This window comes from Arachis hypogaea, chromosome 17 (assembly GCF_003086295.3).
Source record: "Arachis hypogaea cultivar Tifrunner chromosome 17, arahy.Tifrunner.gnm2.J5K5, whole genome shotgun sequence".
NCBI lineage: Eukaryota > Viridiplantae > Streptophyta > Magnoliopsida > Fabales > Fabaceae > Arachis > Arachis hypogaea.
The window spans coordinates 2,281,998-2,516,577 of record NC_092052.1 but is presented as its reverse complement, the minus strand read 5'-3'; the positions used below and the strand labels follow the sequence as shown (position 1 = coordinate 2,516,577).

Below are 234,580 nucleotides of genomic sequence, written 5' to 3'. Positions count from 1 at the left end.
TTCAAGAAAGTTAATGAATGGAAACATATTATATAAAATTTTAAATGCAGTCTGCAAGGTTTCTATGTACAGCTGGAACAAGACAAATCCACTTGCTCTGATAGATAGAGTGGTTGGTTTGCCATATTTACTGATTCCAATTCAATCATATCCATTTCCTTTTCTATTTATTTCTCCAAAATATATATATTCTCTTTTCTTAAATTTCTAAACAAAAAAAAAAAAAGGAAAATGAAAAGAAGTTATTGGACAATTTGAAGAATGGTAAGCCATGACATGCTTAATTATGTGTACCAGTCAATTGGCAAAACAACTTGAACATATTATGATAATTGCAACTTTAATCATTTTGACCATTTTAATTTTACATATCAAATTTATAGATTTGAATATATATACTAACTATATAAATTTTTTCTGTTTCCACGGTATCCTCTAATTCGGCCGGCGAAGGACTAATTTGTTGCGGTATTGAACTCTATTTAAGAATTTGTCGATAACCAATAGATTACTGCATGCATAGCTAGGTTCAAGATTCGAACCTTCCGACCAGTGGCGGAGCTTGAAATAAAATTTTTAGGGGGACAGATAGAAGATAATTGTCAAGATGCTTTTGATAGGATCGGACCCCATTTACGATAAGCTCGTCTAACCTCATTTCTTTGATTTAGATGATATTGCCAAATTTTAAGCCGTTTTCCAGTGTCTTGTTCTAAAGAATTAAGGTCAAACTCATCAGATGCAACTCTTTGAACTTTTGAAGGTTGTATCTCACTTTTTTTCGTGATTCATTAAAGTAGAAAAACTATCTACAGGTGTTGATATTGTAAAAATTATATGTTCTCCTTCTTGAATATTAGCCTTCCCCTTTAAAATGCATCAATTCTTTGATTTTTCATAATTATTTTATATAAAAATTTGAATATATATCCTGTAAAATATGTAAAATAAATTAGAAAGATAAATATTAAAATTTATAATATTTATTAAATTTTTTTTATCGATTTATACAAATACAATAATATCAATACTTATTGAATATTCTAATATTTTTTATCATATAAAAAATTAAATTAAATAAACAGTAAAATATAAAATAATATTAAATTACAAAAAATAAAAAATACATAATTTTTTTATATTTGAACTCAAAGGTAGAAGAAGATAAATATTAAACTTTGATATTTTAAGTTATAGTAAAGTATTTGAACCAACTGAACTATTTTTTATTTTCTGAAAAATACTACTAATTTTTTTTAACAAAAATTTTGGAGGATAACCCTCTTGTCTGAACTAAGCTCCGCCCCTACTTTCGACCACTAGATGAACCCAACTTGATTAATAATTATATAATATGAAAGAAGGCAAATTATAAAAGGAATCTAGAGTGAACAAAGGCATTCCAAACTTCCAACTATCCTTTTATCTTTTTTCCCTACACGTAATTCTAATTTCTACCTTTCATGGTTTTGAATTCCCCTTCATAAATTAAGTTTGTAAACGAAACTACTTTATGTATTTAATTCCAAGCATTTATTAGTACCGACAAGTATACATAAAATGACAGAACTAACAGAAAAAGGTAAAGAGCAAGGATGCTAAAAATATACTGTATATAAATAGTTTTGATATTTAAATTTCTATGAACCGTTAGTAATAAACTAATACTTTAAACTACTAGTCTTCATGCACATACATTCCTTTAATTAATTACTATTACATTAATAGAAGTACTGGAGTTGCTTATATACTATTTGTATTGTGGAATTATCCAAAACTAATAGCATGTGAATTTATATGTGAACTCTATACTTTTCTTGATGAAAGTTTTAATTTGTTTATCAAAAGAGATGAAGTTGTTCCAAGTCCTTCGATATTTAAGTTAGCAATAATTTTAAATAGGTTTAATTAGATTAAAATTTAAAAAATACTTAAATTATAGGAGATATTTATAAATGTAGAATGATAATTTAATCATCATTCTAATATTTGTCACTTAGATCTATTGGGTTTTTTTTTTTCAATATTTTGTAGAATTAGACTGATTTATTTAAATATAATTTGAGGAATGCTTGGAATCAGTAGATTTTGTGATTTGTAGTTATCAATTAGTTATTATTAGTATTTTTATTAGTGTAAAATTACATCTAATAGTGTGAAATTACTCATTTTTTTATTGATTAAGTACTAACCAAATTTAATAAAAATCTTGTAATTTGTAGTCATCAATTAGTTATTATTAGTGTTTTTATTAGTATAAAATTACATCTAATAGTGTGAAATTATTCAAAATTTTTTGCTGATTAAATGCTGACCAAATTTTAATAAAAATCATAATTCCCTAAATTTTCTCATATAACTTTATTTTTTAGGTCATGGTATAAATACTATCATAAAAGATAAATTTATTTTCTCTTAAGAAAAAAAATTTATTTATCTAATATTCTAAAAGAAAAACTAATTTGTCAACTTATTTTTGTTGAAAACTAATTTATTAGTAACAAAAATAGTTAGAAACCAGCTTACAATTTCACTCATTTTAACATTGGATACGTTAGGTGTAAATAAAAAATAATTACTAAATTAATTATAAGTATAAATTATATATAAAAAATAAATTAAATAATAGATAGTAATTAATTTGATAGTTAATTTTATATATGTATATAATATTTTTGTTTTAACATATATATGGTATGCCGTGTTAACTATATGGTGTGATAGTTAATATATAATTGTTTAATTTAACGAAAATAACATGTGTTGAACAATTTGGGGGGTAAAGGAGAGAAGAAAGGAATTAGGCAAGTTGATATGAAAAAGAAAAATCAAAGTTAGAAGATGGGGGTGGTGAAAATGAGTGGTGGCGAAGTAGCATATTAGAATTAGTGGTGGATTTGATGGAATAATTATAATTAATAATAATAAACAATAAATATAAAAATAAAAGGCGTAACCGACCAAGATGAAGAAGAAATAGGGCGGGAGATGCATGATTTTCCCGCGCAATTGAGAGAAAGAAAAAGAAAGCGTTCCAAATTCATTTGTTTTCCGAGTAGCCAGCCACCACCAACTGCCGTGCGCGTTTCGAAACGGGCCCCACCACCCTCCACTTGCATTGGCTTCTCTTATTGTGCACCACCGCCACCCTACGTTTACATGCACCTTTATGTTCTCCTCTCTATAAAATAATTGCTTTTATTTTTATTGTCCGAATATATATTAAAATTAATTAGTATTTGAAAAAATACTTAGTTTGGTCTTGATGTTATACTCCATCTTCAATTTAGTTCTTGAAATTTCAATTGCTTCATTTTAATTTCTGAATTTTTTAAATTTTAATCACATTAGTCCCTACAGTAGTTTTCGTCACAGAATCAATTGAAAAATTTGGAAACTAAATTGAGACAATTAAAATTTTAAGGACTAAATTGAGACTCGAGTGTAACTTCAAGGACCAAATTGAGTATTATCTCTTTGTATTTATTAAAATTATTTAATATATCTAAATATTTATTATAAAATATTATATTTTCATTATTACGATTTTTTTAACACTTATAAATCTTTTTTTATATTATATCACTATAGACAATTTAAATATATTAAATAATACACAATTTTTTTTTAATTTAGTCTTTTATTATATATTATTTTTTAATAAAAATATTTATTTATTTTCTGTTGTTATGTTATTTTGTTAAATGTTAACATAGCATATTATTATGTTAGACACCTATTCTAATAAAAATGTCCAAAATATTATAAAAATATTTGTTTAGCTATATTTTAAAAACAAGGGAATTTTGGTTTGATTTCTTGAATTTCATTTATAACCATGGAATTTCATTTATAACCGTTGGACATTTTTTTAACGTTTTAAACAATTTAAAAGGATTTTCACCACATATAAAATTATTTGAACATATATAAAATTTTCACCATAAAAAACTATAATTTATTCCCTAACCTATCATATTTGCTCGGAACTCTCATAATTGTTATCCATTAATTAATAATCACATGGCATATGAATTACTTATAACTTAATGAATCTATACAGCGGTATGGAATATAGATAATCCCTGGATCTGCTAGCTCATTAAATATTGTAGTAATTAACTAAGGATAAGGTTAGTTAGAGTTTCTTCATACCTTAGGAGTTAGGACAGTTAATCAAGAGAAAAAGAATTTAAATTTTTTAAATTTTAAATTTTTATTTTAGACAATAAACTGTAATTTTTTATTTTTAAATATTTTTTTATATTTTTTTATTTATAAAATAAATAGTGAGAAATCATATTTTTTTTTCTAAAATAAAATTCAAAATTTTCGAAAAAAAATTCTTCACTTAAACATTTTTATCAGTCTTTTTAATATCAATTTCTCTTTTATCCAATATTCAAATTTGAGACTATTAATTAAAATAAAAAAAGAAAAGATAGCTACTATATCAATAAATTTTATGATCTTTTATAGAAGGAAAAAATATTAATTCATATTACTTGGTAATTATTATCTATCTTTTGACCTTATTAATTGTTTATTTTTTTAAAATATTTTGTTATATTTATAATTTTTTATTTTAGTACAATAAAAAAAATCTATTTTAATCATTTCTATTAGCTGCACCTTTAAATACTGATATGATACATTAAATAATATATTTATGTGATACATCTTATTATGTCAATATTTAATATAATAAATTAATAATAGAAAATAAATAAATATCATTCTAAATTTTACTTGATTAAAATACAAAAAATTATAATAACAAGTAGAATAAAAAATAATTTTTTTAAGAATCGAAAATCTATTATCTTTTTATTAAAATTTTTAAAATATATATATTACACTATATGACTAAGTTGTGATGTTAATGGTTTAGAAGGAGTTGAATTTGAAGGAAGAATTAGGAATAAGAAATTCTTGAGGGTGAAGTAAAGATAAAATAGAGTAGAATAGGGAAGAAAGAAGATGAAGTAATGGTGTATGGGAAAGAGTGAAGGGGGGTTGGGGTTATGGTTATGGAGACAAGATCCATAGTCCCCACCCAATAAAATAAAATAAATAATAAAAATATAGTGGGCCCCACATTCCCACCATCCCAAATCAATTCCATTGCAATTGCTTGCACCACCCATTACCAAACAAGTGAACCAACCCACCTCTCCCCCCTTCATCCTCATCCTCATCCTTCTCATCCTCATCTTCCAAGTTCCATCTCTTCCTTTTAATTCTTTTTTCTTTTTTCTTTTCATGTTAAAACTCAAGATCTAATCAATCATACTTTATTAGCTACAATTCAAAAAAAGTAAAAGGTGAAAACTTAAATTAATATGCCTGTTAAATTAAATATAATATTTTTTAGTTAAATTAGTTATATAATACTTGTGAATATTTAAAGTTTAAATTTTTATAATCAATTTAGGTTAATTTTAGTAGTTAATTTACTAGCCTGTCTAAGTAAGTATCAAAGATTCAATATCACTTTATGCATGCAGATCAAATTAAATATTTATTTAGAAAAAAACTTAAAATAGCTCCTGACAATTATCTCGAAAGACAACAAGGTCCTTGACAAAAAAAACTCAACCTGACTACTGACAATTACCTCGAAAGGACAACGAGGCCCCTGCGCAAAAAAAAAGTCAATGTTATTTTTTTTTGCACATAGGCTAATCAGTCCAAAAAAAATATATCAGGAACCGGATTGAATATTTTTTTTCTTGGGACCTTGTTGTCATTTCGAGATAATTATCAGAGATCAGGTAAGATATTCACTCATTTATTTATAATAAACTCTTAAATAAATCTTAAATCTGTAATTAATTAAATATTTATTTATAGAGACTAATCAAATTAAAAATACCATAAAAAATAACAAAAAAAAACTTATATTTTTACAATAAGATAATTGTTAATATTTTTATCCTAAAAATTTTACCAATAATATTTTTTATGGTCAAGATATAAGAGAATTTTTTTTAACATATTAAAATTAAAAAAAATAACTTTTATAAGCTTTTTTAAATTTTGTAATGAATACCTTAATATGAAAGAAAATGTATTTTTTTTTTCTCTTTTACACCAATAGAGTTATTGGTGTCCAACATACATCAACTTAAGAGGGGTTTATTTTTGGGTGTGATCACATTATTGATATGTTAATAAGATAAAATAAAATGTTGGAAGATGCATAAAATAATGGAAGAAGGACAGGTGTGTGGGGAAGTAATGATAAAGAAGGGAGAGTACAGCCACAGGTGTGGGTAAGAAGTGCCTCCATGACCTACGAGACTGGGACCCACCTTCCTTTGATGCTTCCCTTCTTTGTCCACCCATTACCCCACACCCAAACGTGACACCTTATGAAACTCGTTCGGTTCAAATTTCAAAACCATATACAACTGGTTCGGTTCAACCGAAACCAAATCGACCGGTTTATATTACGGTGGTTTAGCAGCATGGTGTAACTCACTAATCCCTCTTATGGGGTGAAGATCTTCCATGTATTAATTTCATGAGATTATCTTATATAAAAAAAATTCATAAATTAATTATTAATTTATTATTTTAATTTAAATATATAATTCAATTGTAATTTATTTGGATTAGATGAGAGTTGTTGTTCAGGACGGACAGAGACTTTTAGTTAACAACAATTCTCGAGCCAGACTTTTAACATGTATATAAATATATACTAATTTAATATTTATTTATATTTTTCCTTAAAATATTTATATGCGCATCTACTAATTCTTAAATTTTTATATAACTTTTAGTGGATTATTTTTAACGAGTGTCCAAGAACGGCTAATTGTTTTAGTTATGGAAGTTTAAAATGTGTTATGTTCAATTATGAAAAAATGGTATTTTTTATGGATATAGAGATAATTTTTTTTTTAGAATTAAAATTCACAAATCAAAAACTCAGTTTTGTTTAACGAAATTTAGGGTCAAATTTGAAATAATAGAAAAATCTGAGTCTCAGATTTGTGTGGACTGAAAATTTTTTTAAAGAATAAGTAAATTAGTGGGTCAGTTTTATGAAAAAAATTATAAACTACAAATCTAACAATTAGATTTATATTTTTTTTTAAAAAATTAAAACCACAAATCTGAAAATCAGATTTGTGATATCCAAAAAAAAAAAATCCACAAAAATTGTGCCTCGTATTTGTGACTATTTATAAAAAAAAATACATCAATTTTTCACATTATTTAAAAACATCACTACAATCTCAATAATAAAAATACAAAATTCTCTAAGAACTATAGTTAAAATATTAATTTTAATAACCTTTTAAAACATTTATATGTGAGAATAATATGTGCAAAATAAAGGAGGTATATATGGCCAACTAAGTTCATCAAATAGTGAACTTACTTATTTATTTAAATAAATATTAAAATTTAAATTATATTTTATACATATAATAATTTATTAATCGACGACAAATTTTTAAATACGGCTCAGATGTACGATAAATTAATCTTTAACTTCTGAAATTGGAAAATACAATGAAAAGAAAGGGCATGCATGGCCTTCAATTCTAGGGTGTGGCCTTGGGAAGAAGGAAAAAGAAGAGGGGTGGGTGTGTTGGGTTGGTCAGCTGCGGTAGGGTCCACTTTAGGGTTAGGGATAGCAATGAGCAATTCATGATGGTCAACCACCTTTGCCCTACATGGTAGAGGGTTATGACCTTTGTCAAAGAGATCAAAGAAATCATGCTCATTGGGTTTGGGTCCCATTATTCGTTCATTGGGTTATCATAATATTGTATTTTAGGTTAAGTTTCATGGTGGTGGTAACATTTTTTAACAGCTTTAAATTCAACTTGTACAATGTGTTTAGTTGGCATAAATTACTTTTTAAATAGTTTTCTAGTTGTCATCATTCACCAAAATAGGAGGTACAAGGATATTGGCTACTATGCTTTTTATAGCATGTAAAAAGTTAAGAAAATTAATTACATATTGCAAAAGAAAACTATTATTTTCCCTCCAACTTAAGAAATATAGAAAACAAAAAAAATATATATTTTTTTGTAATTTGCAAATTGCTTTTCATGATTTGCAAAAATTTAAACCAAGTTCTTAAAATCAATCATCTTAGGTGTATACTAAAATTAATCACCAAAATTAGTTACTAATATAAAATAAATATTAAAAATGAGTTAAATAATAAAAAAATTTATATACAAGTACATAATAATCGATTTTAGAATACAAACAATATTTCAAAAAAAAAATTAATCTGTATTATTCATTTTGAGAGAAATTACCAAAATTTTAAGCCATATACAAAATTTGCAACTTTTAGCTGAAAGTATTTTTTTTTTTTAAGGATAAAATATATTTTTTGTCTTTAAAATTTGTTAAAAATTTTAAAAACACCCTTAAATTTATTTAGTTTTAATTTTGTCCTAACATTTTTTAATTTGTATCAAATATTCTTGACGGCTAATATTTCAAAAAATTTAGAACTAATCTAACAACAGTTTTTACAATAACAACTTTTAATATAAACTAACCAGGTATATTTGTCATACATTATTACTGAAATGGTGTTAAATTTTTTGAAAATTTAGCTGTTAGAGATATATTTAATGCAAATTAAAAACTTTTAAAATAAAATTAAAATAAAATAAAAGGCTATTTTTTTTATATATGAATTAAGTTTGTGTGTTATATGTGAAAGAAGGGTGTGTTGTATTCTAATGTGACATTTTTTTAAAAATTACAATTAGTAAAAGAGTAATTCTCCACATACAAGTGATTTTTCATACAAGTCATACAAGTCATTTATAACACACGTCGTTTCACGTTTTTTTTTTGTGCCTCTTTTTCTTCTTCTTCTTTCTCCGTGCTTTCTCTTCTTCTTCTTCTTCTTCCGTGTCTCTTCTTCTTCTCTTCCTCCCTTTTTTTTATTGTAATTTCTTCTCCTCTTTTCGTTTTCTCTTTCTCCTTCATCAAAATCACCAGAAAAAATGAAGAAACATTATTCAATGTACGTTTCTTGCCTTTTATTTCTCCTTCTTCTTCTTCTTGCTGCACGTTCTTCTTCCTCTTCCTGTTATTCTTCTTCATTTACGTGCTTTTCTCTTTGTTTTCTTTCTTCGTTATTCTCGATTTTCATTGTTTTTTTACATCAAACTCTGAAATCGTTTTTGAAGAAAAAGAAGCAGCAGAAGATGAGGAGGAAAAAGAGAAAGAGTTTTGAATTATGTATAAGGTGTACTTCAACGAATTTTGGATGTATTTTTGTAATTCTTTGGGTGTATTTCTGTAATCTTTTGGGTGTATTGATTTCAAGAAGAAATATACTGTCTCTCCCTATATTGGGTGTATTTCTTAAATCCTTTGGGCAGTGGCGGAACTTGAAACAAAATTTTGGGGGGGGCTAGATAGAAAATAATTGTCAAAATATTTTTGATATGGACCCTGTTTAAGATAAGCTCGTCTAATCTCATCTCTCTGGTTTGGGTGATATTGCCAAATTTAAAACCGTTTTTCAAGATTTCGTTCCAAAAAGTTAAGGTTAAAGTCATCAGATATAATTTTTTGAACTTTTGAAGGTTATATCTCACTTTCTTCGTGATTCATTAAAGTAGAAAAACTATCTACAGGTGTTGATATTGTAAAAGTTATATGTTCTCCTTCTTAAATATTAGCCTTCCTCTTAAAAAATGTATCAATTTTTTGATTTTTCATTATTATTTTATATAAAAATTTGAACATATATCCTCTAAAATATGTAAAGAAGAAGTTAGAAAGACAAATATTAAAATTTATAATATTTATTGAAATTTTTTTTATCAATTTATATAAATACAATAATATTAATACTTATTGAATATTCTATTATTTTTTATCATATAAAAAATTAAATTAAATAAATATTAAAATATAAAATAATATTAAATTAAATAAATAAAAAATATCTAATTTTTTATATTTAAACTTAAAGATAGAGAGAGTGTTGTTTATTGAATTTATTAGATACTTTAAGTCATAGTGAAGTATTTAAGTCAATTGAATTATTTTTTATCTTTTGAAAAAGTACTACTAAGTTTTTTATAAAAAGTTTGGGGGGCCATGGCCCCCCTTGTCTGAACTAAGCTCCACCACTGCCTTTGGGTGTATTTCTGTAATCCTTTGGGTGTATTTCTGTAATCGTTTGGTTTATTTCTGTAACTGTTTGGGTGTATTTATGTAATCCTTTGGATGTATTTTTGTAATCGTTCGGGTGTATTTTTGTAATCGTTCGGTGTATTTCTGAAGTTCCATCATCTTCAAAACAATTTCAAAACTTGATTTCAGAAACCATAAAAATCGAAAAAAATAGAAGGAAATCGAAGGCAAAGAGAGAACGCTTTTCCATACAAATCATACAAGTCATTTATATTCACGCTTCTTCTTCTTCTGCTTCTTCTTCTTCTTCTGTAACGCGCGTGTTAGGCCCAACTTGTAAGACTTGTAAACAAAAATGACTTGTATGTGTAGCACTCCTCAAATTTAAATTTTTAGAGTTAGAAATTGGAATTTGGATCCTCTAAATTTTAAATTTGTACTTTAAAGGATAAAGTGTGATCTTCTAACTTTAAATGGTTTCTTTATCATATTTATTTTTAGTTTTACCTATAAAATAAATAGTAAAATATTACGATTTACTCTTTAAAGTGAAATTCAGACTTTAAAGAATTCAAATATTAGAAATTGATAACTCCATTATGGATCTTCTATGCACGGTCTCTTTTTCATCTATTTCGGTAGAATTTAATGATGAACTTCTTTTATTTTTATTCTGGAGAAAGAGTTATTGGGAGTGTGTATGTGAAGAGAGAAAAGAGTTAGTATTATTTTTAATTTTTTTTAACAAAATTAAAAATATATATTTTATCCTTTTGTCAACATTTTTATCATGTTTTTCTCCTCAACTAATAAATATATCTTTAATTTTTGTATTTTTTTAGTTTATGGCCTTGTCAAAGAAACTAACATTTTTTTTGTCCCTCTCAATTTGAAAGTCAAAACAATTTTTGTTAACATATTCTCTCTACGGAATATTACATTTTAAAATGTTATATAAAATATTTTTAATAATTTTTAATTTATATATTTAACCACAAAATAATTATCTATTTATAATTTTAATTTCAGATTTTCCTTTCATATCCTTCACTTCACATGTTTATACTTTAGCCTAAATACTTAAAGCTGTGGTCTAGAAAAAAAACTTATCCACTATCTACGGACATATTTAAGATAAAAAAACATTAGTAAAAAATTACTTAACAACATTGAAAAAGACATAAATAAATCTGTTCGACTTATTCAAAACACAAATATTATAATTTAGGGTAAAGTATATTTTTTGTCCCTGAAGTTTGGCAAAAGTTTCAAAAATATCCTTAAATTTTATTTTGTTTCAATTTTGTCCCAAAAGTTTTCAATTTGCATCAAATATATCCCCGACGGCTAAATTTTCAAAAATTTAAGACCAATCTAACAATAATGTATGAAAATGATGCTTGATTTGCTTGTGTTGAGGGTTGTTCTTGTGAAATTATTGTTGAATTAATCTTAAATTTTTTGAAAAATTAGCCGCCAAGAGTATATTTGATGCAAATCAAAAACTTTTGGGACAAAATTGAAACAAAATAAAACTTAGGGGTATTTTTAAAACTTTTATCAAACTTCGGGGACAAAAAATATACTTTACCCTATAATTTATATCCATCTCAATTTAGAGAGTAAGTTATTACTTTTTATCTTAAATGAGTATAAAAAAATTATGTCATTTGAGCTATAACTCATTGGCACTATTACTTCAGATATTATTCACAAATTAATAATTTTTTTTAATATAAAATAACTTTCAAAATAATAAAAAAAAAAGTTACTAACTACTTACAGTTAAAAAATTTGTAAGTAATAATACTTTTTTCTATAAATTTTTTATCAAATTCATATTTTCTATCTTAATTTATTAAAAAATATTTAAATTTTTGCTAATTTAGATATTAAAATCTCTTACAAATATTCTTACTATCATTTGCTCAAGTCTATTTCGCTTTAATAAGGTTTAATAAAACTTGATTATTAGTTTAAGCATTACTCCTACTTCCTAGTCCTCTGCTTAAAAACACAACATTATTGAGGGTACTCGAATGCTTACTTTAATCATAGAAAAGTGTCTACATAAAAAATTGTAAAAATTAAAAGAATATTTTATATATCGCTTGAAATAATTGGTCACCCTTCTTTTATGGCAAAAATTGTTGCATATATAAATCTATATATTATTATAAGGTTCCTCTCTCTTATTATTGGTTATTTTGACTTCAACGTATACACACAATTCGAGCCCAAAAGTGATAAACTATGTTCCTTTCTTTTGAAGGAAATCCTCCAAGCCAATCTTAAAGTTAGGCTCGAACATTTTTTTTTGTTATTTGTTTTTTGTTTTTAAATGAAATTTGTAAATGCATAAATGGCCAAATTATATTCATTTGAATATTTCACACTGCTTTCGTTGATTAAAAAAGAAGCAGCTAATTTTGCTAATAATATATATAAAATTAGTAATCTAAGTGCTAAATAAGTTTTGCAGATAGAAAGCAACAAGTTTAATTACTTCAGTTTGAAGTCAATGATAGCTGTAATTAAGATTAAACAAGATTTCCTTTACTATTAATTCTCTTAATCAAAATTTGAGAATATAATCCTTTGAGTCTGAGAAAAGTAAATCTTCCTAATAGATTTTTTTAAATAAATAAATTAAATTTTATATAAGGATGTTTTGGTGGCTAGAGTAATTATATAGGTATTGTTAAAATTAAAGTCTAATTTTTTTTATATTTTAGTAACAGTTTTTTTTTATTTTTTAAATAAAAATATTATTAATTTTTTTAATTTTAACAATACTTGTTAAAATATCATAATTTAGATATTCTAACATGTATCTTCTATTTATAATATAAATTATTAAACTACTTTTTTACTTTAACTCATAACAACAATAAAAAAAAGTCTCGTAACCCACAAATTCAACTCAACAAAATACATAAATTCAGTTATAATTTTAGTTTTTATTATCTTATCTTATCTTATTGTTATATTCTTATCTTATCTTATCTTTACTGTTATCTTTCGTAGGCAATGCTCTATATATATTTAGTTTTACATTCATAATTTAATTTAATTAACAATCAATATGTTTTTTTTCATTTTTTCATTTTTTCTTACTATTTTTTCATAATTTTATCATAAATTACTTATCTTATTTATCGAATAAATCGAATATAATTTGTAACCATAACTATATAAGAAGTTGATTGAAAAATGTAAATAATTTGAAAAATGTATATAAATATAATATAAAATTTAATTTATTTATTTTTTAAAATGCTGCCAATACAATCCTCCTTTTTGTTTCCCCAAGTATTAATAATACAATCTTTTGATTCCCCATTAAAGAATACTAAAAAAAAAAAAAAAAAAAAAATCATCCATTGGAAATTGGAAACCACATCTCAAACTCTTAGTTTTTTATTTCGATATTAAGGCATGTGGACATGATTCATGCATCAAAATTTATATGCCAACTAAAACCAGCAGAATAATATTACTTACAACTACAGACACTATCCTTAGGGAATACAAAATGAAAAAAATAGAAATAAAAATAAAAATAAACGTTTCATTTCAAGTTTTGAAACAAAGAAAAACCAAAACACCCGACAATTATCTCAAAAGACAACGAGGTCATCGATAAAAAAAAATATTCAATCCGACTGTGAGTTTTATTTTTATGAGACTGATTAGTTCCTATGCCAAAAAAAGTGAATGTTGTTTTTTTTGCACAGGAGCTAATCCGTCAAAAAAAAAAATTAGAAACCGAGTTGGGTGTTTTTTTTTTTTTTGGTCTCGTTGTCCTTTCGAGATAATTATGAGAGATCGGGTATTCACTATTTGAAATATAAAGGGAAGTTTTTTTTGTTGTCCACGGTATTGTTTAACCTGACAGGTTAATGACTAATCTGTCGCGAATTTGAGCTATATTTAAGGATATGTTGCTAACCAATAAATTATTACATATATAAGACGATATTCGAATCTCTAACACCTACTTAAGCGAACGAGTAAACTGATTATTCGACCAATTTAAATTAGTTAAGTATAAAATAAAGCTGAAAACAGGCTTTAGTCATTTGGTGCAACCGTTTTCACAAGTTACAAGTTACTTTTTGTAATGTAATAATGATGAGTATGGGAATAAAACAATGTACAGTGTACCAATGTTCCCTCTTTTTGAAGCACTTGGTAAAACTCTCTCACTTCATAGATGGCCCTTTAGTAGGTCTAGTATTGGCTAAGATTCAAGCCTTGAAGGTCTTGAAGGAAGCCATGAATTTTTTTTGAAGAGAAATTGTGGAACATCACCATAAATATGCATTAAATGACACATGTTCTCCTGAAGAGGCTGATTTTTTTTAATATGAAAAAATATTAGTGTTTTTTTTAGAAATGAGATTATTTGGTGTAATTACGGAGGGGTGAATTTTGTAGGGAAAAGTCAACATGTGGGGGTATGCTCAACACGTGGCAGCATCCTGGTCAGCACGTGGAGGGCGTGTTGGACACGTGGCAGCATATTAGCCAGCACGTGAAGAGCGTGTTGAATGATTTTCATAATACTGTAATACACTTCAAATATCAATATTCAACCAAAACACCATTTCTATTTTTATATTAAAAATAATTTCTGTCCTAAAGATGTCAAAAATATATTTTGTTAAAAATATTTGTTTTTAAAAACATAATATATAAAAAAATAATTATTCAAATGAAAATAAAAAATAATATTTTTATAGATAAAAATAATATTTTTATAATATGTCAAAATTAATTTTATAATTTACTATATAATCATTAAAAGAAAACATCTATAATTATAGAATTTTTCTTAAAATATTCACCTAAATTAAAAGTATTTATTCTCATATATTAATAGAGATTTTATTATTAAAAAAAGGTTTTAAATTGATCTGAGACATGAGTTTAATTTTAATATATTTATATAAAAAATATTAGTAATTGAAAATTAATTATTTTTGTTGATATAATATACGATTATAAGAATCTTTTTATATTTTTAGTGTATAAAAATCATATAAAGAGATTAATTATGCATAAATATAGACGAATTTATTTGAATATGTATATGTTTTTGGAATTTAAAATATAAAGTCGATTATTAGTAAATTATAGAGTATAACATCCACTTAATTAATTGAAAATAATTAAAATGTAAAAAGAACAAAAATTAAAAGTATAATTTTTTTTAAAGAATTCAATAGATAATCACTCTTACAAAGGTGCAATAAAATTCAGGGAGGTAGCTGATAACTTAACACACTAAGGTGCTCCATGGATTAATTCCATTTGGATTATATTGAGGACATTCTATCCTTATTAGTTATTGGCTACCAATTTGAATATTTAATAAAGAAGGATTTTATATTCTGTAAAAAAAAAAAATCCAAGAAAATAAAATTTAGGCCAGATCATCATGAATATCTAGTTTTTTTTATCTTTTAAATAATATATATATATATATATATATATATATATATATATATATATGTGTGTATGTATATTACATAATTACTAGATTAAATTGTCCATTCAAAGTAATAAAATGAAAAAGGATTTGATTGCATCACGTACTATATAATGTTAGGAAATTATTTTAATTTTTTAATTTATTTGTGGGTAATATATATATTAATTATAATCACAAATTATGTATTTTAAATTAAATAATTTATATAACGGTGATCTTATTTATTGTTATAAATGTTAAATTGAATAAGTTATAATTACTTTTTATTTAAAATTAAATGAGAATAAAATTAGATATTATCTTTTATTTTTTAGATAATTATCTTTTGGACTTTAGATACTATTTTATTTGAGTTTTAGGGTTTAATGAATGCCATACTCAAATATAAATAGTGCCTTCAGGCTTTAGGTCTCTAATATATCAAAGAATCACAAAGCTTAATTTATTTTAACATATAATAATTCAGTTTTGAGATACTAATTAAGTGATTAATTGAAATTCTTACAGAAATGAATATATATATATATATATGAAATATTAGATTCAGTTATTTTCATATAAATTTGATAATTGAAAATCGTTAAATAATTTGAGAGATTTGATTAAATTGTTATTTAATGATTCTCAATTATTAATTTTATATGAAGTTAACTGAATTTCTAAATTTTTACCATATATATATATATATAATATTTTGCTTTATTGGCAAGATATTCAATTAAACCAAAAATTAAATTACATTATTCACACACAAAAAAAAAATAGAAAGAGTAATGCACTTTTCTTTTTGAACGTGATGTTAATCCTTGCTTAATTAATTTGTACAAATAAAGATGTCATACAGTGTTAGAGAAAACGAGAAAGGTTTCTTACCAAAAAATGAAAACAGGTTCACACGGTGGTAACACACTAACACGTACATGTTTAATTTTTTAAAGGTTGGTTCACGAAATCAATAAAAGGGACTCCATTGAAAATTACAAATTATAATAATAATAATAATAAAAAAAATAAATATATATATAAATAAAAACTTTTTAGCCGGCTGTGATTGTGAATGAATGGCATCACGCATGCCATTGCCATAGCCAAGGTCGTCTCTCTCTTTTTCCTGTGCCGAAATAATTGAAAATTAATTCATTAAAATCTTCAAACTTATTTTTTTTCTCTCTTTAATCATAATTACTGTATATACATTCTCCTTTGCCATACAAATTACTATTTTTTTACAATAATATTTCATTAAGTGCTGTTATATATGTAAAAATAATATTCACATAAAATATTTTTATATAAAAATAATAATTAAAAATTATTAGATGTCAAATTTTAAAACTTATTTTTATATATAAATAATAAATTTAATTTGATACACTGTCAATATAAAGTAGTTTATTTTTTATATTAAATACGTGAATAATCATATAAAAATAGATATAATTGTACGATTAGATAAAATATTTTTATATTATTAATATATCAAAATTAAAATTATAAATAAAGTGGAAACTCAGGTGGAGTCGACTTCGCGTGAAGTTGATAGCTAACAACTGTTAAATAAAAATTTAGTCAAATCAGTTAAACTATTTAACGGCTTTCAACTATCAATTTTACGTGAAATTCACTGCACTTGAGTTTCGACCTATAAATAATTATCATATTTACAAGGAAATAGAAGTCAAACTTCTTTTCCCTTTTTTTTGAGGGAGAAAAAAGTTAAATTTATGGATTAATAGAAATGGACGAAGAGTGTTTCCAAAATCAAAATCTATTGCTTCTCACGTAAGAAAATTTTGTTTATTAAGATTTAAGATACAGATACGATCATCTCACCTCTGTTCCAAATTTTTACCTTGTGTGTGCCCACTGCCCACTGCTGAAAGCAGTGAAAAAAAAATTAAATAAAAGAAAAAGAAAAAAAAAGAAAAGAAAAGAAAAGAAGAAAACACAGAGAGATATGATATCATGAAAGAGACCTCACCAAATCAAAAGTACAGCACACCAACCAAACGCGTTGCAAAACGCAAAATTTTTTACCCTCCAAACTATAGAAACCCCACAACCACAAGGGCATTTTCGACATTGCAAACACCAATTACTCGGTTCTTCATAAATGGGGGAATAAAAAGCCAAAAAATAATAAATACACGTGATTTGCAAAATAAATTTGTCAAAATCAGTCGAATGATTATTATTATGAATGAATATTTTTAGTTTTTTACTAAAGAATTTAATTTTAATATAAATATACGTATCATATTAATAAAAATAATTATCTTACATAATAATTATTTAAAAAATAAATATAATTTTACGACTGTTAATACATCAAAATTAAAATTATTACTAAATTGGCCATATAGTTTCTTAATCATGTGTTATTGAGTTTCCATCAAGTTAATTAAATTTTTGGGAATAAAATTTGAAATGATTCCATAGGAATAAATGTAAAATATTTTAGGAGATGGAGAAAAATACAAAAACAAAAGGATAAAAGAAAAGCAGGACAAGAGGTCAGGCTGAGAAGGAAGGGAGAAGCCCCCAATAAAGGTAAAGAAATAAATAAAAAAATAATGAATTGATTCAAAAAATAAAAAAAGAAAGAAAGAAATAAATAAAAAGAAGAAAAAAGATATGACATTACAGATAGACACGGCCAGAGAAAGCCACAGAGAAGAAAGAAGCTAACACACTTTGACATCCATTTTTATTAATAAATTTTTTTGGTGTGCATCAAACCACACCACACCACACCACACCCAACAACAAAGACAAAGATTCAAAGAACAAAGAAGAAGAAGAAGAAGAAGAAGGTGTTGCTTTTCTTTCTTTCTCTCTCTTTCTTTCTCTGAAATCAGTGTGAACGACCCATCAAAATTTCACACACTGAAATGCTTATTTGATTTCAAAGCTTGATTCTTTTCATCGTTTCCCAATCTGGGTTCCGCTCTGTTCCTTAAAACATCACCAAATTACTCTTTTTTATATTGAAAACCAAAGCCATCGCCATGGGAAGAGGCAGAGGAGCTGCGGCTCTGAAACCCACGGCGGCGGTTGCGGCGGCGGAGGTAAACGGATCAGGGCCGATGCCAGTATTGAAGGAAGTTAGATACCGCGGCGTGAGGAAGAGACCGTGGGGAAGATTCGCCGCTGAAATCAGAGACCCGTTGAAGAAAGCGAGGGTTTGGCTCGGAACCTTCGATTCCGCCGAGGACGCCGCACGCGCTTACGACGCCGCCGCAAGAACACTCCGGGGACCAAAAGCCAAGACCAATTTTCCTCTCTCTTCTCCTTTTTGCTACCAGAACAACCCCCATAGCGCCGTCGTGGATCCTTACTACTACGCCGCCGTAAACGGCGGCGCCGGCGGCGGGTTTCAGGAGAGTCCGGTGAACCCTCAGAGGCCGACGTGCAGTGGAATGAGCAGCACAGTGGAATCGTTCAGCGGGCCGCGGACGATGAAGGCGCCGCCGTGTACGGTGGCGCCGGCGACGGTAGGTAGGAGGTACCCTCGGACTCCTCCAGTTGTGCCAGAAGATTGCCATAGTGATTGTGATTCTTCATCGTCGGTGGTTGACGACGGCGATAATATTGTTTCGTCGTCGTTTAGAGCGCCGTTGCCGTTTGATCTCAACGCGCCGCCGTTGGAGGGTGGCGATGATGATGAGCTTCGCTGCACCGCCTTGTGCCTTTGAATGATTCTATATTTGAAGAAATGATGACTTTTAATATTTTTTTCTTCTTATATCTCTATTAAATCTTTTTTTTCTTCTGTTATTATTTTTTTTCTATCTGTTATGATGCGGAAGAAAGCAAAAAAAAAAAAAATTGAAATGAATGATGATCAGATATAAGATTATGGTAATATGATCTTAATTCTGTGAGAGTAAGTTCCTTGATGGATTGGATCCGGTTTTTTTTTTCTTCTTTCACATTAATTTTTTTTCTTTAATTTCTATAAGTGGAATTGCAAAAACCAAAAAAAAAAAAAAATGTTATGATATGTTGTTGGATGATAATTTTATGGATTGGAATTTGTTAAGGTTATGTATCTAAGTCTAAATCTAATGTGGGTTTGCATTGGTAAATTTTTGTGTTATTTCATAATACTAGTTAACAAATGCAAGTGTTAATCTATTAAAGTTAGATTAGTACTAATCCTCTTAATTATTTTTAGGAATTTTAGCTTCTATTTGTTGGTTCCTTCCATCACTTTTGGTGTATGCTGAATTTCCAGCAATGTGAGATTATTCTAAGAACATGTATGGCTTAGAATGATGAGAAGGGTTGGCAATTGGCATAGATTTTCTGAAATCAATTTTGGTTTTTGATTTTTTGTTTAACTTTATGGTCAAGTCTAATTACTTGAAGGGCTTCCAAAGAAACAAAGGTTGATTAGTGTTGTAGGTGGTGAATTTTTTTTTTCTTTTTTCTTTTTGAAACTTTTCTTATCTTGAGAGCAATTGTAAAAAAGATAAAGTACTACTATCATTTTGCCTCCTTAGCACTCAAGGGGCATGGCTTCAAAGGGTGTAGATTTTCAGCATGAATGATTAGATTGAGAGAAATGGATCCCCCTCCCTCTTTTTTTTTTTTTTAATTTTTTTTTCTTCTAAGAAATAATAATTTCTCATGTTGTAAAAAGGTCATAAAACCTTGTAAGAAATAAACATGTCTTTAATGGAATTATAGGGCATCTTCTTGTTGTGAATTTTAATGTCTAAATGGTAGCTAAGTGGGTGTAGTCCACCAAATTAGTTAATTGTAGTGATATTGGTTTGTGTTTTTTTTTCCAATTTTTTTTTTATTTTCATAGTTTTGAAAAAAAAAATTAAAAAGTGAAAACACAGAATAAAATATTACCTTTTCACTATTTTAGAGAAATTTCATAAGGAAACAACTTTCTTCAATAGATATTGTGTTGTATTCAGGAATTGAATTTGAGATTATTTGTTATAAATAAGAAGAGTTTTGACATTCTAACTTACTATTAGAGTTGTTGTAAAGAAAGGAATATACAATTCCTCTCGTTCAATAATAATAGTTAGAGAAAATAATAATTAGAGAAAAGGATAAATATCTCTTTTGACTTTTTTTATCTGCGAATATTTAAATTTTTCAGGATTTGAAAATATACTTACGTCTCTAATTTTTTCAAAACCTAAAAATATCGATCTCTTGTGTTCACTTGGGTCAATCTAAGTTAGACTCAATATTTAGATTTTGAAAAAATAAAAAATTTAAATATATTTTTAAATTTTTAAAGATTTAAATGTCTGTAAACTAAAAAATTCGAAATTAGAGATCAAATTATCCTTTCTTTAATGGTTATATCATTCTAGAGATGGAATCAAATTCCAAAAGAATTGACCTAATGGTAGTGAAATGAGATTAGGGTTGTACATTAAATAGTTATGGCTTGTCTAATTTGAACGTTGATCCTAAAAATTCCAGAGAGAGGAAGGTGCGGTGTTTGTGAGATTGGGATATAAGAAATTAGGGTTTCCATGAATTTTCGTAGCATACCCCACTCACTCATTGTTTTGTGCGTGACTCTTCTAGACTCCACGGGAATGCTTATATTGCTAAGCTATTTCTCTACTTTATGTTTTAATATTTATTTATTAATTTCATGTGATATTGAAAATTTATTAAATAATAATTTAATTAAATTTATTAAATTATTTAATAATTTTTAACTATTAACTTTACATAAAATTAATTGCATGTAAGTGTTTATTATTTATTTAACACAAATATTTTTGAAAATGTTTGCATTGACAAAATTTGTTAAAAAATTAATAAATTTTTTAAAAAAATTTAAAATATAATAAAAGTAATAAAATAAAACTATTTTAATAAGTAATAAACGAATTTTAAAAGATATCCAAAATTTTGTGCGTTTAATCCAAATTTTTTGCTGAGAATATCTGGATAGTTATTTGAAAGTTACATGTAAAAGATAAGTAAATTTTGGTGATTCAACTAAAAAGAATGTAAAAAAATTAATGTTAAAGTTATATTTGTAATTACACCAATATAAAAAAAAGTTAATAAGATAACAATAACTTACAATTACATCAATATTGATAAAAAAAAAAGCCTTGTTCTATCTTGATATTTCCTTTATCCTCTTTAAACTTTGTTATTTTTCTATGAAAAATGTGAAGTAACTATTTTTTTTTTTTACCAAAGATAGAAGACTCGAATCCGCAACCTCTTAATTGAGTATGGGGAGACTATACCATTTGAGCTATTAACTATTTTTTCTTTTATGTTTATCTTACATTGAGGTAATATTGATTAATTTTTTTTTACTTTTTTAGCATTAAAATTTTATGTTTTTTATTTCTTATTTCTTATTACCATTTTCATTAGTTGGATATTTTATAACCACTAAGTTCATGTTTAAATAATAATTATTTAATTAGTATTTAGATATAAAATGCATTATTTAGTGCATAATTAGGCCATAGGGGTTTCCTACAAAGTCAACGCCGTTGCTAAGACCAACGTGATGAAAAACACACACAAACACTGTTTGAGGTGACCCATCATTTGCCTTCAACTTCGCAAAATGCTGCCATGAACTTGCCCACCTTGCCACTCATTCCATTATCTAATATAATTAATAGAAATCATATATATACACAGCATCTCTTAGGCTTGATTGTTGCCACAAGAATGTAATCTTTATTCTCTATTAAGATACAAGCAAATCTTATTATTTCCATACATCATTATGATTCGGTTTAATTTGTCATGCCTTAGGCTATGCTTGAAAGTTTTGCAGCCGATTGAAAGAAATTTATTAGAAAATATTTAATTATTTTGTTGATTCATATAGTTTTTAATTGAATTCCTACATTACTTTTAATGTTATAATTAGATTATTTTTAATATAAAAATATTATATTTAATTGAATATTTTTTCATAAATTAAAAGTATTCATAATTAAAATCCTAATTAGATATTTAATTGCATGTATTTTAAAAAAAATATTTTATTAATTTTAATATTTTTGACATAAAAATAATTAATTACAAAATTAAAAAAATTAAAAGTAGTATAAAAATTTAATTAAAAAAATATATATAGAGATCTAACTAAAAATTTAGTAAAATTATAGGGATTAATAGAATAATTAAACTTTAGTAAAATGAAATAAAAAATTATGAAATTAATTGATTAAATTATGTCATCAAATATTTTATAGAGTTTATAGGTAAACGGTTCCGCTACGTTACCAACAACATATGCCAACTTCTGCCAACTCTTATTTATAATTGTGTTTCATGGAAATGTATTCGTGGATGTGTCTAATAAAAATGTCTTTTTTATAGCTGTGTTTAATAGAAGTGTCTTTATAGATATATTTTCTGGATGTGTCTCTTTATATATGTATTTAAAATATATTAATTATTAGACACATCCCGAACACACTTCCATGAAACACAATTATAAATAAGAGTTGGCAGAAGTTGGCAGATAATATGTTGGTACCCTATACTTTTTCATAGGTAAAATAGATAGGATGATTGTATAATTTGGTGGTCACAAAAAACTTATTGTAGCCATCATTTTTCATGATTGTACTCCGTTATTGATTATTATGTTTTTTGTTAACTATTTTTTCTTTTATAAATACTTTTGTAACACTAAATAAAGCTAAAAAGATTTTACTTTAGATTAGTGTTTTCCTTTAACCTATTTTTTTTAAATAATAAAAGAAAGAAAGGAATATATGGATTATGGAGAAAGAAAATATGATCATCATACAACATGTTGGGGGAAAATTGGGAGGCATGAAATAGTGAGTTCTCATTGTGCTTCCAACAAATCAACCTTCCACATTTGTTGTCAATTTATATATATGTTGCTGTTTGGATCAGCTGAGAATAACTCTTGTTGTGTCTTCTTCAGCCACATAAAAGAAACAATAATAATTCTTGTGATGTTTATCATATACCTTCTTTTAATGCCTTGTGATTGTATGTCCACCAATTTTGTATTGTATTTGTATATTAACTTATGCTTATAAACAAAGATTTGAATTTGAATACGTTGTTAGATAATCAATCGTGTATTATCACCTAAAAATAACTAATTTTTAAATTTATTATTTAAAAAATAACATGACTAGGGTACTTGAACCTTTTATTATTCCACCAAAACAAAAATGAAGAACCTAAGAGTAGGCATGCCTATGACTATTAGATGGAACAATATTAATTACTTGATGCCTATAAAGTATAAAGTATAAACCCATGGTTGATTATTCTACATGAGATTGGGACCTCCAATAAGGGATTTGGTGGAAGGATTATATAATTCTAAAATACCCAAAAAAAAAAAAAAAGGAGGACATGATCACATGGTGGATTATTGTTAGAGACTGGAGTAGGTGATCTTATTTTCTTAATAGGAAGTGTATACATTTGGACCACGTCTTATTAGTTGAGGGTTATTTTTCTTTTCTTTCTTTCTTTCAAGGTTGAACAACCATCTGTCTCATATGATATCCTCTACTGTTGTATTACCAATTGATTGGGGTAAGGGTAAGTGACAAATTTTAGAATTATGTTTTAAGGTAGGAGTTGATGCCTGTCTAGACATTTGTGGTCCACAAACCGTGATTTTTGTGATATTTTTTTTTCCCCAAGGTCTTCATTTTCATCTTCTCTTTGGTTTTGCATTTATGTAGTGTTGTCTTTCCAGATCCAGGAAAAGAAGAAGAGAGAGGATTTATTAGTTTATTGGATAATCAGCCTTTTATACCTTTTAATTCTTGAAAAATTCATGAAATAGTTTTCGAAAGATAAAAAGATACTTAGTTCTAACTATTTTGTCAGAACTAAAATCTTTCACATGACAAAATATTTCATAATTTATTTTAATTTTCTTGGACAACTATTTTTCCTTAAGGATTTGGCTAAAGTAGTTGTGTAATTACAACTATTTTCATAGCCATTTTTGTTTGTCATAAATGGATACTAATGATCGTTTTTTATAATATCACTTCTAATTTGATAAAATCTTATTATAAATATAATTCATTAATTTTGTATTGAGAGTAATATCTTTCAAACAAAAATGAGATTAAGAGTAACATCTCTCAAACAAAAATGACAATATCTATTTACAAGAGTAGTATTATCCCTTCCCAATTTTGTAACATTTCAACCCTTTACTTTATCTCTTTCGTGCATAGCAAATTACTACTATCTTTTATGATAATTGAAACCAAAAGCATTTCAAAACATTTTTTAATGTTGCAGATGTCCTCCCAGTGGACGTAGCATTATCTGGGTTACAATTTAAACCATAATTTATCTGCCACCCTGTGGTGGACATGTCGTTTTTCCTTTACATATATTTATTTCTTTTTGCCCATTTCTCTTTAAGACAATAAATAAAATCTGAGTAACTTAGGACCTTGCTAAACTTGTAGAGTTGTAGTACCAAAAAAAAAAAAAAAAAAACGAACAGATAACAAAACCACACTGCTTAACGATCACACTCCTTTGTTAAGTTCTTGTGCAGTTCACAGGTCACAACCTCCAGCACCAGAAAAATTAAACAAGACAACTATTTTGTTTTGTGATCATACCTTACAGACTAAAATATGTAGAGAACTATCCATTTAATCCATGCTTGTGCAAAATCAAAAAGGATGCGCCACAAGTTTATGCAACTCACTTCTAATGAAATGTCACAGATATCCTAGAGACATGACCTTCTAAATTCTAATCCATACACAAACCAGCTTAAGCTATTCAACTTCAATCTTACAATCACAGAGTGTTCAGTGGATCGCGACGTCAAAGGAACTCGCGAAGCACAATTACTCAAACCGTATAATATGCAATGAAATGTGATGTCAACTATATTTAAGAAGTAAGCTCTAAGGAGCATAATCCAAAATTAACATGCGAGACCTGGAAAAAAGAATTAAAAAAATTCAGATCCTAAGGTTCAACGGTTGTCACCTGTTGCCACTCGCCATCTACAGCTTCCTTCCATAAGGTAACATTGTTGTTACCATCCGCCACGGCCAATATATTGCCAGTCAAGGACCACGAAACCCTCCATACGGGGGTCTTGAAATCATTCAAAACTTTTCCTTCCCACTGATCCCCCTCCTTGGCCACGGTCCATATGATCACTCTACCATCTTGCGACGCACTGGCAATGGTGGACTTAGGGAGTCCCAAGTTGGGTGCCCAAGCAACATCCCGAACCCAATCCGTATGCATCTTAAGAGCAGGGAAGCAGTCCAACTTCCACTGCCCGTCGCTGAGCTTCCACACCTTCACAGTATTGTCACAGCCACCCGAGCATAGCTTGTGCACGGGATCTAGAAGGCCAGAACCAACCAGAGCACCAGGCGCTGTTGAGGGAGCCCAAGACACCGAAGTTACGCCAACAGGGTGAGCCTGATCTATCCTTGAAGTGTCCCACCCACCATCTGGTCTGGCAGTGAACACCGAGATATTCCCATCTGATGAACCACAAGCCAGGCGAAGACCCAACTCATGAGGTGCCCAAGCAATTGAATTAACAGAAGACTTATGATCATCGAAGACATGAGCTTGAGTCCATTCATTTTGATTACCCTCCTTCCACAATATAACACGCCCATCATAGGAACAAGAGGCGAGTAGAGAACCAAATTTCGGGTGAGCCCACACAACCTGCCAAACAGGTCCTTGGTGACCAGCCAAGGTAGCTAGATGCTGAGAGGCATTGTTGGACACACCAATAATCTTAATGGTGTGATCGGATGAGGCTGTAGCCAGCCTCTTACCATAGTAATCCATTGCAACATCATGGACCGTGTCTTGATGACCCGTTTCAACCTTTTGAGAAGGCATATTTCTGCACATACATACAAAACCCACCATTTAGCAAGAAATCATCATTTTTGCATTTTTCTAAAACTCCATAAATCAAACATGGCGAACAGTCGACAACAAAATAGTCATATAGCGAAAAGCCATTGACATCCAAACAGTTTTAATTTTGGTAAATGACAGTATAAAAGAGTCATGTACAATTACCAAACCATAAATTTGTACATATCAGAAAAAATATCCGACTCTCTTATCCCGCGTCCTTAAAATCTTCCATAGATTAGCATGTGATAAATGACAGTATAGTGCATCTAAAAGTAATCTCAATCTAAAAAAAGGGTATAATCTACAATAACTGAAAACGAAATGTGCCAAAACAAGGTAGCTTCAACTGAAAGAACAACTTATAATCTACAATAACAATTTTTTAAAAAAAAGGAAACAATTCTCAAAACCCTATGTTCCAATAGCGGCGTTAAAACATAAACCCTAGGGCAGAATCCCAGCATAAAAGTCTTAGTAGCTCAAAACTCATCCCATATATTTGCTTGATTGTTAAAGATTATTGTGATACCTGATAAAATCCTCTTACTGAAACTAGAATTTGGTTCGATACTTGAGATTACCATAACCATAACCAAATGATATATAATAGAAGAAAGACAACGAATAGAAGCAAACGGAAAATTGAAAATGAAAGAATTAAAAAACTGATCCCTTAAAAAGGGGGAGAAGACGGAAATGCAAAGATCTAAATATCGAACAACAAAATTGAAGAGATCGAGAGAGAGAAGGAGAGTACCTTGTGATTTGTGAAGTAGAAATCAGCTGAAGAAGAGCGTAAGAGTTTGGATCTAAGATCTATTCACACAACGCAGAACACAAATATTTGGAAGAAGAAAAAATAACTTTTTTATTTTTTTAATTATATATAATTTTTGGTCATCTAGTGTTTTTGTTTTTTGAGGAATAAAATCTGTTCATATTTGTTTGGGCTTGCTTCTTTCATGTAGTTTTACTTGGCCTGTTATAAGCCCATTCTATAAGCCCAATAATCCCAAAATCTGACCAAACGAAAAAAAAAATCTATTTATATATTTTTATACGTTTCAATTACTAAACATAATCATGCACTATGTCACATGGTGTTAATTTTTGCGTGGGATCTTTTAATTTTTTGTAGCTCTAATTTCGTGACAGTAATGCAACATTTTGGCAATCAAATTTGAATATGTTCCTTTTTTTTTATTAAAGAAGATGAGGTTTCATTTTTGTTTTTATTAGATGTAATTCCTTTTCTTTAGATTTTTGTTTTCATTTGAAGTTTCAGCTCTCAATTAACAAAATCAAATTATTTCTTCTCTATTGATAGAGGGAGAAATTTAGCACAAGATTATAATAAAAATAGAGTAACTTAGTGTAATTAAAAGTTGTTTAGTTATATATATAAAAATAACAATTATATAAGAATATGAAAAATAGTATTAGACTAGGAAATGTGGGTGATTCATTGGTGTTTAGGTGGAATTTTGATGAATTTAAATGGTACCGCTACAGATATATAAAAAATGAATTGAAAGTATTGAAAGGAAATAAATGTGTTAATAAAGTTTAACATGGAGGGATAATGACAATATAATCATATTTTTGGTGTCATATTTGACTGAGATAGTTTTTTTATTTAGTTAAATATAATAGTTAGTTTGTGTTTTGGTGGTATACTTAGGTTTAGAAATTTTTATAACTTTTGTTTTTAGATGGCAGTTAAGTTAATTATTTATTATTAAACTATTCTTCTACTTTAATTCATGACAATAATAAAAAAGTTTTACGGACCACAAATTCAGTCCAACAGAATACATAAATTTAGTTTTAATTTTAGTTTTTATCATCTTATCTTATCTTATTTTTGCGTGAAAAAAATGAAATTAAATTTATGTATTTTATTGGATTGAATTTATGGACTGTGAAACTTCTTTATTGTTGTCATAGACTAAAGTAGAAGAATGATTTAATATTTATCTTTAATGATAATATTAAAAAAAAATTAATTACCTAATTATGATATTTTTGAACACTTTTTTTGTTTTGAGTCAAAATTAAAATTCAACTTGTTACGATGGGGTAACCGGAGATGGTGGGCTGGACTTGCTAGGTTGGCCCAATCGTCTGAGGAAGGAAGCCTTCGAGCGGGTCTACGCCTTGAGGGCCTCCGTCCGACTTGTGAGTATGAACGAGCGGGGAGTGGTACCTGCAAAGACACTCCGATGCCTAAGTCAGCAAGGGTGTGAGCAGGTCTATAGAGTATTGGGACTTAGAGATACCTGAGAGGTGTCAGTGTATTTATAGTGGTGAATCAATAACCACCGTTGAAGTAATGCCACCTTTTTAGAGTGATAACCGTCCCTTTATCTTATGGAGGTTAAGATATGGCTCCTGGAAGTGGTTAGAGAGATTCTAGGGGCAGTTACTCATTTAAACGAGTGATTATCTGCCAGCTAACCCTCGTCCCCGACTTCTTTAGGGTAAGTCGTGATAAGAACCGACTTCGCAGGAGGAAGGTCGGTGCTAGGCGAGGCTCAACCCTTCGTATTGGGCCTTTTATTTGGACTTGGGCCTTATCATTGGGCCAGGGTATGAACAGTGCCCCTACTCGAGTCCAATTTCTTTTAAGATTTGGGTTCGAGTATTCTACTCGGGAACGTAGCCGACTTGGGAGGGAACCGACGTGTTTGTTTGGAACCAACGTGACTTTCGTGACTTTTGATTTTCACAGTTACGTCTAATCAAAACGTCGCGTCTGTTAGAGGTTCGCGTAGGTATTAATTACCTTGATAACGGTGCACCTATTTATGACTGCTCTGTTTTTACCATTATGCCCCTAACGTGTTTATAAATACTTTCCCTCCCTGTCATTGTTTCGTTTCTGCGATTTTTCAAATTTCATCTTCACCTGTTCTTGCAGCATTCTTGCGTTTGAAGGCTTTCATTTTCTCCAACCTTTTTCAGATAAAGGTTAGATTTTTCTTCCTCTTCCTTTGCAACATGCTTTCTGTTTGCATGCTTTTATTTTTCGGATGGATATGTTGATTCGTAGGTTTCTGTTTGATTCCGTACTTCCCCCTTAGAGACCATGTTTTTTGATTTTCTTTTCTTTTTTTCCCTTTGTAAGTTTTACCAACCCCTTTTTTAAAAAGAAAGAAAATGTCTTCTGTTGAAAGTCTTGCTCAGTGGGTTGATGTTACGGTCCTGGGGGAGGAACCTTTGGTAGACACCGAATTTATCACCAACCTTCGCACTCATCACCGAATTTGTACTTCCGAGGAGGATGAGCCGAAGTATGAGTTGGTGGTCCCGGGTCCGGAAGACCGGGTTTGCTTCGGGAGGGCCACTGAGGAGGCCCCTCATTTCTTCTTTATGTATGAGAGCATGGTTACCCGTTTGGGTATTTTTCTTCCATTTTCTGATTTTGAGATGTCGGTGTTGCGTTACTGCCGAGTTGCTCCTACTCAACTTCACCCCAATTCCTGGGGTTTTCTGAAAATCTACCATTTTATCAGCCATGCTTTAGACTTTTCGACTTCTTTGAGAATTTTCTTTCATCTCTTCCATATGACCAAACCCTTCAGTGGGCAAAATAATAAGCAACAATGGGTGTCTTTCCGGGCTATACAAGGTCGGAGAGTTTTCACCTTTTTTGACGAATCCTTTCATGACTTCAAAAATTATTTTTTCAAAGTTCAAGGCGTAGAGGGTCACCACCCCTTTTTCTTGGATGAGAATTCTTTCCCTCGCTTTCCCTTGTACTGGTTAGAGGCTTCCCCCTGTGAGAAATATGGTTTGGAGGATCTGGATGAAGTGGAGGCGGCCATTGTGGGGTTCCTCCGAGAAGTATGGGGGAGGGCCCCATATCTGGATACCAAAAAATTTCTCCAGGGGTCGTCGTCTTTTGTCCATACACAACTAGGTAGCCTTTATCTACTTTATTTCTGACTTGCTTCTACCGACTTGAAGTTTACCGACTTGTTTTACTAATTGTTTTCTTTTACAGAGATGGCGAGGAAGAATTCCCATGAGTCTTACCAGAGAGTCCAGGAGGCCAAGGCGAGGTCTCGCGCCAGAACCGGTGGTGCCAGGGTAACTAGCTCTCCTCTTCCTCTTCCTCCCCCTTCTTTCCGAAATTTGGGGACTCCTTCTCAACCCATTGTTATTCCTGCTTCAGCTTCTTCTCAGCCGTCCCCTCCTCCCCGACCTTCTCTTGAGCCAGAGAAGAAGAAGCGCAAGGCTTTAGAGTCTGGCTCTTCTTTTGAAGGTGAGGCTAAGGTAGATGCTCTTGCATTTATCCGAAAGTTCATATATCCCCATACCCGTATAGGTATGGATGATGTTTCTATTCAGAACCACCTCACTATTCTGGCTGAGGAGAGTATCAGGGCGGCGGGGATTTGTGCCAAGTTCCTTGATATTTTTGAGAAGACTCCTCTTAGCTCTCTGGGTTCAACCTCTAAGGTTGAAGAGTTGGAGGGGAGGCTTCTCATATATCAGGAACATGAGAAGGAGTTGAAGAAGGAGGTCGCCAAATTGAAGGAGGAGAGGGATAGCCTCCGAGAGAAGGAAAGTAAGTTACAAGCCCTACGTAACATGGAGGAGGGCTTGAGAAAGAAGGCGCAGGAGAGTTATCAAAGTTTATTTGAGGACCTTGTGGCTGTAAGGAGGGATTTGTTGAACTCTCGGACAGCCTATGCCGAGTTGGAGGACTCTATTGCTGAGGGGGCAGAGGAGGCCTGGAGGATTTTTAAGGAGCAGGTCGGAGTCCTTGCTCCCGACCTGGATTTCTCTCCTTTGGATCCTGACAAGGTCGTTATTGATGGTGCCATAGTTTATCTCCCTGCTCCCGAGGTCATCACCGAGTCAGATTTGAAGACTCGGGGGCAGAGAATCATTGAGTCTCCTCCTCGTCAAAAAGATGTTCCGAGTTCCTCCCGACCTCTCGGCACCTCTTCTCCGACTCCTATGGACACTTCTCTCCCTGGTCCTGATGGCACTCCGACTTCTCTTCCCGACTCTGGTGGTGATCCATCTACTCCCTTCAATCCTGGTGGTGATGCTCTTTAAAAATTTGTTGGCTATATGGGGGCCCGGCCTGTGGGTCCCCTCTTTTTTTAAACTCTTTATATTTGTTGTGGTGGTATGTTGACATTTGCCTAGGCCTTTTATGGCCGTAAACAAAAATATTTATAATTGTCCTTTTTTAGATAAGGGTTTTATTTAACAAAAATACCCTTTTTTGGTATAAGGGTTTTAGCTACCTTTTTGTGTGCATGCTTTCTGATTTTGATTTTTCGAAGTCCTTTTAATCTTTTCTGAAAACCTTTTGCTTGTCTGTCTTTCTAAGCCTTTTCGCTTTAGGACATTCTTTAAGCTTTTTCCTAGGTTTTTTGATATCTTTTTTGTTATTCCTTATACTCAACTTTGTTTTATTGAGTTCTATGACTTAGGTTATTTTTGCGATGCGTTTTCTTTTCTACTCGGTTTTTCATTTTGACTTATAAGTCGGAATGTTTGCGAGTTTCTCACGATCAACTTTTATAACCTCTTTACACCGACTTGTACCTCGTCGTTTTATCCTGACGACCATCTAGGTCGGTTCATGGGATTTTCACGTTTTGTCGAGCTTAAGTCGGCGCGTTTCGTAGGAAGAAAAAATAAACGAGAAGGAATTTATAAGAGATATTGTAAAAGATCTTTATTAATTTGGGAAGGTACTTTACTGCTACTAAGGGTTTTTAATAATTTTTTCCCCTTAGCCTCTACTATGATGCCTCATTAAAAACCCTTCTTCAGAAAAAACCCTCTAATGTTTGGGAAAAAATCGTGAAGTTGGGAAAAGAGTACATCAGGGAGTAGAGTTCGCTCTTAACTATAGTACCTTTTAATATTACAAGCATGCCACGATCTTGGTAACTCGGCGCCGCTTAGATCGGTCACCTTATAATAACCTTTTCCTAAGACCTCGCTGACTTTGTAGGGTCCTTTCCAGTTGGCAGCGAGTTTTCCTTCCCCTGACTTGTTGACTCCTATGTCGTTTCTGATTAAGACCAAATCACTTAGTGCGAAATTTCTTTGAATGACTTTCTTGTTGTATCTGGTAGCCATCCTTTGCTTCAGTGCTGCTTCTCTTATTTGGGCTTGTTCTCGGACTTCGGGGAGCAACTCTAGCTCTTCTTTGTGCCCCTGTATGTTTCCGATTTCATCATGAAGAATCACCATTGGGCTTTGCTCACTGATTTCTACTGGTATCATAGCTTCTACCCCATAGACAAGTCAGAAGGGCGTTTCTCCAGTGGCAGATTGTGGCGTTGTCCGATAAGCCCACAACACTTGTGGGAGCTCTTATGTCCAGGCTCCCTTTGCTTCTTGTAGTCTTTTCTTCAGCCCTGCCAGTATGACTTTGTTGGCTGCCTCGGCTTGTCCATTGGCTTGTGGATGTTCCACCGAGGTGAACTGGTGTTTGATTTTCATACTGGCCACCAGGCTTCTGAAGGTAGAGTCGGTGAACTGGGTTCCATTATCTGTAGTGATGGAATAAGGTATTCCATACCTTGTGATGATATTTCTGTAGAGGAACCACCGACTTCTTTGAGCTGTGATAGTAGCCAGTGGTTCTGCTTCTATCCACTTTGTGAAGTAGTCTATCCCCACGATCAAATATTTGACTTGTCCTGGCGCCTGGGGAAAAGGACCTAGCAAATCCATTCCCCATTTTGCGAAGGGCCATGGAGAAGTTATACTGATGAGTTCTTCGGGGGGAGCTACGTGGAAATTTGCATGCATCTGGCATGGCTGACACTTTTTCACAAACTCGGTGGCATCTTTTTGCAAGGTCGACCAGTAGAATCCAGCTCGGATGACCTTCCTGGCTAACGACCTTGCTTCGAGATGATTTCCGCAAATCCCATTGTGAACCTCCTCTAGCACTTCAGTGGTCCTTGAGGTCGGTACGCACTTCAACAATGGTGTCGATATTCCCCTTTTATAAAGGATATTTTTCACCAAAGTGTAATGTTGTGCTTCTCTCCGGATTTTCTTGGCCTCTTTTTCCTCTTTAGGGAAGACGTCAAATTTTAGGTATTCGACCAGAGGATTCATCCATACGAGGTTTAGCCCGGATACCTCAAGGACATCTTGTTTGCCTTCTGCTTTCACTACCGAGGGTTCTTGGAGAGTTTCCTGGATCAGGCTTCTATTGTTCCCTCCTGGCTTGGTACTTGCTAACTTGGAGAGGGCGTCTGCTCTGCTATTGAGATCCCGAGTTATGTGTTTAACCTCGGTTTCCGCAAAGCGCCCGAGGTACTCCAAAGTTTTTTCCAAGTATCTCTTCATATTTGGATCTTTTGCCTGATACTCTCCGTTTATCTGGGAGGTCACCACTTGGGAGTCGCTGTATATCATCACTTTTGTTGCACCGACTTCTTCTGCCAGCTTTAATCTAGCGATCAGGGCTTCGTATTCTGCCTGATTATTTGAAGCTGGGAATTCAAATTTGAGGGAAACCTCTATTTGGGTTCCCCTTTCGTCAACCAATATTATGCCTGCGCCGCTTCCTGTCTTGTTTGAGGATCCATCTACATAGAGTTCCCATGTGGTTGGCTTTTCCTCTTGGTCTCCTGCGTATTCCACTATGAAGTCGGTAAGGCATTGGGCTTTGATTGCCGTCCGAGTTTCATATCTCACGTCGAACTCGGAGAGCTCTATTGCCCATTGAATCATTCTCCCAGCAACATCCGTCTTTTGGAGGATTTGCTTCATGGGTTGGTTCGTGCGGACTCTTATTGTATGAGCTTGAAAGTAAGGTCGTAGCCTTCGTGAGGCTATTACTAAGGAGTAAGCAAACTTCTCTAGTTTGTGATACCTTAGCTCGGGGGCCTGTAGAACTTTGCTGATGAAGTAAACTGGATGCTGCCCGGCCTCGTCCTCCCTTATCAGGGCTGATGCAACATCCTTGTCTGCTACGGACAAATAAAGGACGAGACCTTCCCCGACTAGAGGTCGGGTTAGGATTGGTGGTTGACTCAAGAATCTTTTGAACTCCTGGAACGCTCCTTCGCATTCTGGAGTCCATTCAAACTGGCATCCCTTTTTTAATAAAGAAAGTAGTGGAAGGGATTTGAGTGCTGACCCTGCCAAGAACCTGCAAGTCGGGCTCTTCATTTCCAGGATAGCTTTACACTTATCGGGATTTGCTTCAATCCCTCTCTGTGTCAGCATAAAACCCAGGAATTTTCCAGCTTCTACCGCGAAGGCACATTTTGCGGGATTTAGTCTCATCCCGTGTAACCTTATGGTGTCGAAGACTTGCGAGAGGTCTGCCAAGAGGTTGACTTCTTCCTTGATTTTTACCAGCATGTCGTCGACGTAGACTTCCATTAGGCTCCCAAGGTGAGGAGCGAACACCCTGTTCATCAGCCTCTGATATGTGGCCCCTGCATTTTTCAATCCAAATGGCATGACCACGTAACAGAAATTAGCTCTGGGCGTGATGAATGATGTTTTCTCCTGGTCCGGCTCATACATCGGGATTTGGTTATACCCCGAGTAGGCATCCATGAACGGCAAGTATTGATATCCCGAGCTAGAGTCTACTAGGGTATCAATACTTGGTAGTGGATAAGGGTCCTTGGGACATGCCTTATTTAAGTCGGTGTAGTCGACACACATTCTCCATTTGCCATTTTGCTTTTTGACTAGCACTACATTAGCTAGCCATGTTGGATATTTGACTTATCTGATGAAGCCGGCTTCTAAGAGTGCCTGTACTTGTTCTTCTACTACTAGGGCTCGTTCCGGGCCGAGCTTGCGTCTTCTTTGTTGTACAAGTCGAGACCCTGGGTATACCGAGAGCTTGTGGGACATGAGCTCGGGATCTATCCCGGGCATGTCGGAGGCTTTCCAGGCAAAGAGGTCAGAATTGTCTCTTAGGAGTTTAGTCAACCCTTGTTTTAGGGTTTCCCCTAGGTTGGTTCCTATGTTGGTATTTTTTCCTTCCTCTTGGCCGACCTGTATTTCTTCGGTTTTTCCACCCGGCTGTGGTCGCAGCTCTTCCCTGGCCCTTACACCGCCGAGCTCTATGGTGTGAACTTCTTTGCCTTTTCTCCTTAGGTTCAGGCTTTCGTTGTAGCATTTCCTTGCCAATTTCTGATCTCTCCTCACCGTTGCTATTCCCGCTGAGGTCAGGAATTTCATGCACAGGTGGGGAGTGGACACCACTGCTCCGAGTCGATTAAGGGTAGCTCTGCCAATTAAAACATTATATGCTGACCCTACGTCGATGACTATGAAGTCTATACTCAGAGTTTTGGATTTTTTCCCTTTTCCAAAAGTGGTGTGAAGGGGTAGAAATCCCAGTGGTCTTATTGGCGTGTCGCCTAATCCGTACAAGGTGTCGAGGTAGGTTCTTAATTCTTTTTCATCTAGCCCTAGTTTGTCAAAAGCGGGCTTGAAAAGGATGTCCGCTGAGCTTCCTTGATCTACTAGGGTTCTGTGGAGATGGGCATTTGCTAGGATCATGGTTATTACCACTGGATCGTCGTGTCCAGGGATTACTCCTTGCCCATCCTCCTTTGTGAATGATATGGTTGGAAGGTCGGGTGACTCGCTTCCGACTTGGTAGACTCGCTTGAGATGCCTTATGCGAGAGGACTTGGTGAGTCCTCCTCCTACAAACCCTCCTGAGATCATATGGATATGTCTCTCCGGAGTCTGCGGTGGTGGGTCTCTTCTATCCTCATCGTCTCGCTTTCTCTTTCCATGGCTGTCCGATCTTTCTATGAGATATCTGTCAAGCCGGCCTTCTCTAGCTAGCTTTTCTATCACATTTTTAAGGTCGTAACAGTCATTTGTTGAGTGACCATATATTTTATGGTACTCACAGTAGTCGCTACGGTTCCCCCCTTTTTTATTTTTAATAGGCCTGGGAGGTGGCAGCCTTTCAATATTACAAATCTCTCTGTATACATCCACTATAGAAACCTTTAGAGGAGTATAAGAGTGATATTTTCTTGGTCTATCGAGACCGAGTTCTTCCTTCTTCTTGGGCTCCCTATCCCTCTCTTTTGTTGAGGGAAGATGCCCGGGTCGCCAACTCGAATCTCTCAGTCTGGCATTCTCCTCCATGTTGATGTACTTCTCAGCTCTTTCCTGTACATCACTTAAGGAGGCGGGGTGCCTTTTTGATATGGACTGTGAGAAAGGGCCTTCTCTAATCCCATTGACTAACCCCATAATAACTGCCTCGGTGGGCAGGTCTTGGATTTCTAAACATGCTTTGTTGAACCTTTCCATATAGGCTCGTAAGGGTTCTCCGACCTCCTGCTTTATTCCCAGGAGGCTCGGTGTATGTTTTACTTTGTCCTTCTGGATAGAGAACCTCATCAAGAATTTCCTTGAGAGGTCTTCGAAACTGGTGATTGACCTCGGGGAGAGGCTATCGAACCACTTCATTGCTGCTTTCGACAGAGTGGTCGGGAAGGCTTTGCATCGCGTAGCGTCAGAAGCGTCAGCCAGATACATTCGACTTTTGAAATTTCTTAAGTGATGCTTCGGATCTGAGGTTCCGTCGTAGAGGTCCATATCGGGGCTTTTGAAGTTCCTCGGAACTTTTGCCTTCATTATGTCCTCGCTGAAGGGGTCCTCCCCTCCTGGGGGCGACTCTTCTCGATCGTCGCGGGAGTTCCGACTTTTGAGGGAGGATTCCAACTTCAAGAGTTTTTTTTCTAACTCTTTTCGTCGTTCCATCTCCTCTTTCAGGTTCTTTTCTGTTTCTCTTTGTCGCTCCCGTTCCTGTTCCAGTTGTTCCAGGCGGCTTTGGTGGACATGAACTAATCCCATAAGTTCAGTTGCATGGGGTGGTTCATCCTTTTTCGATTCGCGCCCTTCTGAGGAATTTACCTTCGGATTTTTGACTCCGGAAGTACCCTCTCTATGCTGATCGTTAGTTCCTTGGTGGAGGGTTAGGTTTGCGTCATTGTCTCCAGTGTCCAGATTCTCTTGTTCGGAATCTGACTCCACATGACCCTCCTCAGGAGATCTGTCCGCCATCACGGGTTGATCTCTCGGGTCCCCGGCAACGGCGCCAATGTTACGATGGGGTAACTGGAGATGGTGGGCTGGACTTGCTAGGTTGGCCCAATCGTCTGAGGAAGGAAGCCTTCGAGCGGGTCTACGCCTTGAGGGCCTCCGTCCGACTTATGAGTATGAACGAGCGGGGGGTGGTACCTGCAAAGACACTCCGATGCCTAAGTCAGCAAGGGTGTGAGCAGGTCTAGAGAGTATTGGGACTTAGAGATACCTGAGAGGTGTCAGTGTATTTATAGTGGTGAACCAATAACCACCGTTGAAGTAATGCCACATTTTTAGGGTGATAACCGTCCTTTTATCTTAGGGAGGTTAAGATATGGCTCTTGGAAGTGGTTAGAGAGATTCTAGGGGCAGTTACTCATTTAAACGAGTGATTATCTGCCAGTTAATCCTCGTCCCCGACTTCTTTAGGGTAAGTCATGATAAGAACCGACTTCGCAGGAGGAAGGTCGGTGCTAGGCGAGGCTCAACCCTTCGTATTGGACCTTTTATTTGGACCTGGACCTTATTATTGGGTCAGGGTATGAACACAACTATATAAAAAAAAAAGATTTTACACCTTTTAATTATGTAAGAAACTGGATCGGAACCATATATACAATATATAATAATAACAGTAATAATAATATAATCAATTTAAATTAGTCTAATATTTAATTCATTAGTCACTTACTCACTTTAACAAATATCTAAAGTTCGAAATTTATCTGATTGACTAACAATATACAGTAATAATAATACTTAAAACATTACCATCTATTTATTGGCTATAATTTTTGGTTGGCAAATGTATCATTATAATATTTTATAGATAAACGTAATCACGTCATAATCAATAAAGATAAATGTAATCACGTTATTAGTTCTGATACTTGCAATAGAGAAACGTAGATATCAGTCAATAAAAGAAAGAAAAATTATAAATCATGTATCCTCAAATAGTCAAAAATAATAAATAATATAGCGAACTTAGAAGATAAAAGCAAGAGGTGGCACAAACTGCCATTAACGTTAAGCTTGCTTAAGCTTCAAGGAGTAGTTAAAGTAATAAGAAAAAACCTTGCCCCTTAATGTTTGGCGCCATCACATAACTTCACATGAAATAAATAAATAAATAAATAAATAAATAAAATAAAAGGGTTCGTTAAATCAGCAAAATAGTGCGTGCTTCACCTCCAACTCGGGTTTCCACTCCCAAAACGACGACGCTGGTGGAGTTCATCGTCGTCGTTTAATAAACACAGTCACGCTTTCTAGTTTCTACTTTGCCGAACGCAAGTATAAACTATAAAGAGTAGTAAACGACACGAGATCTTAACCGTCGCGTTTTCAAAGGCGTTCCAAACGCAGCGAATCGATGGAATTCGACCCGATCCCAATCGGTTCCTGCTCCAAAGAGAACCAGATCATCTACCAGCAGTGGTTCAATTACGCCGATTCAGGTACGCAAAGTTTTCAATTATTTTAGTTTATTTAATTTTTATTTTTTGGTGTTGCTGATTGTGGTGATGTTCGTGTTCAAAAATCGATGAATTTGTACTGTGTTTTTTTTTTTTTTTTCTATTTTCAGATGGCGATGGCCGCATTACGGGGAGTGATGCCACCAAGTTTTTCGCCATGTCCAATTTGTCTCGCCAGGATCTTAAGCAGGTTTTGTATTTTTTGTTTTTCATTGCAATTATTGATTCTAATGATAGTGGTTAGTTTCAGCTTTATATTTGATTAGTTTTGAACTCTCTAGCTTCTGATTATATAGATGCTAGCTGGCTATGAATGGTTGAGTGGTTTGTAGGAGTTGTGCTTAGCTGATATGTATCACAGTTGATTTCTTCTCAAGTTTTAACTGAATTGTTTATTTGTGTGCTCCAATTTGCCAAAATTGAAGGTGTGGGCTATTGCGGATTCGAAGCGACAAGGATATCTTGGTTTTGCAGAGTTCATCATTGCTATGCAGGTGAATTCATGTTATTTTTTAGTTGGAATGTGATGTTGAACTCTTTCTATAGTGCTTACGTTTTTTGAAATGTAGCTAATTTCTTTGGCACAATCCGGCCAACCAATAACACAAGATCTTCTTTCTAGTGGTGGTGAGTTTTTGTACTTCTAGATTTGTTTGCCGTTGTTTGGTTTGAATATATATATATATTTTTTAGTAGTTGAAGACTTCATGATGGCAATTCTTGTTGCTGTCCGCATATGTTGATTGTGAACTTCTGCTTTTCAGTTGAGCTGAAAAACTTGAAACCTCCCACAATGGATGGTTTGGATGTATTAATGGCTGTAAGTATTTTCTAACTTTTAGTATTATTGTGGTGATTGATATCTTAACTTTTATTTAGGGAAATTGCTTACTATTTGGTTTTGTTTATCCAGAAGAAAAGGCATAAAGAAAAAGAAGTTGATTCAAATGGTAATTTATTCCCACTATTACTGAATATGGGTATTTGTATTCCTTTGGTTTCTATATTCCTCTTTCGTCTTGAAAATCCAGTTTCAGTAGTTAGCAATAATGCAGGTAGTTCTCCATTGCAGCCATCACCATCTTCAAGTAGTTGGTTCTCTTCGAAGTCAACAAAAAAGGTAACAATTTTGTTACTGTTTCATATGGAATATTCATTTCATTTTTCAACTATTGACAGGCATTTCTATAGTTTCTTTTTACTTTCGGTTTTGCTGCTTCTTTGCTATTTTCAGTTCTTATATATTGTCAATACATTCTTACTTGTTATTAATTCCCCCCTTCCTCCAAATACATGCCTACAGGTTTCACTTTCCTCCGTGACCTCAATAATTGATGGCTTGAAGAAACTCTACATCCAGAAGTTGAGGCCATTAGAAGCTACTTATCGTTTTAATGATTTTGTATCCCCATTACTGGTCAGTAATTTAGTGTTTTTGTACTTTGGAAGATTTGTGTCAACTTTTAGTTATTCGATTAAATACATTTTTTAGTTTGCATTCTTTTCTATTAATGTTAGTGTTTTTTAAGTAATACAAAATTGCTAATTTATTATTGATTGGAATTTTTTTTCACACTCAGACAAATAGTGACTTTGAAGCAAAGCCAATGGTTATGCTTTTGGGTCAATACTCAACTGGTAAAACAACATTTATCAAACATCTACTTAAAAGTAGTTATCCAGGCAAGTGATTCTCTGCTTTGAGGGTTTGTGTGTCCTCGATATGTATGGAATTGCTCATGATATCTGTTTCAAAAATTTATTTAATAATGTTTCTACGTTTCTCTTGTTTTTTCATGACTGCAGGAGCCCATATTGGACCGGAGCCTACAACTGATCGGTTTGTTGTTGTCATGGTACGAGCCAAATTGTCCAATTATTCTGTTACCATCAAGATTTTCTTAGTTTGAATTAACTAATCAATATGATTTTACCAACAAGATTCAACTTATCTGAGTACAATGCTTTACAGTGTACTTAGTACTTTGTATCGTAGAATAACTGCCAAGTTTCTGATTATTTGAATCATTGTTGTCTGTGAACATCTAATAATGTAACTATCTTGAAGTAATTGGGAAATAAATTACTACCGCTTTAATTTTAACTAGCAAATAGTACTATTGTACAGTCTGGACCTGACGAGAGAAGCATTCCTGGAAATACTGTTGCTGTCCAAGCAGACATGCCATTTAGTGGTCTTACAAGTTTTGGCACCGCATTTTTGTCAAAATTTGAGTGCTCTCAAATGCCTCATCCGGTAAGGTGCTCTAGAACCATTGAAAATGTTTAAGAGATTTTCCTTTGGTAGTTGGACTTATACTTTTTGCAATCATCCAAAGCTACTGGACCACATTACATTTGTGGACAGTCCCGGAGTTTTATCCGGAGAAAAGCAACGAACACAACGGGCATATGATTTTACAGGTGTAACATCTTGGTTTGCTGCCAAATGTGATTTGATACTCCTCCTGTTTGATCCTCACAAGCTTGATATTAGTGATGAATTCAAGCGTGTGATCTCATCCTTGCGTGGGCATGATGACAAAATTCGAGTAGTTTTGAACAAGGCAGACCAAGTTGATACTCAACAAGTAAGAGCATGTATAGTTAAACTGCCATCTGTTTACTCATTAAATTGACCCAACAAGTTAAGGGGAAACCTAACCACTATTTGCGCTTATTTGCAGCTAATGAGAGTTTATGGAGCATTGATGTGGTCACTTGGGAAGGTGCTGAATACACCTGAAGTCATGCGTGTGTATATCGGGTTGGTTACTCTATACGTGTATCTCTAAACAATTGCCATAACTTAAGTGTTTCACTTGTTGAGATAGAGACACTTTGTTTCTACAATCACATGGTTTTGGCTATGTTTGTTCTATTGGAGGAAGACTTGTTTATCTTTCATTCTTTTTCCACCTTTTATCATGTACTATGCAATTTAGACTTGATCACTGAGTTATTTTTCTTGATCATGAGATTGCCATGTGCTGTTTGTGCTTAATTACTTTATTCTGTCAGCTCCTTCAACGATAAACCCATAAATGATGCTGTCAGTGGTCCAATCGGTAAGGAACTCTTTGAAAAAGAACAAGAGGACCTTCTTTCAGACCTAAAAGATATACCAAAGAAGGCCTGTGATCGAAGAGTGAGTTCATCCATCTAACTTTGCTTTTTCTTTATTATATTTTAGTATTTAACCAATGTTTTGTCAATTGCTGCTACTCTGCTAGGTGTGTTTTGTTTGTTGAAGTTGCTGCTTCGTATAAATAATAAAATATTGTTTGTGTTTATGTAGATCAACGAATTTGTAAAACGGGCACGAGCTGCCAAGATACATGCTTACATTATCAGTCATCTTAAAAAGGAGATGCCTGCTATGATGGGCAAAGCTAAAGCTCAGCAAAAGCTTATTGATAATCTGGCTGCAGCATTTGGAAAGGTAGGATTTCTGCATATGTCTCTTTCATAACAATGGTAATGTGCATCAGCACATAAGTGACTGTAAAATTTGAAACAGGTACAAAGGGAGTTTCATCTACCTCCTGGAGACTTCCCAGATGTTGAACATTTCAGAGAGACTCTAAGTGGTTATAATTTTGACAAGTTTGAGAAATTGAAACCAAAAATGATACAGGCAGTAGATGACATGTTAGGTTATGACATTCCAAACCTCTTGAAAAATTTTAGGAATCCATATGATTAGTTTTACGAGCAATTGAGCCTGTTAAATAATTAAATAATCAGTAGTTTATTGGAGTTTAGGCATTTGTAGCAGACTCTGTATACCATGTATCATGCCATTTTTTATGTAACGTGCCTTTTTTTTTTTTCGTTAACTTTCTTACTGTATTCTTTATCATTTTGTTTTCGTGAATAAGTTCAAAAAGTTGAAGAAAAAAAAGCTGTCAATGCGACAGTTTTATTTTTTCATTTATATTTGTTGAATTTTTAATTTTTTATTGTGAGGTATGGATATACACGAAGAATAAGGACTAGGAGCATTTTTTTCCGGAAAAATTAACTATGGTAACTTTCATTTCCTATACTCATTATTTCAAACTATGGACTTTAAAATAAAGCAAATAACTGCATTTAATCACGAATACAGGATAAGATAGGTTTCTGAAAACATGACGCAAAAGATAGAGTTACAAAAATTAATGTTCTTGTATTTTGATTAGTGATATTTTAAACATAAAAAAATAAATTATAAAACTTTAATTTACTAACATTTTTTCATATAAAAATTTTAGGAAGAAAAATATAATAATAAAAAATTGATAGAAAAAATGAAAGAAAAAATAAAAAAGTAAGTTGTGTTCGTTGTTAATATCTACACACTATGATAGTAATCAGTGGCTAAGAGAAGGGGGTTGAATTTTAACCCATTTTTTGCTGAGTGTTATTTTCTACCCTTTGAAATGACTTCAAGAGATTTTTCTTCTTTTTGTCTCGTATCTAGTCAAGAGACATTTTCTTTTTGTCTCGTAACCAGTCAGGAGATAATTTAAGAGAGAATCACACCATGGTTCAGCAAAGTGCAATGCAGCTTACATCTAGTCTCCATCACAACAATGATGGAATTTCACTATAATCATCTTGATTACAGACACCAATATGCAATTACCTCTCTCTTATCCATTTTCTTTAAGTTTCATCAATATGAGCCTTCCATCTTGACTTGGTTTCCAAGAAGGATTTCTGACCCTTGATGAATACTTGATCCTTGACAGCTCTTTCTACTCCACTTCTGCATCCTTCTCCACGTAGCTACAGTAGCTATCTTTTGTGATGGATGAACAAAAAGTAGAGATGAACCATACCACATGGATCTTCTTATTTGTTAAATATAATTTTATATTTTAATGTGTTTGTCTGCCTGTAAATAAATGTTTGGTATAATACATTTAAGGTTATAATTTTTCTGGAGAGAGAATACGTGAGCAACAAAAAAAAATTATAATTTCATTGGCCAGCGATGTAACGAGCAACTGAAAGGCTCAATTGTGATTTGTGCAATGCCATTAATGAGAATAACATATCTTATCCATAGAAAAACTCAGTAATTAAGCAATTGCCTCTCCATAATTAAACTTTCTCGGAAAATGGATGAGTAAGCTAATCAATGCGGACTATATATATATATATATATTGCTAGCATTAGTATCAGTATTTGGACAACTAGTTACAATCTAGTTTATGGTATCATTTGAATGCATGACTAGTAAAATGTAAAATGGAAGTAAAAAGAATTAAGCACTATAGCAGTTGTCATCAGATACTTCTTGTTGGAGAGGGGGACTTCTCATTTGCACTTAGTTTGGCGACTGCATTTGGTTCAGCTTCAAACATCGTTGCCACTTCCCTTGACTCCAAAGGTACACAAACTACGCTTTTGTTAGCATATTCATTCATCAATTCCATCCTAAGATGTTTTTGTATTCGTTCCAACTCTTTTTCTTTAATTAGAGTCACTAGTGAGAAAATACTCTAGAGCTTCAAGAAACTTGGATGAGTTGAAGAATCTTGGGTGTACTCTTGTGCATGAAGTAGATGGCCACATAATGAACCATCACCCACTCTTAGAGAACAAGTTATTTGACCGAATAGTCTTCAATTTTCCCCATGCTGGATTTTATGGAAAAGAGAGTCAGTTGCTGCAAATTATGTAAGTTAGTTCAACTACAAATAAAACAATTCACAAGGTTGCTTGATTGAGTTAACAAAGTGTGGTACTACTATTATTTCAGGCTGCACCAGGAGGTTGTAAGAGGGTTCTTGAAGAGTGCTAGGAAGATGTTAAAGGAATATGGAGAAGTTCATGTTACACACAAGACAGCATCCCCTTTTTCTTACTGGGGAATAGTGAAGCTAGCAAAGGAAGCTAAGTTGTCATTGGTAGAAGAAGTACCTTTTGGAATATTTGATTATCCAGGTTACATTAACAAGAGAGGTCATGGAAATAGATGCGACGACAGCTTTCCTGTTGGTCAATGCAGCACCTTCAAATTCTGTATATCACACATTATTGTAGATTGCTAACTTGTGTCTGCTGTGTCTTAACCGTGTTAAAAATAAAATTTTTTTATCTGAACCTGCGTAGACACGGACTTAAATACCATCACAGTTGTACATGTTTTGTTAAAATACCTAGTATAGTATTTTGTTTTGTTTTGTGAAAATACCTAGTACATGTTTTGTTTTGTGAAAGGAAAATACCGAGTAGAGAGTATTTTCCTTTGTTTTGGGACATTATTGTACATGGTTGATGATATTATTAGCTATAATGATATAGTAATTAGAATTTTAATTTCACTCTAAAAATGTGTTGTTATTACGATTTTAAATAAGTTAACTAATTTTATAAAACTTTTACTTCGATTTAATTTACTCATCTGAATACTATACTTCCATCCAAACATGTGAATGGATTCATCTTCTCATTGCGCGTGAAACCTATCTCAAATGATCTTCAAATCTTGCATGTGTGCTAGCAATAAATACATGTTTTTTTTGTTTGGCTACTCCAACGTAGATTTTATGATTGTTATCATGTGAAAATATTTTATTTTAATTATTAGATTATAAGTTATGAGACTTAATTTTTGTATGTTATAAAAGTGTTATTTTTATTTAAAGTGTGGCTAAATAAATAAGTCACATTTCTTAAACAAAAATTATTATAAGAATGTTTTTGACATATTCATTGGTGTAATTACCTTTTTTTTTGTTTTACAATTTTAATTAGACACATGAATTTTAGAATAGTAATTGAAAATATTTAAATATTAGATAAATAAAGCAGAAATTATAAACTTAGACAGTATAATTATTTACTTAAACGCATTTTTTAACAACGTTAGTTTTTTTTGTTTAACCTAAAATTGTTATAATCAGTTGAAAACGATGTCGTTTGCATTTTGGTTTTGTTCCTCAACATTTTCCATTTTTCCCTCACTTTCTGTGTGTTTCTGAGGTGAATACTTCAATGGACAACAAATATTCAATGCAGCAACATTGATCTCCATTACAAAGAATATTCTCCCTTTTTCCCATTCAGTTCCCTTCTTCTTCTTCTTCTTCTTCGCCATCGCAGCAATGTTCGTGCACATGGTTTTATCCCGCCACGTGTCCAAAACCATTTCTCGAAGCTCAACGCTTCTCTCTGCTTCGCTGAGGTCCCAACACTTATCCACCTTCTCCGATCACTTCCAATCCCTACTTTCCCAATCGCAGAGCGAGGTAATGGTTCCACTTCCATCATAAATATTCGATTTTTCTGCCCCTTTTGTGTTGTAGGGTTTTAGCTGTTAGCAGAAAATTTGACGACTTTTAACGAAATTTAACAGCTTTAGTATGTGTTGGTTTCGTATATCTAATATATTTAGGCAGGACTATTACTAATTTGATTTCTCACACTTGAAATGCGATTCTAATCTTGTTTGCTCCTTTTATAGACTAACAAATTTTGCATTTTTTGTCATGTATTTTTTCTAATCTAATATGTTTTTTTTATATTAATATTGTTACATGAATTGATTCCCATAATCCACATTGTACAGGTTTCACCTTCCTCTGTGACCTCAATAATTGATGGCTTGAAGAAACTCTACATCCAGAAATTGAAGCCATTAGAAGTTACATATCGTTTTAATGATTTTGTATTCCCATTACTGGTCAGTAAGTTCCTCTATTTTTTGTCCTTTGAAAAATTGACTTCCCAATCTAGATTCACTGTCAACTTTAGCTGTTCACTGTATTCATTTTTTTATGTTTGTCTTTTTTCTATGGCTATGCACAATTTATTGACCTGGAAATTTTTACACACACTAGACAAATAGTGATTTTGAAGCCAAGCCAATGGTTATGCTTTTGGGTCAATACTCAACTGGTAAAACAACATTTATCAAACATCTCCTTAAAAGTAATTATCCAGGCAAGTGGTTTTGTGTATTCGTGTATACATATAAGATTGCTAATCTCTCTTATGGAAATTTATTTGATAACGTTTGGTTTCTCATTATTGCAGGAGCCCATATTGGACCTGAGCCTACAACTGATCGGTTTGTTGCTATCATGGTACATGCCAAACTTCCCACAACTGTATTGACATCAAGATTTTCTTTGTTTCAAATTAGTAATCAATTTGATTTCTAGTTATCCGTATAAGGTGTAAAACTTTATAGTGGAGTTAGTACTTTGTACTCTAGAATTAGTGCTAAGTTTTAATGATTTGAATTATTGGTATCTGTGAAACATCCAATAATCTACCTATTTCGTGGTAAATAGGAAAAAGCTTACTAATGCATAACTTTTAAGACAGTCTGGGCCTGACGAGAGAACCATTCCTGGAAATACTGTTGCTGTCCAAGCAGACATGCCATTTAGTGGTCTTACAAGTTTTGGCACGGCATTTTTGTCAAAGTTTGAGTGTGCTCAGATGCCTCATCCGGTAGGTTGCGCTAGAGCCATTGAAGCAGTTTATCAGATTTTCCTATGGTATTTGGACTTACTCTTTTATGCAAACATCCAAAGCTACTAGACCAGATTACACTTGTGGATAGTCCTGGAGTTCTATCTGGAGAAAAGCAACGAACACAACGCTCGTATGATTTTACCGGTGTAACATCTTGGTTTGCTGCCAAATGTGATTTGATACTTCTCCTGTTTGATCCTCACAAACTTGATATTAGTGATGAGTTCAAGCGTGTGATCTCATCCTTACGTGGGCATGATGACAAAGTTCGAGTCGTTTTGAACAAGGCAGACCAAGTTGATACTCAACAAGTAAGAGCATGTATAGTTAAACTGCCATTTGTTTATTTATTAAATATACTGCAACATGGTAATTGGTAAGGTGCAACCTAACCTATTTTTGGTCTTATTTGCAGTTAATGAGGGTTTATGGAGCATTAATGTGGTCACTTGGGAAGGTGCTGAATACACCTGAAGTCACACGTGTGTATATTGGGTAGGTCACTTTATAAATGTATTTCTAGATTCTAATAAACTGTCATCACTTTAAGTGTTTTCTTTCACTTGCAGAGTTAGAGAGACACTTTATTTCTGAAACTATATGGTTCTGGCTATTGTTTGCTTTATTTGAAGAAAACTTGTTTATTTTCAATTTTTTCCCACCTTTTGTCTTTTGTATCATGTACTATACAATTTAGAAATGATATAACCGAGTTCTTTTCCTTGATCATTATATTGCCATGTGCTGTTTTGTGCTGAAATACTTTATTCTGTCAGCTCCTTCATTGATAAGCCTGTAAATGATGCTGCCGGTGGTCCAATCGGTAGGGAGCTCTTTGAAAAAGAACAAGATGACCTTCTTTCAGACCTAAAAGATATACCAAAGATGGCCTGTGATCGAAGAGTGAGTTCCGTGTTATTATTTTGTTTATCTCAGTTATATTTTTCCATTAAAATCAGACCACTCATATGTTCATGCATAATGATATTCCCAGAATTGCTAGTGGTGTTCTAATAAATAATAATAACAATTTTGTTTGTGTGTATTGACTAACTGTAGATCAATGAATTTGTAAAACGGGCACGAGCTGCCAAGATACATGCTTGCATTATCAGTCATCTTAAAAATGAGATGCCGGTTTTGATGGGCAAAGCTAAAGCTCAGGAAAGGCTTATTGATAATTTGGCTTCAGAATTTGTAAAGGTAGGAATTCAGCATGTAATCTGATGTGTTTCACATGCATTTCACACACAAACTCATATATGACTTTAAACTTTGAAAAAACAGGTACAAAGAGAATTCCATCTACCTCCTGGGGACTTCCCAGACATTGAGCATTTCAGAGAGATATTGAGTGGTTTCAATATTGACAATTTTGAGAGATTGAAACCAAAAATGATACAAGCAGTAGATGATATGTTAGCTTATGACATTCCTAACCTCTTGAAGAATTTTAAGAATACCTATGATTAGTTTAAGAGCAATTTTGCCAGTTAAATAGTTATTGCATTGATTGGAGTTTAAGATATCTGCAGCATATTGTAGATGTTATCAGATATCTTTATTTTGTATTTTCTATTCTTTTTTGGGGGAGGGGTTTAGACTGTGTTCTGTATTATTAATCATTTTTGTAGTAGCCAATAAGTTCCATGTCAGAAAATAATGGAAGAGTTGACAACCTTCATTGTAGTCCTCTAAGAAATCATTGATTTAATCACTTAAAGCTTGGTTGGTTCTGTCTTAAATTTCTTAAAAGCACTTCTTCAAAGTTTGATCACTGAAGTCAAACAATTACCACTTGTGCTATGTCTCATAAGTTTTTTTTTTTTTTTTTTCCTTCCGAAGGTATTTTTCAATCCATTAAAGTAATGATTAATTCGTCTCGTATTTAAACTTTAAATTAAGTCTGTTACTAGTCAAATGATTGCTGCGCATATAAAAAGATTGAAATTTTTGATACTTAGAAAAACAAATGAATTGACTACTTAACTAACTTAAGTTGATTTATGCCTCATGTTTAATTTACATTTTCTCTAAAGTTTGTATTATCACATATTCAACAAAAAATTATTTTTTATTCAAAAATAATGTAGTTTTTTATTTTTCACAATATTTTGGGCAAAGATAAATTCATCGCGAATCTAAACTTTGTTTAATTTGCCGAAGCTTATGGCTTTGTTAACATTAGCCCAAAAATAATTTTTGTTGACCCAAAGAAGACAAACAAAATAGCTTAGAACGACGTCGTTTGAAAATTATTGAATTTTCTTTTTTTTTTTTTCCTCCGCCGCTATCATTTTGCTCACATTCTCTCTGTTTTCTTCTGGAAACAAGCAGCTTCCACAGAAACACTCTTCTACTTCCCTCACATTGATCTCCGCTTCAAGCTTTCTCCTTTTCTCACTCAATTTTCTCGTCTCTTATTCTTCTTCTTATCAGCGATGTTCGTCTACAAGGTTCTATACCGTGTTTCCAGAACCATTTCCCGAAGCTCCACGCTTCTCTCTGCTTCGCAAAGGCACCCCCAACACTTGTCAACCTTCTCCAATCACTTCCATTCCCTCCTTCCCCAATCGCAAACCAAGGTAGGTTCCCGCCTCAATCATAAATATTCGATTTTTTTCCTTTTTTGTGTTGTAGGGTTTTGCTAGGGTTTTAGCTCTTAGCTGAAAATTTAATGACTTTAATAATTTTAACGAATATTCTCGTGTTCTTGTTCTCTATTCTCTTTCTCTTCCATAGGGATTGTTGAAATTATTTTTTTTTGGTGGGAATATCCAAGTTCAGCACTTTGAAGCTCCTGTTAGATTTTTAATATTTTTTTCGTGATTTGTAATTCCTATTTTAGTTCTAGCTTGTGATATAGCTTCTTCAATGTTAGAAGGTGCTTTAGTTTAAAAAAAAAAGGATTTTGAAAAGTGTGATCATTTTCCTTTGGACAATTTTAGAAGAAAGAGTGTTGAATAAAAAAGAATCAGTAATCTGATACATGCATATGAACATAGCCTTTAAAAAAAAAAAAAATTATGGGGAGCAGAACAATTTGCTTGAACTTATCATTCTATATTATGCCCTGTAAAACTATAAGTCTAAGATGATGCAATTATTTCTGTTGAAACTGTTTATTTGAGTAAATGAACCCATGCAGTGTAAAATATTCATTTAAGTTTAACATTGCTTTCTAATATTCCAGCTGATTCAGGTTCAAGCCAATTTGTTATATCCACCAATAAATCCTTCTCTGGCTCCAAGATTTGGATTTTCTTCATCAGCATCACCTGACGAAAAGGAAAAGGCAAATAATGTGGGAGATTCTACAAATGATGACCCTGCCAAAACAAGTGTGGATGAGAAGGAAATTGATCAGGGTGAACAAGCCAAAGGTGCTGATCAAAGAGAAGAATCAGGTTCTGCTTCTGATTCTCAATCTCAAAACCCCAAAAGGAGGAGAAAAAGTTCTAAACGAGTTGCATTTTCTGATTCAGATTCTGATATAGAGAGTGAAGATCTATCAAGGGATGATTTAATTAAGCTTGTTGCTGAGAAGGAAGAACTTTTGAATTTGAAGCACAAAGAGATTGAGAAAATGCAGGATAAAGTTCTGCGTACTTATGCAGAGATGGAGAATGTCATGGACAGAACTAGACGTGAATCAGAGAATTCAAAAAAATTTGCCATACAGGTCTAGAATTTTGAACTTTTTTGTCCTAAATAATGTGGTTTATTATTTTATTTTATTAACTGTAAGCTGAATGGTTTAAATTTGTTTCAGAATTTCGCAAAGAGCTTACTAGATGTTGCGGACAACTTGGGAAGAGCTTCCTCTGTTGTAAAGGAAAGCTTTTCAAAGATTGATGCATCAAATGACACCTCCGAATCCGTAAAACTCTTGAAAACACTTTTGGAAGGTGTTGAAATGACCGACAAGCAACTTTCAGAGGTAGAATGTTCTACTTTATTCACATTTTCTATAATTGTAGTAGTCTAAGCTAATCTAGTTTTCTATCTTTTATTTGGAGTAATTTGCATAGATAAGGTTCCCTGCCCAACAAGGGGACCCAAAAAAATAAAATAAAATCTTCGCACCTATTGCTGTTATATACTTGTATTCATCATTAAAGGTGGGTTGAATATTTTGTGTGAATGTGAGTGCAAGTGTGATTTGTTGAGCACTAGGATACAGTGCTCTGGGCTCTAGGCTTTCGCGTTGGTTGGTGGTGGCTGAGGCGCCTGCAAACAGTACCCTTGAGACTTGGGGGCTGCATTTGTCTTTTAACTTCAAAAACTATTTTCTTTAACGATTTTCTCGTTAGTTTCTGTACAAGCTTCTCGTTGTAAATGCCTTCATGGAGGTGGCATGATGAGTTTGGGGATGCACGTCAGTACCTTTCTGCATCATCAAACCTGCTAAATTTATTTCAAGTTTATAAGCTTATTGAAGTAACTGCTTCTGCTTACAGGTACTTAAAAAGTTTGGTGTTGAAAAGTTCGATCCTACAAATGAGCCCTTTGATCCGAATATGCACAATGCCATCTTCCAAGTTCCTGACAGCTCCAAGCCTCCAGGCACCGTTGCTGCTGTTCTCAAGGTAATTTACATAACTTTTGGTCCTATGAAGGGCTGCGATTCGGTTTTCCAACTATTGAATCCTTAACAATCTCATCTCATCACATGTTACTTTTCGTAATTCCCTTTCAAGTTATAATGTGACAATACTAAGGGACCAATCTCGCCATTTGTAACCCACTTCAATCATTATCAATCATTCCCATAAAAGGGCTCTTTGATCAATAGTTTATTTAAGTGATTTGGAAATGATTCAAAATCATGTCTTATGGATACATTTGCAGGCAGGATATAAGCTTTATGATCGCGTTATTCGCCCGGCCGAAGTTGGTGTAACCCAAGCTGTGGAGGAGGATAAGAATGCAGCTGAATGATAGACTAGGCATTAACACATGGTAACTAGTAAGAGCTCATAGGATTAAAAAAAGAGAGATTCCTAAGTGAGTTCTTATTGGGAATCATCTAATTTTTCTTCCAAATATGTATCTTTTCAGAGCATCATGATCAGTTTGTTTACCATTGAGCAATGGACTATTCTTTTCTTCTAAGCTTTTTAGAGTGACAATGATGCCATAAAGATGGGTTTGCTACCATCAGATTTTGGTTTGTAACAATGCTGCTTACACTGATTCTTTATAGTAAAATTCTTGGTAGTGGGAGGATGCAACCCTTGTAGTTGTATGTTCATACCATAGTTTTCATATCTACCTCTAATTAAGCATACCATGACTTGGTTAACATATTTCAGATAAGACAATTTCTATATAAACCATGGAGGAGGAAGAATAATTTTTTCCTTCCCATTAATTGATTACTACAGAATACTACAAAATAATTGAAGAAAAATGAGAAGATATAATTAAAGAAAAGGACATAAATGAGTTATTGTAATCAAATGTAGAGTAAGAATTTTATACGAAGATAAATCTGTCTTTAGATAATCTAAGAATATTGTTCTGATAATATAATTTGTAATTTGAGAATAATTGCGTATTTAATTTCCTTCTACAAACATATTTAACTCCTTGGATCAAACTTAAGATTTGAGAGCAAACATCTAAAATTTTCTAGTTGCCTTTCAACGATTTTATTTTATTATTTTCAATACTTTTTCAGATTTGAATATTTTGTTAGACTTATTTTATTTACAAAAAAAGAATAACTAGTTTTTTTTTTTATAATAACTAAAATAGCAAAATCTAGGATTTTGCCCTTAGCTACAAAATAGCAAAATCCTTTCATAAAGTAATGTTTATTGGACCATAAAAGAAGGAGGGTGTTCAAATTCAAACCGATTCAAATTAAACCGTTCATTCAATTCAAACTGAAAACTGATTAAAACCGTACTAATTCGGATTTGTTTGGATTATATTTTTTGCAAATCGCTAGATCGGATCGGATTTCAAATCTACTTTTCATAACCGATTCAATCTAATCCAAACTGCACAATGTGCTATAATATTATTATTATATTTACAATTATATTTATAACATGTTCAATTTGTTATACATTTTTATATTATTCATGTATTATTATTATTATTTAATAAATATTTTCTGTTCAAAATGTTATTTATTTATTTATTTTAACTAACCTATAATTTTATTTCTATTGTTATGTTATGATTGGTTTTTTAAGATATTATTGAAATTGTTATGTTATTGTTGATTATTTAAAATTTGATGTTGAGATTTGTTATATGTATTTAATTTTTTTTTAATTTATAAAACCACATATCCAATCCAACCAAAACCGCTTGAAATTAGATGGGATCGGATTTTTTTTCTAAAATTATCCTATCCAAACCACATTGCAAACACTCCTAAAAAGTAGTTAATTTATCGATGATGTATTTAGAATTTTCCCACTTTAAGTGATAATTTCTATGTTTTATTATTAACACGTTTTTTTTTTTTTACTAAAGATAGGAGACTCGAACTCGCAACCTCTTAATTGAGTATGGGGAGACTATGCCATTTTAGCTATAACTCATTTGCTAACACATTGTTTAATATATTGGTTGTATGCAATAATATGAAATTAAAATAGATTTTAAGTATCTTATTAATAATTTATAAATATCTTTGTTTCTAGTTTCTAATTTTATATATTTATTTATTATTATTATTATCCGAGCAAGCTGTGAAGTCTATCTGCTACTAACTTCAAGAATGGAGCTCTGTTCTCGAACCTTAACAACTCTTCTTCATCGCACTTCCCCTTCTTCTTCTTCTTCTTCTTCTTCTTCTAACTCTCTTCTTCGTGCAACTACTTGTAACTATGCAACACCTTCCAAATCCAGCAACTACTTCAACCTCTCATCATCTCATTATCATAATCATCATGTTCTTCACCACTTCCAACAACAACCCTTTCTCTTTCACCATTATCACGGTAGTTTTTCTCCCTTCACTGTTTCAGCTTCTTCTTCTTCGGCGGCTGCTTCTTCCACAGAAGAGAAAATGGACCGTCTTCCGGCAGAGTTGAACGTCACCGAAACACAAGAACCCAATTCCAGAGTATGCGCTCTTCTTCTTCATCCGTTTTTTTTTTCTGTCAATGCTTTGATTTTAATAGCTCATTTACATAATTACATCGATGCTCGAAGTTTTGGTTTGCTTAGATTCTAGCTCAATAGAGTAGCTTCTGCAATCTATGTTAGTAAGGTGTTTGCACAATTAGGACTATTTTAGAAAGTGAGATTTTTTAAGGGTTTTGGTTTATTTTTTAATTTCTATTGTCAATAATATGCTTTTATATATGATTACTTAAGGTTTAATTACACATAATTTCATCAAATTTTTAATTAAATGTTTAAAAGTTTATGATTGGGTCCTATACTAAATAAAATTTTGTAATTAGATCCTTGTTAGTTGTTATTTTTAAGAAGAAAACACAATAATCATAGAATATTTGCTTTTAGAATATTTCATTGGTATACAAAAACGTATATTCGGAAAAAAAATGGATTTTTAAACAAAAAATAGTTAGAAATAACCTAATTGAAAATTTTATGAGTCTAAGTTTGTGGGACTATAAAGAAGGATTCAATTAGTTTATAATTTATATGCACTTGTAGTTAGGCATTCAATAATATATTCAGTACCCTTAAAAAAACTGACCTTTTATTTCAACATATTATCTCATTTCATTGCAGGTTAGACTTCAAGTGGAGGTGCCACCAGTTGTCTGTGAGGATTGTTACAAAAGGGTCATATCTGAGTTTACAAAGCAAGCAAAGGTACTATCACCACTTAATTTATGCTTTATACATGCAATTATTATCTATAATGCCCGCAGTTTATGATTCTTTTGTATCTACATTGATGAGCATAACATCCCTACCTTGTTATTCTTATAAAATATTTTAGCTGACTAATTTTTACAGTCCGAGGTTACTGCTTCACCATATATCTCAGAAGTTTGCTCAAGATTCATGTATCCAAAATTTTTGAAATAGTATGCTACTTTTATGGGCTAATTTACCGTTTCACATCAACAGGTCCCCGGATTCCGCCCCGGAAAGCCGGTTCCAGAAAGTATTCTTGTCGGTTACGTCGGGCGCAAAAATGTTCAGAAGGCCACAATCGAATCTATATTGAGGAGAACACTTCCACATGCTATGACTTCAGTATGTTGCATTATGGTTTACTTTCTTATCTTCTTATGTCTTAGTTTCTTCCTAATGTTTAGTCTATTATACAATTCAGTTCGTTGCGTTTATTTGAAATTACTGAAATCTCTCTTCATTCTTCAAAGTGATGCTTAAATAGTTATTGATCTTTCCTCATTGTCAACAACATGGCCTGAAATCTATATGCTGCTGAGATTGATACTGATCAAGGGATCTTTTTGTTTAATTATAATGTTTTCTACTATTTATCGTTTATCCGAAGTTAATACTGAAAAAACAAATGGATTATTAGATAAGATATACTACTTTGGTCTCATACTTAATACATAATGATCCATTCTATTTATTAGGTTACCAGAAAGGCTTTGCCGGACTCTGTGCGTATAGTGACTAAATTTTCTGAGTTGGAGAAAACATATTCTTCTCAAGGGAGTCTTAGGTACAACATGTATTGGTTAAGCTAAATGTGTAATACTCGGTGGGAAGTTTTATTGATTATTGTTCCCGATTTCTGTTCTCCAGATATGATGTCCTTGCTGATATTGTACCTGAAATCAAATGGGTTCCTGATAATGGATACAAGAATCTGAAAATTGTTGTTGAAATAGACAGTGATATTGATGCTCAGAAAGCATCTGAACAAGAATTCAAAAGGCGTCACAAATCCATTGGTGCGCTGAAGGTTGTTGCTGACAGAGGACTACAGGTGGCTGAACTTGATTTATATCCATCAACTTGGTGTACATGCATTTTAATATGATTCTTTGCTAACATTTTAATCATTTTCCTCAAATTTTGAAGTTCTGATCATTTTCATATTTTTACTAATTACTAGAAAATAATTGGCAATCAAATAGTGTTTCATTTTCTTTGTATTTAGTATTATCCTGGTAATTATTTTTTGCCCAAATTGACATCAACTTTATTTTGTTTGCAGGCTGGTGATGTTGTTGTCATTGACATCTCAGCAACAACCATTGATCAAGATGAATCAAAGATTAAAAATATTCCTTCTGCTGAAAGTAAAGGTCTGGTGATGTTCTTGAAGGATGATCATATACCGATATAGGGGTAGCATTCTTGTTCGTGGTATATCATGAACTTTTTTTCCGCTAAACCTTATTCTATTGCGTGTGCAGGATTTAACTTCGATACAGAAGATGGTTACAGAATATTGCCCGGTTTCCTTGATTCTATAATTGGAATTCGTCCGGGTGAAACAAAGTCATTTCCTCTTGTGTTTCCTGAAACATGGAATCAAGAAAATCTCCGTGGTGTTCATGCTCAGTTTACTGTAAGTTTCTTATACACAATTCACATGCTCAATCCAAAAGTTTATTGTATTAGGGCCACAAGCCAGCCTAGTGCTTTATGTAGCCGCATATTTTACAGACTTCTATGGTGCTTTTAATCCTCCTTTTGTTAAAAACTTTGGACCTTTTAAATAGGATACATAGAGTGCTTCACTAGCTCTGAGAACATGAATTTTGTAGTTCATGTATCCTCATTCGTCACTAGATATTTATTATCTTATTATTGGCTTAGCTGTTAGACCGGCCTCTGACTATATTGAGTCATGCTTATTAAACCTCTCTTCATTGATTATAGGTTGAATGCAAAGAACTATTTTACAGAGATTTGCCGGAACTGGATGATTCTATTGCTGATAAGCTTATCCCTGGATGCACGACAGTGCAACAGGTGAAGAATTATTTTCATTTTAGAGTGTAAAAATGAAGAATTATATCAAGTTGAATTCTGAGTCTTAACTTTTTGGTATGAATTTTCAGGTCAAAGACCTATTGTTGCAGAGATGTCAAGAGGTGGAGCAATCAGCTAGAGAACAAGCAACTGATAATGCTATATTAGATCAGATTTCCAAGGTAAAGTGACATTGTATTGATTGGTAGCAGTATTATTTTGAAGTTGTCTAGTCTTGTAGGTTGCAATGCATGTTTCTCAATTTTGTTTGCAATTTGCATACTTCTCATTAACAAGGGATGAGATAATGATATGACCCTCTTTTTTGTATGGCCTGAATGGTCAAATAATCTATATCAAGTATGTTGGAAAATTTATACTTGGAAAACATCCGTTGTTGATATTTTTGCATTACCTGCTACAAGAAAATGCTGGTGTATGCATTGTTTATCACAACACATATTTATACTTGTCATTTTCAGATGGTAGAAGTTGATATACCTCAATCCTTGTTTGAGGAACAAGGTAGGCAGCTATATGGAGCCAGCCTTTTAGAAATACAGGTACTTATTGCAACTGTTTCAAGCAAATCAAGTAAATTGTGTTCCAATATTTTGTAAAAACAAAAGGTCGTCTTGTTTCTCCGCGCTACACATGATTTACTATACTTGCTTGTCCTAATGTTATGCAGGCGAAGATGAATCTAAATGACCAGCAATTGGCTTCTCTGTCAAGTCAAAAGGCTGTGAATGAATATCTTGAGCATCAGAAGGACAATATAAGAAATTTGATAAAACAGAATCTGGCCGTTGGTGATATATATAGGCGCGAAAATCTGCAGGCATGCTTATCTGATTAAGACATTTATCCTTTATGTTTTGGCCACTCAATTTGATGTGATTGAGAAATAACATTTGCTTTCCTATTGGACCATTTTAGTATGTTTGTTGAATGCTTTGTGCTTATTAAAATGATTTCTGCATAATTCTTTTGCAGTTCTCCACTGAGGACCTTGTCAAGGAGGTTGAGAATTCCATCACCGAATTCAAACGTCAAAATCAAGAATATGATGAGGAAAGGGTAAAGGATCAGGTAATTTGCATGTTCTTTCAAGTTTGTTGACTTAAATTCTATACTCATTCTACTCATTGATTTAATATGATACTTTTGAACTTCTATGAAGGTCCAAGAAATACTAGAAGGAGCTAAGGTGCTTGAATGGTTGAGAGAACATGCAGAGATTCAGTATGTAACCAGATGAGAGATAAACAGTGGCAAAAGCAAAGCCAAGAAAGTGTAAGTTCTATATTTATTTGTATGAATTTCGTTTCGGCTGATGTATGTTATGAGAAAATAAACTATTATTGATTGAATTTTGAAGAAATAATTTTAAGAACATAATTGCAACTTAGAAACATCTGTCTGTGTTAAACTTCTTTGCAAAGTTTGACATGGCCTGCCTCAGGTTACGTCAATAATCGACCCCACTTAATGAGATAATGCTTTGTTGTCAGCGTTGTAATTTCAGATTACAAACTATTTAAAGTTTCAGACAAACAGGTAACAATAATACCAAATATTAAATTTTTCAATGTTAAAGGCCTAGAGAGAAATAAGTTGTACCTACTTGAGCAGCTAGAATGAGAGTATGAGTCAAAAACCAATTTTTTTTTTCTTTTTTTGATGATTACCCCCTTGTTCCAATAGGGGCATCATCTATCAATATTAACTAATGAAAGCATGGTTTATAAAAAAATGTACATTAAATCAATCTTGAATGAAACGGCTTTCTCTTAAAACCTGCCCCAGCTTGTTGTAAAGAGCATGTTGCTCCTCCATATCAAGGTTCCTCAATACCTACATCATCAATAGATAATTGCATATAAGTTTTAGATTAAATAAAGTTAAGTGGTTATATTTGTATTCTCTGAGAACATCTAAATATTGTTAGAAGGAACTAGAGTTATCTGATTTCAACTTAATGGAAAATTACTAAATAAATTTCTTAGAGAAAAAGAATGCTGACCTGGCCTAAAACCATCTCAACTGAATAGTCATGGGGAGCAATGAATGATTGATAGTAGATGTAGACAAAAACAGCCATTACCATCTGAAAAGGGATGCATGCTAACACAGTGTAAAAACAATATAATTTTTTGGATTATTGCATATGAATATCTTGAACAGCAAGTTAATTACTGTAATACTATAGTGACACTATTCCCTGAATTAAATTATTGTCTGCTTAGATTACTGTATACCTATTAATATTTATAGATTCATATATACCTGACAATCCATTCTGTCAGTGACTCCACCATGTCCAGGTATACTGTCTCCAAAGTCCTGTATTCATAGAAAGATATTAAGGGACACTGAGATAGTATTTTACATCAGAATAAATATAGGGAATCAAATTTTAATTAACTAACATTAATTATTTTTTTTATTGTAATTTTTTTTAATGCTCACTATTTTGAGAATTTAGGTTTTAGAGTTCAGATTTAGAGTTTAAAATTTAGAATAAAAGGATAATTTTGAAAAGGTTGGCTGATATTGACTGAAAAATAATTGGTCATATGTAATATCATCTAATTTACTCCAAATTAAATTAAAGAGCAAAGAAAGACCTTGATTTTGAAAGCCCTTTTGAAACCACTTGCAAAAAATCCTCCAAATGGTGCTATAATGGAGGCAAATAGTCCCATCCACAAGGCATGCCACTGTACTGGCAAAACTGCTATCTCTTTCCAAGGAAGCTAAAAACATGTTGCAAAATTATTTAAAAAGAAAAAGAGCCTAATTATAAGATTATGATTATTATAATAAAATTTCTAAAACTCAAGAATTATTATTATGAATTACCCATTGAGCAATTAATGTTGGTAAAGGAATGTACTCTGGCTTAAATATTGGATCAGGGTCACACTTAAGCCAACCAGTTGATAAGTCCTGAATTGATTGATTCCACCAAAAATGATACCATAGTTAGGAACATCACAAGTCCTTTGGTCAAATTCATATATTAATTAATTAGTTTAATCCAATGAAAGATTGTTACCTTCCTTGGACATGTTAGCCAATGGAAGCGACCCAAGAAGTTAGCAAACTGCAGCAAATATTAACAGTTAAATCAGTTATGTCTTTTTGTCATTTTTTAACATGTTTTGTTCTTAGGAAAAAAAAGTTGGCCACCACTCATGATATTACGAACCGTTAGATGGTTCAGTCAAACATGTCAAACTATCTAATAGTCCATAATATCTTCACATGAAGATGTCTTCATGGAAGTAACTACTAAAAAAGTTATTTCTTTTTCTATTTTCGTATTCTTAGATTTCAGACGAATAGAAAAATAGACAAATTTTATATCAAAACAGATGTATTTTTATCTTTTTCAATATCTGTCTCTCTCGCCAAACAAGTGATTGATGGTTACCGCAAATGCAGCAATCATGGTGGCAACAGAAGCTCCAATGAAACCTTCCCATGTTTTCTTTGGAGAAAGCTTTATAAGAGGTGTCCTCCCAAAAAAGAAACCAAAGAAATATGCAGCAACATCATTCATTGCAATTAGCCCTGCAGGGAAAAGAAACCTTCATAACAAAATTTAACATGTTAGTTAGTTTCTTCTTAATCTTAATCTTAATAATGATATAATATTTTAAGGTAATGGATGAAAATGTATTACATATTACCAGAATATGCCTTCAAATATATTGGCTACAGTGAATGCAGATTGGGCAAACACAACAATGAGTATCATATGAATCCATGCATATTGACCAAATTGGTACTTGTAATATCTCTTCCTTAGTGAAAGAATAAACCATACAAAACCTGAGATTATATATAAATGAAACCAATTACTCTGATATAATTATAATTAAACTTTGTAATAATTAAGCAACTAATTTAAATAACTAACCTGCAATATATAGGAAGTAACATATAACCATCTGATACTTGATGACGTTGCTGACAAGTCTATATAGGAATTTATCTGATGAAACTGTATTCACAAGTTGCTGACTCAGAATACGCCCATATACGTATAGCATTGCTGTGAAGAAAAAATGCCTACAACATTCAAAATCATATCATCATCTTGCTATTTTTTAATATCTCTGTATAGTTCTATCCTAATTAGTGGTCCTAATCCTAATTAAGATAACCAAGAGTTATCAAAACCTAAGACACTATTTAGCATGAAAATGAAAGTAGTATGTAGCTTACCAGTTCAAGAACTTAAACTTAGGGAGACGTTTATCTTGATTATTAGTATTAGCCTTTCTTAGTAGATTGAAGAGTTCATGTGCCATAAAGATTTGAATAACAACCACCATGGCCCACATGTAAAGATGACCCAAGTATATGAGAAGTAAGAGACTTAAAAGCATCCATAGTGATGAGTATGCACGTATCCACATTGACTTGTACTTAGCTTTGTCATCGATAAGCAAATGGTTAGTCCCATTTAATTTGCTTATCTCTGCAGGAATCTGCACATAATTTAAGGAAAAAAAAAATCAGCATATTGCTATATTCAAAATAACATATTTTTTTAGTTGTCCATGTTATCTTTTAATTCGACAGATTAAGAACTAATTCATCGCGAAATTGAGTTCTCTTTAAGGTAGCGTTTGGTAGAGAGACAGAGATTAAAAGACTGAAATTGAGGCACAGAGACTCGAGACAGACTGAAATAAATCTCAATATTCTGTTTAGTGCAAAATAAAAGACAAAAATTAAAATAAAAATAAAACTCTAATTTAATTTGTACAAAAAGTAAAATTGGAATTAATTAATTGAAATGAGGGTATTTTAGGTATAAAATGTTATTAAAGTTTCAGTTTTCGTCTCTAAAAATTTTGGTCTCCAATGTCCTCACTTTTTGAAGATACTGAAATACTAAAATTTTAGGGACAGAAACAAAAATTTTAATACCAGTCTCTGAGCCAATAAATATGATACTGAGTCTCAGTTTCTCAACCTCTGTCCCAGCACCTCAAAACAAACGCTATCTAAGTGTCTGTCGCTGGCCAATAGATTACTGCATGTACAAGATAAAATTTGAACCCCAAACACTTACGTGAGCTAACCACTCGACCAACCCAAGATAGTTATTCAAAATAACATATTAGTACCTACGAGGTACACTAATATTTATATGTTCAAATAAATAACTAAATTGAATCGGTCTAGTAGTTAGCTTACTCGTCTGCTTACTCAATGTCCTTAATTGCGAATATAATTGAACAAATTACTAACCTCGTTTGAGTGTGAATGCTTTCGTTGGCGAATAAAACCTGGAGTTCTTGGAGAGTTACAGTTATGGAATTCATTATTGATATCTCTCATTGATGATGTAGAGATATTTCGGAGATGTTTTGGAGTGGAAGACATGAATGCATTTAGACCTTGATCCCCCTAACATCATACATCACAAAATTTAGGGTGTAATAATAATAAGCAAATCCATGATTATATATGATCTTCAAAAACAATAATGAAGTTAAAATCATGTGATGATGTTATGTGATCCGCAATTTAAAACCATACACTTAACATAAATTGATCTCAATGTATTATGTGTCATTATTTAACCTAATTCAACAATGAATATATGCATTGTTATTATTGGAATAGAATAGATCTTTGCCTATCTCAAACTCAAGAAAGAAATGACATGCATGATCATTAGTATTGAGAATGAAATCGTACAAGTTATTATTGTAATGCAAAAAGAGAGAATTTACTTACTTGGTGAAAGTTACGTTGTTGAAGAGGAAGAAAACGCAGGATGTGATGTGATGTGTGATGTGTGATGTGAATGTAATTTGTTGAATGTGGCTTGGCTATGTTTGAGGGAAAAGAGAGACACAACAAACTATATAGCGGTTTTCTTTGACCACCCAAATATTTCTAACTATATAATCGTCCCTCCTTATACACTCCAATTCCTTATGCCTAGTGATCATAAATATATGTATAACATTAACAATAAAATCTTATCTTCTTAGCTGAAATCGAATCGAATGATATATATATATATATATATATATATATATATATATATATATATATATATATATATATATATAATATTCGTTAGTAAATTAATTATTGATATAAACTATATTTATATAATTAAATTACTTAATGTATTTATCGCCAATGAGTTATAACTCAAATGTCATAGTTTCTCCATCCTCATTTAAGAGGTTGTGGGTTCAAGTCTCCTATCTTTGGTTAAAAAAAAAAATTAATGTATTTATCAAAGTTTAACTTAAGAGGTAGATAAATCAAATTACATTAGTATAATTATATTAAAATACGAAATATACATTGAAAATATATAAAATAATATATTTAAATATATATAAATGAACAATGATTATTTTTTCGTATATATATATTATGTGATGGATTTTTTTTTAATACATACGCTTTGTAACATTGGGTGTTGGATATATGAAGAAATTTTTTAACAATAGTTAGTGTGTAATATAACACAATAATGAATTTATGGTATGAAAATAAGGATTTTTTTTTTATAAAAATTCATATGCAGTTATTTTTATGTAAAATTGTTAATTAAAAATTGTTAAATGATTAAATATATTTGACTAAAGAAAAAGTATAGGGAGCCAATGGAATATTTGTACAATGTGCACAACAAAGATTTAGAGAAGTATTAGAGATATAACTATTAGTGTTATCTTTTCCCATTAGTTGAAGCTTTTTGGGATGAATAGTATCATAACATGGTATCAAAGCTCTAGATCCGAAAGGTCAAGAGTTTGATCATTGGTGAACTCCAAAATCAATTTAAACTTTTGGGATGAGATGTTTATTATCCCTAATACCATGTTTATTTTTTAACTCATATAACCCATTGTACACATTGTACAAATATTCTATTGGCTCCCTAACAGGACTCTTGACTAAAGTATAATTCAATAATTTTTAATTATTAACTTTACATAAAAATAAAAATAATTGTACATTAAGTGTTTTCTTTTATTTTTTAGTAAGTTTGATTTATTATTTACCCTAATCTTTTTTTTTACCAAAAATAGGAGACTCGAACACGCAACCTCTTAATTGAATATGAAAAAACTATGCCATTTGAGTTATAAGTCATTGGCTTATTTACCTAATCTTTACTCCCACATCAAACTAACCCTTGATGTGAATGGAATTGATACTACGTACACTGGCTTAAAAAATACAAATGATGTATGTTTTAATTTTCGCCTAACTTCTAACTTCTTTTTTACTAAAAAAATAGTGGGGCTTACAGAAAGAGGAATTTTCTTTTCTCTTTCATTTGATACAACATTATTAGAGGGACACTATGATTTGTAATATCGACATTTAGGTGTATATCTATTACTATTCTATTAACAAAAAATAAAAAATAAAAATAAAAGTATAGAGTTTGTTGCCTAATTTGTTGATACTAAAACGGTCCCTCTCTCCAACTTTTTTCTACAACAGTTATATATAGAGTTACATGCTATTATTATTGTTATTCACGCAAATTTATATTTAAATAATAGGTTTAAAAATGAATTATTTTATTAATGTGATAATACATAATTAATTATTTGGATAAATTTTTTTATATTAACAATACATAAAATATTCATAACTAAACCTTCACCTTAAAAATATAACATATTCAAGTCGTGCATAGTAGTTATAATATATATAATATCATTTCTCAGTACAAATTAAATTTACCATTAAAATGGACATTAATTCGATTTGGTGGCGTAACAACTATGGTACAAGTGGCAAACCCAAGAAAGAGAAATTTAGGACCAACACTTTTATTAAAATTTGGTCAGTAGTTAATTAGTAAAAGAAAAGTGAGTAATTTTATATTATTAAATATAATCTCACACTATTAAAAATACTAATGATGACTATAAATCAATCGAATGATGCTCCCGTAAAGACGCGTAAAACGTCTTTTTGTAAAGACACTTATGTGTCGCATTATTATTAGACGTATTAATGAATCGGTTATTTTTAAATTTTAAAAAAAACTAGAATAAAACTAATTTAACCAACTTGGGTTGGTTGAGTGGTCAGCTCACTCGTCCGCTTAAGCAAGTGTCGGGGGTTCAAATCCCGCCTTGTGCATGCAGCAACCCGTTGGCCAGCGGCAGACCCTTAAACGGAGCTCAGATCCGCGACGGATTAATCCTTAACCTGTCGAATTGGAGGATACCGTGGACAACAAAAAAAGAATAAAACTGATTTTTTTATAACAATAACAATGAATCCAATTGTTATCAGATCCGGTCAAACCGACCAATTTACATAACCCATTGGATCATAGTTTTTTTTAAATAAAAATTAGGGATATATTTATCTTTTTATTAAAAAATTTAAACATGTCTAATAATTATAGTGCAGTGGGTTTATTATTGTTGCTATAATAAACCGATTTTATTATAGTTTATTAAAAAATAAATTATTAACCGATTTAATAAAAATATACAATAATATCATGACACATGTAAACGACTTTTAAAAAAAAAAAGACATTTTTAGTATCTTTATCGAAGTGGTCTCCAAATTGTAAAACCTGCTGGTCTCTAATACTCCTCTCCAATAATTGGGTTTATTAATACCAATTACTCATTTAATCGTCAAGCTAAGGAAGTAGGTAGTTAACTTATAAGAGCTAAGAGAAATAAAAAATTAATTTGGGTTGGTTGAGTAGTTAATTCATTTATTCGTTTTTAAATTCTGCATTATATATGCAATAATCACTATACGAAAATTAGTAGATAGTGACAGACTGACGGTTTTTTTTGCAACAGTCAACCAAAATTGCTGCAAAAGAAAAAAACTAAGAGAAGTAGGTACAAACTCATTAAACTGCCGTTATTTGTTGGAATCCTTGAGGTTAATCTATTAGTTAATGACAAACTCTTAAATAGAGTTTAAATTTATAATAGATTAATCTTTTTTCTGTTAGACTAATACTGTATTTAAAAAAAAAAAAAAAAACTAAAAGAAGCAGGTACAATATGTTGCAAATAGGGTTTAACTTGGAAAGATTTTGTGCCTAATAAAATACTACAATCACATGTGAGGGTGGCAATCTTAACTCATGTTTATTTAGGCTAAATGGCAAGTAATTATTTTAAAATACAAATGCATGTGATGGATACGTTATTAGAGATATTGTGCTTTCGGCTGGTCAATGTTACCTATAAAAAATTAATAATAATAATAATAATAAACAAAAATGTTAGCTATACAAAATTCTCAAGTTTCGAATGTATTCTCTGTCTGTTGTGTTAAGGTCACATGTGCATTCCATTGGTATCTTCCTTATCGATTTGCTGTTTTCCACACTTCACACTAATCCAATCTAAAATCCATAATACTTTTTTATTCAACATTTTAATTTTTAATTTTATCAGACTACTTTATTACTTTTTATTTTATCAGTTAAATTAATTTTACATTATATCTTTCTAATTGATGTAACAACTTACGAAACAAAAGTTTTAGGGATTAATTTAGCAATCAAAATTTGTTTAAAATTAAAGTATATATGACAAAAAAATTTTAAGACCAAATCCTACAATGATCAATTTTCTAGTTGTGAAAAAGTTTTCAATTCGAATTTAACGGAGTAATCATCATTAATTGGACCATACTCCTTGAAGTTAGTATGCAATAATTTTGTTGGTCAAACAACAATAGAATTTTAGATGAAATTTTAATTTGCTGTAAATTAATTTTTAATTTATCGAATTAAAAAATACTGTAAAAAAAAATAGATAGATGTGTAAGTTATATATATTATATATATTTTCTTCCCTCGTATTAGTCAAAATTTATTCAAACTAAACACATAACACATTCTTTATAATAATAGATAATAGAAATCAATTTGAATTAATCGAGTGGTTAAATGATTCATTCACTTAAATAAATACATAAAGAATTTGAATCATAATTTGTGTACGTAGTAATTTATTATTCAGCAATAAACTCTTAAATAAAATTTAGATGGTGAAAATTAAACTCAGGTGTAGTCGATTTCACGTGAAGTTGATAGCTGAGAACAGTTAGATGAAAATTTAGACAAATCAGTCAAATTATTCGACGACTCTCAATTATCAACTTCACATAAAATTGACTGTACCTGAATTTTCACCAATTTAGATTGATCTGTAACAAATAACTTCTTGACCAGATGAGTTAAAATATGCAATGCAAAAGTAGAAGGCAGAAACTCATGCCGGCAAGTAAGCCAACCCTTAATCACATACAGTAATATTATTAGGATAATTAATTAATTAAAGGGTGACACCTTTTTATGTCTTTTAAGCTCTATATTGAGGTTATTAGCTAACCAACCCAGCATACTTTGCAGGTTGAATAATAAATAGATAGAGCTACCAATTTATTGCTCAAACTTTTCTAAAAAGTTGTAAGCAGCAAATTTATTTATTTGTTTGCATATATAATTGAGAGATGCATGCTTAATAACAATTTTAAAATTGGTTTAATTATTCTGTTGGTCCTATAGTTTCATGAAATTTTTAATTAGGTCCCTATACTTTTTTCTTTTTAATTAGGTAATTGCACCAATTTTTTTTTTCAATTAGATAATTGATTTAATTTTATAGGAACTCATATAAAAAAATTTGGTGTAGAAACAAAAATAAAAGAAAAAAAAAATATATGGACCCAATTAAAAAAAATTTTGGTACAAAGACTCAATTAAAAAAAAAATACAAAGACTTAATTAAAAATTTTACAAAATTATAAAAACAAACATAATAATTAAACCTTTAAAATTCATAGTTGTTAGATATATAGGCAGAAATTTCATAATAAGCATATGATTAACAATAATGAAATGAGTAATTTGAGGGACAAAATAAAAAATATAAAATGATCATTATTATTTGTCTTGCGTGTAGAAATTAAATCATGAATCAATAATAAAAGGAAACTAATGATTGATGAAGTATTCTTTAAGTAAGAACGTGACTACTAAATATGTGCATTAAAATATTATTATAATAATTTTGTAGAAAATATGGAAATTTATGGGGGGCCATATAGAACACTTGATGGGCACCAAGGCTGTTTATGGATTTATCAATAAAAATGGTGAAACGTAGGGCCATAGTCAATGCATGATTAATTATATTCTAATAATGGATACTTACGTAGAAAAGAGAACCAGGTTATGGTCCAAAGAAAGTGACGAAAATCAAAATATAAAATGTAGTTCTTTGATTTGCACGCAGCATAGACAGGGTTTTTTTTTTATTTGGGTACAGGAATAAAAGTAGTGATGTATTTTAATATCGTAATTTTTTGATATTTTTTAAAGTATAAAAGGTACATAAATCAAAAGGTTTGATTTTTGTACTTCAAATTTTTTAATTTTTTTTAACAGAAATTTTTCAGTTTGATTTCTGTATCTCTCACAAATCGAACGATCCAGTTTCTATACTTCTCATAAATCGAACGATCTAATTTTTGCTTTTCTAATTAAAATTTTTAATTATCTAATTAAATAATTTTACATTTAAAAATAACACTCCAATCATCCACATTTAAAAAAAAAAAATCATTCCTAATTTTCTATTCTAATATCAAAAACAAAAAGTGCGCATATATATACTACTTTTCGTTTTTTTTTTAAATTTAATATTAAATATTATTAAACATATATTATAGAAGCTTATATTATACAGTAAACAGAAAAAATAGGTGTCTTCACATTGATGTTGTCATAAACTAATTTGGACAGAAACGTGTCTGTAGATTCGTTTTGACACCCAACCTCTGACCACAGTCTTTGCCCTTTGCCTCATTTCTTGGTTTTCTCTTCTTTTTTTTTTTTTTTTTTTTATGTTCCGTATATATAAATAATTAATCATCAATTAATTATATTCTGTATAAAAGTATATATTTAATATTTTATAAATTTAATTATTTATTTATTATGGATTTAATTATTTTAGTGACTGATTATTTATTTAAAAATATATAAATTAATATATTTTTTAATGGTTGATTTTAATATAAATAATTTTTTTAGTTTTATTTTAATGAAAGAATCATTTTCCTTATTAATAATTATTAATACATAGGTTTACTAAATTTTGAAATATGGAACATTTAACAAAAGGCCATGCATGCCCGTTGGTGTTATTATGACAACATTGCCCTTTGTTAGGCTCTTTGGGACTATTCTTGGTCTTTAAATTATTATTTCATATTCATATTTGTACGTTATAGATTTTTATTATATATATTCTTACACAAGTCTATGATTGATGATTGATTTCAATACATAACTCATTTTCTAATTAAATTTCACAATATATAATTGAAATTGGTAGTAGCATGAAAGTTATTAAAAGATGAGCAACAAGGTCGTGTAATATAAAATATGAAAACTAATCAGTGGCATATTAATTAAATGTTAATATATGTGTAAAATAAATCAATAATGGTATATTAATTAACAATCATATTAATTGTGTATATTAAAATCAGTTATTAAAATTAATTATTAATATAAAATATACTTTAAAATATAAAATATATATTAAAAATAAATTAAATTACATATATATTTATACATAAATACATAATAATTAATTTTAATAGTTAATTTTAGTATATAAATAATATTTTTAATTAACTAAATATTATTAAAAATAACTAATTTAGATTAATTTAGTAGTTAATTTATTAATTTATTTAAATAAATATTAAAAATTTAAATTTTATTTTATGTATATAATAATTTATTAATTAATAACAAATCTTTAAATAAAATTTAAATTTATAATAAATTAGTCTTTAATCTACAGAATATCGAAATACCATAATAAACTAAAAAAATTATTATTAAAAAATATAAATACATAAAACACCAAACATATCTTTAAAGAGCCTCCCATGTAGGCTAGAGAGTAGAGATAGATACATTATTCAAGTTTTCAATTAATCTTTTTGCAACATTACTTTTACTCCTAATTATTATGAATAATATTAGAAGGAAAAAAAGTGGTTATTATTGATTTGAGTTTCAGTTTTGAACAGATGTATTTATTACTTGTGTTCCATTGGGTCCATTTCTTCTCTTTTTCCTCTCCCGCCAATATTAAATTTGTGTGTTTTTTTAGGTTCATCCTTAAAAAAGATGTGTTCATTTTAAATAATATTTAAAAATGAAAAATAAGGTTTAAGTTATACTATTGCCAATAAAAAAATAATATGGAGAAGATCTTATTCTATCGAAAACTAATACTATTTAAAATTAATTTTTTGGTGATTATTATTTAAATTAATTTAATTCAAATATAATAAATTCTATATATTATTAATTAACAAGTAATAATTATTATTTTAATAAATAAGACACCATTCAAAGTCTTTACAATGAAGGAAAAAGAAGTATTTAGTAAAGATTGTATTCTTCCAAAGTGAGAAAATAATATTTAATTATTTTTAAATAGAGTTCATGTAAAATAAAAATATAAATTTAACAATAATAAAATTTTTATTTTTCATTTTATCGATGTTTTTATTTTGGTGGGGGCATTTTGGTCATATTATTGTTTATAAAGAATTATAGTATGATTAATTAATAATGTGGGAGAAAGGGAAATGATTGAGGAACACAGATCACACATGGAGGCACTGACAAGCCCTCATGTTATTTCCAGAATACAAAAAAAAAAAAAAAAATCATGTTATTTCCACACTAAATTACTTATTGTTACACTAAATATATATACAAGCCAAGTTATTTATATAAAAATATCTGTATACAAGGATAGTAATTAGAAATTACTAAATAATTTAATATATTTAATTAAACCATCTTTATTCTTTGTAAATAAATATATTTTTAGATGACTAGTATAATTAAGAGTTTTAAGAATGTGTATACTTATAAGTCTAGAATATTAAAAGCGATAAAAAAGGACATAAAATCATATTGACAATATAGATATATTATTTTAAGATATTAAATTAATATATTTTGTATTCTTAATAAAAAATACAGAGATTTTAATAAAAATATAATTTATTTTTATTAAACTTTTATAACTATATATTTTTTTATTTTTTGTTTGGAAGAAATAAAAGAAAAGTAGATTTTTGTAATTCATTTATTCTCAAATTACTTCTTAAACCTTAACATTAGAATAATCATTCTTGTATCTAGTGAATTGAACATCAAACTATTATTAACTGTGTATGAGTAAATCAAATAAAAAGTAACCATTTAATTAAAAATAATCAACATAATCATTTACATACCTATTGAATTAAACATCTAATATATTTATTGTTTATATTATTTAGTATTCTCATTGTCTCTCTATATTTTTTCTTAATTTATACACTAAATAAGTTACGAATATAAATATATATTAAAAATAAATTAAATAATATATATTTATATATAAATATATTCATATATTTTCATATAAATACTAATTTTAGTGGAAAAATAGTATTTTTACAAAATAAAATATAAAAATAGAAATTTTTATATCTCATATATTTAAAGTGTTAAACTTAAACATAGGATTAGATAATAAAATAGTGGAGTGGGACCAAGTAGTTTGGCTCCATGGCTTGAAGTTCAAGTTCAAGAGTGAGGTCCTGTGTGTTATGTACTTTGTGGTTAGTGCACTCTTAAACTCACTCACTTTCTTTTTCTCTCTTTCTCTTCTTCATTGTTCCCTACTCACTACTCACAGATCTGAAAGCAACAAACTCACTCACTCACTCTAAAGCCTCATACTCAACGGGGTACTCTTGAGATCTGATTCTTTCTCTTCCTTCTGAAACTCTTCATTCTCATTCTGCTTCATCTTTCTTTCTTAGCTTTGGATTATGCTTCTGTACTTTGTTTGCAGATTTTTTTCTCTCTAGATGCAACTCTCAAGATTTTTTAACTTTCACTTGTCTTAATTGCTCTAATTATTCTGTTAATCACTACTTTTTAGTTTTTACCATATGCATAGACTGGTTAATTTTGCTATATTCTGTTCCCAGAATGAAATGTACCATTTTTCTGTGTTTGTTTGTTTGGTATGTTATATGATTTTCATGTTGATATGAAATTATTGTCTAGTTATAAACATTATGTTCATTCTTGATTCTTCTGTTGTGGTGTAGGCTAGGTTACTCTTGAACTTCAATGGCAGTGACAGAAGCTCATAATCCCCTTGTTGGAGAGAACACCTGTGGTTCCTTGCTAAAGAAGCTGCAGGTAACCTAATTCATGTTTTTTTTTGGTTCTCATCTGTGTAATCACTGATATGTGTATGTATGTTCAAACAGAATTGTAATGCTGGCTTATCTTGCTGTAGGAAATATGGGATGAGGTGGGAGAGAGCGACGAGCAGCGTGACAAGATGCTGCTTCAGTTAGAGCAGGAATGCTTAGATGTGTACAGGAGAAAGGTTGAGCAGGCTGCAACGTCGAGGGCGCAACTACTTCAAGCCTTGTCTGATGCTAAGCTTGAGCTATCTAGTCTTCTATCGGCTCTTGGCGAAAAGAGCTCTGCCTTAGTTGTTAGTAACACACACATGAGCTCTAGATTTAACTTTAGGTCACTACTCACTCGTGTGAAGATGATAGTTGAGAACTGTTAGATATTAATTTAGTCAAATATGTCAAACTATCTACAGGTTTTCACCTATCATTTTTACCTAAAGACAATTTTATCTGAGTGGTTATCTTAACTTTATGATGCATCTGAATATTAAGGCTATGTTAGTGTCATTGTATTTGTATTAACTTTAGTGTCATTATATTAATTTACTATGTTGCTATTTGTGCTTTTGCAGCCTGAAAGCACTTCTGGAACTATCAAGGAACAGCTTGCAGCTATTGCACCGATACTCGAACAATTGTGGGAACAAAAAGAAGAAAGAATAAAGGAGTTCTCAGATGTGCAATCACAGATCCAGAAGATATGTGGAGAGATAGCTGGCAATTTAAGTCTCAGCGATAATCCACCTGCAATCAATCAATCTGACCTCTCTCTGAAGAAGCTAGATGAATATCAATCTGAGCTCCAAGAACTTCAAAAGGAAAAGGTGAATCTTCATAGAGAGTATTGCAATTGAGAGCTTAACAGTGTAGTATTTGAAAACTACATTCAATAAACAGTGTTGTAGATTGAGAGTTTCATTGCATTGCTTTGTTTGGCAGAGTGAGAGGTTGCACAAGGTTCTTGAATTTGTGAGTACTGTGCATGATCTATGTGCTGTCCTAGGTATGGACTTCTTCAGTACTGTAACCGAGGTACACCCGAGCCTCGATGATTCTACCGGTGTTCAATCCAAAAGCATAAGCAATGACACTCTAGCTAGGCTGGCTAAGACAGTGTTGACACTGAAGGAAGATAAAAAGCAAAGGCTGCAAAAGGTAATGCATTTAGAAATTAGAACAACCATATGTTTATATATACATTGTAGACTTGGTTTCTATCTTGCCTTGACCGGTGTATCCTTTGCAGCTCCAAGAATTAGCTTCTCAGTTAACTGATCTGTGGAATCTAATGGATACACATCCGGAGGAAAGGAGACTATTCGACCATGTTACTTGCAATATGTCGGCTTCAGTAGATGAGGTCAATGTTCCCGGGTCCCTTGCACTAGATTTGATTGAGCAGGTACTAAAGATTTTCTAAGTATACAGAGTTTGGGCTCTGAGATTTATGCTGCTGATGGATTATTTTCTCATTCTTTGTTGTGAAGGCCGAAGTGGAAGTCGAGAGGCTTGATCAGCTGAAGGCCAGCAGGATGAAGGAAATTGCTTTCAAGAAGCAAGCAGAACTGGAAGAGATCTTTGCCCGTGCTCATGTCGAAATAGATCCGGAAGCGGCCCGGGAGAAGATCATGGAAATGATCGATTCTGGTAATGTCGAACCGGCTGAATTACTTGCTGACATGGATAATCAGATAGCAAAAGCTAAAGAAGAAGCTTTAAGCCGAAGAGATATATTAGACAAGGTTGAGAAATGGATGTCAGCATGTGAAGAAGAGAGTTGGCTTGAAGATTACAATCGGGTACTTATACTTACAATCTCCCTTATGCTTTGATTCATGTTATGATCATTTCAAAATGTGGGTTCTTAACTTGTTATATATACTTTGTGAAACAGGATGAAAACAGGTACAATGCAAGCAGAGGTGCCCACTTGAACCTCAAACGTGCAGAGAAAGCTCGCATACTTGTCAACAAAATTCCGGGTACATATCGAATGAGATAACTTTCTTTGTAAGTAAACAACATGGTGGCACATTAATGGAGTGATTAACTTTGTTTCTTTTGGTATAAATGCAGCCTTGGTTGATACTTTGGTTGCCAAAACTCGTGCATGGGAAGAAGATCATGACATGTCATTCGCATACGACGGCGTTCCTCTTCTTGCTATGCTAGACGAATACGCCATGCTTAGGCACGAGAGAGAAGAGGAAAGGCGAAGGATGCGAGTAAGATGTCTTTATGTAAAGCTGATAGTTGAAAATCGTTCAGTAGTTTGACAAGTCTGACTAAATTGCTTAACATAATATATGTCAACATCTTAACTATCATACATAGCTCATGGAATTTGTTATGTGCAGGACCAGAAGAAGTACCATGAGCAGCAAAGCACAGAACAAGATTCTGTATTTGGATCAAGACCTAGCCCTGCTCGGCCGGTGAGTGCCAAGAAGGGAGGTCCTCGAGCTAACGGCGGAGCCAACGGGACTCCTAACCGGAGGCTATCACTGAATACTCATCAAAATGGAAGCCGGTCGATCTCAAAAGACTCGAAAAGAGATAATCATAGACTATCTGCACCTGTGAATTATGTGGCCATATCAAAAGAAGATGGTGCTTCTCTGGTCTCTGGAACTGAACCCATCCCTGCATCTCCCTAGTGAATGAGAGGGTCTTTGTTTTTCAAACCCAACAATTTCATCTTTGTAGCATTCTCATATTACTAGTTGCTGCTGTCTTTAGGATATAAATATATATATATATAATATAATGTGAGTGACCATATAATTTGGAGAGGGAACTTTTCTTAGATGTGCATGTTATGTTTGATGTTTGGAGATTTTATCAATACATGTTGGCTTATCCACTGAAGCCGTTTTATCTCTATTTTTTTTTTTACCAAAAGATAAAATATTTTATTGCATAAAACAGTATCAAATCGATTTTGTTAAGTAGACAATGACTTTTTTAGATAATATAAACAATAAATTTTAAAATTGGTTCAATAAAATAAAAACACTCTACACTTCTAAAAAAATTACTAAAATCATGAGTGGATAAAAGAGGTTACTCTATATGTAATTGCATTGTTCACTAACATAGTTCAGAATTTGGGATTTTCCAAGTAAACATGTAATGAAAAAAAACTCATAAAATAGGAATTTCTGGTTGTAGTTTGGGCGGGGTTCGACCCGACCCGGTCAGTTTGTTTGGCCATGGGCCACGACCAAAAAAATATATATATAGAATAAAACGGCGCCGTATCATTGTAGAAAGATCATATTCGAATTCATCTTCGCTAGCTTCAAGGATCTGAGTCTCTCTCTCTTTCTCTCTCTTTGAAGCTCTCACAACGATGTCGAACGAGAACGAACCGGCGAAGCTGCTATTACCGTACCTTCAACGCGCCGATGAGCTGCAAAAGCATGAGCCTCTCGTCGCTTATTACTGTAATCATCTCTTTCTTATTTGATTGTTCTCTTTTCAATTTTTTTTCCTTTTCATAGATTGTTAGATCGATTCCTATTTTTGATTGTTGATTCGCCTGCTCGATCAAGTTTTATTCACTGATCTGAATTGGATAGGATTAAAATTTGATGCTATTACTAATTTTTAGGTCGATTATATGCGATGGAGCGAGGATTAAAGATTCCGCAAAGTGAACGCACCAAGACCACCAATGCTCTGCTTGTTTCGCTCATGAAGCAGCTCGAGAAGGTGTTTAATCTAACTCAGTAAATATAATAATTCTGTTTTCGGCTTAATTTCATTTAGTCCTAATCTTAATCACAATTAGCTATTGGAATTGCAATTGAATTTGTGTTTTGATTGATCTTGTGGATCAACTACTCTGCTTGTTATTGTTTATGTTAGGATTGGAGGTATTTGTGGTTGGTTTTGTTTGTATTTTTCGTACTCAACTTTTGTAATTTCATGTTGGTTCATCGTTGATCCTCCATTTTCTTTCTTACAGGATAAGAAGTCAATCCAGATTGGACCAGAGGATAATCTATATATTGAGGGATTTGCCTTGAATGTGTTTGGAAAAGCAGACAAGCAAGATCGTGCTGGAAGAGCAGACTTGTATGTTACTCGCTTTTTTCCACCGTTTATAACTCCATAATTTCTTAGGCATGAACTGATTTTGTCTTTTGGGTTTTGGCTTATCTGTTGCTTCTGTCTGTTGTATTCCCCTTTCACTCCAAGTATGATTGCTCATATTTCTTTTTGGCGGCTTCTATTTGAACTTTAAAGTTTCATCTTTGACCAGTTTTTGACATAAGTTCTATGACTTGGGCAGGAATACAGCAAAAACATTTTATGCAGCTAGCATCTTTTTCGAGATTCTTAATCAATTTGGAGCACTTCAACCTGATGTGCGTATCTGGTTAATCTATTCAACTTTCCTTTTATGCATCTCTTGTTGCATTTTGCAGATTCTCGCGAACTGTTGTTTATGTTGGAAGTTATTTGCAACTGAAAAATAACTTCTCATTGTTGGTTTAATGCTTTTCTGAATTTCTTTTCAGCTGGAACAGAAACAGAAATATGCTGCCTGGAAAGCAGCAGATATAAGAAAGGCTGTGAAAGAAGGAAGGAAGCCCACAGCTGGCCCACCGGCTGGTGATGATGACCTTTCATTTTTACCGAGTACTCCTAATACTACACCTGTATGGTTCTAAACTCAACTTGGTTTAGTCAGAGTTTGATCAATAAGTAAATATGTGTAATAGACCAATACTAAAAAAGAAGTGTTAATAGAATAATAAATGTGAAGAATTAATTTTCAGCTATCTTTACTTTTGCAGAATGTTGACACCAATGAAACTACTGCAAGTCCTGGACCAGAATCCGATCCGTCACCTAGTTATCATAACCCTGTTGACTACCATAATCTCCCAAGCTCTCATTCTGCACCTCAATTCCATGATACTGCTAATGACCAGCATTTGCCAAACATTCCACCATCTATGCAGTTTCATGATAGAGTAAACAATAATAAGCATTCTTCCAGTGTTTCTCCATCTTCTCAACCTTACACACCTTTCTATCCTTCTCAAGATTACCATCCTCCTCCTCCTTCCCAAGATTATCATTCTCCTCCACCCTCGCAAGATTACCATCCTCCTCCTCCTTCCCAAGATTATCATCCTCCACCACCTGCCCAAGATTACCATTCTCCCCCACTTGCTAGATCAGATAGCTCTTATTCTGAGCCTTACAACCATCAGCAGTACTCACCAGAACACTCACAGCATTTAGGCTCAAACTACCCTTCTCAAGAACCTCCATCTTCGCACTCGTATCCACACTTTCAATCGTACCCAAGTTTTACAGAAAGCAGCCTACCATCAGTCCCTTCGAACTATACTTATATTCAAGGGCCTGATCCTTCATACTCTTCACAGTCTGCTCCTCTTACCACGAGTCATTCACCAATTGCTCAGCATAGTTCTGGGAACAAAAACGGAAATATCTCAAACACTCAGACATATCAGTATGACAGTAACTACCAGCCAGCACCTGAGAAAATAGCAGAGGCGCATAAGGCCGCAAGATTTGCTGTGGGGGCACTTGCATTTGATGATGTCTCAGTTGCAGTAGACTTCTTGAAGAAATCACTTGAGTTACTGACAAATCCATCAGCTGGTCAATGAGCTTTCATGTAAATCCTAGTGTGGGTTTCCATTGAATTTCTACCTATTATATGCATGTTCTTATGTAAATATTGTATATATCATGTTAGCTTGCGGATTCAGCAAACATGACTTTAACTGGAAATCTTGAAATTTTCCTGGAGTATGCTGTATTTCATTTGTTTATCAACGGATCTGTGTAAGAGACAAATGCGATTGTTTGCTTGATGAATTTCATTTTTTCCCCATTATCTACAACACAAGAACAATGTTTGTTCATTTAATTTTTTTTTCCCCTTTTCATTGTCCAAAGAGAAAATTTGCATAAAGCCTTTTTGTTCACTTTTCTTTCTTATTTTTTTCCAAAACATCGACTAAGAAAATATGTATGTATGCCACAACCGGTTAAAGCTCAATATGGTTCGACGACTACCAAAGGTTGAAAATAATTAACACAAAGATTAGTAGATAATGTTCAGAGTTGATGTTCTATGAAGATCGCGTTGTTCCTCTGTAAAAAGGAGTAACAGAATGAAAAATAAAATGTTAAAAAGGAGAAAGAGCTTGCATTTCTGTAAGGTTAAAATGTGGTAATGGCGTTCGCGTGATGCACAATGCAATGAAATTAAAAAGTTGGTAGGTTAAACCATTAAAGCCCAAGCCCATTTCCCTGAGACTATGGAAGCCCACTCTAGGATCACTATGTCTTGCTCTTCCGTTTCACTTTATAGCAACTCTTGCGGAAGGGGTTAGAGTGTTTGCATGCAAATAATAATAATAACCTAATTACTTGTTTAAAAGTTAAAAGTTAAAAGTTAAAAGTTAAACCCCTTTCCTTCTCTTCACACACACTCTTGCAAATCACAGCTAGTCAGCTATGTTGTCACGAATGCGAGTTCTTCGCTCAAAACGAGTCGGTGAATTCTTACTGAGTTTCTGTCGTCATCGCTTTCTCTGCACCAATCTTAATCCTCCTGCAGCCGCCTCCTCACTTCGCATCGGGAGCTACCTCAAATATGCCGCCGTTTCTGCACTCACCGGATCCACCGCCTTCACTGCTTACGTCTCCTACGGTACGTTTAATTTCTTAATTCTTATTATCGGAATTAGATCCGATCAGAAACTATATTAAATTAGCTTTAATCTTCACTGAATTAAATCATTGCGTTGATCTTGAAAAGGTTCAAGTGAAGTTTATTTTGTGTTCACCAGCTTACAGTTTAGATGAAATTGAAGAGAAAACAAAATCGATTCGTGAATCCGCCAAGTACACTACTGCTTCTGGTGCTGGCGATAATGAATGTACAGCTCTTGGCGTGAGTGCTGCTCACAGCTTCTTTAATCTCACATTCGATTTCATGTTGATTTTGCTTTCAGCCATGCATGCCTTCATTATTTGTTACCCTAATTATTGTGCAGAAATTTCAACACGAGTTATATTCAACTGCAATCTCAGGTTCACATCACTTGTCTCGAATTAATGTTTGTGTGTATATAAAAAATTTAGTCATCAAATCAACATTTTTATTTAATTATGCTTTTATTTGCATGCTGATCATATTTCTTTCTAACACAATGTTTCAGTGCCTACTAAAGCAATAGAGCTTTATTTGGAAAAAAGAACCCTAATTGAAGGAATTATTCGAGTATTTTATTTCTTTCTTTCTTTTTATCCTTTTATTTTGGTTTTGACATTTGTTTTTTTTTTTTTTTAAACTATATTTTCTACCTTTGATATTAATCTTTGTTATTCATATACTTCTTTTTAGAGTTATACCGAGCCATGGAAAGATAAACTCCTCCCTGACTTGTCTCCTGATGAAGGAAAACATGTGTATACACTTGTTCTAGATCTTGACGAGACATTAATTTACTATGAGTGGATGGTAATGAATTAGGCTTCAATTGTAAAATATACCATTCTTTGTTTGTATTAAAATTCAGAAAAAAATGGTGAAGCATCTTTATTTTAAAGGTTTTTCTTTTAATTTTGCATGTAAAGCGATTAGATTGGTGGGAGCCAGTCAAGAGACCTGGAGTTGTTGATTTCTTGGAACATCTATCTGGCCTCTATGAAATTGTGGTGTATACAGATGCGGAAAATCAAGGGGTAATATAATGTTTTCTTTATTTTATTAACCGAGTCAAACATAACAAATTGTTTTTGGTGTGACATAAATTTTTTGGAAAAGTCTAGGAGGCCAGCAATTTTATTGAATTTTGGCCAGCATGTAACCAACAGAGAAATGTGAGCCATTGGATGAAATCTTACACCAATATCACACCATTAAATCATCATTGATGGCTATTTGATGGCTACTAATCACAAAAATTGCTGACCCCCTAACATTGCACAAATTTTTTTCCATATTTTATACAAAAATTAAAAATAATTGAAACACAAAAATAAAAGACAAAACTTCTATATATTTTATTCTTTTATCTCAATATTTTTTTTTATATTTTTCATTCTTAAACACTTGCCAAATATAATCCCATGAATTGTTATTTTCTTAATATTTTCCTTCAATATTAATGTATTCTTGTTTTGTTGATTTGTGCAGCATGTAAAAAAAGTAATAAATAGGCTAGATCCCACTAAAAGATGCATTAGATATACCTTATCAAGGGTAGCTACTAAGTATCGAGATGGAAAACACTTTAGAGTAAGTATTACTTTGTTATTACTTATTCAATTCTCTCTGGAATTTCCTTGGAAGTTATCAACAATGGAACAGTAAATACTGGGTGCAATTTTGCTTGTATACGAGGTAAAATCAAATAAGAAATCTAGGCCAATAGTATTATTATATATATCATGTGTGCTTAATCTTGTCATTTATATATTCATTATAAAATGTTTCGTATATTGTATTCTTATATATATTGAGATGTTATTTTCCGTTTTCTTTATTTGATTTTCTTTGTAGGATCTTTCAAAACTAAACAGAGATCCAGCTAAAGTTATTTATTTAAGTGCCCACGCTTTGGAAAATTGTCTTCAACCAGAAAATTGCGTTCCTATCAAACCATGCGAAGGATTTGATAAAGATGACACAACTCTCTTAGATTTTATACCATTTCTCAAGTGTAAGCTTTCTATATATGTTAAATCTTAAAAGTTGATAAGTAAATATTAAAAATTAGTCACTAAATTAGTTATTATGTATTTATATACATTTATATATATTAATTTACAAATTTTTTTAATTAAATAATCAATTATAAAAATAATCAAATTTATTATAATAGAATAATCAAACTTATTTACAGTAGTGTAATAAAAAGTTCTTGAGATTCCAAATACATATTTTTATATGTAATAGTTGATTGTTAGCTGATTTTTATATACACTTAATTAGACTTTAAAATTGTTATATAATGACATATTCTCTTTACCATATCTTAAAAAATAAAGAAGCTATTTTTTAAAAAAAAAATTCTTTAGTTTCTTTTAAAACTTCTAATAATTTTATGAATTATTAACACACTTTCTGTTTTTGCAGGTGTTGCCCGTCAGCGTCCAACTGATATAAGACCAATACTACAATCTTATAGAGGATGTGATATTCCAACTGAATTCATTAAGCGAAATAAGCGATCCAAGGAGGATAAAAGGTAGCATTAATTAGCTTAATTTTTTTCCTCAAAATTCTTAAAGAAAAAAATACAATTGAAAGATATAACAAGAACCTGCGTTGTTTGCACTAATTTTTTTCCTTTGTTTCAGTTATTGGAGAAAGCTTACGCAAATGATTGGTGTATAGTGGTGAAGAACAAAGAAGAACTATATATATATACATGACTATGTAGATTTCAAGAAGGTTTTTATTGAATCGAGTTTTAATTTATATAAGATATCAAATTTATCTTATTATTCTTAATTTCTCTTTTTCAATGCGTAGAAATCTATCTAAAAGATGTTTAAATTTATAGAATTTATCATCAATGGAAATTGGAACTTTTTTTTATTATTTGTTAATTGATAAATCGATGAATTTTAAATAAAATAATTTGTTGGAAGATAAAATTGGTAACTTACATACATGTGACCAAAAATTTATTCCATCAATTTTACTTTCAGTTCTGGAGTTTTATTCCAGGCCACGTATGTATTAATTGCCTTGCATGTGTTACGTTCCTCGTAATTGAAGTTGTTATTGAAATGACAAGTAGCAATATATGTCGTAAGTTACTATTTTAATATGAGAAATTTACCGTCAATTTTTATCTAAGGGTTACCATACATAGTTCCTCATTAGTCATGGCGTTTAATTTAGGTGCCCAAATAATATAAAATATTTTATATAATTATTTAATTATATTTATTTTGTATATAATTATTTACGTTATTAATATAAAAAATAATTATTTTTATTAATGTACTATTATATAATTAAATGTATGCATAAAATATTTTATTCTAATAGTGATATATCAAAATTTAAATTCTTAATTCATATATAATATATTCATATCAAGAAATCAGAAAATAGTATAGTATCGCTCTAGCTTACTATATGTCCAAAGTTATTAATACAAGGGTAAATATTTTTTCGTTTCCTGACCTTTTAACCAAGGGACAAATATTTTTTCGTTTTCTGACCTTTTAACCAAGGGACAATGTGCACCTTAATCAAAACCTCAACTGACTCTATCCATTCAGGAAAATGGACAAATCAACCTTGACTACTGGTTGACAAATAGTTGCAACTTACAAGAGTGATGTATCAAGCTGATTTGTCAACTCTAAATGGTTATAAATTAAAAATTCCTTCTTTGAAAAAAAAAAAAAAAACTCTTCTCTTCTCCTCTTCTTCCCTCCTTTTTTCTTTCTCTTCTCTTTTCTCTTTGGTCAGTCAGCATCATCATCAAGCTTCACCTTCATCATCATCACCGCGGCACCGCCATCATCGAACCAATCTCTATTTTCTACTTTCTCTTCCTTTCCTATTCCCACATCTTGCCCTGCTTCTTCCCCAGTCCTCAATTGTTGTTGCCTTCGTCGATTCGAGAATGAGCCTTCGCTGCTGCTTCTACTTCTGCACTGTAACAGTTTTTGCCAATGTACTTTTGTCATCGTTCTTCTGCTCTTCATTCTCCTACACCGTAGCTGACTTGCATTTGTTCTAACTTGTTCTACTGTAGTTGTCGTTCTGACTCCACATAATTGATACTGCCATAGTTGCTGATGCCATTGCTATTGCTGCCATCCCTACATCTTATTTTTCTTTTCTATGTCGCAGTCTTTGAGCTGTCAAATTGTCATTGTCGCCATCTTGTCATTGCTATTGTTGCTCGTTGAAGCTGTACCAGAAAAATCGCCAGTCACCATTACCAACTTCACAATCTCTGCCAGCTAACTATTTTGAGGTAACAGATCTTTAGTGAAAGTAAGTATCATTCTCTCAAATCTTAAGTTATGCGATTATGATGAAATTAATGAACTTAATTGTATTTGTTATGTTGATTATTGAGTGTATGATTATCATAATCGTAAGTGAATATGATTATAATTTATGTTAACTGCAAGGGTATAGTGAGTTTGGCTATATTATAAGTTAAAATTTTGAAAAAGAAGATAAGGAGAAACCGTAGGAAGATGAAGAGAATGAAGAAGAACAAAAAAAAAGAACAGAATAAAGAATTTTTAGTCCCAACAACTATTTACCCATTTTTCTTAATGAATGCGGTTTGATTGAAGTTTAAGTATGATTAAGGGGGTGCGTCCTCTCCCAACTAAAAAGTTAGAAATATAATAGTAACTATATCATTGATGTTTGAAAAACGTGTCGAACAATAATTTTTTGACATTTTAAAAATATAAGTCTGACAAATAATTAACCACAACAAAATGAGGAAATAATTAAAAAGCCATAGAAATTAACCAGAATTAAATGACGACTTTGTTAATAAAATATGAAAGAGCAAATGAAAAACCTCGTAAGGTTGAGGATTATATTTGCAAATTCTCAATAATCTGTCCCTCGAATGAATGTTCAATATCAATACATTATTGCTAATAAAATATTATTTATATACACATAAAAAATTCTGAAATCGTTTAATTTAGTGAAAGTTTTATTAAAAAAATTTCAAAAACTAACAAAATTTATTATTTTTGGTCAATAACTTTATTTATTAATCTAATGTTTTTAATTTATTAATTTAATAACATACTTTTAACTCACACTTTTAAACATTTTTTGTTATTAGCAAAAAATAACAAATTTTTCTGACGTAATATTTTTCTTTATAAAATTAGTTAATTGACTCATTTAAAATTTTAATATATTAAAATTTTAAAAATTAAATTGAAATTCTAACTGATTTAGTCTTGAATCCTTAACCTTTTTGTACAAATTATAATTTTTTTATTATATATAAATAAATACAAACTAAATATCTATATTATATATTAATAAAATCAAATTTTTTCAATTAATAACAATGTGACAAGTTCTTAAAGGTATTTTTTAGGGGTAACTATGATTTTGGTCCCTAACGTTGAGGATCAGAATCGAAACCGTCCCTCATCTAATTTTCGATATAAAATCGTCCTTAACATTTTTTTTCGTATTAAAATCGTATTTTTTAATAAAATTTTTTGTTTTATTCCTAAACTACCCCTATTCTTATTTTAATAATAAAAATTATAAAATTAAAAAAAAAACAAAAACGCAGTGTTGGGGGGAGGGGACGAAAACGCGTTGGGGGGAGGGGGTGGGGAAAGAAAAGGGTATACGAAGGGGAGGGGAGGGGAAGGGAAGAGGGGGAGGGGGACGGCGCCGGAGAGCTTCCGTCGTCGCCGCCGTGACCTCGTCGTCGTCGCCGCCTTCTCCAGAACTCTGATGATGATGACGATGAAGGGGGAAGGGAAGCCGCCGTCCCGCTGCCGCAGTCTCGCTGTCCCGCCGCTGCAGCTGCTGCCTCTCTCCTGTCTAGATCAACCGCGACCCTCTCCCGTCCTTCTCTTATTCTGTCTAGATCAACCGCGACCCTCTCCCGTCCTTCTCTTATTCCCTGTCTCGGATCTCCTCGAACCAGAGCTCACCGTCGCCGTTCATACATACTCCTCTGTTGATTTGAATTTCTTTGAACCAAATCTCTTCTGTAGATTTCTTTGAATTTCTTTGAATCAGATCTCTTTCTTTGAATTTCTGTTTCTTTGTTTCTGTTTCTGTTTGGGGGTGGGGAAAAGGGGAGACGGGGAGGGGGAAGGGACGCGTGGGGGTGGGGGTGGGGGGAAGGAGAGGCAAGGAGGGGGAGGAGGAAGGGGAAAGGGTAGAGGGGACGGCGGCAACGTTGGTGGTGGTGGTGGTGGTGCTGCTGCTGGTGGTGGTGGTGGTGTTGGTGGAGGTTGTGGCAGTGGTGTTGGTGTTGATGGTGGTGGTGGTGGAGGAGGTAATTGTGTTGGGAGTGATGAGGGACGATTTTAATACGAAAAAAAACGTTAAGGACTATTTTAAGTCGAAAATTAGATGAGGGACGATTTCGATTCTGGCCGTCAACGTTAGGGGCCAAAATCATACTTACCCCTATTTTTTATTTATTTTATTTGATTAATTAATTAATATTTAATTTAATTTAATTGAAATAAATATCAAATTATTTAATATTTTATTTTATCATATTAACTATAGCCAATTAATTATATTAATAATTTGGTTTTACTAAATAAATAAATTGATTTTGTTTTAGTTAATGTCTATTAATCATGAAAAAATAAAATTATAATATAAATATTTTAATTTAATAACAAATTATATATTATTATTATTAATGAATAATTGTTATATTCTGAAAATAAATAAAATTATTACTCCTTGATTCATTATTTTAATATTAAAATAATTAAATATTAAATTTAATTGTTATAAAATTTTCAAAAAAATTATTAGGCATATTATCCCAATACATATACTAAAAAAATAAATAAAGCACTTGCTACTTGGTATTATCCCCATATTTTTCATTAAATTCAGCTTCGTATCTCTGGAGAATGGGCAACGAAAGCTGCATAGCCACGCTGTACACAGCGACAAGGGACGCCCAGCGTACGGTGGCGGCACGGCCACGGTGCATGCAGAGAAGTACGGTGGGGATGGTGTTGGAGGCAATGTAGTTCCAATGGTCGTCTTTCTGGCGAGCGTAGCACAAGGCATTGTCAACGGCAGCGCTGAGACCGAACCACGCCCCAAACTTACCGGCCACGCGCGGCGCGTTCACTCCCATAGCGTGCCACGCGCCGGCGAGGCGTTCTCCATCCGGCGAGCGGCATAAGCCTTTGAAAAAGTGGAAGATGGATCCTCCAACCAATGCATATTTGAAAGCGGCGCCGGCGTCTCTGGCGGTGATTTCTAACGACTGTTGCAATGCTTTTTCTGGAGTTTCTGATAGTAAATAATGCATTATTGCATTAATTCTAAGGTTTCAGAGAAAAAAAAAAGGGTCTTTGGCGGCGGCACCAATGGTTTTGGTAGGGTTAGGTTTTATTGATGGACTCAAATTTTAATCCTTTTTAAGCTGTTTTTGTGCCTTGAATAGGGCTGCACATGGATCGGATAATATCCGCATATCCGATAATATCCGCATATCTGCGGTAATTATTCGCATCCGATTCGAATTTTGTGGATAATATCCGATCCGCGCTATGGTAGGATTGAATTGCGGATTTAGCAGTGATATCTGCAGATTCAATTCGCAAATCCGCACATCTCATATAAATAACATAGTTTAAGAAAGTAAACTCTAATGTGATATGAATTTTATGATATCTTTGTTTTTAATTTTTTATGTTGTACTTTAACTTAAAATAATTAAACTTAAATTTTATATTATTATTTTTTTTGTTATTCAAGAGAATTTTTATTAATAATATTTTAAGAGTAAATAGGCTCAAACAGGTGAAAAATAAATGTTATAGATATTTTTTTGTAAAAATAATCAAATAGAATCTTAAAATAGTTTTTTTTTTTAATTATACGGATATACCCGATATCTGATCCGATCCGATCCGCAAGTATGCGGATCGGATCGGATCGAATCTGACCTGAAAAAAATGCAGATATTGTATCCGATCCGATCCAATGAGTACAGTGCGGATCGAATAGAATTTTAGCCTATATCCAATTCGATCCGTGTGCAGCCTTAGCCTTAGAGAAGGGTTAACCTAATTTAAGTGGAATAATTGTTTTTGAAATTTGAAGTGATCCAATCCAACCATTATGTAACATTAATTCGTTATTGCCTAGGAATATGTATTTGGTATTTATAAAAAAAAATTAACTATATTACTATTAAAAACATTTGATTTTTAATTATGACATATTTGATTATTTTATTACGATAAATTTAATTATTCTGATGGTTAATCATTTTATGAAAAATTATGCAATATAATATATAAATATAAAAATGTTAAGTATATATAAAAATTTAACTATTAGATCAATAATTATATATTTATATTTATATATAAATACAAATACAATACAAATACAAATATTATAACCCTTTCTTTTTTCTCACACACACTCTTGCATATCACAGCTAGTCAGCTATGTTGTCACGAATGCGAGTTCTTCGCTCAAAACGAGTCGGTGAATTCTTACTGAGTTTCTGTCGTCATCGCTTTCTCTGCACCAATCTTAGGATTAGTTTGGTAAAGTAAAGTTTTTACTTTTTAAAAATAATTTATAAAAATTAATATTAAATTATGAATATATTCATAAAAAGTAATATTTTTTATTTTAATAATTTTAATATTATATTTTATTAATATATTAGAATATATATATTTTATATGTACAAAAATATACAATAAAAATTTTGACAATAAAAAAAGATTGTACAAATTTTAAAGAACAAAATGTTTGTTATGCTTAATATCTTTAGTTTGGTCTGGGGTGACGACGGAATCGTACCATTTGAGCTTTTTTTTCATGCTTTTCTGGGGAATAATTCTAAAATTCTGTTTCTTTGATTTTATTAAAAAATATGACTATTTGAAACTATTTTAGTTAATATTATATACAAATTCTATATTCTATTAGAGAATAGAATCCAGCTAATTCAGAGTATTCCAACGTTTGTATTTTTTATACAAAAAAATTTTTTGAATACCCACACCCAAGTTCCATAGCTTTGGGTCCGCTAGCCCAATCATGATTTTCTTACCCCCAGAGATAAGGGTCCTTACCTTTTTGGCCGGTTGTGGGCGAGGAGGGATTCGAACCCCTCGCTCTTAATACAGGATCATTCAAGTCAGGATTTTTTTGTTATTGGGATAGGTAAATTCTTATTGATCCATGTAAGGATGGATACATAGAATAACCTTTTCTTTTTTTGATACTCATATAAAGCAGAAGATATTTTAGCCATTTGCATCAAGCTCAGACTTCCTTCTTGCATACGTGCTCCTCCGGACGCACATACTAGAATAAGAGGTAAAAGTTGATTGCCAGCATTATCAATTAATACAATATTCAATTTTTCAATTTGAATATAAGATTTTTGAATATAACATTCATTATATTATATATATTTATATATATAGTATATATATCTATATATTATATATTAGTATTTGTAGATATTATTCCATTTTTTCTTCTAACTTTTCACTAAATTCAATTTAGTGAAAAGTTAGAAGAAAAAAAGAAAAGCGTCCATTGTCTAATGGATAGGATTGGCGATGCCATACGCAAAAAGGAAGAGACTCATAGAATGGCAGAGGCATTGACGGCGATTCTCAAATATCGCATAACCGAACGGGATACGATGAGATAGAATGCAATAGAAACAAACAAAAGACAGGAAATTTTTCAATCTTTTATACTGGATAATCTAGTATACTTATGCATGAAGATAATGTATTTTATTTTTAGTTATTTTATTCAATTTTATCAATTAATACAATATTCAATTTTCCAATTTGAATATAAGATATTTGAATATAACATTCATTATATTATATATATAATATTTAAATGCAAGAACAAAATTGTTTATAAATTTTTTAAAAGAAAGAGCAAAATGGATCATCAAAATTTTTTTATTTATAAACGAAAAAATAAAACAATTCCCAACTTTAGTGCTACTTACATTCCAAAAAATCGTTGAATTTAAATTAAGTCAAAATCAAAACGATTCAACAATGAGTAAGAAAAATCCAATGATTTACAAATCAAATACTAGAATAAACTCTATTAATTGGACAAATTCTTCATTAAAAAAAAGAAGATATAAATCTATTTATACGACTAATTTCTACGATTAATCCTTTTATATTATAAGTATTAATATAGAAGTATTAATAGAAAGAACTATTACTAAATTAATCTTCTATTAATAGATAAATCCTTATTAATAGAATAGGGAGATCTCATATATATGTGTGTGTGTGTGTGTGTCTTTGATTTTTTAGAGTAGTTAGAGTTCGACAATAAAATAAATGACTTATAGGATGAATTCATTAATAACTTGGGGCGGTGGTGATTTAGTGGCAGTGGGGGCAAGGTTGTTTTGTTACCTATTCAATGGCTTTATTTGCTATATTTCTATCTATTATTTTAGAAATTTATAATTCGTCCATTTTACTGGACGGAATTTCTATGAATTAGATTCATAAGAACCGACTAAATAACAATAGGGCACACAAAGTAACCAAAAAAATATTAAGATAATTATTAAAAATCAAGTTATTGAATATTTGAAACAAATTCCGAAATTCTAAACTACCCGTTATTCAATAAAGACCTAAAATACATAATAATAAAAATTATAATATTTATATTTGATAAATTAAATCAAAAATAACTTTTAATAAATATAAATAATATTAATTGTATTTGATAAAATAATTTTTAAAATTTAAAAATAATATAATAGATATAAATATAAGTGTTAAATTTAAAAATTAGTTAACATATGAAGTTATATTAGATTTTTAAATTTTAAAAAACACAAGCAAGTACTATTTTATGCAGGGAGGGACATACGGGGTGAGTGGAGGCCTCGACCCCCAACTTTTTTAAAAAAAGATTAATAGTAATAAGTTATTAAGTATGATTTAATTTTTTAAAAAATTTATTTATTAGTATTTAGTTTAATATAAATAAAAGTCTAATCTAACTTAAAAATTAATAATTTCTAATATCTAAAAAGTAAGTAATAATATTAAAAAAATCTGAAAAATATTATTACTAATATTTTTAAATTAAATAAAATTTTTTAAATTTCACAAAATGAATTTTTTTCTTCTTGTGAGCGTTCTTCTTAATTCATTTGGTATTAATTCTCTATGTTTCAACTACTACAACTGAGAGATCTTTTTCAGCGATGAATGTTGTGAAGAATAACTTTGAAACAAAATGAAAGATGAATTTCTTGCTAATTGTCTTTTAATCATATTAAAAAAAAATTGTTGAAAATTTTAACACAGATTCTATTATCGATGAATTTTATGATATGAAAAATTGACCATATCGTTAATAAAACATACATACATATTTTTTGTATTTTAAAATATATTCTCTATCGGTATATTTTTGTAATACATTTCACATTACATAATTTTTTGCATAATATTTTAATATTATATATGTTATTAGCCCCATGATAATATTTTTAGATTTGTCCCTGATTTTATGTACTTTAAAAAGTATTCGATCTTTTAAAAATTACGTCCCTGATTTTATGTACTTTAAAAGGTATTCGATCTTTTAAAAATTATAAGCACAAACACATGATCTTTTTAATTTATTAAATATAAAATAAAAAATTTAAACTTTTAAAAAGTACAAATACTTTTTAAAAAAGCTTTACCAAACAGTCGCCTCCTCACTCGGCATCGGGAGCTTCCTCAAATATGCCGCCGTTTCTGCACTCACCGGATCCACCGCCTTCACTGCTTACGTCTCCTACGGTACTATTATATAGTTGAATGTATTCATAAAAATATTTTACACTAATAGTGGTATATCAAAATTTAAATTCTTAGTCATATATATATATATATATATATATATATATATCATGAGAAAATAGTATAGTATGGCTCTATTAGCTTACTATGCGTCCAAACGCTAAATTTATTAATACACTAGTAACAATATTATTGATGTTTGAGAAACATGTGTCAAACAATAATATTAGAGTTAATATTCAAAATCGTCCCTTAAAGATACTCCGATTTCTATTTTGGTCTTCAAAAGATAAAGTTAATCAAAATCGTCCCCAAAAGATACACGACTTAGTCACGTTAGTCTTTCCATCAGTTGGATGATAACGTGTCACATTAAGTGCCACGTGGCACATGATGACGTAGCAGGTGATGCCACGTGTTACAATATGATTGGTTGACGTGTCAGGTCGGTGACACTTGACATATAAAAAAGTTATTTTTAATCAAAATAGTCCTTGAAAGTTCAGACGTAAGTCATTTTCATTCTTAAAATTTTAAAAAATAATCAAATTAATCCTTATATATATTTTTTTAATTTTTTCTTGATAATATTAAATTTGAAATATTTTTTGATACTACTAATTTTAATAGAAATGTAATTGACAAATAAAAAATTAGTAATGGTATCTTTTCTTCTTAAAAATTTTGTCAATAAAATTATCTCTCTCCTTTAAATCTTCTCAAAATCTCTCTTATTCTTTTCTATTCTAAAACATTTTTCTTACATTATCATATTTTGCTAGAATATATATATACTCAAAATTAAAATGTATGTATTTATTAACCTAAACAAAGTTATATGCTCAAAATTAAAATTTATGTATTAAAAGAAAAATTATATAATCTATCTCAAACATATGAAACACACAAAAATTATATAATCTTTCACAATTATAAATTGAAACTAATTAAATTTAGAAAGTTCTAAGAAAAAATGAATTTCTTTTCAAATTCATTATTTAAAAAAAAAGTAAAATGACACTCCTTCGACCCTTGAATAACATTGGATTTGATAATCACGTAATTAGTTTAATAATTTTGTTTGTGCTATTTTATATTTGTTTCTTGTAAATATTTAAAAAAAAAAAGAAGAAAAGATTTGGATTTCTTAATAGACCTATTTGACTCAAACCAAAATAATTTGACAACTAAGATATTAACGCTGGTAACGAATATATATTATGACCAGATTAATATTTTCTTTAGTACTTTTCATATAGTTAAAAATATTTAATATTTTGTGTGTTTCATATGTTTGAGATAGATTATATAATTTTTTTTAATACATAAATTTTGATTTTGAGCATATAACTTTGTTTAGGTTAATAAATACATACATTTCAATTTTGAGTATATATATATTCTAGCAAAATATGATAATGTAAGAAAAAGGTTTTAGAATAGAAAAGAATAAGAGATATTTTGAGAAGATTTAAAGGAGAGAGATAATTTTATTGATAAAATTTTTAAGAAGAAAAGATACCATTACTAATTTTTTGTTTGTCAATTACATTTCTATTAAAATTAGTAGTATCAAAAAATATTTCAAATTTAATATTATCAAGAAAAAATTAAAAAAAATTATATAAGGATTAATTTGATTATTTTTTAAAATTTTAGGGATAAAAATGACTTACGTCTGAACTTTTAAGGACTATTTTGATTAAAAATAACTTTTTTACATGTCAAGTGACATGCCACGTGTCACCGACCTGACATGTCACTGATCTGACACGTCAACCAATCATACACGTGGCATCACCCGCCACGTCATCATCCAACTGACGGAAGGACTAACGTAACTAGATCGGAATATCTTTCAGGGACGATTTTAAATATTAACTCATTTGCATTTTAAAAATAAAAGTCTAATAAAAAATTAACCACAACAAAATGTGGAAATAAAAAGCCATAGAAATTAACCAGAAGCAAATGACGACTTTATTAATAAAATATGAAAGATCAAATAGAAAAGTAGAAAACCTCGCAAAGTTGAGGATTATATTTGCAAATTCTCAATAATCTCTCTCTCGAATGAATGTTCAATATCAACACATTATTGCTAATAAAATATTATATGCACATAAAAAATTAATTATCAAATCTAATAAAACGGATGCATCACATGATAATAATTTGTTGATAATAAAAAAGTGATATATACAAGAAACGCTTATATGAAAATAATTATTTATAATAATAATAATAAAAGACGTAAATCTGAAACGTGTGTAATTCGATTTTCTTTATGTCTTTGCTAAAAGAAAAAAAAATAATAATATTGAGTATGAGAGTATGCCTAAGAAGAGAAAAAGATAAATAGGTCTTTGATCTTTTGCTTCGCGAATATTTTTGTTCATGACCATTAAAAAATACTTTTAAATCCCTGACCTTTACAAAACTTGGACAGTCCTTGACGGAAGCATTTGGACTGGATTAGTCCCTGACGGAGGCATTTGGACGGAGGGACTGATCCGTCCAAATTTTGTGAAGGTCAGGGAATTAAAATTATTTTTCAATAGCTAGAGAGAAAAATGTCCCCAGAACAAAAAGTTAGGACCTATTTGTCCTTTTCTTAAAGATTATTTTCCACATCGACCGTGGCGGCACTTTTTTTTATCATCCAGTTCAGCTAGGTATCTCCGACCAATGGGGCCCGAAAGCTCCATAGCGACGGTTAACCCAGCGGCAAGGGACGCGAAGCCTAGGGTGGCGGCACGGCCACGGTGCATGCAGAGAAGTACGGTGGGGATGGTGGTGCAGGCAATGGGGTTCCAAAGGTCGTCTTTCTGGCGAGCGTAGCCCAAGGCAATGCCAACGGCAGTGCTGAGACCGAACCACGCCCCAAACTTACCGGCCACGCGCGGCGCGTTCACTCCCATAGCGTGCCACGCGCCGGCAAGGCGTGCTCCATTCGGCGAGCGGTATAAGCCTTTAAAAAAGTGGAAGATGGATCCTCCAACCAATGCATATTTGAAGGCGGCGCCGGTTTCTTGGACGTTGGCCTCTAACCACAGTTTCAATGCATTTTCTGGAGTTTCTGATCCGTAGGAAGCCATTATTGAATTAATTCTAAGGTTTCAGAAAAAAAAAAAAAAAAAGGGTCTTTGGCGGCTGCACCAATGGTTTTGGTAGGGTTAGGTTTTTATTGTTGGACTCAAATTTTTTAACCCTTTTTAAGCTGTTTTTGTGCCTTGGAGAAGGGTTAACCTAATTAAGTGGAATATTTGGTTAACTCAAATTCGAATTTGACCGACTTGTTTTTGAAATTTGAAGTGATCCAATCCAACCATTATGTAAAATTAATTAATTATGCCTAGGAATATGTATTTGATATTTATAAAAAGAAAACTAATTATATTCCTATTAAAAATCTTTGATTTTTCAATTATGACATATTTGATTATTTTATTACGATAAATTTAATTATTCTGATAGTTAATCATTTTATGAAAAACTGTGCAATATAATATATAAAAATAAAAAATATTAAATATATATAAAAAATTAATTATTAAATTAATAATTAATTATATATATATAATGTAACTCATTTTTAATTTGTATGTTATACAAATACAAATAAGCTATTAATTTTTGTACATAGAAGATTTTTGTAGTTGTCAATTTTGATTTGTTAACAAGATTAGTCTAATAACAGGCAAGTCAGTAATGAGCTTATTAATCATGAAAAAAAAAAATAAATGCTGATTGATATTCAATCAATATAGTGTAATAATAACAAATATAAAATTTGTTAATATAATAAATGCATACAGATAAAAGAAATTCTCATAATATGAAATTGAATGTTGAGAAAGTCTAGAAGCTAGCACTTTTATTAGAATCTAGATCGTATTTAACCATTAAAAAAAAAATGAGTAATCTCATACCATTAGATATAGTCTCACACTAATCAACTTGGGTTGGTCGAGTAGTCAGCTCACTTGTCCACTTAGGTAAGTGTCGGTAGTTCGAATTCTGCCTTGTGCATGCAGCAATCCATTGGCCGGCGGCAGACCTTTAAATGGAGCTCAGATCCGCGACGGATTAGTCCTTGACCTGTTGGGTTGGAAGATACCGTGGGCAACTAAAAAAAAAGATATAGTCTCACACTATTAAAAATACTAATGATAGTTAATTGATAGTTATAAATCACAAAATCTGCTAACCTCCTAACACTCTTCTTGAACTACATTGTTTATTGAAAGAGTTAATAGAGAGTGATCTTTGAGATTGGTATTGTACATTAAAATTATTTTTGAAATTCTCGTTGCACTAATTACATTCTTGAGATTGACAAAAATACACTATGTTAATTCTCAACCTATTTTCTATTAACAACGTGATGATGTAGCTTGATAACATAGACCATTAGTAATACGTATCACTTCATAATTTGGTTACGTGTAATAATATGATGACAAGTCGATCGGTGACATGCACATATTATTTGATAATGTGTCAAGTTGTGCCATGTGTTGCAATATCATTCATCTATGTGTCATTAACTAAGTCATCATTGTAGATAGATGTACTAAATTAAACTTTGATTTTACATAAAGTAATTCATTTTAGTCCTTAAAATTGAATGCCGTGTGCCAAATTAATGGATAAAGGGAATCAGATTTACAAAAGACAAAGTCGGACCTGTTTAATAAATCGAGCTGAGTCGAGTCAAGCCTAAAATATGCGGAACCATGAATCTTCTGTTAGGTAGTCGCCTTACATCCACCCCTAAATCATTATAATTTAAGATTTAAAATTAAGAGTTTATGATTTACAGTCGAAAAATTTAAGATAAATAAAATAATTTATAAAATATTTGTAAAAAAAGGTTGATTATCTAACAATAATCTTTAACATATATATCTTATACGAAAAGTTAATTTGATGCTAGATAGCCAAAAAATAATTATAATATAGAAATGTCATGTAAAAATTTTCATTCTCTTGATAAGCAAGTGACATACACCTTTTTATCACTTATCCTCCTTATCACCTATCATTTTTGCTGCATGTTTGGAGTCATTAATGTTCTTTCCAAAATTAATTTCAATTTCTCTCAAATCAAATCTCTAACATCTCTCAATTACATTATTATCCATTAAATGCAATAATTCTCTGCAAAAATTATGAAAGTTAAATAATTAAAAAATTTTAACAATTTTTACTATATAACTTATATTTTACATATAGACTATTAAAAAATAAAAATAAAATATAAACAAAAATTTAAAAATAATTTTTTAAAAATAATTATTAACTCGTCATATTAAAATCAATAATAAGTATACATATGAATATTAAAAAAATATTAAAATAATTAAAATCACGACCTACTAGTGCACATATGAGATAATTTGAAGAATACAATAAGACGTATAGTTTAAAATTTGATAATATTAATTATAAAAATTTATTAATTATAGACATCATAGCTATGAAATTATGAATATTATGAGTCTAAATATGGATGTTATTAATATGAAATTATAGATGTTATGTGGATAAATTTATGGATGTTATGAGTAAATTTATCAATTGAATAAATTAATTTAAGAATTTGACATTTTTTTAAATTCAACTATGATAAAATTTAAAAATATTTGTGTTAACTTAATAGTTACTTATGCAATAACTAAAAAATGATACGTGTATAGTTGTAATATCTAATAAACATGAATTTAATTTTTAGATGTTAGTTGTATGTAATTATGGATGTTATGTATATAAACGTATGAATGTTATGTGTATGAACATAGTAGTACAATATAATTATAAATACACATAAAAATACAAAAAAAAATCGGTTTATTACCACACCTCAATAAAATTAGTGTGATTTTTCATATTCTCAAAAGTTGGTTGACTGACAATAATCTCGTCGGGTGAGTCTGTCTGTTGTTCAAATTCTTCATCAGCATCTTCTACCATAAAGGATAACTGTACAAAAAGTGGCTAATTTCACTATCGAGTATAACAAATAAAACACAATACTGTAATTTTAGGTGCTAATTCGTTTTATTATGTATGTTAATGTGGATGTTAACTTCATGTAATTATGGATGTTATTCATATAAATTTATTGATTGCGTAAAGCATGAATTTTACACGAATATTATGCATATAACTAAAAAAAATTAGTGAGCAAAATCAAAAGAGTTAAATACCAATTACCAAAAGAAAGTTTAAATATTAAAAAAAATGCTTCTTATTTTAGCGATAACATCATAAAACTATTTTAAAAAATTAAAGGTGTACATTTGAAACATATATAAAAATTGAAGGTATACATTTGAAACATATATAAAATGGTATATAAAACATTCTTCTAAAATAATTATTGGTTTTTCAGTTTTTAGTCTCTATAAAAATTAAGTTTTTGCTAATAAGAGATCCAAAGATATAATTAAGGATACTACAAATAAAAATTTGAAAAAAAAATGTAAAAATAAATCAAAGATGAAAGTATATCGTTCACATGTTATGAAAATAATTTTAAATGCTTCTATTTTCATAAAACTATTTTTAAAAATTAAAAAATATAACAAAAATAATAAAAAAATTATTTTTCTAAACATAAATAGCAAACAAATAATGATAAAAAATGTTACGCATATAATTAAAATGCTAAAAAATACACAAAAAATAATTCGGGCTATTACTATACCTCATCAGAGCTAGTGTAGTTATTCATATTCTTAGAAATTGATTGATTGGCAACAATTTCATCGGGTGAGTCTGTCTGTTGTTCAAATTTTTCAGCACCTTCTGCCATAGGTACTGTATTAAGGTCGAAATCAATTGCCATACAAATTACAATGATAAAAACAATTTCTTGTAAAATTTCTTGGCTTATACACTATTGTGCTTGCAATGGTGTTATTCTTGTGATTTTTGAATGAATATGATTGAATTAACATAAAGTATATATTAGGATAGGTTTCATGTTTCATATCTCCAATAATTGATGATAAATATCATAACAGACAAAAAATCAATTGCAATTATTTAATGTAATTGATATTATAATTACCGTTCTTAAATATAATTATTATTAATCTTTATTGTATTTTTATATATAAAAATCAAATTATAAAAAGGAATATTAAGTATTGATTACAATAATGCCTAATAAAAAGGATATGATTTTATAATTAATATCATTAATAAGTAGATTTGATAAGAACGGTAATAATAAGTAGAATGATAAAAGAGTGGGATAAAAAATACGGAAAAGCTCTGCATACAAGCCCTAATGGCTTGTATGCCTTACAAGTTCATTAAACAATAAGATCAAAATACGCGCTGCTTCAGGTACGTTGATTACACGCGCTATATAACATCGCGCGTATATCTAACTACCAGATTTAAAATATTTCTTTCCCTTTTCGTTTTCGTTATTTTGAGATTTCGTTCTTCTTCTTCTCCCGCGTTTACCCTCCTTCTTCTCCATTGTTCTTTTCTTCTCCTTTTCTCACTAGCATCTTCTACGTTTAGGTTACCTTTGTCTCTCTCTGCAACTCGAGCTTCGTTTTCTATTTTTGATTTGTTGTTTTTCGAAATCAAAGTTTGATCTCGTTTTGAAGATAATGGATCATTCAACCTCAGATTGTCATCTGAATGCAGGCGAAGTGGATTATGAGTCAGAATCTAACGAAGTCCCTGAGGTTTGATTAGTATGAAATTTCTTTCAGTAATTTGTATAGCATTGTGTAGTTGAAAAATTGCTGAACATTGACTGTGAAAGTAACACGTTTACCTGAATCTGTCGATTCAATGTATTAGTTGTGATTAATTACCTGGAATTTGTAGCAGACGCTCGGGTGTAGATCAATTCTTGTTTGGGTGTATTTTAGCTAGAAGTGTGGGTGTATCTACACTTTACTGGTTTTTTGTTATTTTAATTTACTTGTTGTTGTTCAGCTGTATTATAACAGACATGATTAGGTGTGTTTTTAGAACTGTATTATATCTGCATGCTGTGTATTTAAAGTTTATGGCTTTAAAAGTCATTCTGTAGTTGAGTTGTTGCGGTTAGGGTGTATCGTATTAGACATGATTGGGTGTATTTGAATCATATCTATGGGTGTATTTACAGTTCTGACACGGTGTATTTTGCAGCCTCTCTCAGTTGTTGATGACGAGCTTGTTCCAAAGGTCGGAATGACCTTTACCACCCTTGAAGATGCTGGAAAATTTTACAGGAACTACGCCAAGGCTGCAGGTTTCTCTACAAGAGTTCGGTGCACAAATAGGAAGGGAAACGAGATTAAGAATCAACTGATTACATGTAGCAGAGAGGAAAAATGGAAATCTAAAATATCTCCGACCGAGAAGACCAATCCGACAGCCGGTCTAAACTGTCCTGCAAGAATTTATATACACACATTGAAGGATGTCGGTGCTTGGATCATTTCAAAGGTTGTGCTGGATCATTCACACCCCTGCTGTCCAAGCAAAGCAGAGATGCTCAAACAGCACAGGGAACTAAGCATGTCCATTCGTCGTACGATAGAGAATAACGAGGAGGCCGGTATCAGACCAAGCAAAACCTACCAATCATTTGTTGCGGCTGCCGGGGGTCACCGCGAGTTAAATTTTATCGAAAAGGACGTGAGGAATTACATTACCAGGGAAGTGCGGAATGTTTCCGAACAAGAAGATGCAAAGGAATTCGGGAAATATTTCTTAAGAATGAAAGAGAAGAATCCGAATTTCTTTTTTGAGCTCCAACTCGAAGAGGATCAACCGATTAAGCTGGCTTTTTGGGCCGATGCAAGAAGCAGAGCCGCCTTTGAGTATTTCGGAGACGTCATTTCATTCGACACCACCTACAATACAAACAGGTAACAAACTGTCCCTGTTTATGATGCCAAATTAATTTATTTTTACGAATCCGCGGTAGAGGTGTATATTGGCTGTTTCATTGGGTGTATGCGAAGCATTTGTTAGGGTGTAGCTAATGATTTTGCATTCTGGACCATGGTAATTTGTTTCAGGTATAATTTGGTCTGTGGTTCTTTTGTCGGGGTGAATCACCACGGTCAATCAACACTTCTCGGATGCTCTTTGATGAAGAACGAAGAAATTGAATCATTCAAATGGTTATTTCAAAGCTGGCTTCGTTGCATGGGAGGAAACGCTCCGAAAGGGTTTCTCACCGATCAGTGCGCATCCATGAAAAGGGCTTTAGAGGCCTGTATGCCAACAACAGTTCACCGCTGGTGCATTTGGCACATCATGAAGAAGATTCCAAGCAAATTAAACGGGTACAAGGGACATGCCGATATCGAACAAGAAATGAGCCAAGTTGTTTGGAACTCTCACAGTAAAGACTCATTCGATAGGAATTGGAACGATTTTCTGCTGAATTTTGGTCTTGGGGACAACAAGTGGCTTTCAGGTAATGTCTTTTTAAAATCTGCATCAGAGGTGTAAATTGCATGTTTTTTCGGGTGTATTTATAGACTGTCTTTGGGTGTATTATGCAGATCTGTACGAAGACCGTCACATATGGGTTCCTATCTATCTGGATCACCATTTCTGGGCAGGGATGAGAAGCACACAAAGGAGCGAGAGCATGCATTCATTTTTTAACAAGTATATCACCCGGAACAGCTCGCTTATTCAGTTCGTCAAACAATACGATAATTGCCTCGGAAGCAGGGAGCAAGCAGAGAGAGAATCAGATGCTGCAGATTTTCATACGGTCATACCGTGTGCAACCAAATCCTGCATTGAAGCTCAGTTTCAAGATGCGTACACTCACGCAAAGTTTAGGGAAGTCCAAGCGCAATTCAGAGGAAAGGCGAATTGCATCACCAGACTAAAGAATTCCGCTCTAGGCTATTCAGTATACGAAGTCGGAGAACAAGTTTCCAGCTCAATATTCAACAAGTTCGTGGTTACTTACGACTCGGTTGCAGCCGAGGTAAAATGCCATTGCTTATTATTCGAGTCGAGAGGGATACTGTGCCGTCACGCACTAAGCGTGTTAAGCTTCGAACAAGTAAGCCAAGTGTCACCGAGATACATACTGGAACGATGGAGCAAGAAGGTAAAGAGGCGACACACACACATCAAGAGCAGCCACGACGAGCCACTAATGGAGCCAAGAAGCAAGAGGTTCGACCAATTGGTTTTTCGTTCGCAAAATATATGCGAATTTGCCTCCGAATCGGAGGAGCTGACTGCAATTCTGCACCGCGCGTACGATAACGTCATGGCCGAGATGGAAGCATTAAAAGCCAAAAGGAAGGGGACATCTTCTTTATCCCACGAAGACGCCAACTTGGAATCTGTTAACGAGCTTCAAAGCCCGCCAAGGATTCGAACAAGAGGACGTCCAAAAAACAGGCTAGGTTCAAAGCTGGAGAAACAGATCGCAAATGCCACAAAGAAGAAGAAGACGAAAGTTTTAAGCGAGGTAAAAGTAATGTTCTTTAAATTTGTGGAGATTGAGTTTATTTTTCTCGTTAATAGTTTAGGTAATGTGTGTGTGTTATATTTCAGATAAACCTGTTTGATGCTGCATCAGTGGCGCATTCAAATTGCAGCCAATATCAAGGACACGTTATGAGTTATCAGTTCAGGGTACCAGCAGCAGAGGATAACTCGTTGGGTGTATAGTTTTACAGAATATGGGTGTAAAAGCACTGTTATTTTGGGTGTATTTTCGTTAATTCACAATTTAGATATAGACACATATATAGATATATATATAAAACAAAAGCTGTAAAAATTCTCAGGTTATGGGTTTATATTTGATTTGATGTTTTTCTTCATATTTTAGTACATGTAATTCATACATTTTGAATACAGCGCAGACAGTTTGGGTGTATATTTAATACAACCTTAGGTGTATTATTAGACTTGCGTTGGGTGTAGCAGTTTATAATTTGTGTTTATATATGCCTTGATTTTTTCCTTCATATTTTACCACCTGTAATACAGCTTTTGAATACATCACAGACAGTTTACCAGCACAGATAGTTTAACTATGGGAAAAAATATACATGGGATAGAAGTTGTTGATAAATGGCAAATATTTACATCATTTGTTCAATTTACAAACTACCAAGCAGTTGGATTACCCAGTTTCTATATCAGCAGAATTAATCTGACAAAACGGACTTAATAATATAGAGGATGGCTTCGACAGCCTTATAGCACTACTCTCTCTAATTGCCTGATCTCTCTGTGTATTCATCTCACTGAATAGTATCCGGGATGCGTACTCCACTCTATAGTGGTCCACCTCCTCCTACAATAAAAAAGTATATTCTGTTTAAACAGCAATATTAATTCAGTAAAGTAATACAGAGTTATATGATTTTAAAGACAGTTACCTGTGGCCAATTATCCCATTGATACTTCCCCTTTTTGATGTTTTCCGGCTCAATTATCTCCATCCACTTCATAATGTACACAGCGCAGTCATAGCTGAAAACGAAGAAAATAAATTACAAATCTCATTTACAAAAGTTTAATGTTCAGACTCACAAATTTATACCTTGTTTTTTGGCCTGATATTTTAACATATGGTGATTTAATTTCCTTCTCCCTCTCCCCTTTCTGAAGAGGTTCCCCGCCGGCATATGTTATCAATCTTGAAAATACGTATCCCTTAAATACGAAAACAAATCAGTAATACACCCGAATGAATGGACAAGATACATCTAACTGAATGGACAATATACACCCATCACAACTAACGAAATAGACCTATCTATTAAAGTAAAGAAGACAGAAGCAACTTACAGTGAATTTATTAATGGCCTTTCTCTCATCAGTGGGAGCTATTTTGTGTAGCGGGTCAAGTATTTGACATTTCCGCTTTCTTGTATTTATCAGCCATAACCACCAATGCCCGGCGTAGCAGACAGGGGCAAAAATCTGAAGGATTGCCACACATGAACAGTGTGTTATTTTATTTTGCAAATAAGTAAATAAGCGTACTAACAAATTTAGCAAACGAAAACTTACATATGGGTGCGAAGTCAATTTTTTTCTATCTATGAAGGGAATGAAACTCGGGTAGGCTTCCACCCTGAATTCCTTTTCCGTTTTTGGTGATACGAATTCCCCGTTTGGGTGATCCGAAAGTGCCATGCACTGCAAGAATGGGAAACGAGAAATGAAATACTAAACTTACACCCAATGGAACGTGACAAATACACCCAAATCAATACAGAAAATACACCCGAAGTTCGTAGAAGTAATACTTACCACAATATCGGGGGGGAGACAGTATATTAGTTCTTGAAATCTCTTTTCATTTTTGTTGTTGAGGATGAGGCAGATGGCAGATACAATCTAGAAATATATGCCGAAATCAATTTTACATTAATAAGCATTGTAATTGACTTTGGTGTAAAAACATTAATCTTATTATAATATTACCTGAGATTCTATATCACTTTTTGCCTGGAGGGAAGCAAGGTGCATTCTCATCAAAATGTATTTTCCTTGGCCAATCAGAGTGCACATTTTCTCATACTCGTTAGTATTGCCATCTGCATCTTCCTTCAGTCTTGTCCCCCAGATGTAGCACTTTTGTTTCATATCATCCGTAATCTGATATAATCCCCGAGGAGTTTCAAACTTTGCAGAACTTTCTCCCCCAGTCTCCCTCTGAATTTGTGGACTTGTGTTTTTTCCCTTCGTCGCGCTGCTTGCTATTCTTTGGACCAAACTGTCCAATTGTTCTATCAAATTCGCAGCTTCTGGAGATTTTTCCCTTTCTGTCTCCTGCGTTGACGCCCCCTCCTGGCTTAAATCAGTCAATCCAAGGCTGAATGATGGCACCCCTGGATCTGTTTTAGGAACATAGGAAGCTGTCCGTGCCATCATCAACAGGGCAGCAGCGTCTTCTGCGTCTGGATGACTGCGTCATCATGTATAAGAATAAGAATAAGAATAAGAATATACAGATGATAAGCAAAGATTGATTTTAGTCTGATGAACTTACACTTTAGTTGGAGCTGGTGGAACCGTGGGTGTGGTCTCTTGAAGTTGTTTGGGGGTTTCAGGAGTGCTGCACAGTTACAAAAAATTAATCACGGCATAAAAGAAACTAATCAGGAACAATATACACCCAAACTGTTAGCTAATATACACCCAAACTCCAAACAAATATACACTCAATACTATTTCTTACGTTTCTGTAGTCCCTTCAATCTGTAGCATAGGGGTTGGTTCAAAATCTGTCTCAGTGGTTGTTTGGGATGCTGGCACAAAAACCTGAATCGGGACTCTAAACAAGAAGAAAAATGAAAGGTTAACAACGCCTTTGAAAATAATAAGGTTATAAGGTTGAATATTATTGTAAAACTCACATTGCAAGCGCTTCGGACGGTGTCTGTTCCCTCACAACCATCATATTCGAATCAGACGGACTTAACCTAAAATACACCCAAAGAAATTCAAGAAATACACCCGAACAATTCAAAAAGAAGACAGGCTTTGTTTTTTTGAGAACTTACATACTTGCAGTTTTTGCTTTTTTTTCCTGCCTTTTTTTTCTTGAATAAAATAATAAAGGACTTTTTTTTCTAAAAAAAAATATATACAGAATTAGAAGTAGAAGGGTAATAGAAGAACAAAAGTAACGGTTATTTGAAAGAGAAATTACATGCTCTGTGACGGCTGGTTTACACTACTCTGTTCTGTGTTTCCTTGAGAGGAAGGAGCATCAGTTCCTAAGTTCACAGTCGGTATTCTAAGACAGATTTGATCCAAGCAACACAACAAAGTTAATATTCCAACTTATTAGACAACATACACCCAACTTGATCCACGCAATACACCCAAATGGTTCCACAAGACACACCCAAATCATGATAACAAGATTTTATTAAATAATAAAGCTTCTTACGTTTCAGACGACACATAGCGACCTTCTGTCGATCGCAGGTCAGGTTGGTTCTCCCTGCGAAACAAGAAACAATTATTAGCATACAAAACACGACAAAATATGAAATAGACAGCCCATCAAGACATACCCCTCTGCAGCAGATTTATCAACGTTTTGCCCTAGCCATTCATCCAGTTCGTCACTTGATATTTCATATGTCTCACTACATTCATAAAAGAAGATGTTAACAAAAATAATTACGACGATAGACAGTAATATAGCTTACGAAGTACTGTACCCGTCAAAGTATTGGTCTTCTTTAGGAGGTGAATCCTCCACGAGAACTTTTTTCTTTTTTGGTTGTGTTCTGGGTGGAAAAAAAAGAGTACCAATCAGAAATAAAAAATTAATTTTATCACAGAATATTATGCAAAGAAGTGCTTACTTTTTTGGTGTTGTTTTTGTTTTTTTCTTCTCCTTCTCCTTCTCTGCAGGTGATGATTCTTCACTCCTATAAGTTAATAACAGACACTTCAGTTAATACACGAAATCTTTATAATGAAGCCAAAAGAAAGGAGTAATAATTTCAGGACATTACTCATCACTTTGTTCAGATTCAGATTCTGAATCAGAATCTGGCTCCTCTTGCCTCTGCTTTCTTTTTCTGGAGTCCATTCTGGAAGGCAAACAGTGATTATTTAGAACATACTAAAAATACACCCAACGTGATCAACAAGATACACCCAACTCGAAAAAGAAATTACACCCAAGTATGGTACTTACTTTTTCCCCTTTTTGATGGGGTGTTTTCTTGCTGAATCCTCCGAGTCTTGTTGAGTCTCAGACTCAGAGGTAGAAGTGTCACTGTCAGTAGCTGTTTCTGTCTCCGAAGACGATGTTGGACTCGCCTTCCTTTTTTTTGTTTTTTTGATTTCTTGTTTTTTTTTCTTTTTTTTCTTTTTCTTTCATTTTTTCTCTTGCTCTTGTCTCCGCCATCTTCACAATCCCCTGAAACATGAGATATTTTAGCTAGCAGCATTCAGGTAAATAAAATACAAGCAACATATTATGTTTACTTACCAAAATTTCTTCTTTTTCTGCAGTCATTCTTTCCACCAACTTCTCCTTAGTCCAGTTGGCAATCCAAGGCTTTGGTGGTCTTTCAGCCCTCTTCTTGCCTTTGTTTTCAGAAAGATGAAAGTATATTATCATGAGGGCAAAGAGGCAGCCATCAATTGCCTTCTTCTTCTTCTCCTGGTAGTCTGTGATGCCTTTGATCAAGAAGGTCAAAACATGCGCCCCCCAGTTTCTCTCCGATATGCCGTCCATCTTAAAAATTGGGGCGAGGTGCACGGGCGATATTTTGTTTATCGTCGTTGGCAAAAGGAACGCCATCTGTATGTAGAGGATGAATATCCTCTTGAACATCAGGCGTTCCTCTTCGCTGCCAACGCCGATTTCCATCATTTCATCGGTAAGACTTTTGAGGGTCTTACCCTGGAATCTTCTATAAATTATTTTGTCATCATCAGAAAGTTGCTTATAAAGTTGCTTATACTCAACTTTCTCAGGAAACAGATTTCCTACAAAAAAGAAAACAACAAAGTATCAAAATCGGTTCAAAAACACCCAAGTATCAACCTTAAATATACCCAAGCATGAACTTAATATACACCTATAATTTTGAGCTAGTTACCTGTTGCATTGATGCCAAGCGCATCACCTATTGTCTTTGGTGTTATTTGGAAAGAACCATATCCTGTCTTCAGTCTGTTCTCCCCAAGTTTGAAGTTGTTTGCCAGTTCCCTTAAGAGTTGGTGATCCACCCTTAGAGGTGGGACGTGCATCAATCCACCAAATCCGAGATCCCTGACAATTGCCTTCATCTCCTCAGCCATGTTTCTGAACTTATCACTCAGGAGATGTGTGGCACACTTAAGGTCTTTCGTTTGGTTTCTTGCTGCCATTTTGTCTGAAACAAAAAATACACACAAATATACTCCCATTAGTAACAGTAAGATACACCCATATGTAAGAATCAGATACACCTATTTATAACAGTGAGATACACCCATTGAAATTATTCAGATACATTCATATATATCAGTCAGATATCAGTCAAACATGTTTCAATATCAAGCAACATTACAAGGTCTAATAACAGTAAGATACACCCATATGTAAGAATCCGATACACTCATTGTTAACAGGGAGATACACCCATAGATATTATTCAGATAAATCCATATATATCAGTCAGTTATCACTCAAACATGCTTCAATATCAAATTAATTGAGATATCAGTAAGATACACGCATATATGAGTCAGATACACCCATTGATAAGAGTAAGATACACCCATATGTAAGAATCAGATACACCCATTGATAACAGTGAGATAGATATTATTCAGATACATTCATATATATGAGTGAGATATCACTCAAACATGCATCAATATCAAGTCACATTACAAGTTCAAACAGTATACAACCCCCAATCTACGGAATAAAGCCCCAAAAATCAACAACAGTAGCAAGAGAACTTAGAACAAGAATGTAGAACGACGTAGAACTTAGAAGAATGACGTAGAACTTAGAACAGTGTGACAAAGAAGCAAGAATAATAGCACAGTAAACCCTAGAAGAACGACGTAGAAGAAAACTAAAATATACAGTAATCTTGATGAACTTACGTTGAGTGTTGTTGCTTCGTTTTCTCTTCAGATTCTTCACGGAGAGTTTGATGTTGTTTTGATGGAGGTTTCGAACAACGATTTGTATATTTTGAACTTTGATTTTTGCTCGAAAATGGGAGCGTTTCCTTGGTTTCGAAGCGTTTTGAGAAGTGGAAGAAGTGGAGGAAGTGGAAGAGTCTGCCATACGTAACCGTTTGTGTTGAGCGCGTGATTTTGACGCGCCATGTTATGCTTCCTTATGCGCGTGTCTTCGATTTGGGCTGGGCCAACTTGGATGCTTGGATACTTGTATGTGTAGCAGGCCCGTAAAAAATAAAACTGATATTAAGTGATATAAATGAAGTGAATTATAAAAAATTTTGGCTAATTATGACTGAAAAAGTTTGGTTACCAAACTTTTTCCTTACTGCACATCTAACATACATAGTTGTATGTAATTTAAATATGTTTTTTTAAACAAAATATTAGTGAATTGTTTTTATAAAAAAATCCACACACAGAGAGATATACCAATTGGTAGATGCAACCAAGGCAAATAGTTGAGAGTTTTGTGAGCATAACACATTAACACTAACTACTGAACTATATATATATATATTATATATATATATATAACAAATAAATTGAGAAGTCAAATAGTTTTTTGTCCTTGTCTATTTGATTTAACAAGAGACATATACATGTTCCAATAATTCATACTCATGTATAGTGTTAAATTGTCGTTAATTAAGGTTGTGTTTCAGAATAGAAATAATAATTGGTAAAAGGTTTACTTATCATTACCATGCGGATGAACAAGGATATTTCGTATATCAATCAAGTCACATTTTTATTTATTACGTTTTATACAATGAAGTAAATAAAAATAGAAATATAGTTTTAAAATTAAAAAAAAATTATATTATACGATAAACACAAATCAATCTATCCAATTCTCTGTATATAGATATAGAATATTGCAGCTATAATTACGATTATAGATATAATTCAATTTAAAACGAAAAAATTAAAAATATTATGTATACACAAAAAAATAATTATTATATATTTATAAATAAATATATATTATTTAATTATTTTTAGTATATATTTTATATTTGAATGTATATTTTAGTCATAGTTAATTTAGTAACTAATGTTTTGGATATATATAGTATGGTCGATGAAAAAGATATGCCCAAAACAAAATAAAGAAGAAGAAGAAGATTCTCTGGCTTTTATCCATGGAGTTAATTTAATGGCGGAACCTTACCTGTAAAAAATAAAAAGGGTTATATTAGGTAATCAATGACTTTCTTGAACAACATGAACAAAGAGCTCTAAAATTGGCTCAATTCAAATAAAATACACTACACTCCAAATTATTCACAAATTATTCACGTAAATCTTAATATTAGAATAATCATCCGCACATCTAGTGAATTGAACATCCGATATATCTATTATTCACATTGTTTAATATTTTTATTGTCTACCTATCATTTTCCAAATTAAAAATAGAAAGAAACGTTACACACACAATTATTAAAAGTTTCTTAGTTGCATGTGGACGTAATAAACAAAGGTATTGAGTGTAATATTCTTGTTTCTTGGGGTGTACGTCTTAGATATATGCTACATACTCTTCTTATTAGTCTCTTTTAATTAATTCTTATACATTTATATAAATATATATATTCATTTTGTTCTTCTAATAAGCCCCATTTAACTTAAATAATATGGCATGCATAATGTTTGTAAATATGATGAAACCAACAACATGCTTTTGGAGAAAGAAGAAGAAGGAGAGGCACCTTCTTCAGCAGCATCATCATCAGCAACTATTAACATTAGAAGAATGGCTTCTAAGAACACCAATCATGGAGAATGATGATGATGATGATAATGGTGAATATACACCTACTACCTTGGAGAAACTCTTGAAAGATGAAAAGGGAAGTGAAGTTATGGGGTTTGGTAATTCAATGAGTAGAAGCAAGAGTTGCAAGCAGAAGAAAAGGGTTAGTTTTAGATTACCAGAAGTTGCTGATACACTTATTTTATATGATTAATTAGTAATAGAATAAAATTAATCTACACATTAAATAGGAATATATATATATATATATATATATATACCATATATGATGTGCTAGAATAATAATGGATTATAGTTATCAAATTAGTTCATCAACGTAACATTATAGTATTAATTAAGATCCATCTTCATCATATAGGGTGTTTAAATCTAAACCGATTTAAATTAAACCGCTCATTCAATCCGATTTAAATTGAAAACCGATTAAAATCACATTAATTTGGATTTGATTAGATTCAATTTTTTGCAAACCGTTAGATTGGATCGGATTTTGGATCTATTTTTCATAACCGATCCAATCCAATCCAAACCTCACAATGTGCTATAATATTATTATTTTATTATTATATTTACAATTATACTTATAACATGTTCAATTTGTTATACATTTTTCTATTATTCATGTATTATTATTATTTAATAAATATTTTATGTTCAAAATGTTATTTATTTATTTATTTATTTTAACTAACCTATAATTTTATTTCTATTGTTATGTTATCGTTAGCTTTTTAAGATATATTAAGACTTGTTATATCATTGATGATTATTTAAAATTTGATGTTGAGACTTATTATATATATTTAATTTTTTTAATTTAAAAAATCGCAAATTCAAACCGATCCAAACCGCTTGTATTCGGATCGGATCGGATTTCCAAAAAAATTTCATCCAATTCAAACCGCACCGTATATAAATTAAGCGTTCCAATTAGATGATTTTTTCTTTTAAAACCGAACCAAACCGAACCGCAAACATCCTTATCATCATATATGTTAATGTTTGAAGAGCAATTCACTTTTTTTTTTTTTGTATATGTTTTGTTATTAATCATAGCATTACAGCTCATTTAGCATGAACAATAGTAATTATAAATACGGGATAATTTATTATTGGGCCAAAAGTTATACTCGTTGGTGTAAAATATTTTTTAGCTTAGCTTGGATCCGATTACATGACACTGTGTTAATAAAAATAATTATTTTTTATATTAATCACATAAATAATTATTAAAAAAATAAATTAAATAATTATATAAAATATTTTATTCTGTTAATATATTAAAATTAAATTTTTATTATAATTATTAAAAAAATTATTTTACTTTAAATAATCACTTCACTGTTATTAAAAAATTTAATTAGAGAGTTGTCTCAATCTTTTTAAAATTATTTTTTATTTTAAATTTTAAATTTAACTCTAATTCATAATCTTAAATTTTAAATCCTATAAAAAATGAGTTAAACTAATTTTATGATAAAAAAGTTGATTAATATTAATTAATTAAAACTTGACTTTTTATTATTATTTATTATTAATTAACTATAACAATTTAGTTTGCCTCATACACTATTGGGCCTTTACTAAGATATTGGTCCTATACTCACAATAACCTATTTGAATGGTTATTAAAGTATTATTTTTGTTTTCAAAGTTTGGGATAAGTTTTATTTGTGTCTTTAATGTTTAAATCATTCTATTTGTATTTCTAATATTTGTAAAAGTGATTCAATATTATTCAATGTTATTCTGCCGTCAATTACACACCATGAACTTTAGTTGGAGTTCTAAAAATATATTCTTGAAGTTAAAATACAAATATCTGTGACAGAATCGATGATCTGCTCCAAATAATAGCTCATCAAAAATTAAAACTAATCCCTGCAACATTTACATAATTCACCTTTATTTTTAGAGACATAATTGAACCTGAATATAAATAATAGATACAATATTGAAATCGAACACATTCAACTGAGACCTAATTGAGAATAAATACATACAAATGAGAATAATTAAAAAATACAATCTGATCTATTGGTATAATTGATCGCAAAATAACATTAAATCACTTTTATAAATATTAGGAATAAAAATAGAACGATTTAAACATTAAGGATATACAAATATAACTTACCTTAAACGTTGGAAAAAAAAATAATACTTTACTCTTGTTGATAAAATATATGAAGAAATAATGGTGATGTTAGATTGAAGAGAAGAAGACATAAAAAGAGAATTGTAACTAACTAATAATGGCATATGCAACATAAGGTACAAAAGGCAACATATACATTACCTACCATGCATTCATAATAAATGTGGACATAGTGTGATAATATATATAAGATGCTATGAATAATAATAATGAAGAAAGCAAAATTAGTTGAGATACAAGGGGACATAACTCAGAAAGCACAATGATGTGTAGAAACTAGGAAGTAACTACATACACTCACATAAAACAACACATTGACTCCTTTCTAATTAAAGTAACCCTCAAAAAGAAGACAAGAGTAAGGAAAAAGCTTTTGGAGGATAAGCATTCTTTTAAAATACAGTACTATTGATGATGTAAACAGATATATTTATTATAAAATATATATTTTATTTGTGGTTATACTTATTTTCTTCTTCAATTATGAACATGTAGGATGGATATATATACTTGACTAGCATTTTTTCTTTTAATTTCATTTTCAATATTTTAATTAGAAAAATAACTATTTTTCAGTTATTATTAACTAATTTTTAGAATTATTTTTTTTATCCTAAATTCTAAATAATAAATCCTCAAAAAATTGAGAGTTAAAAATATATTTTTACAATAAAAAATTGACTAACTAAAAGTTAATTTTTTTATACTTATTCAAAGTATAATTTTAATATTTTAAATTTTATTTATCCTTTACAAAATTTTAAAAATAAATATATTTAATAAAAAAGAAACGAATTTTGTACTCCAAAAGTTTAGAGAATAACACACTAAACTTATTATAACATTTCTATCAGTTTTTTATACACATGTATATATGAATCATTATAATTTGCATACACATTATTATATAATGTTAGAATATAATTAGGATCAATTAGAATAGGAGATAAGAGAATCGTAATAATAAAGACGTAATATTCTATAATAAATATTCATATATACTAAATAATTCTAATTAATCATAATTATATTCTATCATATAAGATCTGCAAATGCAAATTAACAGAAAACATATATCAATAAATTAAAGAAGGCAAATACAAACCTATTTAAAAGGAGAAATATATATATAGAAACAAACAAATTATATTTCTACAACTCATAAAAATTAAACAAAGTTTATAAAACATGAAATTAAAGGAATTTATAAATTTATTGTGATTGAGGAAAAGAAAGGGATGCAACAATGTGAAAAAATTGAAGCTGGTGAAGTAAGACTTTAGCATGTGCGGTGGCTCTTTTCTGAACTCTAAGAAACAATTCTTCACTGAGTTTGTCACCAATAAAAGCGTCAACAAGCACACCGGACACACTTTTGCAACTGTTGGCAAATGCTTTTCCAACTTCAATTGCATCATCTGGTTTGTTAACAACAAGGGGGCTCCCTCCTTTGAACACTTCAATCTTGTTTATCACAAATGAACCATTTTCTTCAACCACTTCCTTGAAATCTTGCAAGCTTGGTGCATACACTGGAATGTTGAAACTGTCCCTTTTTGAACTGCTTATTAATCCCTATCAATAACATACAGTATCATTATTATTCGGATTAATTATTCTGTTAGTTCTTATAATTTTACTAAATTTATAATTAAAATTTTATATTTTTTTTAAGATGGAAATTCAGGTGTAGTCGACTTCACGTGAAGTTGATAACTGAGAACCATCAGATGATTTGATTGATTTGACTAAATTTTCATCTAACGGCTCTCAGCTATCAACTTCACGTGAAGTCAACTGCAACTGAGTTTTCATCATTTTTTTAATTGGATTTTTATACTGTTTTTTTATTTTATAATTAGGTCATTTTTAGTATAAATTAAAAAATATAGAAATTTAATTAAAAATTTAATAAAATTATAAGGACCAACAGAATAATTAAACTTTATTATTCATATGATTTGCTTTATTTTGATTTAATTAGCATGTAACCAAAAATATTCTTTTTATTCTTGATTAGTTTAACTAATTTTGTGCAGTTAAAAAGTTATATAGCATTCTTACATTGACAATATTTATTTCTTTTTGTAATTAAAAGTGATTGATAAAAAGTGAAAAATAAAAATTCGGTATTTTATACAATAAAAATATACAAAAGAGATATCTATAAAAAAATTATACAAATATTATTTTTTTTAATTAAATATGGAAAAAATTTATCTATATGAAAACATCGAAATATTAGTAAAAATTTACATAAAAAATATTTTAAAACTATTGAATTCTATCTCTTTTTAGTAAGTGATATTATTTGAAATATATGACATGTTTTATCCTTTTTTTTTCTTTTTCTTTTTCCCCCACAATGAATGCTCAACACATCTTTATGTAGAACAGTAAAAGTGTTGCTTATATTCTGTACTTATTAATTGAATATACAGTAACACTTTTGTTTGGATGTATGTGTATGATTCATGGTTGAAGATAAATTACATTCAAAAGCTAAGTACACATGCCTTTGACTATGTTCAAAGATCAAAGCTATTGTTTGGTCCCACAATTACAGAGCTACAATCATTAGATGAAAATTTGATACAAAGAATGCAAATGCAACTCCATTTTGTGTGATATAATGATTTTATTTTTATGTGTTTAATTTGTTGATGTTTTAATAACCTTATTTAACGAATTAAATTAGTGGTCAAAATTATTATGGACCACTTTGCCAGCCGGAAAATTCATTATTATTTCTGCCGACATCATCATCAAATAAATTGACGGCTAGAGATCAATTTTTGGAATGGTAAACCAACGGCTGGGATTGTCAATTTGTTTTAAATAAACATGGCAGCAGCAATTGTGAAACTTCATAATAAGTTATATTGTGATGATGGCTTCAATACTTGAGAACATTTTTTGTGTTCTTTTCATAGTCTATATACATTGTGTTTAAGTTTGTTGATAAATAGTATATATTATATTGTTTGATTAGATTAACGATGTTTTGAAAAATATTTTTACCTTTAATTATCTTTAATTTATTCTTTAGTAATAATTAATTATGAGAGCATTAATGTAATATATGCATGTGAGGTAGAGAAATTTAATTTAATTTAGAGAAAGTCTTGAAAATCTATATTATTGTACAGTCAATGTTATGGTTAACATTCAATATAAAAAAATATAAAACTTTTAAAAACAAAAAATCTAAAATTTAATTAAAAAAATATTCAAAATTTTAACTCAACAAAAATTTATCTTTAGTAGATTTTGTAATAAATATATTTAACAACCTACTGCATTATAATGTAAGTTTCTTAATATTATTTTTTAATTTATTTTAAATATTTTAAATTATTGTTAACAATTATATTAAGTATATATACTAAAATTAATTATTAAAATTAGTTATTAGTATAAAATATAAAATATTTATTAAAAATATATAATAATTAATTTTAATAATAAATTTTAATATATAAATAATTTTTTTTTTTTTAAATGTGAAGTGATTTATATATGAAAATACCTCATGGACAAGATCATCCCAAGCATCCTGAAAGTGGGTCCCAAAGAGAAGGCCAGCACCACCTTGGTCAGTGGGGTCCACAGAAGTTCTTCCCAAGCAGACCAAGAACATGGACCCACCTCTCTTCATCTCCACACATCTTGCACTCAAAAACCCTGCCAAGTCTCTTTGGAATTGTTTCTTGTATGCATTTGCTGTGCTTTCATTTGCTCCATGGATAAATACCCTTCCTTTGTTATATGCACTTGACCTTTTCTCAACCACACATTCTGGCACCTTCACATTTTAGATAATTATTCACGTAATTAATATAAAAAATAATTATTTTTACTAATATAACGTTATATAATTAAATATACGTATAAAATATTTTTATATTGATAATATATTAAAATTAAATTTATTAAATATTTTTTTTTATAATTTTATGCTTATTTTTATCTCAATGCCCAAGTAAACAAGTCATTGTCTCAAGAAAACAAAGTTGTTGTTTTCTATATGTATCAATTCCATCATAGAGCATGACTTTGCTATCTCCACTTTTTTGACCAAAAATGGGGGCCTACCTACTCACTTAGCCCTCTCATTAATTATTCTTTTACTATTTTATATTATAAATCTCACATTTATTAATAAAGATAAAATTTTAAAATAATTTATAAATATAAAATATTTTTTTACTCTTTAAACTAATTTTTAAGATTGAGTTAGAATTACTTAATCTATCTTATTTCTAATATTTTAGTGTAAAAAATTTATCACAGCATATATAGAACCATATAGACTATATAGTGTGAATCATAAGACAACAAGCTAAGAAAGTCATGATCAGTTGAAATTGATTAAAAGGTGTTTAGCAAATTCATTAAAGTAATCATGGACATTTTCACCAAAAGTTTCCAAGAACTTAAAAGTTTGAACTCTAACCGAAAGGTTTATAAAAAAAGATCAAGGGCTATAGAATGATGAAGGAAACAAAAGTCATTGGATGTGATTTGAATTCTATGATCATTCTTTTGTATACTAATAGTAATAATAATTTAGATTTCAATTTTTAAATAGCTTTAGTGTAACAACTTATACATAATTATCTAATTATAAGTTAATTCCCATATTAATAAAATATAACTTCTAATTTTTTTTTATCTTTGTCGTAAAATAAATATATACAAAAAGTTATATATATATTAAAAAATTATTAGCCACTAAATCAACTATTTTTATAGAATACATATTAAAATTAAATATAAAATACAGGTAAAAAATAATTTAAATAAATTTATATATAAATACATAATAACTAATTTTTATGTGTATATATAAGTTTAATTACTCTGTTGGTCCCTATAGTTTCGCGAAATTTTCAATTAGGTCCTTATACTTTTTTTCCTTTTAATTGAGTCATTGCACCAAAATTTTTCTTTTAATTGGTCCCTACACTTTTTTTTTCTTTTATTTAGGTCCCTATACCAATTTATTTATTTTTTTTAGTTGGGTCCTATAAAATTAAGCCAATTACTACTAAGAAGGACTTAATTGAAAAAAAAAATTTAGTGCAGAGACTCAATTAAAAAGAAAAAAAGTATAAAGACCTAATTAAAAATTTTACGAAACTATAGAGACCAATAGAGTAATTAAACCGTATATATATGATAGCGTTTTTGTATTACATATATATGATGACTAAATTAGATCATCAAATCATAATAATCACTTACAATTAACAAATTTAGTAATCTCTAATTAATACTTTAATAATTTCAAGTTACACATATGAACACAAAGTTATTTGCAAGTTCCCAAGAATGAACTGAAATAAAATAAAAATAGAATCTAAAAAAAAAGAAGAAAAAAAAAAGATAGGACATGGCTCACCTGAGACAACCAATGCAAAGAAAAGGCCGAGTGAAAAACATCAACAGATCTCGCCGGAAAAAGTCTCCGATAGAAAGAACCGGGGACTCCGGCCGCAAAGTACGAGCGGTGGTTGTTGGCAGCAAGACACTCTTCCATGCTAACTCCGCCGTTATCATTAGAAAGATGCGGCGGAAGAAGCTGGAAGAGTGTGTTGAAGTCATTACTAGGAAGGTCAGAGAAGAAAGCTGAAAATTCAGGTGGATTGAACCCTAAAGCCTCATAGCGCTTGATTATGTGCTTTATGATGACATCAACAACGTTAATGGTGTTGTTGCCACATGAACAACCCAAATCCACCACCACAAATGGGATTTCATTATCATCGGAACAACCATGAAGCTGAACTCTATCTAGGGTTTCCTTCAACAGGTGAAGCATAGACTTGGCATGCATTGCCTGCATATATACAAATATTTAAGTCATGAATAATAAAGTCGCTGAAAATTTATATTTCGGACAGATTAATTTCTAAAGTAAAAAAAAAAGTATAAATAAAATCTTATACGAGAGCGAGAGCAGACGTGGATAAATTAATTTAAATTAAAATATTTTATTCTAATCACAAGAGTTAATTTGAAGAAATTAACTATGCTAAAAGATTTTATTAGTATTTTTGTAAGCAACTAATTTATTCGAAGTATAAATCTTTAAAAGTTTATTTGTTGTTTTATTCTATAAAAAATATAAATTATCACTACAAAACGCATTAATTTGATCGATGGACATAAATTTGTCTGTATTTAAAATTTTGTCGGACTAATTTGATTATTTTAAAAATTATGATTGCTTTTATATTAAAATAAATTTATTTAATTTTCATAGAATTTAAATTTAATATTAAAAAGAAGATGAATTTATCTATCACTTGACAATAATAATAATAATAATAATAATAATAATAATAATAATAATAATAATAATAATAATAATAAACAAATTAAAAGTAATAGTTGTGTGTGCTTGGGTTATTTTAATTATAAAGAAGAAGAAGAAGAACCTGTGCTTGGGAATTGTTGGCATAACTGGATTCTCCTTTGCCTCCTTTCATGCTAAGTAACTTTTCCAGTTCTATGTTGGACACAACAACATTGTCTCCCATTGGAGCCATCTTAGTTATGATTGCTCAAATTAGAAAGAGATTATTAGATTGGTGGAGTCTGATGATTTTTTTATTAACTCAGACCCAAGACACTCATATTTATAGACACATTGGAGAAGGTATCGTATGGATACTTTATGTTATAGTATAATATTACAGTTTCTAATAATCTAATAATCTCTTTCTAGTATAACATATGTGAATAGTATAACATAAAATATTACATATAATATGATTTTATGTTATACTATAATTTTATGTTATAGTATAATATTACAGTTTTTATGATTTAAAGATTTAAAATTTAAATTTTGTTGACCTCAAAAAAAACTTATATACAAAAATTCATACAAATCTAAAAAAAATTTATATAAAAAGTGATATTAAAAATATATAACTGTACTGACAAAAACTTTCAGTCTAAAACTGACAAATTTTAATTTTAGCTTCATTTATGTTAATATAACATATTCACGGTAATATAACATATTCTAAAATTGACATTAATTGTATATGTGCTTATTCCTTTTTCGTGTTATAATTTGTTTATTTATTGGTTTATATTTTTATTTTTATATTTTGTAATATAACTCTTATTAAGTATCAACACTAATTTAGCATTTTTTTTAAAAATTATTTAAAAATTTGTTTTATAATTATTTTTATTTTATTTTTTATTTTATAATCGTCGGTATATAAAATCATGAGTTGTACTCTGAAATATAACTATTTTATATATATAAAGAACGTTAGCTTAACGAGTTTTAGATTAGAAGTATATACTATAATAATGTTAATACAATTTGGAAATTATTGAGTAATAATGATACGTATAACAAGGTAACACCAGCTAGCTAATTAGTGAAAAGAAGTAAACAAAGAAGGGTGACAATTATGACTCTTCATTAACTGAGCTAGGCTACATATGTTTCCTTTGATTTTCATACAATTACTTTTTACGGTAATATAAAAAACAACCTAAAACTTGTCTTATTTAATAGTTATTGATTATTATAATAATCAATAAATATTAAACAAAATAAATTTTATTATTTTTTAGTTAATTTTTTTGTTATTAAATATTTTTATATTTTTTACGAGTATTTTGGTGCTAATTAGATTAATAACATCTGTCGGTTCTGCGTTTGTTTACAGAGACAGGACATTGAGACAGAGATATAGAGATACACGATCGTATTTGGGAGAGGAGACATGAAGAGAGACAATATATTCAGAGATACTGAATTAGTATATTTTGTGTCTATCCTGACGAGAAGGACACGGAGACACTAACAAGGGACACAACTTATTTTTTATTTTTTCTTTTATTATTCTTGTTAATTTTTTATAATTATATTTTTTATTATTATATTTTTCCTCTCAAATTTTTTGAATGAAAAAAAATAAAAATAAATTAGATTTTCATAATTTGTTATAGTTTAATTTATTACCAAATAGAATATAAAAATACAAAATTTTGTATTTTTGTCTATCAATATCTTGTCCTATCCTATTTTTAGTGTCTTATCCTGTTCTGTTCTCGAAAATAAACGCAGCCTTAAGGAATTTATATATTATAAAACAAGATGGTCAAAGCTATCCATTAAAATCTAGATAATCATGATTAGTTATATCTATTATTATTAAGGTTTTTACTTTTGTGTGTGTAGTTCATTACACTTCATTGTAATTTTTGTACTCATATTATATATATATATAAATTTAATATTTTTATTATTAGACAAAGAATTCGATCAATATGAGTATCACATTCTATTCATATATAGCAACAAAAAAGATGTGATTATTTAATTGACTCCATGACAATAAATTGAGTGGAAAAATTAATTTTCTAAAGGATCAACTTCAAAGTTCAAACTACCACATATACATAAGCTTTTGACTAGGAACTTTAAACCCTGAATTTGTGAAGGAAAGGAGGACAGTTACAACAAACCTTTTTCTTAATAGAAGGAAAAAGGTATATAGAGTATGACGTTATAATATTATATACTATTGAAGGAAATTAAAAAGGTATACTTTAATTTTCAGAAGATGAAAATTCAGGTACAGTCAACTTCACGTAAAGTTGATAGTTGTGAGAGTCTTTAGATGAAAATTTAATCAAATCACTCAAATCATCGGACGGCTCTCATCTATCAACTTCACGTAAAGTCGACTAGACCTGAGTTTCTACTTTTTCGAAAACCATGATTCTCTTGTCTTCAAAATCAACCTTTGTTTGAATTGGTAAAGGAAAAGAAATGCCTCGAAATTCAATGGATTCCAATGTAGACAAATGGAAATGTTTTTAATTTGTTTTATATATGGTCAATAAAGTTCATTTCCTTTTTTAATGTGAAACCGTCTTCCCTATATATTATTGTATAATCAATATTTTTATATTAATAAAAATAATTAATTTTTAAATTTATTATTTAAAAAATTATTTAAATACATAAATTTAACTGAATAACCGTATAAAATATATATAAAACTATTTATATGCTTAACACTTTAAAATTAAACTCATATAATTAATATTAATGTAAACTTTCTTAACTTAATAAGGTTTTTATTATCGGTACGGTCAAAAGAAAAAGAGTATGAATTTTCTAACTAAACAAAAAGTGTTAATTATTAATAATAAAACATTATTATTATGTGTTTGAATATTCTCATTACAAGGATAAATAATAATATATGAATATTAATATTTCCATTGTTTATTAGTGATTGCTCTTTTGCTTTTTCTTCAAAAGCAACAAATATAAGTATGATTATTATAATACAATAATAAAATATTCAATTATTAACTTATTATAACTAAGAACTAATGAAAGGATTATAGTTTATTATTATATAAAAGTGCAAACTTGAACAATAATGGATGCAAACTAAAAAATTAAAATAAATGGCAATCATCACCATCATCATCATCATATATAATTAAAAAACAAGGCCATGTACATTGATCCTTGGATTCTAGACTATAGGGGTTGATATTTTAGATTTTATATTAGAAGATTCATATATATAAAAAGGAACAAAAATAATAAAATTTTAGATCTAAATCTCGTTATGGGCTACCTCTTCTCATAGCAGTTTATCTTTTATTCTTCTCACAATTATGGTGTCACAAATAATATAATAAATAAGTTAAAAACAATCAATAAATAAAATAATGCATGTTGCATGCATGGCCATGGACTGATTTCTATAAGGTTGCCTTTGTAGTTCTAAATTGTAACCGTATAATTGCAGTTGCACTATTATATTATTAGTAAAAATTCACATGCAGTTTAAAATCATGAGATGATTTGACAAATTTAATTACAATTTTTAATTATCAATTTTACACGAAAATAACTATATGTAAGTCTTCACTTATATTATTTTTTTATATTTATTTGATGAATTTAATTTTAGTGTACTAATAATAATTTTTTTATGTGATTATTCAATTAAATTTAAACGGTTAGATAATTTTTTTAAGTAATTAGTTTAAGATTAGTTACTTTTAATATGATAATATATGATTGATTATTTGATAAGGTTATTTTATAATAATAATACGTTAAAATTAATTTTTTTACTTATTATTTAAGCTTTGTTTAAATAATTTTATATTCCAACAATATCTATTTCTCTGTGTATAAAATACACAATTAATTTTTTTTTCACGATTTTCTTCCATCTCGACATGTCAAAGAATAATTTATCACGTTAGCTAGTGAGTTACTCAAAAAAGTGAGTCGACCTATCGACCAACTTCCAACTCTATTTTAGATGATGTATGTAAAAAGGTGAAAATTCAAGTGTAGTCCACTTTACGTGAAGTTGATAACTGAGAGTCGTTAAATGAAAATTTAGTCAAATCAGTTAAATCATCTAACGACTCTCAGTTATCAACTTCACGTGAAATCGACTGCACTTGAGTTTCCACCGTTTGACTGAATAAAATGTAGCCATAGCCTTTCACACAACTCAAAAGGTAGCATATTCTTTCTCTGAAATTTTACTCCAAAAGCTTGGAATCTTGTCCTCTAATTTAATTTTCAGCCTTGTTTGTTAATGGCCCCCCATGCATCTATCCTCCTTTCTTGAGGTTCTTCAAACACCAAAACCACCGCAATACTCGCCGGTTCACATGAAATTATATTATTATTGCACCATTTTATCTTCTAATTACCCTTTATCTCCAAAATTATCTTAACCTCCATGTGTGATAGAAATATAATCATTTACATACCTTTTTTAATTGGCTTAATTTTTTTAAGACAAGTAATATCTATTAGAATTTGTATGATCTAAAACAATCAAAACTTAAAAAACTATTTTTTGAATCAACCCAACATTTTTTCTTTTGTTGGGAAAAATGGAAGTAATTATTATGCTAATGTGACATCCCGTAAGTTACTAATAAAGTCATTCAAGTAAAGAGAAATCACCGGTTTTATATAGTCAAAAGATGGTAGTTAATTATTCCCTTTTTGTATATATGCTTTTGCCCCCCCAAAAATTTTCTTCTCTTCAAATGCTGGTTCAGATTTGGACCATTGACTTTGAAAAGAAGTTAGAATATAATTAAAGATAAGATTGCAATAAGAGAAGTGCATGTGGTTTGATTTTTGTTACTTTGTTGGCAGGATTATATTATCTTTTCTGCCGTCACCATGGTTGCATAATTTTTTGTAAGGAAGAAGCAAGGTAATTTAATTTGAGTTATAAAGATGAATATTGTTACGGTGGGTAACCAGAGATTAGTGGGCCGGATGGCGTTGGTTGGCCCAAACGTGTGAGGGAGGTGACTATCGAGTGAACCTGAAACTCGGTGTTCTTCCGTCCGACTTGCACGTGTGAAAGAATGGGGGGTGGTACCTGCAAAGACACTCCGATGCCTAAGTTAGCAAGAGTGTGAGCAAGTTTAGAATGTATTGGACTTAGTGATACCTGAGGGATGTCAGGGTATTTATAGTGGTGAACCAATAACCACCGCTGAAGTAGTGCCACCTTTTTAGGTGGATAACCGTTCCCATATCTTAGGGAGGTTAAGATATGGCTCTATGAAGTGGTTGGAGAGTTTCTAGGGGCAGTTACTCATTCGAATGAGTGTTATCTGCCAGCTAACCCTCGTATCCGACTTCTTTGGAGCAGGTCGTGCTCAGTACCGACTTCTGGAGATGAAGGCTGGTACTGGGTGAGGGCCGGGCCTTTTTGCTTGGATCCTGGACCTTTATTATTGGGCCAGGGTATGAACAAATATAATATTCAGATTTTACAAAAGTAAGTTTAGTTTTTATCCCAATGTCTTAGTAACGGTCAAAGCTTCTAGTACCATGTTGGTTAATGGTTATATTCACTTGCAACTACGAACAAATTAAAACTCTTTGACTATTGTCTTTTACTGGAATTTGATGCTTATTAACTTTTTACTACAAATTTTAGGGAGGTAGCATGCATTGGGAACTTTAGAAGTCAAAATCCAACTTTATGTATGTGCTCTCCATTGAGTGTATTATTAACCCTTCAATCTTTTTTTTTTTTAAGTTAGGAGTGAGACTCGAACTCGAGACCTCTGGATGAGGATGGAAAAACTGTCATTTGGTTTTCTGAACATTTACGTCATCTCACATTAATCGTGTATTTATAATATTATATTCATGTGTATATGTATGTATTAAAATAAAATATTTAAAAACTTTAATTAATAATAATAATCTTATCATATGATTTTAGCCTACAAAGAATTACTAAGTAGTTTAAAAATATTATTTTTTTCCCCTAACAATGAATGTATCTAGAAGCTTATGTGTGTGGTTGGTGTCTGGGAATTTATGAGAAGGGGGGGCTAAAATATTGATGTATAACCCTTCAAAGGGACACTGTTCCCTGAAATATTCAAGCATTATAGTTGTTGGTACTAAACTTCTCCGGCACAACAATGGTTGTCACAAGAAAGTTTGTAGCGTATTTTGGTATTCTCAAAATTAACGGAATTTGTTGGGTAGTAGGCTTTGCCTATCTTTAGATTGTTAATATTATAATGTCAATTAGAGTTGGTAACCCTAGGAGATTTATTAAGAATATAAAAATGAGGTAAACATCCACATGCCTATCAACTTTTAGACTTTAGATACAGGTTGATAGGCATAGGCTCATTAGATGAGTGTTAAGAGTTCAATCTGATTAATTAAGATGTTGATTTGAAGCTCTAATGGTTGTGGATGGATCCAAATGAAGCAACCGTTCTAAAGATCTGCGTCTTCACTATAGGGCCCTAGCAATATATCTCGAATTCAATGATACGAAATTACGGGGTTGAATTATTCATCTAATCATGATCCAAAAAACATAAAATATTTTGAACATGTCACATTAATAGTGCTCATATTCTCGTGCAGATGAGTTTTGTCCTTATCTGAGATATTATTTATAAATAGATGCATAGCAAAATTAAAAACAACGAAATAATGAATCCAAGATTCTACAAAATAATTATTATTTTCTGGCTACTGAATTCAATTGGTTTTTCCAGAACAAATTCAAAGGTTATGTCTATCAGAAGAAATGGCTATTCTTTTTTACAAACGGTATATAATACAATTCCAGCATACTAAGCAGGGGACTACGCTATAATCTAATTAAAAAGGTAAACAGTGATTAGTGGACCTAAATAAACACCTGCATACCCAAAAAGAATGATACAGAATGAATTGCTCAAAAACAGAACTAAAGGCACAGATCAAAAAGAAAGAACTAATGCAACTAAAGTCTAAGCTAACATTCATATCTTCGGCTAAAGTTTTTACATCACATGGAATTCATGCTCGAATGTGCCAACGAGAGATTATTGCATGGGGGATCAGGCGCGTCGCCATGTACATCGAATAGCGGGTCTAACATGCATCTCACCTGCATCAACAGGAGAGCACAGTTAAACTGGGAATACGCATTCATGGATTCAATAGAATAGATACATTAAACTAAGAAAAAAGAAAGAAGTTATAACAATTTGCACAGATACAAGGGATCAAATACCCACCATAAAATTGCATGACTAAGGGGAGTCATATTATCATGTTTTCAACACAAGATCAACTGGTAACAGGCTGAAATAACTTTTTGATTTCATCATAAAACCACCTGCAAAAAATCATTGAGATCTGTTGAAAATCAAAACTAGAAAAGGTTTACAAAGCAAATATACAGACTCAATCAAAATAGCGATTCAAATTTTGTCCTCATTTATTAGAGAATGGATGGAGGTTACAATGTTCATGCCATCAGCCAAAGGTATGAATGGGGGAAAAAAAGGGATTAGAATGATAGATGAATAGAAGAAACAAACCTGCAAACAAAAAGTGGCTGGATTCTAGCATTTGCCTCAATTCCTAACTGATTTCGTCTGTCGTTTTCTTGATTAAATTTATCAGATGGAAGGACTTCACATGGACCTCGAATAGAGCTAGCCTTTTCAGTTCTTTCACTATTAGATTCATAAACCTTCAATAAAAGAGGGCAAAATCAGTAAGAAAAAACCCATATGCAATATATGAATGATAAGCATGCTGCCGTGTTCATGTGGAGTTATCATTTGATTGAAACATCCTAAAACAGAAGTTAAACATGGATTAAACATACCAAAATAACACCAACAAACTGAGAATTACGTAATATAAAACTTTTACATGAATGAATTGATATCAGTCTCCGTCTCTACGAAGGGTAGCACCATATATATATAAAGATGCATGCACAAGTATAAATAGTTACCTCGTTAACTTCGGATATACACGGATGACCAATGTTCCCAGGCAAATCACCAGGAAAGTAGCATTTCGTCACCTTAACCCACTTTAACCCAGTTTTGCAGTCTTCCCACATAGACTGAAAATAAAATTGAACACATCACTTTGTTAAAGGTTTATAATTTATAAACTAAAACAACTATTTCACACAAGGGTTCAAACCTATATACCTTTTACTTTAGAGTACACCCAAAACATGTTTTTGGAAGAAATCACAAAAGCTTTGTGATTTCATAGTAAATTTTTAGAGGTATCATGTAACCAAATGCTAGACTCAAGTGGGAAGCAAGATGATTTGCTTACCTGAAGTTTAGAAGGTGCTAATTTGCCATGGCCAGATGGGAGAAGAGCATGACTATGAAGCCTATAGGTTACTCCATCAACACAGCAAGATTTGTAAAACTTTTTCTCATCAACAATGTGTATAACATCACCAATCCATTCTACAGCTTGCGAGCTATCTGAAGATAACGCACAGTGTTGTCTAACTTCAGCATTAGTTCCAGAACTCCCATCAAAGTTTGCTAGTGCAACATCTTGGCCATCTCGCTTGGTATCATAAGTTGAGCTTTCTCCTGATTGTGATTCCTTTTGTTCATTACTCATTAAACTACTGTCAACTTTTTTATCCGATAATACTACAGCATTGCCCTGTGACACTTTCTGCTCAGCTTGAAAGTCTTGTGATGATTGCAAATTGTCACATTCACCTGGCTCAGATAATTTAGGAAGGGTCTTGGAATCGAAACACTCTTTAGAGGTTGAACTCTCTTTACAGGTTGAAGGCTCAGGATTAATTTGTTGAGCAGAACTTTCACCAGGAAAGTCAACGGAAGGAACAGAAGCTGCATTAAGGGATTTCATAGAGATGTTTGGGTCAGGCTTCTGATCAATATGTTCCGTGTTGGATGATCCGGTACCATGTATATCCTTTGTACCAGGAGTCTTTGAATCAGATGGCGACTCAACTTTGACATTGCTGGTAGCAACTATTGGAACAGTGCTCCCATTTGTTGTTAAATTCTGCTGGCTGACCTTTGGATCTAAGCTCCCTGTTTTCTTCTCAGAAGGTTGCTGAACTCCAACCGTAGTGGGCAATTTCGGTGGTGTGTTTGATGATCTCATGACACGACCATATTTTGGAGGTATAGGCTTTCCACCGCTTAAATTCAAACACCTCATGCAATGCCAATCCACTCTATTATGAATTCCTCTTAAAACCGAGGGCTGCAAACACTTCAAGTGATATCCCTTTTCACAAGCATCACAGAGAAGCACAGTATCAACCTCATTGACAGTGAGTTCACACACCTGACAAGTCAAAGCCTTATTCATATAATCCCTTGATGGAGGAGTCCATGTCGGATGCTCAGGAAGCTTTGGTTGTAACAATTTCTGGACAATCTTTGCAATTTCAGCATGAGTAGGAATTGAAGGAGGCTGAGCAACGTTCATACCCTGGAAAGACTGTTGCATAGTAGACAAGTTTACAGGTGCTGTTTGAGTAATAAATGGCCTAAAGCTCTGATCTGCTGTTATTTGTGAACCTGCCCTTGAAGCAGCTACATCACTTGTTCCTTGTACCTTGACAGTGTTATGAGCAGGCACCTTGTTTTCCAATGCTGTTCTAGCTAACGACGCAGATTGAGTCTGTATTGACCATGGTGGAGCATTTGCCAAAGGTTGGTTTGCTGATGAATTTGCTACATGCAAGGGGAGAAAAAATTCCAAGTGAGTATGGTCATTCACTCCATAAACAATGAAAAACAGATTGAACTACTAGTCATTGATCAATTGGTAACACAACTCAACATATGCATGTAGGTACATACAAACTTTAATGGACAGTATATTACCTGGTATACTAAGCACATAAGAAGATCCATTTGATCCTCCATCAGCTCTGACCTGTGGGTTTTCAAGTTTAGGCACTACCATCGGAGATGAATTTCTCCCGAGATGAGTGCTAGGTATTGCACCAGAAACCATAGGTGGTCTTACTTCATTGCTAGTCGACTGATATTGCGACGTAGAAGACGATCCTGCAGAAACATGAGAAGGAATAGACACCGTTGTTGCCGAAGAAGGGATCGCTATGTGGCTTGAATTATCAGGTGCAAACACACGAACACCATGTGGAGCCACACGGTTGTCAGCTGTTACACTGGTACTTGGTTGCACAGGCTGAGATGTGTACGTTGTAGAAGGTGCAGCATACCTCTTTGCTTCTTCCATCTAAGAACATAAAACAATAGTTGAGAAAAGAGGAAATGAAGGGGGGAAGTCATCAAAAGAATTGATTCAGCTTCATTGTATTTATTATCATCAATAGCATTTGAAAGTAAATAAACAATGGTTTCACTACATGTTACGGAATAAAAGAACACATTTAATATATAAAAAAGAGTTTAATTTTGATGCTAACAGTGATTTTACACAGACGTGCAATCATATTCACGCGGTCAATGTAAAAGTTAGTGATTTTTCTTGATGTGGTGTTACATCATTGGATGCACGTGTAAAACTACACAATGCATCAAAATTAAATTCTATAAAAAAATGTCGAAACTATATTTTTCACGTAACGCCTTCTAATTTTCGATAGCAAAACCGATTAATTAAATTCAGTTCCAAACCAGTAAGGAAGTTTAAGATAAGATCAATTTGACAACATAAAATAGCCCAATACTCAAGCAATTAAAGCTCATTAGTAGACATTAAATTCCTCCTAAAGAATCCTCTCCATTAAGCAATGCTAACAATCTCATAAGCACCTAGGCAGGAAGTGGATTTTGCACCACTAAACACCAAAACCCAAAATTCTTATCCCCTATGCTTATCTTAAATCCTGAGAATTTGCAACAACTGAAACGCACACACCACCACATCCGTACATCAATCAAAACAAGGTTCACAAGCAGCAATTATTCACAACAATCACTATACAACACACAGCCTCCAAAATTTTCAAATAATAATAATAAATTTCCTGAATAAATAAGAAAAAAAAAATCGAAATGCTTTGGTTGTTTACCTTCCACTTAGCATGCGTATACCTCTCAGCAATTGACATCTTTGGAGTTCGAAACCCTAACCTCTGATCCCTAACCCTGCCGTTCAATCCAAGATCCTCAATCACCGTCCCAATCGCTTCCCTCCCAACGATATCCTTCGGCGCGAGCCCTACGCAGAGTTCGGCGAGCTTGCTCCGAGCCTCCCTCATAAGCTCCACCTCCACGTCGGTAGGTTTCCGACCCGCCCGCATCGTCGCCATCGTCGACAAAACAAGCACAATCTCCGCCACTCTCTTCAATTCCCCTCCTCCTCCTCCAGCACCACCACCACCACCATCGTCAACATGTTCCTCGAGCTTAGGCTTCTTGGCGCAGCGGTCATCGTCATGGTGTGATTCCCGAGGTCCGCCGTTCTCGACGGGGAGATTGGAGGCAGGAGTGAGCGGTGGTTGGTGGAGGTCCGCGTGCGACGTCGTTTCCATGCGGGGAACGACGTCGTTGGAGGGAGAGAGAGGGTGTAATTAGAAAACCCTAAAGAGAGAAAGAAAGAAAGAGAGGGAGAAGAAGAAAAGAGAAGAGATTTGAAAAATAAAATAAAATTAAATTAAACAAAAAGAGAGAAGAGAAGAGAATTGAGAAAGGGGAAGATAAAATTGGTGGGTGGTTGTTTTGGCGGGTAATAATTGAGAATTTGATTTGGGTGTTAAATTGGTGTTTGTGTAATTAGCGAAGGTTGGGTTAGTGATAGTGAGTCAGTTCGTAACAGCGGTGATACCATTCGGGGCTTGCGGTGGCTTCAGATTCAGGGACGCACAATTTTTCTGCTTCTTTCTTCGCAAATTAAAATATTAACGCAAATAAATAATAACTCGTTGAGTTCCCAACTCGACTCGTTCCTAGGGTTTTTTATTATTGTGACACAATAAATGAAAATTTAGTCCGTATTACAATAATCTAGGAATCGATAATAACAAGTATTAATAGGAAAATAAATTACTTTTAGTAATAGAGGTTATTATATGAAGTCATAATCTATAAAATCAAAATGGATAAAAGATTAAAAATGCAATTATTTTTTTTTTACCAAAAGATAGGAAACTCAAACCCGCAACCTCTTAATTGAGTATGGAAAGACTATGTTATTTGAGCTATAACTCATTGGCTTAAAAAAATGTAATCATTTAAGAGAACTAAGAGGGTTAAATGTATTTTTTTTCATGTAAAATATTAGTTATTTTTATTATGGTTAGAGATATAATTATTTATAATTTTTTTATTAGATTAAATTTTTGACATATATTGTTTAAATGTTTTATATAAATTTTTTTTATCAATTATATTTTAAAAAATTAAAAATAATTTTATGTTTAAATATTTTATATAAATTTTTTTTATTTATCAATTATATTTGGATATAACAATATATAAAATTATTTATTTATTTATTAGGTGAACATTTTTTTTTAAATCTTTAAAAAAATATAAATCGTATCTTTTTAAAAAGATTTTTTTATTTTTTTACTGTATTTATTTTTATTATTAAAATTTACCAAATATGTTAAAATAAGAGTTTGTAAAATACTTCGGAATTTTTTATTCCTTTTTCCTGTATTTGCAATCAAAGGAGTTAAACCTTAAAAAGTTCACATGCAATTTACTCGTACTAGTTTGGCACTTAAAAAATCTTAAATTTCTATGCATCTTAACCTAACTCCTCGTGCAAAAATATCCCAAGATTACATCTAATCTAAGTGCCTGAGACATCATTACTAATATTTGCCATTCTAGAGAACAGAACACAAAGTTTATAGCTAAAATTAAAATAATATTTGCCACTACCAGAAAAATAAGTATGGTACATTACTAATATTCATAAAACACTAGTGTATATGCATCCCAATTAGGATATTTGTTTTTTTTTTTTTTTTGCAAATTCTTCAGATCATCATGATTTTCAAAAAGATCACATTCAATGATACATTGAACATGTAATACACACTAATACAAGAATCTTACAAAGGAATCTTGCTGTAAAGATAATATCTAAAAATGTTATATAATCTGACATGTTTAACTAAACTTCTTAACATAATACATGTCGACATCTTAGTTATCATCTTCACATGAAGACGTGTGAGTAGCTACCTTTAATTTTTTATTCAATCTTTCATTCTCTGATATCACAAGAATACAACACTTGACAAATATCTTAGAACAGTATTCAGTTTTATGATACTGAAGCTGGCAGCAGCATCAGATATGAGTCTCCTGAGAAGGAAACATCACTGCACAATTCAATCCACGGCTGAGCATACGCGATTCGCGCATTACTGACGGCGAAACCATCAAGAATTGGCAATTCAATTCCCCTCTTAAGTTGTGAGTTAAGGTATGGTATGATGACAGTTTTGAGGACACTTGATGTCAGGGACTGAAAGAATTCACAATGTCAAAATACAAAGATGCAAGTTGAAAAGACTAATGCATTTGTTCTGATTTTACCTGAATCAGTTGCATGTGTAGTTTTCCAATTTTGCTCCACTTCAAGTTTGTTGAAAACTTTATCAATTTGAGTTTACCAGTAACATTGTTTCCTATGATTTCTGCAGCAAAAGAAGCACTAATATCCTGCACCAAACAAACATAGTTTGAGTTTAATTTATCTTAATCAGAATGTAGAGCTTTTAACTTCTGGAACTTGATTCAAACATACCACTGAGATGCATGCAACAGGTATCACTTGACCGGATTCAAGAACATCAATTATGATGTCTAAGTTAATGGTTGCTTTGATATCTTGGTTAGTTACTTGTATTACCGGTGCAGAGGATACAGAGATATTGAGATTCATGTCATCATTTGGATATTGCTTGAACAATTGTGGAACTATGAATCTCCATTCAGCAGTGTTCAAAAGATTCTGATCAGGTAACTCATCAAGAATCCATTGCATACTATCTGCCTGCACAAAAGAAATCCAAGATTAAACATGGAACATGCAAGAAAGAATAGAATAAGAAACTTACTGTGAAGTAAACAGAGGAAGCAGAGTTGAAAACATCTTCATGTATTGAAATCTTGATCATCTTTGGTGATCCTCCACAAGAAGTTGAAGTCTCCAATCTGTTGAGGCTACTTCGAGGTACTAAAACTTTGTTTGTCCCTATGAACAAACCATTGATTTCAACTTCAATGGAAGAGTTACTCAGCACAGGATTGTCCACAAAAGAAACATTTAGAACAGCAGTTTGGTCAATTGAGATTGTCTGTGGAAGAGACTGCAATAAGTTGTCAAGTGTTGATATCCCTTCTCTTATTTTCTTTGAAATGGCATCTTCAACTGAAGAAGCTATGTTTCCTTCAAAAGCATCCACTAAACTGCAATTAAAGCATAAAAGAAATTATTGGCAAAGAAGCATTGTCATAGGAGAATAAGCATGTGAGGTCCTAAAGTGGTATTTGAGATTGGTTATGTGTACCTAAAATAGTCTCCGAAATCCTAATTACACCGATTATGTCCATAAGATTGGCAAAAGTGCACCACGTTAGTCCATAATAGCGTGACGAATGGAAAAAAATTGAGGGACTAACATGATATATTTTTGCTGATCTCAAGAACGTAATTAGTGCAATTGGGATCTCAGGGACTATCTTAGTACACGCGGCGAATTTGAGGGATCACTTTGAGGCTTAACTCGAAATAACACATTGCTTGGGACTATTTCTTACACTTGGTAAAGCCATGCTGCTCCACCATTCAACTTTATAGAGATATCTCCAACATTACATCCATAATCTAATAGAATTAACTTAAGAGTTCCTCCTTGGTTCCTTAAATTTACTGTAAGCCCCACTTCCAGATCTTTAACCTTCCAAACAAAGCACAACCAAACTGAGTGAGGGATATACAGATTGAACATGAAACTTATAACCTTAGATGCATTAAATTATCTCAGAACTTTTGCCTAACAGATACTGAAATTCATTTCTCTTACTCTTCAATAAAACTATGTAAATTACTAAATTATGGGTCATGAGAACAAAAAGGTGCAACTTTAGCCAAAAGGATAAAAAGGGTAATCAAGAAGTATAAACATGACTACCATGAATAATAACATTGTAGCTTCATACCTTAACAGTGGCAGTTCCACTATCAGAGATTCCAATTGGGACTAACCAACTGCTACAACTATACCTCCAATTCATGTTCAAGTTTGCAGTGGCACCAGAAACTACCACAACAATTCCTGAATCTCCAGTCTCAACCGTTGAAGAGTTTATTTGGATATCTTTGATTGTGATCTCAGAAAGAACCACTTTTGCTTTTCCAACAAGTGGAACTTGCACTGACTTCTCAATCTCTGGAAGCTGAGACATAACAATGGAGGCAATAGCTTTGTCTATCAGCAAATCCTTGGCAAAGTCAAGACCCTTATCAGATATCATCACAGAGATGTGACCCTCTTCATTGTGTTGTTGGAGATCACCACTGCTTTGAATGAAGAGAAGTGATATAAGAAGGAAGAGAAGTGATGGAGCCATGGATTTCACAAAGCTTGTGATGGTAGAGGCAGCTACAGTTTCTCGAATCGAATCAGTCAAATTCTTAGTAACAGGCTTAAGCTATTGAATCTTGAAAAACATGCTGTGTATTTTTTCTAAGTTTATCCTACATAGAGAAAGATGAAAACTTGAGGACACCCCATATGGTAGAAGATTTCAGAAGGAGGAGTTTTCTTACTATTTTTGGAAGTTGAATTTGAATATGTTGTTGGAGTTTGAGTTTCAGGAACTGGAAATGTGGTTGAATTGGAGAACTAGGGAGTGTTTTTTGGCCATATCATTTATTATTAATTTCGTATGCCAATTATAAAATTGAGTTGGAATTCGCACATTGGTTATTATGATTATTTAATATGAAAGCTCGAGTGCCACGAGACTTGTTATGGAATAGGATTCATTATAAATTTAAGAAAAAGGTTTTATATAGTGTATACTATAACAGTTTGTCTTATTCAATTACAGAGAAGGATCCTAAAATCTTTCCTTAAATTATCTAAATTTTGCTTAAACTTGTTATTTACAAGTCTTTTACATCATCAACTATGTATCTTCTCCTTTGCACTAGTAGCTGGTAATTCTTTTTTTTTTTGAAGAGGTTCTATATCATGGAGTATGTCTTTAGATATCTCATTTTACTTCGTTTGGTTTGTAAAAGTCTTTACCCTATTAGCATTGCAACAACAGTCAACGTGGAAGTGGAAGTAGAAGCCAGATTTTAGAAATTAAAAATGCGACGGAAGGTCTAATCAACTGGATCATAACAAAATAAGACAGAGTTGTTGGATGCTGATAATAGATGATTTTACACCTTGCGTCACATTTTAGGATTTATGTTGAAGAAAAATCAGGGAAGCTGTGTTTAGATAATTATGCAAATAAATAGAAGATGCAACAAACTGATCTTCAAATAGTTTGGCAACTCCTGAAAACGTGAAATAGATTCTATAGGAAAAGACTAAAACTAAAACTAATCAAATGTAGGGTCATCTAAAAAAGTAAAAAAATAACAATATAAAACAGGATTGGAGAATGAAATTTTTTGACGTATTTTTTCGGATCTCCTAAGTCATCATAAGGAGTTAAAGTTATTGGTAATGCAAAGTTTTTGGATAATTAGAAATTTATGACATCTGCGGTGAATGGACCAATTGGTCTCCAATTCAGCTTTTTTATTGGCTGGTTGATCCTCCTCTGGTTCCTGAATTTTAAAAACAAGAGTTGGATCAGAATTTGTTCTCGCATCGTCTTATTGTTTATAGCAATCATCATTATGAGTTATTTGAGCATTGGTAGGATCAGTTATTTGATTTGTCATTCTTTGATTTTCTTCCGTCATGGGCTAATTAGTCTGTTGTAATTCCATTACCATCCGAAGAAGCTTGGAGGACATTAGAGAAAGTCGATTAGCCATAGGCAAATATGAAAGTTCTGGAATCTAAAGAAAAAGTTTTAAATCTTTGGCCCAGGGTGGGCACCAATTATTATTGTGAAGGTTGGTTGTGGTATAGCTTGTCCTGCGAGGATTATCTTTTAGTCTTTCGTTGGGATGAGTTATACCTCAGCATCAAGAGTACAAAAAGAATGGACACCTACAAAAAGTACTATGATGCTCAAGTTAGTATATGAGTAATTAATTATTGGTTCTTATAATATCTAGATCAGTTTTAACCTCCTTTTTTATATTTGGGACAAGTATCAATAGTGGTTTAACCGATTGATTTCCCTTAACGAAAAATAAAGGCATTATAGAGTATTTTAATATAGCTTTGATGTTTGTCATTGATAACCGATCTATAACGTTTATAACCAAGTTATAATGGATATATTAGTATCTATTAATATTATTTTTTTAATAAATACTTGTAGTATATAATAGGTATAAAGTAATTAATAAATTATTAAAATTTAAAAATAATAATTATTTTAATATAAAAATAAAATAAAAATATTTATGATAAAAAATAATAAAATATTTATTATTTTTATTTTATATTATTTTAAAATGGTTTAATTATTTTTAAAATACTAATAAAAAATATATTTTTTAAATTTTAATTATTTTATATTTTTAATTTATGCAAGATAAAGTCAATCACTTTTAACGAGTAACTCGTGGTTAAATCAATAAGCAATAGTATAAGTTGGTGAAAATTGAAAACCATGGTATTTAATAATATTTAGAAGCAGCATCCTACGTATTACATTAGCTTGAAGGAACCAATAGGAGATGACCTTATCCTATAGAAAATCTTACTCACAACCATAGCCACCAAATAATACTGGCTTCTCCATTCTCCACTAACACACAAAAACGCTAAAAACTCAAACACAAACAACCTTCAACAGAGATAGAACCAACTAACAATGGCAGCGTCACTTCAAGCGGCGGCTACACTCATGCAATCCCCCAAGCTGGGCATCAATGGCCGCCCCAACACTCTTTCCCTGAAGCCCACTCACTCCCTCTCAAAAGCCTTCGGTTTGGAACCCGCTGCCTCCAAACTCACTTGCTCTCTTCACACTGATCTCAAGGACTTGGCTCTCAAATGTGTTGAGGCCACCAAAGTTGCAGGATTCGCCCTTGCCACCTCTGCTCTCGTTGTTTCTGTATGTCTCTTCTTTGCTTCAATCTTTTTATTCTTCAATACTTTTACTCATGTTTATTTATTTTGTAATTTTCTAGGAGTGAATCTGAATAAATATATAATAATATACCGTCGAACTTGAATTAATGTGACAGTTCTATATTTCCATTCGATACGCCTCAATAGGTTAATTTGTTGAATTGGCATCATGATCTTAGTCATTATAATTTTTTTGTTGTGAAGGGAGCAAGTGCAGAAGGTGTTCCAAAGAGATTAACCTATGATGAAATCCAGAGTAAGACATACTTGGAAGTGAAGGGGACAGGAACCGCGAACCAGTGCCCAACAATCGAAGGCGGAGTGGAATCATTTGCCTTCAAGCCAGGCAAGTACAATGCCAAGAAATTCTGTCTTGAGCCCACTTCCTTCACTGTCAAGGCAGAGGGTGTCACCAAGAATTCTCCTTTGGAATTCCAAAACACCAAACTCATGACACGTCTTACCTACACCCTCGACGAGATTGAGGGACCCTTCGAGGTGTCCTCTGATGGCACCGTGAAATTTGAGGAGAAGGACGGCATTGACTACGCTGCAGTGACTGTTCAGCTCCCGGGAGGAGAGCGCGTGCCGTTCCTCTTCACCATCAAGCAGTTGGTGGCATCAGGGAAACCAGACAACTTTGGCGGAGAGTTTTTGGTGCCATCTTACCGTGGCAGCTCTTTCTTGGACCCCAAGGGAAGAGGTGCTTCCACCGGGTATGACAATGCAGTAGCATTGCCGGCCGGTGGAAGAGGAGACGAGGAAGAACTCGCTAAGGAGAACAACAAGAGTGCATCATCATCCAAAGGGAAGATCACGTTGAGCGTGACGCAGAGCAAGCCAGAGACCGGAGAGGTTATTGGTGTGTTTGAGAGCATTCAGCCATCAGACACTGATTTGGGTGCCAAAGCTCCAAAGGATGTTAAGATCCAAGGAGTGTGGTATGCTCAGCTTGAGTCATAGACTTGTTTTATATGGTGTAATTTGTGTCTTATATGATTTAGATTTTGTTTGTAACTACCACAACGGTGTTGTTGCTGCTGCATCGATCTCTTGTGGAATCCTGAACAATGAGAGGTTTATCATGTTTGTATATTATATTGACTTCAAATATAATGCTTATAAACTAAGACGCGATAAAGTTTAGGTTGGAAGAACCACATGCTAGTGTAGAGGAGATGATGATAATTATAGAAAATAAACAAATGGTAAAAAATAGTTGGATAGAAGAGATAAGTGGAAACAAAGATTTTGAAGGAATAAGGCAAAATGCATGGACTAATTATTTCAGAACATACACATTGAATACAGGACAAAGGAAAACTTCAAGGCAAGAATGGGGTGATAACAAATAGCAACCAACAGTACTGTAAAATGGTTTCAATGAAGGTAATGATAGTTTCAATGTAGTAATAATGGGTGTTTTTCTTTTCTCTTTTTTCTTTTTCTTTTTGTTTTCTCTTCATTTTTTTGGGGGCAGAAATGTATTAGCTAATGGAGCATTATTTGCTTTATGGGGGATCAGTGTCTGCAAAATTTTAGCGGAGGAGTGGTATTGAGTGACATTGAAATGGTGATACAATTTTATTGGAAGAAGAGAGTTTGGATGAGAAGCATATAGTGAGGATAAATCAGGGTTGATTGGCTACAAGGCAAGAAGGAGAGAAACTGAAAGTAGCGCTTCTTCAGGAACAAAGTTTTGGCTAGAAAGGATTTGTTTCAAAATATAACGGCAATGTTAACTTTGAAAATTGGTGTCAATGATTTAGTAGGGAGGGAAGACATGATAAAAATAGAAAGAAGTCATCATATGTACACCTCTTGGGTTGGTAGGCATCTTCATGTAATGCAAGACACAAATGCAATTGTGGTGTAAAGTGGAGTGGTGATTAGTATGAGCAAGTTGAAGTATTGGAAGTTGAATATGTGGTTGGAGTTTGAGTTTCAGGAACTGTGGTTGAATTGGAGAACTAGCAGAATTGGTTAGTTTTGGAGTTTTTTTGGCCATGTCATTTATCATTAATTTCGTATGCCAATTATAAAATTGAGTTGGAATTCGCACATTGGTTATTATCATTATTTAATATGAGAGCTCGAGCGCCACGAGACTTGTTATTTTACCTTTCAGCATGTTTTGATTTTTGACTCGATAAAATGCACATTCCTTTTATTACATTTTGTACTTGTATTAACTAAAGTTACTTCACATCCTAGGAATAGGATTCATAATAAATTTAAGGTTAGGTTTTGTATAGTGTATACTCTAACAATTTTCTGTTGAAAAAGTATTCTTTTACTTGACAAGTAAACATTTAAATTCCCACAATGCTAGATTCAATATTCAAGCACCAACAAAGTGTATATTCTTTTGGCATTAATATATATACACACATACTCCACAAAAATTGAAGGACACACTTTTTTATAGCTCAAAGGAACAACCAAAACTCGGTGGTTTTTTCCACAAATTATATGAGAAGTTCTCTCCAAGTGTTTCCTAATCCGATCCGAACCCATCTTAATTAAGTTTTGATATAAACCAAATGTCATTGTCGGTTTATTCCTTTGTCCATCACAGCTTCTGAATGAACAAAGGTAGAACCATATATTGCAAAATTACAGACTAATTCATGACGCTTTAACACTCCTGCCTCCTGAAATTATCATTGTCCTCCACTGGTTTCTCCCCTGATGAAAAAAAAAAAAACCTTCATGATGTACATCTCCCTTTACCATTCATCAATTTGAGCAACTTTAGAACATTTCGTAAAAGGAAAACATCATCATAGGAAGTAATCCGGTGCTGGCTTCTTGGCAGGTGCCCCTCTTGATTCCTACATTCCATTAAAAAGAAACATGAAAACTAACTTGAGAAATTGAACACAACTAAGGGATAAAAGAACCTAAATATCATTATAACGTCGTTCAATCAAAATGGATTTTCACTCGTGCTCAAATAATGTTAAGGACGATGAGAAAACACTAATTTAATTTTTAATAGAACTGTACCAAAAGTAATTATAGTGCTTTACGAGGTATCAATATACTAGAGCTTATATAAATAAAGAATGATTAGATCTGGCTACAAACCTGTGGAGCAGCATCAAACACCCGGAACTGCTTATTAAGATTTCCATCCAACTCCAGAATTGCAGCTACATTACCACATCTGGAACAAAGAACAAAAATGAGTTTTCAGACCAGAAAACATTCAAACCGTTGGAAATAAATAGATTTTAATTGATGATATACCTGTAGCAATAATTTGGAGCTGACCAGACAGTAACTATCTGGTTATTAAACATCCATTTATATCCTTCCATTACCAACTGATGAGCACGGCATATATAGTCAATGTTATTGGAGTGGTTAAAAGAAGTAACAACACTACCACCAAATAAGAACCCAGCACCACGAGGACTTAGACTCCATCCATCCACGATATCTTCTGGGTCAGACCATAGGAGGTCACACATGGCACCATCATGGGGTACTTCTTGCTTCCGATCAATAGTCCGTATCTGGATACATGTAAGAAATAATATATACAATTGCTGATGTAAAATCTGATACCTCAGAGACAAGTAATTAGGGAAGCATTTCTAACCTGATCCAATGTTGAAATGGGAGGAGAAAGACCACCATGGACACTGAAAATCCTGTTTTCGATCAGGGCGGACAAGCTGCAATGTTTTGTTAACATAGGAAAGCACTTAGTAAAAGCAATTTAAATTGTGTTAGCTCCATATATTTTTCATTAGGCAGGATGTCATACTAATCAGCATAAAGTTCTTCAAATCATCAACCTAAACATTTTTTCTTATTTTCTCAAAACCACACCCTTTCCCTTTTATAACACATTTGAAGATAAACTAAATAAAGCATACTTTAAGTTTTGAACCAACTCAAGTCCACCCAAACCCCTTTTCGGCTCTTAAAATAGAAAGAAATATATTTACTCAGCAGGTTAAAACTTTTAACACAATATATTATTTGAGTATGAATTTCATAGTTGAAATGTTAACTGAAGAATAACAAAAGCAGAAGTCCAATCAAAGACCATTTCAGGAATTCTATAGTAATTTGGCTTTCAACATCTCTGGATAAGGAACCCATAAGGAATACTTGGATCAAGTAATGTTTATATGGATATCTCTATTTTGCTTTCTGTTGACCACAGGAAGTCATTTGTAAGAATAAAAACTTGTGATGAATCAGATATTAACAAACCTTAAGTAGTCGAATATATCAGTACAATATCTCCAAACATTGACTGAACCATATTTTCGAAGGCATTCATCATAAAATCCATACACCTGTCAACGGTGGATAATAAATAAGTATTCAGAAGTCACAAATTCCAGTTTCCAGAAAACAAAAAACACCCCAAACAAACAACCCAAAAAATATTAATATGCTTTTGGAATATCTCTTTCTTTCTACCAAACGGATAACAAACAAACCTGTGTGATCTGACGGCTCTCATGGTTCCCCCTAATGAGTGTTATCCGATCTGGATACCTCACCTGGTAGTAGGTAATTAATTAGTCACAGAAATGATTAACAAATAAAAGAACATCATTAAGAACACAAAAAGAATGAGAAAAGATGATTTGGCATGACAAAACCTAAAATAGCCATGAGTTTCAGAAACCCACAAACAAGCTAGGAATCCCTTACTGAAAAAAAAGGCCACCTTTCTGAGATCCATATGGCAAACTGACTGAAACATTTTTTATCTTTGAGTTGTTATTACGACACTCAACATTAATGCAATGCATACAGAAAGCTTGACAAAACAGAAACAATTGAAAGAGACTCCAAAATAATATGCAGCATGCTTCTAACTTCTCCAGAAAAAAAAAAAAAAAAGATTAGTAAGATTATTATATAGTCACCTTAAGAGCCAGCAGAAGCAGAAATGTTTCAACTGAGTAAAATCCTCTATCGACAAAATCCCCAAGGAACAGGTAGTTTGTTTTGGGGCAATCACCTCCTACTTTGAAAAGCTCCTTCATGTCATAAAACTGACCATGGATGTCACCGCATATCTACGCAACCAAAACAGCTTATCAGACGTTTACATGGAAAAAAATAACAAGCAGAGTCTTAAAGAGTCATTAGTGCAGTAGACCAAAATCCAAATCTTGTTACCAACATACTGAATACATCTGCTTTGCTATAAAAACAAGCAACAAGAACATAAACCGCAGTTCCATTATTATCAAGTAGAGAACACTGTATGCCATGCACTTCATACTTACCTAATTCCTAAAAAACCTTTGAAAATTACTTTGAGATTAGAAAATGCACAATACAATGTAGTACTTTGTAAATCTGATACGAATTATCTCAGTCCCCTAGCTCCTACCTCAACCTACTCATGCAATTCAACAAATTTCACTCAGAAAAGGGGGAAAAAAAAGCACAAAGTCTATCGAATTCCCAATAAATACTAAGCCCTAGATAAAGCTCCCAACTTGAAATATTTTTCTTCTATCCCCCAAAAAACTGAAATGGAAAAGATTTCAGGCACGTTTTGTTCAGTTTCAGCCGAAATTAGCAAAATAGAAAAATCCAAATGGAACGTTGAATCTAGAAATTGAAGAAAAGGAGAAATGAGTTGAGTGAACAATAACAAATTTTTATGCAAGAGAGGGAGAGAGGGAGGTTTAGGGTTGAGAACTGACGGTGACGGGGGCGTCGACGCGTTGAACGTTGCTCTCTTCGACGAGGATTTCCATGGCTTTGAGGCAGAGAGCCTTCACTTCAGACTCTTTGAGAGGTTCGCATTTCTTCAGCTGCTCTATTTGCCTGTCTAGGTCTGACATCGATTCTCTCTCTCTCTCTCTCTCTCTCTAGAATCTTCTTCTTCTTCCTTCTGGTCGAGGAAGGAGGAGAACTCAATCTCTATCACTCACTATGGAAGTGTTTGTGCTTCTTCTTCCACTTCAAACTCTTTTGTCTTTTCTCCCTTTTTTGCAAATCAGTCACTTGATTTTTGTAATTTCATCTATTTCCCTTTATGCTATTGCTTACCGACCTTACCTTATGTTAATAGGGGTTAAAACTAAAATAAATGAAGTTCTGCATCTATTGTCAAGCTTCCTTTTATATATGCATTCATAAGGTAAAAAACTAAAAATGAATTTGTTTCAAAGGAAAAAAAAAGGGTAAAAATGATTTATATTGCTAGTTTCATTTAATAAAACTGTAAATTTAACTAAAATCACAAAAAAAAAACTTTTATCAAATTATACATATTTTTTAAAATGTTAAATATAAAAAATTTATTCAAAATCTAAAATTTTAAAAGTTTTAATACTTATATAAGTATGGAGTAAAAACTTTTGCAAACTATTTCAAATATTACTGGAATAATTATTGGGAAGCCATTGGAGGCTCCTTCGGTAAACGACGTTGAGCCAGGAGGCTCCGTACGTTACCTTTCATCCATCACCATTCGTTCCTAAAACGACGTCGTATCCATCATCCCAATTTTCATCCTTTTTGGACCTAATTGCTAATTTCCCCTAAAAAAGGTACATTTAATTTCTGCTCCGGTTTCGAACTTTCAATTATTTCCCATTGCCATCGCAATTCGCCTTCTCGACTGTAATCTGATTCTTTCCTTTCTATGTTCATCTTCTGAGAATTGTTATATTTTGTGTATAAGCTTTATTGCTGTATGCGAATTCTGGGTTTTTTTTTTTTTAAGTTAACTTTTGGCATTTTCTGTGGTGGTTGATTTTATTGATACACCTTGGTTGGTTAAAATTTTGGGTAGTAACAGTATGATTACTTCTTTGATCATGAGCTGAATGGGTTCTTAGTGGTTGATTTTATTGATATCCCTTGATTGGTGAAAATTGTGCATTAACAGTATGATTTACTTCTTTGATCATGAGCTGAATGGATTCTTTGTGAAATTCTTCTCTAATCTGTCGTTATTGTTATTATTAAGTTTTGTTGATCATTGATGTTTGTTAATTCCCCATGTTTGTTTGGTGATTATGTAAGTTGGGTTTATTGTTATGTTGTTTCAGGCTAATGGCATCTGCTTTAGACTCATGGGTGAAGGAATACAATGAAGCGGTGAAACTTGGTGATGATATTACAGCCATGATGTCCGGGCGGAACTCGGTTCCGTCGTCCGGGCCTGAAACCCAGCGTCACACATCTGCTATAAGAAGGAAGATTACAATATTGGGGACCAGACTTGATAGCTTGCAATCCCTTTTGTCTAAGCTTCCTGCAAAACAAGCTATGTGAGTGTTTACTTCTTGATGATTATATATGCTGATTGAAAATGGAAACATATGCTGTCACAATAGGGCAACTAGCACTTGGAGCACTATGCAGTATGCACACCACAAGACCATGCATCAGGAACTAGATTTAATGAAGAATTATCTAGATCCCAATAAGTTGTATTCATCTTGAGAGGTGTAATACTGAACTCTATGGTTCCGTGATATTAGCAGGAAGGGCATATATATTATATATGTTAATAATGTGATAACATTGCGAATCAATATAGCCTGGTGCTAGCAGAGTATGGTTATTGTTCCTTGTGTCGTGGGTTTGAATTTTGGTTCGCAACTATTGATTAAAAAATAATTTAACCAACACAATGACACCTGGTTGGTTGGAGTGCTAGATAACGGTGTTGGGAGAGCTGTGTCCTTTATGGGATCTCTAGTGCTCAAATAAGATTGCCTCATTAGGAGGATACCTTTGGTTCCACAAAAGAGAATGTGATATGATATGATATTGTGCCCATGTCTGGTTAGGAGTTAGTAGTAGGCATTAGTATAGAGAGAAAGGTTAGAGTAGAGGGAAAGGAGTGTCGGAATAGATTAACTGAGTATCCTTTCTATCTTGTAATTCCATTCTAGGTCTTTGTGAATTCTGAACCAGTTCTATCATTGTGGAAGAATCAGCATCGTCTCTTCGGCTGTAAAATTGTATTATTGTTTTGTGAAGTTCTTTTCATGTCAATGACATAGATCTGAGAAGGAGATGAATCGCCGCAAGGATATGATTGCAAATTTGAGATCTAAAGTTAACCAAATGGCTTCCACTTTGAACATGTCAAACTTTGAAAATAGAGACCTTTTGCTTGGGCCAGAAACAAAGCCAGATGCCATGAGCAGAACAACTGGCCTGGACAACAACCAACTTGTTGGATTTCAACGGCAAATTATGAAAGGTCACTTGATTTTAGTTGATTACTTTAAAACATACTGCTTATAGTCTATACTTGGGATTCCTGATATGCATTGCTGTTAGAGCAGAACAAGACAATGGCCTTGCAAAATTGGAGGAGACTGTACTAAGCACCAAACATATTGCACTTGCTGTCAATGAAGAGTTGGATCTACACACTAGACTTATTGTATATTACCTTCTTGAATGAATTTATCCCCTTTTTTGTGGTTCATTTTTGTGTCTCTTCTGAATTGAATCCTTGCTCTTTTTTCGCTGGACAGGATGACTTGGACCAACATGTAGATGTTACAAATTCTCGGATGAGGGTAACACCCATAACTTTTCTTTAGAGTTTAGACCAAATCTCTTGTTTAGTCTACCCAAAGCGAAACTCCGTTAATATTGTTCTTGTCGCTCTCTTACAACTCTTTTTTTTTTGGGTGAAAACAGTGGGTGCAGAAGAAATTGTCAATTGTAAATAAACGAACCAAGGGTGGTTGCTCCTGCTGGTGCTTACTTTTATCAGTGGTTGGCATTGTGGGTTTGCTTCTTGTCATTTGGATTTTGCTCGTTCATTTGTAATTGTGAAAATACCCAAACACATCAAAGTTTCTTTTGGGCAAATGTTGTGTATACAAGTGTGCATTGAAAAATATATCATACTCGAGTTTCATTATTTCTCTTGGTGCTTTGCCAATGATGTGGAATTAGTGGCTGCGTCGTTAGTTTGCTTTTGAGGTTATTACGGATTATACAATATTGCTTTATTTTAATTTAAGGAGGAATTTCTTCATGGTAATTTAATGTGGTCACATTAAAATGCAGCTATATAAATTACACATAGCTAGAAGTTAGGATATACCATGCTTCATAATTAAATAAGCATGTAAAAGATATATACTTGTAAAGACTGGTGACCATTAAGGAGAATGATAGCTCTACAAAATATAAATCAATCAAGGTTCGGAGTGATTACACAGATGAATGACTACAATATATTTAACACTTACAAAATTTGAAAATAGTAAAACAAACTCAAGCATCTAAAAGAAGAGCTTTCTTGGAGATGCTCTAGATTCAACTGTTGAAGGTGAATTTGAAGACTTGAGGGGAGAAGACCTTGTCTTGCTTTCTTGGCCCTCAACCACTTTGTCAAGCAGCTTTGCAGCCCTTGGATCTGTCAGTAGCTTCTTCTGAAAGGACTGCGAGAAGCCAGTTGCGATGATAGTCACATGAATCTCCCCGGTGTAGCGATCATCAACAACAGCTCCAAAAATAATATTTGCAGAAGGATCAGCCAAACTTGTCACCACCTATAAAAATTAGAAGTTTTTTGACAACGTAGATAAGCAAATAAAAAAGGGGGAGGATTAACTAATGTTTCAATGCTGTCAAAAGAATGAAATGGAAGTATCAAGACAATAAAATCTTAGCACTCAAGACGACCTCAAAACAACTAATCCACAAGATTCAAGGGTATATTGGAGGATAAAAAAGTATCGGATGAAATATGCTTGTTGTCCCCAACACTCTTGAAATTGTTCAAAATTACTCCTTAAGTTTAATTTGTTTCAAATTTACTCTTCGAAGATTATGCTTGCAACTAGTTCACAAGATCAAATTGTATTAAAAAAAAAAAGTGTGTTCATTAAGCAAAAGTGATAAGATCCTGAAATACCTGAGACACCCTATTCACTTCCTGCAGGGTTATGTCCCTTCCTCCTGTAATATTATATACCACTCCAGTAGCTGACTGAATAGATGAACCGATTAAAGGAGCCAAAGTAGCCTGTTCTGCTGCTTCTTCTGCTCGGTTTTTACCAGAGGAAACACCGACTCCAAGCATTGCAGTTCCAGAGTCCTTCATTACTGCCTTCACATCAGCAAAATCCACATTCACAAGTCCAGGTATCTACTAGAAGGCACAACAGTTAACAGGATCTCCCATGGCAAAAAGGAAAGAAAAGAAGAATCGCAGTTTGCAATTTGCAAATAAACTCACTGTAATGATGTCTGATATTCCCTGTACCCCTTGACGTAAAACATCATCAGCAAGATGGAAAGCATCCTGAAGAGCTGTCTGCTCATCAGCAATGTCAAGCAAACGATCATTTGGAATAACAATAAGCGTATCAACATTTTTCTGCAGCCTTTCAATGGCTTCAAGTGCCTGAAGAAAAACCGAATCAAAACTAGATGATCATTTTAGATTTCACATAACATTCTGGAATTCACATAACAAACTATGTAACAATAAAATAAACTGCATGTGTGTATTCAATGAAAAGAAAAGACCGATTTGGTTTAGGTGAAACTATTAGTAGCTTTTATATAGTGCAGTAATCATGCTCTCTCTCTAGTAAGGAAAGAAGCGGCACCTGCCTGCAAGGATCTTTTGCGTCCTTCGAAACTGAAGGGATAGGTAACGACACCTACAGTCAAGTAACCAGCCTCTTTGGATATTTGGGCCACAACCGGGGCAGCACCAGAACCCGTGCCCCCACCCATCCCGGCCGTTATGAACACCAAATCCGATCCCTTAAGAGCACTAGCAATAGCTTCTTTCGATTCTTCTGCAGCTTGCTCCCCCAAGAGCGGATTCCCACCAGTACCTGCATCTCTTGCAAGTGGATTTCACCAATTTGAACACAATGCCACACACACACATTCCCCTGAATTTCCTCAACTGAAAACTAACAACGAAATTGGAGAGAAGGTACAGCTACAGCTACACAAATAAATCACAAATACACACCACAGCCACAATATATGCATACAAGGATGAAAGTGCCTGACCTAATCCACGAGTCAGAAGTTCACCAATTTGAATAGGGTTCTCAGCAGAAGAATGTAACAATGCTTGAGCATCAGTGTTTATTGCATAGAAGTCCACACCCTGATTGTATATTAAAAAAAAGTAGCACAATTCAACACTAGCTTAATGAACAATGCCACTAGCTAAATCACAACCCTAAAACGTAGCAAAATAACACATTTACACAGCTAGCATGATACACAATTGAACTACAAGCTTAAGAGCAATCCATAAGCGAATTGAATTGAATTGAATTGAAGAGAGGAAAGCGCACATGTAAACCACTACCGATCATGCGATTAACAGCATTGTTGCCGCCACCGCCGATTCCAACAACTTTAATCTTTGCGTTATCCACAAAAGCATAGGAGCACCTCACAGACCCGAAACGACGACGAGTGAAGCGTTTTGGGTGTGTTAGTATGGTTGTTGTTCTAGGTTGAAGAGGAAGGCGCGGTGAAGAAGAGTGTGCATTGCGGTAGAGAAGCTCGTTAGGGCTTGTCACACGAAGCATTGCCATTGTTGTTTCTTCTCCTTCCCCAATTCTCAAATCCCAACGAGGTTTTGGTTAGTTCAGTTTTTACTGTTTAGGGTTTTCTCTGTCAAATGAAAATAAATCCAAACATTTCTGATATCCCCTCCATAACATTATAAATTAAAAATAAAATTTAATTTTAATTAATTAACAGTATAAAATGACTTACATAATTATTTTTTAAAATTTATATTATTAATATAAAATATAATTATTTTTACTAACATAATATTATATAAATTAAATATATGTATAAAATAAATTATATTAAAAAAATGCTAAAATTAAATTCTTAAAACAATTACACATACCACCTTATCTATTTGTAATAATTCTAAAATTAGAAGTGTACAATTATCTCTTTAAAGTAGCGTTTGTTTTGAGATATTGAGACAGAAACTAGGAGACTGAGACTAGTATCATGTTTGTTGGTTTAAATACTTGTATTAAAATTTCTATCTCTATCTCCAAAATTTCAGTATTTCAGTACCTCCAAAAAGTGAGAATACAGGAGACTAAAATTTTTAGAGATAGAGACTGAAATTTTAATAACATTTTATATTTAAAATACTTTTATTTCAATTAAATAATTTTAATTTTATCCTTTGTACAAATTAAATTAAAACAATTCTTTTTTTAATTTCTGTTTCTCACTTTGTGCCAAATAAAATATTAAAATTTATTTTAATGTCTATTTTTTAATCTCTATCTTTCTGTCTCTATCTTTCTACCAAACATTACCTAATAGTTGGATTATCAAACTCAGTATATTTTTTGAAATATGAAACTAAGTAGATTATAAAATTGAACGAGTGTTTGTGACTTCATTTTTTTATGGAAAAAAAACTTCAAATATTTTCCTTTTTCTTCTTCTCCCTCAAAATTTCAACTCGTAAATAAGACTATAAGAGGGTTAGTGTAGACACAAGTGTATGCAAATCTGCCAAATCAAACGATATTATATGTAATATTATCAACCAACATTTTTTGAGTCATTTTTTTTGTAAACTAATGGGCTGACTGCTGATTTGAAGGCCCAAATAGTTGAAGGTATTTTGGGCCAAATGGTGGGCCCATACCAACTTCATTTCGTGTTTCGATAGCAGCAAAAAAAAAAAAAAAATCATAGACTATGATTGTTGTAACGTGAAGAAGCCATAGAAGCTTGAGATCTTCTCTCTATCTATACCACGACGAATTTTGAAGCTCAGAGGTAATTTCGATTTTGGATTCTACCATTTTCATGACTGATCTCGATATCTTTTTTTTTTTTTTTTTCTTTTGGTTGATATCATTGCTGAATTTGGTTGGATCGTGTTTCAGGAATTGGCGGTTTCTTTTTGCTGATTGAGCTGGATCTCGGATAAGATGGGGTTCTTGGTGACGACGCTGATCTTCTTGGTCGTTGGAATCATTGCGTGCCTTTGCACCCGAATTTGCTGCAACCGAGGACCCTCCACTAATCTGTAATTTTTCCTCTTCTAAAATAATCTGCAATCTCGAATTTTCAACATTATTTTTTTAATTGGTGTAGCTGGTTCTTATTATATTGATTTACATGCTTAGCTTAATGCTACTATGAGCGAAATTCAACTATAGTTCAACCTTTTTTTTTAGTGTGAAGTATGTCTTTACTTTTAGTGAAGTAGCTGAATTGGTTTGATTTTAAGCTTTGATTTGCTGTATTTTATTCTTAATTTCTGGAGATAGTTGATTTAGGAGAAGCATTGGGTAGAGGAGGATTTGCTAATCTTAAAATTGCTGAGTGTATGTTTGTATTAATATTTATTTGTTTATTTATATCTCATTGCGGGTGTTCATGTGGCCTTGTGGGATTTCTTTACTTCACATTGTGTTGGATATGTGGATTCCAATGGCACTTAAAGCAGAGCTGAACATGTAGGTTGAAAACCCTTCAAGGATTGTGTAGGAGATTTTATTTTTTTTCTCCCTACCACTATGAAATCAGCTATTGCTTTTCAATTGAGAGTAACATTCCTATGACCAAATTAGATTTAGTAGTGTGTCTTGCACAATATAGAAATTTGTAACCTGAAATAACTGATAGATCTGGAAAATAGTGGGTTGCTTATTGGTTACAAATTTTTCTTCAAACCAGCTTTTCTAATGCTTGTTCAAATCTAATTCCGTCTAAAGTATAAAGGATCAGTGCATTCAAGCATGTGTTGTCTTGTAGTATCATTGGGAAATTATTTTTGTTTTCTTTTGTGTTAATTCTTGTGAAGTGGTAGCTGTATAGGTTATGAATTTGTAATCTTAATTCTTGTGAAAATGCCTTGCTTTTTTCCTGTAATGTGGCTTATATTTATTTGGCAACTCAAGTAGGTTTTTATGATGATGCAATTTTCATCTGAAGAGATTTAGATATTCTTGAATTTCGAACATTTTCCTCTTATATTTATCTCCTCTCTACTTTTCTTTTTATGAACATTTTCCTCTCTAAATTACTGTTCTCTGTATGAGCTAATACCTTATTATTCTGTTGCAGATTTCACCTTACTTTGGTTATTACTGCCACAATATGTTGCTGGATGATGTAAGTGCATGTTCCATTTACATTATCCTTTTATTTTGCATAACGTTAGCATATTATTGCTCGTTGGAATATCAATGAATAAATTCTCATGCTAAAATGTATCATCCATAATCAATCATATTGAAGCTTTGTTCCATGGGTGTGCAGTGTGCTTAATGCCTCTGCTGATCCATGATACTGTCCCATGAATTTTTTTCTTTTTTAAAATTAAGTGATATCAAGTTTTTCTTTTCTTTAAAATATGCTACTTTTTGTTACTTTAATCAGGTGGGCAATCGTATATCTGGCACAGATGAACCCTCTCATAGTACCTGTGCTGAATGAGGGTGAATAAGTTTCTTCATAAACAGAGGTAGCTCCTTATAAGTTAGAGAGAATGCATCAAAGGTTGGCTGCTAGAGATAATTCGATTTCGGCTCCAATGGATCATTCAGTATTTTCTATGGGTGGATCTGTATGTATTTAATGTTTGACAATGGCGTTTCAATTAGATTTTCCAATGCTGGCTGACATTACCCATGTCATAAATTGTTGTATTCAATCCTCATTCATTTCAGAAGTCGGTACAGAGTGGTATCAACTATGTATTTTGGTGAAATAAGTTGATGAGTTTTGCTTTTTATCATTATATCATATGCAACGGTTAAGAAAAGAACTTATGCTTAGGGAAAAATCATTCTTGCAAGTGCAACTTCTGTATAATTATGCAGAAAAATAAGCTAGTTTAGTTTAATATCTAAGCATTTTTTTACCACATATTATGTCTACTTAAATTAGTGTCATGTGCATTTGTGCGGACAAGATGCTAGTTTACAATCTAAAAATGACAAATTGGATAAGATTTGCTGCAAATAATTTATTTGCACATTTCTCACATTTGGAAGTATATCACAAAATCGGCATATACTCCTCTCTGTACTTGAAAACAAAATGAATAACTGAAGTAGAACATATAATTAGGGTAAAAAAATTTCAGAAATATAACGATATGTATTCATGTAGCAATGTAGCATCATTTTTTAAAATGTTTCCTTTATACAATCAACTAAATTCCTGAACTCCTCCAGGGCTCTCTCATCAGCCCCATCACGCAACAGCGGCGGAAAGAAGAGCCATACGGCGGTGGCCACCACAAACACCACCGTAACAGGCCCTGAAATAGCCCAATGTAGCATCCCTTTGTGTCCCACTCCCAACCACTTCATCACACAAAACTCCACAACTACACACCCCCCATGCAAGACAAAGAAGCACGTGACCTCCCACGTGGGAGCAGCACGTGTGACGTAATAGAACAACAGCTCGTGCATTATCCCGGACACCACGAAAGACGCCATGACTCCGGGAACTGAGGCCCATTGGGGGCCCAATACCGTCCTGGACAGTGCAGTTCTCACAGGAATGTATATAGTGTGTCTAAGAAGATTTGTTACAATGAGGTTCCACCTCCTTCCCCAGAATTCTTGCAATGAAGTGGACAAGTAAGGCTCATTAGAGGGTAGTTCTAGCTCAATCCCAAGTGCAGCATTGGCCACAATGTTGCAAAGTCCCACAACAATATCTACTAATAGATAAACAAGGATACAATATAGGCCAACAATAACTGTGTGGTTAAGCTTTTGTTTGTGGTCATTAAGGCCCATCAATAACACCCCAAAAAGCAAGGCCTTGATAGGGAAAATAATGAAATGAAGCTTTTCCTTTCTTACATTGTCTTTTGAGTGATTTTGGTGAGTTTGGTTAGATGGGTATGGTTGATTTTGGTTTTGGGTGATCCCTCTAAGGGGTAGGCAAGCAAAGGAGAGGAAGAAAGGAAGAGACTTTGGTGGGTTTGAAGAGAGTGGGCCCAAGTCAAAGGTGAAAAGGATGAGCTTGAAGCTTGTGAGCCATGTAATCAAGAAGGCAGTGATACCTGTTGGGAGGACATAGGAGAGTTGAAGTGGAAGGAAGGTGAAGAGACACAAAACTGGTGTGAGGCTGAGAAGCCTTAACTTTCCTTTTGGTATATTTGATGATATGAAATAACAGTAACATAGTGAGGCTATGATTGAAAACCATACCTTCATTAAGCTCTTGATTTCTCCTTCCAATTCCTTGCATTTTGGGCCCAACATATTTTGCATAGTGAGTAATATGTTCCTAATGTCTGAAATTATGTGCATGTGAATACCATATGTGGGAATTGACCAAAATGGAAAAGTCCCCTATTAGGAGGGAAACCATTAAATGGTACCTGCTTCCAATTGGAGAAACTATAACCACCAAGTGGATGTGGTAGGTAGGCAAGATTTACTAATTTCATGGCTCGTGTTAGTTTTTATAGCTAAATATTTCACTTAAAGATAACAACGGTAATGTAATAAAATGATGTGGCAAATAACATTTGTCTAATTTCCATGTTTGTATTCCTAAATGATGAATAAGAAGGAGCTTTCTACTACGAGAAAAGTATTTTCTGGTTTTTGATGATCCGAAATTTGTTATGAATCATGACCATTTAAATTTTGAACCAATGATTAAGATTTAAAACATTTATTAATTATAAAATAATTATATTTATATTTAAATATTTAAAAAATAGTTTTATTTTAAAATTTTATTTTTATCTTTTTGTTTTTTTTTTCCTCTCTCACTCTAAACATCATCACTACCTCCCCAACCACCAAAAAACCTCTTGTAGGTCATCATTCAGAAGTTGGGTTCATATGAACCAAGTATCATTTCATGCAATATGCTGATTGCTGAACAAATTATTGCTTTGTTTCTGAGTGTTTTTTTACTTAACGAAGTGCAATAGCTCGACTCATGAAGAGGTTATGCTTGCAATTGAAGCTTTAGTTTAGACTACGCAACCGGTCTTTATTTTGCTAAATATATGATAAAATTTATAAGTATTTGGTCCAAGTTTACAAGAGCGTGTTGGGTGGAAGATGCAAAAGAGAGACAATGATTTGGTTCAAAGTTTCGATGCATAACAAAAAAAACAATCTCCCAAAAAAGAGCGCGAAATGGTAGTGCTGGTGTTGCCATTAACGGTAATGTTGATGTTTTTGTGGTGGTAGCAGTAAGCATTGTGATAAAAGATGTTTAATGGGAGAGAAGATAGAGAAAAGGATAACATAAACATTTTCTAAAATTATTTTATATTTTTTTACATGGATATCATTAAGATCTAAAAGACTAGTTCGTCCCTTAAAGTCATTCCCTTATTGAGATTATTAAAAAACAACGAACATACGCTGTAACTACTCATCATCATCCTCATCATCATCATCATCATCATCATCAATCCAACCTGCTGAATGCGTGCTGGCATATTCAACGTTAGGACCAGCTGCAAAACCATAAAGCACGGACATCCTATTTTCCTCATCAACATCTGCAGGAGTCGCTTTATAAGATGACTCAAATGCTGAAACTGGTCTGGCATAATTATAAGCCATGTTGCCAACACTTTGCCTTGTATTTGACTCTATCTGGCACTGATCCTCCTCCTCCCTATGTTGTTCCTCTACAGTCTGCCTTTTGGCTGATGAGACCACACTGACGCCACTTCCATCATTTTCCTCGCTGTGTTTCCTTTTGGTTGACGATGTCTTCTCGGACTTGCTCTTCTTACATTCAGGTCCCTCTTGGTTATCTTGGTCATCCTTAAAATGATGTGAGCTTCTTTTCCTGTGTCCATTCACGGATGCTTGGTCTTTTTCACCATCAGGTGACTTTGGGGGTTCTTGGCTTGGCATGATGTTGTCCCCACAATTATCATCCGTATTCCTATCAGCAGGCAAACATTCAGCATTGCGGCTTTCCATCTCTGCAACTCGATGTTGGCCAGATTGCTGCTCACGTAGCTCCTTGGCTATAGCCTTGTGTTTCAAAAGGGACAATAGGGGTGGCTTTCCCTTACTAACTGGATTAGTTTGCTTGGAATCCTTCACCAAAAGAGCTCGTATGGGCTGGCTATCCTCGGACATTTCAGATTTCTTTGGAATCGTTGCGCTATTTTCAGTCAAACCAGAACCGGATTTTCCGTTAGCTTTTGGTTGCTTCGCAATAGTCGAACCAGAGATTGCCTTTTCAGAACTGTTCTTTGCAAAAACTTCCCCAGATGGCTTTCCATTAGCTTTTGGTTGCTTTGTAATCTTTGAAGGGGAAGTCTTCTTTCCAGTATTGTTCTTGACACCACCTTTCCCAGCAGAGCGCTTTGGAGTCGCTTTAGATCCAGTAGTATCCTTGGTCAAACAACCAGATTTTCTATTAGCTTCTGGTTTATTTGCAATATTTGAACCAGAACTCATCTTTTCAGGACTGTTCTTGCTACCAACTTCTCCAGGAGACAGCTTTCCAGTCACTTTAGATCTGTTGACATTTTCAGTCGAACAACTGGATTTTCCATTATCTACATCACCATTTTTCTTAGTTGGCCTAACTCCCTCTTTGGTTGCAGGCTTCATCTTCCCATTATTGTCATTAATTTCTTGGACAGTATCTTCTTCATAGGGGAATATTATATGATCTCTTAGAGGGGTCCCTAATATTTCATCAATATCATGATTCCTGGTCCAAGTAATGGTGGGAAGAAATTAGTACAGGAAAAAAGGACAAGCTGAGTTATAGAAAGTAAACTTATAACACTTACAGGCAATAAATAAGAATGCGTTTGTTTGGCAAAAGACCTTCCCAAGCCCTTATGATAACATCATCATCATCATCGTCCTCAAAAGCAATCTCTCTGATAAGCACAAATTGAGAATCAATCTTCTAAACAGCTTAGAATAAAAATCATAAAATGAAGACAAGAAAGACAAAAGTAAAATGTAAATAACCTTGGCAAACATTTGCGGTGATATGATTTCGGACAACGTCTACAAACAGCCAATTGCAGCTCAGGTTTCATTACATTTTCAACTTCTTTACAGACACAGCAATAATGAACAGGACAGGTGAAAGAATTTGCGCCAGAAATGTTTCTCTCAAGCTCCTCTGCATCATGGTTATTTATCTGGGAAAGTAACTTGGCAACACAATGTGGATGATAGAAGTATTCACAGGTTGCAGAAGCACATTTAAAGACCTGAAAGAAGACTTCACAGAATAACTCTTCCATTTTACACAGGGAAGCTCCAAAAGAACCTCTTTTATCCAAAAAAATACTTTATATCTACTAATCAATAAATCAACGTAAGAGAAAGCAGATTCTAAAGCAAGAGAATTAAGGGTCAAAAGTATCAGTTCCCAAGAAAACATGATAGGGTTATGACAGATTCACTACTTAATTTAATACCCACCCTGCCTATAGAAAATAATATGAGAATGAACACCAAACTGCCAAGAAAACCAAAAACCAAGGTAATGAAATTCCACAACTAGAGATCTGATATGTCATCACGGCCTGCTACAAGGTGGCGCAGACATTACCAATATATTCTAATAAAACTCGGAGCACCATTAAATACTAAGTAAAAGCTTTTTCTCCTCAAAATAATATTGAAAAAAATACTAAAAGGAATCGGTGGCACTTCAGACAGCTATGGAAACTATATAAACAGAGTAATCAACGTGCATGACGAAATTCATTTTGTTTGCAAAAGCTATACCTCAGCACCGTTAACTTTATCAGAAGATCCCAGCTTGCCACATGCAAAGCACTGATGCTGATTATATAAACAATTCTTACAATAAAAGCTCGGGATCCGCTGCAGATTTTTTAAACAAAAAAGCAAATTAGTACATAAACAGTAAAAAGGAAGAGTTAAATAGATAACACAGGAAAATAATATCATATCACAACCTCCTTCTGAGAGAAACCAAGAGAAGCACACTTAGATCCTTTACCATCCATCTTTCTCGCATGAAATGATCTCATGCATGGTCCTTCGCAACTGCATGTATCATTAGATTACTTAAAATTATGGGGAGAAAACTCATATACTGTTCCATAATAATGATGATGAAATGTTCATGGTACTCACGGAAATTATTAACAATCACACTCACACCGATGCACATGGCAAAAATAGCACAACAAAAGAAATTAACCCAAATGAAGGGAAAAATCATACCATGTAAGATTACCACCATCATCACAAATCACACAAACTTCATGAGACGAATCATCCTCTTCTTCAGACTCTTCAGGCTGTACCAAATCTTTAACTTCCTGAATAAAAAATTAAAAGATGTTGTAAATATTACATATGAAGGAACAAGAAAAAAGAAAGAAGATCATCTTTCTGGGACAAAGAAATATTTCACAAACCTTGTTAGAAAGATTTTTATTCCCCACTTTCGCCTTCAAAACGGAGAGCAAAAGCTGTTTAAATCATGGAACTGTCATTAATAAGAAACACGTGTCGGAGACAAAACAATCAAGCATTATTGCACTGGGTCCTTAAAAGAAAGAAAGAAATATTTTTCAAGTATATCTAAACCCTTATGACGCAAACAAGAACAAGCTTCACCGACTAGATAGAGTCAATCACAACCGCACAAAATGCCGCACTCTTTTTACAAAATTTCTTGCAGACATCACCCATTTATATATACATTTACTTTTACCCATCAACCTAAAGTATTCACATTAATGCATCACGTACACGTAAAAATTAGCAATTAATTTAACTCAGTTGCTAAAGTATACATGCATAATGGCAAATTTGAATCGTTAAGTTTCAAAATACCATTGTAACGGCTACGACAAATAAAATACAAACCTGGGACTTAGCTAAGACAGCATCTCTTTTGGCAGCTTCATCAATCAGATGCATATGGTCCAGCAAATCTTTTTCTGAAGGCTTAGACTTAGATAAGCTACAATACAAATAATTAAAGAATAAGAAAATTATTGCCACAGAAATAAGTAGTAGCATCAAATCAAGTCCACGAACAAGGAAAATACCTAAATTCCCTATTCTTAAACATGTTACCCCAGACAGAATTGGCTGATGTCTTGGGATTTCTCTTTACTAGATGCAGGAAGTGAACGGTGATCAGAATGGTCCTTATAGTATCAAGATAGCTATTCCTTGGCTTCTTCAGCTCAATCCAATTTTTCTCTTTTGATGATAGCAATGATATCACAGGTTTTGCTCTAGAAAGATTAAATCTCCATGCTGTGACCTGCACCATAACTGCCTTCAGCCCCTCATCCGTGGAGCCATGTAGGAACACCCTCTCTTCGGTTCGACCAGAATTCTTGACAGTTTTATTACCCCATTGAATTGGTAATGCAGCAAAAGAAACTGGCTCAGAATCCTCATCTTCAAGATGGTAATTAGACACAGAGTTAAGCTGGGCCTCACCCTCAGCCTCGTCATCCGAACGGACCACCTTACCCTTTTTCATCCAAACAATTTCTCCTCTACACAGCTAACTAGCTAAGCCAAAAACACAAAAATAAATTAATAAACTAATTTTAAACAAATTCAAATAACCAAAAATCAAGAGAAAGTAATGCTCATATCATAAACAATCCATCACATACAGATGCAAATCTCAAACCATAACATAACAACTTAGGGTTCAAAACGCCAGTACAAAATCCTCACATGCAATCATAGTAATAAGTAATAACAATGCAATAACAAACAATGCAATAACAAATTACACATACCGCCGTCGATAATAATAAAAACGATAATAATCGAGATATTACAAGCAGAATCGCATAAAAGAACCCTAAAAACAAAATACAAAGCGAAAACACGGAATAATCTCTTAATAAACAAAAGAAAAATAACCGATAAATAATTAATGATGAGTAAGAGAGTAGTGAACGAACCTTAGAAAGAAGAAGGCGAAGGAGAAGAAGAAAGAGAAAGTGGCGCGAAGGTGAAGAACAAAAGGAGAATAAAATAAATATGAATAAAAAGAAAAAAAGGGAACAAAAAAGAGAGTGAGAGTTGGTGACGGAAAGTAGAAAGTTAACGAAACAGTGTGGCGTCAACGTAGTTATCTGCTTCTAACTTAGCCGTAAACTTTGCCGCTAAACCTTCTCCGTTTTCTTCAACCTTTCTTCATCACCCGCCACGTATCTTATATATACGTTTTTTTTTAGGGAGTATCTTAAATATAGTTTGACTTCACTGTTGAGTGTTGACTCATCTTCTTTTTTTCTATTATTATTATATTTAATTTGATATTTATATGCACTTGTAATAAGATAAATTGATATTTGAGAATCATATGATATGATTTGATTTGATTTGTTTGATTAAATTATTATTTTATTATTTTTAATTATTAATTTTATATAAAAATTAGTTTTTGTTTAATATTTAACAAATATTTTAATAGTATATTGATGAAAGGTGTCATAAATATAATGTAAAAATAGTATATTATAAATCATATTTTTTTATAAAAAAACAAATCTTAATAATCTCAATCAAAACTTATAATAGTAATATATTAAGATAATAAAAAAAATAATTATCTTTTTTATTAAGATATGATAACATCAAACGCTGTTTTTTGTTAAGATATGATAAAATTTTTTTTGGAAATGTTTGGTAATAAAAAAAAATTAGCCAAAAATAGTTATAACTTACGTTATTTAGTATTTATTAATTATTGTGATAATTAATTAATGCTAAATAAAATAAGTTCTGATTTTTTTTTTTGTTTACCTAACATTATCCAATTCTTTTAATGATAATGCTAAAAGGATAAAAAAAAATTAAAATTTATTTTATTTAATATTTATTAATTATTATAATAACTAATGAAGACTAAATAAATCAAATTATTACTGTTTTTGATTAATTTTTTTGTTAATATTAAATATTTCCGTTCTTTTAACGCCTTTACTCTTTTTAGGTGAATCTATTTAAGGAGAAGAATCCAAGGCAAGTATATCAAGAAAGTTGATCTATACTTGATTCTTCCCTAACTTTAGATCGACTCCACTAATATTAGTATATTACCGAATCACTAAATTAAATCAAGCATTTAATAAATTTTTACCTTCATTATTCAAAGATATTGTTCGTGTTTCTATTTCTATTTTATCAATTGATTTGGAACTGATTTATTAGTCAAAAAAATATACTGATTTGATTTGTGAATATACTTTCGGCTTTTTTTTTTTATTTAATTTTAGCCTCATTGTTTTGTGAAAAAATAATTTGTCAAAACGCGTTTTTTTAAAATAATAAAATGAAACCCAAATTTGCTGATATCACTCTCTTGCACATCAATTAATTAATTAAAGAATATTTACATGAAAGTAAGAAGAACAAATATAAACAATTACCTCTTATTTTAACATTCAAAATTAAAAAAAAAATCAATCATATAATCTTATCTTATCATATATTAAAAATCAATCATCAAATTAGTCATTTGTATAAAATACATATTTAAATACAAAAATTATATTAAAGACATGTACAACAGAGGCTAATTTTTTTTATATTGATTAAATATATGTGTAATACATTGTTATTGGAAGATTAGGTGTTTTTTTTATATGGTGTTTTATTCAAATCAGACGGTCCGATTTGTTTGATGAAAAAAATAAACTCCAAATCGGAGGGTCCGATTTGTATTTTTTTTTATTTGTTAAAATAAAAATCGAACGGTCCGATTTCAACAATAAAAATTTTTTTATTTTCAAAACCACAACTTGAACTATCCGATTAGAATTTTTTTTTTTTTCTAAACTCAAAACGTACCCTTCGATTTCTACTAAAACACTACTGACACCACATGTATGAAAAGTATCCCTCATCTCCATAGTGTTGTATCACTCAATCCTCTCTTCCATATCAAAAATAAAAAGCATACAATAGAACATGTATTTATGGCTAGCAATATATACTCTATCCGTGAATACCCAACTAAAACCAACCCGTTCGAGCAGGATTGTCTACTCTATCCGTTGCGGATAGGATAGGGTACGGGTTTAGGGTATACCCTACTCTATCCTACCACACCTTTAATATATTATATAATATACATATATATAAGTTATGTATGTAGTGAAGAAAGTGAGTTTTGTACTCACAATATTCTTATAAAAACTTGAAATAATCACTAAACTAGTTGATGATTATATTATTTGTAATTTTACGTTGAACTTTTTTTTTAAGATTTTATTGTTTTTAATTTTAATTTGAACTTAGTTTTTTATTTTCTATTTTATTAATATGTATGAAATTTGGAGTGATTGAATTTTATATTTATTTAAAAAAAATTTTGTTTCTGCTGATAAAGTCGGATAGAATTGAGTTTAGAACTTAATGTGCGGGTAGGATTAGCGTTGAAAAATTCTCAATCCGCGAATAAAATAGGATAGAGTTTTAAAAAAGTTTTCAATTCACAAGTAGGGTTAAAGTAGTGTCTAAACCCTACTCTACCCATTACCAACCGTAGATGTATTCATTACAAATACATAAATAATAATTTTTAGTATATATATTTTAAAAAAAAGTATGTGGCCCTTTAATTATATAATATATTATATAGTCCTTGAACTACTTTTAATTTATATATAATAATACCTAGTTTGATATTTAAGGCATTTGATATTGACCCTTTCTCTTTTATGAGTCTAACCAAATTAAGAATTTATTTGGGTATTATTAAATGGTTAAAAAAAATTAAATAAAACTTTTTTATTATTTAAAGTTTTAAACCTATTTAACAAATATTTAACAGTAAAAATAAAAACTAAAAAATTACTTAAAAATTTTTTTATATAATAAATAAATAATTTTTTTTATATTATTATATCCAAACATAATTAATAAATAAATAAAATATTTTTTCATAAAATATTCACACATAAAATTATTTTTATTTTTTTTAAATTTCTTAGAAAAAGATAACTCAAAAAAATTTTCTCTTTCAAAAGATCACCCAAACAAGTCCTATATCTACCTTCAACTAAGCTCATTTCATTTTCATTTCATCTTACACACTCATGAAACCTGAAACCTACTTGAATGCATCAAATATTGTTCAAGAAACCTCATTTATATCCTTCCCTTTTTGCCCTCCTGGCCATTATTTTGTTCCCTAACAAATAATAATTCCTTTCTAGAAAGAACAAATTAAACAATATGACATATGTCAATATATCTTTTTACACATTATTATTATTGGTATTCACAACTATTTCCTAAACTTACCTTCCACGAACATTTTTCTTACCCTTTACTCTAATTTCTTTATCTACCAACAAAACAAAAAAGAAAGAAAAAGAAAATGATTTGGAACTCATCTCATGTTTGAGAGATAAAAAAAAAAAACTTTGCAAAGTGCAAAACTAGGCCCTCATAGCTCATCAGACTCAAGTTGTGAGGACACTGTTGTGTCAGATGTGGCATCATCAACACTCAAGTTGGAGAGTTCACCACCAAGGGAAGAACTCTCGTCTTCGCCGCAAACCGATGGAGCTGGGGAAGCTTCCGGCGTGGTGGTCGTAGCAGTACCAGCAGGCGAAGGAAATGAATCCAGTGCATCTTCACCTTGTTGTTGCAAGCTCCAATACATTATACTGGCTGCGAGAGTGAGAATCATCTTCTGATTAACCTGTCATATGATCATGGATACGAGTCAAAGACATTATAAATAAAATAATTAGCGGCTTAACAGTCACTATCATGCATTAAATAACAAGAGAATGAACTATGAAGTAGCAAGTACCTCCATAATATCCTCCGGTAACAAAAAGATTGAACAACCAAGTTTTCTCGCTACACTGATTATATAGGTGGCGTTCAGTTTCTTCTCGTCATCTAGAAATTTCATAAACCAAGAGGATAAGTTAATTTAACAAGAAGGATATGGTTGATGGATTTAACTTATATCATTATATACACCATCAGTATAAACAAGTTTTACACGTATATCCAATATCTCAAAAGTCGGATAAGCGCAACCAACTATAGCAATTAAACTCGTAAATGGTATCTCTTTAAGGAATCATTACCGCTTTCACCCTTGGTGACCAGGTTCCAGTTAACAACCCTAGGCTCTACAGCACTGAGAAGCTCAAGGAAAAATATTCCACTTGACAAACTCTTGTCCTAAAACATATCCAAAAGTTTGTCACCAACAAAATCATCATTTGGTTATAAATGCAGTAAGGATATTTTCAAGGTAAAATAAGACATGAAATTTTAAATAAGAAACCTTGAAGCTATCAATCTGGGAAGTTCTGCCAGTGCTCTTCACTTTTCTGTTTGTCCATTTAAGAATATCGGCATCAGTGATCTCCTTGCCTTGTGAGTGAGATCTCAAATTTTTTAACAGTTGAAGCATTGTGAATCTCATCAACTGCCACAATAAAGCTGAAAAAGAAAATAAAATAATAAGGACAATAGAATTTTAGACCGTGGCTGAATTCAGATAGATTGAAGTCTGCTATCCTTCAAATTATCTTAATGTTCTCTGGATTTAAAGCAGTTAATACTGCAAAGCTTGCAAATAACTTTTGTTTTGGAAAAGGGTGGAATCTACATTGATATATGAAGGGATTACCAAGAATGAGCTTCTTATTTCCTTGCACGATGTCATTTCCGGCTACATTGACAAGCGAGAATCGCAGTTGTTTAGCAATTTTAATGACCTGATTGCAGTTTTCTACTTTTCTGAATGGCATCTTAATTGGAGGTTTTGTTGCATGTTTCCAGTTTACTGTTCCTGGAAATATCTTGTCTAGAACTTCCAAAAGTACCCATCTACACGCAAAAGGTAAAAGAAATCAAACACATCGAAGACATGCAAGCATATGCTGAACACATCATAGGTTTCCACAGAAGGAGTGGATATAATGATGCGTACAAGGCTTTAGATATTGACAAAATAATCGACATACCCATTTCGGACATCTTCAAATAGACTATTTATGTGAGTAGCTATGCCAAGACTATTTATCCATAGCCGGAAGCATCTCTCTTCTCTAGATGTTTGTACATCATCCATTGTCATCATCTTAGCATATGACATCTTTTTAATGTCTGTAGATAGGCCACTCCTGCATCGCGCATAGCGCAAATCAGCCAAATAGAGAACTTTGAGGTCAAAGTGCAAGAGTAGTTTCAGATTGTCTTGGTCAATCCTATGCAAGACTATTAAATGATGCAATACATTTCATACCTATGATGAAACAGTTGCGCAACAAATGCAAGATTCAGATTTGAGGATCCCTCTTCAATGTCCTTCGGGGACAAGTATCGTTTGCAGCCAATTTTCTCTGCATGTTCGAGGACCATATTTGCCCTTTCATTGGTATCCTTGGTATCCAAGGTGGATCTACTGCCATGTTCAGGTGCAAGAACATTAAGAAGATAAGCATAAGCTTCTCCATCCTGTAAACAAATGCCCGAGAATGCATAAGGATATTGCAATAATAATCGCTTGTTTATGCATTGAACTGTTATTTCGGAAACGAGAATCATACTTCCTCAATTTTGCACTTATGAACATGGTAACTTCTAAGTATAAAAATTGTCTACAAACAAAACAAACATTACTCAAACCCGTATAAAGCATTTAAGGGAAGTGCTAATATACCTTAACATCCGAAGAAAAATTCTTCACAGTTTTATGGTAACCTCCTCTCTGGAGATGAAAATTCATCCACTTCAGCAGGACCTTTTCAGGTGACAAACTAAGAAGCTCTTCAATCTCCTAAGACAGCAAATAAATGCACAAATCAATCAATTTCTGAAAATACTATGCTACAATTTTATTCAAATTAGAATGAAATTGAAAATCAAATAATAAGAGAAGATTTCATATATGACTACCTGGCTATCATCAACCAATTCTACAAGCTGAGGTGTCTTCTTGAGGTTCAGATCAGCCAAAAGCTGGATCTGAAATTCCGAAAAAGTTGAAGAAGAATAAGAATATCACATAGGAAATTAAGATAACGACACTGCGATGGAGAAAGGATTATGAAGTTCAATTATTATACCTTTATGATTTGGGAAATCAACCCAAGAACAAGATGAGGCTGCAACAGGCAACCAAAACAAAAATGTCAGGAAGACTACAAATCAAGAGACGAAAGGTTCCAATCAAATGTCGACAAAAGATTCAGGGGACTCAGATTGCTAGAACTTACTCGTCCTTCCACTAAATCCTGGGTGCCAATGTTGACCACTGTGCAGCCAATAGCCTTTGCAGAATTGAGGCATAGAGTATGGTTCTCATTTCTCTCCCAAAGACTTAATTTTCGTTTCGTGTTGATGGCTCGCTCATCTATAGTCCCAGGCACAGCAACATTTATAAGCTTACTGCATTAAGCACAACATATATCAAACCAACTCTATATCAAATGCTTGTGCACATAAAACTAATAGAAGTGAAATTAAGCAAACCCTGCTTATATACCATAGAAGAACGCCGTCTTTTGCAAGATCGAATAGATCATTAGTAGCCGGGTCCAATGGAAGATATTGCTCCAAAAATGGATCATCACCAAGGTAGCTGTTTATGTGAGCAACATAACAGCCTTTTTCCGATTCACTAATTGTGTGAAGAAGGGTAGTTATACTTTCCTTAAGGAATGACGATGAATGCCTCCTGCCACCTTGTTTCGCCGTAGCTTGACTTTGCAAATTCAAATATACCTGAATAACAAATGTAATAAACATCCATTGCATAACATGCATTATATTTAATGTTAGTTAGAACATAAACTCTTCTATTAATGATAGTAGTGTAAAAGTAACTTCAATCATTATGACCACTGCGAAGTTGAAAATATTATCTAATAACATTGAAAGCAAACAAATCAAAGACACTAACCCTTAAGAAGGATTCGAAATCAACATCATTAGTCAAGTCAGTGTCGGATTCACACAAGATCGCCTTAATCTCGTCTTCACTATACATATCTGCGAATGCCTTTAGCTTCACCACTAAAGATGGTAAATCTCTAAATGTAACTTTACCATTCTGATTCTTCAAGGAGACAAACTACAATACCAGAAAGAAGGGTAACACAGTTCAAAATTACAAACAAAAACACAAACACAAGTAACACATTAAATATATATAACATAAAAATGATAAAGGATCCAACAACATATGGAATCAAATGAAATGAGCTTACCTTTGATTTCAGGGTGCGAAGTTCGACCTGTGTAAACTGACTCTGAAGCCATTGATCGGAGACAATAACACCCTCAAATTTTGACATCTTGCTAAATCACTACCAAAATTGTATCCCCAGAAAAAAGGCCTAAAAGGTAATTGTCAATCCAACACACTGTTTTATTTACTCAGCAGCCTAAAATGCAACAAGATGTAACTTCACAACTTACAAGGCCAAAAAAAGAAGAAGAAAACCGAAAATGTCATATATAAAAACCAAATCTATAACAAAAATCCAAGCAAGAAGAAGTTTAGTTCCTCTCCACCATTATCCTGACAGAAAAGCACAAACAAAAAAGAGTATCCAAAATAAGGAAAACTGAATAACAGAAAGTAAGTGCAAAAAAGAAAGATAGCAGCTTTGTTACATTTGTTACTATCTGAAACAAACACCATAACAATAAAAAAGAAAGAAAGAAATAAAAACACAGTAATTCACGTATTCTAAATCTATCTACCTTCCATCTGCATCTAACAGTTCCACTTTCCACCATGCATTGAAAAAACCATTGAAAATGAAAAACAAGAACAAAAGGATGAATGTTTTAACGAACCTATGTAGTTGTACCAATCCCAGCAATGAAAAACAGAATAGAAAACGCGGAATTGGATTCAACAGGATTGAAAGAGAAGAACTTTTGAGTAAGAACTAAGCTAAGCAGCATATTGTAGATGCAAATAGGTACAGAATTAAATTAAATAATTAATAAATTAATATCATTTGATGAAATAAAATTAAAAAAGGGAGGGGTAATAAATGAATGAATGAAAGTAATAATGAGAAGGTACCGAATGCATACAAATCAGTTGTACATTTGGATTGAACTCAACTGCACCTCATTATGTCATTGAATGAAGGAACGTGTGCTATGGAAGAGAGAGAAAGAGAAGAAGATGAAGGATAATCGAAGAAGCATGGAACATAAGAAAGGATCGATTTTTCTTAATGGGGTGGCAAAGTGATGGAGAAGGAGGAAGAAGAAAGAAGCAAACAACAATTTTTGTTTTTTGGTTTGGACTTTTTGGACTTTGGTACACTACAATGCCGACCCTGACTACGACCATGAACCATGAAAAATTATTTTTCTTTTTTTTAAACCATTTTTTGAGAACAAAAAACTTTTTAATACTCAAATTTTGTTAGTGAAAAAATAAACTTTTTTTATTCTTTTATCATTTATGAATTTTTTTACGATAAATTTTGCTCATTAATATTAAATAAATTGACATTTAATTTAAAATTTATGAGTTTAATTTTCATGTTCTATCACTAGAGTTTTTTTTTAACAAAAAATAAGGAGATTCAAATTTGCCACTTCTTAAATGAATATAAGAAGATTATGTCGTTTGAGATATAACTCATTGATATGTTCTATTGTTGATATTAATATATAAAAATTAAATTCAAATTTTATTACTATTTTTATAGAAAAAAATATTTTGTACATCTTAATAATTATTTGTCAAATTTATTGTTAGGTATTTGTGAATACATACAATATGTTTTTTTTTTTTCTAAAATGAAGAGTTAGACTCGAATCTACGATTATTAAGTGAGTATGAAAAAATTATGACATTTGAGTTATAATTTGGTAGCAAATAAATATAATACGTTATTTAATCTATTTTTAAAATATATTATGTATTTTAATGTATATTTTAAACAAAAGAATATTTTTGTTAATAAGTTATAGCTCAAATAGCATAGTCTTCTAATATTCATCTAAGAAGTTACGAGTTTAAGCCCCTCTATCTTCGATAAAAAAAATATTTTAGTAACTAATTTTTTTACACCTATTTAAATGAAATATTAATGTGTCAACATTATTAGTTATTAGTTTAACTAAATACAATAAAAACACTTCATAATTTCCAATTGTGGTGGTGTGAGTTAATCTAGAATACAAAAGAAAAGTGTTCATATTTTACCCAAAACACATGTCATGTCAATGTCTTGGGGTGTATAGTCTTTTTGGAAGTTTATGCAACCGACTTGAGTTGTCTTGGGGTGCTTACATTACCTATGCTTATGTGTTGATTGTGTTCTCTATCAAAACCAACACAACACACACGTCTTATTTCCTCTCATCACAGCTGGGTAGGGTCCTAGGACATTGTCATCAACACACATCACTCAACATTTTTAATTTATGAAAAATCTATTCAAATATTTATACTTTCTTTAATCTTAAATATTAAGATAGTTTACAATTATTTATTATTAGATTAGATGAGAAATACTTATCAACCAGAACAAACCCTTCAATAAAATTTAGATTCGCGTGGAACTAAAAAATACCATAAAAAAAAATAAAAAATAAGTGACAAAACTTGTTATTTATTTCATCATAAAATATCTATGTTGATGTAATATAGGCTAATTTTTTTTTATGGAAGAGGAACACGTGTTGTGCCGGATTATGGAATGAGGGGGTGCTACACCGAAATGTGGGATAGTTTTTGGCTCAAATTTAGTAGGAAGAAATCGGACCTTCCGAATTTTTTGTTTTGAAAATTTTGTAAGCAAATTGAAGGATCCGTTTTGTTTGTAGTATATGAAATTCACGTAGAAGAAATCGGACCGTGCGAGATGTCCATTTTCTTTGTTGATTTTTTTATTTGGTTATACTAGTTCATGGGTCCGATTTGTGCTTGAGAGAAATTTTTTTTTTAATTTACAGTAGATGAAATTGCAGGATTATACTAGTTCTTGGGTTCGAGTTCCCATCAGTAACTCGCAGGGTCTGTGTTCTTGACACCACAGCCCGATAAAACTCCCCTCTTCTCCATATCCGCGTTCTACACTAACGTTGCCTCCATAATAAAATTAATTTGCGTGTAATATACATAAAGAAAAAAATATATAGTATTTTCTTTGTTATATGAGTAATTATCCAACAATATGATGTATATACTAAAATTAATTATTAATATAAAATATATATTAAAATATAAATACATATTAAAAATAAATTAAATTATATATTTTTTTATATAAATATATTGATAATTAATTTTAGTGTATAAATAATATTTTTTTAATCATATTCCATCAATATCTAGTGACCAATTTTGTGTTGAAAAAAAAAAAAAAAAAATATATATATATATATATATATATATATATATATATATATATTGTATTCCTTATCTTTTGATTATTATAATCCTATTTCTTCTTTATTCTTATCCACGAGTAAATAAATAAATAGTAACAAGACTCCTTGAGTGTAGGAAGGTGTGATCCCATTTTTAGGTTTTATATTAGAATAAGTGTGATATTGTTTGGTGTAAACATAAGGATATATTCTTTTACTACTTTAGCCTTCAAATTTCAAAGTCTTAACCTACTTCACATCGATAAAATAAATCTCGTTCATTTGTAGTTTTCTTTACTTTTACACAAGTTTACTATACTCGAGATACATGGCACTATTATTTTAATAATATTGTCATTTTGCGAAGAATTATAATCAATAATCTTTACCTTGTAATTAGGTGATCAATGTTTTAAGATTAAAAAAAAAGATAAGGGGGGGGGGGGGGGAATCAAGTTACAGTGTTAACCAAAGAAGGGTCACTTTCATTGTGTGATTTTGAGAATGTTATAATTATTATTAAATATTAAGAACATGGAAATGATTGCTTAATGGGATTTAGTTAGTTGCTAACAGCACCGCCAAACCGACCGAGATCTACTTGTTATGGTTGAGTTCACCCATGGTCCATGACAATGACCCATGTGCCCCTCCTTTTTATATTTATATACTATCATTTCATTCTCAATGATCAATTACAGAAAATATCATGTAGGTTCACTATCTCTTGAGACAACATTTGAATGGTGGTTGTAGATTTTTGTTTTTCTTTTAAAAAAAAAAGTTTTTAGTTTCCTTTCTTAATGATAAGAATAAACACATGTAATTATTAGGACAAATGAATTATTCATAGAAGGAGATTCATTATATGAGAACATGTCCATGTAAGCGTTTTTTGGAACCTTCTTAAGCAAGAATAGTTTTTTTAAGTATGAAAATAAAAAAGTTAACGGTGAAAATAATTCTATATATTTAATAAGAATGTGGATGCATAATAATAATAATAATAATAATAATAATAATAATAATAGCTCAAATGACATAATCTCTCCATTTTCATTTAAGAAGTTGATTTGGGTAGTAGTAGTAGTAATAAACTAATAATAATCCTCTTTTTTTTGGGACATGCTCAACAATGCCTTTTTTTTTTTGGGGTCAAGTTACCTCAACAATGCCTTTTAAGTGTTATCAAGAGACTTTTCTTTTTGGGCCCAGTTTTAAATAACTGAAGGATAATCCACAAGAGTAGCCCCTTTGACCAAAAATTCGGAGAAGCTCAATTCTATTTCAAATTATCTTGACCCATGACCAAATATATTAGTAACCCAATACCTCACTCAAAATAAAAATCAAACGCATATTTAGTTTGCATTTTCAATATTTATTGTTTTTCACAAAATTTAAAAAAATGAAAACATACAAAATAAATTAGGTCTAGTTTGCCAAGCAAAACAAGTGAGCAAAAGGTAATAAAAACATCAAAGGTAATAAAGTTTGTAAAAAAAAAAAAAAAAACCACAGATTTTAACCGCTATAGTATTTGAAAAATTAATCTTGTAGTAGCAATATTTAATTATTTATTGAATATTTGAACACATTGACTTGATGTAAGGAAGACTAAACAAGAGGATAATGAAAAAGAGATAGTTACACCTTAACTACTAAGAAATAATTGTTTAGTAGTCTCAATCAAAAGGCCTGTTACTAGTGATGAGACCGCCACAAACTTGAGTACTACATCCATAAACCTTAGTTTAGTAAAAAGCCAAAACGTGCTATTGCCTTATCGAATTCGACCTATGTTTACATGGTCAGTCCCAAGTCCGGAAAAATAAGGAGGGTTTTGCAATAGTTTACGTAAAACTTTGTCACAACCCTAGATATGGTGACGGTGCAATGCTGTTTTTGAATCTATGTAGGTTTGTAACTTGCGACAGCCAACATAAAATTTTATCGCATCCTAATGTATAGACCCGACATAATGACATTGTTAGATCCATGTAGTCAATTTTACTTAACGAAAAAATGCTTTGTTTATATTCGGGGTCAAGTGCTAATATCGTATCAAAAATACTCTTGATAGAACATTAAAAAAATTATGAGATATAATTCTTCCAACACTAAACTCGACACCAAACAATGACTTCAGAAAATCAAAGAATGCAACTCTTTGGAAGGTAAGGATAGGACCACAACATGACGTCTGATTCTGAAGTATATGGTGATATAATTTATTGTCCATAAGTGCAATATCCATCGTAACCCCACTAATGTTTTCTTCTCAACTTTAATAGCATTATCTGTTGACATTTTTGCAATATCCATCATATTCCAGGAAGGTTGCTAGCAACCTTTTTCTTTTATATATATATATACACATAAAGTTAAACATGAGGAGAATACTATGCATTCACGGACTATCTTTGAGAATACAAATAATTTCAACTGTGCTTCATATTGTGGTTGAGGGTATGTATGGTTAGGGTGAAATTGGGTTTAAAATTTTTATAGATAAACCTATGTGCACAAGATTTTACCCCTACTTGCGTTTCACAACTTGCCGGTGTTATATATTCTGCTATTGCGGTAAAGAGTTACTACTGGTTGTTTCTTCGAAGACCAATAAATTGCACCAGTAACAAAATAAAATGCAAATCTCGAAGTACTTTTTCTTGTTTTTGTATCACCGTGTAGGCAATAAGATTTACTCCCTTAATATTTTCATAATAAATATCATAACCTTTTTGTGCTTGAAATTATGATCTCCAAGTCACAAATATAAGATGCCAAAAAAGAAGTTAACAGGTTCATTTCTTTATTGGTTCACTTATTGACATTGTTATCAAACAACCAACCAAATACAAAGTACCTTTCGGTACTTGGAATTATTGTTGCTCACAGCAACTAAGGGACCAGTTATAGTCTATTTTATTATTAGTCTCACTATTCCGTAAACCTATCCCGTGAACACAGACAGGACTCACATGATACACTTAACAATTAAGTAAGACTTTTTATACAAAACAAATGCAATTAATTACTATACCAACACTCTAAGCATCACTATAAATTTAACTTTGACGCAACACAAAATATGATAAACTAGACTAGACTTAGCAAATTCATCACCTGGTTAAGTAAAGAGTATGGCACATACCAGTGGCAACACTATGATGAAATGGCTGGTAGCAGCACTGGTAATTGCCTTCTTGGGTGGTGAAGTAGCTCAAGCTGTTGTGATATGTAACATTAACACCGACAACCTAGGCGTATGCCGTGCAGCAGTTACCGGCAACCGCCCGCCACCACCGAACAAGCAATGTTGCAACCTTATCCGAGGTGCCAATATCCCTTGCCTTTGCACCTACAAGTCAGCCCTACCTGCACTTGGAATAAACCCTGCAAATGCTTTGGCCTTGCCTGGTAAATGTGGTATGAAGAAACCTCCATGTTAAGGTAATAATCTTAAGTCCTTAACCCTGAAATAAACTCAATATATAAACTACGTATGCTTGTATTTGATTTGGGTAAAGAATGTTTCATGATTCTTTCTTTGGCTCTGCAGTCAAGTAAAGCAACTCAGGAAGGTTGAGTCCTTACAACTATACAAGCATCCTTTTTAGTCTTAACTTCAATGTGATTAATTGGCAATGAAATAAGCTTCTAAGATAGCCATTTTGGGCCCCTCAAATAAACTACTTGTTTATCAGTGTTGTTTCCCTCGTGTGTAAGCAGATATATATGATGTAGCATAAGTGTCTTGTGTTGTAGTGAGGATTGTTATAAAGGTGTTTGATGTACAACAATGCAAGGTCACTATTGCTCAAAAGGAATATCAAGACAGCTATGAGATACTTGTGTAATTTGAGATCTGTTTAATAGAGAATGTTACTTGTGTTCTGAATTTAGAAACTATGTGCAACTTATTCCACTTCTTCATGAACATACTTCAATAAAACCAGTATACACAGTATCATTTCACCAAATTTCTATAACACTCATAAACACAAATCTACTGCTTCCAGCTAGCAGGAAAAGAATCTTTATTAAGAATATATGCACTTCTCTACAGCTTTATACAAGTGCAGTTTTTCATTCAAATAGCATGTGAACTTCAAAGTAAGACAGATGGCCAGTGAAAAAACATTTTGATACTTTATCTATGGTGAAAATTTGAGAACCACAAACCTATTGGCACGTAGGTAAGGCGCCTTATGTTCCTTTTACATTTTGAAATATTAGACTCCATTAAAAGGAAATTTTGAACATAAAACAAGCCATTTAGCTTACAGCACACTCCAACCAGCTTTCTTTCCCAGTGAACACCTCTCTTTCATTGTCCTTCTCACATTTTCTGCTTCTTCCCACCTCCCAATTGAGCTATACATATTGGCCATCATCATATAATATCCATCATTTTCTGGTTCAGATTCAATAGCATACATGGCAACCCTTATTCCCATCTCAACTTGATTGTAAGTTTTACAAGCACTTAACAAAGCTCCCCACACACCCCCATCTGGATGAATGGGCATGGACAGGACCAGAGCTTCCGCATCTTGTAGATTAACCGACCTTCCTAAAATATCTATCATACAAGTGTGGTGCTTCAAATTTGGTTCCACAGAGTAACATGGCATCTTAGCAAATAAATGTTTCCCTTCTTCGACAAGCCCGGCATGGGCACATGCAGAGAGAAGACCAAGGAAGGTAACTCCATTTGGCTTAACATTTGATTTCTCCATATGCTTGAATATATCCAGAGCAGATTCTGCATATCCATTCATTCCATAGCCCGAAATCATCGCATTCCAACAAACTATGTCCTTTTCTTTCATCGAGTCAAATACCTGCCTTGATTTTTCTAGCTTCCCACACTTAGCATACATATCAACCAAAGCTGTGCCAAGAGGTAAATTGAGCTCGAAACCTCTTTCGTTTATGTAGCGGTGAACTCTTTCTCCTTCCTCCAGAGATGCAATGTGAGAACAAGCTGAAAGAACTATTGCAAAAGTTGCTGTATTGGGCTTATGGCCTTCGTTAATCATCTTGTTAAATAAATTTGTAGCCTCTTTATAATCCTTGACATGAATATGAGCTGATATCATAGTGTTCCAAGAGATAACATCCTTATCCAACCTTTTAAATACTTTCCAAGCGTAGGTCATCTTACCACATTTTCCATACATCTGTATGAGTGAATTAGCAACCAATACATTGGCATCCATAAAACCTTTTACAGCATTGCAATGAATCGACCTTCCTAAATTGGTTTGTCCTAATTCGGCACAGGAACCAATTGCTGAAACTATGTTGGTTGATTCAGAATCAATACCTAAATAGTGCATCTCCCTAAAGAGTTCAACACACTTTGTGTTGTTGCCGATTCTACCATAGCCATTAACCATATAATTCCAGCACTCTGGGCTATGTTGGCAATTGTTGAACAGCCTCTCTGCCAAAGTTAACATCCCTAGCTTGCAATACATAAACAGCAACGAATTATGAACCACATCATCATGTATATAATGTCTCCGTATGATAAATCCATGAAAGGCTTTCGCTTCATATTCGTTCACCGAATAACCAAAGGCTGAAAGAATGCAACCTAAAACAATTCCATCAGGGTCTACTTGATTCTCTAGCATTTTCCAAAACAACCATACACATTCATTCACCATCCCAAACCTTGCATAAACTCCAATGATTGATGTCCAAGACACCAGATCTTTGTTTATCACTTCAGAGAATGACTGATAAGCTTCCTGCAGGACCCCACACCTGCAATACATAGACAAAAGCGATGACTGCACAACTTGTTCACATCCAATCCCGGTTTTCACCACAAAACCATGCAAACACCTTCCTTCAGACAAAGCACCAAGATCCCCACAAGCAAGTAACCCACCCTCCAATGTCCTAGAGTTAGGCCTCTCACTATCAACCCCATGAAGCATCATCTCACGAAGACACCTCAAACCCTTCTCACTCTCCCCATTGTGCACGAACCCAACCACAAGCGCAGTCCAAGCAACAACATCTCTCACAAGCATTTCATCAAACACCAAACATGCATCCCTCATTAGTCCACACCTCGAATACAAGGACACAAACGAAGACCCCACAGCTGAATTACAACCAAAAAGTCCACATTTTGATACCAACCCATGAAGGCTCGTCCCATCTTGAACCATCATCAAGTGGGCATATGAAGAAGCAACCATGGGGACAGTGAAATGATCGGGCAGAACATCAGAACACCGCATAAGGGAGTAAAATTGAAGCGCATGGGCATAATGGGCACGTGAAAAATGAGACTTGATGATGGAGTTCCAGAGGAAGGTGTCGGCGGAGGAAGGAGGAAGGGAGAGGAAGATGGCAGAGGAGGAAGAAGGGTTGTGATAGAGAGAGATGAGCTTGGAAGCGATGAAGGGGTTGGTGGAGTTGCCGGTGGTGATGGCAATGGCGTGGAATTGGAGAAGAGAATGAAGAGTGGTGATGCGGTTAGAGAGTGAGATGAGAGAGTGTGAAGTGAGAGTGGAATAATGAGAGTTGATGATGCTGATGAAGTAGTTTCTGTTTCTTTGAGCAAGCAACAGTTTTTTGGAGAGAAAGCGCATTTGGAATGTGTGTGACGGTGTCAGAGCGTAAATTGTGAAGTAACCAAACTCCAAACTGCATGAAATTCATCCATTCGGTTACCGGATTACTGGATCACTGGTTCAACCGATGAATTATTGGTTCAACCGATTAATTCGGTCCTATATAAATAAAAAATAAAAAATAGTTAAAAATTTAAAATTAAAATTTAAAATACATATTTTTATTAATATTTTTAAAATATCAAGCTAATTTAAAATAATATAGAACAGGAACAATAAATATTTTATTATTTTTATTCTATCATAAATATTTTTATTGTTTTTATATTAAAATAACTATTATTTTTAAATTTCAATAATTTATTAATTAGTTTATATTTATTATATTATTATATACTATAAGTATTTATTAAAAAATAATATTAATAGATATTATATAATTATGAAAAGAAAAAATAAGTGAATTTATAATTATTGTTAAATAAAAATATAATTAATTTAAGAATAAGTGAGTTTATAACTAAAATTAAAATAAATTAAATAGAAGTAATTTAATGAAAGATATTTATATATATTAACGAAGAGCATAGCAGCCTAGGGACTGTAAATGGCGCCTCCATTTATGAAGGTAGGGGTTCGAACCAAGGTTCTGAAAACCGAACCGGTTATCAAACCACTCTAGTTACTGGTTCACTGGTTTAGTAGTCCAACCGGTTCAATCATGGTCCAACTAAAAAAACCGTTTTATATTAAAATAACAAATAAATTATAAATAAACACTCTAAAACATAATTATAATATAATATAAATTTTAAAATATCTTCTAAATTTAAAACACTACATAAAATGTCATCTTCGGTTTAAGACCTTTAGATAAAGTACAAACTTAAATATTTTAATGAACTAAAGCTTTTGCTTTCACAATTTGCTATAAGAGAAACCAAAATCCTTTCTTCATCCTATAAATGTTTGCTGTGATGACATTGATCGATAAAGCAATTACATCCAAAAAAATACCAAAAAATATCAAACCATTTCCAACTTTGGTTTAAATTTGTCAAAGCAACAAAGAAATGGAATCAAGGTTTCCTTACCAAAAAAAAAGAATGAAGGTTCCTCGAAGTAGCAGCTATACAATCCATATCATTTAACACAAATTAGAAGTTCAGAAACCTCATTCTTCCATAGCTACAGGCTCAGAGCTATTGCCACCTAATTCTAACCTGCCACCTAACATACCACAAATTTCTAATCAAGAGAGGTGTCTCCGTTCTCACAACAAAATTGTATTCATTTGAAGATACTCAAAACAAATCAGGAAAAGCAAAAGGATTTCACAATAACCCAGAGCTAAACTTGACACTTTAATGCTCCTTCATCATGTTACTCAATAAATCAGCAAAGCAGTCACAATCCAAGCACATGTAAATCACAAAACAGTCAAACAAACACAAGTCAGCAACACATCACTAATCAACAATCACAAGACATTCAAAATCAATAATTAGTAAATTAAAATCACAATACAAAAAACAGCAGCACAAAGCTTCAAAATAATCAATAATCAATAAACAGCAGCAGAACCAGAGTAAACCAACAATCAAATAATCGTTCAACAAAAATTAACAACACAACCAGTCAACCAGACCTTCGAAAGACAGAAACAGAGCGTAAAAAACGAAAAAAAAAAAAATATGAACAAGTGAAGAACAAATGAACAATTGAGCACTGAGCTAATCACTAATTAGTCAGAAACAGTGCAATAATTGCCATCAAATAATCAACACAGTCACAATCTAGGTACAATTAAATCACAAAACAAAACAGTAAAACACAACACACAAAATCAATAATGAACCAGAGCTAATCACTAATCAATAAAGGCCAAGACCAGTATGCCGACAACAGAAGTAAAGGAGCAAATATAAGCTTTCATCTCAATTGGCTTTGTGTTCGGGAGACATGGGAAAAGGCTCGTTTCCGGCAGTGATCCTTATCGCAATCAATTATTCAACAATTATTATTACAAAGAAAAAAACAAATACCTAGGGCTAGAAGCTGGAAGCCTGGAAAAAAGCAGAGCTGGCGGGGAAAGTGGCTGGCAAGAGGCAAGACAGCGGCTGACGGGGTGGAAGTATGGAACAGAGCTGGCGCCGCGGGAAGTGGCTGCGCGACCGAAAGTGGCGCTGGCGGTGGTTTCGGTTTTCGAAGATCAACAGAGCTGGCTGCGCGATGGGAAGTGGCTGCGCGAACAGAGCTGGCAGACGTTGGCTGGTCGGAAGTTGCGACGGCGACGGTGGCAGGATGGAAGTTGTGCCGGAAGCTCGAAGTCTAGCCGTCCAGGTGAGTGCTGCTTCGCGTTCTGGAGACTGGAGAGGAGAGGGGTAATGGTTAGGGAAGTTAAGGAGTTAGGGTTCAGCAACCAAAACGCAGCCGTTTTTTACACAATTTAAAAACCGGCCGGGTCACGGTTCGGTTCGGCCGATCGGTTCCCGGCCGGTTCGGCGGTCCAATGACGATTTTTCAATCTGACGGTTTTAGCTTCTGTCCAAACCAAGGTTCAGAAAACCGGACCAGTTATCGAACCGCTCTAGTTATTGGTTTATTAGTTCATTGGTTCAACCGGTTCAACCGAAAAAACCGTTTTATAATAAACACCTGATTCTATTAAAATTCAATGAATAAAGCAATTGGTTCTAAACACTCTTCTAACTGCATTTTTTTACTTCAAAAGGGGATCATAAACAACTAGTTCTATGAATAAACAAACTACAATGATATGCAATGCCAAAAATAGGCCAATGATAAAATAATAAAGGGTTTCTCTCTTCAATTCTATGTTCAAGCTTGTAGCATACCAGAATCAACAGAATAATACCGTTAAAATAGTCTTCCTTGTTAATTCTTATATACCTCAAAGAATTTCCTACAAATTGAACACAACACACAGCTTTAAAACAAAAACAAAACAACACTCAGAAATCAATCACCTCTTCTATACACAGCCTTAAAACAAAACAGAACAACATTCAGAGTATGAGCATTAATCACAAAAAATTGATTTCTGAAACAACAAAAACAGCAGAACAACATTCAGAGTTTGAGCATTAATCACAAAATATGGATTTATGAAACAAAACAAAAACAGAAGAACAACATTCAGAGTTTGAGCATTGATAACAAAAAATTGATTTCTGAAACAAAACAAACGCTGCAAAACCAACAGAACAGCATTTAGAGTTTGAGCATTGATCACAAAAAATTAATTTCTGAAACAAAACAAACAATCAACAAAACAATGAAAACAGAATTTTTTTTCCTTCCGAAGAAGAAAACAATGAAAACATGAAGCATATAATAAATCAATGATCACCAATATCCAGCAAGAATCTCAAAGACAACAATAAATACACAACAACAATTTAACAAATAAACAAGAACAAGACCTAAATAGAAAATCCAACAAATTAAATCACAGAAACCTAACAATTTAGCAAATTAAAACAACAGCAGCCCAACAATTTAGCAAATTATCAACTTAACAAGTTCAAGAACAGAAAATCACAACAAAAATAAAATAAAATAAAAATAACAGAAGAACAACAGAACAACAACACAAGAACAATTAGCAAATTAACAAGTTCACACTAACAGTTAAAATTTACCAGAAGAACACTAATGCAAGTGGAATCATCATGCTAATATGTTTTCTACAAAGATGCTATTTGTGCAGCTAAAATTTCCTAATTACTAAGATCCAATTATTCTAATTTCACATGGCAATCAACTTACTAAGTTTCTAAAAGCTAGAAATGATAAAAACCAACCCGAAATATGGTTAAAGCATTTCATCAAACATGTTGAGTGCGGTAAACTTGAAACTAAATAAGAGAATTCAAAGCTTAGTATCAATGTGATAGAGAAGAGAACATAACTATTGTATACTTTAATTCGGTCTATGAAAAAAATCCAAACCACTGCCAAATCAAATAGTTACTTATTGTAATAGAAATAAGAAGTTGCAGAGTTTGAAGCAGAGTATTGGTGTTGTGTGAGTGTATTGTCTGGTGGTGGGTTTAGGAAACTCACGGCGGCGACAAAAGAGAGCAGTTCGACGGCTAGGTGGAGCACGCGGGTTGGTCGCAGAGTTTGAAGCAGGGCAACGTGGCTTCCAGACGAACGCGAACCCGAACGGTGAACGGCGAGTGAACGCGAACGGTGAACCCCGAGCAAACTTGAACGGCGAAGAACGCGAACGAAGACGACGGCTGAACGAAGAAGCCGCGAACGTTAACGGCAACCAACGGCGGCGGAAGCAAGGCTGAGCAGACAAAGACGACGGACGCCGAGCTCGAGGAAGCAGCTGCGATCGGTGACAGCGAACGGGGGTTGAAGACTTGGAGCACGAGGGAAGCTAGATAGACGGACGGACGGCGGCAGTATGCCACTCCTTGCAGCGGCGGTGGTGTAGGCTTACAGTGCTAGGGTTTTTTGGCTGAGTTTCTGTGAATTAAACAAAAGGGAGGGAGAAAGGGAGAAAGAAACGAAGGAGCTTCAGAACCAAGAGTGAAAGTAAGCAAACTTCGCAAAAACGACGCCGTTTTTTTTAAACCGGTCGGTTTTCCGTCCGGTTCAACCGGTTAAAAACCGGCCGGTTCGACGGTTCTCTCCCGACTTTTAGAGAAACGGTTTTAGGGGGCAAACCGGACTGTGATTGCTGCCGGTTCACGGTTAGACCGATAAAATTGGCCGGTCCAGTCCAATTTTTAAAACATTGGTCCAAATCATACTTGGTTGTGGTTCACGGTTCGACCGGCTGGTTCAAACCGATATTTATAACCTTGGTTCGAACCCTACCTCTAGCATTTTGAACAAATTTCCAATTCGTACCGGTTCGGTCGGACCGGTCTTCATTGAATTTGACAATTTTCAACGGTTCAATCCGAATTTGACCGATTCGTTGCCTTACACAGTTCAAATATCAGACCGGACCGGTATAAGGTCCGATCCACCGATTTTTTAGTCGAGCCGGTCCAGTCCGGTTTTAATAACAATGGTTCAAACTATCATATTTGGATTATGTTAGTGCAATATTTTTTAAGTAAATAGTCAAATTAGTCCCTAAAAAATTACTCATTCTCTAAATTGGTCCTTGAAAATTTTTTTTAATCAAATTCGTCCTTTAAAGATTTTAAATTAGTCATATTAATCATTTCGTCACATTGTTTGTTGATGGTGTCAAAATTTACTAATGTGACACGTTAAGTGATACTCCAACACATGCCTAGAAGTCTTAATTGATTATTAACATGAATTGTCCAAGAAATGAGTCTACTGGCGTGTTTAAAGCCGTTGTGGGAGCGTCATGGTAAAAAAATGACACTATCGTTAACTGCAAAACGTCGCCAACATTTTGTTCTACATGAAGAAAATTTTTGTTCCTCACCCCACCATTGAAGAAAACGTCACTGTTGGAACAACAAGAGAAGCTTTTCAGTCTATCTTTATGTGATTAAGGTAAACTGTAGTTACTTTATTTGTTGGGTTATAATGAAGAGCAATACTATATAACTAGTAAATATTATTATTTTTGACTAGCACTTAGTTAATAATAATTTGTACTCATATTTATAGATGTTTTATACACAAGAAGTATATAATTTGTACATATATTTACTAGAGTTGTGTACATATGAATCAATATAATTTACATTCATGAATCAATATAATTTACACCCATATTTTTTCAAAATTTACACACATAAATTAATAAAATGATAATTTAGTATTTGTGATGGTCAAATAAGGACTAAAAATACTCAAAGTTGTTTGCCTCAAAAGTTTTTCAATAATTAATCATATCTAAAACATGAAACTAATTTTTGAGAATTTCTATTTCTAATACTAATTTAAAGTTCAATTTTATTTCGAATCCCACCAAATAACACATCAGTATTTGTGAGACTTATTATAAATAGAGATTTAAAATTAAAAGCAAGATTTGTTATTATAATATTTGATTTTAATTCAACTAAAAATTTATATTATTTTTAATTATTTTAGTAAAATAATTATATAAATGATAAAATTTTATTAGTTTTTTATTAAAGTTATCCTATCTTTTTAAGGTAAGATCTGTTTCATTTTATCTATCAATTTTAATGTAAATTTTAATTTTAAATCAATTTACTAGTTAAAAATATTAACAATTATACTTTAAAAATACCACATTAGAATTGCTCTTAGTGTCTTGATTCCTTATTTGATTCGTTTAAGGTTGTGGCATTTTAAAATAAAAAGTGAGAGTGCCGTCAAAATAAACTAAACTCATCGGGACAGCTTATTTATTCGTTTAAACGGATATATTTTGTCTCTAAAATTAAACTTATTGAGTCCAAATTCGATTAATTCGAAAAAAATGACATGTCAAACGAGATAGCCCATGAGCAATCCGTTTAAATTATATTTTATATTAAAAAAAGTACTTATTACCCATATTTTTTTTATCCTACCTGAAAACACAATTTATCAACTAAAAAAATATTATTTGTTTAAGTTTTTTAACTTAAAAATAATTTTTTTTTGTTAAAATATTTTTCAACAAATAAAATAAAAGAATAAATGAGACAATTAATTCAACTTATTAGGCTAATTAAAAACGGTCCAAACTAAAAATTTATAGGTTATAAATAAAGCAGATTTAAAGGAACTTTCGTTTAACTATAACGACTTAAACAATCTGGACCTAAACGAGTTAAAAAAGTAGATAGAGCACCAGTTCAGACAAATAATAAACAGTACATGTAGGAAGAATAATCATGATCACTATTTCAAGTGTGACAAATGTCATCTTTTTAGTCGTTAATCAACTTACAATCATCCATAGTCACCATTAATTTAGCTACCATAATTGTAACCTATATAAAGACAATTTTCTTTTGCCAATGAGTAATAGCTCAATTGGCATAGTCTTTTCATACTCAATTAAGAGGTTGTGGATTCGAATTTTATATCTTTGGTAAAAAAAAAAAAAAAGACAATTTTCTTTTATTCTTCTATTATTTTTATACTCAAATAATTATAATTACCACTCTAACTATTATAATTATAGTTTTTTACACTACTACCTAAAAATTTTATATCGAAGGAAAGAGTCTTTTTGAAACAAAAAAATATTTTTAATAAAAATTAAAATAAAATAAAATAAATTATTTAAAATAAAAAATATTCTAAATATTAAAAAAAAAACTTAGTTCAAATATTAAAAACTAAAACCATATTTGAGCTTAACTTTGTACGAATGGGACATTTGCTTCATTGTATTCCTCTCCAATCTTCATTATGTTCCTTTGAATAAATCATACCACGTTACAACTTACAAGGAAGGTTAACATTATATTCTAGAGTAAATACTTCATCTGAAAGGATAACGATATTTTTTATAAAAAAAATACCTAACCCGATTTTTTATCTTTGTTTTTTAAGATTGATTAGTTTTGTGTTATTTTTTTTGGTATAGAGACTAATTAATATCATAAAATAAAACTCAGAAATTGAATTAAATATTTTGTTTTATAAAAAATTTTGTTATCTTTTAAAATAATTGTTTGAGACTGTTTAAAATTTTTTCTCTATATTCTATAAATTAAGTGGGTTTATTTTAGTTCTAAAGATTAATAATACTTGTGTATAGTTTATACGCTCTTTGTTCTAACCGGATAAGGATTTGACGACTTGATGAAGTTGTTCTAACCAGATAAGGATTCAACGATTTGATCTTGTGTATAGTTTAGAGTATGAAATTTGATAACTTGATTTTTTTACAGAAGGAAATTAAATAAAACTTTTATTCAAAGAAAAGTTAAATGACGCTTAAAGATCACAGAAAAAAACATAAAATTTATATCTAACAAGAGAATAATATTTTTTATAATAAACCGTTATTTGATTAAAAAAAAAGTGCAATTTTAATTTCAAAGAATTTTAATAAGTAAAGATATAAATAAATCTAAATTTTTAGTGTTTCTAGCTAAATCTATCTATACAGACATATTATATCGTAGTATAATACTTTTTTTTTCTCTTTTTTCAAATAAATTTGAATATTTCAATATACATATAGTATTTTTTTTGTTATATAGACAATTTTTTATTTTCCAATTACTTTTAATTAATATCAAAAGTAGAAGGTGTATGTATAAGAAAAATAGTGTATGTAAAAATGGTATATCCGTATATATAATATAATATTTTTCATTAAAATCAAGCTATATATCGGATGTATCCTCAAAATCTAATAATTTAAATGATAAAAATTATCTAGATTTTCAATTTTAAATAATGTAGGACTTTAAAATCCTACGTATCATGTAGATTAAATATTATGGCATTAGTAACTTTTTAGATAAAAAAAAATGTCATTCATATATAATAACAAAAAAAAGAGAGAGAGAGAATTCCTTCTAATAATTCTTTCTGTGTTTATTCACTTATTGTATTATACTAAAAATAAAATGTATTCTTTCTCTATTTTATTAACTACAACATCCGTTGACAAATGATAAGGGTTGAAATTATTAACTTAAAAGCAACTAGATAGTATGCAAATAATTTTGTAGTTTTAGTTGATAGAAAATATATTGATATGATTGATTAAAAAACTGTTGATGTAAACCAAAAAATAAAAAAATAAAGTACATATATTAATCTGCAATTTTCCAATTTTTATAAAATAACACTACTCGATTATCCATTCGAATCCAAACCGAACCAATTAAATTGGTTCTGAAATTAATGGGTAATCAGGTCTAACTCGAACTAAATTGATGGCTTTTGTTAGTGATTGGTTCGAATATCGATTTTTGGGGTGCGAAACCCGAACCAACTCGCGAATCCGATTATATATTAATTAAATAAAAAAATAAAAAATATATATGGTTTTTTCGTTAGACAATAATTACTCATTATTAATATGTTTGGATTTTAATGAGTTTAGTTTTTAATGTAATTGGTGTTTAATATGTTTAGATTATTTCTATTGATGTTACATGTTTATTGTACTTGTTGAATTTTTAAGATAAAAATTTAGTTTTTTTTATGAATTTTAAAGTCATCAGATACCCAATTACTCGAACCGAACCAATTCGTTTTTAATCGGTTTAATTTAGTTCGTGTACATATACAAAAAAATGTAAATCCAAACTAAATCGAATTAATTACATTTTAATCGATTCCATTCTAATTTTATCATAAATCCAAATCAAACCGATCCGTGCTCACTGTCACGGAAAATTTTAGAAGGTTAGATTTAACAGTGTTTGAATAGTTTTCTGGAGTGTTTGAGAATACTCTAGATGGTTCCGGAACGTTCTAGAATGTCCTAGAAGGTCCCGGAATACCCTAGAAGGTTCTAGAAGACTCTGGAAGGTCATAGAGTATTCTAGAAGAGTGTAGATGTATATAGAAGTATAAAGAGTGATATGGAATAATCTAGAAACATTTAGAGAGTTGTGGTAGGATAGATATTTGTAAAGAATGTTCTGGATGATTAATCTGGACCGTTGATTAGATTTAATCCTAACCATCCATTGAGGAGGTGGATGGCTATAAATAGGGATGAGAGTTAGAGTTTGGGTGTGTGAATCATTTGTAACAAACACTTGAGCAATAAAGTGTTCTTTCCACCAAAGCTTCCTTTCTCTTGTGTTCTCTTGTATTCTTAGCTTTCTTGCTAAGTATTGAGGGTTAGGCTGACTTGGTCTTAGCTCAAGAGGTTGAGTAAGTCCGAGTGCCGGCACGGTAGCGTTGGAGTGTGTCCAAGGCCGTGACATCACGCTACGTACGATGATACACAAACTATAAAGTTTTGTTTTTTAACATATGTTTAGGATAAAAATAGCCAAAACATAAATAAACAAATAAAAGTTCTCTCTGTCATGCTTTCGTTAGAATTGAGATTTATTTTTACTTGCGTCATGCTTTTGTTAGAATGATGTCATTCAGTTAAATTGGATTTGAATTTAATCAATTTATGTTATCGCACGAAACCTCCTTTAATTTGATGATTACCCATTTTGCATTGAAGGTAATTAATTATAATTACTTCTTTTTACGAGAAACTAAATTGGATTAGTGCTAATAAATATAGTAGATAATAATATTCATACGTATGTCTATTAAATGGAAAACTACTGAATAGATAAAATTAAATTAAAGTGAATTGGCGTTTTGTAATTAAGACTAAGAGAATACACAACAAAAATATGTTGTTGTTTTCCATTTTTGCTATTCTATCTTATGCAAATAATGTGTGGTTCCGAAACTTTGATTTATAGAAATTAAAATTGTAAATATCATTAAATAAAATTACTATATACACATAAAAATCAATTATAAAATTTGTATAAATGTATATATTAATTAATTTATTTTTAATATGTATTTTATATTTAAATATATATTTTATATGAATGAATGATTTAGTGGTAGATATTTTGTGTCTATTTTGCATAGTTAATTACTAAAATACTTGTATAAAAGAATTTAATAACCATAACAAGTGTTTAATAATACTAAATTTTTTATCGAATCAAATACTTTAAAATAGAAAAATATAAAAAAAAAATCATTTTTAGTTAGTCAATATTAATTTTTTTTAAATTTTTTGGAGGATTTAAGATCTAAAATTTAGAATTTAAAGTTAAAAATTTATAATTTAATATTTATAATTTAAGATTATCAAAATTTATAATTTAATCCTCACATGCTTTTGACACCAAAAGTTCACATGGTAGATGAAATAGATATTGAAATTAATTTATGAACAGCCACTCAAATTAAATTGGGGGAGGAGACAAGAACGAACCTGAGAGAGAGGAGAGGGGGCGATCGGCGCACAACAGGGCAAAGGCAAGGGGAAAGACTGCCGACGACGTCACGACGGTGGTGGAAGGAGACCTGCGATTGGCGCTATGCTCTGCTAGGGTTCGCGCCAAAAAGAGGAAAGGTTATTGGCGCCTTAATGTATTGGTTGTGGTTCTTTAATGAAACAACCCCTTCTCCCACCTTGTTATTAGATGCAGTTGGGACACAGAGGACAACAAATCAGGCAATTTGGAGTGGTTGGGGAGAACGGCCGGCAATTTGGGCCGGCAATAAAGTTATTCGATGCGGTTGGGACATAGAGGGTAACCATTTTGGATCTATTGGAGGCGGACCTTCAAAACACATGAAGAACGGCAACAGCTCACTCGAACAGCAGCGCTCTAAAAGAAGGACTGGTGTTTTATCGCAGGTAACACCCGTTTCCCTTGTAGTGAATATTTGTACGCTAACAGTAAATACAAATTAATTAAATTCTTATAACAATGATTAATATAATATAAGTAGTGTACTAATTTATCAAATATATCATTAAATAATAACAAATAAAAAATCACACTACTAAATACGAATCAACAAATTTGATTCGAAGTTTCGAACTCAAAACCAATATGCTTTTTATATCCTTCTTTTAAAGAAGAAAAAAAAAAAAACAACTTAACAACTCAGATATAGTTACTATGTAGATCCTTAATATATAGGAGACTATTTTGATAAAGACACTAAAAATATTTTTTTTAAAGATGCTTATATATGTTATGATATTATTGGACATCTTTATTAAATTGGTTAATAATTTATTTTTTAATAAACCAGAATAAAATTAATTTATTATAGCAATAATAATAAATCTAATTATTCGCATCATAATTATTAGACCCAATTTATTCCTATTGATTTACACAATAAACCGAATCATGTTTAAATTTTTGATAAAAAGATAAATATATCTCTAATTTTTGTTTTAAAAAAAAACTATAATTTAGTAGGTTATGTAAATTAATCGGTTCAACCGGATCTGATAACAATTAGATTTATTGTTATAAAAAAATTAATTTTATTCTAATTTATTAAAAAATTTAAAAATAACTGGTTCATTAATACGTCAAATAATAATGCAACACATAAGCTGGTTCATTATTACGCGTCTTTACAGGAGTATCCTCCGTGTATATATGCTAAAATAAGCTGTAATTCTTCACCCAAAAAAAAAAAAGAGAAAAGAGGAAAATATAAAAGTTTATTTGAGGTGGATAAATGCAAAGAATGAATCCCACAACTGCCACATTGATTAAGTGGGAACAAACCTCCCAAACTCTCTTGACCATGAGTGAAGTATGTATTTTTCTAATTTAAGTTTTGAATAACCATACATGTCTCATATTAATATATATAGAACTCTCAACTCTTCACACCGCTAATCAATTAATATTGAAATGAAAAAACAAGCATTTGAGTAGCAAGTACTTGCGTGCCGCAACGTGCATAAATTGTGGACTAAATCATTTATATGCAATTAATTTAATTAGTCCAATGATAAATTTATTTGTCTATTTAAATAAGTGTTAGGATTTTAAATTTTGCCTTATGTATGTAATTATTAGTCAGTGATTGATCTTTTAAATAGAACTTAATTTTACAACAAATTAATTTTTAATTTATCGAACAGTAAAATATTATGAACAACAAAAAAAGAAACATTTATATATAATTAATATATGTGATTTGTTCCTTAGCTTCCTTCATTATGAATTTGAATTGAAATATTGGGTGCGTTTGTATCAATTTTCAACCCTTTATTTCGAAAAAAAAAAAAGTTTTTTTATTATAATATTCAGTTTTGTTCTAATTAAAAATAATTTTTAGAATTTGCTACCTACATAAAAGAAATTAAATTGTAAAATCACGTTTTTAACATTAAAAAAGAAGAAGCACATTTTAGTCAAGTGATGATGAGATCATTTTATAAAATAATTTTTTTACTACCTATCTTCATTTTATTTTATTTTTTTGGGTGGAACCATCACCGAAGGTGACTCATATTTTTCTATAGTCATAGTGATTTTTCTTTCAGATAAAGCGTGATTTTTTATTATATATTTTTAAAGAAATAAAAAATATGTAAAAAATAACATTATATGATACAAAAAATACATTTTTGATTTTTCTATATTAATTGAAAAAATGAGAAAACTTATTCTATAATTTAAAATAAAATTGTGGTTAAGATCCAAATTCGTTGTTGCATTTTTAATCATTCACACAATACAAACTAGGCAATAATTTTTCCAACTCTCACATGAGTTGCTGAGATGTTGATGATGAAAGATGTGACTAAGAAGATATTTATATATATGTGTGATAGATCAGCATGGTTATTTTAATTTGGTTAATATATATGTCACAATAATTATGACATTATTTTGTGGCAACATCACCTCCCAAAACTTCCATCTAAGAACAAGTCATAGATTATTCATAATTGCTTAATTAAATTAAGATTTTATAGTAATTTATTTGTAAGCATTTTTATCATAAATATTTTTTTTTACATAATTATGTATATATATATCATTAAATTATTAAATTTCACCATCTATCATTTTCAAAGTTGTAAAATATAGGGTAAAATATACTTTTTGTTTCTGAAGTTTGACAAAAGTTTTAAAAATATCCATAAGTTTTATTTTGTTTTCAATTTTGTCAAAAAAATTTTCGATTTGCATCAACTAACCTCTGATGGCTCATTTTTCAAAAAATTTAAAACCAATTCAACAATAATTTCATAAGAAAAACCCTCAACACAAGTAAATCAATATATATTATTGTTAGATTGGTCTTAAATTTTTTGAAAATTTAGCTGTTGAGGGTATATTTGATACAAATCGAAAATTTTTGGGATAAAATTGAAATAAAATAAAACTTAAGGGTATTTTTAAAATTTTTGCCAAATTTTAAAGACAAAAAGTATACTTTACCCTAAAATATAATATTTGATTAGATGATAGTATAAAATTATTTATTATTATTATTATTATTATTATTAGTGATTCGGGTAAATACTAGAAAGGTTTAATTATTCTGTTGGTCTCTATAGTTTCGTGAAATTTTCAATTAGGTCCCTATACTTTTTTTTCCTTTTAATTGAGTTCTTGTACCATTTTTTTTAGTTGGGTTCCTATACTTTTTTTTTTTATTTAGGTTTCTATACCAATTCTTTTTTTTTAGTTGAGTCCCTATAAAATTAAGCCAATTAGCAATTGGCAATTACTACTAAGAGAGACTTAATTGAAAAAATATTAGTACAGAAATCCAATTAAAAAAAAATATAAGGACTTAATTAAAAATTTTACAAAATTATAGATACTAACAAAGTAATTAAACCTACTAAAAATGATGTCAAATTCTCAATAATATTGTGTTTTACTAAGAAAAATGGAGTCCTTAATTAATCTCCTTGAACACAATTATCTAGTACAAATTTTCTTTGTCTCCATGTGTTAGTCCCATATGCCATTAAGCTTCTGATTCACGAAAAGCATTTTAATACCAAAATTCTAAATTTGAACAGAATGAAAAAGTGAGAGAGGGTTGTTAAAACAAGTCACAAGTCAAGAGAGTTTTATTTATTTATTTTTTATTTTTTGGGATTACGAAACGTGCATGCCAAATGATGTATAGCCATAAGTTCAACTAAGATTAAAGATATTTTATTAGTTTAGTTTGTTAACTTTTATGTTCAGGTTAATTTATATAAACTGTTGTACACTGATAATAATTAATAAGGTCTAATTTTAAACATGGCTGCTACTATTCTAATAAAAATTATTTCGTTCGTTTTAAAAATAATAAAAATATATGTTTTTAAAAAATATTATATACCATATTGGATAGATAATAATCTAAATAGTTTTACATTAACAATGAATGAAAATTAATTTTTTCATCGAATATATTTAAATCTCAAACCTATCAAAAAATTAGTAGACAAATTAATTTTCTTTTTACTTTGATCTAGTATATATTTAAATCTTTAAAAAAATACTGTAAGAAAAAATTATAATTTATCTAAATAAAAAACTAACATTCTTGATAATATGGCAATTTTTTTTCTTTCAAAAATTGCATGTGTGGGTAAACACTTAAAAACAAAAAAGTCTTTATTACTTAGATAAATCTCTAACCTATCAAAAAATTTTCTAAGTTTGAATGGAATAATAATATAACCAAATTCAATATGACATGTAAAGGGAAATAAAAAGATTATGAATGTTCTGATTTCTGAATTAATAATTATTGTGAGCCACACACATACATCATAAGTGCGTTATGCTTACGTCATGCAAAAACCACTCTAATTTTCATGTATATATATGTGGGTCTTATTTGGCAACCAACAAAATCACACACATAAAAACCTACGTTTTGTTTTAATTTAATCTGAGTTTGACTTTCCAAATAGTGAATCTCTCTCTCTCTCTATATATACTTCAAACCTTCTTTGTCTTTCTCTTCATATATTTTTTTCTTCTTTCTTTCAAATATCTTATACCATATACCATACAACGTATTTATTTTTATTATAAAGTTCTTTGCATTGCAGCTTTTGATCACAAAACATGACACAACAAGAGTTTGTTAATAACAATTATAAAATCAAAGAGCCTCGTCTTGTGGCAAGAAAATTCTTGGCTAAACCTCAACATGAAGGTGTTGGAGCTGTTGTTAGAAGAAGCATTGGAAGGTAAGAATATCAATAATACTTTTGGAAACATTTCAAGTGCTCGGTGCATTAGTTGTTTTAACCGTTGATATAAATTATAAAAAATATATATAATATATATTAATTGAAATCAACCGTTAAAACGTGCACCGGTGCATTAGTTGTTTTAACCGTTGATATAAATTATAAAAAATATATATAATATATATTAATTGAAATCAACCATTAAAACAACTGGTGCACCGGTACTCTCAGTGCACTTGAAATGTTTCCAATACTTTTTTATGTTTTTTATGAAAATTTGGAACACATTTTAAATTTGAGCAATTTGGAGTAATTGCCTGGGTTTTAATTTTTGTTGGTTCAGATTTGAGCTCAAGTACTTTGATCCTTTCCTTGTATTGGATGAATTCTCAGGTGATGATGATGATGATGATCAATCAGATATAATTAAATAAGTTCTTTAATTTGATTTTTTTTTATTATTATTGATGATCAATTAATCATTGTTCTGTTTTCTAAAGAATGTGAAAATCTTTGAAATGTTTCAGTCACTGCTCCTGCTGGTTTTCCAGATCATCCTCACAGAGGTTTGTATCAATTAGATTTTATCATGTGTCATTAAAAAAATAAAATAAAATTTAATTTGTTCTTTCAGAAAAATCTTAATTTCTTCTTATATTCTGACTCCATTTTCCTTTGTGGGGTGTTTTCTTTTTACAGGCTTTGAGACTGTCACATACATGTTGCAGGTTGGAGCAAATTTTGAATTATTCATTTGGTTTTCTTCATTCAATGCTGCTTATTATAAAAATACGGTTATCCTACGAGTACACCAAAAATAATTACCAAAGTCAATTATAAGTATAAACTACACATGTATTTATACATAAATACATTAGTGACGAATTTTAGTGGTTAATTTTGGTGTACGAATAGTATTTTTAATAAAAATGCTACATTTAAAAATTAATATAGTAAGATATATTGTTTATACATTTAATTTTTAAGTATCTCACCTTGCCCAAATTAATTATCATTTTGAAACGTATTAACACAAAGTCAAATGCATAAGCTAAGATAATGGCCATTATAGAGTTAGGATCAACATAATTTCAAGGTTTGAAAATAAACTAATTAAAATATTTGGTTTTCTAGTAAAATAAATATAAGTGATTAAGTATATTAATGATTCATTAATATGAAATTAACCATTTTAGTTAGTGCCCTCCAGAACAAAATCATCAAAGACTGTCTTAATTGCACCAATGGTTACATGTCACATAAACATGAAATGACAAGAGTGACCCCACTTATTAGATATCATGTTTTATTTAAATATTTTTGTTCTAAATTCCCAACCACCATTCTTGAGTGCACCTAAAGTTATAGGGTGTGTAAATGCTACATTGGTTCACACATGCTTGTGAAGTTGTGCTATAAACCTCACCTAATTAATACCTATAGAAATTGTGTTAATTAATTCAGGGAGCTGTAACACATGAAGATTTTGAAGGGCATAAAGGAACAATTGAAGCTGGTGATTTGCAATGGATGACTGCAGGGAGAGGAATAGTTCATTCAGAAATGCCTGCTTCTCAAGGAACTCAAAAGGGTCTTCAGCTATGGATCAATCTTGCTTCACAAAACAAAATGTAAGTTCACTATATCTTAAATTTGGTTTATTATGCAATAACATATGAATTTGATTTTATACACTATTAATATAAAATAATTTTATATATGTATCTAACTATGTAAAGATCAGATTAATAAAAATAAGTGAACTCCTAAATATATGATCTAAGTAAGTAATGCAAAATAAATAACTACTACTTAATAGTTTAGTGCATAATTCTAAATTGAATTTATTAGAAACAAAGACTAGACTGGAGAGAAGAATGACATAGAAAAAAAAATACAAAAATTACGATAATTTCACCGTAAGGAAAATAACTTATCCTCTTTAAGGAGGATACCATGGCTCTAATACCATATTAGAAATAAGAGACTAAATTGGAAGAAGAATTTGTGTATCATTGAGCATGTTTAAATTGTTTATTCAAGTTGTTTAAAATGATACAATATAAAAGAATATTTATAGGTACTAAGAGAATCGTAATAATAAAGACGTAATTTCCTATAATAAATATTCAGATATACTAAATAATACTAATTAATTCTAATTGATCCTAATTATATTCTAACATAATTATTTTAGTTACAACCTAATATTGTGTATCTTAAATATGAACCCTACCTACTCCATCTTTAGCAATATTTTGAACTTTCAATATATATATTTTTATATAAAAATCTAAATCTAAATGAAGGGTATACATCAGGTAGTTATTATGGCCTTTTTATTTTTATTTTTTCTGAAATAGTACTATTATGTTTATGTGACAACCTTATTAGCCTTGGCCCCATGGAATTAATAGATGACGTATTTTATGCGTCACCTTGATGATCATCATTTTGTTTGGATAATGCTTTACCATCAAATATGAATAAGGCAAAAAGGGGATTCCCACTCTCTCCTTGGAAAGTCAAATTTTATTTTAAACTTATTTATTTGTTTGTTTTTTTTGGGGAGTCAATATATGCCTTATTCCTCTATGACATGCTTTGCTTTATCTATCTCATGATTCTTCATCATCATGGACCATTTTCCTACAAGTGCTTTTTTGCATAGAGCACCAAATTATGCAAGTTTACCCAATGGCCAGCATAAGCCATAAATATTAAATAATGTGCCTCTCACTCATAAGAGATATGGAATATGGAACTTCAAATCTATGTGGTTTAGAGTCACCCTAATATAATATAACATAATAAACTCAAGTGTTTTTTTTTTTTTTTTTCATTAATGTCTAGGAAGTAATGCTTGTTATGCTTTAAGAGTTGAATTTGATTATTATGCATTGTAATCTAATCAATATTTGTATTGTAGGAGATTTAAGAATTTTTTATCAAAAAAAAAACTATATGCACAAAAAAAATTAATTACCATATATTTATGTATAAATAAATGTGTTGTTTAACTCATTTTTAATATGCATCTTTGTATTTCAATATGTATTTTATACGGATAATTGATTTGATATCTGATTCTTTTTTGTACATGTAACATGATTGTTATTTATCTACCTTTAATTTACAGATGAATTGAATAACTATTTCTAATTCGAAATCTAATTAAACTTTTGGTTTTTATCTTTCTTTGTTATGCTAATCTTAGGGTTGAACCAAGGTATCAAGAAATATTAAGCAAGGACATAGCAGAAGCTATGAAAGATGGTGTGAAGGTTAGAGTAATAGCAGGGGAAGCACTTGGTACAAAGTCTCCAATCTACACAAGAACACCAACAATGTACTTGGACTTCATTCTCAAACCTGGTTCACACTTGCAACAACCTATACCAAAATCTTGGAATGCTTTTGTGTATGTTTTGGAAGGAGAGGGTATTTTTGGAAACCAAAAGTCTCAACCTATAAGCTCACACCACATTCTTCTTCTTGGTTGTGGTGATGGATTAGAGGCATGGAACAAATCTTCTAAGCAACTTAGGTTCATTCTTGTTGGAGGTGAACCACTAGGAGAACCTGTGGTTCAATTTGGGCCATTTGTTATGAACACTCAAGAAGAAATTGACCAAACCATTGATGATTTTGAGAACTATGCTAATGGATTTGAGAAAGCAAGGCACTGGAGGTCTCAAAGTGCACTTAGCCTTGACTATTGAGGGTTTTGACATTTGACTTTTATCTTTTTTGGGTTGTTTTATATCTCACATTCCAGCTAGTTATGTTGAAAGAAGCAAGGAAAAACAACTTAGTTCAGTTCTTTGCAATGTAAATTGGAATTTATGAATTAGATGAAGAATCAAATCCATTTTACTTTTGGATATGCCCTAATATATTTTATGTAAGGTATGATCACAAAATATTAAGAGTTATTTTCTCATTTGTAGTAATAATATATTGACAAATCATTATTCTTCCTTTCAAGGATGAAATGAATGAAACCTTGACCTATCAGTTAACTATTACTATTAAAAGTTTTAAAATTATTGATTAGTCCATAAAAGTTTGTAAGAGAATAAGATTTCTATATACTTGACATCTATGAGATGCTACATGAACTCAAACAAAGCAATGCCCCATATGAAGGACAAGAGCATTGAATCACCAACCATGTGCATCTTTTGCTATTATATCTATTAATCATAAGGTTGGCTCAATAATTGGTGGTACCAACCACAAGATTCATCATTCAATAAATTATCATAACACTTTCATGTAAGTTCCCAAACAAGTATGAGGTTAATGACTATAGGCTTATTATTATTTGGGTTAAAAGCCTTATATATTAGCATATGATTTGGTAGCTGATTTTTTATGTAAATGTAACATGATTGATTGAAAAAACACTTGGAAAATGATGCATAGTTATGAGGCTTATAGAAGATGTCATATTCATTCATTTTCAAATGTTCAACAGCACATAACTAGAGAAGATTAAATCTTGTTAAACAAGTTTCATAACCTATCCCCATGTACGGTTGTTTCTGTGAGATGGAAGCTATGTAATACAAGCTCAATTTCTACCATCAAAAGCAGTGGTTAAACTACCTAGCTAAGCTTCAGTAGTTCCAACTACTTTCTCAACTTCAGCAATGGTGTTTCGAGCATCATCGATTTCAGGACCTTCCTTCTCATTTGATTCCTCTAGCTCAGCCTGAAAGAGGACATAAAAATGGCCCACATGCCATGAATCAGAAGCATAACATATAGACTCAATTTCAAGCATATGCGCAACTTGGACTTGCTATTTGAAAACAGAGAAAACAAAACAAAAATATAGATCAAACATAATGAAGAAAGAAGTACAAATTATTTCAAACAAATAAATGAACCTTCATTGGCTTGCTTAAGAGAACAAAAGTAATTGCACAATAGATTTCTCTTTAGTTGTCAACTTCTATATTTCAGTTTAATACATTTTGGAAAAGATTTTTAGTTATCAAATTTTTTAGCAGAGTACCAATCAAAGCAGTGCCTCAATCCTCCACTAATACAATAAATAAGTTGTTTATCACATTGAGATTATGATTAAATGAAGAAAAATGAAGGGACACACAGGAACTTGCAGGAATCAAATCAACAAATACCACACTGATCAACTCAAAGATAACACAACTCATAACATCATTAATGGGTACCGATACCATCATCCATTGGAAACAAAAAGCCAAGGCATGAAATGCAAAGCATGTAAAAAGTTTGCAAGTTGCAACATGAGAAAACAGCACAAAACTAAGGCATAGGTTAATAACCATGGAAAAAGAAAACCAGAAAATGTACATTACCAATGCTCCTTTTAAGTCCCCGAGTGCGGCCTCAAGGCGCTTGTGGCAATCAGGAATCATCATCCTAGACTCAGCCAGCACATTTTCCTGTCCAAAATATCAAGTCAACAAACAAAACTTGCAATCATTATTCACCATATCATCACTGACCTTAGTGATTTCCCAAAAAAATTAAGGAGGCAAATCCACGCCCTACTAAGATGTACAATTTAATAACTATATTTAAAAACAATCACATATTATTTTTGCATAAATAGATAAATTGAAATTAGATACCTGCTGCTTGAGATCATAAGGGTCAGCACCCTTCTCCTTCATGTCAGCAGTTTTTGCAGTTTCTCTCTCAACTTCCTTCTCATAAGAATGCAGCTCCTTAACTATGCGTTTGCAAGTACTTGTCTTTATCTTTAGATTCCTCAAAGTAGCCATTGGATCCTGATCCTGCAACCTAAAAAGAAAAAAAAATGTCCCAAATTAAAAACCATCAGCTTTCACCTAACTACTAAAGCTAAGTTGATTCCAAATCAAATTCAATAAAAGCAAAAGATCGCAATGCAATATTATACTCCATTTTCAGTAAGTTCAAAAGCTCAAGCTGTATTTCCAATTCCAAAAAAAATATATATAAATAAAAACCGAAGAGTCAAAAAATAGCTCCAATGCTTGAGATCTAATATGATAATGACATGACGAGAAGAAAGCAAAGGTAGTAACTTAACTTACTAGGAGTAAGAAAAATTGAATTTAGGTGGAGATTCAGAGCGAGACTGAAATAGAGACGGTAACTGCTTTACTCGATGAACACTGAAAACCGAACCTTTGCAGTTTGCTCTACACTCTCACTAAAACGCACCGTTTAGTTTGCTTTTTATTTTTTGTTTCTGCACTTTGTTTTTTATTTCTTTATGTTGGGCCTTTCGGGCCTGTAAACATAACAATAACTTTTTTATTTGATTACGGTCCCATTTTTAGCTTAATTTTGGAATTTCCACGTTATTCAAAAAAAAAAAAAAAAGAAGAGTAGAGTTTTAGTTAATTTTTAAACACTAATTTTATACTTGACCAAAAAAAAAAAAAAAAAACACACTAATTTTATAGTTTTTACTCTTTACAACCAGTATGTATTTAACGTCCGTTAGAAAACTCATGATGGAACTACATTGATTGCTTATAAGATCATGTGTCTTCTAACACTAATTTTGTAACCCCATTATATGAGAATAATGAGATGAGATGAGATATATATTGTAATACTAAAGATATTTAATAGTTTGAGTATATACAGCGTATGTAAATTCCTGTATTGATCGACAATTTTCTGAGACTGAGTGAAAACTCCCTATGATTAGCCAACTAAGCATATTTAGTTTAACATCGAAGAAGTGGCGTTTAATTTGATCCAAATTCAACATTTTTTTATTTGCCCTATCAAATGTATATAATTTGTCGTGATCCCAGACATGAGACAACAATTTCGGGGTGATGCATTTTTATTACATTCTTTTACCATTTGGCTTGTTGTAATATGTGAATTTGATGCTTAGGATAGGGTAGCCACCTGCAACACTAAAAGACTTGATTAAGATATAATCACTTGGCAAAGATGAATTTATAGTTAGAAGCAAGAGTTTAACTATATGTATAAATTTAATTGAGTTGTTACACTCATTTGTTTCGATATGCCACGTAGTGCATGCATCTGTTACACACCCTGAATCAATAGAAGTTTTTAATTGCTTTTAATTCTGACCCTAAAGCAGGAAAAATTCAGCCGCTACCCTTTTATTATAGGAGGAGGAATAGACTTGAGGACAAAATGGGAAGAAGTGAAAATGGGAATAATTTCGTAACTAACTACCTGCATGTCACACAAGGTGAGAGGTAAGGGTGATCTCACATGATTTGGAGAGTGAGTAGCAAGGGAATACAAGGAGCGGTAGAGTGGAGGGAAGGGCAGGAAATTAGTGAGAATTAAGAATAGGCTTAGGAGGGAGGCTGACTCTCTATTTTAACCATGGTATTTCTTTTCATCACTTGCTATTTCTGTTCTATCATACAGTTCAGAGGGTAGATCATTCTAGTCTACTCCTCTTTCCGTCTAAATTCTGGTTTTCTGAATTGTCATTGCAGATACCTGTTGTTACAGATTCACAGCTGAATCATCCATCATATATTATGCTCTCCAACATACTCTACCAACAAGGTACAAGATAAAGTGCAATATTTAGAACTCGGTTAAGTAACATGTAAAGTTCTCGGAACAATGCCTTTCACCCTAAATTTCCAGAAAAAGAAATGCCAATAAAGCTACAAGGCTACAAGAAATCTAATCCAAAAACGAAGGTAGGGGCATATCTAATCTACACGATGCTAGAAAAGTATGATACCCTGATTTCTTATTGCCAAGTACCATGAGCTCCCTTGTTGCGCTTCTTCAGTGACTCGCAGAAAAAGGAAAAAGCACCTTTCATTTCATCTGGAAGAGGGAACTGAAGGGGGAGTACGAGGGGTGGGCGTGTATTGTGTTGCAAACTTGTTTTCCGGGAGATTGGAACCGCAAGTGCTGGTTGCTGCTTGTTTAGCCCTTCCATAATAAAGGAAAAAGCCCCAAAAGTGAGGCAGCTCTGCAAGAGAGCTTGTGGCGCACCTGGAGAAAAGTAGAATATGAGTCCTAAAAAGAGAGAGAGCAGAGAACAAAATTTATATTTCTCTTTCATTAAGGAATCAAGCAGTGAAACTTCTGAATTTTTTCAATGTATTCCAACGGATTGGAACATCAAAAGCTCATCTTTCCAGTGAAAAGTAGCATTCTTAGAGCAATTGTTACCAAAACCCTTTAAATAATACAACAGCGTATGTATTGAATTTTAAGCCATAACGATATCAATGATCTGAAAAGGCATACAAAGTTTCTTGTTTGTTTTACACTTCTTTTTTCCTTTTTATCATGAAGGCGATTCAACAATACATCCACAAAAATCACTCCAACTATGGACAAAATACTTTGAGCATATTATGCATTTTTTGCTGAGATCTAAAAAGTGAAATATACAATACATAAGTTGATGACAAGGATTACAATGTTGTCATGCCCTTTATATACAATTCCAATTAGTCGAATAATGTGGAACTCAACTAACAGTAAATCCAAATAAAGGGAGAAAAAAATGATACCTGGAAAGCTTAGTGCAAGGCCAGTACAACATCCAGCTACTCCAGCATTAATAACTGCAGATATGAAGTTTAAAGTAATCAGAAGAAGAAGATTAGCAAAGCAAGAGTGCCATTTACAGCTGAAAAAGTTCCCACTCATACCATCATCCTTTCCTCGAAGTCTTTTCAAGATGCAAACAACCAAACTATGAACTCCAGACAAAACAGCAAACGTCTAACAACACAATAGAAAATAATGTACATTTATCAGCCAAACTTAACAATTAAGAAAACACATGACACAGACATGAACTAAGTAAGGCATTGAAAAAAGAAAAATTAAAGAAATAAATAAACAAATATAAGGGGAAGGCATTGATGATATCTGAAATATACCTTAGCATAAGACCCTGCTTCTACAAAGGATCCTTTAAAACCTTTCTTCTTAAACAACCCAGCACCTGAAACGCACCCACGAAAAAGCACCATTCAGCAGCAAGATCATAAAAAAATGACATTCCATTTGAACTGTCAGATTGTCTATTTCCTCAAAGGAAATCACTATATTTCAGCTCAAAACCAACATAATATTGAATAAACCCTAACAAAACCCATCCCCTTGTACTCAATTACACTATACAAACCAAGAATCAACCAACAAATCAACAATCAATAATAATAATAACAATTGCCACTTTGCTAGCATCACTAATACTGCATCTACAACTAAAGCTAACAATATAATCATCATAAACGCAATCCGAAATAATGTTTAGGTAAAAAAAGGCATAATTAAGTGTGATTGTGATAAGGAGGAGTGCGAGAGAAAGAGAAGGAACCGTATCCGAACAGGGAGCCCATAAAAGCACCGCCGGCGGAGTCTCCGACAAAGCGGAGGAGACAAACGGCGGGGGCAGCAGGGACAAGTGCGTCGGAACGGTTGGGAATAGATACAGTATTGGAAGGCTGAGGCTGAATCGGAAGCTGTGGCTGAGTGGTGGTGTCGCCGGAATCGGCCTTCGGAGGATCCGCCGTCGCCATGGACGAAAGCGTAAAGGCTGTCGTCGAATTTAGAGCGCTTCGCTCTTGGGGGTTTCGTTGTTCTTCTCCTTATCAATTTTATTACGGTGTTATCTCATTCGAGAACGTTAAGTTTTGGATAAAACGACGCCGTTTATTCTTTTCGCGTGGTTTTACAGTTTTACCCATCAACTATACGTCTCAGCTCTCACTTTTTTGTAGGCCCAACCCAAAATATAATAAAGGATAAAATATATTTTTTTTTCTTAAAATTTGCTAAAATTTTTACAAGTAATTTTAAGTTTTATTTTGTTTTAATTTTATTCTAAAAAATTTTTATTTGTATGAAGTATATTCCTATGGCTAAGTTTTCAAAAAATCTAGAATCAATTCAATAATAATTTCACAAAAAAGAATATTCAGTTTCAACTTTCAACACAAACAAATGAGACATAATTGTTACACATTATTATTGGATTGGTCCTAAATTTCTTGAAAATTTAGCTATCAGGAATATTGTTGATGCAAATCGAAAATTTTTGAGACAAAATTGAAACAAAATAAAATTTAGAAGTATTTTTAAAATTTTTGACAAATTTTTGACAAATTTTTGTGACAAAAAGTATATTTTATCCTAAAATAAATGATGTAAAAAACTTGAGTGCCTGAAAAGAAATGATTGGGCGTTATAAACAAAAACTACTAAAGTTTGTACAAGCTATTTTGATGCATTTCTATGAAAAGGAAATTAATTCATTTAATAATTCTTCCATCCTTGAATGAAGTATTGGATTTATATGGTATGTGAATCTCACATATCATTCAATAAAACGAACACAAATGTCATAGATTAAAATTTAGTAGTGTCAATAAGAATCATAGATTAATACAAAGAATACAAAGAATTGAATTGAAATAAATGATTCAGTTGCTTTGATCCGAGCAGGATCTGAGTCAGCTATGAAGAAATTTATCAAATTGAAAGAACTAATAATGATGCTCTTGATAGATTGCTCCAAATTCTGTTCTCCATTCTTGATCATCATCTGCATTGTTATTGTTATGCTGCACATCAGAGTCCTCTCTGTACAGGGGTTTGAGTGCAGATTCTGGTAATTTGCTATCTGCAAGGTACTGCTTCATGGTAATCATCTCCATCTTGTGCTTTCTTTTCAGCTTCTCCATCTGTTTCTTTAGTTTCTCATTGTCATGTTGCAGTTTCGCAAAATTCTCCTGCATTAACAAATTATGAAGAATCAACAACCATTTCTTGGAAATCACAATTTATATTCTTAAATTACTTGTCCAAAATGGAAATCATCATATGAAACGATTCCAAAAGTCCTATGCTATGTTGTGTTCATATCCTTAAATTACTTATCCTATGCTATGTTGTGTTCATATTCTCCTGCATTATTAACAACATATGAAGAATGAAGAATCAACAACCATTTCTCATAAATCATAATTTATATATTCATATTCTTAAATTACTAGTCCAAAATGTAAATCATCATATGAATGATTCCACAAGTCCTATGCTATGTAGTGTTCATATTATTCTTACCTCGGCAATAGAGGCTGCATGCTCGGCTTCTCTGAGTCTAACAAGTAGTTCTCCAGCTGCATGAACAGCTTCTGCAGTGTCTCGAAGTTGAATCTTGAGGCTCATATTCTCCTTTTTCAAGAATTTAGCTTCCCTTTCTCGCTCCACCCTCAATGCAGAAAGTTCAGCTGCAAGAGACTTGGCGAAGCGAGCATGACCCTTCTTTCCAGCCTTTGCTGCAGCCTTCTTCACCTCCGCTATGCCTTCCATTATAGCATTGTGCTTTGCAACCAAATCATTATATTTCTCTTGTAGCTCAACATAATGTTCTAGCATTCTAGCATGTCCAAGAACTGATCTTTTTAGCACATCATCCAATTCTTCAGTACACTTCTTCTCTAACCTCAGTTCCAACTCCGCTCTCTCTGCTCGCTGCCGGTTCTTCTCTAGATCAACTCTTAGCTCATCAGTAAGACAAATCCATTCACTTTCCATTTCGGTCCATCTTTCTCTTTCCTTCTCCAGCTCTTCACCACCACTACCTTGAGAAAATATAACACTTTTTCGCAGTTGAATAGATCTCAATGAAGATCTCAGTTTGTCGGTGGACCTTTTAACTGCTATGTCACTACCTAATTGCAGCTTGCTTCTTAAGCTGTGGATTTCCCTTAGAAGTTCTTCTTTCTCATTAGCATCAAAAGAGCTGTCTCTTTGAGTTAATTCTTCCTGGACTTGAACTTCTTTGATTTCACATTTTTCCTCCAAAATTTCGGGTAAATTGATGTCTGGGGAAGTGCTCCTTGGAAGCTACAAACAAGATGAACAAATGTAAATAAAAAAGGTTCTTGAAATGGATTTATCCAACTTTATATTGTAAACTACAAGACTACTGGTATACCTCGTCTTCACCACCGAGCGAGTTATAGTCTTCTCCCTTTCCTGTCTCCTTGATGCTATCTTGACCATTCACAATGATAGAGTTCAATCCTTTTTCTCCTCTCAAGTTCTCAACCTGAAAATATTCCAATTATCAGTGATGTAAACTCAAAACGACATAAATAATTATTCGGTAAGGGTCAATTATCCAGATACCAATTGATTTAGTTCCTCAATCCTAGCTGCTTGCTCCTTGCAAACATTCTCTAGCTCCTTCTCCCTCATGGTGGCTTTTGCCGTTGCATTTTCCAGATCCTTGAAGAAAGGAAATAAAGATAAGTGAGCTCAAAAGACTACTACTAATTGAAGAACATTCTGAAAGTATTAAAGTCCAGACATACTTTTTGAACTTTGTCTGCTTCAACTTTGTCAATCTGTGCTTCCTTGGACTCTACATCGGATATTTTTCTACGGCAAGATTCACAAAGCAAATTTGTGGACCCTTCATCAATAGAAAACCTCTTACTCTTATCAATTTCTTGACAAGGGGTTAAACACTCAAAAGAGAATGAAGCTGAAGATTTGTTTAGTGCGGAATTTCGCTGGTGAGAGTCAATTATCTGTAGTCCCCTCTGAAGGCTTGCCGCCAAGGACTCCGTTGGGCCTGGTAAAACCTTGCTTGAACGTAGTGAGGATCGGATATGCTCATCCTCTTTAAATGATTGTCTTAACACATCACTACTGGATCTCAAATTCTCCTCTGCTACCTTGTTCCAACTACCAAGACAACTTGATGAAAACGCCACACTCTTCCTATGAGTATTCCTTATTTTTGGGGACTCAGACAACTGTGGTTCTGTGAGTATTGGAGATCGATTGCTTGAACTAACAGAAATGCTATCTCTGAATGAAGATCTAATTGACCTTGATGTGTTAGTTGAGCACATGTCATCTACCGAGGCATACAAGGTATCAACCGAAGCCACAACACTGTCCTCCTTACAAAGCTTACTCAATCCTTCTCCAGAACATACTTCATCTTTTTCATGTTCGTCGCCACTGATCATATCAGTATCATAATTTTCCTCACCAGAATAATACTGGACACAATCTTCACTGACAGATATATCTTTAGGATTCGCTTCACATGAACTATAAAATTCATCAATCTGGCAGCGTAATTGCCTTACATCCTCCTCATCCACGGTTACCTCCTCCTTGGGTTCATTATCAATGTGAGATAGGAGAAGAGAACGGTTTAAACTGATTCTCAACTGGTTAAGGCTTTCCCTCACATTATGTCCTTGGAAATATCCATTTTTACTCCCTACTGAGCTATCAATGTCAATCTTTGCTCTAATGAGTTCTTCCTGCACCAAAAGAAAACACATAATTCTCAGATATACAGTTTAATTCTCCAAGAACTATATCTAGTAACAAGTCTTGGACATGAATTATACCTTCAACTGCCGGATTTGATCACTCAAGTCATTAACATCATCCTCCTTTATTTCATTGATAACTGGCTGATTTATTATGGACCTTACTCGCTGTCCAAATCTGAGTGTTCGCAGTGTCTCAGCATAATTCCTACAAGTATCATGAGAGAAATATGATTGCCGTCGTTTACATTTGTTAGGTCGTCAGATAAATAAAACGCTCTTCAGTCCAGGTACATACTTGTTATCAGGAGAGATTGAACAGATAACTGAGAGTTTGGCATTTCCACCAAGAGACTCTTGTAGTAAGCGCGTTAAACAGGAATTCCTGCTTGGAATTTCTTTGGCTTTTCCGGAGCATGTTCCTTTAGTTAGAGCATCTACTACATGCCTACACCAGTGAAATATTGAACATTGTTTCTTTAATAAGCTAACAGAAATATAATTCAGACAAAATCTAGTGATAGGATGATAGTAGCATGGCATAGCATCTTACCCAAGCTGAGATAAGGACTTTTTTACATTTTTGCTTTCCGTTAAACATTTTTTGCCTGCATCATTGAGTTTATTCCTGTCCAATCCAGCAAGATCAATAAGGCTAATTCTACTAGTTTTTGAACTACTGAAACCATTCGATGATACTCCCTGCAAAGCAAGTTGATGAAACTTGTTGAAATTATGAGCAGATGAATAATATGAAATTGACATTGATTTGATGTGATACACAAGAATACTCTATTCCGAAACTTAAATAGGACAATATTGTGGAGGTTTCTTCTAAATTCTAATAGATCATCTATCACAATTTATGATAATATATGATGAAACTAAGACATTATGATTTCACATATAATGTTACAAAAATCATATGCAAAAATTATCTAACAAATAAATAAATAAGAGGAGTGGCTGGGGGCCAGCAACTTTTGTGATTTGTAGCCATCAAATAGGCATCAATAATGATTTTAATGGTGTGAGATTAGTGTGAGATTTCATCCAATGGCTCACTTTTTCTTGCTGGTTACATGCTAGCCAGAATTTGGAAAAGTTGCTGTCCCCCTAGACTTTTCCAATAAATAATATGCAATGTCTCTCATGTTAAGTTGAATTTTGATGGCAATACCTTGCACCAAGACTCAATGACAAAAGTGAAAATTATGTGTGATCTAGAGCTCTTAGAATTTAAGCTTGTCGCTCCAACTTTTCTGCTTGAGAGGCCCTGCAACAAACGAAGATCAAATCAGCTCAGATGATAAAAGTATAAATCTCAACAATATTTGCTTCAAAGCTTTTTAGTCCCTACCTTAATCAAAAGTTGTGTCACTTCATCATAGCTAGTGACATATTCCTCCGTCAGATTCTCTATATACAATGGATTCTTGGAATCATCCTTCATCTGCAATAATTTGAACCAAGCCACAATAAGAATAGAGAGTTAAGTAAAAAAGCGAGTAAAGTAATTTTTTTTTATGAAAATTGTACCAAAAAGGATGGTATATGCTTACCACAAGGTTTTGCTGGGCTGGATCAAGTAAATCCCCAATTTGTTCATTATATATCTATTAAAAAAAAATCAAAGTAAGCCAAAAAAAATAGAACAAGCCACACTATCATACCATCAAGCAACGACAGCCATTGACACACTAGGAAGTTTTATAAAGAACTACCTCGAGAAAACAACATCGACATTGATAGTTGAATTGTTTCCCCTCCGACATATGCTGCTCCTAATATGGTAATTCAAGCATACAACAGTCAAAACTACAAAAACATAAAATTAAAGTTCTAGCATTATCTTTTCGAGGAGTAGTATATACCTTTTCAAGCTCAGAAAACAGCATTTGGAAGATCCGAGGAACAATTCCCTTGTGACTTTGGGCTGAAGGCTCCTCAAACATGGCACTAGGAGGACCCCACATTGTATACGTCTTTCCACTTCCAGACTGGTAAAAAAAGTTAAAAAACCAGAAAACATGAACAAAACTCAATACTCCGTCAAAGGTAAACTACATTGTCCACTATAAAAGGTTAAAACATAATTCATCAAACATCAATTAATACCTGGCCATAAGACAAAATGGAAGTGTTGTAACCAGCTAAGGCATTTCTAACCAATGGAACACCCACTGACTGAAAAATATCTTCCTGTATACACAGCAGCTTATAGATTAATCACACTTATCCTCTATAATGAGCATGAAGCAACATTTTCTTTCATTTATTTAAGCAGCGTGCAAGTACCCTTAATTTAATTATTATTAGTGATAATTTATTGAAAGATTAAGAGTATAATCACAATATAGAACAGCTAAAAGGTGAAGTGCTTTACCTGGTTGGAGTTTGGATCAAAAACTGAATCGTATATAAACTTCCTATCTCCAACACACAAAGTATCAGAAGAAAGCTTCTTAATCGTCTTATCTCCAAGCCTTCCAATATCATTGGTAGGTCTGATTCGCACTACAACCTGCTCCAAAAACAACACTATAACTAAAATGGGGCAAAAATAGAAAGAGGAAATTTTTCTACATATTCATCTACTGAATTACATACTACAGATTCAATTTTAAGAAATCAAACTAAAAATTTTATTTAAAAACTAATTGAACTTGCCTTCACTGATGGGTCAGGTTCAAGTGAGCTCTTAGATTCTGTGGCATCTTTGTGTTGAGAAATTGGGGATTTTGAATGCGCATGTTTGGTGATGGAGGGAAATGAGTGGTTGTGATCGTTGATTTGGATGTTGGGATCAGTAGGGGGAGTGTTTTCGGCATCTGAACTGGGAAATTTAGGGTTTCTAAGGGTTTTGTTGAGTTTGGAAGAGAATGATGTGGGAAGAAGGTTTTTGAAGGAAGAAGAGGAAATGGTGCCGAAGTAAGGAGCCTCGGCGGTTCCAGCGTTTCTGGTTTGCTTCATGATGATGGGTTTTGGCTGAGGAAGCAAAAGGATTGAGAATCAAACAATGGTGTTGCGAGAGAGAGAGAGAGAGAGAGAGAGAGTTCTGCATTCAAATGTTGAAGGAAGTGTGTTTTTGAGTTCAGTTCATTCAGATGACCGTTGGAAAAAGAACAAGCTAAGGAAATTACTGAACTATCCTATACTATTTTATTTTATTTTTAAAAAATACTTTATATATAATTAAAAATTAATCATTAAATTAATATGATGTATTTGTATATATTTGTATATAAAAATTATAGAAAAATCTTTTTATATCTTTTTACTAAATAATCAATCACTAATATAATCAAACTCAAATTTATTTACAATTATATATATATATATATATATATTATTTTTTAAATAAAAATTAAATAAATATCTAATCAAAACCCTGTCTATTTTCACAAATAACCACATAGTTGTTAAATAAAAATTAAACGATAAAATGATTTTTAACTATTCACTTTTTGAGACCTGTCAATATTTTTCACAAAAAATAACGTTGTTCTTTTATTTTAAAAAATTACCAATATTTCTTGACACTTTTTAATTTAGATATGGAAGAGAGAATGATGTAAGACATATTTATGGAGTATATAATTGTATAAGTGTTTTACACAGCTGTAGTGTTAGAAGTTAAAATTGAACCGTCTGATTTGTAAGAGATATAAAAATCAGACCATTCGATTTTTTAGGACCCAATTTGTGTATATTCCACCATTTTAAAAAATACCCAAAATTACAATGTTAAGATATATCGCATATTTCATTTTCATATCTAACCTGACAAGTGAATTTTTTTTTTGTTAAAAAACAAAAAAATTTTCGTAAAAGTCAATAAGAGCTGTTTGGCTATTTTTTTTTTTTTTAACCAAAGATAGGAGACTCGAACTCGCGACCTCTTAATTGAGTATGGGGAGTCTATGTCATTTGAGCTATAACTCATTGGCTAAAATTTGGAAAGATAGGAAACTCGAATCCACAACCTCTTAATTAAATATGGGAAGTCTATGTCATTTGAGCTATTACTCATTGCGCTGTTTGGCTACTTACTCCATAAAATTCTAGCACATATATATACTAGCTACGTTTTTAATTTTGAGTGAAGCTCTTTTAAAATTAAGTTTTAATTTAGTAAGTAGCCTATTACATAAATAAAAACATTTGGATATACTATTTCTTCATACATTTTATATTTTATATTTTATTGCTATTTAAAAGCTATACATGATTGAACGATAATATATAAAAATTTCTGAAATTTCATCACTACCATTATCACTATCATATATAGTTCCTTTACTCAGTAAATTCAAATAAGTAGCCGTTGACACTTTTGAGACAACCATAGCCATCAATTCTCTTGGATCACTAAGTTGACCCCACATATGCAATGTTTTTATTATAAGTGATGATGATTAATTGATTATACTAATTAATATCAGGGAGATGTTTTTTGGTGAATGTTAAGGTATCTAAAAATTTGGTGTTTAAGTGTCAAAAAGATAAAATAGTTAATATTTATTTTAAGAGTTTAAAAATTAATAAATTTTAAATATTTAGACATCAAGGAATAAGAACTATAAAATTGGTTATGTTCTTTTAATTTTAGATAATTTTTTAATGTTTTTTTTGGGCCCATATGGTCATATTATTATCATAAGATCGGATTGAGTGATAAATTTTGAGCTTATAAAAAGAATATGAAATTGGAATTAGTTCAAAAATTTTACTCTTAATTATGGTTGTCTTTCAAAAAGAAAAACATGAATAGATAAAATAGTTAATATGTATTTTCATAGACCCATCAAACTATAGAAAGATAATACAAATAAAATTAAAAATAAAGAAATATACACTAAAAATTAAATAAATTAAATTATATATATATATATATATATATATATATATATATAAAAATATAGCTGATGACTAATTTTTAGTGTCAGTATAATATTTTTTATATTATATTATTTCCGATTTTTAATTTCATATATTATCTAAAGATAATTATCAAAATGAATTAAGGAGTCTAATTCTGGTGCTAAGCACCAATTCCAGGCTCAAACACAAACACCTTAAATTATTACTTTATTTTATCCTTTAAAATCTTAATTAGTTTTTTTTTTTTTGTTAGAAACAAGAGATTAAACTAGAAAAAAGATTTGTGTATTATTGAGTGTGTTGAAAAGTACAATGTACAAAGAGTATATATAGGTGCCAGAAGAATCAAAGTAATAAAAGTATAGAATTCTACAATTAATATACATATATGCTATATAAATATAAACGATGCTAACTGATCTAAAATGATTCTAGTGATTCTCAAACATCCCCCCGCAAACTCAAGTGGGAGCTAAGGATATCATCTTGAGTTTGGATAACATAGTCCGAAAACGAGTCAGGTGGTGAGCTTTCGTGAAGATATCAACAGTCTGATCCAGTGTTCTAACAGCAATGAGACGAACAGCATCAATACGAATACGTTTTCGAACAAAGTGACAATCAATCTCAATGTGTTTGGTGCATTCATAAAAAACATCATTATGGGCAATTTGAATAGCACTGCGGTTGTCACAAAAACATCAATAGGTGACGATTGAGGAGCACCCAAATCTTCAAGAAGCCAACAAATCGAGATAACCTCAGCAGTGGTGTCAGCGAGGGCACGGTACTCAACTTCTGTGCTTGATCGAGCAGTGAACGTTTGCTTCTTAGCACACCAAGAAATGAGAGCGTCGCCAAGAAACAGACAGTAACCAGTAGTAGAACGACGATCAGTGGGATCACCAGCCCAATCAGCATCAGAGTATGCCTGAAGGGACAAAGAGGACTGGACAGAAAAATAAAGACCATGAAATAGAGTACCTTTGATGTAGCGAAGAATGCAAAGAACTGCCGCATAGTGAGTAGTACGAGGAGCTGACAAGAACTGGCTAAGTACATGAACTGAATAGGCGATGTCTGGGCGGGTGACAGTTAAGTAGACGAGTCCTCCAACTAGCTGTCGATAGAGAGTAGGATTATCCAAAATAGTGACATCTATAGGAGTAAATCGAACATTAGGCTCAAGAGGAGTAGACTCAGTGCGACTATCTGTAATTCTGGCTCGAGTAAGAAGATCTGAAACATGTTTAGCTTGAGAGAGATAGATGCCATCATCGGTGGATATGACTTCTAGACCAAGAAAATAGCTGAGAGAACCAAGATCTTTCATCTCAAAAGTACGTTGAAGGGACGCCTTGAGATCAGAGATACCATCAGCATCATCTCCAGTAATGATCATGTCATCAACATACAGAAGTAGAAGAACAACTCCATGTTCACTTTTACGAATAAAGAGAGCATGCTCATGAGGACTGCAAGTGAAACCAAGACTGCATATGATAGTGCTGAACTTGTTAAACCATTCACGAGGAGCTTGCTTAATCACATAAAGTGCCTTGCGAAGGAGACAAACTTTGCCAAAAGGACAAGGATAACCCGGAGGGGGTTTCATATAGACCTTCTGTTTCAAATCTCCATTAAGAAATGCATTCTTCACATCCATCTGACTGAGAGACCATTTTTTGACCGCAGCAATGGCAAGAAGAGCTCGAACAGATGTGAGACGAACAACAGGAGCAAAAGTCTCTTGCGTATAACCCTGAGCAACCAATCGTGCCTTATAACGGTCAATAGAACCATCAGAGCGAGTCTTGATCTTGTATGCCTATCTGCTTTCTACAACTTCCTGATTAGAAGGAGAATCAACTAAGTCCCAAGTGTGTACTTTTTCAAGTGCCTGTATTTCTTCCTGCATTGCTTGTTGCCAATTTGGATTTGTGGAGGTTTCTCTAAATGACTTAGGTTCATGTTGATGAAAAATAGTAGAAAAGCCATGATAATAAAAAAGATGAGGAGGTGGATTTCTCACCCTGGAACAGCGAATGGAAGGAGGAGGCATGACAGTAGGAGTAGGAGCGTCGTCCGGTCCGGAATTATCGGGAGATTGAGAAGGCGAAAAAATAGGAGGCTGTGGAGGGTGACCTGTAGAATCATCATTAGGAAAAAGATCAACATTGGGGTTAGTGAAAAAAGGTGACTGAGTAGGAGAAATAGACTTAAAGGAGGAGAACCGAGAAAACATGTGATGCTCACAGAAGACAACATAACGAGATATACGAATACGTTTAGAGAGAGAATCCCAACAACGATAACCCTTGTGTTCAGTGCCATAACCAAGGAAACAACACATACGAGCCCGAAGTTCAAGTTTACTATATTCATGAGGTTGAAGAAGAACAAAACAGATACAACCGAAAACTCGAAGAGAACTATAATCTGGGGAGGTACGATAAAGACGCTCAAAGGGAGTAACATTACCAAGAATAGAAGAAGGGAGTTTATTCATAACATGAACAGCAGTAAGAACAGCTTCACCCCAAGTACGCTTAGGACACGAAGAAGAAAGAAGCATTGCACGAACAGAGTCAAGAATGTGACGGTATTTGCATTCAACTCAGCCATTTTGTTGAGACGTACTAGGGCAAGAAAATTCAGATAAGGTACCCTGTTCTGCAAGAAAGGTTAAGAGTTTGGAATCATGGTATTCCATAGCATTATCACAGTGAAAAACCTTAATAACCTTGGAAAACGGAGTTTTAATCATAGTGGCAAAGTTCATATAAATCTGAGGTAATTCATGGCGATTGGTCATCAAATAAACCCGAGTAAAGCGTGAATAATCATCAATGAAAACAACAAAGTATCGAGCTCATCTCATAGAAGCGGTGGGAGTGGAACCCCAAACATCAGAGTGAATGAGATCAAAAGGAGAATAATCAAGAGATGAATTATTGCGAGGGTGACGGCGGTGACGAACCAAAGCGTAAGGAAGGAGCCGAAAATGGAGAACAAAGTATTGCCGGTGAAACAAGATAAAGGAGCTAGAAACCAATTGTTTCTGAAAAAAAAAAAAAAAAAAACCTAAACTCCTGATACTATGTTAGAAACAAGAGACTAAACTAGAGAAATGATTTATATATTATTGAGTGTGTTGAAAAATACAATGTACAAGAAGTATATATAGGTATAAGAAGAATCAAAGTAATAAAAATATAGAATTCTACAATTAATATATAGATATACTATATAAATATAAATGATACTAACTGATCTAAAATAATTCTAATGATTCTTTAACACTACTCATACAAAACAAAATTCCAAATTCCAAATTATAATAACAATGCAACTAGCTTTTCATAATCTTATCTCTAATTGCTCTCAAAATCACATATTCCCACATCACCAATATATTGAGCAAGCATATTTCTTGTCTTTGTCACAACTCATAATATTCTAAAAAGTCTACCATGGTACCCACATGTCTTTCTCAATTCTCAATTATTCAACTCAAGAAGCTTAAAATCTATTTAATTATATTACTCTTTTATAGTCTTTATTGGTCTAGTTTTCATTGTGGTGGTGTCTAATCTAATAATCTCTTAAGACCTTCATACGCAAATTACGGCATTTATATATCAAGTGTGTCAAAAGATCAATACGGTCTATAATAAGAACAAAAGTATAAAAATGACCTATTGAATTGTATTCGAATACATGCACTATATGCTCAAGAACGTCTCATCATCCATATCCTTAATATATGAGGAGTTATCTATTTTGTTTTATGCATAATGTTTTAATTTTTTTTATTTATTTTTTTAAGTTATTTTTTTTCTTACAATTATTTGTGAATATTTAAAAATTTTTTTCTATTTTTGTTGTCTTGACTTTTGGACATTGTATTTAATTTTTTATTGAATAAAATATTACTATTATTTTTGAAAAAAAAATCGTTAAATTATAATTATTTATGAGACAAAGATTATTTGTTATAAAATTTCATAAAAGAAATCATACTTAAGAGCGTAAATAATGTAAACTAACATTTTTTTAATTATATATTTGGGTAAAGTATATTTTTTGTCCCTGAAGTTTGATAAAAATTTTAAAATACTTTTTAGTTTTATTTTGTTTTAATTTTGTCCCAAAAATTTTTGATTTGCATCAAATATACTCCTGACGGCTAATTTTTCAAAAAATTTAAGACCAATTCAACAACAATTTTATAAGAACAACTCTCAACACAAACAAATCAAGCATAATTTTCTTGCATTATTGTTAGATTCATCTTAAATTTTTTAAAAATTTAGCCGTCGTAGGTATATTTGATGCAAATCGAAATCTTTTGGGACAAAATTAAAATAAAATAAAATTTAGGAGTATTTTTAAAATTTTTACCAAATTTTAAAGACAAAAAATATATTTTATTTTCTATATTTTAAGCATATATATTCTGTTGATTTTAAAATCTATATAAAAGTTGTATTGATTAATATTATAGCAAGTCTTTTCAAGTCATATGTCATAGGTCACATGCGAGAAAAGGAAATTAAGCTAATGAATTAGAAGTCTACACGCTAATTAATTGGAAGAGGAGTGTTAAGGGTCAGTAACTTTTGTGATTTGTAGCTATTAAGTAATTATTAATAATATTTTTAATGGTGTGAGATTTTATCTAATGGTATGAGATTACTTATTTTTATTTTGTTGATTATATGCTGACCAAAATTTAATAAAATTGTTGTCCTTCTAGACTTTTCCTAATTAGAATTAAGTTGTGCATATTGTTCATTAATTGGATGTGTAATTTAAGTAATTTGATACATTTCAAAGGTACAATTAAGTGATGTTGAATAGTAGTAAAGTTGACACCCTTTGTCTATCTCATATATATAGTTTTTTTTTTCCCTCATCATTCTTTTTTGTTCTTTTGATATATATGATAGTATCGAATCATTTTTGGCTGATGAATGAAGAATAAAAATGAAGACGCCACAATAATCTTTTATTTTATAACTTTGTTGCAAATAGTTGCACAATGCTTTCGAGAAGCATATGGCATGGGACCCTATAACGAAGAAAAATTGGGGCAAAATTCTAGAACCAATAAAGTGCAAAAGTTGTAGTGATATGTGCGAGAACGGAAATATTTGATTAGAAAAGAACATTAGTAAAAAAATATTAAAATTTATTGTTATTAATTTTATTTAATACATCTTATAATAAATAAATATTAAATAAGATAAATTTAAATTATTTAGACTGATTATGTTTTATCTTTCTAATATTATCCGTGTGAAAATAAATTATAAAATCTCTAATTTAATTACATGGTCATTAGTAAAATAATTTCTTACATGTAAAAAATTTTGTAATATTATCCAACTGAATTCATACATTTAATTATTTTTTTAAGTAATTAATTTAAAAATAATTATTTTTTGTGAATATATGAAATCATGGGAATATTATTTTTAATATAGAAGTGGTGATGGTGTTTTATTTGAATATTGGCATTTGAAACGTATTAAAGTATTGTGGAAACATTCAACACGTTTCCCTACGTGTTTCAACACGCCTCCACGTGTTAGTTGGGATGTTGCCACGTGTCTAACATACCTCTTCATGTGTTGACTTTTTACTTCCAAAATTCACTCATCTATAATTACATCAAATAATCTCATTTATAACAAAAATACTAATATTTTTTATCATTGGTTATTTATATAACTCTTTATATTTACAATACATGAAAATTAAATTACAATATTTTAGATATTTGTTCGGTAGGTCGGGTACCGGACGGACCGGGTGAATATCCCGATCCAAAAAGGGGAAGTCATATGGTCGTACGTCTCCGGATTGGAGTAGGCGAGATCCTGAGCTCTTCAGATGTGAAAAGGAGGGGTGTCACTTGCAAAAATACTCTGACGTTCTAGTCAGTCAAGTGTGCAAGCGAAAAAGAGGTGGTTGGTATATGACGGCCGGCCCGTAGAGCCGTAACAATATTGAAAAGGAATAACTATAAATATCTAGCTAATTTCTTAAAAATGTTGGATATTCAAGATATTTGGTAAAGGGATAACATTAAGGATATATAGGAGAGTTACATGTGATAACATCCTTAAGTATTGCATAATTATCCAATTTCAACAGTTTGTGTTGTGCTACAAAGATAATATTAAATAATTTCCAAAATTTTTGAAATACAAATAAAACAAAAAAAATAAATATTTTATTGTGATTTATCTAAAATAACAACAATAATATTTCAAGTTGAAATAAAAAGAAAATAGAAAAGGACAGAGATTGCACTCAGCATTCACCAAAAGTCTCAAGTGGGGACAAGTGTGAGCAGTGAATATAACTATAAAATGCAAAATGTCAAGAAAAGTGTACAAAAAGAACACAGAAAAAAAGTCATATGAAATGGCAATTGCTAATGGATCATATGGCCCACATAAACCTACTCTCATTGGTTTGTGTTGCCCTTCCATCCATCAAATATCATATTAACAAAAAATTATAAATATCACACTTTTCTAATTTATGATCCTTTAAATTTTAATCCTTTATTATTATATGTATTAGTAAGTTATTAATTCTCACTCGTTCGTTTAAACAAGTGTCGAGGGTTCGAATCCTATCTCTTATATGCAGCAATTCATTGATCAGTGACAAACTCTTAAATAGAGTTCCAATTTGCGACGGATTAGTCCTTATTTTGTCGGATTTGGATCCTCTAAATTTTGAATTTCATTTTAGAGAGTAAAGTTTGATCTTTCACCATTTATTTCATAGGTGAGACTAAGAGAAAATATGAGAGAACAACCATTAATTCTTATCTTATCGAACTAAAAAATACCATGAACAAACTAGTATATATATATATGATAATTTTAAAAGACTAATAATGCCAAAAAAAAGTTTTAAGTAATGAATTAAAAAATTAATTATTTTTGTTAATATAATAATATATAATTAATTATTTATATTATTTGTTTATACTAACAATATGTTAAAATTAAATTATATACTATATTCTTATTTATAGAAATATATTTTTATAAGCTTTCTTAATTTTAAAGTTACGATTTACATGATATTTTAAAGTGAAATTATAATTTTATAAATTAAATTAACTTTTATTATATTATAATATATTTAATTTTAATTATTGTAAAAAATATTCCATATAACTCTTTTAAACTATATTATTTACAAAATTTTTATTATATAATTATAATATTTTTATATTTATTATTTTATACAAAAGAAATCAATAAAAACAAAAAATATAATACCGTGTTGGATGGCCATCGTAATAATACATAGATACATATTTAATATTACAAAAATTCAAATGCAATTAATTTAAAATAATTTAAATGACATAATTTTCACATACTCAATTAAGAGATTGCGGATTCGAATCTCTTATATTTGGTAAAAAAAAAATTAATATAAAATTAATTATTAAAAATTATTAAATAATAATTTAATCAAATCTATAAAATTATTTAAAGATTTTTTCCAATTCACTTTCTCTATATAAAATTAACGGTGCACTTCAGTTTTTGAAAAATTTTTAAGTGTACCGTCATACTGGTATATCAGTGATTTTTAACCGTTAGATATAATTAAAAACAACGGTTAAAAATCACTGATATACCGGTATCACGATACACTTGAAAATCTTCCTAAGTTTTTACCGCTCAATATGTGTAAAAGCGTATAAATATACTGTACGGATGAAATTGAAGACATTAATTGAACACACTTTGAGTCACAAGCTCCAGACAACTCCACTCAAAGATTTTGAGATTTTTGAGTCAGTGTTTCTCAGCAGCCATAGATTTTATCCATCTTCTTCTTCTTCTTCTTCTTTCTCTTTCCTTTCCCTTGATACAACACAACCAAACCAAACCACTCTCACAAGAAGCTTTCTTTTTTTTTGTTACTTCTTCTAACCACTCTAACTCCAACTACACCAACACCAACTCCTCGGATTCACGAACTGGGTTGTAGCTTTCTAACTCAAACACTTTGACTTTTCAAGCTAAGTTTCTAAAGCAGGTAACACCACAACTACAAAATCAGTTTTTTATTTTTCCTTTTTTATCAAAATCAGTTTTTTATTTTTGTTCTTTGTTTTTTTCTGGAGTAGTACTTTCTTTTTCCTTCCTCCCAGGGTGTTGTGTTTTGAGGAATTTCAAGGAGAATAATTTATGTTCCTTATTATTGTGTTTGGATTCTATGGTGACACTAACCCTGGACACTGTGCCAATTTTATTTATTTATTTATTTTTTTGCTTACCCCGTTTCTCTTACCTTGGATTCTGGTGACACTGTTATCTGTGTAGAGCAACAGAATATTATGCATAAAAGTTTGTAGCTTTATTGGAATACTGTCAAATCTGGCACTACCCCATGATTGTTCCTTTTTCTTTTTTTTGAAATGTTTTGGTGGGTATGTATATTTGAGTGTTTCTTCAAATTCTCAATTTTGGGGTTCTGATACTTGTGAATTCATACTTGTTTTACTCCCAATTGAGTAGTGTCTTTCTGCTGATCTTAGCTGCAAAGGCTTAAAGGCTCCACTTGGGTTATGTGGAGGAATTTAAGTTGAAGTTTCTTAGTACTACTCTTTTCACATTTGGGGGGTTGAGTGTTGGTTTTGCCTTTCTTTCCTTCTTCCTTTCTTCATGTTTATGCAAATTAGTCACCTCATATTTGTGTTTAAATACATTTGCTTTAATATGTATTTTGTATTTCAATATGTATTCTATACGGGTGGCTGATTTGGTAGCTGATTTTTAGTGTATACGTAACATGATTGATAAATTTTAGGGTAGTGCCTAAAATTTAGTACTAATACCAATTTCTAGTCATAGTTAGTTACTTTGATTCTCTCTAAAGAAATACTAGTAGTTTTTGTGGTTTTTCTAGGCATGGAGTCCCCACAATCTGTTGTGTCACCATTGAAGAAATCTGTGTTGGTTGATAATGAGAAGCAAAAACATGATGTTTCCTTGTCCAAGGACATTGAAGTCAATGGAACAAAGGATGATTTCATGGGTGTTGTTGATGTTTACATCCATGAGGCCAGGGACATTCATAACATCTGCATATACCACAAGCAAGATGTTTATGCCAAAATTTGTTTGACAAGTGATCCTGATAACTCTGTCTCAACCAAGATCATCAATGGTGGAGGAAACAACCCTGTGTTCAATGAGAATCTAAGTCTAAGTGTTAGGACTGTTGATTCGGCTGTGAAATGTGAGATTTGGATGCTGAGCCGGGTCAGGAACTATCTAGAAGACCAGTTGCTTGGTTTTGCTTTGGTGCCTCTTTCTGAAGTTCTGGTGAATAAGGATTGCAAGCTTGAGAAAGAGTTCTCGCTTTCTTCCACCGATCTTTTCCATTCTCCGGCCGGCTTTGTTCAGCTTTCACTTGCCTACTCCGGTGCTTCCCCTGATGTTATGGCAATATCCTCAATGCCTTTGAAATTGGCTGCAAATGAGATTGACAAGGACTCAGAACCGTGCAGCGAGTCGTTGGTGGAAGATTTAGACAAGATTGAGTTCCCTGATCCGAAAATAGCCAAGGAAGATTGCTTGATGGTTTCGGAATACATAAGCATTCAATGTTCTGAGGATGCTGAAAACCATAGCAGTGTTGAATCAATGCAACCTCCACCTCCTCCTAAGGTTGATTCTCCACCAAGCAGTGTATCAACAAATGGAATCTCGTCTCCTTCGGTGGCTGCAAGCTCAGAATCCTCTGCTGCTAAGGAAGAGAAGAAAACTATGGATGTCAAAAATGGTGATAGTGATTCCTCGAGTAGGGAAGCATTCGCGAAACCTCTTGTGAGTTTGAAAATTGAGCCAGAGCCAGAGCCAAGCATGGTGCAGCAGGACATAGTAGACATGTATATGAAAAGTATGCAGCAATTCACCGAGTCGTTGGCGAAAATGAAGCTTCCTAATATGGACAGTGAGAAGGGAGTAGGTAGCTCAGGTAACTCCGGCAGCTCCGAGCAGAAGCTTCAGGCGTCAAGGAGTGGTAATTCGCGCGTGTTCTATGGTAGTAGAGCTTTCTTCTGAGGTTAGATAACTTGGAAATGGAGACTGATATAAGTAGTTAAGAACAGAAATAATGTACAATCCCAGTGTGGGAACCATAACCTTTGTACTTATCAGAAACAAGCTTGCTCCTATCTTATATAACTTGTGTTTCTTTTGTTGTGAATGTGAATAATTGTGCAATCAAATTTCATCTAACAATGTGTTCATGTTGTGTATAACATGAATCTAAATTTTCAAGACCTGTTCTATGTAACACCTTGCTTTATATAAGAGCTTTTTTCTGAGTCTTGGAGTGTCAACATTACACAAATCATGGACCTCTAGTCTTTAACAATTATATTAGGTTGATTTTTAAGTATATATAAATGGTATAACAAGCGATTTGAATTGATGTGAAATTTTTAGAAATGATATATAAGATACAAACTTTTAACCAATCTCGAGTAAAAAATTGAGTTCAATTTTAATGCACCGAGTGTAAAATGCTTTACACTAGGGGTGTTATCGGTTCGGTTCCTACAGACACACAACCATTCGATTTGCTGCTTTTACAACAATTGAATCGAACCAAACCGAACCAACAGCGGTTTGGTTCGGTCGGTTTTTTCGGTTTTTAATTCCTAATGAAAAGAATATGAATCACAATAATTAGAGGTTTAAAATAGTCAATAAACTAAAATAATAAGAGTAAAACATTGAAATAGTTAGGGATTGGAAATTTTTGTTGTTAGGTTAAAGGTTAAAATGGTTAAAACATTGAAATGTATGTATATTTTCGGTTTGGTTTGGTCCGGTTTGATTTCTATCGAGTCAACCGGAAACCGAACCGATCCGATCCGATCGATTTTGTCAGAAAAAAAACAAAAAAAAAACCAATTTTTTCGGTTTTCAAATCAGTTGTTGTAATTTTCGGTTTGATTTTGCGGTAATTTTCGGTCCGATTCGGTAACTTACACCTCTACTTTACACAGTCATACAATTAACCCATTCGTTTGGACAACTATTCACACAGTTAAGGTAAAAAGTTGCTCATGTGACATTATATAATTGGATGCATGTGTAAAATTGTTTTACATTGACAGTGCATCAAAATTAAATTTTAAAAAATTATTCTATAGTGTAATATTTACTTAAAGTTACACTAGTATTATTTGATTCTAACTCATATTCTGTCCATCACCGGAATATTCCCTGTGGAACATTATGAATAAGGAAAGCATGCATGATTCATTCAATACATTTATTTCAATTTTCAAGTTACTTTGATTTTTCTATATATGGGGTTCGGTGCCATCAATATGTTAGTGTCTCTTTCACTATTATGGCATAGTTAGAAGAGGAAACCCATATTTTCAATACCTTGTGTGATAAATAATACAACCTCTTTTGAAAAAAACATGTTAGGTTTTCAATTCCTATTTTAGTATAACATCCTTCTAACTTTATTTAAACCTTAATTGAACAACTCAAAATTAGATAGAACTAATTGGTGCTTCCATCATCAAAACATGCATATATAAAGAAACAAAAAATATTCACTCATTTTTTTCACCTTTTGCCAAACACACCTAATAGGGTGATTACTTGCATTCCAAGTATCAAAAGATATAAGACACATATCCAACTCAAATTCTTGTCATGCTTTGCTTTCCAACTTCCAAGGATGTCTTACACATGCTAACAAAACCTCTAACATAATTGAGGCATGTGCATGCTACACATAATTGTTTTCATTAACATGCTCAATACTTCAATACACAATTATGCATAGAAGATTGATATTATGACTTAATAAATCAAGTATAAAGTTTTGTAACATTTAAGTCTAACAAAGAATAATAGAACTGTTCAAGCACATAATTATTTGATGGGGGATCCTAGATGGATACCCCTCTAAATGTTTCAAACTTGATCAATCAAGCTCAACCTCACTTACAATTTGATCAAATGTCCCACAAAGTAAAAAGATGGTGACAAGAACAAACAGATTGGCCAAGGCGTTACAGCGGCAAAACGAAGAAAATATAAAAATAATTAAGAAAAAAAATAAAGAAATTCATACACTATCATTAAACATGCTAATGATGAAGCAACCTTTCTGTGGATGCAACTATTACACTATTTGGAACCAATCTTCCCTGAGTATATATCCCGCAATCTGATTTTACACCTCAAAATCAAATTCCAAGAAAGGAACCGAAACCTTTTAACACAAAATCATCCCTTGTAAACTGATTTCTCTTAAAATGTATAATTCAAAATAAAAGAACACCGTTAGCTATATATGATTGATTAACTTCCCTTATCTGCTGATATTTCCCTTAAGTGACGACGGAGACGTATGAATTCACAAATACCTCATTACCAGTTTCCTTTGATCTACTGTTACCAATGACATATCCAAATTAACATATCTCCTAAGCAGCAATTCCTGAATCAAGTTGAGAAATTATAAAGAACATGAGTAACATAACAAGTATTAATTCAGATGCGGTCGAAAATATATAGTCTACACTGAAATGTACCCTATGAAATTCAAGGTACCTATGTGTATTGTTGTTGTATTAAAATTCATGACTAAATCATTGTCTATTGAGCATTTGTTCTTCTTCATAAGATTAGAAAAGAAATTAAGTAGCAAGGTTTTCACATTAATTCATTAAGCATGAAGGTATATATATAACAAATTCAGTTTGCAAATCTCAATGCATTATTCATTTAGAAAATAATCAAACACATTTAAACATAGAAAGACCGATCTACGTCTATATCTTTACTTTCAAGTCAATTTAACTTCACATGAAACATTCAAATACCTGAAAATGAAAGTAATCAAGAAAGCTAGGCACTACATGAGGCTAATATTATATTAGATTTCAATAACAATTTCCGGCAAAGCCATCACAATTCAAGAAAAAGAACGATGATTTCCGTATATACAAAGTCTGGTACCTAGAGTGTTCGGAATATGACTAAAGGAAAACATGAACAATGCTATCTTTATCTATCATAAACTAGAAGATGATTTCTTTTCAAAGCTTCAGAATAATTCATGTACCGAATTATAAATATTTAAAAGCACATAATTTGCAAGTAACCAACCAAAAATCTACAAAGTATGATCTCATTTTCTTTTGGAGATAAAAATGTAGCTAAAGATCTTACCTCTATTAGATTGTCTACTTGTTACATTGTAATTCCCAATAAAACCCTCAGAGCTCTTCACTGGATCATCCGAAACAATGCCGCCAAGACCATAACCAAATGCACCAGAACCATCTACCTCAGAAGCAGCGGACCGCCAAGTAGAGTCATTGTAAGCAGAACCACTGCGGTATAACTCCCCATAGGGTCCATCATAAACACTGTTTGGTGCAGCAAATGTAGAGGACTGGGTCGCATTTGTGCCGGTGTTCCTTCCATACCCTCCTCCTCCTCCTAATCCTATGCTACTATCTCCACCGGCATAAACATTGCTCCAAGTAGCATAGCCGGAAGCAGCCCCCCCACCCTGCGTTGGAACTGATGGACCCCAATTGGTACCACTATTTCCAATTGAAACACCGAAAGCCCCACTTCCTGATCCCAAGTAAGCACCAGGGCTGACGGGGTTATTAGTCGTAGTATTCAGGCCACCATTTCCCCAGACATTCCTAGAAGCTGAGTTCGTAAGAGTGTCGCTTCTTGCATTGCCCCCACTAAAGCCAATAGGAGTAGTGTACCTGCTTGAATTGCCACTATAGAAAGGACTAAATATTCGACCGTACCCTATATTTCCCCCATAATTGGAAGTTCCTCCATAGTTTGGACTCAATGCTGATTCCAAATTCACTCCCATTCCATAACCACTAGATCCAAATGGGGTAAAACTGCTTCTACCACTAGAAAGTGGACTAAATCTACCATCCATCCTTACGCCATAGCCTCCTATCGGATTAATATTAAAACCCTGAGCATAACTGTTTAGGTAGCTACTTGTCCTATTCAAACCATAGTTATATCCTATCAATGGGCTCCGATTGGGTCCAGGAGAAAGATCTTTCGGAACTGCCCTCTTGACCTCAACCAACTTCCCATTGAGTTCATGAAATGTTTTATAAAGAACTCTGTCCACAGCTTCTTCCGAATCATAAGTGATGAAGCCAAATCCTCTTGGCCTCTGAGTATTGTGATCATACATCACTACAACATCAGTAATTGTACCGAACTGATCAAAATACTTCTTGAAATCACTTTCCGTGATCGTTGATGGTAAACCTCCAACGAAGATTTTCTTCGTGCGACCAGGACTAGGAGATCCCTGCATGCTAGCAGACTGCCTATTTATAGCTTGCTGATCATCTCTGGGAACAGCCTTCTTTGCTTCAACCTGAAAATCAAGAACCGAAATTTGATCAAAATATTGAAGTCATCTTCAATTTCCTTGCTTAAAAGCTTAGAAAAGATCAACCTCGATACAATGCACATACTTTAATCTAAGTTGCTAAGCATCATCCCAATGTTGCCAGAAAACAAACATAATTTTTAACATCATCATAGGAGGAAATTACAAAAAATGAGGAACACAATGATCTCTAATATTAACACAATTTCAGCAAAGATATGAATTGGCACAATGCAATGTAGCATCTAACAACGAAACAAACTCTCACCGTGCGGCCATCGATTACATGTTTATCCATAATTACTCTTTCTGCAACAGCAAGATCAGCAAAGACAATAAAGCCGAATCCACGAGCACGACCCGTTGTCCGATCCCTCATGATCACAGCTTCTATCACCTCACCAAATTTCCCAAAATATTCCTTGAGGCGTTCCTCATCAGTGTCCCATGAAATCCCCCCAATGAAGAGCTTTCCAAGATCCGATTCCATCTGTTCTGTTAACAAAATCATTCCAAGTTATGCATTGCAATCAATTACCAAATCAAATTCAACACATTTCAACATAATTCAGTCCAAAATTCTCATTCCAAATCAAAAAAGCAAAAACATCAAAACAAAAATTTCATCTTTTTCAATACACATAAGATGAATTACACAGTAATGATCCATAATTCAACACCGGAACCAATCTAAATGCAAATTATATTGAATTATGGAGAATTTGAGCTCAATCTGAATAAAAATTCAATCTTTAGAAATCAGAAATGCAGGTAAGTATGAATCTGTGAAGAAGGGTCGCACCTTATCTCAAAATTCAGACAGAACCCAGTTGGTGCTTCGATCAGATACGAAGTTTGGGGGGTTTTGTCAAATTCGATCTAAGAGCATCGGATCTTTGAAGCACCCAATCAATAAGAAACGGGAACCAGAATATATCAATCAACCAAAAACAACAACCAAAAAGAAAAAATCAATTTTTTTTTTCTTCTAGTTGTTGGTTTCTGAGATCAGAGATAGAGATTCAAACAAGGATGAAGAGATCAAAGGAAAAAGGGGAAAAAGAAATAGAAGGAACCATAAATGGAAGGTGATGGATGAAAAAAAAAACCAAAAGAATAAAAAAATGAAAACTTTTAATTAGCAATTATTAATGATATTGAGAGAGAGAAAGAAAAATAAAATAAAATAAAATAAATGAGAGGTTATGTGAAAATTTGAATGGGAGAAGAAAGTGAGAATGACAATGAAAACAGAGGATGTGGTCTCATCCTCTTCTTCTCTGTTTCTTATTTTCTCTTTGTTTTTTTTTTAAATTATTTATTGAAAAAAAGGAAATTTAAAGAAAATAAAAAAAATTATATATCAATTTAGAGAGAAAGAGAAAGAGGGACACACTGCAAATCTCTGGTGCAAGAATATTTGGAGGGCCAATTTATGACAACACATTATAATGCCTACAAAATATAAAAATAAATTAAATTAAATAGCTTATCTAAATTAAATCCTAAACTAAAATGCAAGTCTTATTTTTTTTCCTTTTTTGGTGGGTTATATTATTTTCTCTTTTAAAATTACTATATCTATTTTTGGTCAATATATATATATATATATATATATATATATATATATATATATATATATATATATATATCGGTGACTATATTATAATATATATTGTGGTTACTAATTATATGTTTATATGATTAATTTTGAACATGGTCAAATAAATGAAATGATCATATGTGTTTGTATATTCAAATTCAAATATTTTAATATATATATATATATATATCCAATATTTGATGTAGAATATAAAAATGTTTTTGTTTTATATATATATATATATATATATATATATTAAGAAAATCTATGTTATGTTACATTATTGGAACTTTTTTTTATTAAATTCCTGAAATGATAGTATTTCATGAAAACAACATGGTACTTCTTATTATTAATATTTATTTCAATTTTATTAATTAAAAATTATTAATTGTGATGTATTTAATTATACAGAATTTTACTTACACGGTTGTCTTCTTTTTTTTTCTTTTCTTTTTTATTTTCATCTTTTAAAGTAAAATTTGACTTCCAGTATTTTGAATTTAATTTTTTTTCTTTTTCTTATTTGAAACCATATAAAAAATTATCCATCTTTTAAATATATTTTAAAGCATTATATTTTCCTAATTCGTTTAAAAACATCAAAATATGATATAAAGAATATATTAATATCATGTGTTTTTTTATTTTCGATGTCTTTAAATTTTTCATTACTTATTGTTTTGTTTTTTGAAGGTGGGATGGGCTTGTTGGGCTGGGTCTAAGCCTTTATCTCGGAGAAAACGTATTCAAACAATATTCCGAGCAAAAAAAAAAAAGAGAAAAAAAGAAAAAGAAACTCATAGTCTCATACTTTGATTATATATAATCCCTTTATAATAGTGTTAATCATATATTAATGATTACGCTAGAACAAAGGTTATATAATTAATATATTTTCTGAAATGGTTTCTCTACTTGAAACTTGTATGAATACTATTGAAGCTGCTTATCATGCATATTTTAATTTGTAAATCCTTTTCTAGGTAAAGAAATCAGATTAATTAATACAAAACCTTGCTCTAATAATAATATTTTTGAAGTCAAATTTATTTGAGTTGGTCAATTGGTTAACTTGGTTAACTTAGTCAATTGCTTAAACAAGTGTTAGATTCAAATTCTATATTGTATATGCATTAGTTTATTGATCAATGACAAACTTTTAAATAAAATTTAGATCCGTGTGACAGATTAATCATTAATATGTCAGATTGAAGATCCCAAAAATAAAATTGAAGTCATGAATGCTTTGCCAATTTGCCATCATCAATTCTCACTTCATTATTGATGGTGGACTAAGAAATCATAGCTAGATTAATTAAGGGGGCCATAATAATACTTGTAGTTCAAAAACACTCCAAATAATGTACCACATCCTTGAATTAACACCTTCTTTGATAATAATAATAATAATAATGGTAGGTCAATATATATATATATATATAGCTGAAGTGGTATTAGCAGCTAAGTCATGTATATGACAAGGCTAGATGGTACCATTTTCCCCACTATATTATTATGGTAATTAATTAAATTGGTTCCACTTCACATGTGTGGGTATATATACATATACTGATGAAAGCTATCCACTAAGCCTAAGCATAATTCGCCATATTTGAACCTATCATAATTACTTACTATATATATACACATATTATAATTCGGAAATCTTTAGTAACTAAAGAAAATCAGTCAAAAATAGTCATAACTTACTTTATTTAGCATTTATTAATTATCGCAACAATTAATTAATGCTAAATAAAATAAGTTCTGACTGTTTTTTTTTTTGTCTACCTAACATTACCCTTATTATTATTATTATTCATTTACATTATTGGTCCTGCTTTTATTTTGTTTTACTTCTTTGTTTAGAGATGGATGGGTATGCAATTAAAAATGTAGATATATAGTAACTATATATAAATTTGTCATTATTTGATGAGAATTGAGACTGATTCACATGTATAAAGGGGGAAAAAAACTGATTACAAGAAATAAAAAATTAAAAAAAAATATTATAAGAATGTGATATTTAAAAAATGTGTTGAGATGAGATACAAATAATGTGAAATATTATATGTAGCGTTCTAATTCTTTAAATTTCCCAAGAGAAAACGTTATAAATTAAAGAACACTACACTTTAGATGCAAGTGTTTCATTTACAAGAAAAATATGTTGGGTCAACCGTGAGAACTTCGGGGAGGAATCAAGCAAAAAAACATAAGATGAGAAGACACTACATTCAACTCAAAATCTTAAGGTGTCAAGTAAATGAGTCTCTCATCTTATAAATTCTTCACTCTTCTTTACTTTTTTTGATGTGGGACTAACTTCATGCACTCCTCACACTTACAACATTAACAAAATATGCCAATTAAATACTAGGCAGGTGTGTGTTAACAAAACTAGCTGTAATTCATTTTTTTCCATTGTGTTGTCTGTTAATAATAATAAAAATATTATATCAAATTTTTATAGTTTTAATTTTAATTAATGTAATAATAAAAAAAATAACAACTGTTGATGTAACAATGATAACTACTACAATAATAACAATAATAATTATATCTACTTCTAATAATTATTTAATTATTATTTTTTTATAAATGAAACGCTACTTGCATTTTTGACATATGAAAACTGCAGAAGGTGACATTTCTGTTTTTGTTTAACACAAATTTTAAAATATCACATTTTTAAAATCTATTTTAAAATATCACATTATTAAAACACATGCTTATGTTTACTATATTAGAGAATTTTTCTAAAGAATTGAGGCTACTATACATTAATGCTTTCCCTTCACCACTATATGCAATTACCAATATTTTGCTTCTTAAAAAATTATTTAAAAACATTAAATATTGTAATTTCAACAAGATTTTAGGTTATTTTTGTCTCCTATATTTTTTTTTTTAATTCAGAGTCAATTGCTTACTACTTTAATTTTCTGGCTGATTAAATCAAACATTTATTCCGAAGAGAAAAGCAATGTAACTAAGATTCTATACAATCAAACTATCATCAACAACTGTCTACATTTTCACTTGACCTAATTTTTTTTTAATTAAAAAAAAAACCAGCGGTCTACTACCTTTGCCGCTTTTTCTTTTTCATGAGAGAGAGGAGTGTATCTCACAATGATGTGAGAAGAGATGAATTTTACGTTGGTATGGTTTAAATAATTCAAACCCTTCGATTTGTTTCATTTTTTAAACCAACAATCAGAAATCGGGTGGTCCGATTTGTGATTTCGAAAATAAAAAAAATTTTAATGTTAAAATCGAACCGTCCAATTTTTATTTTAAAAAATAAAAAAATACAAAATACAAAAAGGACCCTCCAATTTGTAATATATTTTTTTCTTCAAATAAATCGGACCCTCCGATTTGTAGTTTATTTTTTTTCAAAGGTCCGATTTGAATAAAACACCATATAAAAAAAACACCAAATCTTCCAATAACAATATATTACACATATATTTAAACAATATAAAACAAAAAATTAGCCTACTGTTGAAATCACAAATTTTTATATATAAAATAATTAGACATACACTATATATATGCGTTGACTCTAATGTGCTGAGCTGCATTTTACATAGCAAAAATATATTTATTTATTATAACAAAGAAACATAAGATTATAGTACATGTACATCACCTAATCAAGATAAAACACTATATATATGTCTATATATATCTGCATGTAATATATATTATTACAAAGATATATATATACCTAAAATGTTGCACTATATATTCATGCTTATTATTATAAGATAAAGGTGGACGAACTATATACCTAGTTCATGCCAAATGAATTGGAGTTTAGTGGAGTCAAAAATTAAAAAGTAAACAAGTAATGTCATTATTTGTACATTTTTTTTAAAATAATTTTTTTAATGATTAAAAAAATTATTTTAAAAATGGTACAAATAATAACATAATTTAGTAATTGGATCCTGGTGAATCCCATGTATCAGGAATGATTTTGTGGAGTGAACAACAATCTTTGGATCCATTAGAGCAACATTTTGAAGAAGCAATTTGTTCTTGATGTTCTTGTTCATCCATAACCTCTTCAATCCTCTCTAAGATCTCTCCCATGGTTGGCCTATTTTCTTGGAACCTTGTAACACAAGTTAGGGCAACATTCAATATTGGAAAAGCCCATTGATGTTCATTTGGCCCAACTTTTTTATCAAACACTTCTCCGGTCCATTCTTCCCTTACCATAGATCGAACCCATCTCGCGAGATCGATTCGGGTTTTCTCTATGCTCTTGCCGGTTAATAACTCGAGCAAGATCACGCCAAAACTATACACATCAGATTTTTCAGAAATGCATTTTTCTGGCGCGGTATATCCCTGAGAGGAAAGGAGGAACCCGGACCTATTTGGATCCATGAATTTTGTTAGGCCATGCTCACTTATGAGTGGTTCATTGTTTTCATTGAGGAGTATGTTTGATGGCTTGAGGTTCCCATGAGGAATAATGGAATCATCTTCTTCTTCTTCTTCTTTGTTATTGTTATTCAACTTCTTCCTATATATGAAGGCCATACCCCTTGCAATTCCACATGCTATAGAGAGACGCAGTTTCCATGGGAAATGTTTTCTACCTGCTATGTAATCTGCTTGCAAAATAAAGAATTTTGTGACTAGAGAATATTAATATAGAAGGTAAAAAATGAAGTAATATAAATTATGAAGATTTTTTACTGAAATAAATGAACAGAAACCATTATATATGTTGTAAAGAATATAAATTGAAGAGATCATATTTGACTTTACAACAAACCAGTGATATTAAAAAATGTTATTTGTACATAAAAAATAGAATTGTTAAAGGGTTAAATTGAGTTATTTAGGTCTCTTTTGTTTAAGTAAGTCTGTGGATTAAATGATCTGTTTTATTTAAATTTATTTTATTCATGGGTCATAATTTTTTCAGCTCATATAATTTATGACAAGTTTAATGGATTGATTTATTTATCTTTTTATTTTAAATTTTAAAAAATATTTTAACAAAAAATATTATTTTTAGATCAAAAATTTAAATAAATAATGGATTTTTTTTTTCGTATATGGGTCAAGTTTTCAGGTTGAATAAAAAAATATTGACTAAAAATACTAATTTAAAAAAAAATATAAAAAAAACTGCCCATTTAATTCACGAGTTAATGTGGTTAATCGAAATGGATAAACGAATTAGTCCAATAAATTTAGGACCCGTTTGGAAAGCTTCAAAAGTAATTTTTTTGACCTTTTGACTTATAAAAAGTAGTAGTATTAATGTTTGGTGTAATTTTTAAAATCAAATTGCAGTTTTCTAAGAAGTTATTTAGGAGCTTATAGAAAAGTTAAAAAAAATTACTTCTCTCATAATATTACTATTTTTTATCACATTTTTATAAAATAAACACTTTTAAAACTAAAATTTCAAATACAAAATAACTTATTTATAAGCTACTTTTAATATAATAATTTATTGTTTAAACTATTTTTTTAAAAAAAATTTAATTAAACTGTTTACCCAAACTAAACTTTAATCTATTTTAACGGTCTTAATAAAAAATTAGCCAACTAATCAATTATTATACATATTTATTATGTATAAATACATGCGTTATTTATTTTACATATTTTTAATATAATTTTATATTTTAAATATATTATATACAAATAATTAATTTAATAATTAATTTTTTGTATACACTTGACATATTTTGCATTATTTTTACTTGGTTATTATTATGCAATGCAACATTTGAAAGAAATAAAAAATAGAGAAAAAATTGTAATGTTATATTAACTAAAATATAGTTACCATTCAAGAGATTGAGGAGGCTTCCATTGGTTTGATATTTGTAGATGACAAGCTTCTCTTCACTAGTAGAACGGTAGCCAACAAGTGGAAGAATATTTGGATGCTTCAATTTGCTTATCTTCCTCAATGTTTCTCCAAACTCATCTTCACAAGAAACTTGAACATTCTTTAACCTCTTCACAGCATAGTGAACATCATTCTCCACATTATTAAGCTTCACCTTGTATAGGCTGCTACAAAAGCTCTCACTCCTTAGATCCGCCGCGGCGCGAAGCAAGTCCTCCATGGTGAACCTCTCTTCTTTTTCAACAAAGAACACAAGCCCTAGTGATGGTGAATGATCTTCTAAACCACCCTTCTTCACCATTTGATCACTTGTTATGGACTTTTGTGATGATGGAGAAACTTGATGACTTCTTATTAGTACTTTTATTATTCCCTCTCTACATAGCTTTGGTAATTTCTTGGCGGCAAAGATAAGTGATATTAAAAGAATTACAAGCCCTAAGATCAATGGTATTAACAATTTCATAGATATTATTGGAGATGATGATCCTTCTTTACCATTATTTGAGGTATCATTATATGGTGATGAATTTACAATACTACCCTTTGTCCCATCTTTGATATTTGGTGTCACATAATATGTAGAGAACTTATTATGCTTAATTGGGATGAAATTGTTGTTGGATATGTCCAATTTTTTGAGGAATTTCAACTTGGCTAAGGATCTAGTAGGTACATTCCCACTCAATTGATTTCTTGTAAGATTTAGGTACATCAACCTTGTACAATGCAAAATTGAGTGTGGGATTTTGCCTTTGATGTTGTTGTTGGCTAAGCTAAGAGCCCTTAATTTTTGAAGCTTGCATAGAGAATCAGCATCAATTGTGCCACTAAGGTTCAAATTCTCAAGCCTTATCTCAACAATATTGGTGGCATTTTTGTTGCATCTTATAATAATAACACCATTGTTATTATTATTATTATTAGTATTCAAGTTGACCAAGCATGGTGATGAACCAATAATAACATTGCTACTACTTATGTTAAGAACATTTTTGGGGTCAATAGCACTAAGGAAATTGAAGAAAGGATCATATTCTAATGATGATTTATTAGACTCACCAAAGAAGGGAAGAAGAAGAAGAAGAACACCAAAGAAAAACAGGATCCTTGAAATGGGAAACATAGTAAAATTCATTGTTTTTGTGATCTACCTTGAATGGATCATGGATGCATATTTGAGCACTTAGATAATGACTTGTCTCTTCTTAGTTTCTCCCGTAACATGCTTAATAATGCTTGTTATTATCGTTATACTTCGATAATCTCCATGCATAATAATATAATTGAATTCTATATGAAAAACATATTTTAATAATAATGGTACATTCGATCGAATTACGTGTATACTAAAGATAAATCACTAATAAATTATTGCATATAAAAATTTGGTAGAAACTCAGGTGCAATCGATTGTACGTGAAGTTGATAGTTAAGAGTCGTTAGATGGTATGACTGATTTGACTAAATTTTTATCTAACGGCTCTCAACTATCAACTTCACGTGAAATCAACTGCACCTGAGTTTTCCACCTAAAAATTTTAATATTTTATTTAAAAAATTATTATATTACCGTAAATAAATTTGATTATTTGTTTATTATATATTTAATTATTTAATTAACAGATTAATTATTTTATTAATGACTGATTAATTAGTTAAAAAATTATATAAATATAAATATACATAATACATAATAATTCATATATTGTTAATTAGCAATACACTTATAATAACATTATTAGTGAAACATACAAATAAATGTGTCTATGATAGGTGAACGAATCAACATACATTCAATTTTAATGTTTTATCTATATTTGCGGATAAAAATTTATATATAATTATTTTTATAAAATTAATAATTAAGAATTATTATATAATAATTTAATTAAAATTATTAAATTATTTAATAATTTTTAATTATTAATTTTACATAAAAAAAATAATTATACGTAAATATTCAATATATTTGCATGTAACTGAAGTTGAGTTACATAACTAAGTGGTGATAGGTTACCATAATGATGTTAATAAAAAAACTTAAAAGGCTTCTATTATATATTATTATTTATTAATGATAGGAAAACTTATATAATCGAAGCATATATAGTTATTCAAACCGTAGTGATTCACAAAAATTAATTAATATTTAAATTACGTGGATCTATCATCTATATGAATATGGTAAGATTGATGTAGCAGTGTTCAAATCTAACGTAGAGAAGATGTTACCTTCACGCAATTTAACTATATAAACTACAGAAAAGGTAAAACATCCATCAAAAACTATAATATAATAATGAACATATTCCTCTCACAGCCACATATAAAAAAGAGTTTTTATTTAATTTATATATTTGTTTATTATTGACATTTCGCTTAGGATTTTACTAGCGTTGATAATATAAAACAAATTAAAATATCTTTAATTTTGATGTATGTAATATTATAAAAATTTTAAATACTATAATTATTTTTATATTTTTTATAAATAGGAAAACCATTATATTTAATAAATATGTTAAGACATTATACAATAAAGTAAATGCATCATCTTATAGAGGGGTGTACACGTTATGGCAATAAATATACATCGAGTTCATCAACGTGTGCCGGCCATAGTTTCTAAATGGATTTTTCCCTTATAAAAAATTAGAAAATAAATAAATAAATAAAAGAAAGCTAAGTATATATCGTTGTTTATATATATATATACTACGTCTACATACATGACTGGTCATACACATCCTGTGCCTCGGTAGTGAAGGGGAGAAAATGTTTTGTTGGATATTAATATCTTTATGTTGGTCGAAAAATATTTTCGACAAAGGTAGACGATTTGAAGTGATAAAGCGGTCGAAAGTATAAGCAGTTTTTTAAAAGACACACGCACAAGTGTTAGATGAAGGTTTTTGATACGAGTTCGATTTTAAGATTTTTTAATAAATCGAGTGAGTCAGATCGAATGAGGTATTCGAGTCAGGCAATCGAAATAAGTTATTCGAATAAATGTAGTAGTGAAGAAGTTAAAGACTTTCGTCACGCGAGAAAATCAAGAGAAATGTACAATCAAAAGGCAGGAATAGTTACCAAGGAGAAAGCATTTAAAGTTGTAAATTTGTAATTAATTGTAATTACTTGTCAGTTACCAAAAGTAGATTATAAATACTAGGAAGTTTTAGGGAATTAGGGTTGAAACTTTAACTCATAAAAAACACTTAAGCACACTCATATCCCAGAGAATTCCTAAGTCTGCGATCGAGTTATTTTTCTGTAGGATTCCTTCCGTATTTTTATTCTTTCAATTTACTTTTCTCCAA

At 31.7% G+C, this 234,580-nt stretch overlaps 33 protein-coding genes and 4 long non-coding RNA genes across 64 annotated transcripts; 15 read left to right on the top strand and 22 right to left on the bottom strand.

Moving 5' to 3' along the window:
* Window positions 1-18,123: 18,123 nt before the first annotated feature.
* On the top strand, window positions 18,124-19,536 carry LOC112764768 (ethylene-responsive transcription factor 3). The gene has a single exon (XM_025810539.3). It carries the CDS (start codon window positions 18,646-18,648, stop codon window positions 19,330-19,332), a length of 687 nt encoding a protein of 228 aa, XP_025666324.1. The 5' UTR covers window positions 18,124-18,645; the 3' UTR covers window positions 19,333-19,536.
* Window positions 19,537-25,249: 5,713 nt separating this feature from the next.
* Window positions 25,250-27,435, bottom strand: LOC112764489 (protein transport protein SEC13 homolog B). The gene is made up of 2 exons (XM_025810126.3): window positions 27,294-27,435; window positions 25,250-26,516 (listed from the first exon to the last, which is right to left on the bottom strand). Exon 2 carries the CDS (start codon window positions 26,510-26,512, stop codon window positions 25,607-25,609), a length of 906 nt encoding a protein of 301 aa, XP_025665911.1. The 5' UTR covers window positions 26,513-26,516; window positions 27,294-27,435; the 3' UTR covers window positions 25,250-25,606.
* An 11,081-nt stretch (window positions 27,436-38,516) lies between these two features.
* On the top strand, window positions 38,517-43,020 carry LOC112762463 (EH domain-containing protein 1). 2 transcript variants are annotated; one of them, XM_025808301.3, is made up of 16 exons: window positions 38,517-39,069; window positions 39,198-39,277; window positions 39,513-39,581; window positions 39,657-39,714; window positions 39,852-39,907; window positions 40,001-40,037; window positions 40,143-40,207; window positions 40,391-40,504; window positions 40,668-40,770; window positions 40,894-40,943; window positions 41,216-41,344; window positions 41,427-41,678; window positions 41,775-41,854; window positions 42,109-42,235; window positions 42,386-42,529; window positions 42,608-43,020. In XM_025808301.3, exons 1-16 carry the CDS (start codon window positions 38,985-38,987, stop codon window positions 42,791-42,793), a joined length of 1,635 nt encoding a protein of 544 aa, XP_025664086.1. In that variant the 5' UTR covers window positions 38,517-38,984; the 3' UTR covers window positions 42,794-43,020. The 2 variants fall into 2 exon arrangements, with proteins under 2 accessions (XP_025664086.1, XP_025664085.1); XM_025808300.3 differs by having other exon boundaries at window positions 40,128-40,207.
* LOC112762467 (uncharacterized protein At4g26485-like) lies at window positions 42,986-45,414 on the top strand. 2 transcript variants are annotated; one of them, XM_072223144.1, is made up of 4 exons: window positions 42,986-43,116; window positions 44,369-44,468; window positions 44,560-44,758; window positions 44,841-45,414. In XM_072223144.1, exons 1-4 carry the CDS (start codon window positions 43,114-43,116, stop codon window positions 45,130-45,132), a joined length of 594 nt encoding a protein of 197 aa, XP_072079245.1. In that variant the 5' UTR covers window positions 42,986-43,113; the 3' UTR covers window positions 45,133-45,414. The 2 variants fall into 2 exon arrangements, with proteins under 2 accessions (XP_072079245.1, XP_025664090.1); XM_025808305.3 differs by lacking the exon at window positions 42,986-43,116 and having other exon boundaries at window positions 44,201-44,468.
* A 593-nt stretch (window positions 45,415-46,007) lies between these two features.
* LOC112762464 (EH domain-containing protein 1) lies at window positions 46,008-49,289 on the top strand. Its single transcript, XM_025808302.3, has 10 exons — window positions 46,008-46,332; window positions 46,653-46,766; window positions 46,924-47,026; window positions 47,120-47,169; window positions 47,414-47,542; window positions 47,626-47,877; window positions 47,982-48,061; window positions 48,343-48,469; window positions 48,626-48,769; window positions 48,854-49,289. The coding sequence occupies exons 1-10, from the start codon at window positions 46,189-46,191 to the stop codon at window positions 49,037-49,039; spliced, it is 1,329 nt and encodes a 442-aa protein (XP_025664087.1). The 5' UTR covers window positions 46,008-46,188; the 3' UTR covers window positions 49,040-49,289.
* A 512-nt stretch (window positions 49,290-49,801) lies between these two features.
* Window positions 49,802-52,834, top strand: LOC112762466 (grpE protein homolog 2, mitochondrial). Of its 4 annotated transcripts, none has more exons than XM_029294330.2 (6): window positions 49,807-50,151; window positions 50,760-50,973; window positions 51,052-51,248; window positions 51,339-51,506; window positions 52,027-52,155; window positions 52,418-52,834. In XM_029294330.2, exons 1-6 carry the CDS (start codon window positions 50,008-50,010, stop codon window positions 52,505-52,507), a joined length of 942 nt encoding a protein of 313 aa, XP_029150163.1. In that variant the 5' UTR covers window positions 49,807-50,007; the 3' UTR covers window positions 52,508-52,834. The 4 variants fall into 4 exon arrangements, with proteins under 4 accessions (XP_072079242.1, XP_029150163.1, XP_072079243.1 ...); XM_072223143.1 differs by having other exon boundaries at window positions 49,859-50,151; window positions 50,769-50,973; XM_072223141.1 differs by having other exon boundaries at window positions 49,802-50,151; window positions 50,760-51,248.
* A 1,410-nt stretch (window positions 52,835-54,244) lies between these two features.
* Window positions 54,245-61,259, top strand: LOC112766086 (trigger factor-like protein TIG, Chloroplastic). 3 transcript variants are annotated; one of them, XM_025811944.2, is made up of 14 exons: window positions 54,245-54,653; window positions 55,292-55,375; window positions 55,637-55,765; window positions 56,119-56,207; window positions 56,291-56,474; window positions 56,706-56,796; window positions 56,908-57,062; window positions 57,377-57,469; window positions 57,559-57,651; window positions 57,952-58,032; window positions 58,161-58,310; window positions 58,466-58,561; window positions 58,653-58,765; window positions 60,920-61,259. In XM_025811944.2, the coding sequence occupies exons 1-13, from the start codon at window positions 54,306-54,308 to the stop codon at window positions 58,728-58,730; spliced, it is 1,671 nt and encodes a 556-aa protein (XP_025667729.1). In that variant the 5' UTR covers window positions 54,245-54,305; the 3' UTR covers window positions 58,731-58,765; window positions 60,920-61,259. The 3 variants fall into 3 exon arrangements, with proteins under 3 accessions (XP_025667729.1, XP_072079241.1, XP_025667728.1); XM_072223140.1 differs by lacking the exon at window positions 60,920-61,259 and adding an exon at window positions 59,479-59,603; XM_025811943.2 differs by lacking the exon at window positions 60,920-61,259 and having other exon boundaries at window positions 58,653-58,886.
* LOC112766088 (phosphatidate cytidylyltransferase 1) lies at window positions 58,962-62,528 on the bottom strand. The gene is made up of 12 exons (XM_072223233.1): window positions 62,524-62,528; window positions 62,374-62,380; window positions 61,706-61,971; window positions 61,398-61,549; window positions 61,168-61,309; window positions 60,909-61,065; window positions 60,531-60,578; window positions 60,335-60,421; window positions 60,100-60,228; window positions 59,759-59,815; window positions 59,496-59,579; window positions 58,962-59,326 (listed from the first exon to the last, which is right to left on the bottom strand). Exons 1-12 carry the CDS (start codon window positions 62,526-62,528, stop codon window positions 59,237-59,239), a joined length of 1,224 nt encoding a protein of 407 aa, XP_072079334.1. The 3' UTR covers window positions 58,962-59,236.
* Window positions 62,529-72,154: 9,626 nt separating this feature from the next.
* On the top strand, window positions 72,155-75,658 carry LOC112765004 (65-kDa microtubule-associated protein 1). Its single transcript, XM_025810861.3, has 10 exons — window positions 72,155-72,304; window positions 72,674-72,767; window positions 72,868-73,071; window positions 73,348-73,599; window positions 73,715-73,930; window positions 74,022-74,177; window positions 74,263-74,574; window positions 74,670-74,757; window positions 74,852-75,000; window positions 75,133-75,658. Exons 2-10 carry the CDS (start codon window positions 72,696-72,698, stop codon window positions 75,430-75,432), a joined length of 1,749 nt encoding a protein of 582 aa, XP_025666646.1. The 5' UTR covers window positions 72,155-72,304; window positions 72,674-72,695; the 3' UTR covers window positions 75,433-75,658.
* Window positions 75,659-75,976: 318 nt separating this feature from the next.
* Window positions 75,977-78,666, top strand: LOC112764556 (protein HOMOLOG OF MAMMALIAN LYST-INTERACTING PROTEIN 5). Its single transcript, XM_025810223.3, has 6 exons — window positions 75,977-76,221; window positions 76,389-76,489; window positions 76,746-76,855; window positions 77,073-77,148; window positions 77,302-77,442; window positions 77,581-78,666. The coding sequence occupies exons 1-6, from the start codon at window positions 76,128-76,130 to the stop codon at window positions 78,427-78,429; spliced, it is 1,371 nt and encodes a 456-aa protein (XP_025666008.1). The 5' UTR covers window positions 75,977-76,127; the 3' UTR covers window positions 78,430-78,666.
* A 521-nt stretch (window positions 78,667-79,187) lies between these two features.
* Window positions 79,188-82,282, top strand: LOC112764557 (mitochondrial import inner membrane translocase subunit TIM50). Of its 2 annotated transcripts, none has more exons than XM_025810224.3 (10): window positions 79,188-79,481; window positions 79,621-79,724; window positions 79,828-79,864; window positions 79,993-80,054; window positions 80,178-80,294; window positions 80,411-80,518; window positions 80,973-81,074; window positions 81,339-81,498; window positions 81,915-82,026; window positions 82,139-82,282. In XM_025810224.3, exons 1-10 carry the CDS (start codon window positions 79,286-79,288, stop codon window positions 82,173-82,175), a joined length of 1,035 nt encoding a protein of 344 aa, XP_025666009.1. In that variant the 5' UTR covers window positions 79,188-79,285; the 3' UTR covers window positions 82,176-82,282. The 2 variants fall into 2 exon arrangements, with proteins under 2 accessions (XP_025666009.1, XP_025666011.1); XM_025810226.3 differs by having other exon boundaries at window positions 79,286-79,481; window positions 79,590-79,724.
* A 4,073-nt stretch (window positions 82,283-86,355) lies between these two features.
* On the bottom strand, window positions 86,356-86,820 carry LOC112765768 (mitochondrial import inner membrane translocase subunit TIM17-1-like). The gene has a single exon (XM_025811628.1). The coding sequence runs from the start codon at window positions 86,818-86,820 to the stop codon at window positions 86,356-86,358; it is 465 nt and encodes a 154-aa protein (XP_025667413.1).
* A 7,137-nt stretch (window positions 86,821-93,957) lies between these two features.
* LOC112765372 (mitochondrial import inner membrane translocase subunit TIM17-3-like) lies at window positions 93,958-94,434 on the bottom strand. Its single transcript, XM_025811270.3, has one exon. It carries the CDS (start codon window positions 94,432-94,434, stop codon window positions 93,958-93,960), a length of 477 nt encoding a protein of 158 aa, XP_025667055.1.
* An 8,471-nt stretch (window positions 94,435-102,905) lies between these two features.
* LOC140181083 (uncharacterized) lies at window positions 102,906-103,484 on the bottom strand. Its single transcript, XR_011875737.1, has 3 exons — window positions 103,367-103,484; window positions 103,142-103,276; window positions 102,906-103,006 (listed from the first exon to the last, which is right to left on the bottom strand). It is a non-coding gene; the product is annotated as an uncharacterized lncRNA (long non-coding RNA).
* A 174-nt stretch (window positions 103,485-103,658) lies between these two features.
* Window positions 103,659-104,267, bottom strand: LOC140181002 (uncharacterized). The gene is made up of 2 exons (XR_011875482.1): window positions 103,784-104,267; window positions 103,659-103,696 (listed from the first exon to the last, which is right to left on the bottom strand). It is a non-coding gene; the product is annotated as an uncharacterized lncRNA (long non-coding RNA).
* A 1,773-nt stretch (window positions 104,268-106,040) lies between these two features.
* On the bottom strand, window positions 106,041-107,134 carry LOC140181011 (uncharacterized). Its single transcript, XM_072223223.1, has 3 exons — window positions 106,933-107,134; window positions 106,317-106,819; window positions 106,041-106,244 (listed from the first exon to the last, which is right to left on the bottom strand). The coding sequence occupies exons 1-3, from the start codon at window positions 107,132-107,134 to the stop codon at window positions 106,104-106,106; spliced, it is 846 nt and encodes a 281-aa protein (XP_072079324.1). The 3' UTR covers window positions 106,041-106,103.
* Window positions 107,135-113,010: 5,876 nt separating this feature from the next.
* On the bottom strand, window positions 113,011-118,552 carry LOC112767332 (indole-3-acetate O-methyltransferase 1). Its single transcript, XM_025813196.3, has 4 exons — window positions 118,395-118,552; window positions 117,356-117,793; window positions 115,481-115,756; window positions 113,011-113,526 (listed from the first exon to the last, which is right to left on the bottom strand). The coding sequence occupies exons 1-4, from the start codon at window positions 118,503-118,505 to the stop codon at window positions 113,164-113,166; spliced, it is 1,188 nt and encodes a 395-aa protein (XP_025668981.1). The 5' UTR covers window positions 118,506-118,552; the 3' UTR covers window positions 113,011-113,163.
* A 6,429-nt stretch (window positions 118,553-124,981) lies between these two features.
* LOC112764417 (uncharacterized) lies at window positions 124,982-130,268 on the bottom strand. Its single transcript, XM_072222164.1, has 7 exons — window positions 129,342-130,268; window positions 128,164-128,542; window positions 126,611-128,010; window positions 126,273-126,386; window positions 125,848-126,002; window positions 125,542-125,642; window positions 124,982-125,411 (listed from the first exon to the last, which is right to left on the bottom strand). Exons 1-6 carry the CDS (start codon window positions 129,801-129,803, stop codon window positions 125,594-125,596), a joined length of 2,559 nt encoding a protein of 852 aa, XP_072078265.1. The 5' UTR covers window positions 129,804-130,268; the 3' UTR covers window positions 124,982-125,411; window positions 125,542-125,593.
* Window positions 130,269-131,159: 891 nt separating this feature from the next.
* Window positions 131,160-134,280, bottom strand: LOC112765964 (putative BPI/LBP family protein At1g04970). The gene is made up of 6 exons (XM_025811828.3): window positions 133,453-134,280; window positions 133,051-133,190; window positions 132,348-132,699; window positions 132,035-132,283; window positions 131,824-131,949; window positions 131,160-131,752 (listed from the first exon to the last, which is right to left on the bottom strand). The coding sequence occupies exons 1-6, from the start codon at window positions 133,861-133,863 to the stop codon at window positions 131,549-131,551; spliced, it is 1,482 nt and encodes a 493-aa protein (XP_025667613.1). The 5' UTR covers window positions 133,864-134,280; the 3' UTR covers window positions 131,160-131,548.
* Window positions 134,281-136,031: 1,751 nt separating this feature from the next.
* Window positions 136,032-137,638, top strand: LOC112764744 (oxygen-evolving enhancer protein 1, chloroplastic). The gene is made up of 2 exons (XM_025810506.2): window positions 136,032-136,491; window positions 136,713-137,638. The coding sequence occupies exons 1-2, from the start codon at window positions 136,249-136,251 to the stop codon at window positions 137,469-137,471; spliced, it is 1,002 nt and encodes a 333-aa protein (XP_025666291.1). The 5' UTR covers window positions 136,032-136,248; the 3' UTR covers window positions 137,472-137,638.
* A 1,275-nt stretch (window positions 137,639-138,913) lies between these two features.
* On the bottom strand, window positions 138,914-142,597 carry LOC112767148 (serine/threonine-protein phosphatase PP-X isozyme 2). The gene is made up of 8 exons (XM_025813028.3): window positions 142,199-142,597; window positions 141,407-141,559; window positions 140,972-141,034; window positions 140,739-140,824; window positions 140,116-140,191; window positions 139,761-140,029; window positions 139,599-139,677; window positions 138,914-139,342 (listed from the first exon to the last, which is right to left on the bottom strand). The coding sequence occupies exons 1-8, from the start codon at window positions 142,337-142,339 to the stop codon at window positions 139,292-139,294; spliced, it is 918 nt and encodes a 305-aa protein (XP_025668813.1). The 5' UTR covers window positions 142,340-142,597; the 3' UTR covers window positions 138,914-139,291.
* LOC112767149 (syntaxin-52) lies at window positions 142,592-145,395 on the top strand. 2 transcript variants are annotated; one of them, XM_025813029.2, is made up of 6 exons: window positions 142,592-143,050; window positions 143,555-143,776; window positions 144,518-144,720; window positions 144,806-144,906; window positions 145,001-145,045; window positions 145,170-145,395. In XM_025813029.2, the coding sequence occupies exons 2-6, from the start codon at window positions 143,559-143,561 to the stop codon at window positions 145,299-145,301; spliced, it is 699 nt and encodes a 232-aa protein (XP_025668814.1). In that variant the 5' UTR covers window positions 142,592-143,050; window positions 143,555-143,558; the 3' UTR covers window positions 145,302-145,395. The 2 variants fall into 2 exon arrangements, with proteins under 2 accessions (XP_025668814.1, XP_025668815.1); XM_025813030.2 differs by having other exon boundaries at window positions 142,868-143,123.
* Window positions 145,396-145,617: 222 nt separating this feature from the next.
* LOC112767145 (cell division protein FtsZ homolog 1, chloroplastic) lies at window positions 145,618-148,164 on the bottom strand. The gene is made up of 6 exons (XM_025813026.3): window positions 147,809-148,164; window positions 147,516-147,615; window positions 147,102-147,331; window positions 146,722-146,889; window positions 146,398-146,631; window positions 145,618-146,032 (listed from the first exon to the last, which is right to left on the bottom strand). Exons 1-6 carry the CDS (start codon window positions 148,052-148,054, stop codon window positions 145,763-145,765), a joined length of 1,248 nt encoding a protein of 415 aa, XP_025668811.1. The 5' UTR covers window positions 148,055-148,164; the 3' UTR covers window positions 145,618-145,762.
* Window positions 148,165-149,148: 984 nt separating this feature from the next.
* Window positions 149,149-151,254, top strand: LOC112767150 (V-type proton ATPase subunit e1). Its single transcript, XM_025813031.3, has 4 exons — window positions 149,149-149,282; window positions 149,393-149,535; window positions 150,579-150,626; window positions 150,894-151,254. Exons 2-4 carry the CDS (start codon window positions 149,438-149,440, stop codon window positions 150,958-150,960), a joined length of 213 nt encoding a protein of 70 aa, XP_025668816.1. The 5' UTR covers window positions 149,149-149,282; window positions 149,393-149,437; the 3' UTR covers window positions 150,961-151,254.
* Window positions 151,255-151,596: 342 nt separating this feature from the next.
* LOC112767147 (probable long-chain-alcohol O-fatty-acyltransferase 5) lies at window positions 151,597-153,129 on the bottom strand. The gene has a single exon (XM_025813027.3). The coding sequence runs from the start codon at window positions 152,786-152,788 to the stop codon at window positions 151,646-151,648; it is 1,143 nt and encodes a 380-aa protein (XP_025668812.1). The 5' UTR covers window positions 152,789-153,129; the 3' UTR covers window positions 151,597-151,645.
* A 600-nt stretch (window positions 153,130-153,729) lies between these two features.
* On the bottom strand, window positions 153,730-158,662 carry LOC112767144 (uncharacterized). Of its 2 annotated transcripts, none has more exons than XM_025813025.3 (10): window positions 158,407-158,662; window positions 157,525-158,002; window positions 157,340-157,436; window positions 156,886-156,939; window positions 156,689-156,786; window positions 156,418-156,508; window positions 156,224-156,322; window positions 155,453-155,700; window positions 155,266-155,358; window positions 153,730-155,183 (listed from the first exon to the last, which is right to left on the bottom strand). In XM_025813025.3, the coding sequence occupies exons 2-10, from the start codon at window positions 157,968-157,970 to the stop codon at window positions 153,872-153,874; spliced, it is 2,538 nt and encodes an 845-aa protein (XP_025668810.1). In that variant the 5' UTR covers window positions 157,971-158,002; window positions 158,407-158,662; the 3' UTR covers window positions 153,730-153,871. The 2 variants fall into 2 exon arrangements, with proteins under 2 accessions (XP_025668810.1, XP_025668809.1); XM_025813024.3 differs by having other exon boundaries at window positions 157,525-157,998.
* Window positions 158,663-161,584: 2,922 nt separating this feature from the next.
* On the bottom strand, window positions 161,585-166,802 carry LOC112764679 (fimbrin-1). 9 transcript variants are annotated; one of them, XM_025810398.3, is made up of 16 exons: window positions 166,538-166,783; window positions 165,908-166,010; window positions 165,697-165,825; window positions 165,390-165,560; window positions 164,973-165,211; window positions 164,704-164,875; window positions 164,554-164,592; window positions 164,384-164,452; window positions 164,148-164,264; window positions 163,731-163,942; window positions 163,450-163,608; window positions 163,113-163,312; window positions 162,765-162,922; window positions 162,562-162,658; window positions 162,276-162,367; window positions 161,585-162,161 (listed from the first exon to the last, which is right to left on the bottom strand). In XM_025810398.3, the coding sequence occupies exons 3-16, from the start codon at window positions 165,781-165,783 to the stop codon at window positions 161,904-161,906; spliced, it is 2,070 nt and encodes a 689-aa protein (XP_025666183.1). In that variant the 5' UTR covers window positions 165,784-165,825; window positions 165,908-166,010; window positions 166,538-166,783; the 3' UTR covers window positions 161,585-161,903. The 9 variants fall into 9 exon arrangements, with proteins under 9 accessions (XP_025666183.1, XP_072079237.1, XP_025666184.1 ...); XM_072223136.1 differs by having other exon boundaries at window positions 166,574-166,776; XM_025810399.3 differs by having other exon boundaries at window positions 166,527-166,693.
* A 5,231-nt stretch (window positions 166,803-172,033) lies between these two features.
* Window positions 172,034-172,747, top strand: LOC112766151 (uncharacterized). The gene is made up of 2 exons (XR_003184163.3): window positions 172,034-172,291; window positions 172,401-172,747. It is a non-coding gene; the product is annotated as an uncharacterized lncRNA (long non-coding RNA).
* Window positions 172,748-172,971: 224 nt separating this feature from the next.
* LOC112766149 (pentatricopeptide repeat-containing protein At4g39952, mitochondrial) lies at window positions 172,972-179,982 on the bottom strand. Of its 3 annotated transcripts, XM_025812023.3 has the most exons (4): window positions 179,527-179,949; window positions 177,483-177,806; window positions 176,532-176,667; window positions 172,972-175,596 (listed from the first exon to the last, which is right to left on the bottom strand). In XM_025812023.3, the coding sequence occupies exon 4, from the start codon at window positions 175,453-175,455 to the stop codon at window positions 173,122-173,124; it is 2,334 nt and encodes a 777-aa protein (XP_025667808.1). In that variant the 5' UTR covers window positions 175,456-175,596; window positions 176,532-176,667; window positions 177,483-177,806; window positions 179,527-179,949; the 3' UTR covers window positions 172,972-173,121. The 3 variants fall into 3 exon arrangements, with proteins under 3 accessions (XP_025667808.1, XP_072079234.1, XP_025667809.1); XM_072223133.1 differs by having other exon boundaries at window positions 176,532-177,806; window positions 179,527-179,982; XM_025812024.3 differs by lacking the exon at window positions 177,483-177,806 and having other exon boundaries at window positions 179,527-179,982.
* A 4,646-nt stretch (window positions 179,983-184,628) lies between these two features.
* On the bottom strand, window positions 184,629-186,728 carry LOC140181001 (uncharacterized). Its single transcript, XR_011875481.1, has 2 exons — window positions 186,302-186,728; window positions 184,629-185,271 (listed from the first exon to the last, which is right to left on the bottom strand). It is a non-coding gene; the product is annotated as an uncharacterized lncRNA (long non-coding RNA).
* On the top strand, window positions 185,200-195,008 carry LOC112764663 (pirin-like protein). Of its 3 annotated transcripts, none has more exons than XM_025810378.3 (7): window positions 185,200-186,730; window positions 190,922-191,062; window positions 191,409-191,458; window positions 191,593-191,631; window positions 191,765-191,793; window positions 192,530-192,696; window positions 194,283-195,008. In XM_025810378.3, exons 2-7 carry the CDS (start codon window positions 190,938-190,940, stop codon window positions 194,785-194,787), a joined length of 915 nt encoding a protein of 304 aa, XP_025666163.1. In that variant the 5' UTR covers window positions 185,200-186,730; window positions 190,922-190,937; the 3' UTR covers window positions 194,788-195,008. The 3 variants fall into 3 exon arrangements, with proteins under 3 accessions (XP_025666163.1, XP_072079235.1, XP_025666162.1); XM_072223134.1 differs by having other exon boundaries at window positions 190,907-191,062; XM_025810377.3 differs by lacking the exon at window positions 185,200-186,730 and having other exon boundaries at window positions 190,833-191,062.
* Window positions 195,009-195,502: 494 nt separating this feature from the next.
* On the bottom strand, window positions 195,503-197,281 carry LOC112764664 (tubulin-folding cofactor A). Of its 3 annotated transcripts, none has more exons than XM_025810380.3 (4): window positions 197,137-197,281; window positions 196,690-196,861; window positions 196,414-196,500; window positions 195,503-195,782 (listed from the first exon to the last, which is right to left on the bottom strand). In XM_025810380.3, the coding sequence occupies exons 2-4, from the start codon at window positions 196,840-196,842 to the stop codon at window positions 195,681-195,683; spliced, it is 342 nt and encodes a 113-aa protein (XP_025666165.1). In that variant the 5' UTR covers window positions 196,843-196,861; window positions 197,137-197,281; the 3' UTR covers window positions 195,503-195,680. The 3 variants fall into 3 exon arrangements, with proteins under 3 accessions (XP_025666165.1, XP_072079236.1, XP_025666164.1); XM_072223135.1 differs by having other exon boundaries at window positions 196,690-196,863; window positions 197,134-197,271; XM_025810379.2 differs by lacking the exon at window positions 197,137-197,281 and adding an exon at window positions 196,980-197,129.
* A 1,279-nt stretch (window positions 197,282-198,560) lies between these two features.
* On the bottom strand, window positions 198,561-200,738 carry LOC112765369 (chloroplastic import inner membrane translocase subunit TIM22-2). The gene is made up of 5 exons (XM_025811269.2): window positions 200,406-200,738; window positions 199,963-200,027; window positions 199,729-199,801; window positions 199,588-199,641; window positions 198,561-199,060 (listed from the first exon to the last, which is right to left on the bottom strand). The coding sequence occupies exons 1-5, from the start codon at window positions 200,605-200,607 to the stop codon at window positions 198,810-198,812; spliced, it is 645 nt and encodes a 214-aa protein (XP_025667054.1). The 5' UTR covers window positions 200,608-200,738; the 3' UTR covers window positions 198,561-198,809.
* A 620-nt stretch (window positions 200,739-201,358) lies between these two features.
* LOC112765362 (kinesin-like protein KIN-12F) lies at window positions 201,359-207,476 on the bottom strand. Its single transcript, XM_025811264.3, has 16 exons — window positions 207,061-207,476; window positions 206,777-206,914; window positions 206,509-206,592; window positions 206,265-206,390; window positions 206,115-206,174; window positions 205,953-206,006; window positions 205,751-205,843; window positions 205,571-205,666; window positions 204,944-205,092; window positions 204,689-204,838; window positions 204,469-204,598; window positions 203,410-204,378; window positions 203,225-203,323; window positions 203,031-203,144; window positions 202,154-202,939; window positions 201,359-201,819 (listed from the first exon to the last, which is right to left on the bottom strand). Exons 1-16 carry the CDS (start codon window positions 207,361-207,363, stop codon window positions 201,574-201,576), a joined length of 3,597 nt encoding a protein of 1,198 aa, XP_025667049.1. The 5' UTR covers window positions 207,364-207,476; the 3' UTR covers window positions 201,359-201,573.
* A 9,557-nt stretch (window positions 207,477-217,033) lies between these two features.
* On the top strand, window positions 217,034-219,534 carry LOC112764113 (uncharacterized). 3 transcript variants are annotated; one of them, XM_025809644.3, is made up of 2 exons: window positions 217,034-217,356; window positions 218,230-219,534. In XM_025809644.3, exon 2 carries the CDS (start codon window positions 218,232-218,234, stop codon window positions 219,387-219,389), a length of 1,158 nt encoding a protein of 385 aa, XP_025665429.1. In that variant the 5' UTR covers window positions 217,034-217,356; window positions 218,230-218,231; the 3' UTR covers window positions 219,390-219,534. The 3 variants fall into 3 exon arrangements, with proteins under 3 accessions (XP_025665429.1, XP_025665430.1, XP_025665431.1); XM_025809645.3 differs by having other exon boundaries at window positions 217,046-217,356; window positions 218,212-219,534; XM_025809646.3 differs by having other exon boundaries at window positions 217,077-217,356; window positions 218,209-219,534.
* A 1,625-nt stretch (window positions 219,535-221,159) lies between these two features.
* LOC112764634 (heterogeneous nuclear ribonucleoprotein 1-like) lies at window positions 221,160-225,177 on the bottom strand. Of its 2 annotated transcripts, none has more exons than XM_025810333.3 (4): window positions 224,558-225,177; window positions 224,024-224,250; window positions 222,537-223,740; window positions 221,160-221,802 (listed from the first exon to the last, which is right to left on the bottom strand). In XM_025810333.3, the coding sequence occupies exons 2-4, from the start codon at window positions 224,243-224,245 to the stop codon at window positions 221,789-221,791; spliced, it is 1,440 nt and encodes a 479-aa protein (XP_025666118.1). In that variant the 5' UTR covers window positions 224,246-224,250; window positions 224,558-225,177; the 3' UTR covers window positions 221,160-221,788. The 2 variants fall into 2 exon arrangements, with proteins under 2 accessions (XP_025666118.1, XP_025666119.1); XM_025810334.3 differs by having other exon boundaries at window positions 224,024-224,245.
* Window positions 225,178-229,309: 4,132 nt separating this feature from the next.
* LOC112765766 (probable leucine-rich repeat receptor-like protein kinase At1g68400) lies at window positions 229,310-232,395 on the bottom strand. The gene is made up of 2 exons (XM_029294606.1): window positions 231,192-232,395; window positions 229,310-229,995 (listed from the first exon to the last, which is right to left on the bottom strand). Exons 1-2 carry the CDS (start codon window positions 232,393-232,395, stop codon window positions 229,310-229,312), a joined length of 1,890 nt encoding a protein of 629 aa, XP_029150439.1.
* Window positions 232,396-234,580: the final 2,185 nt, after the last annotated feature.

Bases quoted from the DNA above. Each gene is read 5' to 3' on its own strand.
- LOC112764768 (XM_025810539.3), top strand. From the start codon at position 18,646: ATGGGAAGAGGCAGAGGAGCTGCGGCTCTGAAACCCACGGCGGCGGTT.
- LOC112764489 (XM_025810126.3), bottom strand. From the start codon at position 26,512: ATGCCTTCTCAAAAGGTTGAAACGGGTCATCAAGACACGGTCCATGAT.
- LOC112762463 (XM_025808300.3), top strand. From the start codon at position 38,985: ATGGAATTCGACCCGATCCCAATCGGTTCCTGCTCCAAAGAGAACCAG. The intron at 39,582-39,656 runs GTGAATTCATGT...TTTGAAATGTAG, and splicing joins AGTTCATCATTGCTATGCAG to CTAATTTCTTTGGCACAATC. The intron at 39,908-40,000 runs GTAAGTATTTTC...TTGTTTATCCAG, and splicing joins GTTTGGATGTATTAATGGCT to AAGAAAAGGCATAAAGAAAA.
- LOC112762467 (XM_025808305.3), top strand. From the start codon at position 44,327: ATGGAAGTAAAAAGAATTAAGCACTATAGCAGTTGTCATCAGATACTT. The intron at 44,469-44,559 runs GTACACAAACTA...TTCTTTAATTAG, and splicing joins CACTTCCCTTGACTCCAAAG to AGTCACTAGTGAGAAAATAC. The intron at 44,759-44,840 runs GTAAGTTAGTTC...CTATTATTTCAG, and splicing joins AGTCAGTTGCTGCAAATTAT to GCTGCACCAGGAGGTTGTAA.
- LOC112762464 (XM_025808302.3), top strand. From the start codon at position 46,189: ATGTTCGTGCACATGGTTTTATCCCGCCACGTGTCCAAAACCATTTCT. The intron at 47,543-47,625 runs GTAGGTTGCGCT...AAACATCCAAAG, and splicing joins GTGCTCAGATGCCTCATCCG to CTACTAGACCAGATTACACT. The intron at 48,062-48,342 runs GTAGGTCACTTT...TTATTCTGTCAG, and splicing joins GTCACACGTGTGTATATTGG to CTCCTTCATTGATAAGCCTG.
- LOC112762466 (XM_072223141.1), top strand. From the start codon at position 50,008: ATGTTCGTCTACAAGGTTCTATACCGTGTTTCCAGAACCATTTCCCGA. The intron at 50,152-50,759 runs GTAGGTTCCCGC...CTAATATTCCAG, and splicing joins TTCCCCAATCGCAAACCAAG to CTGATTCAGGTTCAAGCCAA. The intron at 51,249-51,338 runs GTCTAGAATTTT...AATTTGTTTCAG, and splicing joins CAAAAAAATTTGCCATACAG to AATTTCGCAAAGAGCTTACT.
- LOC112766086 (XM_025811944.2), top strand. From the start codon at position 54,306: ATGGAGCTCTGTTCTCGAACCTTAACAACTCTTCTTCATCGCACTTCC. The intron at 54,654-55,291 runs GTATGCGCTCTT...ATTTCATTGCAG, and splicing joins CACAAGAACCCAATTCCAGA to GTTAGACTTCAAGTGGAGGT. The intron at 56,797-56,907 runs GTCTGGTGATGT...TTGCGTGTGCAG, and splicing joins TCCTTCTGCTGAAAGTAAAG to GATTTAACTTCGATACAGAA.
- LOC112766088 (XM_072223233.1), bottom strand. The intron at 59,580-59,758 runs GTATATATGAAT...ATCCCTTTTCAG, and splicing joins CTGACAGAATGGATTGTCAG to ATGGTAATGGCTGTTTTTGT. The intron at 59,327-59,495 runs GTCAGCATTCTT...TTGATGATGTAG, and splicing joins TTGAGATGGTTTTAGGCCAG to GTATTGAGGAACCTTGATAT.
- LOC112765004 (XM_025810861.3), top strand. From the start codon at position 72,696: ATGGCAGTGACAGAAGCTCATAATCCCCTTGTTGGAGAGAACACCTGT. The intron at 72,768-72,867 runs GTAACCTAATTC...ATCTTGCTGTAG, and splicing joins CCTTGCTAAAGAAGCTGCAG to GAAATATGGGATGAGGTGGG. The intron at 73,072-73,347 runs GTTAGTAACACA...GTGCTTTTGCAG, and splicing joins AAAAGAGCTCTGCCTTAGTT to CCTGAAAGCACTTCTGGAAC.
- LOC112764556 (XM_025810223.3), top strand. From the start codon at position 76,128: ATGTCGAACGAGAACGAACCGGCGAAGCTGCTATTACCGTACCTTCAA. The intron at 76,856-77,072 runs GTATGTTACTCG...TGACTTGGGCAG, and splicing joins CGTGCTGGAAGAGCAGACTT to GAATACAGCAAAAACATTTT. The intron at 77,443-77,580 runs GTATGGTTCTAA...TTACTTTTGCAG, and splicing joins GTACTCCTAATACTACACCT to AATGTTGACACCAATGAAAC.
- LOC112764557 (XM_025810224.3), top strand. From the start codon at position 79,286: ATGTTGTCACGAATGCGAGTTCTTCGCTCAAAACGAGTCGGTGAATTC. The intron at 81,075-81,338 runs GTAAGTATTACT...TTTTCTTTGTAG, and splicing joins GAGATGGAAAACACTTTAGA to GATCTTTCAAAACTAAACAG. The intron at 82,027-82,138 runs GTAGCATTAATT...CCTTTGTTTCAG, and splicing joins CGATCCAAGGAGGATAAAAG to TTATTGGAGAAAGCTTACGC.
- LOC112765768 (XM_025811628.1), bottom strand. From the start codon at position 86,820: ATGCATTATTTACTATCAGAAACTCCAGAAAAAGCATTGCAACAGTCG.
- LOC112765372 (XM_025811270.3), bottom strand. From the start codon at position 94,434: ATGGCTTCCTACGGATCAGAAACTCCAGAAAATGCATTGAAACTGTGG.
- LOC140181011 (XM_072223223.1), bottom strand. From the start codon at position 107,134: ATGGCTGAGGAGATGAAGGCAATTGTCAGGGATCTCGGATTTGGTGGA. The intron at 106,820-106,932 runs GTAACTAGCTCA...TCTTTTTTGTAG, and splicing joins GCTTGGCATCAATGCAACAG to GAAATCTGTTTCCTGAGAAA. The intron at 106,245-106,316 runs GTAAGTAAACAT...CTCATGTTTCAG, and splicing joins CAGAAAAAGAAGAAATTTTG to GGGATTGTGAAGATGGCGGA.
- LOC112767332 (XM_025813196.3), bottom strand. From the start codon at position 118,505: ATGGCTCCAATGGGAGACAATGTTGTTGTGTCCAACATAGAACTGGAA. The intron at 117,794-118,394 runs GTTCTTCTTCTT...GTATATATGCAG, and splicing joins CCAACAATTCCCAAGCACAG to GCAATGCATGCCAAGTCTAT. The intron at 113,527-115,480 runs GTATTTTCATAT...TGTTATTGATAG, and splicing joins GGGATGATCTTGTCCATGAG to GGATTAATAAGCAGTTCAAA.
- LOC112764417 (XM_072222164.1), bottom strand. From the start codon at position 129,803: ATGGAAACGACGTCGCACGCGGACCTCCACCAACCACCGCTCACTCCT. The intron at 128,011-128,163 runs GTAATATACTGT...CCTTGCATGTAG, and splicing joins TTATGTGCTTAGTATACCAG to CAAATTCATCAGCAAACCAA. The intron at 126,003-126,272 runs GTAACTATTTAT...CTTTTATTGAAG, and splicing joins GTATATCCGAAGTTAACGAG to GTTTATGAATCTAATAGTGA.
- LOC112765964 (XM_025811828.3), bottom strand. From the start codon at position 133,863: ATGGCTCCATCACTTCTCTTCCTTCTTATATCACTTCTCTTCATTCAA. The intron at 132,700-133,050 runs GTAAGAAATAGT...CTTTAATTGCAG, and splicing joins GCAGCATGGCTTTACCAAGT to TTTAGTGGATGCTTTTGAAG. The intron at 131,950-132,034 runs GTATGTTTGAAT...TGTTTGGTGCAG, and splicing joins CTGTTGCATGCATCTCAGTG to GATATTAGTGCTTCTTTTGC.
- LOC112764744 (XM_025810506.2), top strand. From the start codon at position 136,249: ATGGCAGCGTCACTTCAAGCGGCGGCTACACTCATGCAATCCCCCAAG. The intron at 136,492-136,712 runs GTATGTCTCTTC...TTTGTTGTGAAG, and splicing joins CCTCTGCTCTCGTTGTTTCT to GGAGCAAGTGCAGAAGGTGT.
- LOC112767148 (XM_025813028.3), bottom strand. From the start codon at position 142,339: ATGTCAGACCTAGACAGGCAAATAGAGCAGCTGAAGAAATGCGAACCT. The intron at 141,035-141,406 runs GTGACTATATAA...ACCTACTACCAG, and splicing joins TGCTTCTGCTGGCTCTTAAG to GTGAGGTATCCAGATCGGAT. The intron at 140,192-140,738 runs GTTTGTTAATAT...AAAACATTGCAG, and splicing joins GATATATTCGACTACTTAAG to CTTGTCCGCCCTGATCGAAA.
- LOC112767149 (XM_025813029.2), top strand. From the start codon at position 143,559: ATGGCATCTGCTTTAGACTCATGGGTGAAGGAATACAATGAAGCGGTG. The intron at 143,777-144,517 runs GTGAGTGTTTAC...TCAATGACATAG, and splicing joins CTTCCTGCAAAACAAGCTAT to ATCTGAGAAGGAGATGAATC. The intron at 144,907-145,000 runs GTATATTACCTT...TTCGCTGGACAG, and splicing joins ATCTACACACTAGACTTATT to GATGACTTGGACCAACATGT.
- LOC112767145 (XM_025813026.3), bottom strand. From the start codon at position 148,054: ATGGCAATGCTTCGTGTGACAAGCCCTAACGAGCTTCTCTACCGCAAT. The intron at 146,632-146,721 runs GTGAGTTTATTT...GCCTTCTAGTAG, and splicing joins GAATATCAGACATCATTACA to ATACCTGGACTTGTGAATGT. The intron at 146,033-146,397 runs GTATTTCAGGAT...TAATTTTTATAG, and splicing joins AAGTGAATAGGGTGTCTCAG to GTGGTGACAAGTTTGGCTGA.
- LOC112767150 (XM_025813031.3), top strand. From the start codon at position 149,438: ATGGGGTTCTTGGTGACGACGCTGATCTTCTTGGTCGTTGGAATCATT. The intron at 149,536-150,578 runs GTAATTTTTCCT...ATTCTGTTGCAG, and splicing joins CGAGGACCCTCCACTAATCT to ATTTCACCTTACTTTGGTTA. The intron at 150,627-150,893 runs GTAAGTGCATGT...TACTTTAATCAG, and splicing joins ACAATATGTTGCTGGATGAT to GTGGGCAATCGTATATCTGG.
- LOC112767147 (XM_025813027.3), bottom strand. From the start codon at position 152,788: ATGCACATAATTTCAGACATTAGGAACATATTACTCACTATGCAAAAT.
- LOC112767144 (XM_025813025.3), bottom strand. From the start codon at position 157,970: ATGAAAAAGGGTAAGGTGGTCCGTTCGGATGACGAGGCTGAGGGTGAG. The intron at 156,509-156,688 runs GTATGATTTTTC...TGATACATGCAG, and splicing joins GATGGTGGTAATCTTACATG to TTGCGAAGGACCATGCATGA. The intron at 155,184-155,265 runs GTAAGTGTTATA...TACTTGGACCAG, and splicing joins CGCATTCTTATTTATTGCCT to GAATCATGATATTGATGAAA.
- LOC112764679 (XM_025810394.3), bottom strand. From the start codon at position 165,783: ATGTCAAAATTTGAGGGTGTTATTGTCTCCGATCAATGGCTTCAGAGT. The intron at 164,453-164,553 runs GTATAATAATTG...TCGGAATTTCAG, and splicing joins TGATTTCCCAAATCATAAAG to ATCCAGCTTTTGGCTGATCT. The intron at 163,609-163,730 runs GTATGAAATGTA...TGCGCGATGCAG, and splicing joins GCGCAACTGTTTCATCATAG to GAGTGGCCTATCTACAGACA.
- LOC112766149 (XM_072223133.1), bottom strand. From the start codon at position 175,455: ATGCGCTTTCTCTCCAAAAAACTGTTGCTTGCTCAAAGAAACAGAAAC.
- LOC112764663 (XM_025810378.3), top strand. From the start codon at position 190,938: ATGACACAACAAGAGTTTGTTAATAACAATTATAAAATCAAAGAGCCT. The intron at 191,459-191,592 runs GTGATGATGATG...GAAATGTTTCAG, and splicing joins TGTATTGGATGAATTCTCAG to TCACTGCTCCTGCTGGTTTT. The intron at 191,794-192,529 runs GTTGGAGCAAAT...TAATTAATTCAG, and splicing joins CTGTCACATACATGTTGCAG to GGAGCTGTAACACATGAAGA.
- LOC112764664 (XM_025810379.2), bottom strand. The intron at 196,501-196,689 runs GTATCTAATTTC...TATTTTGGACAG, and splicing joins CTTATGATCTCAAGCAGCAG to GAAAATGTGCTGGCTGAGTC. The intron at 195,783-196,413 runs GTAATGTACATT...GTCCTCTTTCAG, and splicing joins GGGACTTAAAAGGAGCATTG to GCTGAGCTAGAGGAATCAAA.
- LOC112765369 (XM_025811269.2), bottom strand. From the start codon at position 200,607: ATGGCGACGGCGGATCCTCCGAAGGCCGATTCCGGCGACACCACCACT. The intron at 199,802-199,962 runs GTATATTTCAGA...TTGTGTTGTTAG, and splicing joins AAGCAGGGTCTTATGCTAAG to ACGTTTGCTGTTTTGTCTGG. The intron at 199,642-199,728 runs GTATGAGTGGGA...TCATATCTGCAG, and splicing joins ACTTCGAGGAAAGGATGATG to TTATTAATGCTGGAGTAGCT.
- LOC112765362 (XM_025811264.3), bottom strand. From the start codon at position 207,363: ATGAAGCAAACCAGAAACGCTGGAACCGCCGAGGCTCCTTACTTCGGC. The intron at 206,915-207,060 runs GCAAGTTCAATT...TTTTTGGAGCAG, and splicing joins AACCTGACCCATCAGTGAAG to GTTGTAGTGCGAATCAGACC. The intron at 206,391-206,508 runs GTATTAATTGAT...TTTTTTTACCAG, and splicing joins CCATTTTGTCTTATGGCCAG to TCTGGAAGTGGAAAGACGTA.
- LOC112764113 (XM_025809644.3), top strand. From the start codon at position 218,232: ATGGAGTCCCCACAATCTGTTGTGTCACCATTGAAGAAATCTGTGTTG.
- LOC112764634 (XM_025810333.3), bottom strand. From the start codon at position 224,245: ATGGAATCGGATCTTGGAAAGCTCTTCATTGGGGGGATTTCATGGGAC. The intron at 223,741-224,023 runs GTGAGAGTTTGT...CTTGATTTTCAG, and splicing joins ATGTAATCGATGGCCGCACG to GTTGAAGCAAAGAAGGCTGT.
- LOC112765766 (XM_029294606.1), bottom strand. From the start codon at position 232,395: ATGAATTTTACTATGTTTCCCATTTCAAGGATCCTGTTTTTCTTTGGT. The intron at 229,996-231,191 runs GTAACTATATTT...TTTTGCAAGCAG, and splicing joins CCTCCTCAATCTCTTGAATG to ATTACATAGCAGGTAGAAAA.